Source organism: Ranitomeya variabilis, chromosome 4, assembly GCF_051348905.1.
Source record: "Ranitomeya variabilis isolate aRanVar5 chromosome 4, aRanVar5.hap1, whole genome shotgun sequence".
NCBI classification, from domain to species: domain Eukaryota; kingdom Metazoa; phylum Chordata; class Amphibia; order Anura; family Dendrobatidae; genus Ranitomeya; species Ranitomeya variabilis.
The window spans coordinates 87814744-88103101 of NC_135235.1; positions in this window are offsets into that span (position 1 = coordinate 87814744).

A 288358-nucleotide genomic window follows, 5' to 3' on the forward strand; every position below is an offset into this window, starting at 1 on the left:
CTAACCCTAGTGGAAAAAAAAAAAAATTCTTTATTTTATTATTGTCCCTATGGGGGTGATAAAGGGGGGGGGGTTATTTATTATTTTTTTTATTTTGATCGCTGTGATAGAACCTACCACAGCGATCAAAATGTATTTGTAAGGAATCTGCCGACTGGCAGATTCGGCGGGTGCACTGAGCATGCGCCCGCCATTTTCCAAGATGGCGGCGCCCAGCGAGGAGATGGCCGGACACCGGGAGGATCGGTAAGTATGAAGGGGTGGTGGGGGGGTGGATCGGAGCACAGGGGGGGGATCGGAGCACAGGGGGGGGGATCCTGAGCAAGGAGGGAGCGGACAGGAGGACGGGGGAGCCGGCAGGCGGACGGAGGGGACCGGAGGACTAACGGAGGGCTGGGGGGGCGATCGGTGGGTGTGGGGGGGGTGACTTCAGGTTTTCCAGCCATGGCCGATGATATTGCAGCATCGGCCATGGCTGGATTGTAATATTTCACCAGTTTTTTAGGTGAAATATTACAAATCGCTCTGATTGGCAGTTTCACTTTCAACAGCCAATCAGAGCGATCTTAGCCACGGGGGGGTGAAGCCACCCCCCCTGGGCTGAAGCACCACTCCCCCTGTCTCTGCAGATCGGGTAAAATCGGAGTTAACCCCTTCACCCGATCTGCAGGGACGCGATCATTCCATGACGCATACGCTGCGTCATAGGTCGTTTTGGCACCGACTTTCATGACGCAGCGTATGCGTCAAAGGTCGTTAAGGGGTTAATGAATATGTTAAAAAGAAGAGGGCCCAATACTGACCCCTGTGGTACCCCACTGCTAACCGCAACCCAGTCCAAGTGTGCTCCATTAATAACCACCCTTTGTTTCCTATCCCTGAGCCAGCTCTCAACCCACTTACACATATTTTCCCCTATCCCCATTACTCTCATTTTATGTAACAACCTTTTGTGTGGCACCGTATCAAAAGCTTTTGAAAAGTCCATATACACTACGTCCATTGGGTTCCCTTGGTCCTGTCCGGAACTTACCTCTTCATAGAAATTGATCAGATTAGTCTGACAGGAACGGTCCCTAGTAAACTCATGCTGATACTGGGTCATGAGGTTATTCCTCTTCAGATACTCCAGTATAGCATCTCTTAGAATACCCTCCAGGATTTTACCCACAGTAGAGGGTAAGCTTACTGGCCTATAATTTCCGAGTTCAGTTTTTGTCCCCTTTTTGAATATTGGCACCACATTTGCTATACGCCAGTCCTGTGGTACAGACCCTGTTATTATGGAGTCTTTAAAGATTAAAAATAATGGTCTATCAATGACTGTACTTAATTCCTGCAGTTCTCGGGGATGTATCCCATCTGGGCCTGGGGATTTGTCAATTTTAGTGATTTTTTTTTAATGGGGAATTTTTGTTATCACTAGTCATTTTGTCTGCCATGGAATTTTCTTGTGTAAATACTGATGAAAAAAAGTCATGTAGAATATTGGCTTTTTCCTCGTCCTCATCCATCATTTCACCCAGACTATTTTTAAGGGGGCCAACACTATCCTTTTTTAGTTTCTTACTATTTATGTAGTTAAATAATATTTTGGGGTTATTCTTACTCTCTCTGGCAATGAGTCTCTCTGTCTCAATCTTTGCTGCCTTGATTTGCTTTTTACAGAATGTATTTAATTTTCTGTATTTATTTAATGCCTCCTCACTACCTACTTCCTTTAATTCTCTAAATGCTTTCTTTTTGTCCCTTATTGCGCCCCTTACAGCTCTATTTAGCCATATTGGTTTCCTCCTATTTCTAGTATGTTTATTCCTATACGGTATATACTGTGCTCTGGTCCAATCCAGGATACTAATAAACGTCTCCCATTTTCTTTGTGTATTTTTATGTCTCAGGATATCATCCCAGTTAATTGCACCAAGATCATCTCTCATCCGTTGGAAATTTGCCCTCCTGAAGTTTAGTGTCCTTGTAACCCCTCTACTACACATCTTATTAAAGGATACATGAAAACTTATTATTTTGTGATCACTATTCCCCAAGTGACCCCCAACCCTTATATTTGATATGCGGTCTGGCCTGTTGGTTAACATTAGGTCTAGCAGTGCCCCTCTTCTTGTTGGGTCCTGAACCAGTTGTGAAAGGTAATTGTCTCTCATAGTTGTCAAAAACCGATTACCTTTGCTGGAACTGCAGTTTTCTGTTCCCCAATGTATTTCAGGGAAGTTGAAGTCCCCCATAATAATGACTTCTCCTTGAATCGCAGCTTCATCTATTTGCTTTATGAGGATATTCTCTGTTGCTTCCATTATGTTTGGAGACTTATAACAAACCCCTATCAGTAATTTATTATTTTTCCCCCTTCCCTTATCTCCACCCTCAGGGACTCTACATTTTCATTAAATTCACCTATATTATCATGCAGGATGGGTTTTAAGGATGATTTTACATACAGACACGCACCTCCTCCTCACTTATCTGTTTGGTCATTTCTGAACAGACTATAGCCCTGTAAGTTAACAGCCCAGTCATGGCTCTCATCCAGCCATGTGTCAGATATCCCCACCATGTCATAATTATGCTCCAACAAAATTAATTCTAATTCGTCCATTTTGTTGGCTTCTGGCATCAGTATACATGCACATTACATATCTCTCTGTACCTCTATTCTTTCTTAAATTATTTACTGTTCTAACCCCACCCCCCATGCCACCTCCACCCCAACTTCATTTTTTGTGCCCAGGTCACTATCTGCACTATCTTCCCCTCTTATAAAATTAATTCCCTCCCCCATCCCTAGTTTAAACACTCCTCCAACCTTCTAGCCATTTTTTCCACCAGCACAGCTGCACCTTCCCCATTGAGGTGCAGCCTGTCCTTAGCGTAGAACTTGTAGCCAACTGAGAAATCAGCTAAGTTCTCCAGTAACCTAAACTCCTCCTTCCTAAACCAATTTTTGAGCCACTTATTAACCTCCCTAATCTCCCGTTGCCTCTTTGGCTTGGTACGTGGTACAGGCAGTATTTCGGAAAATACCACCTTGGAGGTTGTTGCCTTAAGCTTGCAGCCTAATTCCCTGAAATCATCTTTAAGGACCTTCCACCTACCTCTAGCTTTGTCTTTTGTGCCAATGTGCACCATGATACTGGGCCCTCACCAACCCCTCCCAGTAATCTGTCAACCCGATCAGCGGTGTGTCGGACTCGAGTGCCAGGTAGGCAGCACACCGTTCCACGATCCCTGTCTTTGTGACAGATTGCCCTATCTGTTCCCCTAATAATTGAGTCCCCCACTACCAGCACCTGCCTTGCCTGCTCTGCTCTCCTTTTTCCCTCCTTACTGTAGCAGACACTCCTCCGGCTTTCAGAGGACATGCCTTGCTGCAGCAGTGCTACCCCTGGCATCCCCCTCATCTGCCAACTCAGCAAACTTATTGGGGTGTGCCAGATCAGGACTAGCCTCCCTGGCACTTTTCCCTTCACCCTGCTTTCTAACTGTCACCCAGCTAGCTGCTTCACTGTCCTGCAGCTCCATCCTACCATACCCCCATCTATCTCATTGAGCATCTGCTCAGTGAGCAGAAGACTTCTTTCCATATTGTCAATGGATCTCAGTGTATTCCCATGCACCAAAAATACAGTAATTGGATCATATCCAACATGCTTTTATGTACTCAGCCAACAGCCAGTGCATAAATGCAGGGATATCATTTTTAGAATTACAAGTAATTTTTATTCTACTTCAGAACCTAGCAGCCAAAAAGTATCAAGGGTTCACAATCTGTAATATATGGGCATGTTCTATTTTGAAAGCCTGGATGTGTAAAACACGTCACCTTCATCATATTTGTCAGCACGCTGCGGTCACATATGTAACCGACCATAACCTTTCCAGCTTGGCGAACCATCAATAGAATATACGACTGTGTGGAGGAGGAGTATTTGCGGCCAGGAGTGATTGCAGTGACCTTGCTATGACTGGACCATTGGGTTACAGAATCAAAGACCTCAAACCACTGCTACCAATGTTACCACCGGGATGGATAACAAAGAAATATGCTAAATAAGACGGCCATTTTGTTTCTTAGAGATTCCTATTTTTCTAGGATGCTCTCTGCAGGATCAACAGTGCTGATAGAAGTAGATTAAATATATTATCTTGCTTTTTCTCTGCAAATTTAGGACAAGATCCATTTTCTGTATTTTTGTCTCTGTAATTTGCTCATAGTTAGAATGATATCTGTTTGTTTAGTGTACTGTGGTCTGCGCTCTGACTTAGAAGATATGCGGCTATGACATCCCTAGAGACTAACTTGGTAAATTATAACACCATTATAGTGAGCTCTGAAATAAATTCTCCCAGTAGCGGTGGCTGAGTGTTTGTATAGACGTATGTCTGGCTCCACTGCTGCTTTTGTGGTTTGTGTGGTAGCAGCCTGTGGGGCTGAGAGAAGCATCCTTCAGTGTTTTGGCTGGGCTGCTATTTTGATTCTTTTATATTTTCTGCTGAATATATGACATGGTATGCTCCGAGCTGTTTATTTTCTTTTCTTTTTAACCAAACAAACACTAACAAATTAAACTATGTTCAAAAGCATTATGTCGCTTTCCAATGTGACCCCTCCCCCCATCACACACATATTTTGCACTCTATGAACCATAATGATTTCAATCCCAAACAACCCTTTTAGGTACAGTTGAGCGGATTTTTTAAGATTCACATTTGTCAGCTCTGCCAAATTTCCCCCCAAAATTTAATTACATTTAATTTGTGGTGTATAAATTTGCATGAATTTCAATAGTGGAAAGATTGTAATGGCTCAGAAACTACAGAAGAGTTCAGTCTATAGGAATGAAAGAATCTTGCTGACCATAAGAGCTTACAATCTACAGAAGAGAGAGAGCCCCACTGTCTATAGGAGCTTACACGCTACCAGAGAAAGAGAAAGAACTCTGAAAGAGAAGACTCTGCCATACCATAAGAGCTTAAACTCTACAGAAAAGAGAGACCTACCCAATGACTCTGCAGACAGAAAACAATTCTGTACTCTGTGCACAAACTGTGCTCCACTGGGAACCTCTAGTATGTGATGTCCCATGTCCTGACCCCCTCTGTACAGTACAAGATATGATAATCCATAAAATGGCATATCGCCAGGGCTCATTGACTTTTCCAGGCACCTGTGCACTGCAGTACTTTTCTCTACCCTCAGCAGGGCAGGGAAATATGCACCAGAGCGTGATGCTGAAGAGACTGTGTGGATAATGTAGAGATGTGTCATCCATACAAAGCAAGATAAAGGACAGCGATCGTAAGAAGACGAGAGGCTCCAAACCAAGAACATCGGCACCCCACGAGATCTGTGATGCACATTGTGTGCCTCTCTGCTCTCTTGGGGAAAACTACTCTTAAGATTGTCTTCACATGTGTTTTGATACTTCATCATGCGCATGTACCTTTCCGGGGGAAGCATCTGGCAAAATTTACTCTTGGACCGTGGAACTAACAGAGTGGCAACCCAGTTTTCAGCACTATTTCTAACCATATAGAATATGGGAATCATGTTGAAATGCAGCAAGAAGGCGCTCATGTGTCTTGCGCTTCTATGAGGTCCAAGTCCATTGTGTGTTGCTGGCAGGGTAACACCCAAGGTGGCTTTCTCCATCCACTCCTACCAACAATGGACAACAGAGAGAGGATTATTATCCTTTTCATCTCCTGACTGTTGCACATCCATCACCTCTTCCTCTATGTCCTCCTCAATTTATTCCTCTGCACTTGACCTTCAGTATCAGTTTGATAGGTACCAAGAGCTCCCCCTTAGTAGCAGTAATCCACTCTCTAATGACACTTGCCTGAGTGATGACAATCCGGAGCATAGAGATATTGTTATTCCTTCCACATCCTCCTCTGCATCCACCTCTTCCTCTCAGACCACCACCTCCTCATGCAGACTATTCAAATTCAAACTGTGCTCCAGCATGCAGATGGCCGGAATAGAGATGCTGATGATGGCATCATCGGCGCTAACCATCTTAGTAGCCATTTTGAAAATGTGCAGAAGGATGCAGAGGTCCTTCATCTGTGCCCTCTCGGCAAGCGTGATTTGCATGACATCCGTACTGCGCTGGCCAAGGGTATGCAAAAGGACATACTTCACGAGAGCTCGTCCCTGCTGTCTCAGTGGCTGAAACATTTGCAGAGTCAAACTTCATGGTGCTGGAACTGTCATGTCGGACACTGTTCAAACCAGGTCGTCTGACAGACAGCGGTAATTCTGCGTTTGACCACTGTTTGCTCATTGGCGTCGGCTAGTTTTCGTCTGGCTGCTCCGGGGTTAATTTACCTGATCCTCGGATTGGAAGCTGGGCCATGCCCATTTCCTTTAAATGGTTCTCCTGATCTTTGGGCGTCGCCGATTATAGCTTCTGTCTTATCCGTAGTTATCTTGGTCCGGAGTGGAGAGCCGGTTGTTGGAAAATCGTTGCTGGTGGTGTATTTTCCTTGTCTTATTTACTCCTTCCTATATTTGTATTTATTTTGCCCTGCACCGTTATAGTGTATTCCTGATTGACTGCGGCGTGGTGTATATTTTCCTTTATGCTTGTTTGTTATAACTGTGGGTATTGGTCTATTGCATTCACTGGGTGTTGGGCGGTGGTATTCAGTCTAGGGCTGAATCAGGAGTCAGGGTGAGGGTGGAGGCCTGAACATGCACACCTTCAGTGTAAACTTCAGGTAGAGGGTCAGACAGGGTTTCCCTAGTCTGAGGGGAACTGCAGGGGCCCGGGTTACTAGCTCTCGCCCTCCTTGTATCCCCGTGACATTATAATAGGCCTAACAAAAAAAAGGGTGTTCCTTTTTTTTTTTTCTCTTCTCCGTGTTTTGTCATGGATCCCATGACTTCCATAACCCGCCAGTTGGAGGCGCTGTCCCTAAAGGTCACTGAGTTGAGGGGAGCAGTGCAGCAACAGGGACTAGCAGTATCTAATATACAGGCTGGAGCGACAGGAGGAGTTAATGAGCCCAAGTTTCCTTTGCCTGAAAAATTTGCTGGGGAACGCAATAAATTTGTTTCTTTTCGTGAAGCTTGCAAACTGTATTTCCGTATGCGCCCGATCTCCTCTGGTAATGAGGCTCAACGTGTGGGCCTGGTGTTGTCATTATTAAGCGGGGATCCCCAAGCATGGGCATTTTCGTTGCCGTCTGATTCTGCTGCATTTAACTCAGTGGAGGGTTTCTTTTCTGCTCTAGGACACATTTACGACGATCCAGACAGAATGGCTCTAGCAGAATCTAAGTTACGCACTATTTGCCAGGGGGAGCGTGTTGCAGAGTATTACTGTTCTGAATCTCGCCGCTGGGCGGTTGACACTTATTGGAATGAGCCAGCATTGCGGAGTCACTTTATTCATGGAGTTTCTAATAGAGTTAAAAAAGCCTTCCTGATGTACGAGACTCCTGCTTCACTAGATTCCGCTATGAGTCTTGTTGTCCGCATTGATCGCCATTTGCATCAGGGGAATCATGAGATGCCGCCTGTGGGTGAAGGTTTAGGTTCACGTGAGGTTGCTGCAGGTGAGCCCACGGAATCTATGCAAATCGCAGGGGTGTCACATGTTAAGAATCGTACCCCTGTACTCAGGAAGCAGGGAGCCTGTTTTTTCTGCAGTAAAAATGGTCATTTTATTATTATCTGTCCTCTGCTGTTAAAGAAAAACGCAACGGCGGAAAACTTCTGAGCTCAGAGGGTGTAGAGGAGTCCAGTCTGAGCTTATGTATATCCTCCATGATGATTTCTCAGTGCATGCTCCCTGCCAAAGTTGTTGTCGCTGGCAGAGACATACCAATCACTATTTTTGTGGATAGTGGTTCCGCCACAAATCTCATTGATGAGGAGTTTGCACGCACTGCTGGTTTTAAGATTGAAAAACTGCCTCATCCTATCCGTGTGGTCACCATCAATTCTGCTCCTCTTCCACAGGGGGAGATTACTGAGTTCGTGGCTGAGGTTAAACTCCACATTGGGGTTCTTCATTTCGAGCAGGTCGCATGTAAGGTGCTCAAGAGTCTTCCGGCACAATTGGTTCTGGGTTTTCCATGGTTGTCTACACACAACGCGGTGATTGACTGGAAAACTCAGGACATAATCCAGTGGAGTGATTTCTGTCAGGAGAATTGCCTGGCCACATGTGTGTCTGCTGTGACTTCAAGCGTTCCTGAGTCACTTCAGGATTATGCAGATGTGTTCTCTGAGAAGAGTTGTTCAGAGTTGCCGCCACACCGCTCCTATGACTGTTCTATCAGGTTTAAACCAGGGGCCAAGTTGCCTAAAGCAAGGATGTTCAACATCTCCAGTCCAGAGAGACAAGCGCTCAAGGATTACATTTCTGAAAGTTTGAGCAAAGGGCACATCAGGCCGTCATCCTCGCCGGTGGCAGCAGGGTTCTTCTTCGTGAAGAAGAAAGATGGTGGATTACGCCCGTGTTTGGATTTCAGGGAGTTGAACCAGATTACGGTTCGTGATCCATACATTATGCCACTGATACCTGACTTGTTCAACCAGGTGGCAGGTGCTAAGTGGTTTACCAAGCTTGACCTCAGGGGGGCGTACAACCTCATAAGAGTCCGTCAAGGTGATGAGTGGAAGATGGCTTTTAATACCCCTGAGGGTCATTTTGAAAATTTGGTGATGCCTTTTGGGTTAACTAACGCACCTGCAGTGTTCCAACATTTCATCAATGATGTGTTCTCGCATGTTTTGGGGAAATTCGTTATCGTGTACCTAGATGACATCCTCATATATTCTTGCGACCGTGATGCTCATTTAGATCATGTCAGGCAGGTGTTACAGCTTCTCAGAGAGAATAAGCTGTATGCTAAACTTGAGAAATGTGTATTTTTTGCTCAAGAGTTGCCGTTCTTGGGTTATATTGTGTCTGCTTCTGGTTTTAAAATGGACGCCACTAAGGTGCAAGCGGTGCTGCATTGGGAACGTCCTGATAACCTGAAAGCACTTCAGCGGTTCCTTGGGATTTCTAACTACTATAGGAAATGTATCAAGGATTTTTCTATCATTGCTAAACCGCTAACTGACATGACTAAAAAGGGTACCAATTTCTCCGTTTGGCCTGAGGCTGCTGTTCGCGCATTTGAATTTCTCAAGAACAGTTTTGTTTCAGCCCCCATTCTTGCGCAGCCAGACGTATCTAAACCCTTTGTCGTGGAAGTCGATGCGTCTGAGGTTGGGATGGGGGCGGTACTATCTCAAGGCTCATCCTTGAGTGGTTTGCGTCCGTGCGCCTATTTCTCAAAAAAAATGTCGTCCGCTAAATGTAACTACGATATCGGCAACAGGGAGTTGTTGGCTATTAAGTTGGCCTTTGAGGAATGGTGACACTTCTTGGAGGGGTCGGTACATCAGGTCACTGTTATTACCGACCATAAGAATCTGCTGTATTTGGAGTCTGCCAAGCGTCTGTCTCCCAGGCAGGCTCACTGGGCATTGTTTTTCACGCGGTTCAACTTTGTTGTCACTTACAGACCAGGGTCTAAAAACACTAAGGCGGATGCTCTGTCCAGGTGTTTTCTGGGGGGAGAACCTCGGGAAGACCCAGTACCCATTCTCCAAAAGGGTGTTGTGGTTTCAGCCTTCACTACCGAGGTTGAGGCTGAGATTGCCGAGGCTCAGGAGGAGGTACCATCTGAGCTTCCCATCAACAAATCTTTTGTACCGCTTCATCTCCGCCTAAAAGTGTTGGCGGAGCATCATGATACTGTTCTGGCTGGCCACCCAGGGGTTAGAGGTACTTTGGAGTTGGTGTCACGTCGGTTTTGGTGGCCCAAAATCCGACAGGACGTGGTCTCATATGTGTCAGCTTGCACCACGTGCGCTAGGGCGAAGACGTCCCGCTCCCGTCCTGTTGGCACACTACTTCCTCTGGAGGTACCTAGTAAGCCATGGACGGAAATCTCCATGGATTTCATCACGGATTTGCCTCCCTCAGCTGGGAACACGGTCATTTTGGTGATTGTGGATCGGTTTTCAAAAATGTCGCACTTTGTGTCTTTGCCTTCTTTACCTAACGCTAAGACTCTTGCTCAGGTGTTTGTGCAGGAGGTGGTCTGGCTTCATCGAGTTCCGTCTGACATCGTGTCAGATAGGGGTACTCAGTTTGTAGCAAAATTTTGGAAAGCATTTTGCTCACGGCTGAGGATCAAGTTGTCTCATTAATCTGTGTTTCATCCCCAGTCAAATGGTCAGACCAAGCGTATGAACCAAAATTTGGAGCAGTACTTTTGCTGCTTTGTCTCTGATAACCAGGAGGAGTGGTCTACCTTTCTTCCTTTGGCTGAGTTTGCCATCAATAATCACCACCAGGAGTCGTCTGGGGAGTCTCCGTTTTTTTGTGTTTATGGGCTACATCCTCAGTTTTGTACGTTGAGTCAGAGAGGCTCTTCCGGCGTTCTGGAGGAAGACCAGTTAGGAACACAGTTGTCATCAGTCTGGAGGAGAGTGAAACAGCGCCTGTTGAGTGTGGGTGCTAGGTACAAACGTGTGGCTGACAGTAGGCGTGTGCCAGGTCCGGACCTGAGTGTGGATGACTGGGTGTGGTTATCCACAAAAAACATAAGACTCAAGATACCATCCCTTAAATTGGGTCCACAGTTTATTGGTCCATTTAGGGTCACTGCCGTCATTAACCCAGTAGCGTACCGACTGGAGCTCCCTACGGTGTATAAAATACACAACGTGTTCCACAGGTCTCTTCTTAAGAAGGTGGTGGGTTCTGTGGACGCGGCGCCTATGCCACCTCCAGTCTTGGTGGATGGTAACCTAGAATTTGAAGTCTCCAGGGTGGTTGACTCTCGTGTGGTGCGCCGCACTTTACAATATTTGGTACACTGGCATGGTTATGGGCCTGAGGAGAGGTCCTGGGTACCAGCCTTGGACATTCATGAGGATCGGCTGGTCAGGTGTTTTCATCGTCGCCATCCGGACAAGCCATTTCCTATAAGCCGTGAGGGCCCTGGGGTCCCTCGTAGAAGGCGGGGTACTGTCATGTTGGACACTTCAGACCAGGTCGTCTGACAGACAGCAGTAATTCCGCGTTTGACCACTGTTTGCTCATTGGTGTCGGCTAGTTTTCGTCTGGCTGCTCCGGGGTTAATTTACCTGATCCTCGGATTGGAAGCTGGGCCATTCCCATTTCCTTTAAATGGTTCTCCTGATCTTTGGGCGTCGCCGATTATAGCTTCTGTCTTATCCGTAGTTATCTCGGTCCGGAGTGGAGAGCTGGTTGTTGGAGAATCGTTGCTGGTGGTGTATTTTCCTTGTTTTATTTACTCCTTCCTATATTTGTATTTATTTTGCCCTGCACCATTATAGTGTATTCCTGATTGACTGTGGCGTGGTGTATATTTTCCTTTATTCTTGTTTGTTTATAACTGTGGGTATTGGTCTATTGCATTCACTGGGTGGTGGGCGGTGGTATTCAGTCTAGGGCTGAATCAGGAGTCAGGGTGAGGGTGGAGGCCTGAACATGCACACCTTCAGTGTAAACTTCAGGTAGAGGGTCAGACAGGGTTTCCCTCGTCTGAGGGGAATTGCAGGGGCCCGGGTTATTAGCTCTCGCCCTCCTTGTATCCCCATGACAAGAACATTGCAAATGAAATGGTTAACCGGTAGGCCGAAAGATCTCTGTAGCGATGCAAGTCGCTGACCTCCAGGATGCAATTGTCATAAATGAGCACACAGTGACTGTGCTTCCTGTAGCAGCACATGCAAGCTGGGATAGTGGCGGAGAAATTGCTATGCCACCATGTTGAGGACATGAGCTATGCAAGACACACGTGTGAAGTTGCCCTGGCATAGGGCTGTCACCAGGTTTGCACCATTATCGGACATGGCCTTCCCTGGATGCAGGTTCAGTAGAGACAGCCTTTGCTCTAACTCGACCTGGATAGCTGTCCACAACTCTTGTGTGACTGTGATTTCCAAAGCATATGGATGTTTACTCTTCCAGATTGTGGTGAGCCCTGACTGTAAAGTACATAGGTGGGGGGATTCTCTCTGCACTATTGGAACGCAAATCTCAGTAAGGTAGAGGTTGAGGACAGAATTTGAGGCCCTAGAGGAGGTGGAGAAGCCTGAAGCAGTGTAGGAAGTGTTAAATACAGAGGTTGGTCCCACAAGCCTTGGGTAATCAAAGACTTGTAGATCAGTCCCTTGACTGCCTGCCCTAACAGCCACCTGAGTTACCCAGTGCCCAGTCAGCAAGATGTATTGCCCCTGCCCATGATTGCTCATCCAGGTGTCAGTGGTGAAATGCACCCTGGTATACATAGAGTTTTTCAGGGAATGGGTGATGTTGTCTGTGACATGCTGGTGTAGCACAGGCACAGCTTTCTTAGAGATTAGAGAAGTAATGGCGACTGGGAAACTCAACCAGTACTGAGGGACTGCGACGGCCATCAACTTTCCGAAACCATCTGTATCCACCAGGCAGAAATGCAGCATTTCTGTTGTCTGCAGATTCGAGATGATGGATTACATGCTCTTCACTTTATCATGTGTAGGATGAAATATTCTTTTATGTGACCTCAATTGTGGGACCAAGGGATGGCTGCTCTGATGAGAGAGGGTGGAATATGATGAACACGACAAACTGCTGGGCTGCGAGTGAGGTGCAAGTGGATATATTATGGTGGTTTGAGAAAAATGTGTTGTGTTTGGTGAAACAAAAACAGCAGCTACCTCCAATTCTGCAACATATGATGGGCTCTCACTCACCCCTACTGTAGAGGGTAAGCAAGAGGAGCTTCTGAGTCTGAAGACCTGTGTGAGAACACTTCACAAGGTGCAGGAGGAGGAATAAGCAGCAGATGCGGTTGATGGGACAGCCGGTGGGCGTCTCTCTTGTGTACATTTTTGCACGGTGAAATTCCGAGACTAAGGCATGTTGATCACGCATGTGCCGGTTCTTACATCTAGTTGTCAAATTATTGCAATTTTTGCCTCTACTGAGCTTTTTGGTCAAATTTCACAGAAAATGTGTTAGGCTCATCCTATGCGGGCAAAAAAAAATGCTCAGGCTAGGCAACCCTTGTCACCCCTGCGAACTGCATACTAGCAACCGGTGCTGGCTGTAGCCACAATTGTGGCTGGTGATGCAGTGTTTGTTGTGGTTGCATCACTTCATTTCTGTGTGACAATCCGCAATGTAACCTCCTCGTCTTCCTCGTGCTCCACCTCCACTGCTGAGCTTCTCAGCTGCATGCCTCTGCATTCACACCAAATAGGATCCACAGGCTTATTGTCACCCTCTCTATTCTCCCACTCCTTGCCCTGAGAATTACCCTCCTCCTCTTCTTGCCCTGACACCACAGTACAGTCTGTGTGCACCTCTGGTATCTGAGTCTCATCAAGATCACCTGTACCCCTGGAGGTTAACGTCTGGTGACAAGTGTCTGGATTCTTCTCGGATCCTACTTCGTCCGGCCCCGGATCCAGTATGAAAAAATTTGGGGCATCTGTTCAGATGCTTTCCTCCGCTGGATTCTGTGATTCTTTGGAGCAGACCTCTGATACCCATGAAATAGAATGTGTGAACAGCTCTGCAGAATGGCCCATCTGTGGTTCCTTAGAGTCAGTTAGGTATTTGGAAATTTGTGACGTGGGTGGAAACAAGGATGACTGGGGTGCCACCTCTGAGGATTGTGCTGTGTGTGATCTTAAGGTGGAGGGAGAGGAAGAGAGGCCCCTTGATGCAGCATTTTCAATCCACTGAAGCACATGCTCTTTCTGACACTCATCTACAAGGTGTACCACTGTGCAGGTGCCAAAGAAAAGGAGTTTAAGAGAACATAAAGTAATAGATTTTGTCAGTGGTCTTTGGATATGATGATATGTTGTTTGTTCAGTTGAGCTTTCATTAACATTAACACCTAACCCATATACACGTTGAACACCAAGCCTATTCCCCCTATCACCACGACCTCACTTTTTCCCACTCATATTGTATGTAGCCTTCCCTTCTTGTAACCTGCTGTTTCACAATCTTCGGCACACTACTGTCAGTCACATGTCACTAAATGAACGATCTGTAATAACACACAGTGTGTGTCACCTGAGGAGCCTAGGGGACACTTGCAAAGGGCCCAGAAGTGAGCGCGGGAAGTGTGAGTGCTAAAGCACGCAATGTGCACAGGGCCTGACACTAAACAGTCAAGTGATAGCAGGGGGCAGAGTTACCGCGTGTGAGGATGGGAAAGCAGTTGAAATTATGTAATACGGGGTCCAAAATGTAAACATAGTCAAATAGAGAGCCAATGGTCAAAGCCAAACGAGAGCAAGGTACCTAGGGATGAGACAGCAAGTGAACCGAGACGAGCCAAGGGGTCAGAGAACCAGGAAGGAAATGTGGCATTCTGATTCCTCATTGCAACACAGTTTTGGCACAACTGATTTGGAATAAAATATAGAGCTTCCTGGCTAAACCCCTATAATAGGACTAACGATTTTGAGGAGCAAATGGGGTCTCCTTATTCCTCACTGCAACACAGTTTTAGCCCAAAGAATTTGGATTAGCAAATAAGGCCTCCTGGCTGATCCTCTATATTAGAACTAATGATTTTGACTAGCAAAGGGGCCTCCTTATTTCTCACTTCAACACAGATTTATCCCAAACTATTTGAATTGGCAAATAGGGCCTCCTGGCTGAACTCCTAAATTAGGCCTAAACATTTTTAAGAGCAAATAGAGCCTTCTGATTCCTCACTGCAACACAGTTTTTGCAAAAATGATTTGAATTTCCAAATGGGACCTTTTGACTGCAACACAGTTTTAGCACAATCTAGCTAGCTGCTGGAAGATCAATTTCACACAGGACAGGATCCTATCTAACTAAATGACAAGTTCACTTGCAGCAGTATCAGGAGCGGCATCTCTGTGTTGTTGCAGTGAGAAAATAGTGCTAGAAAAACAAGATGTCTTCTTTGTATATAGACAAGGACTTGTGACTTCAGCAGCCAATCACAGAAGACCTTGTGTTATGACATTGTGGATGGTTCCGGTGCCTTGATTGGCTGCCGGAATGTACGCACATTAAGTTATTACAAAATAAAATAAGAAAATGTTATATTTCTCCACTACTCTGACCTAGACATACCCCTCCCCTCATAAAACAAGCCCCCCTGATTATCATACAGCACCAAAAAAGTAGACAAAGTCAAAACAAAAGTATTAATGGAAACGTGATAATTTACCAATCTGTGACCGAATTTTACTGACTTTGAGAGAAAATGCTCAGAAAATGGAACAAGCATCCGAATGTGCTACGTTCGTGCCAAATTCTAGATTGGCGACTAACAAGTTCGCTCACCTCTAATGACAGCCAAGTATGCTATTTTATTTATTTTTTAGCCTCTCTGTTTATTGTGCTCTGGGAAGAGATCTGAGTATGCTAAATGTCTTTAATCAACAATTTGATTCGTTTTTGATAAATTTGCCGCAAATCGAATTTCTCAATTGAATTTAAGAGAAATTAGAGAACAGGATTTTGTCAGTTTCATTCATCACTAACCTATAACCATGATAGGACACACAAAAAAAAGGCTTTATAATGTTAAAAATGTGTATTTCAACTTTGCCTCTAAAGATATCGTGAAAAGAGAAACTGTAGCATGTCATCCAGATAATCTTTGGTTTTGATATTGAATTTATAAATTCATAAAACAAATGTGCATGCACCTATATAGATTTGGAGAGAAATAAGTACAGTGGATATTGTATATAGACCTGGCTAAACATAAGTTCACATGGAATTGTAAGCATTTATTATAATAAAATGTCAACACTGGGTGATAATTAGTAGCCCATGTAACTAGCCCCTGAAGAGTCCTTGAAGTGGCATAGAGAATGAGATTGCAAACGATGTACTTTTGGCTGTCAGGCAAGATGATATCATCCACATTCACATCAAAGAAAGCGATTATGTCTAGACAGACAGATGAACTTTTCTATCATTTATTAAAATTTCTTTAATGTAATTGTCTCCTCCCCATACAATGGGTGGTAAACGTAATTTTTCTTTATTAAGTATGTAGTACAAAAAAACGTCTGCAGCCAAGGAGCCAACAGCAATTTGAGTTCTTTACACCTCCATTGTTACTAGATGTCAGAAAGACTCTGATCATGTGCTGACAGAAGACTAAATGGACATCTAAGAGTAATTGTATAGTGTATTGTTAGTCTAAGACTCAAAGTATGTCTCCTAAATTTGACATTTAGCAAAAACAATGGAAAGAAAATGAAAATCCATTTAATCGTCAAATGCCCGTGTTCCACTTAAAAGATTTTCTTTTGGGATGATTGGTCCTCAAGCAAATGTTTTTTTGGTCAATGTTTAGCACATCTCAAAATACACAGATTGATAACTAGCTTTGCAATCTGTGTACAAAAATACCTTCAAGGTCTTTCTAGGGATTTGAACATATCTGCTAAGCTTCTGTCTTTGTTTTTTTTTTTAGTTCTTTTTTTATGGCTGTTTCATTTTAATGCAGGAATATGATAATGTGATGAAAAATGTAAAAAAAAATCCAAATGGGTTGAAATAATGAAACAAAATGCAACTACACAATTGTTTTTGTGCTTCTTTTTTATCATGTTCCCTATGCAGTAAAAGAGATCTAGTAACACGATTCTTCAGGTCAGTAGGATTACAGAGATGCGAAAGTTCTAGTTTTAAAAAAATGGGCTTGTGTCACTATATTCAAATATTTTTTTCCTCAATGAAGCTGTATGAAAGCTTCTATTTGTGTATGGAAATCTGCAGTTTTTATTGCTACCATTTACAGTTATGTACAATGCTTGTTATTGCAAATTTTTGCAAAAAGTAGGTGGATGAAAAATAGTCTTAAAATATGCCAAATTTATTAAAGTGGTTCATGCTGTTTAATAAATCAGTCTCATGTCAAGATTAGTCAATCTGCATACAGTAATATCACACAGAAAAAGAGGGCATGTAAAGCAGAAAATAGTTGTATCATATGTGCCAAGAGTTATCGATAGACATGGAAAGTAATCACAATTATGCAAAATAACAACAAACAAATATTCTACAGAAAAATTTTGCTCATAGAACCAAAATAAAAAGTGATTATTTTTAGTCAATCACAAAACATATATAACGACAGATAAAAAATTGAGTCATCTGATAGATGATGTCACAGCTCAGCAGGAGGCAAGTGCTCTGAATTTAAAAACTATGGATCAAAGACCCATTATAATTTAGCATTATATCATGAATAAACATCTTATCCAGCACATTTATAGCAAGAAGGATGCAAAATAAAATACCATAAGCAGAAAGTCATATGAGGGCAATAAATACTAAGCTCCAAAGAATGATAAACTGAATTAAATACATATTAGGTCCACTCCATACCACATTGAATATGTAACCAAGGAGCTTAACATCCAGAGCATGAAATAATATTTGTATCATAGGGTCTATAATACATTGAGGAAATATTTAGAAAATACATATACAGTGATAAAAGATTGCTAGGAACTATCGTGAGCTATCATGCTATGATGAGAACTATACCTCCTCTTGGCGTGAGCCAAACCCTGACGGACGGACATTTTGATGCTGTGCCTTCATCCTGTACAAAGAGATTGAAAGCTTTCCTTGCATGAAAACTCATACAACAAATGTCAGACATCACTCAAAGTATAGCAAGAGCATCATTCAGTGACATAAGAAGGCAGGCTGTGATAGTTAATATATATCAGAATGAATGACATGCAGCGTTGCTGGTAGTTGGTCTTCTAGGCTCCCATACACATTAGACTAAGGTCGGCTGAACCCACCAATACTAACAGATTCGACCCACAGTCTAATGTGTATGTATACAACATATAGAAATAGTGGCCACGGCACTCAAGGCTTCTTGGAGGTGCACAAGTTAGGTGTCCAACCCGTCAAGCATAAATAAGAAGTACTTGGCACTCTAGAGAGGTTTGTTGCAAATTTCAGAAATAGATTTTATTCGGTGCATCCAGCTCAACATATAAACGTTTTCTGTCCATATAAAAAGACCTTCATCAGATACAGTTGTGAGTACTGGAGACTGTAATGTGTGTGTGAAGACCAACACACAAAGTCAGACGTCAGCTGAGGCACGGGAGCGCAAGGCACCTTAATGAATATGGCGATATGTGCATAAAGCGCTACAGAAGAGCGAGCAACTCGCAGGGGCAAGAGCGCTGAAAATCACCGACGCCACGAACGCCGTGCTGCGGGGATGGAGACGCTCCTGGGGCCTACACGTTTATATGTTGAGCTGGATGCACCGAATAAAATCTATTTCTGAAATTTGCAACAAACCTCTCTAGAGTGCCAAGTACTTCTTATTTATATTTGTGTATGTATACAAGATATCAATCATGCATGTCCTATTTTCAACTGCCAGTGGCTTTAGTCTTCTGCAGATAAGCCGCCAATGTAGCTGCTTGTTAGCGGCATTCTCATAGAGAACATAAGAGCACACAGCCAACCGAGTGCTCCTGTGTATGGGAAATCCAAATGGGATGGTTGACAGAAAACCAGTTGGCTGGAGTATTGTTCAGCTGATGGCCATCTAATGAGTATGGCCAGCTTAAGCTGTAGAGTGTTAGATCAAACATGATTGCAGTGTTCCGGCGGTATAGGGAAGCATCGCGCAGGGAGGGGGCTCCCTGCGTGCTTCCCTGAGACCCTCGGAGCAACGCGATGTGATCGTGTTGCCCTGAGCATCTCTTACCTCCTATTCCTGCAGGCCCCGGATCCAAAATGCCTGTGGGGCTGCATCCAGGTCCTTCACGGACTACTTCCGGGTCCAGAGCAGGCGCTGGTAAGCCTGCAGCACTGTAAGTCAGATCGCTGATCTGACAGAGTGCTGTGCAAACTGTCAGATCAGTGATCTGTGATGTCCCCCCCTGGGACAAAGTAAAAAAGTTAAAAAAAAAATTCCACATGTGTAAAAAAAAAAAAATAAATAAAAAATTCCTAAATAAAGTAAAAAATATATATTGTTCCCAAAAATACATTTCTTTATCTAAATAAAAAAAACAATAAAAGTACACATATTTAGTATCGCCATGTCCGTAACGACCCAACCTATAAAACTGTCCCACTAGTTAACCCCTTCAGTGAACACCGTAAGAAAAAAAAAAAAAATGAGGCAAAAAACAATGCTTTATTCATACTGCCGAACAAAAAGTGGAATAACACGCGATCAAAAAGACAGATATAAATAACCATGGTACCGCTGAAAACGGCATCTTGTCCCGCAATAAACAAGCCACCATACAGCATCATCAGCAAAAAAATAAAAAACTTATAGTCCTCAGAAAAAAGCGATGCCAAAATACTTATTTTTTCTATAAAATAGCTTTTATCGTATAAAAGCGCCAAAACATAAAAAAAGATATAAATGAGATATCGCTGTAATCGTACTGACCCGAAGAATAAAACTGCTTTATCAATTTTACCAAACGTGGAACGGTATAAACGCCTCCCCCAAAAGAAATTCATGAATAGCTGGTTTTTGGTCATTCTGCCTCACCAAAATCAGAATAAAAAGCGATCAAAAACTGTCATGTGTCCGAAAATGTTACCAATAAAAACGTCAACTCGTCCCGCAAAAAACAAGACCTCACATGACTCTGTGGACCAAAATATGGAAAAATTATAGGTCTCAAAATGTGGAGACGCAAAAACTTTTTTTTGCTATAAAGAGCGTCTTTTAGTGTGTCACAGCTGCCAATCAGAAAAATCCACTATAAAAAATGCTATAAAAGTAAATCAAACCCCCTTCATCACCCCCTTAGTTAGGGAAAAATAATAAAATTAAAAAAATGTATTTATTTCCATTTTTCCATTAGGGTTAGGGTTAGGGTTACGGCTAGGGTTAGGGCTAGGGTTAGGGTTAGGGCTAGGGTTAGGGCTAGGGCTAGGGTTAGGGTTAGGGCTAGGGTTAGGGCTTGTTAAATATGCTTATTTTGCACATTTATTTAATCAAGACTATTCACCAGGTGCATTACTCTTAAAGAAAAATGTCATGATATTCTCATAAAAAAGGTAGTGGTTTAATGAATTGTCCACAGAAAAACTACATTGCAGCAAAACATAAAATAGATGAAATAGTTACGAACAGATTGTCCATGTGTAGATATCAGCACTTGATACTCATCTTTCCCAAAGTTCTGAATGGTAAAAGCCGCCTGTCTGTGTGAAATCTGAAGGTCATCATGGCTACCAGCTGTTCCTGTTCCTTCTTTGTGTTCCTTGTCTGATGTCCATGGAGAATGATGGTGAAGGCAGGAGGTGACAACCCCACATAACAAAAGCCCCCACACCCTCCTAAGAGACGTTTATATATGTGTCCTACAGATCACGTGTTCCGCTTTATATGGTGTTGACTTATACTCACACAGAAATAGCTTTTTGTAATGTCAGCAAGAAGCAATGTGCTCAGTACAGAATATTAATAATTCAATTAATAATTAATATTTAACAGGTCTTGGGTTAGGGTTGGGGCTGAAGTTAGGGTTATGGTTGGGGCTAAAGTTAGGGTTAGGGTTTGGAGTACACTTACGGTTGGGATTAGGGTTGGGATTAGATTTAGGGGTGTGTCAGCGTTAGGGGTGTGGTTAGGGTTACCGTTGGGATTAGGGTTAGGGGTGTATTTGGATTAGGGTTTCAGGTAGAATTGGGGAGTTTCCACTGTTCAGGCACATCAGGGGCTCTCCAAACGCAACATGGCATCCGATCTCAATTCCAACCAATTTTGCGTTGAAAAAATAAAACAGTGCTCCTTCCCTTCTGAGCTCTCCCGTGCGCCCAAACAGGGGTATACCCCAACATATGGGGTATCAGCGTACTCGGGACAAATGGGACAACAACTTTTGGGGTTCAAGTTCTCGTTATCCTTGGGAAAATAAAAATTTGGGGGGCTAAAAATCATTAAAAAAAAAGATTTTTTATTTTCACGGCTCTGCGTTGTAAACTGTAGTAAAACACTTGGGGGTTCAAAGTTGTCACAACACATCTAGATAAGTTCCTTGGGAGGTCTAGTTTCCAGTATGGGGTCATTTTTTGGGGGGTTTCTACTGTTTGGGTACATCAGGGGCTCTGCAAATGCAACGTGACGCCTGCAGACCAATCCATCTGAGTCTGCATTCCAAATGGCGCTTCTTCCCTTCTGAGCTCTGCCATGCGCCCAAACAGTGGTTCCCCCCACATATGGGGTATCAGCGTACTCAGGACAAATTGGGCAACAACTATTGGGGTCCAATTTATCCTGTTACTCTACTGGGGGCTAAAAAATCATTTTTGTGAAAAAAAAAAATATTTTCATGGCTCTGCGTTATAAACTGTAAACTGTAGTGAAACACTTGGGGGTTGAAAGCTCTCAAACCACATCTAGATAAGTTTCTTAGGGGGTCTTCTTTCCAAATTGGTGTCACTTGTGGGGGGTTTTAATGTTTAGGCACATCAGGGGCTCTCCAAACGCGACATGGTGTCACATCTCAATTCCAGTCAATTTTGCATTAAAAAGTAAAATGGCGCTCCTGTTGTGAACTCTGTTTTCAGGCTCCCTCTTGTGGTCACAGGTGGTATTGTGTGACTTTTGTTTTGGGCTCCCCCTGGTGGCTTTGTTTGTTATACTGCAGGTCTGTGGCTGATCAGCTGCCTCGTTATTCACTTGGGAGTTTCCTATTTAGCTCTGTTTCACTTCCACTTGTTGCCGGCTGTCAATGTACTCAGTGCTATTCTGATTACTCCTGATTATCTTCGGTTTCAGTCTCTTCAGGAGAAGCTAAGTTCTGTTTAATTATTTTTTGCTCATCAGTCTGCAATATGATTTCTGTGTATGATGAGTTTAGTCCAGCTTGCTAATATGTGATTTCTTCTGCTGGTTTGCTCTGGGGTACAGAGTTGCTTCCCCCGCACCGTTAGTTGGTGCGGGGGCTCGAGCGATCTCTGCATGGATATTTTGAATAGGGTTTTTAATTGACCGCACAGTTCCCTTTCTATTTTCTGCTTTCTAGTGTTAGCGGGCCTCATTTGCTAAATCTAATTTCATCTCTGCGTTTGTGCTTTCCCCTTAACTCACCGTTAATATTTGTGGGGGGCTATTCTATATCTTTGGGGTCATTTTACTGAGGCAAGTGAGGACTTTCGTTCCCTCTAGGAATAGTCAGTTTCTCAGGCTGTGAAGAGACGTCTAGGATTTTCAGGTAACGTTCCACGGCTGCCTATAGTTGTTTGCGGATAGGATCAGGTTGCGGTCAATTCAGTTACCACTTCCCCAGAGTTTGTAGTCGGTTTAGTTACTTAGCTAGTCCTACTTGCGATCCTTGCCTCTAGGATCATAACAGTACAGCCGGCCGGTAAAGTGTTAATTGCATGGCAGAAGCAGGAGAAAAGAAGCCTTGAGAATTTTTTTATTTTTTTTGTGCCGTGTGTCTGGCTGCTGTGTGTCTAGCTTCTCTCCTCCTCTTAATCTTGGTGTGGCTCTGAACTCAGCTGCTGATATGGATATTCAGAGTTTGGCCACCAGTGTAGATCATCTTGCTGCAAGGGTACAAAGTATTCAGGATTTTGTTGTGCACAGTCCTATGTCAGAGCCTAGAATACCTATTCCGGAGTTGTTTTCTGGAGATAGATCTAGGTTCCTGAATTTTAAGAACAATTGTAAATTGTTTCTTTCTTTGAAACCTCGTTCCTCTGGTGATTCCGTTCAGCAAGTTAAAATTATAATTTCTTTCTTGCGTGGTGACCCTCAAGATTGGGCCTTCGCATTGGCGCCAGGGGATCCGGCATTGCTCAGTGTTGATGCGTTTTTTCCGGCCCTTGGATTGCTCTATGAGGAACCTAATCTTGAGAACCAGGCTGAAAAAGCGTTGTTGGCCCTCTCTTAGGGGCAAGATGAAGCAGAGGTGTACTGCCAGAAATTTCGGAAATGGTCGGTGCTTACTCAGTGGACTGAGTGTGCCCTGGCTGCAAATTTCAGAAAAGGTCTTTCTGAGGCCATTAAGAATGTCATGGTGGGGTTCCCTACGCCTGCAGGTCTGAATGAGTCAATGACTCTGGCCATTCAGATTGATCGGCGTTTGCGGGAGCGCAAACCTGCGCACTATTTGGCGGTGTCTTCTGAACAGACACCTGAGTCTATGCAATGTGATAGAATTCTGACCAGAAGTGAACGGCAAAATTATAGACGGCAAAATGGGTTGTGCTTTTACTGTGGTGACTCAGCTTATGTTATCTCAGCATGCTCTAAGCGCAAAAAAAAGGTTGATAAATCTGTCACCATTGGTACTTTACAGCCTAAGTTCATTTTGTCTGTTACCCTGATTTGTTCCATGTCATCTTACCCGGTTATGGCTTTTGTAGATTCAGGTGCTGCCCTGAGTCTGATGGACTTGTCATTTGCCAGGCGCTGTGGTTTTGTTTTGGAGCCTTTAAAATTCCCTATTCCACTAAGGGGAATTGATGCTACGCCATTGGCTACGAATAAACCTCAGTACTGGACACAAGTGACCATGTGCATGACTCCTGTTCATCAGGAGGTGATTCGCTTTCTTGTGCTGCATAATTTGCATGATGTTGTCGTGTTGGGTCTGCCATGGTTGCAGACTCATAATCCAGTCCTGGATTGGAAAGCAATGTCTGTGTCAAGTTGGGGTTGTCAGGGAATTCATGCCGACGCTCCTGTGGTGTCAATTGCTTCATCCACTCCTTCTGAAGTCCCTGCATTTTTGTCAGACTACCAGGATGTATTTGATGAGCCCAAGTCCAGTGCCCTACCCCCTCATAGGGATTGTGATTGTGCCATAAATTTGATTCCTGGTAGTAAGTTCCCTAAGGGACGACTTTTTAATTTGTCTGTACCAGAACATGCCGCTATGCGGAGTTATATCAAGGAGTCTTTGGAAAAGGGGCATATTCGCCCGTCCTCGTCCCCTTTGGGTGCGGGGTTCTTTTTTGTGGCCAAGAAGGATGGTTCTCTGAGACCCTGTATAGATTATCGCCTTCTAAATAACATCACGGTCAAATTTCAGTATCCTTTGCCATTGTTGTCCGATCTGTTTGCTCGGATTAGGGGGCCAGTTGGTTCACCAAGATAGATCTTCGTGGAGCGTATAATCTTGTGCGTATAAAGCAGGGCGATGAATGGAAAACAGCATTTAATACGCCCGAAGGCCATTTTGAGTACTTGGTGATGCCTTTTGGGCTTTCTAATGCCCCTTCTGTGTTCCAGTCCTTCATGCACGACATCTTCCGAGAGTATCTGGATAGGTTTATGATTGTGTACCTGGATGATATTTTGGTCTTTTCTGATGATTGGGAATCTCATGTGAAGCAGGTCAGGATGGTATTTCAGGTCCTGCGAGCCAATGCCTTGTTTGTGAAGGGCTCTAAATGTCTCTTCGGAGTCCAGAAGGTTTCCTTTTTGGGCTTTATTTTTTCTCCTTCTACCATTGAGATGGATCCAGTCAAGGTCCAGGCTATTTATGACTGGACTCAACCTACATCGGTAAAGAGTCTTCAGAAGTTCTTGGGTTTTGCTAATTTTTACCGTCGCTTCATCACTAATTTTTCCAGTGTGGTTAAGCCTTTGATGGATTTGACCAAGAAGGGTTCTGATGTGACGAATTGGTCTCCTGAGGCCGTGGAGGCCTTTCAGGAGCTCAAACGTCGGTTCTCTTCGGCTCCTGTCTTGCGACAGCCGGATGTCTCTCTGCCCTTCCAGGTCGAGGTTGATGCTTCTGAGATTGGAGCAGGGGCCGTCTTGTCACAGAGAAGCTCTGATGGCTCTGTGATGAGGCCATGTGCTTTCTTTTCAAGAAAGTTTTCGCCTGCCGAGCGTAATTATGATGTTGGTAATCGGGAGTTATTGGCAATGAAGTGGGCATTTGAGGAGTGGCGACATTGGCTTGAGGGAGCACAAGAATTTTAATTATCTCGAGTCTGCTAAGTGGCTAAATCCTAGACAGGCTCGATGGTCGCTGTTTTTCTCCCGTTTCGATTTCGTGGTTTCATACCTTCCGGGTTCGAAGAACGTGAAGGCTGATGCTCTTTCTAGGAGCTTTGTGCCTGACTCTCTGGGAGTTTCTGAACTGGCTGGTGTCCTCAAAGATGGGGTGATTTTGTCTGCCATCTCCCCTGATTTACGACGGGTACTGCAGGAATTTCAGGCCAATAGACCTGATCGTTGTCCACCGGAGAGACTGTTTGTCCCGGATACATGGACCAGTAGAGTCATTTCCGAGGTTCATTCTTCGGTGTTGGCGGGTCACCCTGGGATTTTTGGTACCAGGGATTTGGTGGCTAGGTCCTTTTGGTGGCCTTCCTTGTCGCGGGATGTGCGTTCCTTTGTGCAGTCCTGTGGGATTTGTGCTCGGGCCAAGCCTTGCTGTTCTCGTGCCAGTGGATTGCTATTGCCTTTGCCTGTCCCGAAGAGGCCCTGGACGCATATTTCCATGGATTTTATTTCGGATCTTCCAGTCTCTCAGAAGATGTCTGTTATGTGGGTGTTTGTGATCGTTTTTCTAAAATGGTCCATTTGGTGCCCTTGCCTAAGCTGCCTTCCTCCTCCGATTTGGTTCCACTGTTTTTTCAGAATGTGGTTGCATGGTATTCCTGAGAATATTGTGTCTGACAGAGGATCCCAGTTTGTGTCCAGATTTTGGCGGTCCTTTTGTGCTAAGATGGGCATTAAATTATCTTTTTCATCGGCCTTCCATCCTCAGACGAATGGCCAAACCGAACGAACTAATCAGACCTTGGAGACTTATCTGAGATGTTTTGTTTCTGCTGATCAGGATGATTGTCTGCTGATCAGGATGATTGGGTGACCTTTTTGCCATTGGCTGAGTTCGCCCTCAAATAATCGGGCTAGTTCTGCTACTTTGGTTTCGCCTTTTTTTTGCAATTCTGGTTTTCATCCTCGTTTTTCCTCAGGTCAGGTTGAGCCTTCTGACTGTCCTGGGGTGGATTCTGTGGTGGATAGGTTGCAGCAGATTTGGAACCACGTGGTGGACAATTTGACGTTGTCACAAGAGAAGGCTCAGCGCTTTGCTAACCGCCGGCGCTGTGTGGGTCCCCGACTTCGTGTGGGGGATTTGGTATGGTTGTCTTCTCGTTATGTTCTGATGAAGGTTTCCTCTCCTAAGTTCAAGCCTCGTTTCATCGGTCCTTATAAGATTTTGGAAATCCTCAACCCTGTGTCATTTCGTTTGGACCTCCCAGCATCATTTGCCATTTACAATGTGTTCCATAGGTCATTGTTGCGGAGATATGTGGTGCCTGTGGTTCCTTCTGTTGATCCTCCTGCTCCGGTCTTGGTCGAGGGAGAATTGGAGTATGTGGTGGAGAAGATCTTGGATTCTCGTGTTTCGAGACGAAAGCTTCAGTACTTGGTTAAGTGGAAGGGCTATGGTCAGGAGGATAATTCCTGGGTTGTCGCCTCTGATGTCCATGCGGCGATTTGGTTCGTGCCTTTCATTCGGCTCATCCTGATCGGCCTGGGGGCTCTGGTGAGGGTTCGGTGACCCCTCCTCAAGGGGGGGTACTGTTGTGAATTCCGTCTGGGCTCCCTCTGGTGGCCTTTAGCGATACTGCGGGTCTGGAGCTGGGCTCAGCTGCCTCATTTCCTGCTATGCTGGTTCCTATTTAACTCCACCTGGACCTTTACTTGTTGCCTGCTGTCGTTGTATTCAGTACTGGTTCTGACCTCTCCTGGATCTTCCTGGTGACCTGTGTCTTTCTGAGAAGCTAAGTCTTGCTAGTTCTTTTTGCTCATTGTTTCCTTGAATATGTTTCTCAGTATATGATGTGTTCAGTCCAGCTTGCTTATATGTGATTTTTCGCTTGCTGGTAGCTCTGAGGTGCAGAGTGTGCCCCTCACATCGTGAGTCGGTGTGGGGGTTCTTGTACTTTCTGCGTGGATAGTTTTTGATAGTTTTTGTACCGACCGCACAGATCCCTTGCTTTCTTCTGACTATTTAGTGTTAGCGGGCCTCATTTGCTTAAACCTGTTTTTCATTCCTACGTTTGTATTTTCCCCTTAACTCACCATTATTATTTGTGGGGGGCTGTCTAAACTTTGGGGTTATTTCTCTGAGGCAAATGAGGCTTTGCTTTCTCTCTAGGGGTAGCCAGTTTCTTAGGCTGTGAAGAGGCGTCTAGGTTTTTAGGTAACGCTCCACGGCTGCCTTTAGTGTGTGTGGATAGGATCAGGATTGCGGTCGGTATAGTTCCCACATTCCCGGAGCTTGTCCTACAATTCAGGTTTACCTATTAGGTCAGTTTTGTGATCCTACCACCGGATCATAACAGACCACCACGCGATGCTTGGCTCCTTCAAGCCAATGTCGCCACTCCTCGAACTCCCACTTCATGGCCAACAACTCTCGATTGCCCACATCATAATTGCGCTCAGCAGGCAAAAACTTTCTAGAAAAGAAAGCACATGGTTTCATCACCGAATCATCAGAACTTCTTTGAGATAGAACAGCCCCTGCTCCAATCTCAGAAGCATCCACCTCGACCTGAAACGGGAGCGAAACATCTGGCTGACACAACACAGGGGCAGAAGAAAAACGACGCTTCAACTCCTGAAAAGCCTCAACGGCCGCAGAGGACCAATTGACCACATCCGCACCTTTCTTGGTTAAATCAGTCAATGGTTTAACAACACTAGAAAAATTAGCGATGAAGCGACGGTAAAAATTAGCAAAGCCCAGGAATTTCTGAAGGCTCTTCACAGAAGTAGGCTGAGTCCAATCATAAATGGCCTGAACTTTAACAGGGTCCATCTCGATAGTAGAAGGGGAAAAAATGAAGCCCAAAAATGAAACCTTCTGAACTCCAAAGAGACATTTAGACCCCTTCACAAACAGGGAATTAGCACGAAGGACCTGGAACACCATTCTGACCTGCTTCACATGAGACTCCCAATCGTCCGAAAAAACCAAAATATCATCCAAATATACAATCATGAATCTATCCAGGTACTTTCGGAAGATGTCATGCATAAAGGACTGAAACACAGATGGAGCATTAGAAAGTCCGAATGGCATCACCAGGTACTCAAAATGGCCCTCGGGCGTATTAAATGCTGTTTTCCATTCGTCGTCCTGTTTAATACGCACAAGATTATACGCCCCTCGAAGGTCTATCTTGGTGAACCAGCTAGCCCCCTTAATCTGAGCAAACAAATCAGACAGTAACGGCAAGGGGTACTGAAATTTGACGGTGATTTTATTGAGAAGGCGGTAATCTATACAAGGTCTCAGAGAACCATCCTTCTTAGCCACAAAAAAAAACCTGCTCCCAACGGTGATGACGACGGGCGAATATGCCCTTTCTCCAAGGACTCCTTTACATAACTCCGCATAGCGGCATGTTCTGGCACAGATAAATTGAACAGTCGGCCCTTCGGAAACTTACTACCAGGAATCAAATTAATAGCACAATCGCAATCCCTATGAGGAGGTAGGGCACTGGATTTGGGCTCATCAAATAAATCCCGGTAATCTGACAAGAACTCAGGGACTTCAGAAGGATGGGAAGACCAAATTGACAACAATGGGACATCCCCATGTACCCCTTGACAACCCCAACTGGATACAGACATTGATTTCCAATCCAATACTGGATTATGGACCTATAGCCATGGCAAACCCAAAACGACCACATCATGCAGATTATGCAACACCAAAAAGCGAATATCCTCCTGATGTGCAGGAGCCATGCACATGGTCAATTGAGTCCAGTACTGAGGCTTATTCTTGGCCAAAGGCGTAGCATCAATTCCTCTCAATGGAATAGGATACTGCAAATGCTCCAAGAAAAAACCACAGCGCCTGGCAAACTCCAAGTCCATCAAATTCAGGGCAGGGCCTGAATCCACAAATGCCATAACAGAATAGGACGACAAAGAGCAGATCAGAGTAACGGACAAAAGAAATTTTGGCTGTACCGTACCAATGGTGGCAGACCTAGCGAACCACTTAGTGCGTTTAGGACAATCAGAGATAGCATGAGTGGAGTCACCACAGTAAAAACACAGCCCATTCTGACATCTGTATTCTTGCCGTTCAGCTCTGGTCAAGGTCCTATCACATTGCATAGGCTCAGGCCTCTGCTCAGAAAATACCGCCAAATGGTGCACAGTTTTGCGCTCACGTAAGCGTCGATCGATCTGAATGGCCAAGGACATAGACTCATTCAGACCAGCAGGCGTGGGGAATCCCACCATAACATCCTTAAGGGCTTCAGAAAGACCCTTTCTGAAAATTGCCGCCAGGGCACACTCATTCCACTGAGTAAGCACAGACCACTTTCTAAACTTCTGACAATATACCTCCGCTTCATCCTGACCCTGACACAAAGCCAGCAAGATTTTCTCTGCCTGATTCACTGAATCTGGTTCATCATAAAGCAACCCAAGCGCCAGAAAAAACGCATCTACATTACGCAATGCAGGATCTCCTGGCGCAAGGGAAAATGCCCAGTCTTGAGGGTCGCCACGTAGCAAATAAATAATGATTTTTACTTGCTGAATGGGGTCACCAGAGGAGCAGGGTTTCAAAGCAAAAAACAGTCTACAATTATTTTTGAAATTCAGGAACTTAGATCTATCCCCAGAAAATAAATCAGGAATTGGAATTCTGGGTTCTAACATTGGGTTCTGAACTGCATAATCTTGAATGCCTTGTACCCTTGCAGTGAGTTGATCCACACAGGAGGACAGACCTTGAATGTCCATATCTACACCTGTGTCCTGAACCACCCAGAGATTTAGGGGAAAAGAAAAACAAAACACGCTGCAGAGGAAAAAAAAATGGTCTCAGAACTTCTCTTATCCCTCTATTGAGATGCATTAACACTTTACTGACCTGCTGTACTGTTATGATGACCTGGTGGTTAGGAGCACTAGGAATGACCTGATGAGCAAACCAGTAATACAGGACAAGCTCTGGGAAGTGGGAGCTCTGCTGACCGCAACCCCTAATCCTATCACAAACAGCTAGAAATAGCCGTGGAGCGTACCTGACTCTGCCTAGACGCCTCTTCACAGCCTAAGAGCTAACTACCCCTAAAGATAGAAAATAAAGCCTAACTTGCCTCAGAGAAATTCCCCAAAGAAATAAGCAGCCCCCCACAAATATTGACTGTGAGTTAAGATGGAAGTCACAAACACAGGAATGAAATAGGTTTCAGCAAAGGAGGCCAGACTTAACTAAACAGACTGAGGATAGAAAAGGTATCTTTGCGGTCAGCATAAAAAACTACCAAAAAACCACGCAGAGTGTGCAAAAGAGACCCCCGCACCGACTCACGGCGTGGAGGTGCCACTCTGCATCCCAGAGCTTCCAGCTAGCCAGGCAAAATCATGATAGCAAGCTGGACAAGGAAAACAGTGGTAACAAATAAGCTAGCAGGGACTTAGCTTTTGCTGGAGTAGACAGGTCATCTGAAAGATCCAAGAGAGAACTGAACCAGTACTAGAACCTTGACAGCTGGCATCAAGTAACGATCTAAGTGGAGTTAAATAGAGCAGCAGCCTAGAACTAAACGAGGTCAGCTGAGGAAGGAACCTCAGAGCCAGCAGCTCCACTCACAGCCACCAGAGGGAGTCCATGGACAGAACTCACCGAAGTACCATTCATAACCACCGGAGGGAGTTCGAGAACAGAATTCACAACACCTTCCCTTCCAAGCTCTGCTATGTGCCCAAACAGTGGTTTACCCCCACATATGGGGTATCGTCATACTCAGGACAAATTGCACAACAACTTTTGTGTTCCAATTTCTTCTCTTACCCTTAGGAAAATAAAAAATTGGGGGCAAAAAATAATTTTTGTGAAAAAATATAATTTTTTATTTTTACGGCTCAGCATTATAAACTTCTGTGAAGCACTTATTGGGTCAAAGTGCTCACCACACATCTAGATAAGTTCCTAAAGGGGTCTACTTTCCAAAATGGTGTCACTTGTGGGGGGTTTCAATGTTTACGCACATCAGGGGCTCTCCAAATGCAACATGGCGTCCCATCTCAATTCCAGTCAATTTTGCATTGAAAAGTCAAATGGCACTCCTTCCCTTCTGAGCTCTGCCATGCGCCCAAACAGTGCTTTACACCCACATGTGGGGTATCAGCGCACTCAGGACAAATTTCACAACAATTTTTGTGGTCCAATTTCTTCTCTTACCCTTGGTAAAATAAAAAATTGGGGGCAAAAAGATCATTTTTGTGAAAAAATATGATTTTTTTTTTTTATGGCTCTGCATTTTAAACTTCTGTGAAGCACTTGGTGGGTCAAAGTGCTCACCACACATCTAGATAAGTTCCTTAGGGGGTCTACTTTCCAAAATGATGTCACTTGTTGGGGGTTTCAATGTTTAGGCACATCAGGGGCTCTCCAAACGCAACATGGCGTCCCATCTCAATTCCAGTCAATTTTACATTGAAAAGTAAAATGGCGCCCCTTTCCTTCCGAGCTCTGCCATGCGCCCAAACAGTGGTTTACCCCCACATATGGGGTATCAGCGTACTCAGGACAAATTATACAACAACTTTTGGGGTCCATTTTCTCCTGTTACCCTTGGTAAAATAAAACAAATTGGAGCTGAATAAATTTTGTGCGAAAAAAAGTTAAATGTTCATTTTTATTTAAACATTCCAAAAATTCCTGTGAAACACCTGAAGGGTTAATAAACTTCTTGAATGTGGTTTTGAGCACCTTGCGGGGTGCAGTTTTTAGATTGGTGTCACACTTGGGTATTTTCTATCATATAGACTCCTCAAAATGACTTCAAATGAGATGTGGTCCCTAAAAAAATGGTGTTGTAAAAATGAGAAATTTCTGGTCAACTTTTAACCCTTATAACTCCCTAACAAAAAAAAATGTTGGTTCCAAAATTGTTCTGTTATAAAGTAGACATGTGGGAAATGTTACTTATTAAGTATTTTGCATGACATATCTCCGTGATTTAAGGGTAAAAAAATTCAAAGTTGGAAAATTGCGAAATTTTCAAAATTTTCGCCAAATGTCTGTTTTTTTCACAAATAAACGCAAGCTATATCAAAGAAATTTTACCACTGTCATGAAGTACAATATGTCATGAGAAAACACTGTCAGAATCGCTAAGATCTGTTGAAGCATTCCAGAGTTATAACTTCGTAAAAGGACAGTGGTCAGAATTGTAAAAATTGGCCCGGTCATTAACGTGCAAACCACCCTTGGTGGTAAAGGGGTTAATACCAATCTTTAGTTGCCAATTAGTAAAAGGAGAGTGGGTTAGGTGCTTGATTGTTTCTTCTTTCCCAGCTGTACTTAAAATGAATGCCCTTTCTCTAACAGTCTTCCATTTTAAACCACCTTCCCTTTGCACCTCTTCTGGTGTCACCTCATCACCTTCACCTTAACTCTTCATATTCCAAATCTCCTTTTATCTGCCACACTTCATTGTCTCACCAACCCTGTTATGTTGACCTCCCTTTTAAGCCTAGGCTGAAGTATGGCCTCTCTTTAGTGGCAGTGTGACCTGCCTCTACAGCAGGAGCATCAGTGTGTGTACATATGGTCAAATACATTGACAAGGCGGGTCCTCTAGAACAAGAACTGCTCACTGTTATGGTGGACCCTTTTCTATGATGTCCAAGTGTTATAATATTCATATATGGAAATGCTAAAGATTTACAAGCGCTATTACATTATTATTTTTTGAACAATGATGATGATATTTCAAGAATCATTTCTTTTTTCTATCTCTATCAAACCTAAGGACCCTAATTTTTAAATGATCCTATATACAACCAAGAGCTTACAGAATCAGTCATTATAAACTGTGGAACAGACCTCTGTTAGCTGTGATTGTCCATGACTAAAGCTTAAACTATTATGTCTGTATGCCTGTAGGAGTTGTACGCACTGGGTTTTGACAAGCCTCCAGGCAAAGTAGATTGTAATAAGTAGTCAGAGGTGAGCTGTTGTTTGTCAGTCAGAAGTAACCCCATACTCTTGGGAGTAGAAGTGTGCCTGTGGGAAGTTAAGCTGTCAAGTCAAAAAGTATCATGCACCTAAAAATAAGGTTTCGGAACAGAACAATTGCCTAACAAAGCTTTAGGCTGCACACAAGAAAGTGTATACCTATTTTTTCTTTCTATAATGTCTTTGGGTTCCATGCAACAGAGTATGCATTCATTACATTTAAATTATTTAGTCCAGTAGCTCTGCATAACACCTTAATGTTTTTTTTTTCTTAGACTATTATATCATTAGCTTCTAATATGGCATTGATGTATATTTTTCTGCAATGTCATATAGCATGAAGCCCCCATCTCACTAAGCGAGATCGCTAGCGAGATCGCTGCTGAGTCACAAGTTTTGTGACGCAACAGCGACCTCAGTAGCGATCTCGCTATGTGTGACACGTAGCAGCGACCAGGCCCCTGATGTGAGATCGCTGGTCGTGTCGGAATGGCCTGGACCTTTTTTTGATCGTTGAGGTCCCGCTGGGTAGCACACATCGCTGTGTTTGACACCTTACCAACGACCTCGTTGACGACTCAGACACTGAATCGTCATAATAGCTCCCATGTGACATCGTTGTACAGGTCGCTACAGGTCGCTGGTGAGATGTCAAACAGTGAGATCGCAGCAGCGATCGTTGGAAGATCTCACTGTTTGACATCTCACCAGCGACCACATAGCGACACAGCAACGATCCCTGACAGGTCGTATCGTTGTCGGGATCGCTTTAGCGTCGCTAAGTGAGACGGGGCCTTGAGTGTAGTCCCTTATTTGCTATACATAAATTCAAAGGATCATCAATCATTGATACTCTAGTGCAAGGCCTGAGAAGGTGTAGCCCGCTTATAATGATGTATCCCAGCTTGAAGAATGTCAATCAAGCAAGAAAAAAATCTTTGAGGATTGACCAGGGTGACTCTTTGGTAGAGCAGTACCACCCTATGACCTTTTAGCTATAAGTTTTATATGGTGATGTTATGCGTTAACTTACTTTATTATATTTTATGCCAGCAAATATTATAAATAGACATTTTTATAAACCTATTCTGGTATATAGCATGAACATATGGGTTCACTCACATCTGTGTTTAAACTTGGCGAGTGCATTCTTAGAAAACCTTGCATTGCACTCACTACAATGTTAATCAATTAGACAGTGCTCATCTGCGAGTTTTTCCTCACCTGCAAATGTGAAATGGCCGAGACTCACCAATGAAAGTCAATGGGTGCGAGAAAAAAAAAAATTCACGGCACATGGGCCATGCATGTGCCATGCGATTTTTATGCACCAATCTCATAGGAAACCTGTCATTTCATAAGTCAAGCACAGTAAATTCACAGTGTGAAATTTTAGAATAAAATAGATAGATAAATAGATTAAAAGACAAAAAAAATGATGTGGGGTCCCCTTTATTTTTCACAGCTAGCTGATGGAAACCCAAAAGCTGTGGGATGATGTTTGTAGTCTGGGAAGGGGGTAATAAACTTGTGACCAGTGTAGGTCCTATGTGTTGTGACAAAGTGGCAAACATATGTTTGTCAGGCCCGTTTTGCCGTATTGTGTTAAATTTTGTCCAATTTGTCTTTTTTCTCTTTACTTTTTTCATGCTGTTCCAATATACATGTCTACAACAAATCATGTGTAATTGAATAATTTTCTGGGAAAAATACTTTGTTTTCTGGAACAATTTCAAGAGAGCCAACACTTTTGGCCATGATTGCATGAATAAATAAAAAATACGTTGTGGGGACCCCTTTATTTTTGATAACCAACCAATATAAAGCTGACAGCTGGGGAATGCAGCCCTTTGCTGTCAGCTTTACCTGCGCTGGTTATAAAAAATGTAGGTGAACACACATCAATTTTTTATTATTTATTTATCTATTGCACAGACACTGCTGGTTGAATACTCTCATCAGCCTCGCCTTCTCTAGCAGCAAGAGCAGGTGTAGGACTTTCATCAGCTGATGCCTGTGACCTGTGGTAAATTTTTTATCGACAGTCAGAGCTGCTGGCTCACTTGCTGTCATTTGACAGTGTGGGAATCGCAACGCTCTGACTGGCAGTAACGATCTTACTGCATATCAGAGTCGATGTTTCCCATACTGTCACCCAGATGATAGCAAGGGAAAAATCTGATCTTTGGGCCCCCAATTCATCTAAATGGGTTCCAGGTACAAGTTGGGTTAACGTTCTGGTACTCGATCCAAATATTTCTTAAATTTATTTTTTAAATGTTTGGCCAAACCCGCTGGACCAAAACATCTACGGGTTCACCCATCTCTACTCATTATGTATTGGAAATGCCTTTAGTGCATGGAAATTAAATCCTATGTGAAACCCAAGCACAATCTGCAAAATACCCCCATGTAACTCATGAAATTTTCCTGTAGAATTGTTGTATGACTTCACTCATAAAGGATGGACACAATACTAGCAATATTTAGAATTCTAACTTACGAAAAGATTATCAAATAATTTCATAAAGTGAAAAACATGGCTTTTAATAAGAATAGTTCCTGGAGTATCTTGGTGATTGCTTCCTTGGTACACAAAGAATTCTATAAAGGGAACCTCTCATGTTGGATAACACTGTAAAATTGCCAATATGGGGTTAATCTGCAGGTTAATTGACTTAAAACGGTGCCTGACCACTGTTCTGAAAGTACAGAACTTGGGAAAAAAAAATTTTTTTTTTCCTTCCGGGAGCTGCTGGCTTTCAGCCATGTAGGGATGCCTTGACTCATTTTGAGCAACCCTAAAAAGCACACCCTGGCAGATACACTGATGTACTGCAGTGTCGGCTGTCAGTCAAACTGCTGGGGAGTGCATACAGCAGCTGCTCACTATGCTGTAAATTGTGAGTGTAGCCACACTGGCAAGCCTGTATGACTGAAAGATAGCAGCTCCCATAAGGAACAAAGTTAATTTTCTACAACCAAAGTCAGGGTACAAAGTAGCCAGAAAAACACCACTCACAAGTAAATGTAAAAAGATATGAACCAGAGAGAAAATGGGACATGTAAGAGGATTCAAAAGAGGAAAAGGTGGGAGGGGTTTTTCACAAAAAGTGAAGGGTAGCAAGGTATTCTATATCAGACAAAGCAGGGAATATTAATGAACTTCCATGATTCACATAAGAATTTGCATGTAAGGCATAATACTGTAGATCATAGTACAGACTATTAAGACAGAGTAGTGACAAAAAATACTCAGGCCATCTATATGTATATCATGCAATATAATATTGGAAGACAAAAAAATGCTTAATCAGTCCATTTCTAATATAAAGGTAGTGTAGAGCTTACCCATATTGAAGTTAAGGGACCTCACATACAGCCACCAGTGCCTCGATGCGCGTTTCGCTGTTACGCTTTCTCAAGGGTCTAATGCAGTCTTGTGTTGCTCTTTTATGTCAGTGAGGTGTGTTCAAAAAAAGCAAAATGTGCATCGGGGTAAGGCGACTGTATGTGTGGTCCCTTCATCTCAATATGGGTAAGCTCTATACAAGCTTTATACACTGCTCAAAAAAAAAGGGAACACTTAAACAACAGAATATAACTCCAAGTAAATCAAACTTCTGTGAAATCACACTGTCCACTTATGAAGCAACACTGTTTGACAATCAATTTCACATGCTGTTGTGCAAATGGAATAGACAACAGATGGAAACTATTGGCAATTATCAAGACACCCTCAATAAAGGAGTGGTTCTGCAGGTGGAGACCACAGACCACATCTCAGTACCAATGCTTTGTGGCTGATGTTTTGGTCACTTTTGAATGTTGGTTGTGCTTTAACACTCGTTAATCCAAAGAGAAAAGGCATGTTATGAACAAAAAGGGGGACCATCACATATAAGACTATATATTTAAATAGAACAATTTTTATTAATATAGGTGTACAAACAAAACCACACAATAAAAGCATTTAAAAACAATGTTTACAAAGAAACAACATGTTATCCACACAGAACTCAACTGACTAGATAAATATGATGTATTTTCAAATAATGCACAATACCCAAATTCATAAAGTATTCATGAATGGTCTATGCTACTCATATAAATAGACCAACAAAAGAAAAAAAGTAGAGCAGCACAGCTGTGAAACCTGGAGCCGGCCATAGCCTATATGTGGTGTAATGGAGAGCCTGACAGCATGACAGGGGTGCTCGCATAAAGAAAAAAATGAGATGGAACAAGCAATGAAACAAAGAAAAAATGCGGCAGCACTCACCAGTCCTGGAGTGGTCTGAGTCCTTTATTGAAACATGTTTAAAACAACATCTTCACAGCTCGGGGGTGTATAGATGAACAGGAGGTGTGCAGGGATAGACAATGTCTGTTTCGCGCTAACGGCAGCGCTTCCACGGGAAACAGACGTTGTCTATCCCTGCACACCTCCTGTTCATCTACACACCCCCGAGCTGTGAAGATGTTGTTTTAAACATGTTTCAATAAAGGACTCAGACCACTCCAGGACTGGTGAGTGCTGCTGCATTTTTTCTTTGTTTCAGTGCTACTCATATAAATAGGATACTAATTGATCACAATCATGGGACTAATAAAGGTATATACCACTCACTAATGTTAAGAAGTGAGATAATACCCAGAATAAATGACCGAAAAACAAAGAGGCGGTTAATGGCCGCCAAACTCTGTCAATCACAGCATATACCCACATAGAATGCTCATAGCTCAAGACCAATTCACCTTATATTGCATCAGAGAGCCTGTAGTGGAGACCCGACGGGTGTCGCTACTGCCGTGGCTTCCTCAGGGGTCAATAGCATAAGGTAAGTACACCCACTCACCCTTAAATATCCTACCTTGATTCAAAACCTAGTTGCAGATGTAGAGAAAGAACATGCATCAAGAGCACATGGAGTACCGGAAGTGATGTAATACTCAGTTATCTCCCGGAATCAAATCATAAAATAAACCACATAAGATCGGCATATAAGCAGAAACATAAGATGGCCGTACTTAAAGTGCAATAGCCATATCTTGGTCTCGATGATACAAATAGTACTTACAAAAAAATCCCCGCAAGTCTGATAATTGTCGGCATGAGAGTACCAATATGGCGGCCGCAGTACATCCGGGAGTGCATGAGGAAAGGAGTCATAACCGGGTCATGTGTATTCAGAAACAAACGCATGCGCGAGCCCCATATTCCCGATCATGGTGAGTATCAATATGGTGGCCAAGATACATCTGGGTGTATGCTATTCTAGTAAAATCAATGATGTTATTCAAAAGTACAACTCGTCCCGCAAAAAATAAGCCCTCACATGGCCATATTGACGGAAAAATAAAAAAGTTATGGCTTTGGGAAAGAGGAGAGTGAAAAACGAAAACGCAAAAATGGAAAAGGGCTGCGTCTTGAAGGGGTTAAAATCAGGGACGCATTGTGACCAATTTTTTTAATCAGTGTACACACTGTAGGTACGTCTTTTAGTCAGGCACCACGTAGCGAGCATTTTTTCTTAACCAGGGAGAATACTGTAGGTACTTAGTTTGCTCAATATTCATAGTGTAAGCATTTCTCTTTAATTCAAGAACCACAGCATTTTTTTAAAGGTGCAGCAAAGTAAGGTACATTATATTTTTTAGACGATACACAATGAGTTGAGTTGTAAATCTTGACCTAAGCCTACAAGCCAACATCTATAAAATCAGGTGATAATAAGTAACATTTATAGAAATTGCATATTTCTTGTATGTAGGAATTTTTATTTATTATTTTTTTTCTTTAAAAAGGGCCCTCTGGTTATTTTTGTTTCAGCATGGCTGAAATAGATGGAATATGCTAACCTACATAAGCAGGAGGGTCGTTAAAGTGTGGATACCTTTGGGGAACAAAAGATAACCCTAGACTATCTTATAGAAGTACAAATGAAGAAATTGTTTTTTGCAATTCTTAACTTTATGAATATAAAGGGTCTGATGATAAAGCATCCCCATGGTACTAAAATTCCCTATAATTTCCTGATTAAAAAATATTCGTGCCTACTCCCTTATAGATTGTAAGCTCTTGCAATCAGGGCCCTCTCTCCTCTTTTTGTCATATCTGGTATTGTTTGTAAATGTGTTCTCTGAATTGTAAAGTGGTGCAAAATATGTTTGTGGAATATAAATAAATTAAATTATTATTATGTATTGTGGAAAAAAATCTAGTACTGACACAATATAACACAATATAATAAGAGCAATCGTAATTAAAAGATAAATCTTACAGCAAAAACATAAAATAGGACGTGCTAAAAATTCAACTCCTTAATATTTAGGCATAGGTTCACCAGAATGCGATTTTCAAGGAGAAGAGTATGGGAGGAACCTCCTAAAAGAAAATGTATTAATGCTTCAAATATAGAGACAGGCAGACTAGAAATGTCTTTAATTAAAGACCAAACATATAATAAGAGACATTTACATTCTCAAACAACACAAAGAATAATTTTGAGATTTGTGCCTCTTTAAAAGATCATGTTTCTACATGTTTTTTTTTCCCTGTGGCATTAATAGCGTTCACAATGTAAGCTCTTTTTCAATCTGAGATAGAAAAATAGAAAACTACAAGAGTCATTGGAGTTTCCTCTGAAGAGAAGATTTCCACAAGGTTGATTGTGACATCAGATTACACAGATTATTATGAGTAAGAAAAGATTATTATGAGTAAGAAAAGTGTTTTGTCCAAAACAAATTATGCTAGGCACACATTGTGTTTACACCCATTGTCAGGCACATGCACTTTAGAGATATACACCCGACAGTGGCCACCGTCAGGATGAATGTCAAATCATTCATCCACCATAAGGACCCTTGCATATATATATATTTATTTGCATCAGCTCCCCATATAGGAAAGTGCAGTCTGGTGTGTTCTCCTATTCAGTTAACTCAATTACTTATTAGAAAAAAAGTGGATTTCTCTGGCTTAAGACATTGTATCATAGTTATCAAGGTATCATTTTATTCTGCTTCCTATGGCCTACATGTCCATATAGATGGCTCAGAAGGGTTGATTTTACTGACAGATTCGCTATAAATTATAGATTATCTATGGCTATTGTAAAAGTAAAAGAGTGCAGACATGGTTTGCTAGCACTGTAAAATGATAAATAAAAATAAGTTATGTTCTAGATCCTATAAATTGTAGGAAAGTTAACCCAAAGCTCAAAATTAACCAATTTCTTATCCTTTCTTTTAACAAAAATAATAGCTGCAAAAACTACCTGTATGGTAGGTAAATTCATCAGCTACATACAGTATTTTATGACTAGTTGGTAGTGATGGGCTAACCAGAACGTTAAAGTTCTGGGTCCATATTGGGCACCTAGTTTCCGTGCCCGGACCTCAAACACAGACTTCTCCTGAAAGTCCGTGTTACTGATCTGTTTGGCAGCTTAAACAAAGCTTGTTGAAAAGCTGCAGGCTACGTCCCCTCTGCTTAAACTAAAGTGGTCTTGCCTCTCTATTATATACAACAATTTTGGTTTTACTCTTCCTGTTCCCTGATACCCACTGACTGAGCTAGTTGTGTCACAAAAGCAGTATGGCTGACGGAGTTATTGGCATGACTGAGGGCACGCATATAGGCAGAATAGCAGGGTTACTTTCAGTGCCTCCTGGTCGACCTTGCAGCTTTAGCTCCTGATTCCCAGTCATCTTTGGGTGCCAAGTTAGTTCAGGCTGCCAATGGTCCGCTCAGCTTTCCAGCCCACAGCAGATAAATAGTTCCAGCCCCATGCTTCTGCCCGGAGATGCAAGATGGTTGAGGTGAGCAAGAGATGGTCAGTGCAGGCAGTGTCTGAGGCCTCCTCAGTTTGGGTGGAGCCCATAGTGTGGCCATACTCCCTTTTCCTCTGAGCCGTTTCCTGCAGTGCTATCCACTGTGTGTGGTGTTGATGTGCCAGTAGCAAAGGGCAGTCAGAAAAGCACTTAATCTGCCGAGGAACCTTTAAACACTCTTGAAACAGAGGTTAATGAAGGGGTTGCAGTATCTGTCTACAACTCCCCAGCCAGTGAAGAATCTGAAAACTATTTATTCATGCTCCTGAGCTCCCTCTTAACAGCTCATAAGTAAAAAAAATGTCCACGTTGCATCGCTCCTGGTGCCATGCCACACAGGTGCTACAGAAGGGCTCCCTCATGGTCACTGTCCCGGACCGGTTCACAAAGCTCTGTTAGGCCTGGGTGCAGCAGAGCTGCTGGATAAAGATGGCATGGAAGCAGACATTCCTCCAGATCATCCAGGAGCAGCCGGAGATCTAACCTCTCTCGGCCTGTCTCGGACTGTTGGCCTGCAGCTGTGCCACAGGCTAAGTCAAGCTTGCATAATACCAAATTCTTTGTAAATGTTGTTACAAGTTCCATCAAGCAGTGAGTTTAACTTCACTGGGTCTTGGGGTTCTGGGTGTAAAGAAGGGGAATTAGTGTCAGCCATTAAGGCTTTGCTGTTAAAATTAGAACATCCAAAACCCTCGCCCCAAATAATTCAACGATCTGTGGTAGCGGTTATATGACAGGACAAAGCAAAAAATCTACTCTAACCAATACGCAGATATTTTGTCTTTGAGACTGCATAGTTTCATTATGCGACCATGCAGCCTGTCATCCAGTAGACACTGAGTACTGTGTGCTCAGTGTGAGTCTGTGAACTGCTATTCCCTGTCTGAGGGCACCGCAAGCATGAGAAAGTTCTCCTGCTCGCGATGCTGTTTGACAGGTTATGCGAGTTCATGGCCAATGAACTAACTTCACTTTTCTGACATCAGCACGAGCGCCGTGGGCGCTCTGAGGGCAGTATGGTTTAGTATTGTTTAATTAAGATTATTAAAGGGGTCTGTGTATTTTTTCACTTAAAGGACCTTAATCTGCGTGTTTGTGTTTTATACAATATGACTTTGGGGTTTGTAATGTGGGCGTCTTATTGACACCTCTCAATTACTAACCTCAGGGCTTGATTTACCTGAAATACAACTCCCCCAACTATCACCCTACTTGCCACTGCTTCAGGGCAAGTGGTAAGAGCAAGACTAAGTGCCAGAATTGAGTGGCTGAGAGCTGATTTTTTAGCCTGGGGGGCAGTATCCATGGTCCCTTCCTATACTATTAATATCAGCCTGCAGCTGTCTGCATAGCCTTTGCAGGGTATTAATTATATTGGGACCCTTCCTCAAATTTTTTAGGGTCTCCCATTTCAATAGCCAGTAAAGGCTAAGTATACAGTTGTGAGCTGATATTAATAGCCTGGAAAGCTCCATGGGTATTACCCCCTTTCCATTAGTACAGTAAGCTGCACACAAACTGTACTAATTGTATTTGTATATATATCAACACATATGCCCTGCAAGCTATCGGATACCCTGCTGGCATAGTGTGCTGGCCAAAAGAAGAGATGGAAGCTGCAGATGTGAAGATATGAAAGCTCCTCACAATGCATGGAGGTCATCACCCTAAGTCTAACAACCAAAGATTGTATACCAACAGAAAGGAGGGTGGTCAAGGCTTGATAAGCATCCAAGCCACAATCACGGATGAAACAAGGAGTATCCAGGAATACATCAGAAAAATGGCACAAAAGATGAGATGCTGAGAGAAAGCCTAAGGCAGCAACAACAACAGATCTGGAAGGAAGAACAGGAACATGAAGGGCCATGGCAAGACAAGCCGCTTCATGGGATGTACCATTGACAGATAATGTAGGTGGCTGACACTATGGAGGCACTAATCATAGCAGCACAAGAGCAAGCACTAAGTACCAGTGTTGAGGAGAGCCATAAGATCAAATACTTAATTAAACTCAAGACATAAGAGATTGAGAGAAGCAACCCATAACATGTATTGTTTAACCTTACATAAGCTTTCTCAGGACCGGCGAGTGGAATGGCAGGAAGCGCTGAATACCCCGAACCTGGAGACTGATCACCTTCTTATCAGAACACGGTAAGTCTGCTGATTTTTATAATCTGTAGCATTTACCTGTGTCCTTCGGGGTATCCTATGCAGATTGCCTGACCGTGTCCGGTTTTCGCAGTATCTGTAAGACGGCAGAAGGTTCTCTCTGCTGCTGGTCATTTAATTGCAAGAACCGTCACATGTTTTAGTTGCCTACTGCCTGTTACGTGTTGTGAAGAGGGGAGGTGACTGGTAGTTAAGAGAGCAAGCAGATTTTTTTTCAACGTTTAAAAAAAAATAAAAAAATAATTGTCAGTGGTACAGTACACAGTTGTCACCTGTGATACGATTTTCAGTTCTGTATAGGAAAGACTAGGACCTGGAGTGAATTGACTCGGCCTAGTAGGGGCCCGTTAACTTGGAGTGAGATGACTCAGTTTGGCACCTAATAAATTGTGTAGCGGCCCGTAAACTTCGAGTTCGAGCCTAATAAATGTAGTTTTGCCTTGTGACTTGGAGTGAATTGACTCAGCACAGGGCCTGGTAATTTAGGAGTAATTTGATTAAGTAGGGAATAATTGGTTTGTAAAGTATGGAACACGGAAGTCTGACAGGGACCACGTGACAAGAAGGAATAGGAAGCATGTGCTGCAGACTCAGTTCTCTTTAGAATCTCAGGTTTGAGTCATCTCCCCGTCTTATTGTTTGTTTGGTGTTTGTTATCTTGATAGATATATATCTATAGAAAGATGGAGAAATTAATGCAGTTCTGCCATATTGGCACTAAGCCAATTTCAGATGGCAAGATAGACCCATGTACTCATGAAGGAAAGAGTCATGTTAAACAATGTAAAAAGCTTATGAAGTTGTGTGGAATGTCTAGGAAAAAAAAAGCTACGGGCATGGGAGTCTCTGAAAGTTTGTATAGAGAAAATTGGGTAGAAGAGGAAAGGAATAAAAAGGGTAGAGTTTTGAGTTATGTGTATTACAAAAATATATCCTGTGAGCGGCCACCACCGTATAATGGTGGCCCAGAGCCATGTGCTAACTCTGGCAGCAGCCATTTTGTTGATGGGTCATGTGCTAATTCTAATAGCATCCATTTTGTGGATGGCAAATGTGTTAATGCTGGCAGCAGCCATTTTGTGGATGGCAAATGTGTTAATGCTGGCGGCAGCTATTTTGTGGATGGCAAATGTGTTAATGCTGGCAGCAGCCATTTTGTGGATGGCAAATGTGCTAATTCTGGCGGCAGCCATTTTGTGGATGGCAAATGTGTTTATGCTGGCAGCAGCCATTTTGTGGATGGCAAATGTGTTAATGCTGGCAGCAGCCATTTTGTGGATGGCAAATGTAATTCTGATGGCAGCCATTTTGTGGATGGCAAATGTGTTAATTCTGACGGCGGCCATTTTGTGGATGGCAAATGTGCTGCTCCTGGTGGTGAACATCTTAGACTAAGGCTACATACACACCACATCACTAAATCCTTGTTACCCAGTAATGACCACTAATGGCCAATACTATATTCCTTCGGGAAGTGAACAGGCTTTACCCATGTTCAATGTCTCAGTGGTGTCCAGTGGGGCACCGACTCTTTCCCCTCTCACTCCTGTCATAAATCCAGCAATTCTCCCACCTGGATCATCCCCGGCACCAACCCTTTCTACTGTCACTTCCACTGCCAATTTAGCTGCACACCCACACGAGATGCTCCAAGCAACGGCTTCTCCTCCCAATGCTTCTGCTACAACAGCACTCTCACACAGTCTACCTAACCCTATACCCGGTACCTCACAGGCTCTCTCGCAGCCAAGCACACACCTGTATGGGATGGTGGCAACTGTATCAAGGCGAGCTCAATCTGGGAGGGGGACACTAATAGCACAGGAAGCAAAAAAGGGAGGGAATGTTGGCAACCTATTTTTGAAAAAGAAACTTCCTGATGGACCCTTGTTAGTGGTGGGAAAGGGTGACATAACAACAATGGAGACAGACGCTATTGTTAATGCTGCCAATTCTCAGTTAGAGCACAATGGAGGTGTAGCTAGAGCTATAGTGGAAGCAGGAGGGGCGACTATTCAAGCTGACAGTCGAATCATTGTTGAGTCACATGGTCAGATAGCTGTTGGGGACATAGTGGTGACTAAAATCTGGCAATCTTCCGTGTGGAATCATAATACACGCTGTGACCCCTACTTTTGACCCTATTCATCTAGACGTTAGTGCTCAACAACTTCGTGCAGCAATAACTCGCATTTTAGAATATGCGAATATTAGTGAGCAGAGAGCAGATTGAGACCTTGACAATACCCGCCATTGGTGTTGGCACTTTCAGTTTCCCTGTTCATGCATGTACAAGGGAAATCGTTGGAATTATAATAAACAAGTGTAGCCCCCAAGCATTTGCTGCCTCTCTGAAATCAGGTTAATTAGTAATGAGGACAGGACTGTTAAAGCTTTTAAGACTGCCTGCGTCACCTGGACCCCACACCATGATACTGGAGCTGCCCAAAGAGAGCCCCTCATTCCAGGACTGTTACCTCCTCCTGCTCCTCCTCATACAAAAGTGATTACATCTGTACTTCCGGTGCCATCTATACTCCCACATCAGGTGCCACCACCAACAGTGCCAATGCTTATGTCTGAGGAGCCCACCCACCCCAGCAAGCTGCTACTCTGTTGAACCAAGTTCCAGATCCCGGAAAACAGCCGATGACTTTTTACAGAAGCATGCTTCAAATCCAAAGTAATTACCCAGCCACGTGGCAAGATCTCATTTGCCTGGCAAATCTTAAAGCAGGCGATGCATAGTGACCTGTTATGGAAATCGCGTTCAATGATGCCTCACTTGCCAGTGACACTACATGGGACGCTGGTGTTGAGTTCTGCCTAAGAAATGGGCCTCTGATGAGATGGCTGACCTATCACATATTGTCACCAATGGATTCCAGATGCCTCCAAGCTGATGCAACCATTGTACGATGACCTCAAGACGCCAGCGTTTCCACTATGTCCCAAATCCGTGGAAGCTTTCTACGCTCTTAAACAGGCCATACAGTCTGCATCAGCTCTTGGAATCCCAAATTCTGATATCATCTTAAGTAGGGTTGAGCGACTTTCATTTTTTTAAGATCGAGTAGGGTTTTGGGAAACCCGATTTTGTCCAGAGTCGAGTCGAGTGCAGTCGGCCGATTATCGCTAAAAGTCGGGGATCGACCGAAACACGAAACCCAATGCAAGTCAATGGGGAAGCATAGTCGGCAGTGAGTGGAGGCCAGGAAAACACCTACAGTGCCCATTTTAATGCCAAAAACATCCATTCTTGTTTCTGAAGCTTGCCAATCTTAATTAACTGTATAATAATAGTTGGGCATAGGGAATTGGGGGAAAGTTGTGGGGGGAGTAGGGCTGGCTCAAGTTTTTCGTGGGCCCAGGAAATGCGGACTACGTCACGGCGGTGGAGCAGGGAAAGGTAAGTATTTAAACGTTGCAAGTGCTGTGATCCTGAGCAAGCAGGGGGGGGCCCACTCGTTCGCATTGCCACTGGCACAGGGCCCCTCAAAGTACGGCGGTGTGTTTGCATGGCGGGGGCGCCTCCCACCAGCAGCGACACTTTTGCGTACTCTGAGGGGCCCTGTGCCAGTGACGTCGCCAACGAGTATGCCCCCCCACCTGATGAAGGAACCTGCACTTTCATCTGCACCTTCCTCTTTGTCCCTGTGTAAGGTGGTATAACATGCGGGAAGGGGAACCTTACTTTCAGCAGGGTCAGATTCTGGCTGTGTAGAGTACAAGGGGAATGTAGTGGTCTAGGTCAATGTACCAGCAGACTCATTTAGCAGTGGCTGGGCAATGGGCAGGATGAGGAGGAAACAGATATAGGGCCAAAGAATAAAGTAGGCTACATGCAGTTCAAAATTGGTAACAGGACTAAACAGGCGGCATTGCTTTGTTCAGTGGAGTAGCAAACCCAAGAGCAGCAGACACTGTTTCAAGGGCCTAACCACACTAGTAGGCCAAATGCAGTTTAATATCTGATAGTATAGGGCGAAAGCCAGAATGTGGAAGCTCAGCTTTGTTCAGTTGAGGACAACACCAGGGAGGGGCAGACACCTTTAGTAGGCCGGAAAAGCCTATTGCATTTTTTAAAATGGTAATTTGGAGCAGAAGGTTGAAGCTCAGCTTTATTTAGTTGAGGGCAACACCAGGGAGGGGCAGAAGTCGTTAGTAGGCCCTAACCACCATTTTTTTTTTTTAAAACCACTTAATGAGAGCCGGAAGGTTGAAGCTCAGCTTTATTTAGTTGAGGACAACACCAGGCAGGGGCACACAGACAGACACCTTTAGTAGGCCGGAAAAGCCTATTGCATTTTTTAAAATGGTAATTTGGAGCAGAAGGTTGAAGCTCAGCTTTATTTAGTTGAGGACAACACCAGGCAGGGGCACACAGACAGACACCTTTAGTATGCCGGAAAAGCCTATTGCATTTTTTAAAATGGTAATTTGGAGCAGAAGGTTGAAGCTCAGCTTTATTTAGTTGAGGACAACACCAGGCAGGGGCACACAGACAGACACCTTTAGTAGGCCGGAAAAGCCTATTGCATTTTTTAAAATGGTAATTTGGAGCAGAAGGTTGAAGCTCAGCTTTATTTAGTTGAGGGCAACACCAGGCAGGGGCACACAGACAGACACCTTTAGTAGGCCGGAAAAGCCTATTGCATTTTTTAAAATGGTAATTTGGAGCAGAAGGTTGAAGCTCAGCTTTATTTAGTTGAGGGCAACACCAGGCAGGGGCACACAGACAGACACCTTTAGTAGGCCGGAAAAGCCTATTGCATTTTTTAAAATGGTAATTTGGAGCAGAAGGTTGAAGCTCAGCTTTATTTAGTTGAGGACAACACCAGGCAGGGGCACACAGACAGACACCTTTAGTAGGCCGGAAAAGCCTATTGCATTTTTTAAAATGGTAATTTGGAGCAGAAGGTTGAAGCTCAGCTTTATTTAGTTGAGGGCAACACCAGGGAGGGGCAGAAGCCGTTAGTAGGCCCTAACCACCATTTTTTTTTTTTTAAAACCACTTAATGAGAGCCGGAAGGTTGAAGCTCAGCTTTATTTAGTTGAGGACAACACCAGGCAGGGGCACACAGACAGACACCTTTAGTAGGCCGGAAAAGCCTATTGCATTTTTTAAAATGGTAATTTGGAGCAGAAGGTTGAAGCTCAGCTTTATTTAGTTGAGGGCAACACCAGGCAGGGGCACACAGACAGACACCTTTAGTAGGCCGGAAAAGCCTATTGCATTTTTTAAAATGGTAATTTGGAGCAGAAGGTTGAAGCTCAGCTTTATTTAGTTGAGGGCAACACCAGGGAGGGGCAGAAGCCGTTAGTAGGCCCTAACCACCATTTTTTTTTTTTTTAAAACCACTTAATGAGAGCCGGAAGGTTGAAGCTCAGCTTTATTTAGTTGAGGACAACACCAGGCAGGGGCAGAAGCCGTTAGTAGGCCCTAACCAAAGTTGAAGGCCAAATGCAGTTTAATTTCTGATACTATAGGCCGAAAGCCAGAAGGTGGAAGCTCCGATTTAGACAGTGGAGGACAATTTGAATTAGGGACTGCAGACAGACTTAGTAGGCTGTCCCCTGTGGACCATGCATCCACCACATTAACCCATTGCGCCGTAATGGACACGTAATCTTCCGTGGCCATGCCTACAGGTCCATGCGTCTGTTGTCAGGTGCACCTTTGTACTCACAGATTGCCAGAGTGCATGGACAATGCGGTCTTCTACATGCTGGTGGAGGGTTGGGATGGCTTTTCTCGCAAAAGAAGTGTCGACTGGTTAGCTTGTAGCGTGGTACAGCGTAGTCCATCATGGCCTTATTAATAGTAAATAAAATATATAACTAGGCTCTATGAACTTTTAAATAGGTTCCAGGGGTACACGGGCAGCATTGGTGTGGTCAGTGGAGGAGTATTGCAAGTAGGGGCTGCAGACAGGCTATCAAAGGCCTAAAATAACAAACAGTAGGCAGTCATGGCAGTTTTACATCGGTTACATGGATACACAGGCAAGCACTCCAGGCAGCATTGTGGTCAGTGGAGGAGTATTGCAAGTAGGGGCCGCAGACAGGCTATCAAAGGCCTAAAATAACAAACAATAGGCTCATTGCAGTTTTACAGCGGTTACATGGATAGACGGGCAGGCAGCTTCGTGGTGAGTGGAGGAGTATTTAAAGTAGGGACCGCAGACAGGCTATCAAAGGCCTAACATAACAAACAATAGGCTCATGGCAGTTTTACAGCGGTTACATGGATACACGGGCAGGCAGCTTGGTGGTGAGTGGAGGAGTATTTAAAGTAGGGACCGCAGACAGGCTATCAAAGGCCTAACATAACAAACAATAGGCTCATGGCAGTTTTACAGCGGTTACATGGATACACGGGCAGGCAGCTTGGTGGTCAGTGGAGGAGTATTTAAAGTAGGGACCGCAGACAGGCTTCAAAGGCCTAACATAAGAAAATGGGCTGGCTGTAGGCACTTTATAATTGGTTCCAGGGGTACACGGGCAGCAGTGGTCTGGTCAGTGGAGGACTAGTGGAAGGAGGGACCGCAGACAGGCTTCAAAGGCCTAAAATAACAAACAATAGGCTCATGGCAGTTTTACAGCGGTTACATGGATACACGGGCAGGCAGCTTGGTGGTCAGTGGAGGAGTATTTAAAGTAGGGACCGCAGACAGGCTTCAAAGGCCTAACATAAGAAAATGGGCTGGCTGTAGGCACTTTATAATTGGTTCCAGGGGTACACGGGCAGCAGTGGTCTGGCCAGTGGAGGACTAGTGGAAGGAGGGACCGCAGACAGGCTTCAAAGGCCTAACATAAAAAAATGGGCTGGCTGTAGGCACTTTATAATTGGTTCCAGGGGTACACGGGCAGCAGTGGTCTGGTCAGTGGAGGACTAGTGGAAGGAGGGACCGCAGACAGGCTTCAAAGGCCTAAAATAACAAACAATAGGCTCATGGCAGTTTTACAGCGGTTACATGGATACACGGGCAGGCAGCTTGGTGGTGAGTGGAGGAGTATTTAAAGTAGGGACCGCAGACAGGCTATCAAAGGCCTAACATAACAAACAATAGGCTCATGGCAGTTTTACAGCGGTTACATGGATACACGGGCAGGCAGCTTGGTGGTGAGTGGAGGAGTATTTAAAGTAGGGACCGCAGACAGGCTATCAAAGGCCTAAAATAACAAACAATAGGCTCATGGCAGTTTTACAGCGGTTACATGGATACACGGGCAGGCAGCTTGGTGGTCAGTGGAGGAGTATTTAAAGTAGGGACCGCAGACAGGCTATCAAAGGCCTAACATAACAAACAATAGGCTCATGGCAGTTTTACAGCGGTTACATGGATACACGGGCAGGCAGCTTGGTGGTCAGTGGAGGAGTATTTAAAGTAGGGACCGCAGACAGGCTTCAAAGGCCTAACATAAGAAAATGGGCTGGCTGTAGGCACTTTATAATTGGTTCCAGGGGTACACGGGCAGCAGTGGTCTGGTCAGTGGAGGACTAGTGGAAGGAGGGACCGCAGACAGGCTTCAAAGGCCTAAAATAACAAACAATAGGCTCATGGCAGTTTTACAGCGGTTACATGGATACACGGGCAGGCAGCTTGGTGGTCAGTGGAGGAGTATTTAAAGTAGGGACCGCAGACAGGCTTCAAAGGCCTAACATAAGAAAATGGGCTGGCTGTAGGCACTTTATAATTGGTTCCAGGGGTACACGGGCAGCAGTGGTCTGGCCAGTGGAGGACTAGTGGAAGGAGGGACCGCAGACAGGCTTCAAAGGCCTAACATAAAAAAATGGGCTGGCTGTAGGCACTTTATAATTGGTTCCAGGGGTACACGGGCAGCAGTGGTCTGGTCAGTGGAGGACTAGTGGAAGGAGGGACCGCAGACAGGCTTCAAAGGCCTAAAATAACAAACAATAGGCTCATGGCAGTTTTACAGCGGTTACATGGATACACGGGCAGGCAGCTTGGTGGTGAGTGGAGGAGTATTTAAAGTAGGGACCGCAGACAGGCTATCAAAGGCCTAACATAACAAACAATAGGCTCATGGCAGTTTTACAGCGGTTACATGGATACACGGGCAGGCAGCTTGGTGGTGAGTGGAGGAGTATTTAAAGTAGGGACCGCAGACAGGCTATCAAAGGCCTAAAATAACAAACAATAGGCTCATGGCAGTTTTACAGCGGTTACATGGATACACGGGCAGGCAGCTTGGTGGTCAGTGGAGGAGTATTTAAAGTAGGGACCGCAGACAGGCTATCAAAGGCCTAACATAACAAACAATAGGCTCATGGCAGTTTTACAGCGGTTACATGGATACACGGGCAGGCAGCTTGGTGGTCAGTGGAGGAGTATTTAAAGTAGGGACCGCAGACAGGCTATCAAAGGCCTAACATAACAAACAATAGGCTCATGGCAGTTTTACAGCGGTTACATGGATACACGGGCAGGCAGCTTGGTGGTCAGTGGAGGAGTATTTAAAGTAGGGACCGCAGACAGGCTTCAAAGGCCTAACATAAGAAAATGGGCTGGCTGTAGGCACTTTATAATTGGTTCCAGGGGTACACGGGCAGCAGTGGTCTGGCCAGTGGAGGACTAGTGGAAGGAGGGACCGCAGACAGGCTTCAAAGGCCTAACATAAAAAAATGGGCTGGCTGTAGGCACTTTATAATTGGTTCCAGGGGTACACGGGCAGCAGTGGTCTGGTCAGTGGAGGACTAGTGGAAGGAGGGACCGCAGACAGGCTTCAAAGGCCTAAAATAACAAACAATAGGCTCATGGCAGTTTTACAGCGGTTACATGGATACACGGGCAGGCAGCTTGGTGGTGAGTGGAGGAGTATTTAAAGTAGGGACCGCAGACAGGCTATCAAAGGCCTAACATAACAAACAATAGGCTCATGGCAGTTTTACAGCGGTTACATGGATACACGGGCAGGCAGCTTGGTGGTGAGTGGAGGAGTATTTAAAGTAGGGACCGCAGACAGGCTATCAAAGGCCTAAAATAACAAACAATAGGCTCATGGCAGTTTTACAGTGGTTACATGGATACACGGGCAGGCAGCTTGGTGGTCAGTGGAGGAGTATTTAAAGTAGGGACCGCAGACAGGCTATCAAAGGCCTAACATAACAAACAATAGGCTCATGGCAGTTTTACAGCGGTTACATGGATACACGGGCAGGCAGCTTGGTGGTCAGTGGAGGAGTATTTAAAGTAGGGACCGCAGACAGGCTTCAAAGGCCTAACATAAGAAAATGGGCTGGCTGTAGGCACTTTATAATTGGCTCCAGGGGTACACGGGCAGCAGTGGTCTGGTCAGTGGAGGACTAGTGGAAGGAGGGACCGCAGACAGGCTTCAAAGGCCTAAAATAACAAACAATAGGCTCATGGCAGTTTTACAGCGGTTACATGGATACACGGGCAGGCAGCTTGGTGGTCAGTGGAGGAGTATTTAAAGTAGGGACCGCAGACAGGCTTCAAAGGCCTAACATAAGAAAATGGGCTGGCTGTAGGCACTTTATAATTGGTTCCAGGGGTACACGGGCAGCAGTGGTCTGGCCAGTGGAGGACTAGTGGAAGGAGGGACCGCAGACAGGCTTCAAAGGCCTAACATAAAAAAATGGGCTGGCTGTAGGCACTTTATAATTGGTTCCAGGGGTACACGGGCAGCAGTGGTCTGGTCAGTGGAGGACTAGTGGAAGGAGGGACCGCAGACAGGCTTCAAAGGCCTAAAATAACAAACAATAGGCTCATGGCAGTTTTACAGCGGTTACATGGATACACGGGCAGGCAGCTTGGTGGTGAGTGGAGGAGTATTTAAAGTAGGGACCGCAGACAGGCTATCAAAGGCCTAACATAACAAACAATAGGCTCATGGCAGTTTTACAGCGGTTACATGGATACACGGGCAGGCAGCTTGGTGGTGAGTGGAGGAGTATTTAAAGTAGGGACCGCAGACAGGCTATCAAAGGCCTAAAATAACAAACAATAGGCTCATGGCAGTTTTACAGCGGTTACATGGATACACGGGCAGGCAGCTTGGTGGTCAGTGGAGGAGTATTTAAAGTAGGGACCGCAGACAGGCTATCAAAGGCCTAACATAACAAACAATAGGCTCATGGCAGTTTTACAGCGGTTACATGGATACACGGGCAGGCAGCTTGGTGGTCAGTGGAGGAGTATTTAAAGTAGGGACCGCAGACAGGCTTCAAAGGCCTAACATAAGAAAATGGGCTGGCTGTAGGCACTTTATAATTGGTTCCAGGGGTACACGGGCAGCAGTGGTCTGGTCAGTGGAGGACTAGTGGAAGGAGGGACCGCAGACAGGCTTCAAAGGCCTAAAATAACAAACAATAGGCTCATGGCAGTTTTACAGCGGTTACATGGATACACGGGCAGGCAGCTTGGTGGTCAGTGGAGGAGTATTTAAAGTAGGGACCGCAGACAGGCTTCAAAGGCCTAACATAAGAAAATGGGCTGGCTGTAGGCACTTTATAATTGGTTCCAGGGGTACACGGGCAGCAGTGGTCTGGCCAGTGGAGGACTAGTGGAAGGAGGGACCGCAGACAGGCTTCAAAGGCCTAACATAAAAAAATGGGCTGGCTGTAGGCACTTTATAATTGGTTCCAGGGGTACACGGGCAGCAGTGGTCTGGTCAGTGGAGGACTAGTGGAAGGAGGGACCGCAGACAGGCTTCAAAGGCCTAAAATAACAAACAATAGGCTCATGGCAGTTTTACAGCGGTTACATGGATACACGGGCAGCTTGGTGGTGAGTGGAGGAGTAGTGCAAGGAGTGTCTGTCCCAGTACTCCCAAAATATAAATAGATGTTAATGTCTCGCAAAACAACCAAAACAAAAAAAAAGGTGGCATACTTAGGTACAGGGGTGGGCTCATCTGCTGAGTTTCTGACATAGTAATTTGGCAGTAACTATTTAATGGTGCCAATATAGGACACAGACACAGACTACTTTAAGTTGCATCGTAGATGTCTACAAATTTGTATTGTCAGTGCCAGACATTGAATGATGTCAGCGAATAGACTAAAGATTGGTGGAGCTGTGCGACATAATTTTGCATGTGGTAGAGCACATTTTGAGCTGGGGTAGGGGGGAACTCTCTAGAGGCCGGCGGGACCGCCCCAGGGCCCCTCATGTTACAACGGTGTGTCTGACGTTGGGTGTGCACCACCACCGCCAGAGACACTACATTGTACTATGAGGGACCCAGTAGCAATGCCGTCAACCAAAAGCGAGCACACCCACCTCTTCAGACAAACAGCAGTCTCACGGGTGCTTGCGCCAAGTCGCGATACCACGGCCCCGTGTGGGGAGTTTGGCCATTTAGGGAGGTGTAAACATGTCGTATGCTGTACAATCAGCTGCAGCAAATTAGACATTAGAAAAGTAATTCACAGGCAAGAGCCTTTCATAGGAAAGCTAGGTGTCGGCCGGGCAAGGTGGGGCAAAAGATTTTGAAATCCAGTTGTGGTTCATTTTAATGAATGTTAGATCGTCAACATTTTGGGTAGCCAGACGAGTCCTTTTTTCGGTTAATATTGAACCTGCAGCACTGAATACTCTTTCTGATAGGACACTTGCTGCCGGGCAAGCAAGCTCCTGCAATGCATATTCTGCCAATTCTGGCCAGGTGTCTAATTTGGAGGCCCAGTAATCAAATGGGAATGACAGTTGAGGGAGAACATCGATAAGGGATGAAAAATAGTTAGTAACCATACTGGACAAATGTTGTCTCCTGTCACTTTCAATTGATGCAGCAGTACCTGTCCTGTCTGCGGTCATAGCAAAATCACTCCACAACCTGGTCAGAAAACCCCTCTGTCCAACGCCACTTCTGATGTGTGCACCCCTAACACTCCTAGTCTGCTGCCCCCTGGAGCTCGTGTGAGAACGATCACGTGCGCTGTGTGCTGGGAATGCCTGAAGCAAACGGTCAACAAGAGTTGATTGTTTGGTTGCTAATATTAGTTCCAAGTTCTCATGTGGCATAATATTTTGCAATTTGCCTTTATAGCGTGGATCAAGGAGGCAGGCCAACCAGTAATCGTCATCGTTCATCATTTTCGTAATGCGTGTGTCCCTTTTTAGGATACGTAAGGCATAATCCGCCATGTGGGCCAAAGTTCCAGTTGTCAAATCTCCGGTTGTGATTGGTTGAGGGGCAGTTGCAGGCAAATCTACGTCACTTGTGTCCCTCAAAAAACCAGAACCCGGCCGTGACACGCAACCAATTTCCTGTGCCCCCGGGAAAGGTTCGGCATTAAAAATATACTCATCCCCATCATCCTCCTCGTCCTCCACCTCCTCTTCGCCCGCTACCTCGTCCTGTACACTGCCCTGACCAGACAATGGCTGACTGTCATCAAGGCTTTCCTCTTCCTCTGGTGCAGACGCCTGCTCCTTTATGTGCGTCAAACTTTGCATCAGCAGACGCATTAGGGGGATGCTCATGCTTATTACGGCGTTGTCTGCACTAACCAGCCATGTGCATTCCTCAAAACACTGAAGGACTTGACACATGTCTTGTATCTTAGACCACTGCACACCTGACAACTCCATGTCTGCCATCCTACTGCCTGCCCGTGTATCCTCCCACAAATAAATAACAGCACGCCTCTGTTCGCACAGTCTCTGAAGCATGTGCAGTGTTGAGTTCCACCTTGTTGCAACGTCTATGATTAGGCGATGCTGGGGAAGGTTCAAAGACCGCTGATAGGTCTGCATACGGCTGGCGTGTACAGGCGAACGTCGGATATGTGAGCAAAGTGCACGCACTTTGAGGAGCAGGTCGGAGAACCCAGGATAAGTTTTCAATAAGCACTGCACCACCATGTTTAAGGTGTGAGCCAGGCAAGGAATGTGTTTCAGTTGGGAAAGGGAGATGGCAGCCATGAAATTCCTTCCGTTATCACTCACTACCTTGCCTGCCTCAAGATCTACTGTGCCCAGCCACGACTGTGTTTCTTGTTGCAAGAACTCGGACAGAACTTCCGCGGTGTGTCTGTTGTCGCCCAAGCACTTCATAGCCAATACAGCCTGCTGACGCTTGGCAGTAGCTGGCCCATAATGGGACAACTGGTGTGCAACAGTGTCATCTGCCGATGGAGTGGTTGGCAGACTGCGTTCTGTGGAAGAGCTGTAGCTTCTGCAGGAGGACGAGGAGGAGGAGGAGGAGGGGGTGCGAACGCCTACAGCCAACTGTTTCCTAGACCGTGGGCTAGGCACAACTGTCCCTAAATTGATGTCGCCTGTGGACCCTGCATCCACCACATTCACCCAGTGTGCCGTGATGGACACATAACGTCCCTGGCCATGCCTACTGGTCCATGCATCTGTAGTCAGGTGCACCTTTGTACTCACAGATTGCCTGAGTGCATGGACGATGCGCTGTTTAACATGCTGGTGCAGGGCTGGGATGGCTTTTCTGGAAAAAAAGTGTCGACTGGGTAGCTCGTATCGTGGTTCAGCGTACTCCATCAGGGCTTTGAAAGCTTCGCTTTCAACTAACCGGTAGGGCATCATCTCTAACGAGATTAGTCTAGCTATGTGGGCGTTAAAACACTGTGTACGCGGATGCGAGGATAAGTACTTCCTTTTTCTAACCAGAGTCTCATGTAGGGTGAGCTGGACTGGAGAGCTGGAGATCGTGGAACTTTCGGGTGTGCCGGTGTACATGGCAGACTGAGAGACGGTTGGAGACGGTATTGTTTCCGCTGGTGCCCTAGATGCAATATTTCCTCCTACAAAACTGGTGATTCCCTGACCCTGACTGCTTTTGGCTGGCAAAGAAACCTGCACAGATACTGCCGGTGGTGCGGAAAATGGTGGCCTTACAGTGACGGAAGGGATGTTGCGTTGCTGACTAGCTTCATTGGCCGAGGGTGCTACAACCTTGAGGGACGTTTGGTAGTTAGTCCAGGCTTGAAAATGCATGGTGGTTAAGTGTCTATGCATGCAACTAGTATTTAGACTTTTCAGATTCTGACCTCTGCTTAAGCTAGTTGAACATTTTTGACAGATGACTTTGCGCTGATCAGTTGGATGTTGTTTAAAAAAATGCCAGACTGCACTCTTCCTAGACTCGGATCCCTTTTCAGGGATTGCAGACTGAGCTTTAACCGGATGGCAACGCTGTGCTCCAACAGGTTTTGGCTTTGACACGCGTTTTGGGCCAGATACGGGCCCGGCAGATGGAACCTGTTGCGATGTTGATGCCTGCTGCGGCCCCTCCTCCACCTCCGCTTCTGAACTACTGCCGCCTGCACCCTGTTCCCCCAATGGCTGCCAATCGGGGTCAATAACTGGGTCATCTATTACCTCCTCTTCGAGCTCGTGTGCAACTTCGTCTGTGTCACTGTGTCGGTCGGTGGTATAGCGTTCGTGGCGGGGCAACATAGTCTCATCAGGGTCTGATTGTGGATCTGTACCCTGAGAGGGCAATGTGGTGGTCTGAGTCAAAGGAGCAGCATAGTACTCTGGCTGTGGCTGTGCATCAGTGCACTCCATGTCAGAATATACTTGTAATGGGCATGGCCTGTTAAATGTTTCACTTTCTAAGCCAGGGACGGTATGTGTAAAGAGCTCCATGGAGTGACCCGTTGTGTCGCCTGCTGCATCCTTCTCTCTTGTTGTAGTTTTTGCTGAGGAGGACAAGGAAGCGACTTGTCCCTGACCGTGAACATCCACAAGCGACGCGCTGCTTTTACATTTACCAGTTTCGGAAGAGGAGGCAAAAGAGCTAGAGGCTGAGTCTGCAATGTAAGCCAAAACTTGCTGTTGCTGCTCCGCCTTTAAAAGCGGTTTTCCTACTCCCAGAAAAGAGAGCGTTCGAGGCCTTGTGTAGCCTGACGACGAAACTGGCTCCACAGCTCCAGACTTAGGTGGAATATTTTTATCCCCACGACCACCTGATGCTCCACTACCACTACCATCATTACCAGCTGACAATGAACGCCCACGACGACCTCTTGCACCAGACTTCCTCATTGTTTTAAAATCTTAACCAAAGTAACTTTATTTGTTGCTGTCAAACAACTTACACGGTGAGCTATAACTTCAGTATGATTTCAATATCCCTTAACAGGTTGGTGAGACCACAAGGAAAATCAGGCACAATGTTACACACTCTGTTTTCTGTGGCACAAAATCACAGAGATGACACACACGCAGGACTGTCACTCAAGCACTAATGTCAATATTAATCTCCCACCTAATTTATTTATTTTTTTTTCTCAGGGAGACTTTAGAAACCAAATAATATTAAAAAAAAAAAAAAAAAAAAGGCTTTCTATGGCCCACAATTAGAGAGAGAGAGGTGGCACACCCAGGAGTCAAGACTGGCGCACAAGCTGAAAGGGCAATATTACTCTCCCACTGTTTTTTTAAGTTTTTTTTTTATTTCAGGGAGACTTTAGAAACCAAATAATATTAAAAAAAAAAAAAAAAAAAAATAGGCTTTCTATAGCCCACTGAATGAGAGAGAGAGGTGGCACACCCAGGAGTCAAGACTGGCACACAAGCTGAAAGGGCAATATTACTCTCCCACTGTTTTTTTATTTATTTATTTTTTTTTTCAGGGAGACTTTAGAAACCCAATAATAAGAAAAAAAATAAATAAATAAATAGGCTTTCTATAGCCCACTGAATGAGAGATAGCACACACAGCAGTGGCACACAAGCCCTGACTGAGGCCAATATTTTTCTCCCACTGATTGATGTAGTGTTTTTGTGTTGAGGTAGATTTTAGAACACAAATCAAGGAAAAAAAAAAAATGCTTTCTATGGCCCACTGAATGAGAGAGAGGTGGCACACCCAGGAGTCAAGACTGGCACACAAGCTGAAAGGGCAATATTACTCTCCCACTGTTTTTTTATGTATTTTTTGTTTTTTAAGGGAGACTTTAGAAACCCAATAATATTTAAAAAAAAAAATAAATAGGCTTTCTATGGCCCACTGAATGAGAGGGAGAGAGGTGGCACACCCAGGAGTCAAGCCTGGCACACAAGCTGAAAGGGCAATATTACTCTCCCACTGTTTTTTTATGTATTTTTTGTTTTTTAAGGGAGACTTTAGAAACCCAATAATATTTAAAAAAAAAAATAAATAGGCTTTCTATGGCCCACTGAATGAGAGGGAGAGAGGTGGCACACCCAGGAGTCAAGACTGGCACACAAGCTGAAAGGGCAATATTACTCTCCCACTGTTTTTTTATGTTTTTTTTTTTTTTCAGGGAGACTTTAGAAACCAAATAATATTAAAAAAACCAAAAAAAAATAGCCTTTCTATGGCCCACTGAATGAGAGAGAGAGGTGGCACACCCAGGAGTCAAGACTGGCACACAAGCTGAAAGGGCAATATTACTCTCCCACTGTTTTTTTATGTATTTTTTGTTTTTTAAGGGAGACTTTAGAAACCCAATAATATTTAAAAAAAAAAATAAATAGGCTTTCTATGGCCCACTGAATGAGAGGGAGAGAGGTGGCACACCCAGGAGTCAAGACTGGCACACAAGCTGAAAGGGCAATATTACTCTCCCACTGTTTTTTTATGTTTTTTTTTTTTTTTTCAGGGAGACTTTAGAAACCAAATAATAAGAAAAAAAATAAATAAATAAATAGGCTTTCTATAGCCCACTGAATGAGAGATAGCACACACAGCAGTGGCACACAAGCCCTGACTGAGGCCAATATTTTTCTCCCACTGATTGATGTAGTGTTTTTGTGTTGAGGTAGATTTTAGAACACAAATCAAGGAAAAAAAAAAAAAATGCTTTCTATGGCCCACTGAATGAGAGAGAGGTGGCACACCCAGGAGTCAAGACTGGCACACAAGCTGAAAGGGCAATATTACTCTCCCACTGTTTTTTTATGTATTTTTTGTTTTTTAAGGGAGACTTTAGAAACCCAATAATATTTAAAAAAAAAAATAAATAGGCTTTCTATGGCCCACTGAATGAGAGGGAGAGAGGTGGCACACCCAGGAGTCAAGCCTGGCACACAAGCTGAAAGGGCAATATTACTCTCCCACTGTTTTTTTATGTATTTTTTGTTTTTTAAGGGAGACTTTAGAAACCCAATAATATTTTAAAAAAAAAATATAGGCTTTCTATGGCCCACTGAATGAGAGGGAGAGAGGTGGCACACCCAGGAGTCAAGACTGGCACACAAGCTGAAAGGGCAATATTACTCTCCCACTGTTTTTTTAAGTTTTTTTTTTTTTCAGGGAGACTTTAGAAACCAAATAATATTAAAAAAAACAAAAAAAAAAATAGCCTTTCTATAGCCCACTGAATGAGAGAGAGAGGTGGCACACCCAGGAGTCAAGACTGGCACACAAGCTGAAAGGGCAATATTACTCTCCCACTGTTTTTTTAGGTATTTTTTTTTTTCAGGGAGACTTTAGAAACCAAATAATATTAAAAAAAATAAAAAAAAAAATAGGCTTTCTATAGCCCACTGAATGAGAGATAGCACACACAGCAGTGGCACACAAGCCCTGACTGAGGCCAATATTTTTCTCCCACTGATTGATGTAGTGTTTTTGTGTTGAGGTAGAATTTAGAACACAAATCACGGAAAAAATAAATAGGCTTTCTATGGCCCACTCAGTGAGAGATGGCACACACAGGGATGGCACTGTAGCAGAAATGCCAATCTTAATCTCCCACAAAAAAAACAAAAAAAAAACAGGGACTGTCCTACAATTACTATCTCCCTGCAGTAATCTAAGCCAGGTATGGCAGGCAGCAATAGGAGTGGACTGATGCACAAATTAAATAAAAAGTGTGGACAAACAAAAAAGATAGCTGTGCAGAAAGGAAGGAACAAGAGGATATGTGCTTTGAAAAAAGCAGTTGGTTTGCACAGTGGCGTACACACAGCAATACAGCTATCACGGAGCCTTCTAGGGCAGCCCAATGAGCTACAGCGCTGAGGGGAAAAAAAAAAAAAATAGCTTCCACAGTCCCTGCACACCGAAGGTGGTGTTGGACAGTGGAAATCGCTGCAGCACAAGCGGTTTGGTGGTTAGTGGACCCTGCCTAACGCTCTCCCTGCTTCTGACGAAGCGGCAGCAACCTGTCCCTAAGCTCAGATCAGCAGCAGTAAGATGGCGGTCGGCGGGAACGCCCCTTTATAGCCCCTGTGACGCCGCAGACAGCAAGCCAATCACTGCAATGCCCTTCTCTAAGATGGTGGGGACCAGGATCTATGTCATCACGCTGCCCACACTCTGCGTTCACCTTCATTGGCTGAGAAATGGCGCTTTTCGCGTCATTGAAACGCGACTTTGGCGCGAAAGTCGCGTACCGCATGGCCGACAAGCACAGGGGTCGGATCGGGTTTCATGAGACGCCGACTTAGCCAAAAGTCGGCGACTTTTGAAAATGATCGACCCGTTTCGCTCAACCCTAATCTTAAGACATCCAGTTCTTTTAATGTCTCCACACAACATAAAAGCTATTTTTGAAACATCAGCATCATATGAGACTCCAATGTTCCCTCTTGGAACTCTTGTCCGCTGCACCATCCTCAACCCGTCCATGCTGCTTCCTCTTTCCAGGGGGGATGTGGATGATTATGCTGATGCTCTCAGTGAAGATGCCTCTACACACTCAGAGGAGGATCATGACTGTCTTGAACAAATGCAGGAAGAAGTAGCCTCCCAGATAAACGTGTCTGAAGACCCATTACCACATGCTGACCTGACGTTCTTCACTGATGGTTCCAGATTTGCAGATGAAACAGGAAGGTTCCATATGGGATATGCCATGGTTACACATGACCAGGCCATCTCAGCCGGATCCCTACCACCGCACATGTCTGCACAAGAAGCGGAACATAAGGCTTTGACACTGGCTTGTCAGGAAGTGACGGAGGAGGTGGTCAACATCTACACGGATTCAAGATATGCTTTCGGAGTGGCTCATGACTTCGGCAGTATCTGAGCAGCCAGAGGATACCTAGCATCCAGTGGAACTCCTGTAAAACATGCTGCTACCATACAAAAACTTGTGTGACTCTAGATCTACCTTCAGAGGTTGCAGTGATCGAGATCAAAGCTCATGGGAGATTAGATTCTCCAGAAGCAAGGGGAACATCTTTGCTGACAAAACAGCAAAAACCTATGCTGCGTATCCATTTGGGAAAGAGAAAGCATTGGTGTACGTGTCATAAGACACTGAAGAAGGGCGTAAAGGCTCTCTTATGAGGATTATTCATCTACATTAAGACAAGACATCAGATGATGAAAAGAAGTCATGGCAAGAACAAGGAGCTAAAAAGGATGAAGATGGAGTCTGGAGGATGAACAAAAAGGTCTGTCTACCCCTTAATCTGTACCCCTCAGTGACAGAATGGGCACACGGTATCACCCACAGAGGCAAGAATCAGATGAATGACCTGATTTGGAAGACTTATATGGCACCTTGGATCTCTACTGTCACCCAAAAATATTGCAAGTCTTGCCTTGTGTGTGCAACATCTAATCCAGCACCGCCTCAGAAAGTTACTAAGAAACATTTGGCTAAACCAATCTATCCCTCTCAGAGAATTCAGATTGATCACATTCAAATGCCAAAAGTAGGGAAGTACAAAAATGTACTGGAAGTGACTGACATGTTCTCAGGATGACCCGAAGCCTATCCAGTAACTAACATGACTGCCAGAGTGACTGTTAAGAGACTGATGACTGAAGTAATATGCAGATATGGGGTCTCAGAGGTAATTGAGAGTGACCAAAGACCCACGTTCATTACAGCACTGACTAAGGAACTATGGACATTGGTGGGAGCTGATTTGGGTTTACATACTCCATATCACCCACAGAGCAGTGGGAAAGTAGAAACACTGAATGACACCTTCAAAAATAAAATACTGAAAGCCAGTCAGGAGGTCAGACTTGGACAGACATTTTGCCCATTGCCTTATACTCAGTCAGAAACACTCCAAGGGGTCCCACTAAAAACTTACACCATTCGTGATTCTTTTGGGGGGCCTCCAAGGTTGGGTCCATATTTTCCACAGCAGCTAGCCTTAAGAAGTGATACTCTTGTAAATTATGTAATTGCCCTTACTAAAGAACTGTCAGTAACACATGTACAAGTTTTATCATCCATTCCAGGTCCAGATTCCAGTGAAGGTACCCATACTTTCCAACCTGGTCACTAGGTGCTGGTAAAGAAGTTCATCAGAAAGACATCAATGGAGTCAAGATTTGAGGGTCCCTACCAATTGCTCCTGACTACTCCTACTTCGGTCAGGATTGCTGAGCGTCTCCTGGATCCATCTCTCACATTGTAAACTTGTTAGACAGTTAGGGACAGAGTAGGATCTGACCTGCTTATCAAAGTCCAGCTACAAAGCGAGGTTTTCCACAAAAAAACTTGTCTCAAACTGGTGAGAACTTCAATTTCCCCCTCCTGGGCGAGATGGTCAGATCTAGGATGTGTACATCAGGGTGAGTCACATGTGTATTTTATGTAACCATGGAGATGGGAGATTGGATAGTAATAGATCCAGCAGGTAGGAAAGTCCCAAGGACATGTGTAACTCACTCCGATATACCTCCCCGATATACCCATAATTGGTCACACATTCTCTGGTGTCTATGGCATCCGTATTGTCATGAAGCCTCTGATGTCATAGTTGTCATGCCGTTCTGTCTGTTTCTGGTTTTCGGCATGACAATGCATATTTTTGCTTTAACCCTTTACTCTTTTCCCCCTAATTTGAGCTGGGATACTGTTGGCTGTTACCTGGATGGAGCCTTCTCAGTTCCCTGCTCTGTTGCGCAGCTGTATATGGTGGTTAGGTCTTTTCTATTGCTTACCTTCCTCATGTGCGGTTCCTGGTTGACACAGTGGAAGCTGTGCACGGGTTGTGAGGTAATTTTCAGCTGGTGCATGGCTCTCCATGTGTGTCAGTGCGTGCAGTCACAGCCAGGTGCCCTGAGCCTCAGTTCCTGCACTGATTGTGCTGTAATGGTTTCTGTGTGTGCTAAGGGCATGCACGGCCACACCTCCCCTGCTTTTATCAGGGTTAGGGTGTGTACTTGAATTGCTGTCCCCAGCCAATTGCTGAGGGGCAGCTCCTATATAAAGTTCCCCCACCCTATAGGCGGGGCCTGAGCTACTCACAAAGCTCCTGAACTTTGTTATGTGTGTTTGTGTTCCTGCACCTCTCCTGTCTATGTTTTGGTACCAAAGTCTTTGCCTTGATTCCTGTTTTGTCCTGTTCTGACACCTGTCCAGGAGGCGGTATATCCAGGCCCGAATCCTTGATCCTGTACCTGAACCTGTCTGAACTGTGTCTGCTGTGATTATATTCCTGGAATCCCTCTGCATCTGGAGCCTCACTCCCAGTGACTTTGAGTCTCTTGTAACCGGAGTTTCTGCTGAGCATCTACTACTCTGTGCTCTGACTACCATGTGGTGTTAACCCCATCTGGCTCATGTCCAGTACGACACACCAAACACCTAACCATAGATACACCAAGAATACCAAATAGGATCAAGAATATTTCTTTATTACACAGTGATACAATTGTATTTAAAAAAATTAATAATTTTGTTATAATAAAATACCACAAAAAAGATTACAAAAAATACAAAAAATCAATATAGTATACAAAAACCGTGCAGCACGGACGGCATATGACAATAAATATGCGGATATCACTTAAGCACAGTAAATCTCCTGTATTTGTGCAAGGTAAAAATATATATCCCCCCCCAAAAAAAGGGGTTCCCCCTGACGAAGGAATTTAATTCCGAAACGTACGTTGGGTGCAATACGTGCAGGCCGGTCAGGCACGGTATCCTAAGGTAATACCAAATCATTACTTTATTTCCTGGGAATTCTATCTTGTTTTTTGCACTTTGCACTTTGCCAATCTAGGCACGTTGTATGGATTATAGTATCCTCTGCCACGTAAATATTATAAACTTTTTCTCATAGTATTTTTGCAGATTTTGCACATTTTTTGCACAATTTTGCACATTTATTATATTTTTCTATTTCTTTCACTGCTTCCCAGGCAATTAGTATACCCCTTTTTTTGGGGGGGGATATATATTATTACCTTGCACAAATACAGGAGATTTACTGTGCTTAAGTGATATCCGCATATTTATTGTCATATGCCGTCCATGCTGCACGGTTTTTGTATACTATATTGATTTTTTGTATTTTTTGTAATCTTTTTTTTGGTATTTTATTATAACAAAATTAATAATTTTTTTAAATACAATTGTTTCACTGTGTAATAAAGAAATATTCTTGATCCTATTTGGTATTCTTGGTGTATCTATGGTTAGGTGTTTGGTGTGTCACTTTGGTTGAGTGGGTTCCACTTCTTTTGTTTTATTGTAAGGCACCCAGGGTATTTATGCTGGCACATTTCTGATTATATATACTCATATTGATCTGGATTGGGTTGCTTATTCAATAATTTTGTCATGTCCAGTACGGCGGTGCTTGCACCATCATGCTTGAGTTCCTTCCTAGGTCCGATGCCCGAAGCCTGACGACCGCAGTCTGGAACCTAAGGACCGCTGCCTGGAGCTTGGAGCCTGATGACTGGTGGTGCCTGTAGGTCGTGTCGGATGTCCGGAACCGAACGACTCCTGTCTGATGTCTGCTGGTGACCCTGGGTCCAGATGTCCTGATGTCCTGTCTGTACCCTGATGCCCTGCCTCTGTCCTGATGGCCTCATGGACCCTGATGTCCTGATGTTCTCATGTGTTCTGTTGTCTTACCTGCATCCTGATGACCTCGTGTTCCCTGATGTCCTTCCTGTGTTCGATGTCCTGATGTAACTGATGACCTGGGCTGCCACGCCAGTGTCCCAGCTGATGACCTGGGCTGCCCCGCCAGTGTCCCAGATGTCTATCCAGTATTCCTGTGTCCTGATGCCCTGCCTGTGTCCTGATGTCCTGAGGTCTTTCCTGAGTCCAGATGTCCTGATGTCCTGTCTGTATCCTGATGTCTTGCCTGCATCCTGATGTCCTCGTGTACCCTGATGTCCTGCCTGTGTCCTGATGTCCTGCCTATGTGTGCCTCGGTGATCCGTTGGTGCCTTGTGGTCCACTGGGTTGTACCCTTCTGGAGGTGTGGAATCGGGAGCCTGACATCATCATGTTTTGTTTATGTACTGTGTGACTTTACTTTAGTAAACTTTACTTTCTCTATACCTGAAGTGCGGTGTAATCAAGTCCTACGTGTCTTTCCTTGTCCACATGCTCAGCTGCCACAGAACCCCGGTCTCTGCCCTCCCCTAGTTCGGGTAGGCCCGAGTCCCCCTCTGTGGGTTAAAGGGTCCGTATTGCGTCCCCGGGGACACACGCCCCATGCCTTCTGAGGTCGGTTGGCTTGGGGGCGTCTATGGGCTGGGCCGCATCTGCAGCTGCAGCTGACCATGACAATAGTGACACTTAACACTGGTGGGTTAGGGAACCATGGTGGGATCAAGAAAAAAAAAAAAAATGTTAATAAAGTATTTAGGGGGGACTGTTGAGGAGAGCCATAAGATCAAATACTTAATTAACCTCGAGACATAAGAGAATGAGAGAAGCAACCCATAACATGTATTGTTTAACCTTACATAAGCTTTCTCAGATCAAAGTGAGACGCTAAAGATGGCTGCCATTTCCTGTGTCAGCACACCATGTGCTGGTATCCAAGATGATGCCCACCCTGATGACCTCATGGATCTACCCACAGTGACGCCCAACTTGATGACCTCATGGATCCACCCACAGTGACGCCCACCTTGATGACCTCATGGATCCACCCACAGTGACGCCCACCTTGATGACCTCATGGACCAACCCACCCTGATGACCTCATGGATCCACCCACAGACCTGCTCTATGCCCAATCCACTAACCAATGGAATGCATATGAGCACTCCCATTTTAGAGCTAACCGAGCCCCCCTTACAGGTGTTATATAAACCTGTGTTCTGACTAAATAAAGCCTTTGGAGCTGAGCCATATATTGATCAAGGAGAGTTTATATCTGACTGTGTGTTGTCATATGTTATTTCTTTAGTGCTCACCTGATCAATATCCATTAGGCCAGGAGTAGGCAACCGGAGTGAACATTTTATTAATTGTTCAACCTAACACCAGATCCATAGAAGCAAGAATCTACCATACAAGGCAAGACCCAAGGTGCAGACTATGCAAAGAAACCTAAGAAACCATCCCACACATAGTGGCAGGATGCAAAATACCAGCAGGAAGAGGGCATACCAAATGTCACAACCAAGTAGAGGGGAATTGTATACAGGAACATCTGCACAGCACATGGGCTAAGTCCCTGTAAGTCCAAGTGGGAGACCCCAGAAAAAGTGGTGGAGAATGAAAGGGCTAAAATCCTGTGGGACTTCAAGATCCAGATCGATAAACAGGTGTTGGCTAACAGTAGACAAGGATAAGAAGACAGCAATGATAATAGATGTGACAGTGCCAAGAGACAGCAACATCAAAAAGCAGGAATATGAGAAGCTAGAGAAATACCAGGGACACAAAGGAGAACTGGAGAAGATGTGAAAGGTGAAGGCAACAGTGGTTCCAGTTGTGATAGGAGCACTTGGAGCAGTGACCCCTAAGTTGGAAAAATGGCTACAACAGATCCCAGGAGCAACATCTGAGCTCTCTGTCCAGAAAAGTGCAATGCTGGGAGCTAAAATCCTGTGCAGAACCCTCAAACTCCAAGGCCTCTGGTAGAGGACCTGAGATTGAGAAAGGACAACAAAGACCACATCTAAGACATCTAATAGATGAGCCTTTTCTGGGCAGCCGCAGGCTGCTATTTCTAAGCTGGGGGGGCAATATTCATGGCCCCTTACCAGCCTGAGAATACCAGCCCCCAGCTGGCTGCTTTAGCAAGGATGGTTGTCAAAAGTGGGGGGTATCCTCATGCCATTTTTGATAATTATTCATTTAAATAATTAACAAATATGGAATGGGGCCACTCTATTCTTGTTAACCAACCTTGCTAAAGCTGGCAGCTGAGGGATGCAGCTCCCAGATATGAGTTTTGCCTGGCTGGTTATCAAAAATACAGGGGAACCCACGCAGGTTTTTTTTAAATTATTTATTTACAGCACAGGAGCGGCTGATGAATACTCCCATCCACCTCTCCTCCTCTCATTGTTATTAGCAGCAGGTGTCAGCTGATGGGAGCTGTAGTCCCATCAGCTGACACTAGTGACCGGAGGTAAACTTTATACCTCTGATCACGCTGAGCATTCACGCTGTCTTTTTACATAGAGAGAAACACGGCTCTATAACTGGTGGCGATGATTTCACCGCCAATCAGTCGTGCTATACTGGTATTTCCCACACTGTCACACAGCGTGGGAAACACCGGCTTTTGTGCTGTGTATGTTCGGCTATATTTGTCGATTAAGTTGATGGTTAAATCAGTGAATATTGCAAATTTGGTGATCGTGAGCCGAATTGAACATTTAAATATTCACTCATCTCTAGCCATGACAGCCAAAGTTCTGTTGAAAACCTCCATGCTTGTTATGATGATTTTCCTGTAAAAGCCAGCCCGTGTCCAGTGTTCATAGGAGATTGTGATTTTAGCTGTATATACAGTTCCAATGTGTATGCATTGTTATAGGTAGCGCAATCAATCAGACAATAGCAACTTCAAACCCCCTAAGGGGACTATTACATACAGTAAACAGATGTTGTTAAAAATATGAAAAAAGTAAAAAAATAAAAAACACAAAAGTTTAAATTACCCCTTTTTGCTTAATTAAAAATAACACAAAAAATACCCATATTTGATATCTCTGCATTTGTAAAAGTCGGATCTATCAAAATGTAAAATAATTAATTTGATCAATAAACAGCATAATGAGATAAAAATAAAAACGCTAGAATTACATTTTTTAGCCATTGCAACATTGCAATAAAATGAAATAAGAGGTGATTAAAACATCTTACCTTCCCCAAAATGTTATCAGTGAAACATCTGCTCAGTGCACAAAAAATAAGCTCTCACACAGCCCTATATCCTGAAAATTTAAAGTGTTACAATTGTTTGTTTAAAAATTTCAGATTTTTTTTATTACTAAAATAAAAAAAATATACAGGTTTGGTATTTATTTAATCATACTAACCTGAATAATTATATTGTCAGGTCAGTTTTACCATAAAATGTGCTTAGTAAATAACCACCTTTCATAAAAAAGGTAAAGTTCCTTTTTTTTTGCAATTTCTATGCACCTGGAACTTTTTCCTGCTTTCCAGTGCATCACATGATAAAAATAATGATGTCCTTGAAAAGTACAACTTGTCCAGCAAAAAACAAGCCCCCATATAGCTTAACTGATGGAAAAATTAAAAAAGTTATGACTCCAGGAAGATGGCGAGGAAAAAATGAAAACAAAAGAATTGGAAAATACCTCAACTTTTCTCTTCAGAAATGAAGAGGACTAGGACTCTAGTGCCAACTTTAGGAAGTAGCAATCCTAAAAGTCAATATAGATTCTCCAGTGAACATTCTAGTCCTCTTCCTCTCTGAAGAGAAAATTTGCATATTTCCCAGAGGAGCATTGCGGATTAAAAGTCTCCTCACCTCGGCATGTCAAGCATGTCATTTTCCCCAAGGAGAATTGTTACCACTTGGATCCTTGAGAAAGGCATTTGCCGAAACGCGCGTCGGGGAGGACAGGGGTGGTGTGCCTGTACAGCTTACATTCTTACCTCTCACGGTTGACCGGTATGTATATTAAATTTGTGGCTGCTCTTACTGCTTGTACATGTTCTGAGCATGGGCTCACATATGCAGACATATGAACTGGCCTTCTATGTGTATACTTGATTAAGAACATATATCGTGCAGGGTCACGCCATGTATTTGATATGTTGTATAAGGCAACTGTCACGGGGAGACTAGGTGAGCGAGAGCTAATAACCTGGGCCCCTGCAATTTCCCTCAGACTAGGGAAATACTGACTGACCCTCTACCTGGAGTTTACACTGATGGTGTGCATGTCCAGGCCCCGAACCTCACCCTGTCTCCTGTTTCAACCCTAGGCTGAAACCTGCGCCCACCACCCAGTGAAGTGGTAATACACCAATACCCACAGTTAGCACAGACAAGGATAAAGGAAAATATACACCACACCGCAGTCACTCAGGAATACACTATAAATGTGCAGGGCAAAATAAATACAAATATAGGAAGGAGTAAATAAGACTAAGGAAAATACACCACCAGCAACGAATCTCCAACAACCAGCTCTCCACTTTAGACCGAGATAAAAACGCACAAGACAGAAGCTATAATCGGTGACGCCCAATGATCAGGAGAACTATTTAAAGGCAATGGGCATGGCCCAGCTTCCAATCCGAGGATCAGGTAAATTAACCCCGGAACTGCTAGATAAAATCTAGCCGACGCCAACGAGCAAATAGTGGTCAAAAGCGGAATTACCGCTGTCTGTCGAACGACCTGGTCTGAAAAGCGTCTGACATGACAGTACCCCGCCTTCTACGAGGGATCCCAGGGCCCTCATGGCATATAGGACCCGGTGTTGTGAATTTGGATTCTGGGCTCCCCCGGTGGCTACTGGTGGAATTGAACTGGTGTCTTCATCTTCTCTGTTCACCTGTTCCCATCAAGATGTGGGAGTCGCTATATAACCTTGCTGCTCTGTTAGTTGCTTGCCGGTCATCAATGTTATCAGAAGCCTCTCTGTGCTTGTTCCTGCTCCTAGACAACTACTAGATAAGTTGGACTCTTGTCCATGTTTGTTTTTGCATTTTTGTTCCAGTTCACAGCTGTAGTTTCGTTACTGTGTCTGGAAAGCTCTTGTGAACAGGAATTGCCACTCTGGTGTTATGAGTTAATGCCAGAGTTTAAAGTAATTTCTGGATGGTGTTTTGATAGGGTTTTTAGCTGACCATGAAAGTGTCCTTTCTGTCTTCTGCTATGTAGTAAGTGGACCTCAAATTTGCTAAACCTATTTTCATACTACGTTTGTTATTTCATCTTGATTCACCGCCAATACATGTGGGGGGCCTCTGTCTCCTTTCGGGGTATTTCTCTAGAGGTGAGCTAGGACTAATATTTTCCTCTGCTAGTTTTATTTAGTCCTCCGGCTGGTGCTGGGCATCTAGAATCAACGTAGGCATGCTACCCGGCCACTGCTAGTTGTGCGTTAGGTTTAGTTCATGGTCAGCTCAGTTTCCATCTTCCAAGAGCTAGTTCCTATATATGCTGATGCTATGATCTCTTGCCATTGAGATCATGACAGTTTGACCGGCCCACTAAAGGGTTAAAATCCTTGGCTGAGAAAGGAGAGAAATAAGTAGTCTGCTGAAATTTTTTTTTTTTTTTTTCTCTCCTTTGAATGGCTCTGTGTTCACCTGTTTGCAATGGATCTTCAGAGTGTAACTGCAGGTTTGAATAATCTCGCCACGAAGGTACAAAATTTGCAAGATTTTGTTTGTCATGCACCTGTATCTGAGCCGAGAATTCCTTTGCCGGAATTTTTCTCGGGGAATAGATCTGGGTTTCAGAATTTTCGAAATAATTGCAAATTATTTTTGTCCCTGAAATCTCGCTCTGCCGGAGATCCTGCACAGCAGGTCAGGATTGTGATTTCCTTGCTCCGGGGCGACCCTCAAGACTGGGCTTTTTCATTGACACCAGGGGATCCTGCGTTGCTCAATGTGGATGCGTTTTTTCTGGCCTTGGGGTTGCTTTATGACGAACCTCATTTGGAGCTTCAGGCAGAAAAAACTTTGATGTCCCTATCTCAGGGGCAAGATGAAGCGGAAATTTACTGCCAAAGATTCCGTAAATGGTCTGTGCTTACTCAGTGGAATGAGTGCGCCCTGGCGGCGACTTTCAGAGAGGGTCTCTCTGATGCCATTAAGGATGTTATGGTGGGGTTCCCTGTGCCTGCGGGTCTGAATGAGTCCATGACAATGGCTATTCAGATCGATAGGCGTTTGCGGGAGCGCAAACCAGTGCACCATCTGGCGGTGTCCACTGAGAAATCGCCAGAGAGTATGCAATGTGATAGAATTCTGTCCCGAAGCGAGCGGCAGAATTTTAGACGGAAAAATGGGTTGTGTTTCTATTGTGGTGATTCTACTCATGTTATATCAGCATGCTCTAAGCGCACTAAAAAGCTTGGTAAATCTGTTTCCATTTGCACCTTACCGTCTAAGTTTATTCTATCTGTGACCCTGATTTGCTCTTTGTCATCTATTACCACGGACGCCTATGTCGACTCTGGCGCCGCTTTGAGTCTTATGGATTGGTCCTTTGCCAAACGCTGTGGGTATGATTTAGAGCCTTTGGAGACTCCTATTCCTCTGAAGGGGATTGACTCCACCCCATTGGCTAATAATAAACCACAATACTGGACACAAGTAACTATGCGTATTAATCCGGATCACCAGGAGATTATTCGCTTTCTGGTGCTGTATAATCTACATGATGATTTGGTGCTAGGATTGCCTTGGCTGCAATCTCACAACCCAGTCCTCGACTGGAAAGCTATGTCTGTGTTGAGCTGGGGATGTAAGGGGGCTCATGGGGATGTACCTGTGGTTTCCATTTCATCATCTATTCCCTCTGAAATTCCTGAGTTCCTGTCTGACTATCGTGACGTCTTTGAAGAATCCAAGCTTGGTTCGTTACCTCCGCACCGAGAGTGCGATTGTGCCATAGATTTAATCCCGGGTAGTAAATACCCAAAGGGTCGTTTATTTAATCTGTCTGTGCCTGAACATGCTGCTATGCGTGAATATATAAAGGAGTCCTTGGAAAAGGGACATATTCGTCCATCGTCATCTCCCTTAGGAGCCGGTTTTTTCTTTGTGTCAAAAAAAGACGGCTCTTTGAGACCATGTATTGATTATCGGCTTTTGAATAAAATCACTGTTAAATATCAATACCCATTGCCGTTGCTGACTGATTTGTTTGCTCGCATAAAGGGGGCCAAGTGGTTCTCTAAGATTGACCTTCGTGGGGCGTATAATTTGGTGCGAATCAGGCAGGGGGATGAGTGGAAAACCGCATTTAATACGCCCGAGGGCCACTTTGAGTATTTAGTGATGCCTTTTGGTCTTTCAAATGCTCCGTCAGTTTTCCAGTCCTTTATGCATGATATTTTTCGCGATTATTTGGATAAATTTATGATTGTGTATCTGGATGATATTCTGATTTTTTCGGATGACTGGGACTCTCATGTCCAGCAAGTCAGGAGGGTTTTTCAGGTTTTGCGGTCTAATTCTTTGTGTGTGAAGGGTTCTAAGTGTGTTTTTGGGGTACAGAGGATTTCCTTTTTGGGATATATTTTTTCCCCCTCTTCCATTGAAATGGATCCTGTCAAGGTTCAAGCTATTTGTGATTGGACGCAGCCCTCTTCTCTTAAGAGTCTTAAGAAATTTTTGGGCTTTGCTAACTTTTATCGTCGATTTATTGCTGGTTTTTCGGATATTGCTAAGCCATTGACCGATTTGACTAAGAAGGGTGCTGATGTTGCTGATTGGTCCCCTGATGCTGTGGAGGCCTTTCGGGAGCTTAAGCGCCGTTTTTCCTCTGCCCCTGTGTTGCGTCAGCCTGATGTTGCTCTACCTTTTCAGGTTGAGGTCGACGCTTCTGAGATCGGAGCTGGGGCAGTGTTGTCGCAGAAAAGTTCTGACTGCTCCGTGATGAGGCCTTGTGCCTTCTTTTCCCGTAAATTTTCGCCCGCTGAGCGGAATTATGATGTTGGGAATCGGGAGCTTTTGGCCATGAAGTGGGCTTTTGAGGAGTGGCGCCATTGGCTTGAGGGGGCCAGACATCAGGTGGTGGTATTGACTGACCACAAAAATTTGGTTTATCTTGAGACCGCCAGGCGCCTGAATCCTAGACAGGCGCGCTGGTCATTATTTTTCTCTCGGTTTAATTTTGTGGTGTCATACCTACCGGGTTCTAAGAATGTTAAGGCGGATGCCCTTTCTAGGAGTTTTGAGCCTGACTCGCCTGGTAACTCTGAGCCCACAGGTATCCTTAAGGATGGAGTGGTATTGTCAGCCGTTTCTCCAGACCTGCGGCGGGCCTTGCAGGAGTTTCAGGCGGATAGACCTGATCGTTGCCCACCTGATAAACTGTTTGTTCCTGATGATTGGACCAGTAGAGTCATCTCTGAGGTTCATTCTTCTGCGTTGGCAGGTCATCCTGGCATTTTTGGTACCAGGGATTTGGTGGCAAGGTCCTTCTGGTGGCCTTCCCTGTCACGAGATGTGCGAGGCTTTGTGCAGTCTTGTGACGTTTGTGCTCGGGCCAAGCCTTGTTGTTCTCGGGCTAGTGGATTGTTGTTGCCCTTGCCTATTCCTAAGAGGCCTTGGACGCACATCTCGATGGATTTTATTTCAGATCTGCCTGTTTCTCAGAAGATGTCTGTCATCTGGGTGGTGTGTGACCGTTTCTCTAAGATGGTCCATTTGGTTCCTCTGCCCAAGTTGCCTTCTTCTTCCGAGTTGGTTCCTCTGTTTTTTCAAAATGTTGTTCGTTTGCATGGTATTCCTGAGAATATCGTTTCTGACAGAGGGACCCAATTCGTGTCTAGATTTTGGCGGGCATTCTGTGCTAGGATGGGCATAGATTTATCTTTTTCGTCCGCTTTCCATCCTCAGACGAATGGCCAGACTGAGCGGATTAATCAGACCCTGGAGACATATCTGAGGTGTTTTGTGTCTGCTGACCAGGATGATTGGGTTGCTTTTTTGCCATTGGCGGAGTTCGCTCTCAATAATCGGGCCAGCTCTGCCACTTTGGTGTCCCCGTTTTTCTGTAATTCGGGGTTTCATCCTCGATTTTCCTCTGGTCAGGTGGAATCTTCGGATTGTCCTGGAGTGGATGCTGTGGTGGAGAGATTGCATCAGATCTGGGGGCAGGTGGTGGACAATTTGAGGTTGTCCCAGGAGAAGACTCAGCTTTTTGCTAACCGCCGTCGTCGTGTTGGTCCTCGTCTTCGTGTTGGGGACTTGGTGTGGTTGTCTTCTCGTTTTGTCCCTATGAGGGTCTCTTCTCCTAAGTTTAAGCCTCGGTTCATCGGCCCGTATAAGATATTGGAGATTCTTAACCCTGTTTCCTTCCGTTTGGACCTCCCTGCATCCTTTTCTATTCATAACGTTTTTCATCGGTCATTATTGCGCAGGTATGAGGTACCGGTTGTGCCTTCCGTTGAGCCTCCTGCTCCGGTGTTGGTTGAGGGTGAGTTGGAGTACGTTGTGGAGAAAATCTTAGACTCTCGTGTTTCCAGACGGAGACTCCAGTATCTGGTCAAGTGGAAGGGATACGGCCAGGAGGATAATTCTTGGGTGAATGCATCTGATGTTCATGCCTCTGATCTGGTTCGTGCCTTTCATAGGGCCCATCCTGATCGCCCTGGTGGTTCTGGTGAGGGTTCGGTGCCCCCTCCTTGAGGGGGGGGTACTGTTGTGAATTTGGATTCTGGGCTCCCCCGGTGGCTACTGGTGGAATTGAACTGGTGTCTTCATCTTCTCTGTTCACCTGTTCCCATCAAGATGTGGGAGTCGCTATATAACCTTGCTGCTCTGTTAGTTGCTTGCCGGTCATCAATGTTATCAGAAGCCTCTCTGTGCTTGTTCCTGCTCCTAGACAACTACTAGATAAGTTGGACTCTTGTCCATGTTTGTTTTTGCATTTTTGTTCCAGTTCACAGCTGTAGTTTCGTTACTGTGTCTGGAAAGCTCTTGTGAACAGGAATTGCCACTCTGGTGTTATGAGTTAATGCCAGAGTTTAAAGTAATTTCTGGATGGTGTTTTGATAGGGTTTTTAGCTGACCATGAAAGTGTCCTTTCTGTCTTCTGCTATGTAGTAAGTGGACCTCAAATTTGCTAAACCTATTTTCATACTACGTTTGTTATTTCATCTTGATTCACCGCCAATACATGTGGGGGGCCTCTGTCTCCTTTCGGGGTATTTCTCTAGAGGTGAGCTAGGACTAATATTTTCCTCTGCTAGTTTTATTTAGTCCTCCGGCTGGTGCTGGGCATCTAGAATCAACGTAGGCATGCTACCCGGCCACTGCTAGTTGTGCGTTAGGTTTAGTTCATGGTCAGCTCAGTTTCCATCTTCCAAGAGCTAGTTCCTATATATGCTGATGCTATGATCTCTTGCCATTGAGATCATGACAACCCGGCTTGTCTGGATGGCGACGATGAAAAAACCTGACCAGCTGATCCGCATGAATATCCGAGGCTGGTACCCAGGACCTCTCCTCAGGCCCATAACCATGCCAGTGTACCAAGTACTGTAAGGCTATGTGCACACGTAGCAGATTTTTTGCGTTTTTTTCGCAGTTTTTCGCTATAAAAACGCTATAAAACCGCAAAAAAAGCGCTAACATTAAGCATCCTATGTAACAGATTGCAATCCGCATTTTTTGTGCACATGCTGCATCTTTTTCCTGAGCGGAATCGCAATCCAGAAAAAAACGCAGCATGTTCATTAAAATTGCGGAATCGCGGCGATTCTGCGCACATAGGAATGCATTGATCTGCTTACTTCCCGCACGGGGCTGTGCACACCATGCGGGAAGTAAGCAGATCAAGTGCGGTTGGTACCCAGGGTGGAGGAGAGGAGACTCTCCTCCACGGACTGGGCACCATATAAGTGGTAAAAAAAAAAGAATTAACATAAAAAATAGCGATATACTCACCTTCTGGCGGCCCGACCTTCTCAGAGGCTTCCGAGGTGTGTGTGAAGGACCTGCGATGACGTCACGGTCACATGACCGTGACATCGGTCACGTGACCGCTACGTCAATGGAAGGTCCTGAACACACAGCATTAGGAACGGAAGCCGCTGAGGTCTGCAGGTGAGTATAACCTTTTTTTTATTTTTTTTATTATTTTAAACATTCTATCTTTTACTATAGATGCTGCATAGGCTGCATCTTGTTATGATCCTTAGTGGTTGAGGATCACAAATTACTCCAGCTAAGTAACAAACATAGGACAAGCTCTAGGGAGGTGGCAAACTGGACTGACCGCAAATCTGAACCTATCCAAACACACTAGAAGTAGCCGGTGAACGTGCCTAAAAATCCTAGACGTCTCGAGCCAGCCTGAGGAACTAACTACCCCTAGAGAGCAAGAAAGACCTCTCTTGCCTCCAGAGAAATAATCCCCAAAGATATAGAAGCCCCCAACAAATAATAACGGTGAGGTAAGAGGAAGGCACATACACAGGGGTGAAAGCAGATTCAGCAAATGAGGCCCACTAATACTAGATAGCAGAAAATAGAAAAGGGAATCTATGCGGTCAGTAAAAAACCCTTACAAAATATCCACTCTGAGATTTCAAGAACCCCCACACCAACTAACGGTGTGGGGGGAGAAACTCAGTCCCCTAGAGCAACCAGCAAGCGAGGAAATCACATTTTAGCGAGCTGGACTAAAAACATAATGAACGCTGATAATCAAAAAATGATCAAACAAAAAGTTAGCTTGTCTTGGAGAGACTGGGAGCAAGGTAGACACAAGGAATCTGAAGAGCTCTGAATACATTGATAGCAGGCCAGGAACTGAGTATCCAGGTGAGCTAAATAGGAAACCAACCAAGGATAACGAGCCAGCTGATGCTGCAACCTGCAGAAAGAACACTACACAGTACCACTTGTGACCACTAGAGGGAGCCCAAAAATAGAGTTCACAACAGCATCTATAGTAAAAAGTTGGTCACACTTGTCAAACACTATGTTTGACAAGTGTGACCAACCTGTCAAACAGTTTTCCAGATCGCTTGGAAAACGCTAGCACTCTGCAAGCTAATTATGCTTGCAAAACGCTAGTTTTCTGTGGGTATATGCATGCAAATTCTGCATGCGATATACCCGCGGCAGGAGGCGCAGAATTGCCGCGGAAATTTCCGCAGCAATTCTGCTACGTGTGAACTCAGCCTAAAGTGCGACGCACTACACGAGAGTCAATCACCTTGGAGACTTCAAACTCCAAATTACCATCCACCAAGACTGGAGGTGGCATAGGCGCTGCGTCCACAGAACCCACCACATTCTTTAGAAGAGACCTGTGGAACACGTTGTGTATCTTATACACCGTAGGGAGCTCCAATCGGTACGCTACTGGGTTAATGACGGCGGTGACACTAAAAGGACCAATAAACCGTGGACCCAATTTAAAGGACGGTATTTTGAGTCTTATGTTTTTTGTGGATAACCACACCCAGTCATCCACACTCAGGTCCGGACCTGGCACATGCCTACTGTCAGCCACACATTTGTACCTAGCACCCACACTCTCCTCCAGACTGATGACAATTGTGCTCCTAACTGATCCTCCTCTGGAACGCCGGAAGAGCCCCTCTGACTCAAGGTACAAAATTGAGGATGTAGCCTGTAAACACAAAAAAACGTAGACTCCCCAGACGACTCCTGGCGGTGATTATTGATGGCAAACTCAGCCAAAGGAAGAAAGGTAGACCACTCCTCCTGGTTATCAGAGACAAAGCAGCATAGGTACTGTTCCAAATTTTGGTTCATACGCTCAGTCTGACCATTTGACTGAGGATGGAGCGCCAAAGAATGAAACAACTTGATCCCCAGCCGTGAGCAAAATGCTTTCCAAAATTTTGCCACAAACTGAGACCCCCTATCAGACACGATGTCAGATGGAACCCCATGAAGTCTGACCACCTCCTGCACAAATACCTGAGACAGAGTCTTAGCGTTAGGCAACGAAGGCAAAGACACAAAGTGCTACATTTTAGAAAACCGATCAACAATCACCAAGTTGACCGTGTTCCCAGCTGATGAAGGCAAATCAGTGATGAAATCCATGGAGATTTCCGTCCATGGCTTACTAGGTACTTCAAGAGGAAGTAGTGTGCCAAAAGGACGGGAGCAGGGCATCTTAGCCCTAGCGCACGTGGTACAAGCTGACACGTATGAGACCACGTCCTGTCGGATCTTGGGCCACCAAAACCGACGTGACACCAACTCCAAGGTACCTCTAACCCCTGGGTGGCCAGCCAGGACAGTATCATGATGCTCCGCCAAAACCTTTAAGCGGAGACGAAGCGGTACAAAAGATTTGTTGATGGGAAGCTCAGATGGTACCTCCTCCTGAGCCTCGGCAATCTCAGCCTCAACCTCGGTAGTGAGAGCCGAAACCACAACACCCTTTTGGAGGATGGGTACTGGATCTTCCCTAGGTTCACCCCCGGAAAACACCTGGACAGAGCATCCGCCTTAGTGTTTTTAGACCCCGGTCTGTAAGTGACAACAAAATTGAACCGCGTGAAAAACAATGCCCAGCGAGCCTGCCTGGGGGACAGATGCTTGGCTGACTCCAAATACAGCAGATTCTTATGATCGGTAATAACAGTAACCTGATGTACCGACCCCTCCAAGAAGTGTCACCATTCCTCAAAGGCCAACTTGATTGCCAACAACTCCCTGTTGCCAATATCGTAGTTACGTTCGGCGGACGACAGTTTCTTGGAGAAATAGGCGCACGGACGCAAACCACTCAAAGATGAGCCTTGAGATAGTACCGCCCCCACACCAACCTCAGACGCATCGACATCCACAACAAAAGGCTTCGACACGTCTGGCTGCACAAGAATGGGGGCCGAAACAAAACTGTTCTTAAGAAATTCAAATGCACGCACAGCAGCCTCAGGCCAAACGGAGAAATTGGTACCCTTTTTAGTCATCTCAGTTAGCGGTTTAGCAATGATGGAAAAATCCTTGATAAATTTCCTATAGTAGTTAGAAAACCCAAGGAACCGCTGAATTGCTTTCAGGTTATCAGGACGTTCCCAATGCAGCACCACTTGCACCTTTGCGGCGTCCATTTTAAAACCAGAAGCAGACACAATATAACCCAAGAAAGTCAACTCTTGAACAGAAAATACACATTTCTCAAGTTTAGCATACAGCTTATTCTCTCTGAGAAGCTGTAACACCTGCCTGACATGATTTAAATGAGCAACACGGTCGCAAGAATATATGATGATGTCATCTAGGTACACGATAACGAATTTCCCCAAAACATGCGAGAACACATCATTGATGAAATGTTGGAACACTGCAGGTGCGTTAGTCAACCCAAAAGGCATCACCGAATTTTCAAAATGACCCTCAGGGGTATTAAAAGCCGTCTTCCACTCATCACCTTGACGGACTCTTATGAGGTTGTACGCCCCCCTGAGGTCAAGCTTGGTAAACCACTTAGCACCCGCCACCTGGTTGAACAAATCTGGTATCAGTGGCATCGGGTATGGATCACGAACCGTAATCTGGTTCAACTCCCTGAAATCCAAACACGGGCGTAATCCGCCATCTTTCTTCTTCACGAAGAAGAACCCTGCTGCCACCAGCGAGGGTGAAGGCCTGATGTGCCCTTTGCTCAAACTTTCAGCAATATAATCTTTTAACGCTTGTCTTTCCGGACCGGAGATGTTAAACATCCTTGCTTTAGGCAACTTGGCCCCTGGTTTAAACCTGATAGAACAGTCATAGGGACGATGTGGCGGCAACTCTGAACAACCCTTTTCAGAGAACACATCCACAAAATCCAGAAGTGACTCCGGAACGCTTGAAGTCACCGCAGCCACACATGTGGCCAGGCAAATCTCCTGGCAGAACTCGCTCTACTGAATTATGTCCTGAGTTGTCCAGTCAATTATCGGGTTGTGCATGGACAACCAAGGAAAACCCAAAACCACCTGAGCAGGAATATTCCTGAGCACCTTACATGTAACCCGCTTGGAATGTAGAACCCCAATGTGGAGTTTCACCTCAGCCACAAATTCAGTAATCTCCCCCTGAGAGAGAGGAGCAGCATTGATGGTGACCACGCGGATAGGATGAGACAGTTTTTCAATCCTAAAACCTGCTGTGCGCGCAAACTCCTCATCAATGAGATTTGTGGCTGAACCACTATCCACAAAAACAGTAATTGGCAGATCACTGCCAGCAATAAAAACCTTAGCAGGGAGCATGCATTGAGAAACCACCATGGAGGATATACATAAGCTCAGATTGGTCTCCTCCACACCCTCTGAGCTTAGACGTTTTCCGCCGTTGCGTTTTTCTTAGACAGCAGAGGACAGATGTTAATAAAATGACCAGTTTTACCACAGTAAAAACAGGCTCCCTGTTTCCTGAGCTCAGGGGCTCGACGCCTCACATGTGACACCCCTGCAATTTGCATAGGCTCCGTGGGCTCACCTGCAGCTCCCCCTGACGCAAACGGCGATCAATGAGGACAACCAGACTCATAGCGGAATCTAGAGAAGCAGGAGTCTCGTACATCAGAAGGGCTTTTTTAACCCTTACAGAAACCCCATGAATAAACTGACTCCGCAATGCTGGATCATTCCAATGTGTATCGATCGCCCAGTGACGAAATTCAGAACAGTAATCCTCTGCAACTCGCTCCCCCTGGCGAATAGTGCGTATCTTAGATTCTGCTAGAGCCATTCTGTCAGGTTCATCGTAGATTTTTCCAAGAGAGGAAAAAAAACTCTCCACAGAGTCAAAAGCAGCAGAATCAGATGGCAAAGAAAACGCCCATGCTTGGGGATCCCCGCTTAACAATGACAACACCAGGCCCACACGCTGAGCCTCATTACCCGAGGAGATCGGGCGCATACGGAAATATAGTTTGCAAGCTTCACGAAAAGAAACAAATTTACTGCGTTCCCCAGCAAATTTTTTAGGCAAAGGGAATTTAGGCTCAGCAACTCTTCCTGTCGCTCCAGCTTGCACATTAGATACTGCTAGTCCCTGTTGCTGAACTGCCCCCCTCAACTCAGTGACCTGCAGGGACAGCGCCTCCAACTGGCGGGTTATGGAAGTCATGGGATCCATGACAAAAGAAAAAAAAGAAACCCCTTTTTTTTTTTTCTTTTTGTTGTTGGGCCGATTATAATGTCATGGGGAGACTAGGTGAGCGAGAGCTAATAACCCGGGCCCCTGCAATTTCCCTCAGACTAGGGAAATACTGACTGACCCTCTACCTGGAGTTTACACTGATGGTGTGCATGTCCAGGCCCTGAACCTCACCCTGTCTCCTGTTTCAACCCTAGGCTGAAACCTTCGCCCACCACCCAGTGAAGTGGTAGTACACCAATACCCACAGTTAGCACAGACAAGGATAAAGGAAAATATACACCACGCCACAGTCACTCAAGAATACACTATAAATGTGCAGGCAAAATAAATACAAATATAGGAATAGGAAGGAGTAAATAAGACTAAGTAAAATACACCACCAGCAACGAATCTCCAACAACCAGCTCTCCACTCCAGACCGAGATAACAACGCACAAGACAGAAGCTATAATCGGCGACGCCCAATGATCAGGAGAACTGTTTAAAGGCAATGGGCATGGCCCAGCTTCCAATCCGAGGATCAGGTAAATTAACCCCGGAACAGCTAGATAAAATCTAGCTGACGCCAACGAGCAAATAGTGGTCAAAAGCGGAATTACCGCTGTCTGTCGAACGACCTGGTCTGAACAGCGTCCGACATGACAGCAACTCTCCCCTGCCCTATTTTTGTACGTGCTGTGGGTGGCACAGTGATTGTTCTCTTCTGTCATCTATTTTCCTGATATTTATCTTCAATAAAGTTTTTTTATGTTTTGTATAAATTTGGACTTGTGACTGTAGTTCTTTTTGGTTAGTTGATTTAAGTTTAAGCAGTCTGTCCAGTATGGTCCTATTTCGGTCCCGTTTTTCCTAACAATGATTTACATCATACTTGGATAATAATTATGTGGGTGACTGTTTGGTTTTCCACTAAATCTTTGTGACCACTTGGATCCTGGTCAGACTCTTCTCTCCTAGCCAAACCAGCTCTCATACTTTACACTGATAAGGGCATGACATGTCACACTTCATCAAAAAATACCATATCCACAGTGAAGCATAGTGGAGGCAGCAATCTACTTTCAGGCTTTTTTCAGGCCGCTGCAATTTGTGCTTTATTGAAGGTGTGGGAATTGTGAAGTTTCAAATAGTTCTTTATTTCTATTTTTCCACCTGAAAAGATCTCATTTTATTTTTCAATTGAATTGTACAGTATATAGGTGGCATTAAAGGTGAATAAAGTTCTGAAATGATTTATTTTGGTTTGATTTTTTTTTTCATGACAAAAGTCTGCCATTTTAACAGGGGTGTATAGATTTTTTTTACATCCAGAGTATTAAAATAATAATATAGCATATATGATGTGATGGAATGATAGAAAATTATTTACCAATTGCTGTGTATTTAATGAATTAATGTCATACACCATGGCAATAATTATTGTAAGCATAAGATATTATTTTTCAAAACCACAACTGTTTCCACCCTGAATCAAAATATAGTTCTGTGCACCGTAACAGAAAAAAAGAAGTCTAAAAATAATGAATGCAGCAGCTGTCTGCCTGAGAGGAAGGAGGAAACAGAGTGATCCTCAGTCCAAATGAGCGACATTATGTAGTGATAAAAAAGCAGTACCTGACTTTGGCATGATTCAAGGCAATCTTTTTTGAGTACCTTGTAATATGTAAAATCACAGTTCTAATGAACAATTATTTTATTTGTGGCTCATTTACCAACAAAATATATTATATAAAGCTTAGTACAGAAGGCCAAACATACAGCATATAGCTTAGGCTCCCCAGGATAAGATATTTAAAGAAAAATAGAACTGATAAATTTTACATACAGTTTCATTAAAGGGAATCTGTCATTTCCCCCATGCCCTGCAAACCAGCGGCATTCACATACATATGACTAAATTCCCTGTATAATGTTATTCAGTTCAATTAATGTTATAAAAAAGCATGTATAAGGTCTGCTTTTCCAATGCTAATTAGGGTTTTGACTAGTCTATGGGGTGTTAGTTTCCCCAGAAAAGTTTCTGCCCTCTTTCCATGTTATCACACCCATGTGGGCTTGATATCATAATTTGCATGAGCCAGTGTCATTGCTAGCTCATGCAAATCTTGTGTATACATGCCACTCATTTCGGCAGCATCACTGCACCTCTGTAGCAGGGTGTACGCTTCCCTTCTTTAGATGTACACTGTTCATGACTGGAAGTTCAATATGCAGCTCATCTGGACTTCCGGTCATGCACAGTGCACCTCTAAGTACAACTGTGTGCTTATTTACACCACTAGATGGTGGCCCGATTCTAATGCATCGGGTATTCTAGAATATGTATGCGTAGTATATTGCCCAGCCATGTAGTATATTGCACAGCCATGCAGTACATTGCGCAGCCCACGTAGTACATTGCGCAGCCACGCAGTACATTGTGCAGCCCACGCAGTACATTGCGCAGCCACGCAGTACATTGCGCAGCCCACGTAGTACATTGCGCAGCCCACGCAGTACATTGCGCAGCCCACGCAGTACATTGCATGTCCACGTAGTATATTGCCCAGTCACATAGTATTTTGCCCAGTCACGTAGTATAATGCTTCATGCAGTTATGGCCCCATAGATGCCCCATATAATGCTCCATGCAGTTCTTTATGGCCCCATAGATGCCCCATATAATGCTCCATGCAGTTATGGCCCCATAGATGCCCCATATAATGCTCCATGCAGTTCTTTATGGCCCCATAGATGCCCCAAATAATGCCCCATATATTTCTCCATGCAGTTATGGCCCCATAGATGCTCTATATAATGCTCCATGCAGTTATGGCCCCATAGATGGCCCATATAATGCTCCATGCAGATATGGCCCCATAGATGGCCCATATAATGCTCCATGCAGTCATGGCCCCATAGATGCCCCATGTAATGCTCCATGCAGTTCTTTAAGGCCCCATAGACGCTCCATACAGCATTGTGCCACATGTAATGCTGCTGCTGAGGCAATAAAAACAAAATATCACATACTCACCTCTCATCGCTGCTCCTCAGCGTCCCGTCTCTCCGCCCTGGCTGTTCAGGCAGAGGGTGGCGCAGTTATATACTGCGTGGGCTGTGCTATATACTATGTGCCCTGTGTTATATACTGCGTGGCTGCTATATTCTGCGTGGGCTGTGTTATATAGTAAGTGGTGTTGTGAACTCTGTTTCCGGGCTCCCTCCTGTGGTCGTGAGTGGTACTGTGTGAGTTCTCTCTTTGGGCTCCCCCTGGTGGCTCTTTTTGTTATTTTGCAGGTTTCTGGCTGGGATCAGCTGTCTCGTCATCTGCTAGTCAGGTTTCCTATTTAATCCACCTGGTCCTTCATTCCTTGCCTGTTGTCGTTGTATTCAGTGCTATTCTGATTGCTCCTGTCTACATCCGTTATCAGTCTCTCAAGAGAAGCTAAGTTTTGTTTGCTTATTTTTGCTCATCTGTGTTCAAGATGTTTCCTAGTTTATGATGAGTTTTGTCCAGCTTGCTAATATGAGATTTCCTTGCTTGCTGGTGCTCTGGGGTGCTGAGTTGCTCCCCCCACATCGTTAGTTGGTGTGGGGGTTCTCGCATTCTCTGCGTGGATATTTTTGCATAGGGTTTTTTACTGACCGCACAGATCCCTTGCTATTTTCTGCTCTCTAGCGTTAGCGGGCCTCATTTGCTCAACCTGTTTCATCTCTGCGTTTGTCTTTTCCTCTTAACTCACCGTTATTATTTGTGGGGGGCTTCTATATCTCTGGGGTTATTTCTCTGAGGCAAGTGAGGTCTTTACTTTCTCTTTAGGGGTAGTCAGTTTCTCAGGCCGTGAAGAGACGTCTAGGATTTCAGGAAACGTTCCACGGCTGCCTATAGTGTTTGCGGTTAGGATCAGGTTTGCGGTCAGTCCAGTTACCACAACCCCAGAGCTCGTCCTATTATCTTCTACTTAGCTGGTTAGATTTGTGATCCTAAGCCACTGAGGATCATAACAGTACAACAGGCCAAAAAGTGTTTAATGCATCGCAGAAGTGGGATAAGAGAAGTCCTGAGTACAATTTTTTTTTTTTCCTCTCCCTTTGCTGCAGTCTGTCCAGCTTCTCTCATCCCCTTAATCTCTGGGTGGCTTTGAGTTCAGCTGCAGACATGGATATTCAGAGTCTGACTTCTAGTGTGGATCATCTTGCTGAAAGGGTGCAAAGCATTCAGGATTTTATTGTTCACAGTCCTATGTCTGAGCCAAATGTACCTATTCCTGAGTTGTTTTCTGGAGATAGATCTAGGTTTCTGAATTTTAAGAATAATTGTAAATTATTTCTTTCTTTGAGACCTCGTTCCTCTGGTGATTCCGCTCAGCAAGTTAGAATTGTTATCTCCCTGTTACGTGGCGACCCTCAAGATTGGGCTTTCTCCCTGGCGCCAGGAGATCCTGCATTGCTGAATGTGGATGCGTTTTTTCTGGCGCTTGGATTGCTTTATGAGGAACCTAATCTTGAGAACCAGGCAGAAAAGGCCTTGCTGGCTCTCTCTCAGGGTCAGGAGGAAGCTGAGGTGTATTGTCAAAAATTTCGGAAATGGTCGGTGCTTACTCAATGGAACGAGTGTGCCCTGGCTGCAAATTTCAGAGAAGGTCTTTCTGAAGCCATTAAGAATGTTATGGTGGGGTTCCCCACGCCTGCGAGTCTGAATGAGTCAATGGCTTTGGCCATTCAGATTGATCGGCGTTTGCGGGAGCGCAAACCTGCGCACCATCTGGCGGTGTTTTCTGAACAGAAACCTGAGTCTATGCAATGTGATAGGACTCTGACCAGAATTGAACGGCAAAATCATAGACGTCAGAATGGGTTGTGCTTTTACTGTGGTGATTCAGCTCATGTTATCTCAGCATGCTCTAAGCGTACAAAAAACTTCGCTAAATCTGTCACCATTGGTACTGTTACTTTGATTTGCTCTCTGTCATCCTACTCAGTTATGGCTTTTGTAGATTCAGGTGCCGCGCTGAATCTGATGGATTTGTCATTTGCCAAGCACTGTGGTTTTATTCTTGAGCCATTACAGTTCCCTATTCCATTGAAGGGAATTGATGCTACACCATTGGCCAAGAATAAACCTCAATATTGGACTCAGGTGACCATGTGTATGACTCCTGCACATCAGGAGGTGATTCGCTTTCTTGTGTTATATAATTTGCATGACGTTGTCGTGTTGGGTCTGCCATGGTTGCAGGCTCATAATCCAGTCCTGGATTGGAAAGCAATGTCTGTGTTGAGTTGGGGTTGCAAGGGAATTCATGGCGATGCTCCATTGGTATCAATTGCTTCCTCTACTCCTTCTGAAGTCCCTGAGTTTTGTCGGACTACCAGGATGTATTTGATGAGCCCAAATCCAGTGCCCTACCTCCTCATAGGGATTGTGATTGTGCTATAAATTTGATTCCTGGTAGTAAGTTCCCTAAGGGACGACTGTTTAATTTGTCTGTACCAGAGCATGCCGCTATGCGGAGCTATGTAAAAGAGTCTTTGGAGAAGGGACATATTCGCCCCTCCTCGTCCCCTCTTGGTGCGGGATTCTTTTTTGTGGCCAAGAAGGATGGTTCGTTGAGACCCTGTATAGATTATCGCCTTCTAAATAAAATCACGGTCAAATTCCAGTATCCCTTACCATTGTTGTCTGATCTGTTTGCTCGGATTAGGGGGTCTAGTTGGTTCACCAAGATAGATCTTCGCGGTGCGTATAATCTTGTGCGTATAAAACAGGGCGATGAATGGAAAACAGCATTTAATACGCCCGAAGGCCATTTTGAGTACTTGGTGATGCCTTTTGGACTTTCTAATGCCCCTTCTGTGTTTCAGTCCTTCATGAACGATATCTTCCGAGAATATCTGGATAAATTTATGATTGTGTATCTGGATGATATTTTGGTCTTTTCAGATGATTGGGAATCCCATGTGAAGCAGGTCAGGATGGTATTTCAGGTCCTGCGTGCCAATGCCTTATTTGTGAAGGGTTCCAAATGTCTCTTCGGAGTCCAGAAAGTTTCCCTTTTGGGCTTTATTTTTTCTCCTTCTTCTATTGAGATGGACCCAGTCAAGGTCCAGGCTATTCATGATTGGACTCAACCTACATCGGTTAAGAGTCTTCAGAAGTTCTTGGGTTTTGCTAATTTTTACCGTCGCTACATTGCTAATTTTTCTGGTGTGGTTAAACCTTTGACGGATTTGACCAAGAAGGGTTCTGATGTGACTAACTGGTCTCCTGCGGCCGTTGAGGCCTTTCAGGAGCTGAAGCGCCGGTTTTCTTCGGCTCCAGTTTTATGTCAGCCAGATGTCTCTCTTCCCTTCCAGGTCGAGGTTGATGCTTCTGAAATTGGAGCAGGGGCTGTTTTGTCACAGAGAAGCTCTGATGGCTCTGTGATGAAGCCATGTGCCTTCTTTTCAAGAACATTTTCGCCGGCTGAGCGAAATTATGATGTTGGTAATCGGGAGTTGTTGGCAATGAAGTGGGCATTTGAGGAGTGGCGACACTGGCTAGAGGGAGCTAAGCATCGTGTGGTGGTCTTGACTGATCATAAAAATTTGATTTATCTTGAGTCGGCCAAGCGGTTGAATCCTAGACAGGCTCGTTGGTCATTGTTTTTCTCACGTTTCGATTTCGTGGTCTCGTACCTTCCTGGTTCGAAGAACGTGAAGGCTGATGCTCTTTATAGGAGTTTTGTGCCTGACTCCCCTGGAGTTTCTGAGCCAGCTGGTATCCTCAAAGAGGGGGTAATTTTATCTGCCATTTCCCCAGATTTGCGACGGGTGTTACAGGAATTTCAGGTGGATAGACCTGACCGTTGTCCATTAGAGAGACTGTTTGTCCCAGATAGATGGACCAGCAGAGTTATTTCCGAGGTCCATTCTTCAGTGTTGGCGGGTCATCCTGGTATTTTTGGTACCAGAGATTTGGTGGCTAGATCCTTCTAGTGGCCTTCCTTGTCGCGGGATGTGCGTTCCTTTGTGCAGTCCTGTGGGATTTGTGCTCGGGCTAAGCCTTGCTGTTCTCGTGCCAGTGGTTTGCTTTTGCCTTTGCCGGTTCCTAAGAGGCCTTGGACGCATATTTCCATGGATTTTATTTCGGATCTTCCGGTCTCTCAGAGAATGTCTGTCATCTGGGTGGTTTGTGATCGTTTTTCTAAAATGGTCCATTTGGTGCCCTTGCCTAAGTTGCCTTCTTCCTCCGATTTGGTTCCATTATTTTTTCAGAATGTGGTTCGTCTGCACGGCATCCCTGAAAACATTGTGTCTGACAGAGGATCCCAGTTTGTGTCCAGATTTTGGCGGTCCTTTTGTGCTAAGATTGGCATTGATTTGTCTTTTTCGTCGGCCTTCCATCCTCAGATGAATGGCCAAACCGAGGGAACTAACCAGACCTTGGAAACTTATTTGAGATGTTTTGTTTCTGCTGACCAGGATGATTGGGTGACTTTTTTGCCATTGGCCGAGTTTGCCCTTAATAATCGGGCTAGTTCGGCTACTTTGGTTTCGCCTTCTTTTTGTAATTCTGGTTTTCATCCTCGTTTTTCCTCGGGTCAGGTTGAGTCTTCTGACTGTCCTGGGGTGGATTCTGTGGTGGATAGGTTGCAGCAGATTTGGAACCATGTGGTGGACAATTTGACGTTGTCACAAGAGAAGGCTCAGCGCTTTGCTAACCGTCGTCGCTGTGTGGGTCCCCGACTTCGTGTTGTGGATTTGGTGTGGTTGTCTTCCCATTATGTTCCTATGAAGGTTTCTTCTCCTAAGTTTAAACCTCGTTTTATCGGTCCTTATAAAATTTTGGAAATCCTCAACCCTGTGTCATTTCGTTTGGACCTCCCGGCATCGTTTACCATCCATAATGTGTTCCATAGGTCTTTGTTGCAGAGGTATGTGGTGCCTGTGGTTCCTTCTGTTGAGCCTCCTGCTCCGGTGCTGGTTGAGGGAGAATTGGAATACGTGGTGGAGAAGATCTTGGATTCTCGTATTTCAAGACGGAGGCTTCAGTATTTGGTTAAGTGGAAGGGCTATGGTCAGGAGGATAATTCCTGGGTTGTCAACTCTGATGTTCATGCAAACGATTTGGTTCGTGCCTTCCATGTGGCTCACCCTGATCGCCCTGGGGGTTCTGGTGAGGGTTCGGTGACCCCTCCTCAAGGGGGGGGTACTGTTGTGAACTCTGTTTCCGGGCTCCCTCCTGTGGTCGTGAGTGGTACTGTGTGAGTTCTCTCTTTGGGCTCCCCCTGGTGGCTCTTTTTGTTATTTTGCTGGTTTCTGGCTGGGATCAGCTGTCTCGTCATCTGCTAGTCAGGTTTCCTATTTAATCCACCTGGTCCTTCATTCCTTGCCTGTTGTCGTTGTATTCAGTGCTATTCTGATTGCTCCTGTCTACATCTGTTATCAGTCTCTCAAGAGAAGCTAAGTTTTGTTTGCTTATTTTTGCTCATCTGTGTTCAAGATGTTTCCTAGTATATGATGAGTTTTGTCCAGCTTGCTAATATGTGATTTCCTTGCTTGCTGGTGCTCTGGGGTGCTGAGTTGCTCCCCCCACATCGTTAGTTGGTGTGGGGGTTCTCGCATTCTCTGCGTGAATATTTTTGCATAGGGTTTTTTACTGACCGCACAGATCCCTTGCTATTTTCTGCTATCTAGCGTTAGCGGGCCTCATTTGCTCAACCTGTTTCATCTCTGCGTTTGTCTTTTCCTCTTAACTCACCGTTATTATTTGTGGGGGGCTTCTATATCTCTGGTTATTTCTCTGAGGCAAGTGAGGTCTTTACTTTCTCTTTAGGGGTAGTCAGTTTCTCAGGCCGTGAAAAGACGTCTAGGATTTCAGGAAACGTTCCACGGCTGCCTATAGTGTTTGCGGTTAGGATCAGGTTTGCGGTCAGTCCAGTTACCACATCCCCAGAGCTCGTCCTATTATCTTCTACTTAGCTGGTTAGATTTGTGATCCTAAGCCACTGAGGATCATAACAAAGTGGGCTGTGTTATATATAGTGCGTGGCCTGTATTAACGCATCTGGTATTCTAGAATATGTATGTATATAGCAGCCACATAGTATATAGCACAGGCCACGTACTATTTGTCTGCTATATACTACATGCCTCCTATATACTAAGTATATAACCCTGCCAATGTAGACTTAAATTCTATAGCGCCACCAGTTAGACATAGCGATCCTACAAGTCACAATCACCCCTTTAACGAGTCATGCAATATGACTTAGGATAAAAGCCAAATCAGTATCTCAATTCACAGACACGGTGTTTCAGGCTGTTGGCTCTCGTCAGTGCGAAGCATGAGAACTAATTCGGCTAGATGAGAGGCTCTGGACTGAGGTCTAAGGGGCAACGTTTCTACTTATAGAGAGTGACATACCAGCTCTGGCTTGTCAAGGTAAGGAGGCTTATTCGCCGAGTAATGCTCCTCTGGGAAATATAATATGCAAATTGCCTCTTCAGAGAAAAAGAGGACTTAAACTCTATAGCGCCACCTGTTGGAAGTAGCGATCCTGTAAGTCACAATCAATTTAAAGACACCTCTCCATTATTTCACCAGACAATACAAAGGTGTCATCAACCCTATAAATAAGAACCCGACACAGAGCAAGTGGGGAGAGCTAAGCAAAGCTTCAGAATTGGCGCATCTAATAGGTGTACCTTTTCTGGGTAGCTGCTTGTTGCAATTTTTGACCAGCCTGAGAGTACCAGCCCCCAGCTGCTCTGCTTTAGCTTGGCTGGTTATTATTATTATTATTATTATTATTATTATTATTTATTTACAGTTGTGGCCAAAAGTATTGACACCCCTGCAATTTTGTCAGATAATACTCAGATTCTTCCTGAAAATGATTGCAATCACAAATTCTTTGGTATTATTATCTTCATTTAATTTGTCTTAAATGAAAAAACACAAAAGAGAATGAAGCAAAAAGCAAAACATTGATCATTGCACACAAAACTCCAAAAATGGGCCAGACAAAAGTATTGGCACCCTCAGCCTAATACTTGGTTGCACAACCTTTAGCCAAAATAACTGCGACCAACCGCTTCCGGTAACCATCAATGAGTTTTGTTACAATGCTCTGCTGGAATTTTAGACCATTCTTCTGATATTTGAAGGGTGCCTTCTCCAAACTGCCATTTTTAGATCTCTCCACAGGTGTTCTATGGGATTCAGGTCTGGATTCATTGCTGGCCACTAGAGTTGAGCGACTTTCATTTTTTTAAGATCGAGTCGGGTTTTGTGAAACCCGATTTTGTCCAGAGTCGAGTCGAGTGCAGTCGGCCGATTATCGCTAAAAGTCGGGGATCGACCGAAACACGAAACCCAATGCAAGTCAATGGGGAAGCATAGTCGGCAGTGAGTGGAGGCCAGGAAAACACCTACAGTGCCCATTTTAATGCCAAAAACATCCATTCTTGTTTCTGAAGCTTGTCAATCTTAATTAACTTTATAATAATAGTTGGGCATAGGGAATTGGGGGTCATTTGGCAAACGTTGTGGGGGGAGTAGGGCCGGCTCAAGTTTTTCGTGGGCCCAGGAAATGCGGACTACGTCACGGCGGTGTTGCAGGGAAAGGTAAGTATTTCAACGTTGCAAGTGCTGTGATCCTGAGCAAGCAGGGGGGGCCCACTCGTTCGCATTGGCACTGGCACAGGGCCCCTCAAAGTACAGCGATGTGTGTTTGCATGGCGGGGGCGCCTCCCACCAGCAGCGACACTTTTGCGTACTCTGAGGGGCCCTGTGCCAGTGATGTCGCCAACGAGTATGCCCCCCCACCTGATGAAGGAACCTGCACTTTCATCTGCACCTTCCTCTCTGTCCCTGTGTAAGGTGGTATAACATGCGGGAAGGGGAACCTTACTTTCAGCAGGGTCAGATTCTGGCTGTGTAGAGTATAAGGGGAATGTAGTGGTCTAGGTCAATGTACCAGCAGACTCATCTAGCAGTGGCTGGGCAATGGGCAGGATGAGGAGGAAACAGATATAGGGCCAAAGAATAAAGTAGGCTAAATGCAGTTCAAAATTGGTAACAGGACTAAACAGGCGGCATTGCTTTGTTCAGTGGAGTAGCAAACTCAAGAGCAGCAGACACTGTTTCAAGGGCATATCCACACTAGTAGGCCAAATGCAGTTTAATATCTGATAGTATAGGGCGAAAGCCAGAATGTGGAAGCTCAGCTTTGTTCAGTTGAGGACAACACCAGGCAGGGGCAGACAGACACCTTTAGTAGGCCGGAACAGCCAATTGCATTTTTAAAAATGGTAATTTGGAACTGAAGGTTGAAGCTCAGCTTTATTCAGTTGAGGACAACACCAGGCAGGGGCAGACAGACACCTTTAGTAGGCCGGAACAGCCAATGGCATTTTTAAAAATGGTAATTTGGAACTGAAGGTTGAAGCTCAGCTTTATTCAGTTGAGGACAACACCAGGCAGGGGCAGACATTCACCTTTAGTAGGCCGGAACAGCCAATTGCATTTTTAAAAATGGTAATTTGGAACAGAAGGTTGAAGCTCAGCTTTATTCAGTTGAGGACAACACCAGGCAGGGGCAGACAGACACCTTTAGTAGGCCGGAATAGCCAATTTTTAAAAAAAACAGCAGTTAGTAAGAGGCAGAAGGTAGAAGCTCAGCTTTATTCAGTTGAGGACAACACCAGGCAGGGGCAGACAGACACCTTTAGTAGGCCGGAACAGCCAATGGCATTTTTAAAAATGGTAATTTGGAACTGAAGGTTGAAGCTCAGCTTTATTCAGTTGAGGACAACACCAGGCAGGGGCAGACATTCACCTTTAGTAGGCCGGAACAGCCAATTGCATTTTTAAAAATGGTAATTTGGAACAGAAGGTTGAGGCTCAGCTTTATTCAGTTGAGGACAACACCAGGCAGGGGCAGACAGACACCTTTAGTAGGCCGGAACAGCCAATTTTTTTAAAAAACAGCAGTTAGTAAGAGGCAGAAGGTAGAAGCTCAGCTTTATTCAGTTGAGGACAACACCAGGCAGGGGCAGACAGACACCTTTAGTAGGCCGGAACAGCCAATGGCATTTTTAAAAATGGTAATTTGGAACTGAAGGTTGAAGCTCAGCTTTATTCAGTTGAGGACAACACCAGGCAGGGGCAGACATTCACCTTTAGTAGGCCGGAACAGCCAATTGCATTTTTAAAAATGGTAATTTGGAACAGAAGGTTGAGGCTCAGCTTTATTCAGTTGAGGACAACACCAGGCAGGGGCAGACAGACACCTTTAGTAGGCCGGAACAGCCAATTTTTTAAAAAAACAGCAGTTAGTAAGAGGCAGAAGGTAGAAGCTCAGCTTTATTCAGTTGAGGACAACACCAGGCAGGGGCAGACAGACACCTTTAGTAGGCCGGAACAGCCAATGGCATTTTTAAAAATGGTAATTTGGAACTGAAGGTTGAAGCTCAGCTTTATTCAGTTGAGGACAACACCAGGCAGGGGCAGACATTCACCTTTAGTAGGCCGGAACAGCCAATTGCTTTTTTAAAAATGGTAATTTGGAACTGAAGGTTGAAGCTCAGCTTTATTCAGTTGCAGCTTCTTGGCAATAATATAAAGAAGACGAGACAGGACAACACTCGTTGGATGCCATATCTGTGTTTTCACTGGAAAAAAAACTGTCAGTTAACTACTTGTAGGAGAAAGTTTTTGTAGCTGGAGGCCACTTTTTGTATTGTACCAGTTTTCTGTTGTATGTTTGGAACTGAAGGTTGAAGCTCAGCTTTATTCAGTTGAGGACAACACCAGGCAGGGGCAGACATTCACCTTTAGTAGGCCGGAACAGCCAATTGCATTTTTAAAAATGGTAATTTGGAACAGAAGGTTGAGGCTCAGCTTTATTCAGTTGAGGACAACACCAGGCAGGGGCAGACAGACACCTTTAGTAGGCCAGAACAGCCAATTTTTTAAAAAAACAGCAGTTAGTAAGAGGCAGAAGGTAGAAGCTCAGCTTTATTCAGTAGAGGACAACACCAGGCAGGGGCAGACAGACACCTTTAGTAGGCCGGAACAGCCAATGGCATTTTTAAAAATGGTAATTTGGAACTGAAGGTTGAAGCTCAGCTTTATTCAGTTGAGGACAACACCAGGCAGGGGCAGACATTCACCTTTAGTAGGCCGGAACAGCCAATTGCATTTTTAAAAATGGTAATTTGGAACAGAAGGTTGAGGCTCAGCTTTATTCAGTTGAGGACAACACCAGGCAGGGGCAGACATTCACCTTTAGTAGGCCGGAACAGCCAATTGCATTTTTAAAAATGGTAATTTGGAACAGAAGGTTGAGGCTCAGCTTTATTCAGTTGAGGACAACACCAGGCAGGGGCAGACAGACACCTTTAGTAGGCCGGAACAGCCAATTGCTTTTTTAAAAATGGTAATTTGGAACTGAAGGTTGAAGCTCAGCTTTATTCAGTTGCAGCTTCTTGGCAATAATATAAAGAAGACGAGACAGGACAACACTCGTTGGATGCCATATCTGTGTTTTCACTGGAAAAAAAACTGTCAGTTAACTACTTGTAGGAGAAAGTTTTTGTAGCTGGAGGCCACTTTTTGTATTGTACCAGTTTTCTGTTGTATGTTTGGAACTGAAGGTTGAAGCTCAGCTTTATTCAGTTGAGGACAACACCAGGCAGGGGCAGACACCTTTAGAAGGACGGAACAGCCAATTTTTTTAAAAACAGCAGTTAATCAGAGCCAGAAGGTAGAAGCTCAGCTTTATTCAGTTGAGGACAACTTGAACTAGGGACTGCAGACAGACTTTGCAGGCTGTCCCCTGTGTGGACCATGCATCCAATACATTAACCCATTTAGCCACAAAGGACACGTAACCTTCCGTGGCCAGGCCTACAGGTCCATGTGTCTGTTGTCAGGTATACCTTTGGACTGACAAATTGACAGAATGCAAGGACAATGCGGTCTTTAACATGCAGGTGGAGGGGTGGGATGGCTTTTCTCGCAAAAGAATTGTCAACTGGGTAGCTCATAGCGTGGTATATCGTAGTTCATCCTGGCTTTATTAATATTAAATTAAATTAAAAAATAGGCTCTAGGCACTTTATTATTGGTTCCAGGGGTACACGGGCAGCAGTGGTCAGGTGAGTGGAGGCCTAGTGGAAGGAGGGACCTTAGACAGGCTTCGAAGGCCTAACATAATAAAATGGGCTGGCGGTAGGCACTTTATTATTGGTTCCAGGGGTACACGGGCAGCAGTGGTCTGGTCAGTGGAGGCCTAGTGGAAGGAGGGACCGCAGACAGGCTTCAAAGGCCTAACATAATAAAATGGGCTGGCTGTAGGCACTTTATTATTGGTTCCAGGGGTACACGGGCAGCAGTGGTCAGGTGAGTGGAGGCCTAGTGGAAGGAGGGACCGCAGACAGGCTTCGAAGGCCTAACACAATAAAATGGGCTGGCTGTAGGCACTTTAAAATTGGTTCCAGGGGTACACGGGCAGCAGTGGTCTGGTCAGTGGAGGCCTAGTGGAAGGAGGGACCGCAGACAGGCTTCAAAGGCCTAACATAATAAAATGGGCTGGCTGTAGGCACTTTATTATTGGTTCCAGGGGTACACGGGCAGCAGTGGTCAGGTGAGTGGAGGCCTAGTGGAAGGAGGGACCGCAGACAGGCTTCGAAGGCCTAACACAATAAAATGGGCTGGCTGTAGGCACTTTAAAATTGGTTCCAGGGGTACACGGGCAGCAGTGGTCTGGTCAGTGGAGGCCTAGTGGAAGGAGGGACCGCAGACAGGCTTCGAAGGCCTAACACAATAAAATGGGCTGGCTGTAGGCACTTTAAAATTGGTTCCAGGGGTACACGGGCAGCAGTGGTCTGGTCAGTGGAGGCCTAGTGGAAGGAGGGACCGCAGACAGGCTTCGAAGGCCTAAAATAACAAACAATAGGCTCATGGCAGTTTTACAGCGGTTACATGGATACATGGGCAGCTTGGTGGTGAGTGGAGGAGTATTTAAAGTAGGGACCGCAGACAGGCTATCAAAGGCCTAAAATAACAAACAATAGGCTCATGGCAGCTTTACAGCGGTTACATGGATACACAGGCAGCTTGGTGGTGAGTGGAGGAGTATTTAAAGTAGGGACCGCAGACAGGCTATCAAAGGCCTAAAATAACAAACAATAGGCTCATGGCAGCTTTACAGCGCTTACATGGATACACAGGCAGCTTGGTGATGAGTGGAGGAGTATTTAAAGTAGGGACCGCAGACAGGCTATCAAAGGCCTAAAATAACAAACAATAGGCTCATGGCAGTTTTACAGCGGTTACATGGATACACGGGCAGGCAGCTTGGTGGTCAGTGGAGGAGTATTTAAAGTAGGGACCGCAGACAGGCTATCAAAGGCCTAAAATAACAAACAATAGGCTCATGGCAGCTTTACAGCGGTTACATGGATACACAGGCAGCTTGGTGGTGAGTGGAGGAGTATTTAAAGTAGGGACCGCAGACAGGCTATCAAAGGCCTAAAATAACAAACAATAGGCTCATGGCAGCTTTACAGCGGTTACATGGATACACAGGCAGCTTGGTGATGAGTGGAGGAGTATTTAAAGTAGGGACCGCAGACAGGCTAACAAAGGCCTAAAATAACAAACAATAGGCTCATGGCAGTTTTACAGCGGTTACATGGATACACGGGCAGGCAGCTTGGTGGTCAGTGGAGGAGTATTTAAAGTAGGGACCGCAGACAGGCTATCAAAGGCCTAAAATAACAAACAATAGGCTCATGGCAGCTTTACAGCGGTTACATGGATACACAGGCAGCTTGGTGGTGAGTGGAGGAGTATTTAAAGTAGGGACCGCAGACAGGCTATCAAAGGCCTAAAATAACAAACAATAGGCTCATGGCAGCTTTACAGCGGTTACATGGATACACAGGCAGCTTGGTGGTGAGTGGAGGAGTATTTAAAGTAGGGACCGCAGACAGGCTATCAAAGGCCTAAAATAACAAACAATAGGCTCATGGCAGTTTTACAGCGGTTACATGGATACACGGGCAGGCAGCTTGGTGGTGAGTGGAGGAGTATTTAAAGTAGGGACCGCAGACAGGCTATCAAAGGCCTAAAATAACAAACAATAGGCTCATGGCAGTTTTACAGCGGTTACATGGATACACGGGCAGGCAGCTTGGTGGTGAGTGGAGGAGTATTTAAAGTAGGGACCGCAGACAGGCTATCAAAGGCCTAAAATAACAAACAATAGGCTTATGGCAGTTTTACAGCGGTTACATGGATACACGGGCAGGCAGCTTGGTGGTGAGTGGAGGAGTATTTAAAGTAGGGACCGCAGACAGGCTATCAAAGGCCTAAAATAACAAACAATAGGCTCATGGCAGCTTTACAGCGGTTACATGGATACACAGGCAGCTTGGTGGTGAGTGGAGGAGTATTTAAAGTAGGGACCGCAGACAGGCTATCAAAGGCCTAAAATAACAAACAATAGGCTCATGGCAGCTTTACAGCGGTTACATGGATACACAGGCAGCTTGGTGGTGAGTGGAGGAGTATTTAAAGTAGGGACCGCAGACAGGCTATCAAAGGCCTAAAATAACAAACAATAGGCTCATGGCAGCTTTACAGCGGTTACATGGATACACAGGCAGCTTGGTGATGAGTGGAGGAGTATTTAAAGTAGGGACCGCAGACAGGCTATCAAAGGCCTAAAATAACAAACAATAGGCTCATGGCAGTTTTACAGCGGTTACATGGATACACAGGCAGCTTGGTGGTGAGTGGAGGAGTAGTGCAAGGAGTGTCTGTCCCAGTACTCCCAAAATATAAATAGATGTTAATGTCTCGCAAAACAACCAAAACAAAAAAAAAGGTGGCATACTTAGGTACAGGGGTGGGCTCATCTACTGAGTTTCTGACATAGTAATTTGGCAGTAACTATTTAATAGTGCCAATATAGGACACAGACACAGACTACTTTAAGTTGCATCATAGATGTCTACAAATTTGTATTGTCAGTGCCAGACATTGAATGATGTCAGCGAATAGACTAAAGATTGGTGGAGCTGTGCGACATAATTTTGCACGTGGTAGAGCACATTTTGAGCTGGGGTAGGGGGGAACTCTCTTGAGGCCGGCGGGACCGCCCCAGGGCCCCTCATGTTACAACGGTGTGTCTGACGTTGGGTGCGCACCACCACCGCCAGAGACACTACATTGTACTATGAGGGACCCAGTAGCAATGCCGTCAACCAAAAGCGAGCACATCCACCTCTTCAGACAAACAGCAGTCTCACGGGTGCTTGCGCCAAGTCGCGATACCACGGCCCCGTGTGGGGAGTTTTGCCATTTAGGGAGGTGTAAACATGTCGTATGCTGTACAATCAGCTGCAGCAAATTAGACATTAGAAAAGTAATTCACAGGCAAGAGCTTTTCATAGGAAAGCTAGGTGTCGGCCGGGCAAGGTGGGGCAAAAGATTTCGAAATCCAGTTGTGGTTCATTTTAATGAATGTTAGATCGTCAACATTTTGGGTAGCCAGACGAGTCCTTTTTTCGGTTAATATTGAACCTGCAGCACTGAATACTCTTTCTGATAGGACACTTGCTGCCGGGCAAGCAAGCTCCTGCAATGCATATTCTGCCAATTCTGGCCAGGTGTCTAATTTGGAGGCCCAGTAATCAAATGGGAATGACGGTTGAGGGAGAACATCGATAAGGGATGAAAAATAGTTAGTAACCATACTGGACAAATGTTGTCTCCTGTCACTTTCAATTGATGCAGCAGTACCTGTCCTGTCTGCGGTCATAGCAAAATCACTCCACAACCTGGTCAGAAAACCCCTCTGTCCAACGCCACTTCTGATGTGTGCACCCCTAACACTCCTAGTCTGCTGCCCCCTGGAGCTCGTGTGAGAACGATCACGTGCGCTGTGTGCTGGGAATGCCTGAAGCAAACGGTCAACAAGAGTTGATTGTTTGGTTGCTAATATTAGTTCCAAGTTCTCATGTGGCATAATATTTTGCAATTTGCCTTTATAGCGTGGATCAAGGAGGCAGGCCAACCAGTAATCGTCATCGTTCATCATTTTCGTAATGCGTGTGTCCCTTTTTAGGATACGTAAGGCATAATCCGCCATGTGGGCCAAAGTTCCAGTTGTCAAATCTCCGGTTGTGATTGGTTGAGGGGCAGTTGCAGGCAAATCTACGTCACTTGTGTCCCTCAAAAAACCAGAACCCGGCCGTGACACGCAACCAATTTCCTGTGCCCCCGGGAAAGGTTCGGCATTAAAAATATACTCATCCCCATCATCCTCCTCGTCCTCCACCTCCTCTTCGCCTGCTACCTCGTCCTGTACACTGCCCTGACCAGACAATGGCTGACTGTCATCAAGGCTTTCCTCTTCCTCTGGTGCAGACGCCTGCTCCTTTATGTGCGTCAAACTTTGCATCAGCAGACGCATTAGGGGGATGCTCATGCTTATTACGGCGTTGTCTGCACTAACCAGCCGTGTGCATTCCTCAAAACACTGAAGGACTTGACACATGTCTTGTATCTTAGACCACTGCACACCTGACAACTCCATGTCTGCCATCCTACTGCCTGCCCGTGTATCCTCCCACAAATAAATAACAGCACGCCTCTGTTCGCACAGTCTCTGAAGCATGTGCAGTGTTGAGTTCCACCTTGTTGCAATGTCTATGATGAGGCGATGCTGGGGAAGGTTCAAAGACCGCTGATAGGTCTGCATACGGCTGGCGTGTACAGGCGAACGTCGGATATGTGAGCAAAGTGCACGCACTTTGAGGAGCAGGTCGGAGAACCCAGGATAAGTTTTCAATAAGCACTACACCACCAGGTTTAAGGTGTGAGCCAGGCAAGGAATGTGTTTCAGTTGGGAAAGGGAGATGGCAGCCATGAAATTCCTTCCGTTATCACTCACTACCTTGCCTGCCTCACGATCTACTGTGCCCAGCCACGACTGCGTTTCTTGTTGCAAGAACTCGGACAGAACTTCCGCGGTGTGTCTGTTGTCGCCCAAACACTTCATAGCCAATACAGCCTGCTGACGCTTGGCAGTAGCTGGCCCATAAGGGGACAACTGGTGTGCAACAGTGTCATCTGCCGATGGAGTGGTTGGCAGACTGCGTTCTGTGGAAGAGCTGTAGCTTCTGCAGGAGGACGAGGAGGAGGAGGAGGAGGAGGGGGTGCGAACGCCTACAGCCAACTGTTTCCTAGACCGTGGGCTAGGCACAACTGTCCCTAAATTGATGTCGCCTGTGGACCCTGCATCCACCACATTCACCCAGTGTGCCGTGATGGACACATAACGTCCCTGGCCATGCCTACTGGTCCATGCATCTGTAGTCAGGTGCACCTTTGTACTCACAGATTGCCTGAGTGCATGGACGATGCGCTGTTTAACATGCTGGTGCAGGGCTGGGATGGCTTTTCTGGAAAAAAAGTGTCGACTGGGTAGCTCGTATCGTGGTTCAGCGTACTCCATCAGGGCTTTGAAAGCTTCGCTTTCAACTAACCGGTAGGGCATCATCTCTAACGAGATTAGTCTAGCTATGTGGGCGTTAAAACCCTGTGTACGCGGATGCGAGGATAAGTACTTCCTTTTTCTAACCAGAGTCTCATGTAGGGTGAGCTGGACTGGAGAGCTGGAGATCGTGGAACTTTCGGGTGTGCCGGTGTACATGGCAGACTGAGAGACGGTTGGAGACGGTATTGTTTCCGCCGGTGCCCTAGATGCAATATTTCCTCCTACAAAACTGGTGGTTCCCTGACCCTGACTGCTTTTGGCTGGCAAAGAAACCTGCACAGATACTGCCGGTGGTGCGGAAAATGGTGGCCTTACAGTGACGGAAGGGATGTTGCGTTGCTGACTAGCTTCATTGGCCGAGGGTGCTACAACCTTAAGGGACGTTTGGTAGTTAGTCCAGGCTTGAAAATGCATGGTGGTTAAGTGTCTATGCATGCAACTAGTATTTAGACTTTTCAGATTCTGACCTCTGCTTAAGCTAGTTGAACATTTTTGACAGATGACTTTGCGCTGATCAGTTGGATGTTGTTTAAAAAAATGCCAGACTGCACTCTTCCTAGTCTCGGATCCCTTTTCAGGGATTGCAGACTGAGCTTTAACCGGATGGCCACGCTGTCCTCCAACAGGTTTTGGCTTTGACACGCGTTTTGGGCCAGATACGGGCCCGGCAGATGGAACCTGTTGCGATGTTGATGCCTGCTGCGGCCCCTCCTCCACCTCCGCTTCTGAACTACTGCCGCCTGCACCCTGTTCCCCCAATGGCTGCCAATCGGGGTCAATAACTGGGTCATCTATTACCTCCTCTTCGAGCTCGTGTGCAACTTCGTCTGTGTCACTGTGTCGGTCGGTGGTATAGCGTTCGTGGCGGGGCAACATAGTCTCATCAGGGTCTGATTGTGGATCTGTACCCTGAGAGGGCAATGTGGTGGTCTGAGTCAAAGGAGCAGCATAGTACTCTGGCTGTGGCTGTGCATCAGTGCACTCCATGTCAGAATATACTTGTAATGGGCATGGCCTGTTAAATGTTTCACTTTCTAAGCCAGGGACGGTATGTGTAAAGAGCTCCATGGAGTGACCCGTTGTGTCGCCTGCTGCATCCTTCTCTCTTGTTGTAGTTTTTGCTGAGGAGGACAAGGAAGCGACTTGTCCCTGACCGTGAACATCCACAAGCGACGCGCTGCTTTTACATTTACCAGTTTCGGAAGAGGAGGCAAAAGAGCTAGAGGCTGAGTCTGCAATGTAAGCCAAAACTTGCTGTTGCTGCTCCGCCTTTAAAAGCGGTTTTCCTACTCCCAGAAAAGAGAGCGTTCGAGGCCTTGTGTAGCCTGACGACGAAACTGGCTCCACAGCTCCAGACTTAGGTGGAATATTTTTATCCCCACGACCACCTGATGCTCCACTACCACTACCATCATTACCAGCTGACAATGAACGCCCACGACGACCTCTTGCACCAGACTTCCTCATTGTTTTAAAATCTTAACCAAAGTAACTTTATTTGTTGCTGTCAAACAACTTACACGGTGAGCTATAACTTCAGTATGATTTCAATATCCCTTAACAGGTTGGTGAGACCACAAGGAAAATCAGACACAATGTTACACACTCTGTTTTCTGTGGCACAAAATCACAGAGATGACACACACGCAGGACTGTCACTCAAGCACTAATGTCAATATTAATCTCCCACCTAATTTTTTTTTTTTTTTTTTCAGGGAGACTTTAGAAACCAAATAATATTAAAAAAAACCAAAAAAATAAATAGCCTTTCTATGGCCCACTGAATGAGAGAGGTGGCACACCCAGGAGTCAAGACTGGCACACAAGCTGAAAGGGCAATATTACTCTCCCACTGTTTTTTAAGTTTTTTTTTTTTTTATTTTCAGGGAGACTTTAGAAACCAAATAATATTAAAAAAACCAAAAAAATAAATAGGCTTTCTATGGCCCACTGAATGAGAGAGAGGTGGCACACCCAGGAGTCAAGACTGGCACACAAGCTGAAAGGGCAATATTACTCTCCCACTGTTTTTTTTTTTTTTTTTTTTTTTTCAGGGAGACTTTAGAAACCAAATAATAAGAAAAAAAATAAATAAATAAATAGGCTTTCTATAGCCCACTGAATGAGAGATAGCACACACAGCAGTGGCACACAAGCCCTGACTGAGGCCAATATTTTTCTCCCACTGATTGATGTAGTGTTTTTGTGTTGAGGTAGATTTTAGAACACAAATCAAGGAAAAAAAAAAAAATGCTTTCTATGGCCCACTGAATGAGAGAGGTGGCACACCCAGGAGTCAAGACTGGCACACAAGCTGAAAGGGCAATATTACTCTCCCACTGTTTTTTTATGTATTTTTTGTTTTTTAAGGGAGACTTTAGAAACCCAATAATATTTGAAAAAAAAAATAAATAGGCTTTCTATGGCCCACTGAATGAGAGAGGTGGCACACCCAGGAGTCAAGACTGGCACACAAGCTGAAAGGGCAATATTACTCTCCCACTGTTTTTTTAAGTTTTTTTTTATTATTTTCAGGGAGACTTTAGAAACCAAATAATATTAAAAAAACCAAAAAAATAAATAGGCTTTCTATGGCCCACTGAATGAGAGAGAGGTGGCACACCCAGGAGTCAAGACTGGCACACAAGCTGAAAGGGCAATATTACTCTCCCACTGTTTTTTTTTTTTTCAGGGAGACTTTAGAAACCAAATAATAAGAAAAAAAATAAATAAATAAATAGGCTTTCTATAGCCCACTGAATGAGAGATAGCACACACAGCAGTGGCACACAAGCCCTGACTGAGGACAATATTTTTCTACCACTGATTGATGTAGTGTTTTTGTGTTGAGGTAGATTTTAGAACACAAATCAAGGAAAAAAAAAATGCTTTCTATGGCCCACTGAATGAGAGAGGTGGCACACCCAGGAGTCAAGACTGGCACACAAGCTGAAAGGGCAATATTACTCTCCCACTGTTTTTTTATGTATTTTTTGTTTTTTAAGGGAGACTTTAGAAACCCAATAATATTTAAAAAAAAAAATAAATAGGCTTTCTATGGCCCACTGAATGAGAGAGGTGGCACACCCAGGAGTCAAGACTGGCACACAAGCTGAAAGGGCAATATTACTCTCCCACTGTTTTTTTAAGTTTTTTTTTTTATTTTCAGGGAGACTTTAGAAACCAAATAATATTAAAAAAACCAAAAAAATAAATAGGCTTTCTATGGCCCACTGAATGAGAGAGAGGTGGCACACCCAGGAGTCAAGACTGGCACACAAGCTGAAAGGGCAATATTACTCTCCCACTGTTTTTTTTTTTTTCAGGGAGACTTTAGAAACCAAATAATAAGAAAAAAAATAAATAAATAAATAGGCTTTCTATAGCCCACTGAATGAGAGATAGCACACACAGCAGTGGCACACAAGCCCTGACTGAGGCCAATATTTTTCTACCACTGATTGATGTAGTGTTTTTGTGTTGAGGTAGATTTTAGAACACAAATCAAGGAAAAAAAAAAATGCTTTCTATGGCCCACTGAATGAGAGAGGTGGCACACCCAGGAGTCAAGACTGGCACACAAGCTGAAAGGGCAATATTACTCTCCCACTGTTTTTTTATGTATTTTTTGTTTTTTAAGGGAGACTTTAGAAACCCAATAATATTTAAAAAAAAAAATAAATAGGCTTTCTATGGCCCACTGAATGAGAGAGGTGGCACACCCAGGAGTCAAGACTGGCACACAAGCTGAAAGGGCAATATTACTCTCCCACTGTTTTTTTAAGTTTTTTTTTTTATTTTCAGGGAGACTTTAGAAACCAAATAATATTAAAAAAACCAAAAAAATAAATAGGCTTTCTATGGCCCACTGAATGAGAGAGAGGTGGCACACCCAGGAGTCAAGACTGGCACACAAGCTGAAAGGGCAATATTACTCTCCCACTGTTTTTTTTTTTTTTTTTTTTTTCAGGGAGACTTTAGAAACCAAATAATAAGAAAAAAAATAAATAAATAAATAGGCTTTCTATAGCCCACTGAATGAGAGATAGCACACACAGCAGTGGCACACAAGCCCTGACTGAGGCCAATATTTTTCTACCACTGATTGATGTAGTGTTTTTGTGTTGAGGTAGAATTTAGAACACAAATCACGGAAAAAATAAATAGGCTTTCTATGGCCCACTCAGTGAGAGATGGCACACACAGGGATGGCACTGTAGCAGAAATGCCAATCTTAATCTCCCACAAAAAAAAAAAAAAACAGGGACTGTCCTACAATTACTATCTCCCTGCAGTAATCTAAGCCAGGTATGGCAGGCAGCAATAGGAGTGGACTGATGCACAAATTAAATAAAAAGTGTGGACAAACAAAAAAGATAGCTGTGCAGAAAGGAACAAGAGGATATGTGCTTTGAAAAAAGCAGTTGGTTTGCACAGTGGCGTACACACAGCAATACAGCTATCACGGAGCCTTCTAGGGCAGCCCAATGAGCTACAACGCTGAGGAAAAAAAAAAAAATAGCTTCCACTGTTCCTGCACACCGAAGGTGGTGTTGGACAGTGGAAATCGCTACAGCACAAGCGGTTTGGTGGTTAGTGGACCCTGCCTAACGCTCTCCCTGCTTCTGACGAAGCGGCAGCAACCTCTCCCTAAGCTCAGATCAGCAGCAGTAAGATGGCGGTCGGCGGGAACGCCCCTTTATAGCCCCTGTGACGCCGCAGACAGCAAGCCAATCACTGCAATGCCCTTCTCTAAGATGGTGGGGACCAGGATCTATGTCATCACGCTGCCCACACTCTGCGTTCACCTTCATTGGCTGAGAAATGGCACTTTTCGCGTCATTGAAACGCGACTTTGGCGCGAAAGTCGCGTACCGCATGGCCGACAAGCACAGGGGTCGGATCGGGTTTCATGAGACGCCGACTTAGCCAAAAGTTGGCGACTTTTGAAAATGATCGACCCGTTTCGCTCAACCCTACTGGCCACCTTAGAAGTCTCCAGTGCTTTCTCTCAAACCATTTTCTAGTGCTTTTTGAAGTGTGTTTTGGGTCATTGTCCTGCTGGAAGACCCATGACCTCTGAGGGAGACCCAGCTTTCTCACACTGGGCCCTACATTATGCTGCAAAATTTTTTGGTAGTCTTCAGAGTTCATAATGCCATGCACACGGTCAAGCAGTCCAGTGCCAGAGGCAGCAAAGCAACCCCAAAACATCAGGGAACCTCCGCCATGTTTGACTGTAGGGACCGTGTTCTTTTCTTTGAATGCCTCTTTTTTTCTCCTTTAAACTCTATGTTGATGCCTTTGCCCAAAAAGCTCTACTTTTGTCTCATCTGACCAGAGAACATTCTTCCAAAACATTTTAGGCTTTTTCAGGTAAGTTTTGGCAAACTCCAGCCTGGCTTTTTTATGTCTCGGGGTAAGAAGTGGGGTCTTCCTGGGTCTCCTACCATACAGTCCATTTTCATTCAGACGCTGACAGAGAGTACGGGTTGACACTGTTGTACCCTCGGACTGCAAGGCAGCTTGAACTTGTTTGGATGTTAGTCGAGGTTCTTTATCCAACATTCGCACAATCTTGCGTTGAAATCTCTTGTCAATTTTTCTTTTCCATCCACATTTAGGGAGGTTAGCCACAGTGCCATGGGCTTTAAACTTCTTGATGACACTGCGCACGGTAGACACAGGAACATTCAGGTCTTTGGAGATGGACTTGTAGCCTTGAGATTGCTCATGCTTCCTCATAATTTGGTTTCTCAAGTCCTCAGACAGTTCTTTGGTCTTCTTTCTTTTCTCCATGCTCAATGTGGTACACACAAGGACACAGGACAGAGGTTGAGTCAACTTTAATCCATGTCAACTGGCTGCAAGTGTGATTTAGTAATTGTCAACACCTGTTAGGTGCCACAGGTAAGTTACAGGTGCTGTTAATTACACAAATTCGAAAAATCATGTGATGCTTCTCTAACAGTGCCAATACTTTTGTCCACCCCATTTTTTATGTTTGGTGTGGAATTATATCCAATTTGGCTTTAGGACAATTATTTTTTTTTTTTTTCAATTAAGACAAATTAAATGAAGATAAAAATAACAAATAATTTGTGTTTGCAATCATTTTCAGGAAGAAACTGAGTATTATCTGACAGAATTGCAGGGGTGTCAATACTTTTGACCACAACTGTATATAGCACCATTAATTCCATGGTGCTGTACATGAGAGAAGGGGTTGAATACAGGGTTATAGATATCGTTTATAGTAAACAAATTTACAATGACAGACTGGTACAGAGGGGAGAGGACCCTGTCCTTGCAGACTTACATTCTACGGGATAATGGGGAAGAGACAGAAGGTCGGGGGAGCGGCAGCTCTAGTGTTGATGAGGTGGCAGCTCTGGTAGTAGTGATGCGGCAGTTATCAAAAATTGGGGTAACCACACATCATCTATTCTTGATGACCAGGAATGCTAACGCTGACAGCTGAAGGTTGCAGCCTGCAGTCCTCAATTTTGCCTGGCTGGCCTGGCAAAAATACAGAAGCTCATGCAATTTATTTTTTGTAATTATCTTTTTAGAGAGCAGGCGCCAACTGATGAATACTCCTATTAGCCGCCGCCTCGATTGTTCTCTGTGGCTCTCTGTTGGTCATAATTGGACCCTTCAAACCATCCACGTAGGTAAATGTTGTGGATTCTGTTTGTGGGCTCCCTCTGGTGGTTACTGCTGGTACTGGGTGACTTGGTGGGTTGCGGCCTTTGGTTTCCACCTGTCCATCAGAGGCTGGGTGTTTCCTATTTTACCTGGCCTTTCTGTCATTTCCCTTGCCGGCTATCAATGTGTTCAGATGTGCTCTGTTTGGTTCCTGCCTACCTGCTCCCAGATCTTTCAGGATAAGCTAAGTGCTGATTTTCAGTTGTTTGGTTTTTGGTCCAGCTTGCTTAGAATGTCTCTATGCTAGCTGGTTGCTCTAGTGGACTGAGGTTCTCCCCATGTGCCATGAGTTGGCACATGGGTTCTTGTAATCTCAGGATGGTTTTTTTGATTAGGGTTTTTTGCTGACCGCTCAGTCCCCTTTTGTGTCATTCTGCTTTCTAGTTTTCAGCGGGCCTCAATTTGCTAAAGCTATATACATCATCTCTATGTGTGTGCCTTCCTCTCATTTCACCGTCAATACATGTGGGGGGCAACTATACCTTTTGGGGTTAATTCCTCTGGAGGCAAGTGAGGTCTTTGTTTTCTCTGCAGTACTAGTTAGCTCTTAGGCTGGTGCGTGGCGTCTAGAACCAACGTAGGCACGCTCCCTGGCTATCTCTAGTTGCATTTGTCAGGCGTAGGGCAGCGGTCAGCCCAGGTTCCATCACCCTAGAGCTCGTCCGATATTTATTGTACTTTGCTTGTCCTGTGCTATCCCTCGCCATTGGGGATTCATGACAGTATAGCCGGCCCACAAAGTGTTAATTGTTTGGGCTGAAGCAGGAGGAAAATAAGTGTTCAAGGAAAATTTTTTTTTTTTTTCCTTCAGAGTTTTGCTGCCTAGCCCTTAATTGCTGTCTAGCTGCTTCTTACCTCCTCTTAACCCTTGAATGGCTCTGATCTTAGCTGTTTATCATGGATGTCCAGAGTTTGGCTTCCAGCCTGAGTAATCTCGCGGCAAAGGTTCAAAACATACAGGATTTCGTTGTTCACACTCCCATGTCTGAACCTAGAATTCCTATTCCAGAGTTTTTTTCTGGAGATAGATCTACCTTCCTGAATTTCAGGAACAATTGTAAATTGTTTCTCTCCTTGAAATCTCGCTCCTCTGGAGACCCTGCTCAACAGGTCAAGATTGTTATATCGTTCCTACGGGGCGACCCTCAGAATTGGGCATTTGCATTGGCACCAGGGGATCCTGCATTGCTCAGTGTGGATGCGTTTTTTCTGGCATTGGGATTGCTCTATGAGGAACCTAACCTAGAGATTCAGGCTGAAAAGGCTTTACTAGCCCTCTCTCAGGGGCATGATGAAGCGGAAATATATTGTCAGAAATTTCGGAAATGGTCGGTGCTTACTCAGTGGAATGAGTGCGCCCTGGCTGCAACCTTCAGAAATGGTCTTTCTGAGGCCATTAAGGATGTTATGGTGGGGTTCCCTGCGCCTACAGGTCTGAATGAGTCTATGGCTATGGCCATTCAGATTGATTGGCGTTTACGGGAGCGCAAACCCGTGCACCAGTTGGCGGTGTCTTCTGAACAGGCACCTGAGACTATGCAGTGTGATAGAATTCAGTCCAGAAGTGAACGGCAAAATTATAGGCGGAAAAATGGTTTGTGTTTTTTTTGTGGTGATTCAGCTCATGTTATATCAGCATGCTCTAAACGCACAAAAATGGGTTGATAAATCTTTTGCCATTGATACTCTGCAGTCTAAGTTCATTTTGTCTGTGACTCTGATTTTTTCACTGTCTTCCATTTCCGTCGATGCCTATGTGGATTCAGGCGCTGCCCTGAGTCTTATGGATTGGTCATTTGCTAAACGCTGCGGTTTTAGCCTAGAGCCTCTGGAAGTTCCTATTCCTCTGAAGGGAATTGATTCTACACCATTGGCTATGAATAAACCGCAGTATTGGACACAAGTGACCATGCGCATGACTCCCGTTCATCAGGAGGTGATTCGCTTCCTTGTACTGTATAATTTACATGATGTACTAGTGCTTGGTCTGCCATGGTTACAAACTCATAATCCGGTCCTGGACTGGAAAACAATGTCTGTGCTAAGCTGGGGATGTCAGGGGGTTCATGATGATGCACCTCCGATTTCTATCGCTTCATCCACTCCTTCGGAGATCCCTGCGTTTTTGTCGGATTATAGGGATGTTTTTGAGGAGCCTAAGCTCAATTCGCTCCCTCCTCATAGAGAGTGTGACTGTGCTATAGAATTGATTCCGGGCAGTAAGTTCCCTAAGGGTCGTTTATTTAATCTGTCACTGCCAGAGCATACTGCTATGCGGAATTATATTAAGGAGTCCTTGGAAAAGGGACATATTCGTCCATCTTCGTCCCCTATGGGAGCAGGTTTTTTTTTCGTGGCAAAAAAAGATGGTTCCCTGAGGCCTTGTATAGATTATCGCCTTCTGAATAAGATTAGTCAAATACCAGTATCCATTGCCATTATTTACTGATTTGTTTGCTCGCATTAAGGGGGCTAGGTGGTTCACTAAAATAGATCTTCGTGGTGCGTATAATCTGGTGCGGATAAAACAGGGTGATGAGTGGAAAACCGCATTTAATACGCCTGAGGGCCATTTTGAGTATTTGGTAATGCCTTTTGGACTCTCCAATGCTCCGTCAGTCTTTCAGTCCTTTATGCACAATATTTTCCGTGAATATCTGGATAAGTTTATGATTGTGTATTTGGATGATATTTTGGTGTTTTCTGATGACTGGGAGTCTCATGTTCTACAGGTCAGGAAGGTGTTTCAGGTTTTGCGGGCCAATTCTCTGTTTGTGAAGGGCTCAAAGTGTCTCTTTGGAGTCCAGAAGATTTCTTTTTTGGGGTACATTTTTTCTCCTTCTACTATTGAGATGGATCCCGTTAAGGTTCAGGCTATTTGTGACTGGACACAACCTACATCTGTTAAGAGCCTTCAGAAGTTCTTGGGGTTTGCTAATTTTTATCGTCGGTTCATTGCTAATTTTTCCAGTATTGGTAAACCTTTGACTGATTTGACTAAAAAGGGTGCTGATGTTGCTGATTGGTCTCCTGCGGCCATGGAGGCCTTTCGGGAACTTAAGCGCCGGTTTTCTTCTGCTCCTGTGTTGTGTCAACCAGATGTTTCACTTCCTTTTCAGGTGGAGGTTGATGCTTCCGAGATTGGAGCGGGGGCGGTTTTGTCACAGAGAAGTTCTAATGGCTCGGTGATGAAGCCATGTGCTTTCTTCTCTAGAAAATTCTCGCCCGCCGAGCGCAATTATGATGTGGGTAATCGGGAGCTTTTGGCCATGAAGTGGGCATTTGAGGAGTGGCGTCATTGGCTTGAGGGTGCTAAACATCGCGTGGTGGTCTTGACTGATCACAAGAATCTTATTTACCTTGAGTCTGCCAGGCGTTTGAATCCTAGACAGGCTCGTTGGTCGTTATTTTTTTCTCGTTTCAATTTTGTGGTTTCATACCTGCCAGGTTCAAAGAATGTGAAGGCAGATGCTCTTTCCAGGAGTTTTGTGCCTGACTCTCCTGGAGACACTGGGCCTGCTGGTATCCTTAGGGATGGGGTAATATTGTCCGCCGTATCCCCAGACTTGCGACGTGCATTGCAGGAGTTTCAGGTGGATAAACTGGATCGATGTCCACCAGAAAGACTGTTTGTTCCGGATAATTGGACCAGTAGAGTCATCTCCGAGGTCCATTCTTCTGTGTTGGCTGGTCATCCTGGAATATTTGGTACAAGAGACTTGGTGGCCAGGTCTTTTTGGTGGCCTTCCTTGTCTAGGGATGTGCGTACCTTTGTGCAGTCTTGTGAAGTGTGTGCTCGAGCTAAGCCTTGCTGTTCACGGGCTAGTGGGTTGTTGTTATCATTGCCCATCCCGAAGAGGCCTTGGACGCACATTTCCATGGATTTTATTTCTGATCTCCCGGTTTCACAGAAAATGTCCGTTATCTGGGTTGTGTGTGACCGCTTTTCTAAGATGGTTCATTTGGTGCCCTTGCCTAAGTTGCCCTCCTCCTCTGAGTTGGTTCCTTTGTTTTTTCAGAACGTGGTTCGTTTGCATGGGATTCCGGAGAATATCGTTTCTGACAGGGGATCCCAGTTTGTGTCTAGATTTTGGCGGACGTTTTGTGCCAAGATGGGCATTGATTTGTCTTTCTCGTCTGCATTCCATCCTCAGACGAATGGCCAGACGGAGCGAACTAATCAGACCTTGGAGACTTATTTGAGGTGTTTTGTTTCTGCTGATCAGGATGACTGGGTTGCTTTTTTGCCACTGGCCGAATTTGCTCTTAATAATCGGGCTAGTTCTGCCACGTTGGTCTCTCCTTTTTTTTTGTAATTCGGGGTTTCATCCTCGTTTTTCCTCTGGTCAGGGGGAATCTTCGGATTGTCCTGGAGTGGACGTGGTGGTGTACAGGCTACATCAGATTTGGAATCAGGTGGTGGACAATTTGAAGTTATCTCAGGAGAAGACTCAGCAGTTTGCTAATCGCCGTCGCCGCGTGGGTCCCCGACTTCTTGTTGGGGACTTGGTGTGGTTGTCTTCTCGTTTTGTCCCTATGAAGGTCTCTTCTCCTAAGTTCAAGCCTCGGTTCATCGGTCCTTATAGGATCTCGGAGATTCTTAACCCTGTATCTTTTCGTTTGGATCTCCCAGCATCGTTTACTATTCATAATGTGTTCCATCGGTCGTTGTTGCGGAGGTATGAGGTGCCCGTTGTTCCTTCGGTCGAGCCTCCTGCTCCGGTGCTGGTGGAGGGAGAATTGGAGTATGTTGTTGAAAAGATCTTGGATTCTCGTGTTTCCAGACGCAAACTCCAGTATTTGGTTAAGTGGAAGGGTTATGGTCAGGAGGATAATTCCTGGGTGGTCGCCTCCGATGTTCATGCGACTGATTTGGTCCGCGCCTTCCATAGAGCTCACCCTGATCACCCTGGGGGTTCTCGTGAGGGTTCAGTGACCCCTCCTCAAGGGGGGGTGTCATGGTTCTCAATGGCAAGAGACCGTAGTAACGCATACAAAAGGACTAGCTCTTGGAAGATGGGAACTCGAGCTGACTGTGAGCTAAACCTACCGCACAACTAACAGTGGCCGGGTAGCGTGCCTACGTTTTATCCCTAGACGCCCAGCGCCAGCCGGAGGACTGACTGACCCTAGCAGAGGAAAATACAGACCTGGCTTACCTCTAGAGAAATTTTCCCCAAAAGGCAGACAGTAGCCCCCACATATATTGTCGGTGATTTTAGAGGAAAATGACATACGAAGTATGAAGATAGGTTTAGCAAATTGAGGTCCGCTTACTAGATAGTAGGAAGACAGAAAAGGAAACTTCACAGTCAGCTGAAAATCCTTTCAAAACACCATCCTGAAATTACTTTAAGACTCTAATATCAACTCATGACACCAGATTGGCAATTTCAGCTCACAAGAGCTTCCAGCCTCAGAAATATTCAAAAACAGAGAACTGGAACAAAAATGCAAAACAATCTTAGGACTACAAGTCCAACTTAGCTGATAGTAGTCTAGGAGCAGGAACATGCAACAGAAAGGCTTCTGGTAACATTGTTGGCCGGCATAGAAATGACTGAGGAGCAAGGCTAAATAGAAACTCCCACATCCTGATGGAAACAGGTGAACAGAGGAGATGAAGCACACAAGTTCAGTACCACCAGTAACCACCGGGGGAGCCCAGAAACCAAATTCACAACAGTACCCCCCCCTCAAGGAGGGGGCACCGAACCCTCACCAGAACCACCAGGGCGATCAGGATGAGCCCTATGAAAGGCACGGACCAAATCGGAGGCATGAACATCAGAGGCTGTCACCCAAGAATTATCCTCCTGACCGTAGCCCTTCCACTTGACCAAATACTGAAGTCTCCGTCTGGAAACACGGGAGTCCAAGATCTTCTCGACAACGTACTCCAACTCACCCTCAACCAACACCGGAGCAGGAGGCTCAACGGAAGGCACAACCGGTACCTCATACCTGCGCAACAATGACCGATGGAAGACATTATGAATAGAAAAAGATGCAGGGATGTCCAAACGAAAGGACACAGGGTTAAGAATCTCCAATATCTTGTACGGGCCGATGAACCGAGGCTTAAACTTAGGAGAAGAAACCTTCATAGGGACAAAACGAGAAGACAACCACACCAAGTCCCCAACACAAAGACGAGGACCAGCACGACGACGGCGGTTGGCAAACTGCTGAGTCTTCTCCTGGGACAACTTCAAATTGTCCACCACATGCCCCCAAATCTGATGCAACCTCTCCACCACAGCATCCACTCCAGGACAATCCGAAGACTCCACCTGACCGGAAGAGAAACGAGGATGAAACCCCGAATTACAGAAGAAAGGAGAAACCAAGGTGGCAGAACTAGCCCGGTTATTGAGGGCAAACTCCGCCAAGGGCAAAAAGGCAACCCAATCATCCTGATCCGCAGACACAAAACACCTCAAATAAGTCTCCAAGGTCTGATTAGTTCGCTCGGTCTGGCCATTAGTCTGAGGATGGAAAGCAGACGAAAAAGACAAATCAATGCCCATCCTAGCACAGAACGCTCGCCAAAATCTAGACACGAATTGGGTTCCCCTGTCAGAAACGATATTCTCCGGAATACCATGCAAGCGAACCACATTTTGAAAAAACAGAGGAACCAGCTCGGATGAGGAAGGCAATTTAGGCAAGGGGACCAAATGGACCATCTTAGAGAAACGGTCACACACCACCCAGATGACAGACATCTTCTGAGAAACAGGGAGATCAGAAATAAAATCCATGGAGATGTGAGTCCAAGGCCTCTTCGGAATAGGCAAAGATAACAACAATCCACTAGCCCGAGAACAACAAGGCTTGGCCCGAGCACAAACATCACAAGACTGCACAAAACCTCGCACATCTCGCGACAGGGAAGGCCACCAGAAGGACCTAGCCACCAAATCCCTGGTACCAAAGATTCCAGGATGACCAGCCAACGCAGAAGAATGGACCTCCGAGATGACTCTACTGGTCCAATCATCCGGAACAAACAGTCTACCAGGCGGGCAACGATCAGGTCTATCCACCTGAAACTCCTGCAAGACCCGTCGCAAGTCTGGGGAAACAGCAGATAATATCACTCCATCCTTAAGGATACCTGTAGGTTCAGAATTACCAGGGGAATCAGGCTCAAAACTCCTAGAAAGGGCATCCGCCTTCACATTTTTAGAACCCGGTAGGTAAGAAACCACAAAATTAAACCGAGAGAAAAATAACGACCAGCGCGCCTGTCTAGGATTCAGGCGCCTGGCAGACTCAAGATAAATCAAATTCTTGTGGTCGGTCAATACCACCACCTGATGTCTAGCCCCCTCAAGCCAATGACGCCACTCCTCAAAAGCCCACTTCATAGCCAAGAGCTCCCGATTACCAATATCATAATTTCGCTCAGCGGGCGAAAATTTACGAGAAAAGAACGCGCAAGGTCTCATCACGGAGCAGTCGGAACTTTTCTGCGACAAAACCGCCCCAGCTCCGATTTCTGAAGCGTCGACCTCAACCTGAAAAGGAAGAGTAACATCAGGCTGACGCAATACAGGGGCGGAAGAAAAGCGGTGCTTAAGCTCCCGAAAGGCCTCCACAGCAGCAGGGGACCAATCAGCAACATCAGCACCCTTCTTAGTCAAATCAGTCAACGGCTTAGCAACATCAGAAAAACCAGTTATAAATCGACGATAAAAATTAGCAAAGCCCAAAAACTTCTGAAGGCTCTTAAAAGAAGAGGGTTGCGTCCAATCACAAATAGCCTGAACCTTGACAGGGTCCATCTCAATGGAAGAGGGGGAAAAAATGTACCCCAAAAACGAAATCTTTTGAACCCCAAAAACACACTTAGAACCCTTTACACACAAGGAATTAGAGCGCAAAACCTGAAAAACCCTCCTGACCTGTTGGACATGAGAGTCCCAGTCATCCGAAAAAATCAAAATATCATCCAGATACACAATCATAAATTTATCCAAATATTCACGGAAAATGTCATGCATAAAAGACTGAAAGACTGAAGGGGCATTTGAAAGACCAAAAGGCATTACTAAATACTCAAAATGGCCCTCAGGCGTATTAAATGCGGTTTTCCACTCATCCCCCTGCTTAATTCGCACTAAATTATACGCCCCACGAAGATCAATCTTAGAGAACCACTTGGCCCCCTTTATTCGAGCAAACAAATCAGTAAGCAGTGGCAAAGGATACTGATATTTAACCGTGATTTTATTCAAAAGCCGATAATCAATACACGGCCTCAAAGAGCCATCTTTTTTAGATACAAAGAAAAAACCGGCTCCTAAGGGAGATGACGAAGGACGAATATGTCCCTTTTCCAAGGACTCCTTAATATATTCCCGCATAGCAGCATGTTCAGGCACAGATAGATTAAATAAACGACCCTTTGGAAACTTACTGCCCGGAATCAGATCTATAGTACAATCGCAATCTCTGTGCGGAGGTAGTGAACCAAGTTAAGCTCCTCAAAAACGTCACGATAATCAGATAAAAATTCCGGAATCTCAGAGGGAATAGATGACGAAATGGAAACCAAAGGTACGTCCCCATGAGTCCCCTGACATCCCCAGCTTAACACAGACATTGCTTTCCAGTCGAGGACTGGGTTATGAGATTGCAGCCATGGCAATCCAAGCACCAACACATCATGTAGATTATACAACACAAGGAAGCGAATAATCTCCTGGTGATCCGGATTAATACGCATAGTTACTTGTGTCCAGTATTGTGGTTTATTACTAGCCAATGGCGTGGAGTCAATACCCTTCAGAGGTATAGGAACTTCCAGAGGCTCTAAATTAAACCCACAGCGTTTGGCAAAGGACCAATCCATAAGACTCAAAGCGGCGCCAGAGTCGACATAGGCGTCCGCGGTAATAGATGATAAAGAGCAAATCAGGGTCACAGACAGAATAAACTTAGACTGTAAAGTGCCAATTGAAACAGACTTATCAACCTTCTTAGTACGTTTAGAGCATGCTGATATAACATGAGTTGAATCACCACAATAGAAGCATAACCCATTTTTTCGCCTAAAATTCTGTCGTTCGCTTCTGGACAGAATTCTATCACATTGCATAATCTCTGGCGCCTTCTCAGTAGACACCGCCAAATGGTGCACAGGTTTGCGCTCCCGCAAACGCCGATCAATCTGAATAGCCATTGTCATGGACTCATTCAGACCTGTAGGCACAGGGAACCCCACCATAACATCTTTAATGGCATCAGAGAGACCCTCTCTGAAATTCGCCGCCAGGGCGCACTCATTCCACTGAGTAAGCACAGACCACTTACGAAATTTTTGGCAGTATATTTCAACCTCATCTTGCCCTTGAGACAGGGCCATCAAGGCTTTTTCAGCCTGAATCTCTAAATGAGGTTCCTCATAAAGCAACCCCAAAGCCAGGAAAAACGCATCCACATTGAGCAACGCAGGATCCCCTGGTGCCAAAGCAAATGCCCAATCCTGAGGGTCGCCCCGGAGCAAGGAAATTACAATCCTGACCTGCTGTGCAGGATCTCCAGCGGAGCGAGATCTCAGAGACAAAAATAATTTACAATTATGTTTGAAATTCTGGAAGCGAGATCTATCCCCGGAGAAAAATTCAGGTAAAGGAATTCTAGGTTCAGATATAGGAGCATGAATTACAAAATCCTGTAAACTTTGAACCTTCATAGCGAGATTATCCAAACCAATAGCTAAACTCTGAGGATCCATTTTAATCAGGTGAAATCAGAACCATTCAAGGATTAGAAGGAGAGAGAGACGAAGGCTGCAGTAAGCAGAGATGCAAGTGAATCAACTAATGAGCAAACTCAGAAAAAAAAAAAAAAAATTCTCTGCAGACTTCTTTTCTCTCCTTTCTTCTGCCAATTATTTTAACTCTTGTCCGGCCAAACTGTCATGGTTCTCAATGGCAAGAGACCGTAGTAACGCATACAAAAGGACTAGCTCTTGGAAGATGGGAACTCGAGCTGACTGTGAGCTAAACCTACCGCACAACTAACAGTGGCCGGGTAGCGTGCCTACGTTTTATCCCTAGACGCCCAGCGCCAGCCGGAGGACTGACTGACCCTAGCAGAGGAAAATACAGACCTGGCTTACCTCTAGAGAAATTTTCCCCAAAAGGCAGACAGTAGCCCCCACATATATTGTCGGTGATTTTAGAGGAAAATGACATACGAAGTATGAAGATAGGTTTAGCAAATTGAGGTCCGCTTACTAGATAGTAGGAAGACAGAAAAGGAAACTTCACAGTCAGCTGAAAATCCTTTCAAAACACCATCCTGAAATTACTTTAAGACTCTAATATCAACTCATGACACCAGAGTGGCAATTTCAGCTCACAAGAGCTTCCAGCCTCAGAAATATTCAAAAACAGAGAACTGGAACAAAAATGCAAAACAATCTTAGGACTACAAGTCCAACTTAGCTGATAGTAGTCTAGGAGCAGGAACAGAAAGGCTTCTGGTAACATTGTTGGCCGGCATAGAAATGACTGAGGAGCAAGGCTAAATAGAAACTCCCACATCCTGATGGAAACAGGTGAACAGAGGAGATGAAGCACACAAGTTCAGTACCACCAGTAACCACCGGGGGAGCCCAGAAACCAAATTCACAACAGGGGGGGTACTGTTGTGGATTCTGTTTGTGGGCTCCCTCTGGTGGTTACTGCTGGTACTGGGTGACTTGGTGGGTTGCGGCCTTTGGTTTCCACCTGTCCATCAGAGGCTGGGTGTTTCCTATTTTACCTGGCCTTTCTGTCATTTCCCTTGCCGGCTATCAATGTGTTCAGATGTGCTCTGTTTGGTTCCTGCCTACCTGCTCCCAGATCTTTCAGGATAAGCTAAGTGCTGATTTTCAGTTGTTTGGTTTTTGGTCCAGCTTGCTTAGAATGTCTCTATGCTAGCTGGTTGCTCTAGTGGACTGAGGTTCTCCCCATGTGCCATGAGTTGGCACATGGGTTCTTGTAATCTCAGGATGGTTTTTTTGATTAGGGTTTTTTGCTGACCGCTCAGTCCCCTTTTGTGTCATTCTGCTTTCTAGTTTTCAGCGGGCCTCAATTTGCTAAAGCTATATACATCATCTCTATGTGTGTGCCTTCCTCTCATTTCACCGTCAATACATGTGGGGGGCAACTATACCTTTTGGGGTTAATTCCTCTGGAGGCAAGTGAGGTCTTTGTTTTCTCTGCAGTACTAGTTAGCTCTTAGGCTGGTGCGTGGCGTCTAGAACCAACGTAGGCACGCTCCCTGGCTATCTCTAGTTGCGTTTGTCAGGCGTAGGGCAGCGGTCAGCCCAGGTTCCATCACCCTAGAGCTCGTCCGATATTTATTGTACTTTGCTTGTCCTGTGCTATCCCTCGCCATTGGGGATTCATGACAGGTAAATGTCGGTCCACTTACGTTCCTCCCATACATCAGTACGCCCAGGGGGACAGTTCACATGCTAATCTCTCGTAAAATGATTAGATGGGCTCTCTGCGGGTGGGATTTGCATCATTTCGTGCTCCATCCTTCTTCAGTTTATCATAAGAGCAGTCGCCTGTTCCTCTCGCTTGGTGCACTGCAGAGCGGCTCACTCCACCGCAGCTGTTACTACTGCTGCCAGTGACAATTTGACAGTAATGGGGTCCTGTTTGGCCTCTCTGAGAGATAACATCTTGGGACTAGCAGTCTCAGTGGACCTTTCTTCTAGCATATCACCGGTCTCATGTGGGACAGACACCCGTGTCTCTGTTTCAACTTCAGATACTCCCTCTTCCAGCACCTTGCTCCAGCACCATACACGTAGTTCCTGGATCAAGTGGCCTACTTCAGATTATGAAGGGGTCGTCAAATGGTCCACCATCCATGACAGGGGTGGTGATTACGGAGCAGGGCTCACCGAGCTATAGCCTCCTGTTGTGGCCTCGGAGGTGATGATTCCGATCATCTCTTCTGCCTCCTTAGTTTGTTCGCTCAGTTCCAAGGGCCAGTCTTGATGAACATCCATACCGAGCTCTCACAGCACCCTCTTGGTCTCTTCACAGCTTGACATTTTGCAGTGCTCCATTTAATTCACTTGCTGCTGTAAGAATAGGACTGGTCTATAACTCATCGCTCTCTTCTGGCGATAGTTGTAAAATTTGCCAGATATGACTTGCATTTAATTGTGAAAACATCGGAAATTTGGTAAATATTTAGAAAATGTAACAATTTTAAAACTTATAATTCTTATGCCCTTAAACCAGAGAGTTATGTCGCACACAATGGTTAATAAATAACATTTCCTTATGTTTACTTTTATGCATATATTTTTAACCACCCCACGACATGTCATGTCTCCCCCTTTGATGTTGGATCCGGCGTTGAGCCTACATCTTTCCTGGCACATGTCAGCTGTTTTGAACAGCTGACATGTGCCTCTAAAATCCGCGGGTGGGCTCGCCATCCACCCGCAGCTGTTAACTAGTTATATGCCGCTGTCAATCTCTACAGCGGCATTTCACATGCACTTCCTAGAAGCGCAACATAAATTCCGCCCATCAGTGTCCCTTTCACATGATCATGGGTCACCGATGGGTTGGCATGACAGCCAGAGGTCTCCAGCAGACCTCTATGGTTGTCATAGCTGGATTGTAATGAGGAATTCGGCTATGGCAACCTTGCTGCAAGCCTCTTTTGGGCAATTCGATACTAAGCAATCACTCCCTCCATGGATTGGTAGGCTGTGAGTTGTTGTCTCATCAGTATTTTGGACCTATTTTGCCGCCATCTTTACTACATGGGTTTTCTGCATTCTGATAAGTGCATTTGTTTGGAGACCTGGGCAGGTAAACATTGCTGCTATTTTTTCTGCTATATTAATTCTTGAATTTTGGGGGGATTTTAGTCCTCTTTTTGTGGCTTTGCTGTACCATTCATCATTAAAAAGGTCAGCTTGGCACACAAAAATAAGCCCTAACCCGACCCCAGATCCTGAAAAATGGAGACTCTACGTGTCTCGGAAAATGACACTATTTTTATTTTTTTTTAACAAACTTGGTATTTTTTTCTTCACCACTTAAATGAAAAATAACCTAGACATGTGTGGTGTATATGAACTCATAATGACCTGGAAAATGATAATGGCAGGTCAGTTTTAGCATTTGGTGAACATGGTAAAAAAAATTCAAAAAACAGTTGTGGAATTGCACTTTTTTTGCAGTTTCACCACACTTGGAATTTTTTTTACTGTTTTTTAGTACACAATATGGTAAAACCAATGATGTCATTTAAAAGTACAACTCATCCTGCAAAAAACAAACCCTCACATGGCCGTATTCAAGGAAAAATAAAAAAGTTATGGCTCTGGGAAGAAGGGGAGTGAAAAACACATTTTTTTAGTTAGATGGGTTAAAAGTAGTGATGAGTGACTATACTCATTGCTCGGGTTTTCCCGAGCATGCTCAGGTGGTCTCCAAGTATTTGTGAGTGCTCGGAGATTTAGTTTTTGTTGACGCTGCTGCATGATTTGCAACTGCTGGACAGCTTGAATACATGTGGGGATTCCCTAGCAATCCGGCAACCCCCACATATACTTAGGCTGGCTAGCAGCTGTAAACCATGCAGCTGCGTCAGCAAAACTAAATCTGAGCATTCACAAATACTTGGAGACCATCCGAGCGACGAGTATACTCGCTCATCACTAATTACAAGTAAAGATGAGCGAATATGTTAGGAAAGCGACCATCAAAGATAAATTTGGAATGAATATGGTACATTCGGATTCGTGATCGGTAACACGAGCATTTTACTTAAAATCGGAAAAAGTCGGTAACATTAGTAAAAGATAGAATTAAAAAGGCAACAATTAATGTGTTGTTTTCAGTAAAATCACAGCGTGACAATTTAGAAAAGAATACAGAGAATAGATATATACACATCAAATACATAGATATATAGATGTCAGTGACATATACATATATATGTGTATATATATTACATAGATAGAAATAAGAAAAGCTGGCAATTCATCTGCTGTGTACTGTAAAATCACTGCAAGAGCCAACAGGATAGAAGAGATGGATTGCATACAGTAAATATATTTAGAATAGATAGTTATGTAGATGTCACTGACAAATACAATTAGTACAGCGTGTGTGCAACTTACTGTACATGTAATTAATTAATAAATGATTATTTTTCTGAAAAAAATTACGATCCCGTGCAATTTTTGTAACCAGCAGAGGGAAGCCGATGGCAGGGGGGCAATGTTTATAGCCTGGGAAGGGGGTAATAACAATGGAGCATTCCAGGCAAATAATATCAGCTCACAACTGTATATTTAGCATTTACTGGCTATTAAAATGGGGGACCCTAAAAAATGAAAAAATGACATAGGTTTCCCTTATAGTAAATAACAAAGACTTTGCAGACAGATGTGGGTTGATTTTAATAGTCTAGGAAGGGGCCGTGGATACTGGCCCCCCAAGCTAAAAATATCAGCTCTCAACCACCCTAGAAAAGGTGCATCTCTAAGATGCGCCAATTCTGGCACTTGGCCTCTCTCTTTCCACTTGCCCTGTAGCGGTGGCATGTGGAGTGATAGTTGGGGAGGGTTGATGTCACCTTTGTATTGTCAGGTGACATCAAGCTCTGAGGTTAGTAATGGAGAGGCATCAATAAGATACCCCAATTACTAGTACCTCATAGTGACATTGTATGAAAACACAGACACCAAGAGATGCTTTTAATCTATTTGTCCCACGATGGGTCTAGCTCTGCTACATCTAGATGGCAGGCTGCATGGTTGCACCTTCACCTAGTGAAGAGGGGAGTAGAAGTGAACTGTGATACACCTATCAGATTAACAAAGTAATATGAACAGGGGTATCAAAAAATACCAAACATACAGATATACTCACACATATAACAGAAGATTGAACCGGGGAGTGGAGGATGCGGTTAAGCAAAAGTAGGAAAAGAAAGGGAATTATCACACACTCAAAACCCACCAAAAGCATCTCCTATAATAACCAACAACAACCTCCAGCCATGCAGCATAAGCTAGGTCTGACAATGTGTGCAAGCCAGGGATAAGTTTATATAGGAGATGAGAGTGGCTAACAGTGCTCAGCAGTCAGCCTAAATGCTCCAGGAGCTCTCTACAGAGCAGATTAACAACTGCCCTGTCAAAAGAAATTAAAGGGAAAATTGCCAAAATTGATGGTGAGGAAAGCTCACCGTCATCAGGGGCTTACAGTTATATGAAAAAGTTTGGGCACCCCTATTAATCTTAAGCTTAATGTTTTATAAAAATTGTTTTTTTTGCAACAGCTATTTCAGTTTCATATATCTAATAACTGTTGCACTCCTTGTGCAAAGTGCATTGTATAGTTGACCGATGCACAGTGACACCATCTGCAGCAAGTTGATGCTGCAGCTCTCTGGAGGTGGTCTGAGGATTGTCCTTGACTGAACTCACCATTCTTCTTCTCTGCCTTTCTGATGTTTTTCTTGGCCTGCCACTTCTGGCCTTAACAAGAACTGTACCTGTGTTCTTCCATTTCCTTACTATGTTCCTCACAGTGGAAATTCACAGGTTAAATCTCTGAGACAGCTTTTTGTATCCTTCCCCTGAACAACTATGTTGAATAATCTTTGTTTTCAGATCATTTGACAGTTGTTTTGAGGAGCCCATGATGCCACTCTTCAGAGGAGATTCAAACAGGAGAACAACTTGCAAGTGGCCACTTTTAGTAGCTTTTCTCATGATTGCATACACCTGGCTATGAAGTTCAAAGCTCAATGAGGTTAGAAAACCAAAAAAAAGTGCTTTAGTAAGTCAGTAAAAAGTAGGTAGGAGTATTTAAAACAAGAAAATAAGGGTGCCCATACTTATGCACCTGTCAAATTTTGTTTGAATGCAGATTGCACATTTTCTGTTAGTACAATAAACCTCATTTCAAGGCAGAAACATTACTGTGTCCAACAATTATTAGATATATGAAACTGAAATAGCTGTTGCAAAAAAAAAACTATTTTTATAAAACATCAAGCTTAACCCCTTCATGACCGTGGGATTTTCCGTTTTTCAGTGTTCGTTTTTCACTCCCCTCCTTCCCAGAGCCATAACTTTTTTATTTTTCCATCAATTTAGCCATGTGGGGGCTTATTTTTTGTGGGACGAGTACTTTTGAACAACATCATTGGTTTTACCATGTCGTGTACTAGAAAATGGGAAAAAAATTCCAAGTGCAGTGAAATTGCAAAAAATGTGCAATCCCACACTTGTTTTTTGCTTGGCTTTTTTGCTACGTTCACTAAATGCTAAAATTGACCTGCCATTGTGATTCTCCAGGTCATTACGAGTTCATGGACACCTAACATGACTAGGTTATTTTTTACCTAAGTGGTGAAAAAAAATTCCAAACTTTGCTGAAAAAAAAAAAAAATTGCGCCATTTTCCGATACTCGTGGCGTCTCCATTTTTCATGATCTGGGGTCAGTTGAGGGCTTATTTTTTGTGTGCCGAGCTGGCGTTTTTAATGATACCATTTTGGTGCAGATACGTTCTTTTGATCGCCCGTTATTGCATTTTAATGCAATGTCACGCCGACCAAAAAAACGTAATTCTGGCGTTTTGGATTTTTTCTCATTACTCCATTTAGCGATCAGGTTTTTATTGATAGATCGGGCGATTCTGAATGTGGCGATACCAAATATGTGTAGGTTTGATTTTTTTTATTGATTTATTTTGATTGGGGCGAAAGGGGGGTGATTTAAACTTTTATGTTTATTTTATTTTTTTCACATTTTTTTGAACTTTTTTTTTTTACTTTTGCCATGCTTCAATAGCCTCCATGGGAGGCTAGAAGCAGGCACAACTCAATCGCCTCTGCTACATAACAACGATCATCAGATCGCTGCTATGCAGCAGAAAATCAGGTGTGCTGTGAGCGCCGACCACAGGGGGGCGCTCACAGCTACCGGCGATCAGTAACCATATAGGTCCCAAGGACCTCTATGGTTACAATACTGAAGCATCGCCGACCCCCGATCATGTGACGGGGGTCGGCGATGACGTCATTTCCGGCCGCCCGGCCGGATGTGGTAGTTAAATGCCGCTGTCTGCGTTTGACAGCGGCATTTAACTAGTTAATAGCGGCGGGTGAATCACGATTTCACCCGCCGCTATTGCGGGCACATGTCAGCTGTTCAAAACAGCTGACATGTCCCGGCTTTGATGCGGGCTCACCGCGGAGCCCTGCATCAAAGCAGGGGACCTGACGTCGGACGTACTATCCCGTCCGACGTCAGGAAGGGGTTAAGATTAATAGGGGTGCCCAAACTTTTTCATATAACTGTATCTACAGCATTCTGTAATGCTGTAGATAAGCCCCCAATGTTACCTAAAAGAGGAGAAAAAGAGGTTAGATTATACTCACCCAGGGGCGGTCTCACTGCGGTCCGGGTCCGATGGGTGTCTCAGGTCCGGTCCGGAGCCTCCTATCTTCATTCTATGACATCCTCTTCTGGTCTTCATGCCGTGGCTGTGGCGCAGGGGTACTTTGTCTGCCCTGTTGAGGGCAGAGCAAAGTACTGCAGTGCACAGGCGCCGGGACAGGTCGGAGAGGCCCGGTGCCTGAGCACTGCAGTACTTTGCTCTGCCCTCAACAGGGCAGACAAAGTACACCTGCGCCACAGCCGCGGCGTGAAGACCAGAAGAGGACATCATGGAATGAAGATGGGAGGCTCCAGACCGGAGTATAATCTAACCTCTTTTTCTCCTCTTTTGGTAACATCAGGGGCTCATCTACAGCATTACACAATGCTGTAAATAAGCCCCTGATGACGGTGAGCTTACCTCACCATCGATTTTGGGGGTGACAGGTTCCCTTTAACACAGTTTAATAAGAAGGTGAAATGCTTCTGATCAGTGCAGGAGTAGGAGAAATCAGACTCTATGGTCTTCTGGCTCCTCTCTGTCATGGTAAACCCATGACATATCCATCGACATTTTGAACTAAATTAAACTGTATGTCAGGAGAGCCAAAAGGACCCCACTGCTGATACAGAGACATAAAAAAAGCTAGGCTTCAGTTTGCCAAAATGTACCTTAGTAAGCCAAAATCCTTCTGGGATAGTGTCTTATGGACAGTGGAGCCAAGATCAAGCTTTTAGGTAAGGCACATAATTCTGTTTACCAAAATGAAATTAGGCCTACAAAGAAAAGAAAACAATACCTATAGTCAAATATGGTGTAGATTCAAAGATGTTTTGGGGTTGTTTTGCTGCTTTAGCCACTGAGGGCCTTGCAAAACATCATGAAATCTGAACAATACCAAAGGATTTTGGGTTGTAATGTAGTGCCCAGTATCAGAAAGCTGGGTTTGTGTCCTAGGTCCCGAAAGATGGAAATAAAGTGCTGGAGAGTTCTGACAGGGCCAGCAATGAGTATGGATCCAAATCTCATTGAGCACCTGTGGAGAGTTCTTAAAATATCTGTTGGGAGAACACACCCTTTAAATATGAGTAAACTGATGCAGTTTGAATAAGAAGAGTGCTCCAAAATGCCATTTGAGAGGTGTAAAAAGCTTGTTGGTAATGGGGAGGAGCAAAGTATCATAGTGTGCATGTGTGGGAGCTCTTTGGCCTTTTTCTGTGCATGTGCAATGCAGTACTTAGCACAAAGAAAAGTATGCCTGCACATGAGCGTGATGGGGAACACTGAATGACATAGCATGCGTCATCCACACAGCACAGAAGCAGGATTGCATAGCAAGGAGAGAGGAGACCCCAGACCAAGACCAGCATTGCCCATTGGACCAGACCGCCCCACAGGTAAGTATAATAATGTTTTGCAGAGTGGCCTGGAGACCTATATACAGCATTCCAGATGGTGACCGTAGGTTATATGGGAAAAACCTGCTGACAGGTTCCCTTTAACGCTCACTATAGTGGCTGTTTAGACAACATTTAGCAGCTAAATGTTATAGAAAGTACTGTTGTTTTATATTTAAGAAAAAAATAATTAGGTTATACTAAAAGAATAAAGTAAGCAGAAGTTTATGCAGACAAATGGACCCAAGTGCAAAATGTGCATTGCTTTGTGCATTTGCAACATCTCCATCCCCTACAGCTGCACCCTTCAGTGGAAGATGCAGAATGAAAGTCTGTTTTAAATCTTTAACAACTATCCAAGCAGGACAGAGTTAAATCATTTCTGCCACTGGAGTCAACCGTGCCGAGTTTGGGGCCATGGTACCCCCTTCCCTGACCACCCCTGCTAGTGCTAGTTAGAATGAATGTCTTGGATCAGCGTTCTCTTGCAGACTGAATACGTCATCCTGTCATATTGTGGTTTATCACAAATAAGGCTGGAGAAGATGAGATTTCTGCTGCGTGTTTAAAATGAATTCGCCACTTTGATAGCAGATAATGTTAATCCTTAGTGGTCAAAATCAACAGCTCCCTTGCTGCTTTGGCAATGTGGTATGCCACCCAGGGCACAAGTTCTGCATTCAAATAAATTGGCCATGATGTTGGCAGAGTGGTTATATAAAAAAAGAAGAAAACAAACAATAAACAGACAGAACTTTATACATTTGGCTTGGCCAAAATGAAACTAACATCTACAGGGAGAAACTTCACATCTCCAGTTACTATGTAGTTATACTTTTCAAAAGTCTTATTTTCATATAGTCAATTAAAATGTTAACTAAATGTATAATTAAACAGTTAAATAAAATTTATAGATAAATGCTGGAAACCAAAGCGCTCTGCCCACTTCCGCTGTAAAAACCTTGGCTTGCTGAGGCTCTAAGGGCTTTTTTTTACAAACTTTTTCTACTGTAATTTACATATTAATCTACAAGGTTAAAGCTTGTTATTGAAGCCTTTCCAAAGGGAGACATTTTTCTAAGATTGGTGTAAACACATATTATATTAAAAATAATATCAAGAATGAATACAATAGACGTTTTTGAAAAAATAATTAAAAATGCTAATTCCTTATATACAAAATATATAACAATGTAATTAAAACTTATTAAAATCTTATAAAAAAATGATGCAGTATAAAGTACATTTAATTGAACGGTCATTAAATAAAAACTAAAAAACTACACATTAAAATGACATAATAAAATGTAACAAAGTTTTTTCTATTAGATTATTCGGTATATAAAAGTGAACAGTATAAAAATGAAAAAAAAATTCAGATTGTTCAATGTTCTCCAAACAGCAATACAATTTCTCCTTTGTTAAACAAAGGCTTATACAGTCATGTTAATGAAAAAAAAATATGGCTACTAAAATGAAAGGGAGGAAAAAATGAGAAAAAAAAATAGCTGGTCCTAGGGTTTAAGCTATAGGCAGAGATGTAATAAAGGCCCCCATAGACTTTAAATTAAAGCTAGCTGAATCCATAAATACTAGCGGGATCAGCCAACAGTGTAACTTATATGGAGACCTCCCCCCATAAGAAACTGATTGCCAGATGAGAACTGCTCTACCATAGAGAGCACAGGCGTGCCAGGCCGAATATTCCTGTATATAGACTATTCCAAGGATGTGGCTGTCGGGGGCATCTAGGCTTTTCTTCTAGGAAAAGATTCAGATTACTAACCCATCTTATATATAAATACCCTTTCAAATGCAGATAAGTTAGCTGTTACCCTAGTTATATTATTATTATTATTATTATTTATTTATATAGCGCCATCAATTCCATGGTGCTGTACATGAGAAAAGAGGTTACGTACAGGGTTATAGATAACATTTACAGTAAACAAATTTACAATGACAGACTGGTGCAGAGGGCAGAGGACCCTGTACCCACCAACCTCCACCCACAGCTCTATGCCAACTACAAAAGTAACAGGGAATAACTTAATTTATATAGAAAATGACAAGTTTGTTAAATGTAATGTTTGCTTTTATATATATATATATACATAAAGTATTTTTTCCTTAAAATAATGTGATAGGTGTGCACGCTATATTCAATTTAAACTGTTAAAATAGTATGTTGGAATGTTTATAGCAATTAACAGTGTCACGTCATACTCACAATAGATCTCTAGAGGGCAGTGTTAACATGCAGATGCATTTTATTTTACTCTCAAATGAAGACCTAATACACAACACGTGAAATTTATCGAAAAATAATGTGTTTGTTTATAATAAATGTTGCTCCTTGTAGTATTTTTTACAATGGCCCCTATCCTTAGATTAAAAAAAAATCAGTTAGTAAAACGGATTATCATCATGCTTTTTATTAAATGACCTTGCTATATATTTTTCATCCAAAAGTTTATTCGGGTGATCAAGATTTATCCTTTTTGTTCTAATTCTTAAATGGCTGGTCTATTACTGGACAACCCAAGCTTAATTATTTCAGGGCCCATAGAAAATATAAACAGTGGACATTCTACTTCTGTAGAGGAGCTGTTCCAGTGATGTCACCGGTGACGCACAGCGCCAGATTGAACAGCCAGGCAGGTATTGATGGTGAGTATAAACATTCCATGATTTTGTGCTCTTTTTAGCCACGTTCTCAGGCCTCATTCTAACCACCATTTTGCTAGATTTACCTGCAGTGTTATTATGCAGCAGAGCTGAGCGGTCGCACTGAAGCAGAGCTCCCGATATACTGACATAGGCGACCATATAAACTCTCATTCGAGAGAATTGGATTGATCATGTAAATCACACTCTGATCACACTCTAATCAGCGTGTGATCTGAATCTCTCAGGAGAGAAGTCGGAGAAATTTAAATTCTCCTTCTTCTCCATTCTGTCAGTCCGTGGAAATACTACACTCAGATGTCATCCTTGTGTGGTCCAATGTTTTCCATGGACTCGTTGACTTGCATGGCCGAGTGCGATCCAAATTATCAGATCAAATTTGGGCGATTTTTATTCTTGGACTGGCTCCGTCAGAGGAAAAAATCTGACATTTGCACATCCCCATGGAATAACCCCCCCATGAGTGTGTTTCGCTGTTTTTTCAGATCACAAAATAAAGTAAAACATGGTCATTTACACCTGTTCTAAAACACACCTATTTACAAATATACAAATATTTATTAGCAATTTGATTCCCCTTATGACTCCTCACGCGGATTTCTGAAAGTTGGCATCTTTTTAGTTCAATGACAAATTCACTTCTTCATTCATGATATCCTTAGTGATATTATAAGTGTCATGTCAGTGGCCAATATACACTTTCGGAATCCTTTCTTTGGTAAGAGGACTGCATGAAACAAATGTAACAAACTTAAATGTAAAGTGATTATCCATTTGTATAAATCAAAGTAAATGAGTAGTAACCGTTTGTTACATTTAATGCCTTTTCACTGGACAGTTGCATCTGTCATCTATAAGTAGTTATGTCTGTTGCTTTGGGGTCCCATGGGTCAGACTGGCGCTGCTCTCTTCTCTTCATAAAACACCAGGAGATGTGTAATTATCATCTATCATCTCCACACTGCTCGACTTCTTCCTCTGCAAATCCTGCAGTTTTTAGGAAATACCATGCGTACTGGATCTGAATAATTATCTGTGTATTTACTTTTTTTTATTTATGTAAGTGACTGACACTGATGTGAAAATAGCGGCATTTATTGCTACAAACTTCAGTCTGTTAGCTTCTGAAAGATAAACTGGAATGTTACAGTGTTTTCCCAAGGCTTAAAACTATCATCCAGGGCGAAGCAAATCGATTTGATGCAAATTAAGTTTTTGTAGAAGTTTTGGAAATTCACTGGACTTGGCAAATTCTTTATAGCTTTGTGTAAATTACCAACAACACCCGCTACCACTTCACACAATACCTTGGATATGGCCGGCAAGGCTTCCTCATACTGCCTTGCAGCAATCACATCACATGGTGTAGCTAATCAGGAAGGACCCTCATATCCCGTATAAAAGCATAGGCAGGGAATGAAGTAGCAGACATTTAGGGTAGAATCCGTATAATGAGAGGATGTCACAGCTTAATAATAATAATGCTATAAGGGAACTTAAAGTGCAAGTAGGGTCTTATCCAAGTTAGGCAGGATTAGTAAACATGTATCATATGCTCACCTGATGGGGTTGTGTGTGACACAACCATTATAAGGTGTCTAATATCAGCTGCTGCAGTATCCATGGGGATCCAACATACCAAATTACCAGAAAAAAAGTAGATTTACTCTACACTGCTGAATTCCTGCCAAGGATCCAGGGGCCAAGGAATGTTAAAGTGGTTTATTGTCAACGCATTTCTAAGTCATCAGGTTCCTTCTTCAGGACAAGATGCACATGTACATGTGGTTGTCCTGAAGAAGGAGGGTGATAACTTTGAAACGTGTTGACAATAATCCACTTTAACATTCTTTGGCCCCTGGATCCTTGAATGGAAATTCAGCAACGCAGAAAATATCTGCTTTCCTGGCATATTGACAGTTTAGTAAAAGATATACAAAAAGCTGTCATAGAAAATATTAAGATCCTTAAAGCCAAAGTAGTGATTGGGCATTCACCCCCTCCCCTCCACCTTTTTCACATAGAACTGCAGTGGGAGAGAGAGCTTACAATTTATAAATCTCTTTTTGTAATAGGAAGAGTTAACAATTGAAGATCCCTTTTAAGCCAAGACTCCCTAGTGTGAACAAACATTTAATGTAGGATGCATTTTATGAGATTGCACATGAAGTCTGGCATTTCTTTGATTAAAGGAGGGGCAGTGGGCTCTCTCCAAGATGAGCTGCTATGATGAAAGAAGTTCCTCAGGCGTTGTATCTTAGAAGGAAAGTTGTGAATATTGGTGTTTGTATAGATCCGATAATGATGGGACATACATTTTCAACTTCAGGACTAATAGGGAAAGAATATGCATATGCATATTTTTTCAGAACTGTGATACCTGACTATAAGCGCCAAATCAATAGTGGCCAGATAGCTTATAAAACCAAATTTTGCCAGATGCTTCCCTCCCTGGAAAGGGACCTGCGATTGCTGGAGTATTGAAACACGCTTTTACACAACCTTGAGAGAGCTTTTCCCAAAGACAGCAGTGAAGCACAAAGTTTACATCGCAGCTCTTGACTTGTAACCTCCGGCACGTCAATTCGTTAATACCAAAACATTATCAGCAGCAGCGGTGTAAGTTGAAAAAGCAATTTCTGTGAGTCCTTTGACACTTTTTTTAGACCAGCTCGTGCACCAGCTCGACAGAGTCCAAGTCTTACATGTGGAGAACAAATGGAGTGGATGGTGCAGGAGTATCTAGAAGTGAATATCATTACCATCAGGGATGGTTTGGACCCTTTCACATTTTGGTCTTCCAAAATGGATGAGTGGCCTAAGCTCGCTTCACACGCCTGGGAGGTTTTATCATGCCTGGCAGCCAGTGTTCTCTCAAAACATGTCTTCAGCACTGCTGGTGGTGTCCTGATGGATAAACGCAGCTGGCTGTCCCCTGAAAATGTAGACTGCCTAACTTTCATCAAGATGAACAAGGACTCCAAGGACTTTTGAACCCCAATCTCAGACTGTACAGACTAGGTGATATTGCATTTTTTTTAGTGTGCTGCATTAATGTCACGTAACTACACTCTGTGATATCTTTAGTGTGGCTTCTGTGCCTGCTGTGGCTGCTGCTGCTGATGTTAACACAAATTTGTGGAAATGTGAATAGTTATGGTTGGTCTACATCTGCTGGGTTAGCTGTATTGGAAGACGTGTTGGTCCCAATTATACTATTTCTATTCTCGTGACAGTTATTCCACTTCGGTGGTGCCAGGACTTAATTTTTTAAAATGTGAAAACTCCAGATTGGGTGTCCATCTGCTGGATTGGGTGTAGTTGAAGACCTGTCGGTCCCTATTATAATATTTCTACTGTGGTGAAATTGATGCCACTTCTGTGGTGTCTGCCAGTAATTTTTGGAAATGTGACCACTCCTGGTTGGGTGTCCATCTGCTGGATTGGGCGTACTGAAGACCTTCTGGTCCCTATTACACTATTTCTACTGTGGTGAAATTGAAGCAAATTCTGTGGTGTAAGGCTCTCATTTGTTTAAATGTAAACATTGCTGGTTAGGTGATCATCTGTTGGATTCGGTGTAGTGAAAAACCATTCGGTCCTTATACTATTTCTACTGTGGTGAAATTGATGCCACTTTTGTGGTGTCTGACAGTAATTTTTGGAAGTGTGAACACTCCTGTTTGGGTGTCCATATGCTGGATTGTGTGTAGTGGAAGACCTGTCGGTCCCTATTATACTATTTCTACTGTGGTGAAATTGATGCCACTTCTATGGTGTAAGGCCCTCATTTGTTTAAATGTTAACACTCCTGGTTGGGTGACCATCTGCTGGATTGGGTGTAGTGGAAGACCTGTCCGTCCCTATTATGCCATCTATACTTTTCTATAATGTTTTGTGATTTAGCATGCACACATATGATTGATAAAGTGGCTAGGGATGTAAGCTCCTACATGTTCTTCATTGCTAATCTTTATTGATAATTAAACTATCTATACTATAGTGAAATTGATGCCACTTTGGTATTGTCTGTCAATAATTTTTGGAAATGTGAATACTCCTGGTTGGGTCTCCTCCAACAGTTGCCTGTAGCAGTAGGCCTCTGAGACCATCAGGCCTCCACTTCCTTGGACAAATACCCGTGTTACTATCCTAAAATTTTTCTGACAATGGTAGTCTACAAAACTGATAATTGTGCCACCTGAGTGTAAGCAGGTAGAGGTGTCACATGTGGTATCAGGGCTCCCAGCAAAGGAGGCCTACACCAATCCCTCACCCATCTCGTCTTACTGTGGCATTCAATTGAAAGCTGTAAAAGCTGTCCAAGACCTTACCTAGATACCAAGACAATACCTTATGCCTGGCTGATTGCTGCAGTGCCATGCTACAATCTGTACTGTAGGTAAATTGAGGCCACTTTCCTGGTGTCTGTCCCTCATTTGATTTATTTTGGCAGCATTCGGGCCCGTTATAAGGTGTTGTCCATGCGTTTGTTTTTTCATCCCACTTACATGAATTGCATTCGGCTATATTCGGCAACTATTGCACAAATTCAGTGATCGTAATCCGAACCAAACATTGCAATATTTGCTCATCTCTACTTCTAAGGGCAAAATGTTTTTCTTTTGTCCTGATATGTAAAACTGTATAATTCAAAGAGGGTGTACTTAGTTTTTCTCACTATTGTATGTAGGCAGCTTGTGGAGCTAAATTGATGCTGTATGGCACTTTCAAGGCAGAATGTGTCTTATATACAGCATATATATATACACATGATTGCACTGCTTCCATTTGCTTTTGTCCCTGATACGGTGTTTTCTTGCAAACTCATTAACAGAAGAATGAATTATACAAACATTAACCCCTTCCTGACATCAGACGTACTATCCCGTCGAGGTGGGGTGGGCCCGTATGACCGCCGACGGGATAGTACGTCATCACCGATCAGCGGCGCTCACGGGGGGAGCGTGGCCGATCGCGGCCGGGTGTCAGCTGCATATCGCAGCTGACATCCGGCACTATGTGCCAGGAGCGGTCATGGACCGCCCCCGGCACATTAACCCCCGGCACACCGCGATCAAACATGATCGCAGTGTACCGGCGGTATAGGGAAGCATCGCGCAGGGAGGGGGCTCCCTGCGGGCTTCCCTGAGACCCCCGGAGCAACGCGATGTGATCGCGTTGCTGCGAGGGTCTCCTACCTCCTTCCTGGCTGCAGGTCCCGGATCCAAGATGGCCGCGGCATCCGGGTCCTGCAGGGAAGGAGGTGGCTTACCGAGTGTCTGCTCAGAGCAGACACTTGGTAAGCCTGCAGCCCTGCACAGCAAATCGTCGATCTGGCAGAGGGCTGTGCACACTGCCAGATCAATGATCTGTGATGTCCCCCCCTGGGACAAAGTAAAAAAGTAAAAAAAAATTTTTTCCACATGTGTAAAAAAAAAAAAAAAAAAAAAAAAATCCTAAATAAATAATAAAAAAATATATATATTATTCCCATAAATACATTTCTTTATCTAAATAAAAAAAACAAAACAATAAAAGTACACATATTTAGTATCGCCGCGTCCGTAACGACCCAACCTATAAAACTGCCCCACTAGTTAACCCCTTCAGTAAACACCGTAAGGAAAAAAAAAAAACGAGGCAAAAAACAACGCTTTATTACCATACCGCCGAACAAAAAGTGGAATAACACGCGATCAAAAAGACTGATATAAATATCCATGGTACCGCTGATAACGTCATCTTGTCCCGCAAAAAACAAGCTGCCATACAGCATCATCAGCGAAAAAATAAAAAAGTTATAGTCCTGAGAATAAAGCGATACCAAAATAATTATTTTTTCTATATTTTAGTTTTTATCGTATAAAAGCGCCAAAACATAAAAAAATGATATAAATGAGATATCGCTGTAATCATACTGACCCGACGAATAAAAATGCTTTATCAATTTTACCAAACGCGGAACGGTATAAACGCCTCTCCCAAAAGAAATTCATGAATAGCTGGTTTTTGGTCATTCTGCCTCACAAAAATCGGAATAAAAAGCGATCAAAAATGGTCACGTGTCCGAAAATGTTACCAATAAAAACGTCAACTCGTCCCGCAAAAAACAAGACCTCACATGACTCTGTGGAGCAAAATGTGGAAAAATTATAGGTCTCAAAATGTGGAGACGCAAAATCTTTTTTGCTATAAAAAGCGTCGCTGGTTTTTTGCACAAAAAAAGCATGCGTTTTTTCCCTATATTTAACATTGAAAACGCATGCGTTTTTTTGTACGCGTTTGGTCGCGTTTTCAAACGCATGCGTTTTTTTTCTGCATGCGTTCATTTTCAGAAATACAACCTGCAGTATTTTCTTGCGTTTTTAAGCACATGCGTTTGTTTGCGTTAAAAACGCATGCATTTTTATCGAAAAAAAACAGAAAACACACTGAAAAGCCACCCACCACCATCAATGTGATAAAGGGATCCAAACCCTAACCCTAACTCTACCCCTAACCTCACCCCTAACCGTTTAATGAACATTTTCTGACAGTCATAGTGCCACGTATTTCAGTGCCACGTATTTCAGTGCCACGTATTTCAGTGCCACGTATTTCAGTGCCACGTGTTTCAGTGCCACGTGTTTCAGTGCCACGTATTTCAGTGCCACGTATCACGTATTTCAGTGCCACGTATCACGTAATTCAGTGCCACGTATCACGTATTTCAGTGCCACATATTTTAGTACCACGTATTTCAGTTGCACGTATTTCAGTGCCACGTATTTCAGTGCCACGTATCACGTATTTCAGTGCCACGTGTTTCAGTGCCATGTATTTAAGTGCCACGTATCACATATTTCAGTGCCACGTATTTCAGTGCCACGTATTTCAGTGCCACGTATTTCAGTGCCACGTATTTCAGTGCCACGTATCACGTATTTCAGTGCCACGTGTTTCAGTGCCATGTATTTAAGTGCCACGTATCACATATTTCAGTGCCACGTATTTCAGTGCCACGTATTTCAGTGCCACGTATTTCAGTGCCACGTATTTCAGTGCCACGTATTTCAGTGCCACGTATTTCAGTGCCACGTATTTAAGTGCCACGTATCACATATTTCAGTGCCACGTATTTAAGTGCCACGTATTTCAGTGCCACGTATTTCAGTGCCACGTATTTCAGTGCCACGTATTTCAGTGCCACGTATCACGTATTTCAGTGCCACGTGTTTCAGTGCCACGTATTTAAGTGCCACGTATCACGTATTTCAGTGCCACGTATTTCAGTGCCACGTCTTTCAGTGCCACGTATTTCAGTGCCACGTATTTCAGTGCCACGTATTTCAGTCACGTTTAGGGTTAGGGTTAGGGGTAGGGTTAGGGTTAGGGCTAGGGTTGGAGGTAAAGTTAGGGTTGGGGCTAAAGTTAGGGTTGGGGCTAAAGTTAGGGTTAGGGTTTGGATTACATTTACGTTTGGATTAGGGTTGGGATTAGAATTATGGGTGTGTCAGGGCTAGGGGTGTGGTTAGGGTTACCGTTGGGATTAGGGTTAGGGGTGTGTTTGGGTTAGGGTTTCAGGTAGAATTGGGGAGTTTCCACTGTCCAGGCACATCAGGGGCTCTCCAAGCGCGACATGGCGTCCAATCTCAATTCCAGCCAATTCTGCGTTGAAAAAGTAAAACAGTGCTCCTTCCCTTCCGAGCTCTCCCGTGCGCCCAAAAAGGGGTTTACCCCAACATATTTGTTATCAGCGTACTCGGGACAAATTGAACATAACTTCTGGGGTCCAAGTTCTCTTGTTATCCTTAGGAAAATAAAAATTTGGGGGGCTAAAAATCATTTTTGTGGGAAAAAAAAGATGTTTTATTTTCACGGCTCTGCGTTATAAACTGTAGTGAAACACTTGGGGGTTCAAAGTTCTCACAACACATCTAGATAAGTTCCTTGGGGGGTCTAGTTTCCAATATGGGGTCACTTGTGGGGGGTTTGTACTGTTTGGGTACATCAGGGGCTCTGCAAATGCAACGTGACGCCTGCAGACCAATCCATTTAAGGCTGCATTCCAAATGGCGCTCCTTCCCTTCCGAGCTCTGTCATGCACCCAAACAGTGGTTCCCCCCCACATATGGGGTATCAGCGTACTCAGGACAAATTGGACAACAACTTTTGGGGTCTAATTTATCCTGTTACCCTTGTGAAAATACAAAACTGGGGGCTAAAAAATCATTTTTGTGAAAAAAAAAAGAATTTTTATTTTCACGGCTTTGCGCTATAAACTTTAGTGAAACACTTGGGGGTTCAAAGTTCTCAAAACACATCTAGATAAGTTCCTTGGGAGGTCTAGTTTCCAATATGGGGTCAATTGTGGGGGGTTTGTACTGTTTGGGTACATCAGGGGCTCTGCAAATGCAACGTGACGGCTGCTGACCAATCCATTTAAGTCTGCATTCCAAATGGCGCTCCTTCCCTTCCGAGCTCTGTCATGCGCCCAAACAGTGGTTCCCCCCCACATATGGGGTATCAGCGTACTCAGGACAAATTGGAAAACAAATTTTGGGGTCCAATTTATTCTGTTACCCTTGTAAAAATACAAAGCTGGGTGCTAAAATTTTTGAGAAAAAAAATAAAAATTATTTTCACGGCTCTGCGTTATAATCTGTAGTGAAACACTTGGGGGTTCAAAGCTCTCAAAACACATCTAGATAAGTTCCTTAGGGGGTCTACTTTCCAAAATGGTGTCACTTGTAGGGAGTTTCAATGTTTAGGCACATCAGGGGCTCTCCAAATGCAACATGGCGTCCCATCTCAATTCCAGTCAATTTTGCATTGAAAAGTCAAATGGCGCTTCTTCCCTTCCAAGCTCTGCCATGCGCCCAAACAATGGTTTACACCCACATATGGGGTATCATCGTACTCAGGACAAATTGCACAACATTTTTTGGGGTCCAATTTCTTCTCTTACCCTTGGGAAAATAAAAAATTGGGGGCAAAAAGATCATTTTTGTGAAAAAATATGATTTTTTATTTTTACGGCTCTGCATTATAAACTTCTGTGAAGCACTTGGTGGGTCAAAGTGCTCACCACACATCTAGATAAGTTCCTTAGGGGGTCTACTTTCCAAAATGATGTCACTTGTAGGGAGTTTCAATGTTTAGGCACATAAGGGGCTCTCCAAACGCAACATGGCGTCCCATCTCAATTCCAGTCAATTTTGCATTGAAAAGTCAAATGGCGCTCCTTCCCTTCCAAGCTCTGCCATGCGCCCAAACAATGGTTTACACCCACATATGGGGTATCATCGTACTCAGGACAAATTGCACAACATTTCTTGGGGTCCAATTTCTTCTCTTACCCTTGGGAAAATAAAAAATTGGGGGCAAAAAGATCATTTTTGTGAAAAAATATGATTTTTTATTTTTACGGCTCTGCATTATAAACTTCTGTGAAGCACTTGGTGGGTCAAAGTGCTCACCACACATCTAGATAAGTTCCGTAGGGGGTCTACTTTCCAAAATGGTGTCACTTGTAGGGAGTTTCAATGTTTAGGCACATCAGGGGCTCTCCAAACGCAACATGGCGTCCCATCTCAATTCCAGTCAATTTTGCATTGAAAAGTCAAATGGCGCTCCTTTCCTTCCGAGCTCTGCCATACGCCCAAACAGTGGTTTACCCTCACATATGGGGTATCAGCGTACTCAGGACAAATTGTACAACAACTTTGGGGGTCCATTTTCTCCTGTTACCCTTGGTAAAATAAAACAAATTGGAGCTGAAATAAATTGTGTGTGAAAAAAAGTTAAATGTTCATTTTTATTTAAACATTCCAAAAATTCCTGTGAAACACCTGAAGGGTTAATAAACTTCTTGAATGTGGTTTTGAGCACCTTGAGGGGTGCAGTTTTTAGAATGGTGTCACACTTGAGTATTTTCTATCATATAGACCCCTCAAAATGACTTCAAATGAGATGTGATCCCTAAAAAAAAATGGTGTTGTAAAAATGAGAAATTGCTGGTCAACTTTTAACCCTTATAAGTCCGTCACAAAAAAAAATTTGGTTCCAAAATTGTACTGATGTAAAGTAGACATGTGGGAAATGTTACTTATTAAGTATTTTGCGTGACATATGTCTGTGATTTAAGGGCATAAAAATTCAAAGTTGGAAAATTGCAAAATTTTCAAAATTTTCGCCAAATTTCCATTTTTTTCACAAATAAATGCAAGTTATATCGAATAAATTTTACCACTATCATGAAGTACAATATGTCACGAGAAAACAATGTCAGAATCGCCAAGATCCGTCAAAGCGTTCCAGAGTTATAGCCTCATAAAGGGACAGTGGTCAGAATTGTAAAAATTGGCCCGGTCATTAACGTGCAAACCACCCTTGGGGTTGAAGATGTTAACACTGCATCAAGTGTTCTGAAGTTATCATTTTACCTATAGCACCATAGTAATAGGAGTAATATCGTAAGCGCTTACATCTGCGCCTTATTAGAGTTACATAAATGAGCGAACGTCCTCCTCAATGCAATAAACCTATCACTGATCAAGCATGAGCTCCTACCTGGCGACAGCAGCTACATAAAAGTCTGAAGACAGAGACCAAAGATATTTGGTTTTGGGAGGAGATGCACACGTTTTATTGTATGCTGGGTACATTACTTTACCAGCGTGTAACCGCTACTTGACCACTAATTACTTAAATGATGGAATGAGTTAACACCTCATCCAGCTGGTATGCCACAGTTTTTAACCACATCTCCAGATTCAACATGCCATTTCACATGTGTTCTCATCAAGTTCACAGTTCAGAGATAGGTCATAAAAAGTTACAACTGTCTATTGTGCAATTACCGTACTTACATCTACATGGAAAACAATATAAAGCACTGTACACTGTTGTGCGCTAATGTTACGCTATGCTGTAGGCAACAGACGACTCATTATAATTGTATTTATATATTGTTTCTCTTGCCTATACTCTTTCACAACATCCTGTAGTCATGTAAGGACTACAGCCCCCCCTTGGATGACCCATCTGTAGGCGCATAGCTATAATAGGTACGGAAGTTGGGATCACACAAGGGCCCTAGAGCCTAGGGGCATCCAAAAGGTCACTTTAACCCGTGTAAAAAGACCATTTCTATTATACAGTAGATTGGGAATAAAAGTGTGCTTACTTGCGTTTATGTGATGGTTGCTCAAACTGGCTAGGAGAGCCAAATCCTATGAGTGTGTAGGTTCACACTCTTATTATACAGAAAACTGCACTGCTTGCCGAAAGTTTAGGTACCTTCACACTAAGCGACGCTGCAGCGATACAGACAACGATGCCGATCGCTGCAGCGTCGCTGTTTAGTCGTTGTGTGAAAAAAACACATACTCACATTCCGGTGCCCGGCGTCCACTTCCCTGCACTCCTCCTGCATCCTGTGTCAGCGCCGAACATCTCCGGCATGTCCCACAGAGCAGAGCGGTGACGTCATCACTCTGCTTTACGGCCGGCACTTACACAGGATGCAGGAGGAGTGCAGGGAAGCGGACGCCGGGCACCGGAATGTGAGTATGTGTTTTTTTTTACTTTTACAATGGTAACCAGGGTAAACATCGGGTTACTAAGCGCGGCCCTGCGCTTTGTAACCCGATGTTTACCCTGGTTACCAGTGAAGACATCGCTGGATCGGTGTCAAACACACCGATTCAGCGATGTCAGCGGGAGATCCAGCGACGAAATAAAGTTTTGGACTTTCAGCAACGACCAGCGATCTCACAGCGGGATCCTGATCGCTGCTGCGTGTCAAACACAACGATATCGCTATCCAGGACGCTGCAACGTCACGGATCGCTATCGTTATCATTGTAAAGTCGCTTAGTGTGAAGGTACCTTTTGCCTTAGGGTGGAAAACCATTTTAAGCTAGTATACAAACATAAGATGGGTATATGAGCGGAATAATCAGCTATCTAAAATATAATTGCCAATCGGCTCTGTCACAGCTTCCGGTGATTGTGTCGCTATCCCACAATCCACTGTTGCTGGAAGGCTACGAACTGTGCCTCCACAAATGACAAAAAGAGCACGGCTATTCCATCGGGAGATCAGCGGCGCTAGCCATCGGTTCATCTACTGGCTGCTTGCATCGGAACTACGCTGACCGTCATATTGGAACACCCAAGTTATGGGCATTCTGATATGGTGGCTAGGATTCATATCCCCTCCAAGCCGCGTGGCACCGCTCATTGGCTGAGTGCCCCTGGCTGTGCGGCTTTGGCGGGGGATTCATATCCCACGTGGTACCGCTCATTGGCTCAGCCGGCGGGATGGGGGATTTGAATTCAAATCCCCCGCCCTGCCGGCTGAGCCAATGAGCGTTTCCGCACAGCATTTGAATCCCCGGCCAAGCTGCATGGCACCGCTCATTGGCTGAGACCCATGGCCTCAGCCAATGTGGGGCACGGGATTTAAATCCCCTGCCAAAGCCATGCGGCTCCGCTCATTGGCTGAGCAGCCCGTCGGCTGAGGTTTGGTGGGTTATTCAAATCCCACATGACACCGCTCATTGGCTCAGCCAGCAGGTGGCTCAGCCAATGAGTGGTGCCACGTGGCTTTGGTGCATGATTCAAATCCCCCGCTTAAAGCCTGCGGCACTGCTCATTGGCTGAGCTGCCCCTGGTTGAGTGACTTTGGTGGGGGATTCAAATCCCGTGCCGCTCAAAGCAGCACGGCACTGCTCATTGGCTCAGCTGGCTGCCGCCTGCTGAGCCAGTGAGTGGTGCGAGATTCAAATCCCTCAACCCGCCGGCTGAGCCAATGAGCGGTGCCACGCGGGATTCAAATCCCCACCAAGGCACGCAGCACCACTCATTGGCTGGCGGTGCCATGCGGCTTTGGTGGGGGATTTGAATCCCATGCCACTCATTGGCTCAGCCGCCGGCAGCTTATCCAATGAGCGGTGCCATTCGGCTTTGGCAGGGGATTTCAATTCTGTTCGGCAACGCTCATTAGCTGAGCCGCCCGCCTGCTGAGCCAATGAGCGTGCCACGTGGGATTTTAATCCCCCGCCAAGGCTGGCGACCAATCAGCTGCTAGCGGTATTAGCACCAGATTTGAATACCGCTAGCAGCTGATGTGATGGGATGGTGTGACACATGTCCTCTGCTCCTGTTAATACCACTAAGGATACACATATGTTCATTTCACCAAATACCCGATGCAATAACATCGGGCCTATTTCTAGTATATTATAAATTGTTATGGATTTCTATACAAAAGCATATACATAAAAGCAGATAAAAACAAGTGCAATACACTTTTTAAAGGGTTGTCTGGTCTTAAACTACAAGTTTGCAGTCACTCTAAGTGACTCTATGTGATTTGTGAATCCTCATAATGCATGCAAGTTGTAAAGATTTTGCTGTACCAACAGCAGGAGCGGCGGTCATGTGACCATAATTATGCAATATGCATACTCCTGGCCACATTCCAACTAGATGGACGTGGTCTCACTTAATGCATGTGTATTGAGTAAAACAGAAACAGTCTAGTTGGAATGTGGATGAGAGCATGCAAATCGCATACAGTCACATGGACGCCCACTCCCGACACCAGAGAATCCTCAGAGCGCACAGTCACAGGAGTGGGCTGTAACAACAACTCAGCACTGATTAACAGCCGGCTCCAATGCTAAGCTGCATGGTTACATCTGCCGCTCTCTATGCACTGAACAGTGACTGAAGCCGTGTCGACCCACCCTATGACTGAAAGTCCGAGGATGCTGGGGTGAATAAAGTTCATTATGTTCATTCCAACAGCAGGGTCTCTGTGTGGACACTGGGCAGCTTCAGAATATTATTAAGTTGCAGATTAACCCCATATTTGCAGGTTAACCCCATATTGACAGGTTAACTTTAACTTACATATGAGGTGATACATATATTAAATTGGCAGTTTTAGATTTTACAACTAGATCTTGTTGGTGAATACAAAATTGTGCAGTGAATTATTATTCTTAAGCGTTTCTTAAGTTTAAACTTCATGAACAAAGTCATAGTTCTCTGCTCAATATTATGACCATTCCTGACAGTACTGGTGAGAAGCATTCTTCAAAAAGACTGACATTAATGTTCAAACTGCTTCCAAGTTTAGTGTTCTACTTTTTCATGCATATGCCATTTCAGGATGACTAGATAGCATTTTTTTCTTGTAACCTTTCGTAATACCAACTGAAAACAAATTGGAACACTTATTGAAACCGGGGACATCTGTTTCTAACGTGACATTTTTATGAAGGTCAAACAGTTTATAGTGCTTTGATTTGCACCATTTTTCTGGTAAGATACGTTATAGATGAATGAGTCAAACTCACATATTATTATATATTTTGTAATTTAGGGCAAAGAAACACTTCTTATATCATAAAACTCATCCATGCCAATCTTAGTGGCAACTTTTGTACAAAAAAAATGAGAAAATAAAATGTCTAGATAGATTCCAAAAATCTCTTAAGAAAAGCTCATTTTTTTTGTATGAAAAGTAGTGTTGAGCGATACCGTCCGATACTTGAAAGTATCGGTATCGGAAAGTATCGGCCGATACCGGCAAAGTATCGGATCCAATCCGATACCCGATACCAATACAAGTCAATGGGACTCAGGTATCGGACGGTATTCCTGATGGTTCCCAGGGTCTGAAGGAGAGGAAACTCTCCTTCAGGCCCTGGGAACCATATTAATGTGTAAAAGAAAGAATTAAAATAAAAAAATATTGCTATACTCACCTGTCCGACGCAGCCGGGACCTCAGCGAGGGAACCGGCAGCGTTGTTTGTTTAAAATTCGCGCTTTTACTTGGTTACGTGAGGTCCCGGCTTGTGATTGGTCAGGGCGGCCATGTTGCCGGGACGCGGACCAATCACAGCAAGCCGTGACGAAATTACGTCACGGCTTGCTGTGATTGGTCCGCGTCCCGGCAACATGGCCGCCATTAACCAATCACAAGCCGTGACGTCACGGGAGGCTGGACATGCGCGTATTTTGAAAAGCGCGCGTGTCCAGCCTCCAGTGACGTCCCGGCTTATGATTGGTCACGGCGCCATGTTGCCGGGACGCGGACCAATCACAGCAAGCCGTGACGAAATTACGTCACGGCTTGCTGTGATTGGTCCGCGTCCCGGCAACATGGCCGCCATTAACCAATCACAAGCCGTGACGTCACGGGAGGCTGGACACGCGCGCTTTTCAAAATACGCGCATGTCCAGCCTCCCGTGACGTCCCGGCTTGTGATTGGTTAATGGCGGCCATGTTGCCGGGACGTCACTGGAGGCTGGACACGCGCGCTTTTCAAAATACGCGCATGTCCAGCCTCCCGTGACGTCACGGCTTGTGATTGGTTAATGGCGGCCATGTTGCCGGGACGCGGACCAATCACAGCAAGCCGTGACGTAATTTCGTCACGGCTTGCTGTGATTGGTCCGCGTCCCGGCAACATGGCCGCCCTGACCAATCACAAGCCGGGACTTCACGTAACCAAGTAAAAGCGCGAAATTTAAACAAACAACGCTGCCGGTTCCCTCGCTGAGGTCCCGGCTGCGTCGGACAGGTGAGTATAGCGATATTTTTTATTTTAATTCTCTTTTTTTACACATTATTACATTAATGTTGTTGCGATACCCGATACCCGATACCACAAAAGTATCGGATCTCGGTATCGGAAATTCCGATACAGCAAGTATCGGCCGATACCCGATACTTGCAGTATCGGAATGCTCAACACTAATGAAAAGTTAAAATAACATATTTGGTCATGTTCCAACATTGTAGGTTTAAACTACACTTAGGTCTAGACACAGTGCCTAGCTACAGTATAGAAAAGGCTCACACTGATCTTTCACTCTCGTTTTACAACTAAAATCTGTCTTCAGTGAATACAGACATTCCCATTACTAAGTTTCTAAAGAGAAGGGAGGTTATTCTCCTGCAAGTTCTCCTAAATTGAGAGTCACACTTTAAAGAGGACCTGTCACCAGGTCAAAAGTGCAATTTTTTTGTATTTGTTTTACTCCTACTGCTCCCTTGAGTATTCTGTTTTCTTTTCTTTTCTTTTATTTTATTTATTTTTAAAATCTACCATATGGTTACATAGTTATAAGTCTTTTTACTTAGTGTTCCTTATTAATCTTTATGGTCTTTGCTGTGTTGTTGCTCACAGTGTGATCATGTAAAGTAGCCTAATGACACACCCCCAGAAAATCCTGTAATAAATGCTCTCTTGATAAAGACCATAAAAATTGGCAACAAATTAAAGCTACACATTTTTGGAACCAAATAGTAAATTTAAAAAACAAAACAAAAAGAAAACACGATATTTGGAGGATCAGTGTGAATAAAATTAGAGCAAAAGAAATTAGAGTAAAAACTCTCCACCTTAGATCTGTTGGCAAATCTTTTTTAAACCCTGCTCCAGCGCTCTGATAAGAAATCTGCACTGAGTAATGACAGTTTCATAGATTTTATAATCCACAGAATGTTCATTATTGCTGCAGATCTGCATGATCACTTAATGCATAAATCTGAATTTCACCTCTGGATTGCTATAATAGTTTACTAGGGATGAGCAAGCACTAAGGTGCTTGGATGCTCATTACTCGAACCAAGCAATTTCTAATTCTCTGATGCTCATTTTGAAGTCAATGCTAAATCAGAAAAATATTTAGAATTGAGAGTCCTCAGTGGTTGATACCGTTTAATGGCTAACTGAAAAGATGGTAACAAATTGCAAGCTTTCGAGACTACTCAGGTCTCTTCATCAGGCATAGACTAAAAGAAATTCTGGAGAATCACATATTTATGCACAACACATCACAGAAAAAAAAACATGGATAAGAAAGGAGACATGATGGTAAATCAGAGAATTTTTCCGCCAGACCCTACAAGAAGGTCTGGGGGGCAGTGAAAATGTTGAAATCTATGGAAAAAGTGCTGAATGGAGGGAGAAAAGCATAGGGAAGAACCCTGGAAGCATCTCTGACTCTCAGATCACTGCTAAGAATAATGGTGTCACACCTTTACTCCGTTTTGAGGACTGACAATAAAAAAACATTAAAAATCAAAGATAAATTGAAGTTTATTGGAAAAAAGTTAAAAAACATTACTTCCTGTCTAATTACTTGGATAAAAGGCAGAATTTTAAAATTATTTAAAAAAAAATACATAATTTAAGTAAAATAAAATTGAAATCTCTTTTAAAAAATTGGAAATTACAGTGTAATTTATGAAGAAAGCAAGAATTACCAACCATTTGTTGGAAGAGGGACTCAGACAAACACTGTATGAGACATAAAGGAGAGCCTCATACACATTTTGTTCAAATTGTCATGCAGTGATACTCCTACACTCATAAACGCTATGCACTATGTTCAAAGCCTGCTAAAAGTCATGCGTAGACCCTTAAAGGCAAAAAATGTAGTGCCTCATTCAAATATTGTGAACAAAGTATACTTGCGGTACTCCTATACTCATAAAAGTTCTGCATACAGTGCACAGCCTGCCAAAAATTACCAGCAGGATTAGCTATACACCCTCGAAGGCATGAACTGTAGTACACCATTCAAATATTGTAAGCAAAGTGTAGTTGTGGTACTCCTACACTCATAAAACCTCTGCATACAGTGCAAAGCCTGCCAAAAATGACAAGCAGTGACATACACTCACCGGCCACTTTATTAGGTACACCATGCTAGTAACGGGTTGGACCCCTTTTGCCTTCAGAACTGCCTCAATTCTTCGTGGCATAGATTCAACAAGGTGCTGGAAGCATTCCTCAGAGATTTTGGTCCATATTGACATGATGGTATCACACAGTTGCCGCAGATTTGTCGGCTGCACATCCCAAAGATGCTCCATACAAGGCAGGATGGATCCATGCTTTCATGTTGTTTACGCCAAATTCTGACCCTACCATCCGAATGTCGCAGCAGAAATCGAGACTCATCAGACCAAGCAACGTTTTTCCAATCTTCTACTGTCCAATTTCGATGAGCTTGTGCAAATTGTAGCCTCAGTTTCCTGTTCTTAGCTGAAAGGAGTGGTACCCGGTGTGGTCTTCTGCTGCTGTAGCCCATCTGCCTCAAAGTTCGACGCACTGTGCATTCAGAGATGCTCTTAGGCCTACCTTGGTTGTAACGGGTGGCGATTTGAGTCACTGTTGCCTTTCTATCAGCTTGAACCAGTCTGCCCATTCTCCTCTGACCTCTGGCATCAACAAGGCATTTCCGCCCACAGAACTGCCGCTCACTGGATTTTTTTTCTTTTTCGGGCCATTCTCTGTAAACCCTAGAGATGGTTGTGCGTGAAAATCCCAGTAGATCAGCAGTTTCTGAAATACTCAGACCAGCCCTTCTGGCACCAACAACCATGCCACGTTCAAAGGCACTCAAATCACCTTTCTTCCCCATACTGATGCTCGGTTTGAACTGCAGGAGATTGTCTTGACCATGTCTACATGCCTAAATGCACTGAGTTGCCGCCATGTGATTGGCTGATTAGAAATTAAGTGTTAACAAGAAGTTGGACAGGTGTACCTAATAAAGTGGCCAGTGAGTGTATATGCTCCCTTCAAGACACCAACTGTAGAATCTCATTCAAAAATTGTGAGCATTGTGCGAATATTCTGTGGTTGTGGTATTCCCACACTCATAAAGCTCTGCAGACAGTGCAGGCTGCCAAAAATTAAAAGCATGGTCATCCATACAGCCCTGAATGGACCAACTGTAGTATATCATTCAAATATTGTGAACAAAGTGTATTTGTAGCACTCCAACACTTACAAAAGGTCTGAAAACAGTGCAAAGCCTGCCAAAAATTACAAGTAGGGTCATCCCTACACCCTTCAAGCCACCAACTGGAGTGCCTCATTAAAAATGAGGAAAGAGTAGTTGTTGCACTTGTGCACTAATAAAGGCTATGCACTCAGTGCAAAGCCACAAAAAGTTAAAAGGAGGGTAATATAGTCCTCCGTAGACCCTTGAAGGCAACAACTGGCGGGCCTCATTAAAATATTTTGAAAGTATAATCAATGTACTAATACACTCAAAAAGCCTTTGCACAAAGTGCAAAGCAAGGGAAAATTTATAAATAGAGATATTCATACATTCTTGAAGGCACCAACTGAAGTGACTCATAAAAAAATTAAGAAAGAGAAGTTGAGGAACGTCTACACTCATAAAGGTTTTGCACACAATGCAAAGTCAGGAAAAATATATGCAGAGTTATCCAGCCATTCATAGACCCATGATAGCAACAACTGAAGTGCCTCATTCAAATATTGAAGACTGGAAATACTTTATATGCTACTTTCATCGAAGGGTGTGGAAAAGTCATGGCTTATCCAGGCTTTGTCCATTTTTATCAGAGTGATCCTGTCAGCATTTTCTGTTGAGAGCTTAAAGTGCCTGTCTGTTATGACCCCTCCTGTGGCACTAAAATCCCACTTGTACAAAATGCCAGCAGCAGCAGGGCATCACAAAACTTACAAGTCATAGAGAGACAGCTCCTGCCAGGGTCCAGCTTTGAGACCCAATAGTGGAAATTAACAGAGAAATTAGGGAGTATGCTGGTTTTCTCAGCCAGGTATTGCTTGATCATCTTTGAAAACATTTCCTTCCTTGTCAAAAATATCTGTTCATCTGGGCATGGATGCTGGGAGGTTGTCATGAAATTGGCCAAGGCCTTTGACAGTGTACCCCTGCTTCTGCTGCACCTGGTGTGTCTCCCTTACCGGTTCTCCATTGTTAGGCAAGGAAGCTTGCCCCCTGCCGCTAACATTGATTGATTGGATTTTTTTCAATATATTTTCCTCAATTGGCTTCCAATTTAGCACCATTTTAGAAGACTTCTCCACCTCAGGAAGGAGAGATGCAAGGTTCTCCTTGTTGTGTGGGTCTAGCAAGATGAACAACCAGTACCCTTTTTTTTGGCCAAGATGAATGTAATTTAAGGGTCACAGGAAAGGCAGTGGTATATAAAGTTGGCCATATGTGCCAAGCTCCCTACAGCCAACAATCCTCTGTTTCCACCATGATGACTATTCTCCATCTGCTCCATGTCTTCCTACACATGCCCCTCCCTAGCTCATCCATGTAGGAGAAGTTGATCAAACGTTATGTAGGTTCTAGCCTCTGTTGCGCTAGCAACCAACTCCTTTTCCTCCTCCTCAGTCTCTACCTCTTTATTGTTATCCAAGCCATGGTAAGCAGATGAGATGAGGCTGGGCTAAGTAGTATATCCTTATAGACAGTATGCGTGGCACAACTGTGGAGGTGCACAAGTAGGTTCCCAAACCAATATGTGAATAAAGTAAAACTTGGCACTCAACTTGGGTAATACTTGACAAGAACTTTAATACAGTCCAAAACAAATACAGATGTTTCGGTTATTAAAAGACCTTCATCAGTGTGCCGACTGCTTATTTGCAATTAAATAAAATGTAGGGATAGCGCTCTGCAGAAAAAGCTCCTGTGTGGTCGCAGTATTCCCTAAATGAAAGGCCGAAATGAGGACAATCTTTCCACTAAGTAGTTAACCCTAGGTCATATGTACCAGGTGTGCCCAAAGTAAAGAGTCAGGTGCAGTCCGGTGTCCATCGGGTATACGGTATGTCATGTACCAGTGGTGGTCAGTGGGTGTGCATCTGTCTCCAATGCGGTGCCCACCACTGGATGACTCCAACAAGCAGTGGACACCACATTGGAGATGTACGCACATCCACTGACCACCACTGGTACATGGCATATTGTATACCTGGTGGACACGGTGATGAGGCATACCTTGACCAGAAGCTCTGGCAAATCCAGGTAGGATTTCAGAAACTGCTGAACCACCAAGTTAGTATGTGGGCCCTATATGGTACGTGTGTAAGTTTGCCAAGCTTCACAGCCACCACCAGGTTATCGCCAGTAGCCCACACAACCATGCCTGGCTAGAGACTCAGCGGCAAGATTTTTCTGGTCAGTTATGCTACTTAATAACTCTGCCACCATTTACAGTTTGTCTCCTTGACAAATTAGCTTCAGCAGAGCCTGTTGCCACTTTGCTGAGGCAGTGCTGCAGAGCTTCCAGCTTCCAACTGATGTGGATGACTTGCTGTAAGATAACAAATTGGTGTAGTACGTGTGGAAAACCTTGATAGAAGTAGGGCAAGCAATAGAAGTTGGGAGCACATATGCCATGCAATAGTGGGACTTGGTCTCAGCCTCCACAATGTTCACCCAGTGTGCCTTTAAGGAAATATACCATCCCCGGCCGCAAGTGCTTGTCCATGCGTCTGCCATTAAGTGGACAATCCAAGTAACTGCATTAGAAAGGGCACATGTGTTGTTCCTGGACACATGCTGGTACAAGGTGGGTACGCCACACCGGGAGAAACAGTGGCAGCTGGGGAACAAGTACCTTATCTACAATCCTCCATATATACAAGCCTAAATGGCAACATTTCCAAGGCACGGCAAGCAGCCTGGAAATATGCCAATGGAGGGTGGCTGGGAACGTTCATTTTTGTTTCAAGGCCTAGGGTACGGACAGCTGAATGCTGCTCTGTTACCAGTTTTTTTAACTTCCTGATGATTGTGCCTCAAAATGTGCAAGGACAGTTGCAGGCCGGGAGGCATGGGCAAAGGATTGGTAAGCACCTTGCACAAGGAAAGAAGCAGTGGTATCATCCGCTGGCACCAATCGTGGACCCAGGCATTCCGCCCACCAAGTTGGGTGCTTAGATGACATATGCGCAATCATGCTGGTGGTGGTTAATCTTTTAGTGGTCAGGCCACTGCTGATCTTGACCACTTGACTATTTTTGGTGGCTCAGAAATGTCTTTAAAGGGAACCTGTCAACTGAATTTGGCGGGACTGGTTTTGGGTCAAATGGGCGGAGTTTTCAGGTGTTTGATTCACTCTTTCCTTACCTGCTGGCTGCATGCTGGCCGCAATATTGGATTGAAGTTCATTCTCTGTCCTCCGGAGTACACGCCAGTGCAAGGCAGTATTGCCTTGCGCAGGCGTGTACTCCGGAGGACAGAGAATGAACTTCAATCCAATATTGCGGCCAGCATGCAGCTAGCGGGTAAGGAAAGGGTGAATCAAACACCCAGAAACCCCGCCCATATGACCCAAAATCGGTCCCGCCAAATTCAGGTGACAGGTTCCCTTTAAGAAGTCCCAGACTGTGGAAAACCTAACTCTTTGAAGCGGAAATGTATGAGTGTCTGTGCTTTGCGGAACAACCTGCAATTTGTATAGCCCAAAAAATACCCTTTATAATTCCCTCATATGGTTTGGTCCAGTCTGATGAGCAACACGGGTCTTGCTCAGCACCTTCTTTCATCCCACAATCGCCATCCTCCTGACTGTCTTAATGTGGCTGATGCGTCCTACATAATTCACACACTATGCCTAATCTTGCGCAAAAGTACTTCTCTCCGCCCTGCTGAGGGCAGAGAAAAGTGTTGTAAAGCACAAGCACTGGGAGAGGACAGAAAAGCATTGATGACACAGAAGTAAAGCATGTTCATGCACATTACAGTACTCTACTGAGTTCTTACCTTGGGAGGTCTACAGAGGTTTTTTAAATATGGCCAATGTTATGGATGGCAAGTATATACAAACCTCTATGGATATATGCATGAACGAAAATCATTTAAGCAAACTGAGCCCTCCATCAACCCCTCCCACCTTTTTCCTTGCCAACTGGGGAAAGTGCATAGTACTGTGCTTGTAATATTGTATCTATCAAATAAAAGAAAACTGCAGCATGTCAAGTGCTCTCTATTTGCCAATTTTTTTATTATTATTATTATTATTATTATTATTATTATTATTTAACCCCTTCACTTGGAGCTTGTTTTCACCTTCCTGACCAGGTTAAATTTTACAATTCTGAACAATGTCAATTTATGAGGAAATAACTATGTAATGCTTCAACGTATTGTATGAGAATGTTTTTTCCCGATATATTGTACTTCTTCATAGTTGTAAAATTTCTTCACAATAACTTGCATTTATTTGTTATTTGTGAAAAAATGGAAATTTGGCAAAAATTTTGGAATTTTCAAACTTTGAATTCTTATACCCTTAAATTAGAAATATGTGTCACACAAAATAGTTAATAAATAACATTTTCCACATGTCTAATTTACATCAGCACAATTTTTTAAACATTTTTTTTGTTAGGGAGTTATAAGGGTTAAAAGTTGACCAGCAATTTCTCCTTTTTCCAACAAAATTTACAAAACCATTTTTTTATGGACCACCTCACATTTGAAGTCACTTTGAAGAGTCTATATGATAGAAAATACCCCAAAGTGACACCATTCTTACAACTGCACCCCTCCTGGCAGTGAAAACTACATTCAAGAAGTTTATTAACCCTTCAGGTGCATCACAGGAATTTTTGGAATGTGGAAACAAAATGAACATTTAACTATGTTTCACAAAAAATTAACTTCAGATCCATATGAGAGAGAAAACCACTGTTTGGGCGCACAGCAGAGCTTGGAAGGGAAGGAGAAGGAACCACTGATCTAGATGTGTGGTGAGCATGCTGAACCCTCAAAGGTGCTTCTCAAAAGCGTATAATCTTGAGCGGTGAAAATAAAAATAAAAAAATCAAATTTTCCCCACAAATATGTTTTTAGCCACAAATTTTGCATTTTCATAAGGTTAACAGGAGAAATTGCACCATACAATTTGTTGTGCAATTTCTCCTGAGTACATTGTTACCCAATATGAGTGAAAAAAACTCTGAAGGGAAGGAGCATCATTTGACTTATTGAGTATAAAATTTGCTGGAATCATTAGTGGACATCATGTCTCATTTGGAGAGCCCCTAATGTGCCTGAACAGTGGAAACACCTCACAAGTGACCCCATTTTGGAAACTGGACCCCTCAAGGAATGTATTTAGATGTGTGGTGATCACCTTGAACCCCAATGTGCCTCAGAGAAGTTTATAACATTGAGCTGTGAAAATATAAAAATCACGTTTTCCCCACAAAAAATCAAAAAGATCAATAAGATCAGGTCACAGGGACGTATGGATATGTCCAAGGTGGGAAATGGGTTAAAGCGCTCTTTAATTTAAAATAACCTCTGGAGGCAGATTCTCAGAGAGAAGATCTGCTCTGTTGGCATGGAACAGCAGAATCGCCGCCCCTGTTAGGGCTAGCGGAACGCACCAAATGAATATATAGATTTTATTATGATAGATGGGTTCGCAGCCCGGGGTCCATCGTGCAGGAGAACCTGCTGCTAGCAAATAGCGGAACTAAATAGCGGTGTTAGCTAACTCTGTTACTTCACAGAGCAGCCGTGAACTCAAAGCACTGCGCCCTGTTAGACTCCACAGAGGCACAGGCTAACTGCCTAAACAAGAGCAGTCAGTGGTCATGCATGCACCCGAAACTCCTCGCCGGAGGTGCCAGCATTCTAGGGGCTTATTTCGGCCAGGTCCCTGAATACCCAAGCATACGAACTCCTCGCCAGAGGTGCCAGCATTCTAGGGGCTTATTTAAGCCGGGTCACTGAACACACTCATGCAAGACCACACTGGCGCAAAGTACATAAATAAAGAGCAATACTAGCGCATGGCCGTGCGGCCATGCGAGCCTTAAATAGTTGCAGCACGTACAGGACCACAGAGCGTGAGCACCTACAGGACCTTAGCTGCAGTGTCTGATCATGTGACCCTCAATCTCCACTGAGAGATCTTACTCTGGGCATGCTCAGAACGAGAAAAGCATGACTTATTCCCAGAAGCATCTGCTCGCCGCTGCCCAGCACTGACTTCAATGGCAGAAGCAGGAAAAGCAGCAGTAACTCTCTGTACAGAGTCAGACTGAGCGAGACGCTGGGACTGACGTCTCCACTGAGCAGACTCCACTGCAGCAGGAGAAGAATGGGAGACCGCAGTGGAGATGGCCCGAGATTCCCCCTGTACAGAGACGGGAACTCGAATCCTAACAGCCCCAAGCTGGAATCGGGCAGAACAGGCAAATAGTAACTACCTGCCTTTCAGTTCCTTGAAAGAAAATATCCCAGGAAACCCCTTGAATGTACATTTTCTATTTTATCACACAGACAATCTAAAAAAAATTGGATTCTCTACACAATAAAATACAAACTTTACATTGCTAAGTTCTTTGCATCTATATTATTGGGGTGAACGCTACTTGTGCACCCACACAGTTGAAATTCCATATATTCTTCTATCTATAAATACATACATAGACTTAGAAATATTGAAAACCATATTACTAATGTGGGTGTGCATGTTGTGAAGCAAGAGTACTGCTTCACAGTGTTGAAAGAAGCAGCTGATAAATGGAATGGTATGGCACCAAAAGAGGAAGGTTTGAAGGATGACATGTAGTGTATTGACTGGAAGAGCTGCAATTGGCCTATGTAATTGATAGGTTTGGGTGCTTCCGTTGTGCTGTAATAGTGAAATTGAGGTGGTTAGCAGCTTATTTTTCCTTTTTTCTCTCGGACTGGAAGATGGAACTACTTGTTGAACCCAAAAGAAAAGTGTTTGTTTCCAGGCTGAAGTATATTGCAAGAAGCCTATAGAGATTCTGAGAAGTAGACACTACTCTATGGCCTGTGTGAAGTCAACATTGGCATGTCCTAAGTTAAAGGGGTTGTCCACTACTAGGACAACTAGTGATAAAATTCTAATGATCTGCAGTTGCCTCTTGGTGAAAGCTCCTTAGAGATGGAGTTGTACAGGTCTCATTGAATTCAATGATGCCACTCCATTTATCAATGCAACATTATTATTATTATTTATTATAACATGCTAAAGCATTCTGGCTCATGCAGGGGAATTGCATTTCCATTTACTTCCATTTATGGCAGCTGCAATTATCGAGAATGGCCACTACACTGTGTCTGGAGCTGTGGTTTCCTAGCTTTGTGCACTATTTGGCTGACCCAAGAGCTGCATACAGCAAATCGGTGGGGTGCCAGGTGTTGGAACCATACTGATCTGGTATTGGTGATTTATACAAAGGATACGCCATCAAAATCTAAATCTTAGACAATCCCTTTAAATATATTTTCTCCAGTCACTGCCATTTTTAAACACATGGGGATCACAAGAGTAAAATGGGCTTTAAAATAAAGGGCACAATACCATGTAAGAGCTAAGTTCCATAAAGGCTGAGCGAAACTAACAATAGTTTGTGAAGCACAAATAGTCACAATTAATACCTCTGTAATCAAAATAGCTCCACTGATTGATATGAAATATCTTTAAAATCCTTTGACATGCTTTTTATGTAAGTAGCACACAGGAAAAGATCAAAAGCCAGCATAAATCAGAGGTCTTGTACATTATCAAGGATGATTAATGTGCTGTCACCAATTGCTGAAATCGCTCTGCACTGTGCATTGCTAAATCCGTCAGTGGAGCTCAGAAGCTCTTTCATCCATAGGTACAGATATAAACCCGCTGAAACAGAAAGAACAATATGGATTATTATCAACTTTCTGTAGTCTAAGGCTGGGTTCACATATGGATCTTACACAGAAATGGAGCCAATGAAAAGGGAAAGGCTGGATTCACAAACAGTCAGTGTTTTGAGACTTTTTTTCCATTGGTCAAAAAAACTGCTGTGGCTACTTTACTTTAAAGTAAACATTTTTTTAGACAAACCATAAATAGAGAGTTTTCTTTCGAATGTTTTTGTTGTGTTTTGGGGTTTTTGAAGTCTTTATTAAATGTAGCATGGTGTGGCTTTGGCTTTTTGTTACTGTACTTTTTTTGCATTTGAAAAACATCAGAAAATCAACATTTGTTTAAAATTTTACAAAATAAAAAATACCACCCCAAATTCTTGGAAATTATGCCGCAAAACATGCTTGCAATTCATAGTTTTAACATTGAAAGAAGACCGAAAACCATTGATGAAAAGTCCATCAACTTCACCCTATAACCTAACATGTTGGTCCAGAAAAAAATAACATTAAACAGATGATAATAACCCCATACTAGGAAAAAAACGGTGAAACCTGGATTGAGCAGTAGTGTTGAGCATTCCGATACCGCAAGTATCGGGTATCGGCTGATATTTGCTGTATCAGAATTCCGATACCGAGATCCGATACTTTTGTGATATCGGGAATTGGTATCAGGATCGATATTAATGTGTAAAATAAAGAATAAAAATAAAAAATATTGATATACTCACCTCTCCGACGCAGCCTGGACCTTACCGATGTAACCGGCAGCTTCTGTTCCTAAGAATGAGCGCTTGAAAGACCTTAGATGACGTCGCGGCCTGTGATTGGTCGCGTGTCGGTCACGTGACCGCTCACGCGACCAATCACAGGCCGCGATGTCATCTAAGGTCTTTCAAGCGCTCATTCTTAGGAAAGGAAGCTGCCGGTTACTTCGGTAAGGTCCAGGCTGCGTAGGAGAGGTGAGTATATCAATATTTTTTATTTTTATTCTTTATTTTACACATTAATATGGATCCCAGGGCCTGAAGGAGAGTTTCCTCTCCTTCAGACCCTGGGAACCATACAGGATACCTTCCGATACTTGGTGTCCCATTGACTTGTATTGGTATCGGGTATCGGTATCGGCGATATCCGATACTTTTCGGGTATCGGCCGATACTATCCGATACCGATACTTTCAAGTATCGGACAGTATCCCTCAACACTATTGAGCAGTGAGCAGAGGGTTGGACATGATGACCCTTGAGGTCCCTTTGAACTCTAAAATTCTATGATTTTATGATTCTTAAAGGTGATTTTACTATTTTTAGGCAGTGGAATCCTATGTACTTTAAACATTTAAAAGCAGAAACCTCTTTAACCCCTTAATCCCATATGACATACTATCGAGGTGACCTGGGACTTAATTCCCAGTAGCGGGATAGTACGTCATATGACTATCGCAGCTGACATCCGGCACTATGTGCCAGGAGCAGTCATGGACCGCCCCGGCACATTAACCCCCGGCACACTGTGATCAAACATGATCGCAGCTTTACGGGGGCATAGGGAAGCATCGCTCATGGAGGGGTCTCCCTGCGGGCTTCCCTGAGACCCTCGGTACAAGGCGATGTGCTGACCTTGTACTGAGCATCTCCTCCCTGCAGGCCCCAGATCCAAAATGGCCACGAGGCTACTTCCGGGTCCTGCAGGGAGGTGGCTTTCAAGCGCCTGCTCAGAGCAGGCGCCTGTAAGCCTGCATCCCGGCATGTCAGATCGCTGATCTGACACAGTGCTCTGCAAAGTGTCAGATCAGCGATCTGTCACTATATAGTGATGTCCCCCCCTCGGGACAATGTGATAATGTAAAAAAAAATTTTTTTAGATGTGTAAAAAAAAATAATAATAATAATTCCTAAATAAAAAAAAAATATATTGTTCCCATAAATACATTTCTTTATCTAAATAAAAAAACAAAAACAATAAAGGACACATATTTAGTATCGCCGCATCTGTAACGACCTGACCTATAAAACTGTCCCACAAGTTAATCCCTTCAGTGAACACCATAAAAAAGAGGAAAAAAACAACGCTTTATTATCATACCACCAAACATAAAGTGAATTAACACGCGATCAAAAAGACAGATATAAATAACCATGGTACCGCTGAAAACGTCATCTTGTCCCACAAAAAATGAGCCACCATACAGCATCATCAGCGAAAAAATAAAAAAGTTATAGTCCTCAGAATAAAGCAATGCAAAAATAATTATTTTTTCTATAAAATAGTTTTTATTGTATAAAAGCGCCAAAACATAAAAAAATGAAATAAATGAGGTATCACTGTAATTGTACTGACCCAAAGAATTAAACTGCTTTATCAATTTTACCAAACATAGAATGGTACAAACGCCCCCCACAAAATGAAATTCATGAATAGCTGGTTTTTGGTCATTCTGCCTCACAAAAATCGGAAAAAAAAGCGATGAATAAATGTCACATGCCCAAAAATGGTACCAATAAAAACGTCAACTCGTCCCGCAAAAAAAAAAGACCTCACATGAAACTGTGGACCAAAATATGGAAAAATTATAGCTCTCAAAATGTGGAGACGCAAAAACTATTTTTTGCAATAAAAAGCGTCTTTTAGTGTGTGACAGCTGCCAATCATAAAAATCCGCTAAAAAAACTATAAAAGTAAATCAAATGCCCCTTCATCACCCCCTTAGTTAGGGAAAAATAATAAAATTAAAAAAATGTATTTATTTCTATTTTTCCATTAGGGTTAGGGCTAGGGTTAGGGCTAGGGTTAGGGTTAGGGCTAGGGTTAGGGTTAGGGCTAGGGTTAGGGCTAGGGCTTGGGTTAGGGCTAGGGTTAGGGCTAGGGTTAGGGTTAGGGTTGGGGTTAGGGTTGGGGCTAGGGTTAGGGCTACAGTTAGGGTTGGGGCTAAAGTTGGGATTAGAGCTGGGGCTAAATGAAGGTTAGGGTTGGGGGTGTGTTGGAGTTAGGGGTGTGGTTAGGGTTGGGATTAGGGTTAGTGGTGTGTTGGGGTTAGGGGTGTGGTTGGGGTTAGGGGTGTGGCAGAGAGCACACATCACAAAAGCAAAGCACATGCAAGCGCATTTAATTACACAACACACTCAATTATTACTGCATAAACTTCCTTATATACTATACATGTAAATAAAGTGTCAAGACAATTTATAAATACTCATTACATCCAATGCTCATCTCCAACAACTTCTCTAATGCAAGTGGAGAGCTCAAACTCAATCATCATACTCTGCTGACTAATACAGATCAGCTACTCTTTCAGTCTATACTTATTGCAGTCTTTATTATATTGCTACTATATTTCTATAGGTATATACAAGTGCTTCTCACAAAATTAGAATATCATCAAAAAGTTACTTTCAGTTCTTCAATACAAAAAGTGAAACTCATATTATATTGAGTCATTACAAACAGAGTGATCTATTTCAAGTGTTTATTTCTGTAAATGTTGATGATTATGGCTTACAGCCAATGAAAACACAAAAGGCATTATCTCAGTAAATTAGAATACTTTATGACACCAGATTGAGAAATTATTTTGTACTCAAAATGTTGGCCTACTGAAATGTATTTTCAGTAAATGCATTCAATACTTGGTCGGGCTCTTTTTGCGTCAATTACTGCACCAATGTGGCGTGGCATGGAGGCGATCAGCCTATGGCACTGCTGAGGTGTTATGAGCTTGTCTGCATTGTTGGGTCTGGTGTCTCTCATCTTATTCTTGACATACCCCATACACCCCATATACCCTCTATGGGGTTAAGGTCAGGTGAGTGAGGAGGCCAATTAAGCATAGTAATACTGTTGTTTTTAAACCAGGTATTGCTACTTTTGGCAGTGTGGACAGGTGCCAAGTCCTGCTGGAGAATGAAATTTCCATCTCCCAAAAGCTTGTCGGCAGAGGGAAGCATGAAGTGCTCTAAAATTTCCTTGTAGTTGACTGCGCTTACTTTGGTCTTGATAAAGCACAGTGGAACCTAAAGCGGCAGATGACATGGCTTCCCAAACCATCACTGATTGTGGATCCTTCACACTAGACCTCAAGCAGCTTGGCTTGTGGCCTCCCCACTCTTCCTCCAGACTCTGGGTCCTTGATTTCCAAATGAAATGCACTATTTACTTTCATCTGAAAACAACACCTTGGACCACTGAGCAACAGTCCAGTTCTTTTTCTCCCTGGCCCAGGTAAGACGCTTCTGTCGTTATCTATTGGTCATGAGTGGCTTGAACACATGGAATGTGACATTTGTAGCCCATGTCCTGGATACGTCTGGGTGTGGTGACTCTTGAAGCAATGATTCCAGCAGCAGTCCACTCCTTGTGAATCTCACCCAAATTTTTGAATGGCCTTTCCTTAACCCCTTCACCCCCAGAGCTTTTTCCGTTTTTTCGTTTTCGTTTTTTGCTCCCCTCCTTCCCAGAGCCATAACTTTTTTATTTTTCCGTCAATATGGCCATGTGAGGGCTTATTTTTTGCAGGACAAGATGTACTTTTGAAAGATACCATTGGTTTTAACATGCCGTGTAACAGAAAACAGGAAAAAAATTCCAAGTGTGATGAAATTGCAAAAAAAGTGCAATCTCACACTTGTTTTTTGTTTGGCTTTTTTGCTAGGTTCATCAAATGCTAAAACTAACCTGCCATCATGATTCTGCAGGTCATTACGAGTTCATAGACACCAAACATGTCTAGGTTATTTTTTATCTAAGTGGTGGAAAAAAATTCCAAAATTTGCAAAAAAAAAAAATTGCGCAATTTTCCGATACCCGTAGCGTCTCCAATCTTCGTGATCTGGGGTCAGGTGAGGGCTTACTTTTTGCGTGCCAAGCTGGCATTTTTAATGATACCATTTTGGTGTAGATACATTCTTTTGATCGCCCGTTATTGCATTTTAATGCAATGTCGCGGCGACCAAAAAAACATAATTTTGGCGTTTTGATTTTTTTCTCGCTACGCCATTTAGCGGTCAGGTTATTCCCTTGTTTTTATTGATAGATCGGGCGATTCTGAATGCGGCGATACCAAATATGTGTATGTTTGATTTTTTTTTAATTGTTTTATTTTGATTGGGGCGAAAGGTGGGTGATTTAAACTTTCATATATTTTTTATTTTTTTTATATTTTTAAACACTTTTTTTTAAATTTTGGCATGCTTCAATAGCCTCCATAGGAGGCTAGAAGCATGCACAACTCGATCGGCACTGCTACATAGAGGTGAAGTACAGATCACCTCTATGTAGCAGAAATCCAGGTGTACTTTGAATGCCGACCACAGGGTGGCGCTCAAAGCAATCGGCCATCAACAACCATAGAGGTCTCAAGGAGACCTCTGGTTGTTATGGCAATGCACCGCTGACCCCCGATCATGTGACGGGGGTCATCAGTGCGAGCACTTCCGGACGCGCGGCCGGGAGCGCTAGTTAAATGCCGCTGTCAGCGCTTGATGGCGGCATTTAACTAGTTAATGGGAGTGGGCGGATCGTGATTCCACTCGCCCTCATTGCGCGCACATATCAGCTGTACAAAACAGCTGACATGTCGCGGCTTTGAGGTGGGCTCACCGCTGGAGCCCACCTCAAAGCAGGGGATCTGCCAGCTGACGTACTATTCCATCAGCTGGCAGAAAGGGGTTAACAATCCTTTCAAGGCTGCGCTTATCCCAGTTGTTTGTGCAATTTTTTCAACCACACTTTTTTCTTCCATTCAACTTGCCATTGATATGCATGGATATAGCACTCTGTGAACAGCCAGCTTCTTTAGCAGTGACTTTTTGTGGCTTACCCTCCTTATGGAGTGGTTCAAAGACTGCCTTCTGGACATCTGTCAAGTCAGCAGTCTTTTCCATGATTGTGGAGCCTACTGAAACAGACTAAGGGACCTTTTAAATGCTTAGGAAGCCTTTGCAGGTGTTTTTTGTAAATTATTCTAATTTACTGAGATAATGACTTTTGGGTTTTCATTGGCTCTAAGCCATAATCATCATTAACAGAAATAAACACTTGGAATAGATCACTCTGTTTGTACTAACTCTATGCAATATATGAGATTCACTTTTTGTATTGAAGAACTGAAATATAAAGTTTTATTTAAATTGGATTAAAACCATGACACAACTACAACAGATAACCACATATAACACACAACCATGCTCTCTACCAAAACCCTGAACAGGGATACTATAACAAGCTCTGCCTGACAGCGGAGGTTGGCACCCTAAACACAAAAACGAGATTGGCGCCCCCACTCGTCGGCGGCTGACCCTATTGCTCCTACCATATGCCCTAAGCAAAGTGTCTCATGCTCACTGTCATTTGTATCCAACAAGAAAGATTTAGACAGAATAAAGGAGCAAATGAGTATAAGTATATATTACACATATGGGGCTCCTTGTGGCAGGGTGAGAGATACGGACTAAAACAGTGAGTGCAAAACCAAAAAGTGCTCGTGCTCAACAGACATCTCACTAATTCTGAACCCTATTCAAATAAATCCTGCCTGACTGTGGGGGTTGGCGCCCTACTGTACAGTGGATTTGGCGCCCCCACTCACCGATGGCTTACCCTAGGATGCCCTCTTCATATATTGATGATAATAGTCAGACGGGTAAACCACCGCAATGCACAAATACCCAGCAGGCAGGACCAAAAAATCACAGCAATAAGTTACTACAACCTTCAGCCGAAGACTGCATTACAATGATAATAAACATGAAGGGCAGAGAGTGAGAACCGATACTTATCAGAAAGAGATGAACAGAACGCCTCAACGCGTTGCACCTAAGCGGATCATCAGGAGGCCATGATATGTAGATGCTGCATGGAATCAAAACCAGTTGTCTTATATACATGTGTACATGTGCAAGGCGGCGTGTTTCTGGGTGGTGTCTTAGTCCCCAGACACTAGAGCCAGAGTTTGCGATGCCATGATACTGTGGCTACTCTTGGACAGCAAGAGCGATAAAAAGATGCACTATCACTTATAATGACTGCCCACCTCTGCTCTAGAATAATTCATACGTATCAGTATGGTGATAACGCCCATTACCATATAAATCACCGCCTCCGTATACACCTGATGCTGCTATGCTATGCCGTCTTGGCGTGCATATCGGCTGGGCCGCATGCATCTGCGCATGTCAGAAATACCCAAGCCCTAGAGCCAGACACTGAATCACCATGATGTTGTAGCCTGAATTCCGGCTATCCCACATATAACTGCGCAAGTCCGAACGTCTAGGCAATAGAGCCAGACTTACAGGTGCCATCTTGTTGTAGCTTAATTTGAGGCAGGATTAGCCTGGGCAATGGGATACTGATGATCACCGTATCCCCTCCCTTCCATAGACGTCTATTTTAGTGCCACACTAGCAGGCATTACCCAATAGACCGGCCACACTTATCAAAGTGCCTTTATTCTACCCATGATTTAAAGGGGCAGAATGCACTATACATTGCCTACCAGCTGCTACGCTCTATGGCCGGATGAAACCTTAGAGCCAGGTCCTACATATATGGCACTAACAAAGCAAAAAGGCTGTAATGTTAATATAGATGCCCAGAACCAAGGATACCCAAATCGGGATAGATATAACCCCAAAGGTTATCAAATTTGATATATCTGAAAGTGCCCATATATATATGGAGAATCCTGATATACAGATCTAAAACTGGACGCATATAATAACCACATGTATATAATATAATATAATCAGACTCTTATATTTGTACATAGAACGTTGATTTATCAGGTATATACAGTTAATACTGTATTTTCCCATGCTACGCAGGGAATATAATAGTAGTATGGTTAGCACCAGATAACCATATTTCGTGCTCGCCGGGTAACTTGTCCACATCTGAGGACACCCATCAGAGAAACAAATGCACACACAGTACTCATAAATATTTACAGGAAGCACGCGTAGGAGACATATTCATTCATGCCCTGAGGGGCTAGACAATTGATACGATGGATCCAAGCACATTCCTTCTGTAGGAGGGGTCTATCAAAGTCACCGCCCCTAGGGTTTGGTGTATACACTTCAATGATACTAAAGGAAATCTCATTGGCATTGCCACTATGTGACTCATTTATGTGCCTAGCTATTGGTGTATCACGCTTGTGCTTAATGTCGCCAATGTGTTCTCCCACATGTCTCCTGAACTCCCTTCTGGTCTTGCCGACATAGTCTTTAGGGCAGCTGCATGTGGCTATGTAAATTACTCCACTGGTTTTGCAATTCACAAAATCTCGAATATAATATTTTAAAGCTGTAACCGAACTTGTAATGAATTTTCCTGGCCTCATGTATCTGCAATTCACACAACCTCCACACCTGAAAAAAACACAGGTTCTACGCTCCAACCATGTGCCATCCGAAGTTGATCTCTTAAAATGGCTATGTACCAAGTTGTCTCTCAAGGACCGCCCCTTTCTATATGTTATTACAGGTCTAGGGCCCAAAAACCCCTTCAAATCAGGATCTGATGTCAAAATGTCCCAGTATTTTGATAGGACCTTTACAACCCTTTCATTCTGGCTATCAAAAGTGCCGATTATTCTGGTCACTTCAGAATCTTTCAAGGGCAGCCTGGATCGTGGTTGTAATAAGGTGCTTCTGTCTTGTGAGAAGGCCTGCCTATATGAAGCTTCAATAACTCCCCTCGGATAACCCTTCTCACAAAAACCTCTTCTTCATATCCTCTGATTGCTCAATGTACGTACCAACCTCTGAGCAGTTCCTTCTTAGCCTCATGAACTGGCCCTTGAGTATATCACATTTTAAAGCTCGTGGGTGGTGGCTATCCCAACTAAGTAAACTATTTGTGCTAGTGGGTTTTTGATAAATCTGGGTTTTCAGACTACCATCATCACTCTTCTGAATGAGCAAGTCCAAAAAAGGAAAGATTTTGTCATTAATTTCAAAGGTAAACTTCATGCCAATGTCATTTGTATTGAGTTCTTGAACAAAGTCTGTGAATTCTTGTTTGGTACCCTGCCAAATGTCAAAGACATCATCAATAAATCTATACCAGATTCCCACCAGTTGGTGCCACCATCTATAGTCTTCAGTGAAGACTATGGTTTCCTCCCACCAGCCCAGGAACAAGTTTGCATATGACGGGGCGCAGGGACACCCCATCGCAGTGCCCCTGAGCTGGTGGAAGTACTTCCTATCAAACAGAAAAAAAATTTTTGTGAGTATAAATTGCAGGAGATCTAGCACGAATTGGCTATGAGCCATATATTGGGCTGCTCTAGATCTCAAAAATTTACCCACTGCCTCAAGTCCTAGATGGTGTGGGATGTTGCTATACAGAGACTCAACATCTATTGAGGCCAAGAAGGAACCCTCTATCTGTTGTAGTTGTGTCATGGTTTTAATCCAATTTAAATAAAACTTTATGTTTTAAATCTACTTCATCAATAAGGAATTAAGGTTGGTTGCTTTGATAGATTTACTTGTTGACTAGTGTTGAGCATTCCGATACCGCAAGTATCGGGTATCGGCCGATATTTGCTGTATCGGAATTCCGATACCGAGTTCCGATATTTTTGTGATATCGGAAATCGGAATCGGAAGTTCCCAGTGTATGGTTCCCAGGGTCTGGAGGAGAGGAGACTCTCCTTCAGGCCCTGGGATCCATATTAATGTAAAAAATAAAGAATTAAAATAAAAAATATGGATATACTCACCCCTCCGGCGGCCCCTGGACCTTACCGATGTAAACGGCAGCCTCCGTTCCTAAGAATGAGGAGTTTAGGACCTTCGATGATGTCGCGGCTTGTGATTGGTCGCGTGACCGCTCACGCGACCAATCACAAGCCGCGACATCATCGAAGGTCCTAAACTCCTCATTCTTAGGAACGGAGGCTGCCGTTTACATCGGAAAGGTCCAGGGGCCGCCGGAGGGGTGAGTATATCCATATTTTTTATTTTAATTCTTTATTTTTTACATGAATATGGATCCCAGGGCCTGAAGGAAAGTTTCCTCTCCTTCAGACCCTGGGAACCATCCAGGATAGCTTCCGATACTTGTGTCCCATTGACTTGCATTGGTATCGGGTATCGGTATCGGCGATATCCGATATTTTTTGGATATCGGCCGATTCCATCCGATACCGATACCTTTGAGTATCGGAAGGTATCGCTCAACACTATTGTTGACCTTTTGCTGGTTATCAGCACGTGTTGATTACGAAGAACTGAAATAAATTAACTTTTTGATGATATTCTAATTTTGTGAGAAGCACCTGTATGTTGATTATCATGAATTGTGTATATTATTGTAAGGAGAGGTTAGTATAGTTACCCTGATGTATTGACTACATTTTGTTTACCAATGACTGTATTGCCCATTTTTGCACCTTACTGTATGTAACTTAGGTCTCGCATGAACATTTTATGGCTATTATGGTGTCTGTATTATGTATAAATAATGTTTTGGAATATTTAACCCCTTTCTGACATCTGACGTACTATCCCGTCGAGGTGGGGTGGGCCCGTATGACCACCGACGGGATAGTACGTCATACGCGATCGGCCGCGCTCACGGGGGGAGCGTGGCCAATCGCGGCCGGGTGTCAGCTGCATATCGCAGCTGACATCCGGCACTATGTGCCAGGAGCGGGCACGGACCGCCCCCGGCACATGAACCCCCGGCACACCGCGATCAAACATGATCGCGGTGTACCGGCGGTATAGGGAAGCACCGCGCAGGGAGCGGGCTCCCTGCGGGCTTCCCTGAGACCCCCGCAGCAACGCGATGTGATCGCGTTGCTCCGAGGGTCTCCTACCTCCCTCCTCGCCGCAGGTCCCGGATCCAAGATGGCCGCGGCATCCGGGTCCTGCAGGGAGGGAGGTGGCTTACCGAGTGCCTGCTCAGAGCAGGCGCTGGTAAGCCTGCAGCCCTGCTCAGCAGATCGCCGATCTGACAGAGTGCTGTGCACACTGTCAGATCACCGATCTGTAATGTCCCCACCTGGGACAAAGTAAAAGTTAAAAAAAAATTTTTTCCACATGTGTAAAAAAATAAATAAAAAATAAATTCCTAAATAAAGAAAAAAAATATATATTATTCCCATAAATAGATTTCTTTATCTAAATAAAAAAACAAAACAATAAGTACACATATTTAGTATCGCTGCGTCCGTAACGACCCAACCTATAAAACTGTCCCACTAGTTAACCCCTTCAGTAAACACCGTGAGAAAAAAAAAAAAAAACGCGGCAAAAAACAACGCTTTATTACCATACCGCCGAACAAAAAGTGGAATAACACGCGATCAAAAAGACAGATATAAATAACCATGGTAACGCTGAAAACGTCATCTTTTCCCGCAAAAAACGAGCTGCCATACAGCATCATCAGCAAAAAAATAAAAAAGTTATAGTCCTGAGAATAAAGCGATATCAAAAAAAATATTTTTTCTATAAAATAGCTTTTATCGTATAAAAGTGCCAAAACATAAAAAAAGATATAAATGAGGTTTCCCTGTAATCGTACTGACCCGAAGAATAAAACTGCTTTATCAATTTTACCAAACGCGGAACGGTATAAACGCCTCCCCCAAAAGAAATTCATGAATAGCTGGTTTTTGATCATTCTGCCTTACAAAAATCAGAATAAAAAGTGATCAAAAAATGTCATGTGCCCGAATATGTTACCAATAAAAACGTCAACTCGTCCCGCAAAAAACAAGACCTCACATGACTCTGTGGACTCAAATATGGAAAAATTATAGCTTTCAAAATGTGGTAACGCAAAAAATATTTTTGCAATAAAAAGCGTCTTTCAGTGTGTGACGGCTGCCAATCATAAAAATCTGCTAAATAACCCGCTATAAAAGTAAATCAAACCCCCCTTCATCACCCCCTTAGTTAGGGAAAAATAAAAAAATAAAAAAATGTATTTATTTCCATTTTCCCGTTAGGGCTAGGGTTAGGGTTAGGGCTAGGGTTAGGGCTAGGGTTATTGCTAGGGTTAGGGCTAGGGTTAGGGCTAGGGTTATTGCTAGGGTTAGGGTTAGGGCTAGGGTTAGGGCTAGGGTTATTGCTAGGGTTAGGGCTAGGGTTAGGGCTAGGGCTAGAGTTAGGGTTAGGGTTATTGCTAGGGTTAGGGCTTGGGTTAGGGTTATTGCTAGGGTTAGGGCTAGGGTTAGGGCTAGGGTTAAGGCTACAGTTAGGGTTGGGGCTAAAGTTAGGGTTAGGGTTTGGATTACATTTACGGTTGGGAATAGGGTTGGGATTAGGGTTAGGGGTGTGTCAGGGTTAGGGGTGTGGTTAGGGTTACCGTTTGGATTAGGGTAAGGGGTGTGTTTGGATTAGGGTTTCAGTTATAATTGGGGGGTTTCCACTGTTTAGGCACATCAGGGGCTCTCCAAACGGGACATGGCATCCGATCTCAATTCCAGACAATTCTGCGTTGAAAAAGTGAAACAGTGCTCCTTCCCTTCAGAGCTCTCCCGTGTACCCAAACAGGGGTTTACCCCAACATATGGGGTATCGGCATACTCTGGACAAATTGGACAACATCTTTTGGGGTCCAATTTCTCCTGTTACCCTTGGGAAAATACAAAACTGGGGGCTAAAAAATAAGTTTTGTGGGAAAAAAAGATTTTTTATTTTCACGGCTCTGCGTTGTAAACTGTAGTGAAACACTTGGGGGTTCAAAGTTTTCACAACACATCTAGATAAGTTCCTTTGGGGGTCTAATTTCCAATATGGGGTCACTTGTGGGGGGTTTCTACTGTTTAGGTACATCAGGGGCTCTGCAAATGCAACGTGACGCCTGCAGACCAATCCATCTAAGTCTGCATTCCAAACGGCGCTCCTTCCCTTCCGAGCTCTGCCATGCGCCCAAACAGTGGTTTACCCCCACATATGGGGTATCAGCGTACACAGGACAAATTGGACACCAACTTTTGCGGTCCAATTTATCCTGTTACCCTTGTGAAAATACAAAACTGGGGGCTAAAAAATAATTTTTGTGAAAAAAAAATAATTTTTATTTTCACGGCTCTGCGTTATAAACTGTAGTGAAACACTTGGGGGTTCAAAGTTTTCACAACACATCTAGATAAGTTCCTTGGGGGGTCTAATTTCCAATATGGGGTCACTTGTGGGAGGTTTCTACTGTTTAGGTACATCAGGGGCTCTGCAAATGCAACGTGACGCCTGCAGACCAATCCATCTAAGTCTGCATTCCAAACGGCGCTCCTTCCCTTCCGAGCTCTGCCATGCACCCAAAAAGTGGTTCCCCCCCATATATGGGGTATCCGCGTACTCAGGACAAATTGGACAACAACTTTTGGGGTCCAATTTATTATGTTACCCTTGTAAAAATACAAAGCTGGGGGCTAAAAAATCATTTCTGTGAAAAAAAGAGGAATTTTTATTTTCACGGCTCTGCGTTATAAACTGTAGTGAAACACTTGGGGGTTCAAAGCTCTCAAAACACATCTAGATAAGTTCCTTAGGGGGTCTACTTTCCAAAATGGTGTCACTTGTGGGGGGGTTTAATGTTTAGGCACATCAGGGGCTCTCCAAACGCAACATGGCGTCCCATCTTAATTCCAGTCAATTTTGCATTGAAAAGTAATATAGCGCTCCTTCCCTTCCGAGCTCTGCTATGCGCCACACTTCTTATATGTGAACCATTACCTTATTAACTGACAGGTTATTGGCTGTGAGTCACGATTTACACTTTATAATATCATTGGAATATTTATTGTATTGAGTTATGGTATATTTGCCTTCCCTTTATTATATCTTCAGAGCAGGATACATGTGTATGCGGCACTAGTGTCGCTTTTTCACTATTTATTATAACTTTTCTTTTTCTTTATCATATACTTTACCTGTATCTTGTATTGTTTTAATGGTTCTTTAATAAACTGTAATTTTTAGCTTTTGGAGTCCATCTTCTTTTTGGTTTATTATATATTTTGATGGCTGAGCATTTATTTGTAGTGCCCTCTTTATAGGTTTATCTGTCTATTTGTCGGGGCTCCTCTTTTCCGTATACGGCTACAAGGTGTGACTCTACTTGTGCATATACCCTCTTATTTGTAAGTACATTATAGTTTGATTGATGCATGTGCTTGGGATTTTTCCCTATTATACTTACACACTGATACTATGACTTGCTTTCAAAATATGCATGAGGCACTTTATTTTCTCCTGTGACTCATATGCACACCTATTGTCCCCTTGTACCTGCTCCCCATGTGTGAACTATCACGCTATTGTTGCCAGTATATTTGCATACAAATATGACAATTAGGTCTCACATATAGGGCTTTTCTGCCATACCTAACCTGCATTAGGCACTTCTATTATGTAAAATTTTCTTGATCACATGCCTTGTTTCCTTATACCTGCTTCTTATATGTGAACCATTACCTTATTAACTGACAGGTTATTGGCTGTGAGTCACGATTTACACTTTATAATATCATTGGAATATTTATTGTATTGAGTTATGGTATATTTGCCTTCCCTTTATTATATCTTCAGAGCAGGATACATGTGTATGCGGCACTAGTGTCGCTTTTTCACTATTTATTATAACTTTTCTTTTTCTTTATCATATACTCTACCTGTATCTTGTATTGTTTTAATGGTTCTTTAATAAACTGTAATTTTTAGCTTTTGGAGTCCATCTTCTTTTTGGTTTATTATATATTTTGATGGCTGAGCATTTATTTGTAGTGCCCTCTTTATAGGTTTATAAAGCGCCCAAACAGTGGTTTACCCCCACATATGGGGTATCGTCGTACTCAGGACAAATTGCACAAAAACTTTTGTGGTCTAATTTCTTCTCTTACCCTTGGGAAAATAAAAAAATAGGGGCGAAAATATCATTTTTGTGAACAAATATTATTTTTTATTTTTACGGTTCTGCATTATAAACTTCTGTGAAGCACTTGTTGGGTCAAAGTGCTCAACACACATCTAGATAAGTTCCTTAAGGGGTCTACTTTCCAAAATGGTGTCACTTGTGGGGGTTTCAATGTTTCGGCACATCAGGGGCTCTCCAAACGCAACATGGCGTCCCATCTCAATTCCAGTCAATTTTGCATTGAAAAGTCAAATGGCGCTCCTTCCCTTCCGAGCTCTGCCCTGCGCCCAAACAATGGTTTACACCCACATATGGGGTATCGTTGTATTCAGGACAAATTGCACAACATCTTTTGTGGTCTAATTTCTTCTCTTACCCTTGGGAAAATAAAAAAATGGGGGCGAAAATATCATTTTTGTGAAAAAATATGATTTTTTATTTTTACGGCTCTTCATTATAAACTTCTGTGAAGCACTTGTTGGGTCAAAGTGCTCACCACACATCTAGATAAGTTCCTTAGGGGGTCTACTTTCCAAAATGGTGTCAGTTGTGGGGGGTTTCAATGTTTAGGCACATCAGGGGCTCTCCAAACGCAACATGGCGTCCTATGTCAATTCCAGTCAATTTTGCATTGAAAAGTCAAATGGCGCTCCTTTCCTTCCGAGCTCTGCCATGCGCCCAAACAGTGGTTTACCCCCACATATGGGGTATAAGCGTACTCAGGATAAATTGTACAACAACTTTTGGGGTCCATTTTCTCCTGTTACCCTTGGTAAAATAAAACAAATTGGAGCTGAAATAAATTTTGTGTAAATAAAAATGAACATTTAACTTTTTTTCAAACATTCCAAAAATTCCTGTGAAACACCTGAAGGGTTAATAAATTTCTTGAATGTGGTTTTGAGCACCTTGAGGGGTGCAGTTTTTAGAATGGTGTCACACTTGGGTATTTTCTGTCATATAGACCCCTCAAAATGACTTCAAATGAGATGTGGTCCCTGAAAAAAAATGGTGTTGTAAAAATGAGAAATTGCTGGTCAATTTTTAACCCTTATAACTCAATAACAAAAAAAAAAATTGGTTCCAAAATTGTGCTGATGTAAAGTAGACATGTGGGAAATGTTACTAATTAAGTATTTTGCATGACATATGTCTGTGATTTAAGGGCATAAAAATTCAAAGTTGGAAAATTGCAAAATTTTCAAAATTTTCGCCAAATATCCGTTTTTTTAACAAATAAACGCAAGTTATATCGAAGAAATTTTACCACTATCATGAATTACAATATGTCACGAGAAAACAGTGTCAGAATCGCCAAGATCCGTTGAAGTGTTCCAGAGTTATAACCTCATAAAGGGACAGTGGTCAGAATTGTAAAAATTGGCCTGGTCATTAACGTGCAAACCACCCTTGGGGGTGAAGGGGTTAAGGTGTGCATATCACTATTGTACAGTATTTCTGCTTCATTTTGTTGTTCTCCATTGATACATGATGAAGCACCCTGTTGTACTGTATAGGCTATGCACCCATAGGGTTCATTGATTATATTAGGTCCACTTATATCCTCATTGCACCTTACAATGGTTCAGTGATAGGTGCCGCAGTAAAGGTTTATGATGGGATACTGCTGTAGGTGGACCCAAGGTAAGGTCATTATAAGGCTACATTCACACTTTCAGTATTTGATCAGTAAAGATCAGTATTTGTAAGCCAAAATCAGCAATGGGTGAGAAATGCAGAAGTGGTGACTAGTGTTGAGCATTCCGATACTGCAAGTATCGGGTATCGGCCGATACTTGCTGTATCGGAATTCCGATACCGAGATCCGATATTTTTGTGATATCGGGTATCGGTATCGAAACAACATTAATGTAAAAATGTGTAAAAGAGAGAATTAAAATAAAAAATATTGCTATACTCACCTCTCCGACGCAGCCTGCACCTTACCGAGGGAAGCGGCAGCGTTCTTTGTTTAAAATTCGTGCTTTTCTTTCCTTTACGTGAGTCCCGGCTTGTGATTGGTTGCGTGCCGCCCATGTGACCGGGACGCAACCAATCACAGCAAGCCGTGACGTAATTTCAGGTCCTTCAGGATTTTAAAATTACGTTCCGGCGTTGTGATTGGTTGCGTCGCAGTCACATGGGCGACGCAACCAATCACAGCAAGCCGTGACGTAATTTCAGGTCCTTAAGGATTTTAAAATTACGTCCCGGCTTTGTGATTGGTTGCGTCGCAGTCACATGGGAGACGCAACCAATCACAAGCCGTGACGTCACGGGAGGCTGGACACGCGCGCATTTTAAAATGGGCGCGTGTCCAGCCTCCCGTGACGTCCCGGCTTGTGATTGGTTGCGCCGCGATCAACCAATCACAAGCCGGGAGGCTGGACACGCGCCCATTTTAAAATTTTAAAATGCGCGCGTGTCCAGCCTCCCGGCTTGTGATTGGTTGACCGCGGCGCAACCAATCACAAGCCGGGACGTCACGGGAGGCTGGACACGCGCCCATTTTAAAAAGCGCGCGTGTCCAGCCTCCCGTGACGTCACGGCTTGTGATTGGTTAATGGCGGCCATGTTGCCGGGACGCGGACCAATCACAGCAAGCCGTGACGTAATTTCGTCACGGCTTGCTGTGATTGGTCCGCGTCCCGGCAACATGGCGCCGTGACCAATCATAAGCCGGGACGTCACTGGAGGCTGGACACGCGCGCTTTTTAAAATGGGCGCGTGTCCAGCCTCCCGTGACGTCCCGGCTTGTGATTGGTTAATGGCGGCCATGTTGCCGGGACGCGGACCAATCACAGCAAGCCGTGACGTAATTTCGTCACGGCTTGCTGTGATTGGTCCGCGTCCCGGCAACATGGCCGCCCTGACCAATCACAAGCCGGGACTTCACGTAACCAAGTAAAAGCGCGAATTTTAAACAAACAACGCTGCCGGTTCCCTCGCTGAGGTCCAGGCTGCATCGGAGAGGTGAGTATAGCGATATTTTTTATTTTAATTCTTTCTTTTACACATTTATATGGATCCCAGGGCCTGAAGGAGAGTTTCCTCTCCTTCAGACCCTGGGAACCATCAGGAATACCGTCCGATACTTGAGTCCCATTGACTTGTATTGGTATCGGGTATCGGTATCGGATTGGATCCGATACTTTGCCGGTATCGGCCGATACTTTCCGATACCGATACTTTCAAGTATCGGACGGCATCGCTCAACACTAGTGGTGACTTGTTTCTATTTTACTTTTCCTCTGATTGTTCCTGTTAGGGATGGCGAAACGCACTGAGTAAATAGAGATGTTATTTGGTGCGTTCGCAGCCCGGGGTTCACCGTGCAGGAGAGAACCTGCTGCTGGCAAATGGTGGCCCTATATGGCGGTAGAAGTGAACTCTGTTACTTCACAGAGTCGCCTAAAGAAAGCACTGTGTCCTGTTACACTCACAGGAGAACACAGCAACTGCCGAGCAGATAGCAGTTTGTGGTTACACAATCATACAATCTCCTCACCAGAGGAGCCGGTATTCTAGGGGCTTATTTCAGCCGGGGCCCTGAATCCATACACACGTAACCACACTGGCGCAAAGCACATAACTTAGATTTGATACTAGCGCATGGCTGTGCGGTCATGTGAACCTTTTATAGCTGCAGCAAGTACAAGACCTTCCTAGAAGGACCAATGAGAGGCTGCCACAGAGCCTGAGCACCTTCAGGACCTTCCTGGAGAACCAATGGGCTTTGCTGCAGTATCCAAGCATGTGACCCTCGATCTCCAATGAGAGATCTTGCCCTGGGCATGCTCAGAAGGGGAAAAGCAGGACTTAGTCCCAAAAGCATCTGCTCGCCGCTGCCCAGCACTGGCTTCAATTGTAGAAGCTGGAAAAGCAGCATTAACCCTTAGCACAGAGTCAGACTGAGCAAGACGCTGGGACCAACGTCTCTGCTGAGCAGGCTCCACTGCGGCAGGAGAAGAATGGGAGACCGCAGTGGAGATGGCCCAGATTCCCCCTGTGCAGAGGCGAGAACTCGACCCCTAACAGTTCCACACCTGGTTTTGGCTTACAAATACTGATGTAAAATATTGACCAAATACTGAATGTGTGAACATGGCCTTATGAGTATAATTTTTACACTCAGTCCTCATGTCATTGAGAGTTTTCCACTCCTGGACCAATTTTTGGACCAGCAGTATATCTTGCTGAATGCTATCTAGAATCCAGCTCTGCAAGAGACATTCAGAGAAATAGATGAGGTCTCCAGTAGAAGTGAGCCACTAGTCAATTTTGGACAAAATCAGGGATCATTCATCAATTGCATTTTATTCTGGGCTGGGCATGAAAGCTACTAACTCACTTAGGCTCTTAATATCCAAGTATGATGAAAACAGTACTGAACACTGCATGCCTGTGCAGTAACAGTCTGCCAAAAACTGAAGAGGCTGGCAGCTGTAAAGTGAGATTAGGGGGTCCATTGGAAATGGTCCCAAGTCAGGCACATGCAGCGGCAGCAAAGACACGGTATAGAATCTAATGGGAGAAGCAATGTGATGGCCAGTTGTGTAGTGCCAGTTTTTGCAATCCCAGCAGCAACAGCTGTAGAACTGTATGGATATATCATAATGGATAGGTGATAAATGGACAGCTGGGCAGAAGCATCGGTAACGTGGCAGAACAATATTGCGATGCACTTTTTAACTTTTAAGAGTCAGATAAATCTCTTTTTTGGTCCATTTTGTGTGACGAAAATAAGCTGCCTAATAATTCTGCACACCTTGATAAAGGGTGTTGTATCCTTAGGCCTCACCCTCCCTTATTGCACAAATACACATCGCCTGATCTGCTTCATCTAATTTGGATGCTCGTCCTGAACTCACTGACTAATCTTACATACAAACTATGATAGTCCCTCTTGATTGGTTGCAATAAATCATGTGATGTGATAGCTTCAGAGCATTATAGAGAAGCCCAGGAGAATGCACCTGAGGTCATGTGTGCCTACTCTGGCTGATGAAATTGTCTGCAGCTGCTATCACGGCATCTCAATTTTTTTCTAATTTGCAGGGACAAGAAAAATTCTTAGAATTCAATGTGAATTCTACTGGCTTCAAATCGATTCATTTATCTCCATAAACAGTTATGGCTTGAGCAGTCGACCATATATTCAATCAAACAACACTTCGGATCGCACTTGACCCAGTGTTATTTTATGGAGCTGTGCATGTCCCATTTTTTCCCTCATGCAGAGTCTATCCGAGGTAGAAATTACAGCATGCATTATTTGCTTCCAATATTCAGATTGCACTCGACCTTGCAAGCCAATGATGGCTTTGATGGCATAATAAAGCTACCTCTTTGAAACTATTACACCCGGATGGAGCGCTGTGATCCTTTTGTTTGAAGCTACTTGATTGTCCTGGAAGGTTCCCTGGACTTTGAACGGGCGCCCCAGCAAGTGAGTGCTGTCAGCCATCTTCTTTACTTTGACTTGCAAGCCAATGACTCCATGGAAAAATATCGGACAACACTCAGATGACATGCGTGTGCAGTCCGATTTTCTTGGACTAGCAAAATGGAGAAATTGCAGATATTCTTTTTCCATCTTTTCTTCTTAGAAAATCGGATACCACTCTGATAGTACTCTGATCAGAGTTTGATCAGAGTGTGATTTGCATAATTGGCAAGATTCTTTAGGAAGAATGAAAATACGCTGGTGTGGTCTTAACCTTACAAATATCCATGGGTTGTGTCTGGTAATGCAGCTCAGTTCCAATAAAATCAATGGGGCTTGGCTGCAAAAAAAAAACCCTTCAAAAATTAAGTGTGCATGGTTAAAGAAAAACCAATTGAAACACCTTTTTTCAGAAAGTCTCTCTAAATACATTGTTTTGTTTTCATTCTGCCTCACTTGTGCGTGCTAGATGATGATTACAGAGTGAAAAATATGTTAATTGAGAGTTTCTGAGATAGAAACGCTAAAATTATTGTGGTGCCAGAAGTATTGCCATTGGGTCTTGGTCAAATAAATATTTAATTCCCATTTTAATGAATTTAACCACAATTTTCAAACTTTGGTGGTAAACCAAACCACACTGAACTCAACATTAAAGAGGTTAACTTGTGCAATAATCCAGTGTGTTTTTTTCAGATCTTACCTTAAAATAGGAACAATTTGTTTTTAGCAATTATGTAATTGTATGGTTGAACTATTTTGCATATCTATAATTTTTATGTAGACTTCTGTGCTTTAGAGATTGTGGTGTAGGCCATTAAGTCATTACTGAACTTTATGATGTAATGCCAATGTTTTACTCTTCTGTTTAGTTACAGTGCTTGTGTTTTCAAGTCTGATAGGAGTTTAGAATGCATTTTTTGGATTCTAAGGTCATCAAGTTCCAGCGTAACAGGTTTAAAATCTGCTCTTTCTCTTTAAATCTGTTTAGAGTCTAAGCCATCATGCTTATGACTGCATGTCTTAATCCATTATTTGCCATTACTGTACCTCCAAGTATTTTCCTATTTTTGGCCTCTAGTGCAAGCAATAGTATAAAGGTACTTTCGAAAATATGCTGCTGTATGTGTTAGGTGTCGAGTTCCCACCTCTGCACAGGGGGAATCTCAAACCATCTCCGCTGAAGTCTCCCATTCTTCTCCAGCTGCAGTGGAGTCTGCTCAGAAGAGACGTCGGTCCAAGCGTCTAGCTCAGGCTGATACTGGACGACTGGTTACTACTGTCTTTCCAGGCTCTGTCCTTGTAGCCAGCAATGTTCAGCAGCGAGCAGGTCTTTCTGGGACTAAGTCCCGCTTTTCCCATATTGAGCATGCCCACGGGACGACCTCCCATTGGAGGTCGGGGGTCACATGCTCAGGTCGTGTTGCGGCTCCTATTGGTCCATCTGGAAGGTCTTGTACCACTTTCTCTATAAAAGTTTTGCATGGCCACTCGGGCATGCGCTAGTGTACTCTTGAAATCGTGTGTGTGTGTTGATGAGTGCAAGTCGTTCTTTAATCATCCCCTCCCTTGTGTATGACTGCTCACGTAAGGTGGATGTCTGCTATCTAGCACCTGGCTGAGCTATCAGCATTAAACACACGAAACAGCGACTAATTACTGTGACTGCCAGTGCAGCGCTGTGTGCTATTAGAGCGCTTTCCTATTCCAAGTCAGGGTGGTTAGTGGCGTCCGCCAGAGCGGCACAGCGCGCACTCTTGTGCATTTAAGTTATATTTTCAGTCACTCTGACACCCCAGTTGCGGTGTCGAGCGCAAGTGGCCTGAATGTACTCTAATCCTGTGTCTTGGGATAGAGTCCTGGGACTCCTTGCTTGCGCTCTTGGTGCGGTACCGCGGCCCTGTGATGCAACAGGGTTTGCTTCTTTCACACTGGATGAAGTTAACCCGTGTGTGTATCCACATTGTACCACCATATAGTCCGTCTTTACTCAGCAGCAGGTTCCATCTCTGCACTGTGGACCCCGGGCTGTGAACGCACCTTATACCATCTCTCTTATAATTTGGTGCGCTCCGCTAGCCCTAACAGTATGTTAGCCCATTGGGACCTAATCTATATTCCCTATCAGTATGTCTTTGAAGGGAGTGGGGGAGGAAACCGAAGTACCCAGAGGACACCCACACAAACATCTGCAGAGCATACAATCTCTTTGCCAATATTCTCCTTGGTGGATCTGAACTCAGAACAAAAAAAAAAAATTGTGGACAAAAAAAAGATAATTAAAAATTGGGCAACTATTGTACACCATAGAGGCTTTACATTATGAAGGTCTAAAGGCTATAATTCTGACAGGAACACATTAGCAGCCTTCACTGTGCTCATTTCAATTCCAAGCATAAGACAAACTTGTGCACCATCAACAGGTTTGAGTGTTTATTTATTTTATTTGCTTACATTATTCCACAGCGTTTTGCAAACATTAGAATCACTGTCCCCATTGGGGCTCACAATCTAAACTCTCTATCTGTAAGTCATTGCAGTGTGGGAGGAAACCAGAGAAACCAAAAGAAATCCACGCAAATAAGAGGAGACCATATAAATCCTTGCAGATGTTGTCCTTGGTGGGATTTGAACTAAAGACTCCAGCACTGCAAAGCAACAGTGTTAACTACTGAGCCACAATATGCAAAAAACTTTATTAAAATGTGCAGTAAAAATCCACACAATTGAAAGATTACAATATTCTGTATACATTTATTTCTTTCATTGACATACACAAAAATCCAATTTTTATGGATTGTCCAGGATATACTGCTGGCTATGGACTCCGACACTGACTGATCCTCACTGTGCAAATTCATGTTTAAAGGAAACCTAACAGCAGGTGTTTTGATAGCAAAATGAATTGTCTAACTGAAAATTCAACTGCAGGTAGAAAAGAAGTTATATTATTATTATTATTATTTATATAGTACCATTAATTCCTTGGTGCTGTACATGAGAAAGGGGTTACGTACAGAGTTATAGATATCGTTTACAGTAAACAAATTTACAATGACAGACTGGTACAAAGGGGAGAGGACCCTGTCCTTGCCGACTTACAATCTACATATGGGATAATGGGGAAGAGACAGAAGGTCAGGGGTGCTGCAGCTCTGGTGGTGGTGAGGCGGCAGCTCTGGTCGTGGTGACATGGCAGCTCTGGTGGTGGTGAGGTGGCAGCTCGGGTGGTGGTGAGGCAGCAGAATGGTTATTGCAGGCTGTAGGCTTTCAGGTTCCGTCTGAAGGATGTGATGGTGGTGGATAATCGAACATGTTGAGGCGTGGAATTCCAGAGGATGGGGAATATTCGTGAGAAATCTTGGAGGCGTTTATTTGAGGAACGAATAAGTTGGAGGGGATTGGGAGGTCTTGGGAGAATAGGAGATTACGTGAGGGAAGATATTGGGAGATTAGTTCAGAGATATAGGGAGGGGACAGGTTGTAGATGGCTTTGTAGATCAGTGTTAGTAGTTTGAACTGGATTCGTTGGGAAATTGGGAGACAGTGGAGGGATTTGCAGAGGGGAGAAGCAGGGGAGTAGCGAGGAGAGGTGGATTAGTTGAAGACAAACTGGAGTGGTGCAAGAGAGTTAGCGGGGAGGCCACAGAGGAGGGTGTTGCAGTAATCAAGGCGGGAGATGATGAGGGCATGCAGAAGAGATTTGGTAGATTGTGGGCTGAGGAATGGATGGATTCTAGCAATATTTTTGAGTTGGAGACGACAGGAGGTGGCAAGAGTTTGGATGTGCGGTTTGAAGGACAGGGCAGAGTCGAAAGTTACTCCCAGAGTTGATATTCTCCCTGCAGCTGCTCACTTTCAGTTATCAGAGCAGCTCCACAAGCTGTGATCAGTACACAGTGAGCATAGGGTAATCACTCTCCCTGCTAATTGATGGACTTCCTTCTCTACAGCCTATGTATTTTGCAGGATGTAAATCAAGGAGCGGTGTCTGTGATTACAGAGCTATCCCTGTGTACTGAGATGTGACTGTTCACACCTCCCACCACTGCCATGATGACTAGAAGCCAGCGGCTGCAGGGAGAATCTAACTTTATTTTCTCCTTGCAGCTGCACTTCCATTTTGGTTACTGCATATATTTTAAATGGTCTTTTCCTGCAAGCTACCACTGTAACTGCAGTAAGTACTGTTTTTTAATTAAAGTTTCCCTTTAGTGTTTAAGCAAAGAAGACTTCTTAGCATGCATCAGGATAACAGTGACTGATTTCACAAGACAAACTTAAAAATCATCAAGAAGTGCAGTAACATTGCGACAGCTGCATCTAATCACAGATAACAGAGCACCTACACATAATTCAACAACAGGAAGCTTAATTTCTTCACGTGATCCTACTAATGATTTAAAATAGCTTTCTATTTGTAGATGTGCAAAACTGGAGCCAAAATGACTACTGAATACTTGGCACTAGGAGCTAGACATTGCTTGACAGTGGAAAACATTTCTATGTACACCACAAACAGACTAGGGCAGTAAACCACTAGACACTAGGGACAAGGACAACAAGCCAGTGGGCACAAGTGATTGACTAACCTACAAATCCTTCAAACCACAGGATACCAGGGAATGAACACTCAAAATAACTGGCCACCAGGTGCAGATATGGGATATAAAACAACTTTCGTCTCTGGGAACTGAATGTAGAAGTATAACATAGCTGAAAACCAGGGCCTGAACTAGATAACGGTTGCCATATTACTTTCATGAACCGAATGATGTAGGCAGGACACATATAGGCCCCAATTTATTAAAGCCATTTCAGTTGCGCTAAAAATTAGTGACTTTTGGTGTTTTCATGTTAGTTTCTTCCAGCTCTACACAAATTGATGTAGCTCGGTTGGACACGGGTAAAGTTGTGGCAGGATGTCACTGCTCGTCAAAATCATGATGAGCTTTGGAGTTACAGTACTAATGCCACAAATTTTACTCCAGTATCTTACTGGAGTAAGATTTGTGATGTGACACACTGAGACTTGTGCACCTCCTAATAAATCAGAAGTGTCTGACTCCAACAGGCCCTCTCATTAAGACTGGTGTATTGGAAAAGGGAGCACTTTTGATGAGGTGGCGGGGTGGAGTGCAAGACACCTGATTCATTACACGGTGCAAGCCTCCTAATGAATCAGGCAAGACGTAAAGTGGCATGTGCCTCTGTATGCACCTCATCGTAAATCTTACTTCAGTCAGGGACTGGAGTAAAATTTGTGTCATAAGGTATGCCACAGCTAGTCATGAATTTGACAAGTTGGGATCGCCACACCCCTTCCCTTCCCAGTTCTGCCCACTTTGTCGGAACTGGGTGAAAATTATATGAAAATGTCCAAACTTTTTGTGCTTCATCACGTTGCGCAAAAAACTACGAACTTTTCAAAGCTTTTTACATAAGAGTTCTAGCGTAAGAGCTTTGATGAATTGGGGCCGTCATTTTTTTGGTGGTATCTCAATGCTAACAGCAAGTGTTGACAAAAAGAAGGATCAAACTGTTTGATTTTATATAACCAATGACTCTTTTTTTCAGATTTTTTAAGCCACCCCAGCTGTGTTTGGCAGTTACTTATTATTATTATTATTATTATTATTATTATTGTTGTTTGTTTTTCTAGCACCATTGATTCCAAGGTGCTGTACATGAGAAAGTGTTACATGCAAAATACAAATATAAATTACATTGAACAAACTAATAGTGACAGACAGGTACAGAGGTGAGAGGACCCTGCTCATGGAGGATTACATTCTACTTTCCTTGCTTTTTACTCAAAACCGAAGAATACTCAACCAAGACAAGCATGCATGTATGTATATGGGAGGATTGTCAGGAAAAACTGTAGCTGGAGCGAGATGGAATGTATATGGCCAGTTTTAGACTCAAAACATTGGCCATTGATAGAGATGAGTGAATCTTCTGAAATTTTTAAAGCAGATTAGCATTCTAATAAAAAGAGTTGTTTAGAATCAAAAGTACCCTGATGCCATGCAAAATGTTTATTAGGCTCTGAGGTCTCTCCAGATTGCAAAGCATAATAAATGGAGGAGAACAAATAGGAAAAAAAAACACTGGACCTTCTCCTAGATATACCAATGACTCCTAAAACTGTCTTTGATGCTTTGATGGACCTTTCTGATCCTCCACGTGGGTTTCCATTTCCTCTCACATAAAAGTAAATAAATCACCTTACAAGGTCACATGGGGCAGCAACAGAAATCAATAATGTGATCTTTGTTGACTACCCCCATATAACCACATGGGACTCAGAGCCAGAAGAACTGAAGGCACATACTGAGGATGAAATGAAGCCAACATTCATGACAAGGAAGATACAAACATACACATGCAGAACACATGAACATGTACATAACAGCACATGAGCATCGCAAAGTGTACCATTGCAAACAATCGGATAGATAGATATATCACAAATTAAAAAAAATATTACCTCCATGATTAGTTGGGAAACATTAATGCTCATCCTCCTATACCAAGACATGGCTAACACCTCACTACCAGAAACTCCCTCACAATAGATCACAATCAGGACACCTCACAATGGCTCTTCACACCTCACTACCAGGAACTCCCTCACAATAGATCACAATCAGGACACCTCACAATGGCTCTTCACACCTTACAATGGCTCACAATGGCTCTTCACACCTCACTAACCACACCCCTAAGCTCTTGGCTGTGAGATCACTTCCTGCTGGCCATGATTTTTCTGCACAAAAAACGCAGCAAATAATGCTACATGCGTTTTTGCAGCGTTTTTTCCATCACCCATTCAAGTCAATGGGTGAAAAAACGCTGCAAAAACACAGCAAAAATGCTGCAAGAAGTGACATGCCCTATGTCCAAAAAACACAGCAAAGCAGAAAATACTGATCAAACAAAAACCCAATGTGTGTGCATGAGATTTCTGAAATCTCATAGGCTTTGCTGGTACTGTAAAAAGCAGCTGAAAATTAGAATAAAAAAACGCAGCAAAAATACGCAGCAAAAAAGTCCTGTGTGAACGTACCCTTAGAGAGGTTTTCCACAAACAAAAGTATATTTTAATCAATAGATCTTGGAATAACAATAACTTCCACAATTGGATGTGTTTAAAAATAGTGTTCCTGTGCTAATATAATCTTATAAATGTGTCCCTGCTGTGTACCGTGTAATGGCTGTTTCTGACCATACAGGGACATGGTCTGATCATACCACAGCTCCTGGGCAGGGGAGGATGCAAAAGAGAGTATACAGACAGGACAACATGGGGTCACAACCAATTCTTTTTGTGATGCAAAGCATTTCACTGCCTGTTTTTTAATAATATTTTACCTTAAAGAAAGTATCGTCTATGATCCCGTGCTGTTCTGTCTATATACTCTGTTTTGCATCCTCCCCTGCCCAGGAGCTGTGGTATGATCAGATCATGTTCCTGTACGGTCAGATACAGCCATTAGACATTAAATAGCAGGAGCACATTTATAAGATTATCTCAGCACAGGAACATTTTTTTAAACACATCCAATTGTGGAACTTATTTTTAATCCAAGATCTAATGATTAAAATATACTATTGTTTGTGAGAGAACTCCTTAAAATGAAATGGTGTAAAAATGTGCTACATTTATCACAGTGTCTCATGCTACATGGTAACAAATTTTTCTTTGTTTAAACCATCAATTTAATGGCTTATGGTGCCAAGATTCTGCAGCAAAATGTGGCCCAATTTTTGAACATAGTATTACATTACAAGTAGTGATGAGCGGATCAATCCGGGGATTTTGTTTGAGTCGAATATCCTGAATTTTGTGCTTCCATGCAAATTTGAACATTGATATTTGATTCATCTGCATAATGCCATTTTCCACACTGATGAAGCATCAGAGAGTGGGCTAATGTCCTTTTTCATGGGCGATTAGCTTTCCCCAAAATACCCAAAAGCTATGATATCAGATCTCACTTTATTATTCAAACTTTCATTCACTGTGTCATGAGAGATCACCAGTTCCCAGTGGAGTAGAGTTGGGTGCAGGACTGGTAGTATGGTAGAATGTACAACAGAGTTGGATTCCATCTGCAGATTCAATGTTTAAGCGGAACTGATAAGTCATATTGAAACTAGTGTTGAGCATTCCGATACCGCAAGTATCGGGTATCGGCCGATATTTGCGGTATCGGAACTCCGATACCGAGTTCCGATATTTTTGCGATATCGGGAATCAGGATCGGAATGCATATTCATGTGTAAAATAAAGAATAAAAATAAAAAATAAAGATATACTCACCCTCTGACGTGCCCTGGTTGTAACCGCTGCAACCGGCAGCCTCCGTTCCTAAGAATGAGCGAGTGAAGGACCTGCGATGAGGTCTTGTGATTGGTCGCGTGAGCGGTCACATGAGCGGTCACGCGACCAATCACAAGCCGCCACGTCATCGAAGGTCCTTCACTCGCTCATTCTTAGGAACGGAGGCTGCCGGATAACACCGCTAGGTCCAGGCTCCGCCGGAGGGGTGAGTATATCCATATTTTTTATTTTTATTCTTTATTTTTTAGGTGAATATGGATCCCAGGGCCTGAAGGAGAGTTTCCTCTCCTTCAGACCCTGGGAACCATCCAGGATAGCTTCTGATACTTGTGTCCCATTGACTTGTATTGGTATCGGGTATCGGTATCGGCGATATCTGATATTTTTCAGATATCGGCCGATACTATCCGATACAGATACTTTCAAGTATCGGAAGGTATCGCTCAACACTAATTGAAACATAATGTCTTTCTTTGTCTTTCCTTTTTCCATTCACTCCCTTACCAAACTTCACTTTCTGGCCAATATTGAAATTTACACAAATGTATTCGCTGCCATTCAATTTCTGCGGGAAATTTCAGCAAAACTAGCAAATTCAAATTTCAAAAGATCTGCTCGTATTTCATGACAAAGAACCCCCTTTCATGTGAATTCACACCCATTCCATTTATATCATTCCTTGTTGGCCAAGGCTCAAAAATTGATTTAAACACATAAGTGGTGCAATGCACGTACAAAAATTTTTTGATGGCAAATTGAACGTGAATTTTGGCACATTTTTCCAGAAAAGTTCCCCCAATGTGGGAATTTAAAACTATACATCAAGGTTATGAAAGGACAAACATGAAATAATTATCTATTGAAGAGACACATTCTTGTCTTAGGAAGCTTAAGAAGGAAATGAAAGAAATGTGGATATGAGAAGATTTGACAGAATGTCTAACTAGAATCAGATGTTTCATGCTGCGTCACATCGGAAGTAGCTAAAAAAGTCAGTTGCAGCCACTGACTAATTGCATGAGAAACTACCTCATCAGATCATACTTTTATCATTGTTTTATTTTACTGGTTCATATCACCTTTATTCATACATATTACTTTCCACAGTTGTAAAAAAAAAGAAAAAAAATACTTTCTTCCAGATTTGTTAGATTCTTCCATATTTGCCATATCTATGCATTTAATTGTTTCAGATCCTGAAAAAAAACTTGAGTCGTAATAAAATGAAGTCTTTATAATGAGGAGTTATTTTATTTGGTGGTAAGACACATCTAGTTTTGCTACCTGTTGCTGCAAATGGTGCAAGCAAAATCTAAATTACCTGGAGATCAACATGAGCGGACTGCAAGTATGTACTACAAAGAACGGATAAAAGATCTGGGGATGTATCGCTTCCAAGAAAAAAGGCTATGAGGAGACTTAATAGCTGTATACAAATATCTGAAGGGATGCCACAGTGTAGAGGGATCATTATTATTCTCATTTACACATGGAAACACGAGAAACAATAGAATTAAACTGAAAGGGAGAAGATATAGATTAGATATTACAAAAAACTTTTTTTGACAGTGAGGGTGATCAATGAGTGGAACCGACTGTCACAAGAGGTGGTGAGTTCTTCTTCAATGAAAGTCTTCAAACAGACGCTGGACAGACATCTGTCTGAGATGGTTTAAAGGATCCTGCATTGAGCAGGGGGTTGGACATGATGACCATGGAGGTTCCTTCCAAACATTCTATGATTCTGCTGTATAATTTCACAAAGCAGTGGACAACTTGAGACCAACTTTGCTTTTCAGATTTGCTGGAAAGGGTTTTTCACAAAATGTTTCCCATAATGACTATAGTCTGCTGATAGCTAAGGGTCTGGCCACTTTGATTTAAATCTATCACAAGAATGGAGGTTTGGAACCCATGAGCTTTGAAGAGCCATACCTTTAATTTAACAAAGATACATACTGTAAATTCTGCATCCGCTCAATTTATTGTCTATGGTGCCGAACAAGAAGGAGTATAGTGCTCTGCTATTTCCATCTGTTTCCTAGACAATGAATGAAGTGTCAGTTGAGTATGCACACCTCCGCTCAATGCAATACAGGGTTCCAAAGCCCAATTATCAGGATCAATGGGATTCCCAAAAAATGTTTAATATGATTTCAGCTCTAGAGTCTCACTTTCATGGACAGTTTTGTGGTATTTTTGAATTTGTTACAACACAAAAAAAAAATACTCCCACCCTCTGTTCCACAAATGCCTAGTGATATGTATAAAGTGACTAGCTAAGCCAGCTGCCTTTTCTGTCTATGTAGAAACCATGAGTCTTAACGTTTGAGTTAACTACTGAAACTTATACATTTCTAGACTTGTACTGATGCACTCATATGCTGCGTTTCAACAAACCCGTATTGTTGCGGGACTGGCATTGAATTTGAGACCACGGGGATAATACTATAATTAATGGACTAGAAAAATGTATTCATTTTTATAACATTATTTAAACATTTTTGTTGCTTTATTTTATACCTATTGCAACAATTTAGACATTTTTTTAACTTAGGGTGTAAGTATTTTGAGCTTTCTGAAAATATTCACTGAAGTGTAAGTGAAGGGGAAGGGCAAATGGCAACACGAAGGACATCCCTTTTACAAATGAGGTAGCCCACGAAATTGCTGGAGTAGTTCATAGGAGATGGAGGACACAGTTTGATTATGCTTTTTTGTCTATAGTTCCAAGAAAAACTCTTACGTATATTCTGCTTTGCAAACCAATCGTAGAAAGATAATAACAGTAAAATCAGAAGTTATAAATATACTTAATCTGTTATAGTGGAGAAAACTTGGATTTCCTCTCCTATTAGAAAAACAAACTAAAATACGGCAATAGAAGCTACAAAATAAACATCTTCATCATTGAAAATGAGATATACTTTATGTTACATGCTGGAAGTCATTGTAATTCAAAATAAGCTTCACTTGTTTTAATGACATCTGATGAAATATTTGTGGCTTTGCCTTTTTCCAATACATTCACTTATGTCATGAGTCATCAGGCCAGTCATTTTGTACACAGGTCTAGATGAATGTTGGACTGGATTAAGATAGCCAAAATGTTGTGCCTTTTAATGAATTTAGTATATCGTTCAGCTGCAATGCGCCACTGCAAGAAATTACATTTCTTTCATAATTGACACCACTTTGCAGTGAATTTGCAAGTTGCACTCAGCCATCTCCACTTCCTGTGAAGTTCTGCTCAATTAAAAAAATGTGATGTACTGCAGTAAAGAATGTTAAAAGTTGCAAATTTTTCATACAACTGTGAATTGCACAAAAAAATTCAAGACATTCCGAGTAATTTTATGCCAGAACTTTGGTGACGCTGTCTGCTGAGTCAGACACTATGGGTATAATTCATCAAAGTGTTTTTGACAGATTTCTGGTGTCAAACACTTTGAAACATCACAAAACTTTTGCACAAACTTGAAAAATTTCCATGCCAGTTCTGGCCAGAACCACCATGGTGGGCAGAGTCAAAGAGGGGTGCCGAGAGGTAAAGCCCACCTGACTGACAAATTGTTCAAGTAACTCCACTTTAGTAGTGTAACTTACGCCAGGAATATACTTTAGTCTTTGACTGAAGTAACATTCCTGGTGAAGTGCCCAGTGGCATATGCCAGTTATAAGTGATGAATTGAGTAAGTTTCGTACATCTCTTAATGAATTAGGTGCATCTTATTCCTGCAACCCATCATTGATGCAACAATCCAGCAGGAGCTTTTTTGCACTGCTGGAGTGGTGCTTTAAATGTAATTCCTCTGCCCCCTGCTTTATAATCAAGTGCTACCACCTTCATCTTTTTCTAGCATTGTTCCCATCGGTCTCCAGTGAAAAGAGACCTGCCGGCAGCTCCAGTGTTTCATGAAGCGCGCTGGAGGTCATATTTCCATACATCTCTATGAGAGCTTTGTTCTGATTATATATCTTTACTGAAGTCATCATAGGGAACTGCACCTTTGGAAACTTTTAAATTAGGGAGCTACATTACATTGGTGCACTGCAGAATGTATTCTGGTACACAGTAATGCATCATATATCAAAACAAATATTTAGAATTGAGAGTCCTCAGTGGTTGATACCTTTTAATGGCTAACTGAAAAGATGGTAACAAATTACAAGCTTCCAAGACTACGCAGGTCCCTTCATCAGGCTAAGACTAATGCAAATTCTGAAGAATCTAGTTAGTTTTTGCCTGATGAAGGGACCTGCGTAGTCTCGGAAGCTGGTAATTTGTTACCATCTTTTCAGTTAGCCATTAAAAGGTATCAACCACTGAGGACTCTCAATTCTAAATATTTGTTTTGATATATGATGCATTACTGTGTACCAGAATACATTCTGCAGTGCACCAATGTAATGTAGCTCCCTAATTTAAAAGTTTCCAAAGGTGCAGTTCCCTATGATGACTTCAGTAATGCTTGCAATTTGTTACCATCTTTTCAGTTATAAAAATGGCAACCTTTGGCACTCAATGAGTCAAACAAGTTCAATTATTCAATAGTTTCAAATTTTTAATGAACAGCCGGACATCATAGGACAACAGACATCATTCCATCCATAGACTATAGAGTCTAGATCACTTGAAGTAATTATCCCCCTCTACTTCTCGTTGGTCTGGCCTCATCTGGAATCTATATCCAGTTTTGGGTACCATATTTTTAAAAAGACATTGATAAACTGGAGCAAATTCCATGCACCGGAGGCACGCCGGCATCTTCTCCTCACAGACTGCCTTGATAAAGGCATTGTTGCCGAAACTTTGATTGGAATGATGTCTGTTGTCCTATGATGTCCGGCTGTTCATTAAAAATTTGAAACTATTGAAAAATTGAACTTGTATGACTGATTGAGTGCCAAAGTTTTTATATTCTACTTTATTTCTTTGAGCACCATCCATTTGATTGAGTGCACCAATTTTGACTGATTTCATCTTTTCAGTTAGCTATTAAAAAGTATCAACCACTGAGGAGTGAGGACTCTCACGTCTAAATATTTTTCTATCTACTGGCTAACACGGTACAAAAATATATATCTTTCCTGTATCATATATCAAGAGTTAAAGAAAATAATATCTGTGTATTACTGTATATTACTAATATAAGCATATTTTCAGAATGCTAAAATATACACAAGATGTGTTGGCTATGTTCTAACTAATTTTTAGTATAATTGTTTGTGCTATACATTGACGGAATTATTGCTCTAAAAGTTGCAGAAATTGAATGTCACAATGAATTATTCTGTTGGATGCATTTACTGCAATTTTAGTGTAAGGCAGTGTCAGGTTAGAAAACTAGTTGTGTTTTAACACACTTTTATTTAACTATTTTGGTGGAGTTTGGCTCCCTCATTGGCTGGACCCACTAGATGATGCTATGTCTTCTACTCTGATGTGTACACCTATGCCACCACTGTGGTTTCTGGGATAATCAATGGTCGAGATGAAGGTAAGGGAGAGTGGATACAAAACTAGAGAACACCACAGGTCGGCACTTTTCTGCATTTAGTAGCCATGGGGTCAAATACATCTAAAATTCCCCATAAAAATCTATAATTGAATAGAGACTTTAAAGTTTTTTTGTATTATGTCCCATTTTGCAATAAGATATTGCCTAAATCCAAAACTTTCCTCAATTAGAATTATTTTAGTGGCAGGATGTGATAGGTTCAGTGTAGCTGACCTCATCTTTCTTAATCACAAGAATAACTTTTACTTCAAATCCTTGCAGGAGATTACTTAAGTTAACCATTTGATCTTTGGGTTTTAATTTTGTAAGTCTAATCATTTTGACACCATGTGATCTTTATAAAATGCACTGAAAAAGGACAGACAAGGTATACAAAATCATAGAATCATAGAATGGTAGAGTTGTAAGGGACCTTCAGGGTCATCGTGTCAAACTCCCTGCCCTATGCAGGAGTCAGTAAACTATCTCAGACAGATGTCTATACAGCCTCTGTTTGAAGACTTCCAATGAAGGAAAACTCACCACCTCTTATGGCAGCCGGTTCCACTCATTGATCACCTTCACTGTCACAAAGTTTTTTCTATTATCTAATCTGTATCTTCTCCCTTTCAGTTTCATTCCATTGCATCTCATGTTTCAATGTGAAAATGAGAACAACGATGATCCCTCTACACTATGACATCCCTTCAGATATTTGTAGACCGCTATTGAAGTCTCCTTTTAGACTTGTTTTTTCCAAGCTAAACATTCCCAGATCCTTTGACCATTCCTCATAGTACATACTTTGCAGCCCGCTCACCATGCTGGTAGCTCTTCTCAGAACTTGCTCCAGTTGATCAATGTCTTTTTTAAAATATGGTATCCAGAACTGGATATAGATTCCAGACCAACGAGAAGTAGAGGGGGATAATTACTTCAAGTGATCTAGACTATATGGTCCTCTTAATACATCTTAGAACTCTGCCTTTTTTGCTGCTGCATCACACTGTTTACTCAAAGGCAGTCTATGATCTAGTACTATACCCAAGTACCCAAGTCTTTTTCACACTGTTGCTGAGTTTTACTCCTTCTATTCTGTAGATGTAATTTTCATTTTTCTTGCCCAGATGTAGAATCTTGCATTTCTCTCTGTTAAACACCATTTAATTAGTCGCTGCCCATGTTCAAGCCTATCTCGATCCTTCTGAATCCTTTCTGCCTTCTCTAGTGTTAGCTATCCCTCCTAGCTTTGCATCATCTGCAAGTTAGATTAGTTTACCTTCAGTTCCCTTATCTAGATAATTTATAAAAATGTTGAACAACACTGGGGCCAGGACAAAGCCTTGTGATACCCCACTTGAAACACTTTTCCAATTGGATGTGCAACCATATATTATCATTTTTTGAGTATGATTATGAATCCACCTAGCCATAGAATTGTCAATATCATACTTGGTCATTATTTCAATAAGGATAGTGTGAGATATTTTATCAAATACTTTGCTGAAGTTGAGATATACTATATCCACCGCATTTCCCTGATCCACCCAGTCAGTGATACCATCATAGAAGAAAATTAAATTAGTCTATCATGACTTGTTTGCTACAAACCCATGCTGGCTCTGGTAATAAGTAATATTGTACTTACATTACATGCAGTGTAATAATTAATTGTATTAAGCTAACCAAATATATAGACATGTTTAGCTGGACTGTCTTGAAGTCAAATATAATGTATTTGCTGTTTCTGAGTACTTAGCGATGATATACTGGAAAGTAATGCTTCTTTTTTTTCACTCTGGATCTGGGTTCAAGTCTGAGAGAGGGAAACATCTATACAGTCTTCCCTATTTTTTGGATTGGCCTCCTCTGGGTATTCTGTTATTTTAGGCCTCATTTTTGCACCAGTGTATTTGAGCAGTATTTCTCAGTATTTATATGCCAAACCAGGTGTCAATGTTTCAATTATAGTTTTTCTCTGTATGTTCCAGGACTAGTTTAGGGATACAAACATTGATGAAATACTGATCAAACATACTGGCATGTGAATGAGGCCTGTTATGGTTCTCAATGGCAAGAGAACATAGCCCAGCATACATAGGAACTAGCTCTTGGAAGGATGGAAACTTAAACTGACCATGAACTAAACCTGCCGCACAACTAACAGTAGCCGGGTAGCGTAGCCTGCGTTTTATCCCTAGACGCCCAGCGCCGGCCGGAGGACTAACTAATCCTGGCAGAGGAAAATATAGTCCTGGCTCACCTCTAGAGAAATTTCCCCGAAAGGCAGACAGAGGCCCCCACTAGGGTTGAGCGAAACGGGTCGATCATTTTCAAAAGTCGCCGACTTTTGGCTAAGTCGGCGTCTCATGAAACCCGATCCGACCCCTGTGCTTGTCGGCCATGCGGTACGCGACTTTCGCGCCAAAGTCGCGTTTCAATGACGCGAAAAGCGCCATTTCTCAGCCAATGAAGGTGAACGCAGAGTGTGGGCAGCGTGATGACATAGATCCTGGTCCCCACCATCTTAGAGAAGGGCATTGCAGTGATTGGCTTGCTGTCTGCGGCGTCACAGGGGCTATAAAGGGGCGTTCCCGCCGACCGCCATCTTACTGCTGCTGATCTGAGCTTAGGGAGAGGTTGCTGCCGCTTCGTCAGAAGCAGGGAGAGCGTTAGGCAGGGTCCACTAACCACCAAACCGCTTGTGCTGTAGCGATTTCCACTGTCCAACACCACCTTCGGTGTGCAGGAACAGTGGAAGCTATTTTTTTTTTTTTTTTTCCTCAGCGTTGTAGCTCATTGGGCTGCCCTAGAAGGCTCCGTGATAGCTGTATTGCTGTGTGTACGCCACTGTGCAAACCAACTGCTTTTTTCAAAGCACATATCCTCTTGTTCCTTTCTGCACAGCTATCTTTTTTGTTTGTCCACACTTTTTATTTAATTTGTGCATCAGTCCACTCCTATTGCTGCCTGCCATACCTGGCTTAGATTACTGCAGGGAGATAGTAATTGTAGGACAGTCCCTGTTTTTTTTTTTTTTTGTGGGAGATTAAGATTGGCATTTCTGCTACAGTGCCATCCCTGTGTGTGCCATCTCTCACTGAGTGGGCCATAGAAAGCCTATTTATTTTTTCCGTGATTTGTGTTCTAAATTCTACCTCAACACAAAAACACTACATCAATCAGTGGTAGAAAAATATTGGCCTCAGTCAGGGCTTGTGTGCCACTGCTGTGTGTGCTATCTCTCATTCAGTGGGCTATAGAAAGCCTATTTATTTATTTATTTTTTTTCTTATTATTTGGTTTCTAAAGTCTCCCTGAAAAAAAAAAAAAAAAAAAAAAACAGTGGGAGAGTAATATTGCCCTTTCAGCTTGTGTGCCAGTCTTGACTCCTGGGTGTGCCACCTCTCTCTCATTCAGTGGGCCATAGAAAGCCTATTTATTTTTTTGGTTTTTTTAATATTATTTGGTTTCTAAAGTCTCCCTGAAAATAAAAAAAAAAAACTTAAAAAAACAGTGGGAGAGTAATATTGCCCTTTCAGCTTGTGTGCCAGTCTTGACTCCTGGGTGTGCCACCTCTCTCATTCAGTGGGCCATAGAAAGCCTATTTATTTATTTTTTAAAATATTATTGGGTTTCTAAAGTCTCCCTTAAAAAACAAAAAATACATAAAAAAACAGTGGGAGAGTAATATTGCCCTTTCAGCTTGTGTGCCAGTCTTGACTCCTGGGTGTGCCACCTCTCTCATTCAGTGGGCCATAGAAAGCCTATTTATTTATTTTTTTAAATATTATTGGGTTTCTAAAGTCTCCCTTAAAAAACAAAAAATACATAAAAAAAACAGTGGGAGAGTAATATTGCCCTTTCAGCTTGTGTGCCAGTCTTGACTCCTGGGTGTGCCACCTCTCTCATTCAGTGGGCCATAGAAAGCATTTTTTTTTTTCCTTGATTTGTGTTCTAAAATCTACCTCAACACAAAAACACTACATCAATCAGTGGTAGAAAAATATTGGCCTCAGTCAGGGCTTGTGTGCCACTGCTGTGTGTGCTATCTCTCATTCAGTGGGCTATAGAAAGCCTATTTATTTATTTATTTTTTTTCTTATTATTTGGTTTCTAAAGTCTCCCTGAAAAAAAAAAAAAAAAAAAAAAATCAGTGGGAGAGTAATGTTGCCCTTTCAGCTTGTGTGCCAGTCTTGACTCCTGGGTGTGCCACCTCTCTCTCATTCAGTGGGCCATAGAAAGCCTATTTATTTTTTTGGTTTTTTTAATATTATTTGGTTTCTAAAGTCTCCCTGAAAATAAAAAAAAAAAACTTAAAGAAACAGTGGGAGAGTAATATTGCCCTTTCAGCTTGTGTGCCAGTCTTGACTCCTGGGTATGCCACCTCTCTCATTCAGTGGGCCATAGAAAGCCTATTTATTTTTTTTTTTAAATATTATTGGGTTTCTAAAGTCTCCCTTAAAAAACAAAAAATACATAAAAAAACAGTGGGAGAGTAATATTGCCCTTTCAGCTTGTGTGCCAGTCTTGACTCCTGGGTGTGCCACCTCTCTCATTCAGTGGGCCATAGAAAGCATTTATTTTTTTTCCTTGATTTGTGTTCTAAAATCTACCTCAACACAAAAACACTACATCAATCAGTGGTAGAAAAATATTGGCCTCAGTCAGGGCTTGTGTGCCACTGCTGTGTGTGCTATCTCTCATTCAGTGGGCTATAGAAAGCCTATTTATTTATTTATTTTTTTTCTTATTATTTGGTTTCTAAAGTCTCCCTGAAAAAAAAAAAAAAAAAAAAAAACAGTGGGAGAGTAATATTGCCCTTTCAGCTTGTGTGCCAGTCTTGACTCCTGGGTGTGCCACCTCTCTCTCATTCAGTGGGCCATAGAAAGCCTATTTATTTTTTTGGTTTTTTTAATATTATTTGGTTTCTAAAGTCTCCCTGAAAATAATAAAAAAAAAACTTAAAAAAACAGTGGGAGAGTAATATTGCCCTTTCAGCTTGTGTGCCAGTCTTGACTCCTGGGTGTGCCACCTCTCTCATTCAGTGGGCCATAGAAAGCCTATTTATTTATTTTTTTAAATATTATTGGGTTTCTAAAGTCTCCCTTAAAAAACAAAAAATACATAAAAAAACAGTGGGAGAGTAATATTGCCCTTTCAGCTTGTGTGCCAGTCTTGACTCCTGGGTGTGCCACCTCTCTCATTCAGTGGGCCATAGAAAGCCTATTTATTTATTTTTTAAAATATTATTGGGTTTCTAAAGTCTCCCTTAAAAAACAAAAAATACATAAAAAAACAGTGGGAGAGTAATATTGCCCTTTCAGCTTGTGTGCCAGTCTTGACTCCTGGGTGTGCCACCTCTCTCTCATTCAGTGGGCCATAGAAAGCCTATTTATTTTTTTGGTTTTTTTAATATTATTTGGTTTCTAAAGTCTCCCTGAAAAAAAAAAAAAAATAAATTAGGTGGGAGATTAATATTGACATTAGTGCTTGAGTGACAGTCCTGCGTGTGTGTCATCTCTGTGATTTTGTGCCACAGAAAACAGAGTGTGTAACATTGTGCCTGATTTTCCTTGTGGTCTCACCAACCTGTTAAGGGATATAGAAATCATACTGAAGTTATAGCTCACCGTGTAAGTTGTTTGACAGCAACAAATAAAGTTACTTTGGTTAATTTTTTAAAACAATGAGGAAGTCTGGTGCAAGAGGTCGTGGCCGTGGGCGTTCATTGTCAGCTGGTAATGATGGTAGTGGTAGTGGAGCATCAGGTGGTCGTGGGGATAAAAATATTCCACCTAAGTCTGGAGCTGTGGAGCCAGTTTCGTCGTCTGGCTACACAAGGCCTCGAACGCTCTCTTTTCTGGGAGTAGGAAAAACGCTTTTAAAGCCGGAGCAGCAACAGCAAGTTTTGGCTTACATTGCAGACTCAGCCTCTAGCTCTTTTGCCTCCTCTTCTGAAACTGGTAAATGTAAAAGCAGCGCGTCGCTTGTGGATGTTCACGGTCAGGGACAAGTCGCTTCCTTGTCCTCCTCAGCAAAAACTACAACAAGAGAGAAGGATGCAGCAGGCGACACAACGGGTCACTCCATGGAGCTCTTTACACATACCGTCCCTGGCTTAGAAAGTGAAACATTTAACAGGCCATGCCCATTACAAGTATATTCTGACATGGAGTGCACTGATGCACAGCCACAGCCAGAGTACTATGCTGCTCCTTTGACTCAGACCACCACATTGCCCTCTCAGGGTACAGATCCACAATCAGACCCTGATGAGACTATGTTGCCCCGCCACGAACGCTATACCACCGACCGACACAGTGACACAGACGAAGTTGCACACGAGCTCGAAGAGGAGGTAATAGATGACCCAGTTATTGACCCCGATTGGCAGCCATTGGGGGAACAGGGTGCAGGCGGCAGTAGTTCAGAAGCGGAGGTGGAGGAGGGGCCGCAGCAGGCATCAACATCGCAACAGGTTCCATCTGCCGGGCCCGTATCTGGCCCAAAACGCGTGTCAAAGCCAAAACCTGTTGGAGGACAGCGTGGCCATCCGGTTAAAGCTCAGTCTGCAATCCCTGAAAAGGGATCCGAGTCTAGGAAGAGTGCAGTCTGGCATTTTTTTAAACAACATCCAACTGATCAGCGCAAAGTCATCTGTCAAAAATGTTCAACTAGCTTAAGCAGAGGTCAGAATCTGAAAAGTCTAAATACTAGTTGCATGCATAGACACTTAACCACCATGCATTTTCAAGCCTGGACTAACTACCAAACGTCCCTTAAGGTTGTAGCACCCTCGGCCAATGAAGCTAGTCAGCAACGCAACATCCCTTCCGTCACTGTAAGGCCACCATTTTCCGCACCACCGGCAGTATCTGTGCAGGTTTCTTTGCCAGCCAAAAGCAGTCAGGGTCAGGGAACCACCAGTTTTGTAGGAGGAAATATTGCATCTAGGGCACCGGCGGAAACAATACCGTCTCCAACCGTCTCTCAGTCTGCCATGTACACCGGCACACCCGAAAGTTCCACGATCTCCAGCTCTCCAGTCCAGCTCACCCTACATGAGACTCTGGTTAGAAAAAGGAAGTACTTATCCTCGCATCCGCGTACACAGGGTTTTAACGCCCACATAGCTAGACTAATCTCGTTAGAGATGATGCCCTACCGGTTAGTTGAAAGCGAAGCTTTCAAAGCCCTGATGGAGTACGCTGAACCACGATACGAGCTACCCAGTCGACACTTTTTTTCCAGAAAAGCCATCCCAGCCCTGCACCAGCATGTTAAACAGCGCATCGTCCATGCACTCAGGCAATCTGTGAGTACAAAGGTGCACCTGACTACAGATGCATGGACCAGTAGGCATGGCCAGGGACGTTATGTGTCCATCACGGCACACTGGGTGAATGTGGTGGATGCAGGGTCCACAGGCGACATCAATTTAGGGACAGTTGTGCCTAGCCCACGGTCTAGGAAACAGTTGGCTGTAGGCGTTCGCACCCCCTCCTCCTCCTCCTCCTCGTCCTCCTGCAGAAGCTACAGCTCTTCCACAGAACGCAGTCTGCCAACCACTCCATCGGCAGATGACACTGTTGCACACCAGTTGTCCCATTATGGGCCAGCTACTGCCAAGCGTCAGCAGGCTGTATTGGCTATGAAGTGTTTGGGCGACAACAGACACACCGCGGAAGTTCTGTCCGAGTTCTTGCAACAAGAAACGCAGTCGTGGCTGGGCACAGTAGATCTTGAGGCAGGCAAGGTAGTGAGTGATAACGGAAGGAATTTCATGGCTGCCATCTCCCTTTCCCAACTGAAACACATTCCTTGCCTGGCTCACACCTTAAACCTGGTGGTGCAGTGCTTATTGAAAACTTATCCTGGGTTCTCCGACCTGCTCCTCAAAGTGCGTGCACTTTGCTCACATATCCGACGTTCGCCTGTACACGCCAGCCGTATGCAGACCTATCAGCGGTCTTTGAACCTTCCCCAGCATCGCCTCATCATAGACGTTGCAACAAGGTGGAACTCAACACTGCACATGCTTCAGAGACTGTGCGAACAGAGGCGTGCTGTTATTTATTTGTGGGAGGATACACGGGCAGGCAGTAGGATGGCAGACATGGAGTTGTCAGGTGTGCAGTGGTCTAAGATACAAGACATGTGTCAAGTCCTTCAGTGTTTTGAGGAATGCACACGGCTGGTTAGTGCAGACAACGCCGTAATAAGCATGAGCATCCCCCTAATGCGTCTGCTGATGCAAAGTTTGACGCACATAAAGGAGCAGGCGTCTGCACCAGAGGAAGAGGAAAGCCTTGATGACAGTCAGCCATTGTCTGGTCAGGGCAGTGTACAGGACGAGGTAGCGGGCGAAGAGGAGGTGGAGGACGAGGAGGATGATGGGGATGAGTATATTTTTAATGCCGAACCTTTCCCGGGGGCACAGGAAATTGGTTGCGTGTCACGGCCGGGTTCTGGTTTTTTGAGGGACACAAGTGACGTAGATTTGCCTGCAACTGCCCCTCAACCAATCACAACCGGAGATTTGACAACTGGAACTTTGGCCCACATGGCGGATTATGCCTTACGTATCCTAAAAAGGGACACACGCATTACGAAAATGATGAACGATGACGATTACTGGTTGGCCTGCCTCCTTGATCCACGCTATAAAGGCAAATTGCAAAATATTATGCCACATGAGAACTTGGAACTAATATTAGCAACCAAACAATCAACTCTTGTTGACCGTTTGCTTCAGGCATTCCCAGCACACAGCGCACGTGATCGTTCTCACACAAGCTCCAGGGGGCAGCAGACTAGGAGTGTTAGGGGTGCACACATCAGAAGTGGCGTTGGACAGAGGGGTTTTCTGACCAGGTTGTGGAGTGATTTTGCTATGACCGCAGACAGGACAGGTACTGCTGCATCAATTGAAAGTGACAGGAGACAACATTTGTCCAGTATGGTTACTAACTATTTTTCATCCCTTATCGATGTTCTCCCTCAACCGTCATTCCCATTTGATTACTGGGCCTCCAAATTAGACACCTGGCCAGAATTGGCAGAATATGCATTGCAGGAGCTTGCTTGCCCGGCAGCAAGTGTCCTATCAGAAAGAGTATTCAGTGCTGCAGGTTCAATATTAACCGAAAAAAGGACTCGTCTGGCTACCCAAAATGTTGACGATCTAACATTCATTAAAATGAACCACAACTGGATTTCGAAATCTTTTGCCCCACCTTGCCCGGCCGACACCTAGCTTTCCTATGAAAAGCTCTTGCCTGTGAATTACTTTTCTAATGTCTAATTTGCTGCAGCTGATTGTACAGCATACGACATGTTTACACCTCCCTAAATGGCAAAACTCCCCACACGGGGCCGTGGTATCGCGACTTGGCGCAAGCACCCGTGAGACTGCTGTTTGTCTGAAGAGGTGGGTGTGCTCGCTTTTGGTTGACGGCATTGCTACTGGGTCCCTCATAGTACAATGTAGTGTCTCTGGCGGTGGTGGTGCGCACCCAACGTCAGACACACCGTTGTAACATGAGGGGCCCTGGGGCGGTCCCGCCGGCCTCAAGAGAGTTCCCCCCTACCCCAGCTCAAAATGTGCTCTACCACGTGCAAAATTATGTCGCACAGCTCCACCAATCTTTAGTCTATTCGCTGACATCATTCAATGTCTGGCACTGACAATACAAATTTGTAGACATCTATGATGCAACTTAAAGTAGTCTGTGTCTGTGTCCTATATTGGCACCATTAAATAGTTACTGCCAAATTACTATGTCAGAAACTCAGTAGATGAGCCCACCCCTGTACCTAAGTATGCCACCTTTTTTTTTGTTTTGGTTGTTTTGCGAGACATTAACATCTATTTATATTTTGGGAGTACTGGGACAGACACTCCTTGCACTACTCCTCCACTCACCACCAAGCTGCCTGTGTATCCATGTAACCGCTGTAAAGCTGCCATGAGCCTATTGTTTGTTATTTTAGGCCTTTGATAGCCTGTCTGCGGTCCCTACTTTAAATACTCCTCCACTCACCACCAAGCTGCCTGCCCGTGTATCCATGTAACCGCTGTAAAGCTGCCATGAGCCTATTGTTTGTTATTTTAGGCCTTTGATAGCCTGTCTGCGGTCCCTACTTTAAATACTCCTCCACTCACCACCAAGCTGCCTGTGTATCCATGTAACCGCTGTAAAGCTGCCATGAGCCTATTGTTTGTTATTTTAGGCCTTTGATAGCCTGTCTGCGGTCCCTACTTTAAATACTCCTCCACTCACCACCAAGCTGCCTGCCCGTGTATCCATGTAACCGCTGTAAAGCTGCCATGAGCCTATTGTTTGTTATTTTAGGCCTTTGATAGCCTGTCTGCGGTCCCTACTTTAAATACTCCTCCACTCACCACCAAGCTGCCTGTGTATCCATGTAACCACTGTAAAGCTGCCATGAGCCTATTGTTTGTTATTTTAGGCCTTTGATAGCCTGTCTGCGGTCCCTACTTTAAATACTCCTCCACTCACCACCAAGCTGCCTGCCCGTGTATCCATGTAACCGCTGTAAAACTGCCATAAGCCTATTGTTTGTTATTTTAGGCCTTTGATAGCCTGTCTGCGGTCCCTACTTTAAATACTCCTCCACTCACCACCAAGCTGCCTGTGTATCCATGTAACCGCTGTAAAGCTGCCATGAGCCTATTGTTTGTTATTTTAGGCCTTTGATAGCCTGTCTGCGGTCCCTACTTTAAATACTCCTCCACTCACCACCAAGCTGCCTGCCCGTGTATCCATGTAACCGCTGTAAAGCTGCCATGAGCCTATTGTTTGTTATTTTAGGCCTTTGATAGCCTGTCTGCGGTCCCTACTTTAAATACTCCTCCACTCACCACCAAGCTGCCTGTGTATCCATGTAACCGCTGTAAAACTGCCATGAGCCTATTGTTTGTTATTTTAGGCCTTTGATAGCCTGTCTGCGGTCCCTACATTAAATACTCCTCCACTCATCACCAAGCTGCCTGTGTATCCATGTAACCGCTGTAAAGCTGCCATGAGCCTATTGTTTGTTATTTTAGGCCTTTGATAGCCTGTCTGCGGTCCCTACTTTAAATACTCCTCCACTCACCACCAAGCTGCCTGTGTATCCATGTAACCGCTGTAAAGCTGCCATGAGCCTATTGTTTGTTATTTTAGGCCTTTGATAGCCTGTCTGCGGTCCCTACTTTAAATACTCCTCCACTCACCACCAAGCTGCCTGCCCGTGTATCCATGTAACCGCTGTAAAGCTGCCATGAGCCTATTGTTTGTTATTTTAGGCCTTTGATAGCCTGTCTGCGGTCCCTACTTTAAATACTCCTCCACTCACCACCAAGCTGCCTGTGTATCCATGTAACCGCTGTAAAGCTGCCATGAGCCTATTGTTTGTTATTTTAGGCCTTTGATAGCCTGTCTGCGGTCCCTACTTTAAATACTCCTCCACTCACCACCAAGCTGCCTGCCCGTGTATCCATGTAACCGCTGTAAAGCTGCCATGAGCCTATTGTTTGTTATTTTAGGCCTTTGATAGCCTGTCTGCGGTCCCTACTTTAAATACTCCTCCACTCACCACCAAGCTGCCTGTGTATCCATGTAACCGCTGTAAAGCTGCCATGAGCCTATTGTTTGTTATTTTAGGCCTTTGATAGCCTGTCTGCGGTCCCTACTTTAAATACTCCTCCACTCACCACCAAGCTGCCCGTGTATCCATGTAACCGCTGTAAAACTGCCATGAGCCTATTGTTTGTTATTTTAGGCCTTCGAAGCCTGTCTGCGGTCCCTCCTTCCACTAGGCCTCCACTGACCAGACCACTGCTGCCCGTGTACCCCTGGAACCGCTGTAAAGCTGCCATGAGCCTATTGTTTGTTATTTTAGGCCTTTGATAGCCTGTCTGCGGTCCCTACTTTAAATACTCCTCCACTCACCACCAAGCTGCCTGTGTATCCATGTAACCGCTGTAAAGCTGCCATGAGCCTATTGTTTGTTATTTTAGGCCTTTGATAGCCTGTCTGCGGTCCCTACTTTAAATACTCCTCCACTCACCACCAAGCTGCCCGTGTATCCATGTAACCGCTGTAAAACTGCCATGAGCCTATTGTTTGTTATTTTAGGCCTTTGAAGCCTGTCTGCGGTCCCTCCTTCCACTAGGCCTCCACTGTCCAGACCACTGCTGCCCGTGTACCCCTGGAACCAATTTTAAAGTGCCTACAGCCAGCCCATTTTATTGTGTTAGGCCTTCGAAGCCTGTCTGCGGTCCCTCCTTCCACTAGGCCTCCACTGACCAGACCTCTGCTGCCCGTGTACCCCTGGAACCAATTTTAAAGTGCCTACAGCCAGCCCATTTTATTGTGTTAGGCCTTCGAAGCCTGTCTGCGGTCCCTCCTTCCACTAGGCCTCCACTCACCTGACCACTGCTGCCCGTGTACCCCTGGAACCAATAATAAAGTGCCTACAGCCAGCCCATTTTATTATGTTAGGCCTTTGAAGCCTGTCTGCGGTCCCTCCTTCCACTAGGCCTCCACTGACCAGACCACTGCTGCCCGTGTACCCCTGGAACCAATAATAAAGTGCCTACCGCCAGCCCATTTTATTATGTTAGGCCTTCGAAGCCTGTCTAAGGTCCCTCCTTCCACTAGGCCTCCACTCACCTGACCACTGCTGCCCGTGTACCCCTGGAACCAATAATAAAGTGCCTAGAGCCTATTTTTTTATTTAATTTAATATTAATAAAGCCAGGATGAACTACGATATACCACGCTATGAGCTACCCAGTTGACAATTCTTTTGCGAGAAAAGCCATCCCACCCCTCCACCTGCATGTTAAAGACCGCATTGTCCTTGCATTCTGTCAATTTGTCAGTCCAAAGGTATACCTGACAACAGACACATGGACCTGTAGGCCTGGCCACGGAAGGTTACGTGTCCTTTGTGGCTAAATGGGTTAATGTATTGGATGCATGGTCCACACAGGGGACAGCCTGCAAAGTCTGTCTGCAGTCCCTAGTTCAAGTTGTCCTCAACTGAATAAAGCTGAGCTTCTACCTTCTGGCTCTGATTAACTGCTGTTTTTAAAAAAATTGGCTGTTCCGTCCTTCTAAAGGTGTCTGCCCCTGCCTGGTGTTGTCCTCAACTGAATAAAGCTGAGCTTCAACCTTCTGTTCCAAATTACCATTTTTAAAAATGCAATTGGCTGTTCCGGCCTACTAAAGGTGTCTGTCTGCCCCTGCCTGGTGTTGTCCTCAACTGAATAAAGCTGAGCCTCAACCTTCTGTTCCAAATTACCATTTTTAAAAATGCAATTGGCTGTTCCGGCCTACTAAAGGTGAATGTCTGCCCCTGCCTGGTGTTGTCCTCAACTGAATAAAGCTGAGCTTCAACCTTCAGTTCCAAATTACCATTTTTAAAAATGCCATTGGCTGTTCCGGCCTACTAAAGGTGTCTGTCTGCCCCTGCCTGGTGTTGTCCTCAACTGAATAAAGCTGAGCCTCAACCTTCTGTTCCAAATTACCATTTTTAAAAATGCAATTGGCTGTTCCGGCCTACTAAAGGTGAATGTCTGCCCCTGCCTGGTGTTGTCCTCAACTGAATAAAGCTGAGCTTCAACCTTCTGTTCCAAATTACCATTTTTAAAAATGCAATTGGCTGTTACGGCCTACTAAAGGTGTCTGTCTGCCCCTGCCTGGTGTTGTCCTCAACTGAATAAAGCTGAGCCTCAACCTTCTGTTCCAAATTACCATTTTTAAAAATGCCATTGGCTGTTCCGGCCTACTAAAGGTGTCTGTCTGCCCCTGCCTGGTGTTGTCCTCAACTGAATAAAGCTGAGCTTCTACCTTCTGCCTCTTACTAACTGCTGTTTTTTTAAAAAATTGGCTGTTCCGGCCTACTAAAGGTGTCTGTCTGCCCCTGCCTGGTGTTGTCCTCAACTGAATAAAGCTGAGCTTCAACCTTCTGTTCCAAATTACCATTTTTAAAAATGCAATTGGCTGTTCCGGCCTACTAAAGGTGTCTGTCTGCCCCTGCCTGGTGTTGTCCTCAACTGAATAAAGCTGAGCTTCAACCTTCTGTTCCAAATTACCATTTTTAAAAATGCAATTGGCTGTTCTGGCCTACTAAAGGTGTCTGTCTGCCCCTGCCTGGTGTTGTCCTCAACTGAATAAAGCTGAGCCTCAACCTTCTGTTCCAAATTACCATTTTTAAAAATGCAATTGGCTGTTCCGGCCTACTAAAGGTGAATGTCTGCCCCTGCCTGGTGTTGTCCTCAACTGAATAAAGCTGAGCTTCAACCTTCAGTTCCAAATTACCATTTTTAAAAATGCCATTGGCTGTTCCGGCCTACTAAAGGTGTCTGTCTGCCCCTGCCTGGTGTTGTCCTCAACTGAATAAAGCTGAGCTTCTACCTTCTGCCTCTTACTAACTGCTGTTTTTTTAAAAAATTGGCTGTTCCGGCCTACTAAAGGTGTCTGTCTGCCCCTGCCTGGTGTTGTCCTCAACTGAATAAAGCTGAGCTTCAACCTTCTGTTCCAAATTACCATTTTTAAAAATGCAATTGGCTGTTCCGGCCTACTAAAGGTGTCTGTCTGCCCCTGCCTGGTGTTGTCCTCAACTGAATAAAGCTGAGCCTCAACCTTCTGTTCCAAATTACCATTTTTAAAAATGCAATTGGCTGTTCCGGCCTACTAAAGGTGAATGTCTGCCCCTGCCTGGTGTTGTCCTCAACTGAATAAAGCTGAGCTTCAACCTTCAGTTCCAAATTACCATTTTTAAAAATGCCATTGGCTGTTCCGGCCTACTAAAGGTGTCTGTCTGCCCCTGCCTGGTGTTGTCCTCAACTGAATAAAGCTGAGCTTCTACCTTCTGCCTCTTACTAACTGCTGTTTTTTTAAAAAATTGGCTGTTCCGGCCTACTAAAGGTGTCTGTCTGCCCCTGCCTGGTGTTGTCCTCAACTGAACAAAGCTGAGCTTCCACATTCTGGCTTTCGCCCTATACTATCAGATATTAAACTGCATTTGGCCTACTAGTGTGGTTATGCCCTTGAAACAGTGTCTGCTGCTCTTGGGTTTGCTACTCCACTGAACAAAGCAATGCCGCCTGTTTAGTCCTGTTACCAATTTTGAACTGCATTTAGCCTACTTTATTCTTTGGCCCTATATCTGTTTCCTCCTCATCCTGCCCATTGCCCAGCCACTGCTAGATGAGTCTGCTGGTACATTGACCTAGACCACTACATTCCCCTTATACTCTACACAGCCAGAATCTGACCCTGCTGAAAGTAAGGTTCCCCTTCCCGCATGTTATACCACCTTACACAGGGACAGAGAGGAAGGTGCAGATGAAAGTGCAGGTTCCTTCATCAGGTGGGGGGGCATACTCGTTGGCGACGTCACTGGCACAGGGCCCCTCAGAGTACGCAAAAGTGTCGCTGCTGGTGGGAGGCGCCCCCGCCATGCAAACACACATCGCTGTACTTTGAGGGGCCCTGTGCCAGTGCCAATGCGAACGAGTGGGCCCCCCCTGCTTGCTCAGGATCACAGCACTTGCAACGTTGAAATACTTACCTTTCCCTGCAACACCGCCGTGACGTAGTCCGCATTTCCTGGGCCCACGAAAAACTTGAGCCGGCCCTACTCCCCCCACAACTTTTGCCAAATGACCCCCAATTCCCTATGCCCAACTATTATTATAAAGTTAATTAAGATTGACAAGCTTCAGAAACAAGAATGGATGTTTTTGGCATTAAAATGGGCACTGTAGGTGTTTTCCTGGCCTCCACTCACTGCCGACTATGCTTCCCCATTGACTTGCATTGGGTTTGCATTGGGTTTCGTGTTTCGGTCGATCCCCGACTTTTAGCGATAATCGGCCGACTGCACTCGACTCGACTCTGGACAAAATCGGGTTTCACAAAACCCGACTCGATCTTAAAAAAATGAAAGTCGCTCAACTCTAGCCCCCACATATATTGGCGGTGATTTAAGATGAAAATGACAAACGTAGTATGAAAATAGGTTTAGCAAAATCGAGGTCCGCTTACTAGATAGCAGGAAGACAGAAAGGGTACTTTCATGGTCAGCTGAAAACCCTATCAATACACCATCCTGAAATTACTTTAAGACTCTAGTATTAACTCATAACATCAGAGTGGCAATTTCAGATCACAAGAGCTTTCCAGACACAGAAACGAAACTGCAGCTGTGAACTGGAACAAAATGCAAAAAACAAACAAGGACAAAAGTCCGACTTAGCTGGAAGTTGTCTGGTAGCAGGAACATGCACAGAAAGGCTTCTGATTACAATGTTGACCGGCATGGAAGTGACAGAGGAGCAAGGTTAAATAGCGACTCCCACATCCTGATGGGAACAGGTGAACAGAGGGGATGATGCACACAAGTTCAATTCCACCAGTGGCCACCGGGGGAGCCCAAAATCCAATTTCACAACAGAGGCCTATCACTTCAAAGATATACTTAATTAACTTTTTAAGAAATTAACTTCAATGTGTGTCTGAAATAGAGACAGTAGATTGTGAGCCCCACTAGAATTACTTAATGGTACATTCCTCCTTAATTCTGCAGGGTAGCAGCAATCACCAGCTGTAAAACACATTGTTTTAACATTGACCTGATTCCAAATACTCTATGCTGAGTAGTTTATTTTTTTGATGCATTTACTTTAAAGTGAGTACTTTATTTTTTTGGTGCATTATTCTTATAACAGCCTAACACATTATAATATACCATACTGACAATTTTCATGTATAACACCTGCACGTATGGGTGATAAAGCTGCAGCGTGCACTATACGTAAGTTCACAGTTGTGTGTGCAAATAGTGCATCATTATTTGCACACAACTGTACTCTAATGTAGAAGTTATTTGAATAGTTTATTACTCTACCTAGCCACTGATGAGTCAAGGCAGTGATATCATAATCTTTGCCTGTTCGTGTGGATTTTACCTGGTGATTCACTTAGCAGAGAAGTTATGTGGAAATGAAATGTCCCTTATTGTGCTCTGGAGCCTCTCCAGATGCCAGAGCATAATAAGCATAAGATGGAAATAGTAAGAAAGCCCCGGAGCATACTCAGTGAACTCCTGGGCCTGCTCACTGGTGGAACATGTGATACAATGAAGGAATGGACGACTGAACAGCAGGCAGGGAGCAGCAGGGGCAATCAGAGAGGTTACTGTTCAGCAAGGTGACTGCATTCGTGCTTGCAGAGAAAATTACTAAAAGTCTATATTCTACAAGTAGAATTCAATTCAACTCTAATAAATTCACCCATCTCTAATAATGATGAAACCTGTAGGACTATTTGTGGGCAGTTAGTCAGTTGTAATGGACGTAGTTAGGGTGCATCTTCACTCTCTTTGATAGCTTTACTTTTGGGAAAGTGAATAAAAAATTCTAAGGATCATCAGTAGCTAATTACAATCAACTGAATTAGACAGAGTGAAATAGGAATACATCCTACCTGATTACAATATTTGTCCATATTCACATCACGCTTTGTCCATTCGCTAGTGGCTCCATTCGGGCTTTTGATTGAAACCCTGAAAAATGAGATTCGGACATTTCCACACTCGGTGCCATTGACTTTAGTCATGCTGATGGAGTCACTTTATGCTCTGACATCATTTTCAGCAGTACTGTTTGAGGCGGGCACCAAGATATGGTTGAATCCCAATTTTCAAAACTTTAGAAGTAAACCTTTATGGAGCCATTGACAAGTGGATATAACGTGATGTGAACACAGCTTTAGAGTAAGCTACTCTTGCCCACTATTACTGCTTACCGTGCCAATGGTATCTTTATTATTTCTGTATATATACATTTTGATTTTTCTATCTTTGTCTGGCTCCATCAAATTTATATTTTTATAATAAAAGTTATGTTTAACTTTATTCGTACCTATACTCCACTATACAGAGAACATCTTTAAGTTCAGCAAACTAAAGTGATCATTAAGTAGACATGAAGTTCATTTTTAAGGCTTTTACCACGGAGATGCATAGAATTTGCATTTCAGCTGCAGGTATAAAGAGATGAAAAGTTTTTATGATGAACTATTTGCAAACATGGCTGCCAAAGTATTTTTTTATTTTGGACAATTTTTTTCATGGAAAAATGAGAAAAAAAATCAATATGTGAACATAAACACGTTAACAGCATTGACTGTGACTAATGGCATATTATTTTTTAAGACCCCAGCAAAAAAGATCAATGTTTTGTTACAGACACTAGAAAGTATTCTTTAGTTGTGACAGAGGATATGTTTGTTTGCAAAATTGCTTTTTTTTTTTTTCATTTAAGATGCATTTGAGCAATAAAACGTAGTTGTGAAATTGCTTTTAATCTTACCCTTTAGGCTGATTTGTTAAAACTCACTGATTTTACAGTTGTCTTAAGGCTGCCATGCATGTGAGATGACTGTATTTATCATTTTTCTAATGAAGCAAGCCCTAGGTAAGTATATATAATTTGTACTATTTTATATATGTTTTATTTTATGTATATGGATGTATTTTGAGTTAAGTGTATTTTTTGCAATCACATTTGCCTTGTCTCTTGCTGGCTGAAAAATAAGTTAACTAAGATTATGTCAGCTAGTTCTAAAAGGGGGAGGGATGTAATTTTTTAACCTGTCTTTTATCGATTTTTTCTCAGCTGATTTATGATCACATTTAGCTCTGGTCTCCTTTGCTGTGGTTTGTGTTCATAAATCAGCTGAGCGGAGCTGATTAAAATATTACAAACTCCACATCAGAACCAGCTCACTGCCAGCAATGATCAAGGAAACAAATAGCCTTAAATGCCAAATGGTGCATCATTTCTAATTATCTCAATTGCAAATTTACTTATAGTCCAAAATGCATACATTTAACAAAAAAAAAGCCTTCAAACATAAAGATAACAAATGTAAATTTTCGGTGAAGAATCAACAACAAGTGGAACACAATTGTGAAGTTGAATGAAATTTATTGCTTATTTTAAATTTTTGTGGAAATCCAAAAACTGAAAAGTGGGGCATGCAATATTATTCTGTCCCTTTAACTTAATACTTTGTTGCACCACCTTTTGCTGCAATTACAGCTGCAAGTCGCTTGGGGTATGACTCCATCAGTTTTTTACATCGAGAGACTGAAATTCTTGCCCATTCTTCCTTGGCAAACAGCTTGAGCTCAGGGGGGTTTGATGGAGATCGTTTGTGAACAGCAGTTTTCAGCTTTTTCCACAGATTCTTGATTGGATTGAGGTCTGGACTTTGACTTGGCCATTCTAACACCTGGATACATTTATTTGTGAACCATTCCATTGTAGATTTTGCTTTATGTTTGGCATTATTGTCTTGTTGGAAGACAAATCTCCATCCCAGTCTCAGGTCTTTTGCAGACTCCAACAGGTTTTCTTCAAGAATGGTCCTGTATTTGGCTCCATCAATCTTGCCATCAACTTTAACCATCTTCCCTGTCCCTGCTGAAGAAAAACAGGCCCAAACCATGATGCTGCCACCACCATGTTTGACAGTGGGGATGGTGTGTTCAGGGTGATGAGCTGTGTTGCCTTTACGCCAAACATATCGTTTGGCATTGTTGCCAAAAAGTTCGATTTTGGTTTCATCTGACCGGAGCACCTTCTTCCACATGTTTGGTGTGTCTCCAAGGTGGCTTGTTGCAAACTTTAAATGACACTTTTTATGGATATCTTTGAGAAATGGCTTTCTTCTTGCCACTCTTCCATATAGGCCAGATTTGTGCAGTGTATGACTGATTGTTGTCCTATGGACAGACTGTCCCACCTCAGCTGTAGACCTCTGCAGTTCATCCAGAGTGATCATGGGCCTCTTGGCTGCATCTCTGATTAGTAGTGTTCAGCATTCCGATACCGCAAGTATCGGGTATCGGCCGATATTTGCGATATCGGAATTCCGATACCGAGTTCCGATATTTTTGTGATATCGGAAATCGGAATCGGAAGTTCCCAGTGTATGGTTCCCAGGGTCTGGAGGAGAGGAGACTCTCCTTCAGGCCCTGGGATCCATATTCATGTAAAAAATAAAGAATTAAAATAAAAAATATGGATATACTCACCCCTCCGGCGGCCCCTGGACCTTACCGATGTAACCGGGAGCCTCCGTTCCTAAGAATGAGGAGTTTAGGACCTGCGATGACGTCGCGACTTGTGATTGGTCGTGTGAGCGGTCACATGAGTGGTCACGACCAATCACAAGCCGCGACGTCATCGAAGGTCCTAAACTCTTCATTCTTAGGAACGGAGGAAGACGCTTGCAGCGGTGACAGCCAGGGTCCGCCGGAGGGGTGAGTATATCCATATTTTTTATTTAAAATCTTTATTTTTTACATGAATATAGATCCCAGGGCCTGAAAGAGTTTCCTCTCCTTCAGACCCTGGGAACCATCCAGGATAGCTTCCGATACTTGTGTCCCATTGACTTGTATTGGTATCGGGTATCGGTATCGGAGATATCCGATATTTTTCAGATATCAGCCGATACTATTCGATACCGATACTTTCAAGTATCGGAAGGTATCGCTCAACACTACTGATTAGTCTTCTCCTTGTTTGAGATGAAAGTTTAGAGGGACGGCTGGGTCTTGGTAGATTTGCAGTGGTATGATACTCCTTCCATTTCAATATGATCGCTTGCACAGTGCTCCTTAGGATATTTAAATTTTGGAAATCATTTGTATCCAAATCCGGCTTTAAACTTCTCCACAACAGTATCACGGACCTGCCTGTTGTGTTCCTTGGTCTTCATGATGCTCTTTGTGCTTCATACAGAACCCTGAGACTATGACAGAGCAGGTGCATTTATATGGAGACTTGATTACACACAGGTGGATTGTATTTGTTATCATTCGGCATTTAGGACAACAATGGATCATTCAGAGATCCACAATAGACTTCTGAAGTGAGTTTGTTGCACTGAAAGTAAAGGGGCCGAATAATATTACACTTTTCAGTTTTTGAATTTCCACAAAAAATTAAAAAAAACAATAAATTTCGTTGAACTTCACAATTGTGTTCCACTTGTTGTTGATTCTTCACCAAAAATGTACATTTGGTATCTTTATGTTTGAAGCATGATATGTGGGAAAAGGTTGAAAAGTTCAAGAAGGCCAAATACTTTCGCAAGGCACTGTATCTGAAAAATGAACAGCTAGGGCCAAAAACTGACACATATTATTTTTTTCTCACTGATATTGGCAAAAAATGGAAGAGACAGAATGAAAATAATATAGAAATTAGGCTCCCTGTATCATGTAAAAAAATGTTTTTGAATATCAGAACGAGAAAAAAAATACAGCTTTTTATACCACATGTAGGAAAAAAAATGTGCCTAGTAAGGAGTGATGGAAAATGGCTTGGTATTCAACTACCAAAAACTTGTGAAAAAAAGGCTAGACAATAAAGTATGTGTTTGGGCTATTATGGATTATGACATCTTGGGCCATGTTCACACATTCAGTATTTGGTCAGTATTTTACATCTGTATTTGTAAGTCAAAACCAGGGGTGCGTGAAACATACAAAAGTGGTGATGTGTTTCTATTATATTTTTCCTCTGATTGTTCCCCTTCTGATTTTGACTTAATCAAATGCAAAGTTTTGGGCAAGAACGATTAAAACTGTTGTCAAAGAGAATTTGAGCAGTTGCCAATAATGTTTATCCACCAATCACATTGTTTCTTTTAATTTTAAATGACCCTTTAAAATGTTAGAATTTGATTAGTGCTGTAAACAACTATTTTAATTTAACCCTGTGATATACATCACCTGTACCATTACATGGAATCTTCCAAAATAATAATTGAACTCTGATATTACATGTCAAATGTCTCTTTTAGCCTAATTGTATAGTTGCCTGGCAGTATATCACGAGTCACACATATACATTATACAGAGATTAGCAGCAGAATAATAGAGGAAGGATGGAAAGACAGAATGTCTGCCTATTCATAGCGTTAGGAGCGAGGACCTCAACTACTTGAATTAAATGTTCTGTTCCTGCCATGTGTTGACAATTTACTGAGTAAAATGGTAAGGTCCATTGCTAAGACAGACATAATGGAGCCCACTTTGTGCAGCAGTTCCAAATTACAGCCAAAGAACTTCACAAACATTCCAGGCGGAAAAAAAAACTGTTTAAAATACTTTAGACTGTAACAAATGCACTAAATAATTCAGTGATTGTTTTTCATGTTGTCCTGCAACCAATTTTTCATTTCCTTAGTTAATAATCTGTTGTGTGATTTGTTTTTGAAAAGATGCCTACATTTACAGAATACATGTTAATTACAAGGCAGGAAGCATCAGCCGGAAGTACATATATGTACATGGAAGACGGGGAAGCTCTGACCTTAGGGCTTAGAGTAGTTAAGAAAAGATTGCAGCCTGTCCGATAAATGACAGTAAAGCTTACAGAGCTAGGCTGATATTTAAAGGGACACAGGAACAAGCTAAATGGATACAGATCAGAGTTCATAGGATGGTTTATACGGCCAATATAATAATATAATGTAAAAGTAAAAAAAAAATAAGAAAAACACTAACTAATGGGACATAACACACACAGAATACTGCCAGTATCTCTGCCTGTATATCTTTGTGGAACAGCTTTATTGTAGATTTTGGGATGTTTAAGATATGATATGTATAAGATGATTTTTTATTATGAAGAATAGCATTGATTTCCATGCGATGCCCTTGATATCCTCTGAAAAAGGTTCGCAAGTCAGGCGTAGATCCAAAATTTTAATTCAACCAAAAATATAATTCATTAATTTATGTTTATCCGTATCCTAAGTGAGGACATTTCACCAAATTTTTCATATTGAATTGGACACACCATGTAAAAGTGGATGCAGAGGAGGAGGTTTTTGTTTTTATTTCGACCATCTGTTGAGAAGATATTAGCCATCAAAAAATGGCACTAAATGAGTTAACTTTAGCTAAGCCCAAGTGAGAGTTAATAAATAGTTTTCATAAAAGTTAACTCAATTATTTAATTGCTAATATCTCGGGTAAAGGAGAGGTGAAATTTGAAAAATATATATATATATTTTCTGCTCAGCAGCCACTATTACATGGAGTGTATAGTTCAACAAGAAAAATTTGTGGAAAGGTCTTCTTTAACTCCTGACTGACTCGACCATTTTTCTTTTTTGCAATCTCATTTTTTTTCCTACTCCTCTTCTTCGGAGCTTTATTTTTAGTTTGTAGTTTTCTACTGACATAGCCATGTGAGGGTTTTTTCTGACGAGTTTTAGTTTTGAGTGACATAATTCATTTAACCAAACAGTGTACTGTAAAATGAGGAACACCTTCAAAGTGGATTTAAATGGTGAAAAAAACTCAACTCCACTATTGTTATTTGGGGGTTTGTCTAACGTCTAAAAATGATCTTTAGATTGTTATGATGGAATAAAGAGCTCAAAGGACAGAAAGTGCAATAGGGTCTTATCCTAATCTTATCCTAATAAGTTATTGGGCATTCATGTTCAGAACCACTAGAAAGGCTTAGGCTGCAGCACACCCATAGTAATTGGAAACCTAAAAACTGGAATCAAATGGGTTAAAATTGCGCTAGCATCAGAAGGATAATGAGGAGACAGGAATCCAAGATTGCAGCTTATTGGTCAATAGGTTTTCAAGTCTCAAACTTCTTCAGTAGGACAAACCACAGCGATTACTATTTTACCCCATTTGCTTCCAGTTTTTACAGATTGGTATGATAACATATCCAAACTATACACATTTAATTTCTTATTTCAACAATTTAAAAAAAATCAAGTTTTAAAAAAATATATAATTTGTGTCATCATTTGCCAAGATTCATACCTTTATTATTTTTCTATCAAAGAAGCGTTATGACTGTATGCATGCTGTTATGTTACCAATGCTATAAACAGTAATAATGTTCCTTCTATGCCCTACATAGTAATAGTTTCCTCCTAGTCTGTCCCACATAATAACAGTACTGCTCCTGGGTCCTGTAGGGGTTCATGCTCTCAAGTAGCTGCTAGGAACATGATGCTACAGGGGATGAGGATTGTGGTCCAGGAGATCGTGGTATGCGTAAGCACTGAACGCATACCGCGATCTCCGGCACAACAACTTACCTATCAGGTATTGCCAAGAGGTCTCTTCGGGCCGGAGGCCGGAACATGAATCCTCTGTCGTAAATGGCGCATGCATATAGCGCACTTAAGGCGCCATGTGCCATTTTGTAAGTTATGCATCATATTATATATGACAGTGAATATGTCTTTCTGCTCAAAGCCAAAATGGGTGACACCTGTGCATTGTGGCGACTGAGTCAGAACGCGTGCATAATGCAATACAGTGCCATTTTAGTGAAGACACTGTGTGTGCAAATTCCTAGACACAGTATCTTCAAGAAAATGGCGCCAGATATTGTGAAATATGCACACATTGACTCAAGTGCTATTTTATGGGAGCAGCACATCACAAGATGGCAGCAGCATATACCAGGATGGGGACGTGGGATGGGAGCAGCACATGACAGATTGGGGGCGCAGGATGAGAGCAGCACATGATAAAATGAAGGTGCAAGATGGGAGCAGCACATGACAGGATGGGGTTGCATAATGGGAGCAGCACATGACAGGATGGGACGCAGGATATGAGCAGCACATGACAGGATGTGAGCACCAAATGACAGGATGGGGACCCAGGATGGGAGCAGCACATGACAGAATGAGCTCGCAGAATGGATGCAGCACATGACAGCCTGGGGCGCAGGATGGGAGCAGCACATTACAGAATGGGGGCACAGGATGGGAGCAGCAAATTACAAGATGGGAGTGCAGGATGGGAGCAGCACATGACGGGATGTGAGCACCACATGACAGGATGGGGATGCAGTATGAGAGCACCACATGACAGGATGGGGGTGCAGAATAGGTGCAGCAGATGACAGAATGGGGGCACAGGATGGAAGTAGCACATTACAGAATGGGGGTGCAGGATGGGAGCAGCACATGACAAGATGGGGGTGCAGGATGGGAGCAGCATATGACAGGATGTGAGCACCACATGACAGGTTGGGGATGCACGATGAGAGCACCACATGACAGGATGGGAACGTAGGATGAGAGCACCACATGACAGGATGAGGATGCAGGATGAGAGCACCACATGACAGGATGGGGGCACAGAATTGGAGTAGCATATACCAAGACAGAGGCAGCACATACCAGAATGAAGGTGCAGGATGGGAGAAGCACATGACAGCATGGGGGTGCAGGATGGGAGCACCACATGACAGGATGGGGGCACAGAATTGGAGTAGCATATACCAAGACAGAGGCAGCACATACCAGAATGAAGGTGCAGGATGGGAGAAGCACATGACAGCATGGGGGTGCAGGATGGGAGCACATGACAGGATTGGGGTGCAGGATGGGAGCACATGACAGGATGAGGGCACAGGAAGAGAGTAGCACATGACAAGATGGAAGCGCACAAAACAGGATGAGTTCACAGGATGGGGGCTGCACATGACAGGAAGGGGGCGCAGGATAGGAGCAGCATATAACAGGATGGGGTGCAAGATGGTAGCAGTACATGACAAGATTAGGGCACAGGATGGAAGCAGCACATAACAAGATGGAGACCATGTACCAATATAAATACTCACCACCCGGGCGTAGAACGGGTTCAATATCTAGTATATTTATAGATAGATAGATAGATAGATGGATAGATAGATAGAATAAAAGCCAGCAATTCATGTGTGAGTACAGTAAAATCACATAGTGACAGGTTGAAATGGAATAAATATACACATAGATTACATAGATATGTAGATGTCAGTGACACACATATAAATGTGTATATATTACATAGATAGATAGAAGAAAAGCTGGCAATTCAACTGCCGTGTACTGTAAAATCACTGCAGGAGCCGACAGGATAGAATAGATGGATTACAGACAGTAAATACACATAGAATAGCTTAGATATATAGATGTCAGTGACATATACAATTAGTACAGTGTGTGTAGCTTACTGTACATGTATTTATTTAATAAAATATTATTTTTCTGAAAAAAAATGGTGTGGGCTCATGCATAATTTTCAGAGCAGAGAGAAAGCCGACGGCTGGGGGCAGATGTTTATAGCCAGGGAAAGGGATAATACCCATGGAGCTTCTCAGGCTATTAATAACAGCTCACAGTTGTATACGTAGCTTTTACTGGCTATTAAAATGGGGACCCTACAAAAAAATGACGTAGGGTCAGGGGAAGAAGCTCAGGGTGAAACGCGCGTCACCGTGAGGGGAAACTTCCGAACCACCTACCATCACTTGCACTTCTACTGTTGCTCTAGAATCGAGGTATTGTTACTATTATTATCCTTCATATTGCACCTTATTTATATTGTCATTGTCTTGAGCCTCTTTTCTGGTCCCTTTGTAAGGAGGAGATTTGTTTAAGGATGCTATAGGTACCTAGTCACTTTACTTACTCTATGTACCTTGCTCTCTTGGCCATATTTGAGTGTTATATCTGATAATCATAGGGCCCTGGTTCTTGTACAGTTCATGCTTCTTTAGCTATATTTAAGTACATTTTTTGTGATATTTATACCTCATTTTGAAATTTATACCTCATTTTGAGTGGACTTTTAAGACGCTGACATTGTTCAGAGCCCTTTTGTGTAATTTTTCTCCATATATGTTAGGTGATGTTGGATTTTCCCCTACTGGGTATTTTGTATAATATTGTTCTGTGTTTTTTAATATGTTAAATTTTATGCAATATTCAATAAATAAATGAATTTTATATTTGGATCTCTTCGTCCGGCCAATTGTTTACTACAGTTTGGCTATGTGGTGTTTATCCTAATATACACTAACCTATTAAAATGTTTTAAAATATCCAATACTTTTTTAGGTATATTTTTATGTCTTTTTCTTTAAGGAAATAAGTCACATACATTTTTAAAAATGACTATTAATACCACATACAAGGGACAAATAATGTCACACCATAGCCAGACTACTTATTACCACCATATAGTGACCAAATAATACCACATGCAATGCACAAATACTACCACAACATAACTAGACCACATATTACTATCACATAGAGACTGAATAATACCACATACAAGGAACAAATACCGTCACACCATGACCATATCACGTTACCATCACATAGTAACCAATTAATACCACATATTGGAACAAATACTGCCACGCCATGAACAGACCGCATATTACCACCACATAGTAACCAAATACTACAGTGCTGATCATTAATAAAAAAAACCCCACAATACTAAGTTCCCCATTCACTTCATCATTTGCAGTCCCCCTCCGTCACTACATCTGCATTCCCCCTCACTTAATCATTTGCAGTCCTGCTCCCCCTCACTTCATTATTTGCAGTTCCCCTCACTTTATCATTTGCCATCCCCCTCCCTTCATCATTTGCAGTCCCACTCACCCATTTAATTAGTTTTATAAAGAAAAAGCAAAAAAACATTTTTCATACTTACCTCAATAATGATCCCCTGTGGGCGCAGCTCTGCTTCTAGTGTCTTGGCAATGGCAAAGTGGCACCCAAAGCATGGCGGCGCATATGTAATTATGCCTTTGTGTACGTGTCATATTCTAACTAGACATCCAAAAAAGTCAGAGGGAGCTGGAGCTGCCCAACAGTTCAGGTTATAAAGGCACGGATGATTGACCTCGTGGAGACCAAAACATCCAACACTGCGGAGACACCATCACGTGTTTCTCAACGCAGTGATCCAGAACACTGCCCCCAAATATGCAAATGCAAGTAGAGGAGCTGCGGAGACACCATCACGTGTTTCTCAACGCAGGCAGTGAATAGCCAGGCCTTTCCCCGGGAAGGAACAACCAAGGGAAGGGCAGCATCCAATAAAGGAAAACATCCAATAAAGGAAAACCACCTATGCCAAGCATGGTATCCATCCACAGACAGCTGTTTCGGGGTTTTTGCCCCTCATCAGTGTGGAGTAGGAAACTGGCTATCAGGAGCAGTGCCTAGTAGAAAGACTATAAAGGCACGGATGATTGACCTCGTGGAGACCAAAACATCCAACACTGCGGAGACACCATCACGTGTTTCTCAACGCAGTGATCCAGAACACTGCCCCCAAATATGCAAATGCAAGTAGAGGAGCTGCGGAGACACCATCACGTGTTTCTCAACGCAGGCAGTGAATAGCCAGGCCTTTCCCCGGGAAGGAACAACCAAGGGAAGGGCAGCATCCAATAAAGGAAAACATCCAATAAAGGAAAACCACCTATGCCAAGCATGGTATCCATCCACAGACAGCTGTTTCGGGGTTTTTGCCCCTCATCAGTGTGGAGTAGGAAACTGGCTATCAGGAGCAGTGCCTAGTAGAAAGACTATAAAGGCACGGATGATTGACCTCATGGAGACCAAAACATCCAACACTGCGGAGACACCATCACGTGTTTCTCAACGCAGTGATCCAGAACACTGCCCCCAAATATGCAAATGCAAGTAGAGGAGCTGCGGAGACACCATCACGTGTTTCTCAACGCAGGCAGTGAATAGCCAGGCCTTTCCCCGGGAAGGAACAACCAAGGGAAGGGCAGCATCCAATAAAGGAAAACATCTGGATGCTGCCCTTCCCTTGGTTGTTCCTTCCCGGGGAAAGGCCTGGCTATTCACTGCCTGCGTTGAGAAACACGTGATGGTGTCTCCGCAGCTCCTCTACTTGCATTTGCATATTTGGGGGCAGTGTTCTGGATCACTGCGTTGAGAAACACGTGATGGTGTCTCCGCAGTGTTGGATGTTTTGGTCTCCACGAGGTCAATCATCCGTGCCTTTATAGTCTTTCTACTAGGCACTGCTCCTGATAGCCAGTTTCCTACTCCACACTGATGAGGGGCAAAAACCCCGAAACAGCTGTCTGTGGATGGATACCATGCTTGGCATAGGTGGTTTTCCTTTATTGGATGTTTTCCTTTATTGGATGCTGCCCTTCCCTTGGTTGTTCCTTCCCGGGGAAAGGCCTGGCTATTCACTGCCTGCGTTGAGAAACACGTGATGGTGTCTCCGCAGCTCCTCTACTTGCATTTGCATATTTGGGGGCAGTGTTCTGGATCACTGCGTTGAGAAACACGTGATGGTGTCTCCGCAGTGTTGGATGTTTTGGTCTCCACGAGGTCAATCATCCGTGCCTTTATAGTCTTTCTACTAGGCACTGCTCCTGATAGCCAGTTTCCTACTCCACACTGATGAGGGGCAAAAACCCCGAAACAGCTGTCTGTGGATGGATACCATGCTTGGCATAGGTGGTTTTCCTTTATTGGATGTTTTCCTTTATTGGATGCTGCCCTTCCCTTGGTTGTTCCTTCCCGGGGAAAGGCCTGGCTATTCACTGCCTGCGTTGAGAAACACGTGATGGTGTCTCCGCAGCTCCTCTACTTGCAACAGTTCAGGTTAGACACCCATGGAGCTCTTGGTAAGCTCCCAGGAGCGAGTTATGCACCAAGGACAGCACTTTATTGTACCTTAGTTCTTGGTAAACAGAAGCTCTGTACTTCAGGCCCCTCTGTGCTTCTGCTCACCGAGCTCCATACAGCGGTAAGGGCAGAAATATCCTGATGGCGGGGGTGACCAGAGTAGTAGACAATGCAGCTCACCTGGCAATTCCAGATTTGCCCTATGGCCAGTGTGACGCGTTGTCCATACAATACCACAAGTAATTTTTCAGATTTAATTTAGTTATTCATAATCCACAGATGTAAAGCAACTATAATAGTATCTGCTTTAGTCGTTTCAGGTAAGGACACAACACACAACATATGTCCTCCTCACATGGTTGAAAACATGCCTACATATGGTGGTCAGTGGCCACAAGATTTTTTACCTCTTAGTGAGCAAGCAAAATTTGAACTTAACCCCTTTACCCCCAAGGGTGGTTTGTGTTATGGTTTCCAATGGCAAGGAAACATCAGAAGCATAGAATAAACGGACAAGCTCTCGGGTGATGGAAACTAGAGCTGACCGCGATGCTAAACCTACACACCACACTAGAAGTAGCCAGGGGGCATTCCTGCGTTGTCTCTAGATGCCGCGCGCCAGCCGGAGAACTAACTACCCCTGGTAGAAGAAAACACAGTCCTGGCTTGCCTCCAGAGAATGTCCCCACAGGAGATAGCAGCCCCCCACATATAATAATGGTGAGAGCAGATGAAAAGACACACGTAGTATGAAAGCAGATTTAGCACAGAGAGGCCCGCTAACTAAATAGCAGAAAGATACAACAGAGGACTTCGCGGTCAGCTGCAAAACCCTTCAAAACACCATCCTGAAATTACCTTAACTCATGTGACAACTCATGCCACTGGAGTGGTAATTTCAGCCCAACAAGAGCTTCCAGCTGCAGAGATTCACATAAGTGCAAACTGGACAAAACATACAAAAATAGACTTAAGGACTAAAGTGTCCAACTTAGCTGAGCAGAAAACTGGGAGCAGGAACATGCAACAGAATCACTCTGGATACATTGATGGCCAGCATTAGAATGACTGAGGAGCAAGGTTAAATAGGATACTCCCACATCCTGATAGGAACAGGTGAACTGAGAAGGCAAAGCTTGCAGGACACCAGTACCACAAGAGACCACCGGGGGAGCCCACGAACCGAATCACAACAGTACCCCCCCTTAAGGAGGGGGCACCGAACCCTCACAAGAACCACCAGGGCGATCTGGATGAGCCCTATGAAAGGCACGGACCAAATCAGAAGCATGAACATCAGAAGCTGTAACCCAAGAATTATCCTCTTGACCGTAGCCCTTCCATTTCACCAGATATTGAAGTCTCCGTCTGGAAACACGGGAGTCCAAGATTTTCTCCACCACGTACTCCAATTCACCCTCAACCAGCACAGGAGCAGGAGGCTCAACAGAAGGCACAAGTGGTACCTCATACCTCCGCAATAATGACCGATGGAAGACATTATGGATAGCAAAGGATGCTGGGAGGTCCAAACGAAAAGACACAGGGTTAAGAATTTCCAAAATCTTATAAGGACTGATGAACCGAGGCTTAAACTTAGGAGAAGAGACCCTCAACCAACGGCAAAAAGGAGACCCAGTCATCCTGATCAGCAGACACGAAACACCTCAAATAAGTCTCCAAGGTCTGATTAGTACGTTCCGTCTGGCCATTTGTCTGGGGATGAAATGCAGACGAAAAAGACAAATCAATGCCCATCCTGGCACAAAACGCCCGCCAAAATCTGGACACAAACTGGGATCCCCTGTCGGAAACGATATTCTCCGGAATACCATGCAGCCGAACCACATTCTGAAAAAACAGGGGCACCAACTCAGATGAGGAAGGCAGCTTGGGCAAGGGCACCAAATGAACCATCTTAGAAAAGCGGTCACACACCACCCAAATGACGGACATCTTCTGAGAAACAGGGAGATCAGAAATAAAATCCATAGAGATGTGTGTCCAAGGCCTCTTAGGAACAGGCAAGGGCAACAACAACCCACTAGCCCGAGAACAACAAGGCTTGGCCCGAGCACAAACATCGCAAGACTGCACAAAAGTACGCACGTCCCGAGACAGGGAAGGCCACCAGAAGGACCTAGCCACCAAATCTCTGGTACCAAAAATTCCCGGATGACCTGCCAACGCAGAAGAATGAACCTCCGAGATGACTCTATTGGTCCACTCATCCGGCACAAACAATCTACCAGGCGGACAACGATCAGGCCGATCCACCTGAAACTCTTGTAAAGCACGTCGCAGGTCTGGGAAGACAGCAGACAATATCACCCCATCCTTAAGTATACCCGTAGGTTTAGAATCACCAGGGGAATCAGGTTCAAAACTCCTAGAAAGGGCATCCGCCTTCACATTCTTAGTACCTGGCAGATACGAAACCACAAAATTAAACCGGGAGAAAAACAACGACCAGCGCGCCTGTCTAGGATTCAGACGTCTGGCCGACTCAAGATAAATCAAATTTTTGTGATCAGTCAAGACCACCACCTGATGTTTAGCACCCTCAAGCCAATGACGCCACTCCTCGAATGCCCACTTCATCGCCAAAAGCTCCCGATTACCGACGTCATAATTTCGCTCGGCGGGTGAAAATTTTCGCGAAAAGAACGCACAAGGTCTCATCACTGAACAATCTGAACTTTTCTGCGACAAAACCGCCCCCGCTCCGATCTTGGAAGCATCAACTTCCACCTGAAAAGGAAGAGAAACATCAGGCTGGCACAACACCGGAGCAGAAGAAAATCGGTGCTTAAGCTCCCGAAAGGCCTCCACAGCAGCAGGAGACCAATCTGCAACATCAGCACCCTTTTTAGTCAAATCAGTCAAAGGCCTGACAACGCTAGAAAAACCAGTTATGAATCGACGATAAAAGTTAGCAAAGCCCAAAAATTTCTGAAGGCCCTTAAGAGAAGTCGGTTGCGTCCAGTCACAAATAGCCCGAACCTTCACAGGATCCATCTCAATAGAAGAGGGGGAAAAAATGTACCCCAAAAAAGAAATCTTCTGAACCCCAAAAACACACTTTGAACCTTTAACAAACAGAGAATTGGTCCGCAAAACCTGAAAAACCCTCCTAACTTGTTGAACATGAGATTCCCAGTCATCCGAAAAAATCAAGATATCGTCCAAATACACAATCATAAATTTATCCAGATATTCACGGAAAATATTGTGCATAAAAGACTGAAAGACCGAAGGGGCATTTGACAGACCAAAAGGCATTACCAAATACTCAAAATGGCCCTCGGGCGTATTAAATGCGGTTTTCCACTCATCCCCCTGCTTAATTCGCACCAAATTATACGCACCGCGAAGATCAATCTTAGAGAACCACTTCGCCCCCTCAATGCGAGCAAATAAATCTGTCAGCAATGGCAAAGGATACTGATACTTGACTGTGATCTTATTCAAGAGTCTATAATCAATACAAGGTCTCAAAGAACCATCGCTTTTAGCTACGAAAAAGAACCCCGCTCCAAGAGGAGACGAAGAAGGACGAATATGTCCCTTTTCCAAGGACTCCCTAATATACTCTCGCATGGCAGCATGTTCAGGTACAGACAGATTGAATAGACGACCCTTAGGAAATTTACTGCCAGGGATCAAATCTATGGCGCAATCGCAATCTCTGTGAGGAGGAAGAGAATTAAGAGTAGATTCCTCAAAAACCTCACGATAATCAGACAAAAACTCAGGAATTTCAGAGGGAATAGATGAAGCAATGGAGACCAAAGATGTGTCCCCATGATTTCCCTGACATCCCCAGCTTAGTACAGACATTGTTTTCCAGTCAAGGACTGGGTTATGAGTTTGCAACCATGGCAATCCCAGCACCAACACATCATGTAGATTATACAGTACAAGGAAGCGAATCACCTCTTGATGGTCTGGAGTCATACGCATAGTCACTTGTGTCCAGTATTGTGGTTTATTACTAGCCAATGGTGTAGAATCAATACCCTTTAAAGGTATAGGAACTTCCAGAGGCTCTAGATCAAACCCACAGTGCCTGGCAAAGGACCAATCCATAAGACTCAAAGCGGCGCCAGAATCCACATACGCATCCGCAACAATAGAAGATAACGAACAAATTAGAGTTACAGACAAAATAAACTTGGACTGCAAAGTGCCAATAGCAGAGGATTTATCAACTTTCTTTGTTCGTTTAGAGCATGCTGATATAACATGAGTAGAATTTCCACAATAGAAGCACAAATGATTTTTGCGCCTATAAATCTGTCGTTCGCTTCTGGACAGAAAGCTGTCACATTGCATACTCTGTGGTGCCTCTTCAGAAGACACCGCCAACTGGTGCACAGGTTTGCGTTCCCGTAAACGCCGATCAATCTGAATTGCCATTGTCATGGACTCATTCAGACCAGTAGGCGCAGGAAACCCCACCATGACGTCTTTTACAGCATCAGAGAGACCTTCTCTGAAAATTGCCGCCAGAGCGCACTCATTCCACTGAGTAAGCACAGACCATTTTCGAAATTTTTGGCAATATATTTCGGCTTCATCTTGCCCCTGAGAGAGGGCTATTAGGGCTTTCTCAGCCTGAATCTCCAAATTTGGTTCCTCATAAAGCAACCCCAAAGCCAGAAAAAACGCATCCACATTGAGCAACGCAGGATCCCCTGGTGCCAATGAAAATGCCCAATTTTGGGGGTCACCCCGCAGTAAAGAAATAACAATTTTTACTTGCTGGGCAGGATCTCCAGCAGAATGAGATCTCAGCGAAAGAAACAATTTACAATTGTATTTAAAATTTAGAAAACAAGATCGATCTCCAGAAAAAAACTCCGGTATAGGAATTTTAGGTTCAGACCGAGGAGCATGTAACAAAAAATCTTGTATATTCTGAACTTTAGAGGCAAGATTATTCAAATTGGTAGCCAGACTCTGGGGATCCATATTTCAACAGATAAAGTCTGAGCCATTCAGGGGTTAAGAGGAGAGGAAAACAGGAGACTGCAATTAGAGCTGGAGTGCAACTTCAGAGGAAGGAGAAAAAAAAAAAAAAAAGGTTTCACACAGTTCCTTTTCTCTCCTGCTTCAGCCTATAGATTAAACATTTGGGCTGGCCATACTGTTATGGTTTCCAATGGCAAGGAAACATCAGAAGCATAGAATAAACGGACAAGCTCTCGGGTGATGGAAACTAGAGCTGACCGCGATGCTAAACCTACACACCACACTAGAAGTAGCCAGGGGGCATTCCTGCGTTGTCTCTAGATGCCGCGCGCCAGCCGGAGAACTAACTACCCCTGGTAGAAGAAAACACAGTCCTGGCTTGCCTCCAGAGAATGTCCCCACAGGAGATAGCAGCCCCCCACATATAATAACGGTGAGAGCAGATGAAAAGACACACGTAGTATGAAAGCAGATTTAGCACAGAGAGGCCCGCTAACTAAATAGCAGAAAGATACAACAGAGGACTTCGCGGTCAGCTGCAAAACCCTTCAAAACACCATCCTGAAATTACCTTAACTCATGTGACAACTCATGCCACTGGAGTGGTAATTTCAGCCCAACAAGAGCTTCCAGCTGCAGATATTCACATAAGTGCAAACTGGACAAAACATACAAAAATAGACTTAAGGACTAAAGTGTCCAACTTAGCTGAGCAGAAAACTGGGAGCAGGAACATGCAACAGAATCACTCTGGATACATTGATGGCCAGCATTAGAATGACTGAGGAGCAAGGTTAAATAGGATACTCCCACATCCTGATAGGAACAGGTGAACTGAGAAGGCAAAGCTTGCAGGACACCAGTACCACAAGAGACCACCGGGGGAGCCCACGAACCGAATCACAACAGGTTTGCACGTTAATGACCGGGCCAATTTTTACAATTCTGAACACTGTCCCTTTATGAGGTTATAACTGTGGAACGCTTCAACGGATCCCCGTGATTCTGACATTGTTTTCTCACGACATATTGTACTTCATGATACTGGTAAAATTGCTTTGATATTACCTGCGTTTATTTGTGAAAAAAATTGAAATTTGGCGAAAATTTTGAAAATTTCGCAATTTTCCAAATTTGAATTTTTATGCAATTAAATCACAGAGATATGTCACACAAAATACTTAATAAGTAACATTTCCAACATGTCTACTTTACATCAGCACAATTTTGGAACCAAATTTTTTTTTGCTAGGGAGTTATAAGGGTTAAAATTTGACCAGCAATTTCTCATTTTTAAAACACCATTTTTTTTTTAGGGACCACATCTCATTTGAAGTCATTTTTAGGGGTTTATATGATAAAATAACCAATCTGTGACACCATTCTAAAAACTGCACCCCTCAAGGTGCTAAAAACCACATTCAAGAAGTTTATTAACCCTGCATGTGTTTCACAGGAATTTTTGGAATGTTTAAATAAAAATGAACATTTAACTTTTTTTTACACAAAAAAATTATTTCAGCTCCAATTTGTTTTATTTTACCAAGGGTAGCAAGAGAAAATGGCTCCTAAAAGTTGTTGTACAATTTGTCCTGAGTACGCTGATACCCCATATGTGGGGGTAAACCACTGTTTGGACGCATGGCAGAGCTCAGAAGCGAAGGAGCGTCATTTGACTTTTCTATGCAAAATTGACAGGAATTGAGATGGGATGCCATGTTGCGTTTGGAGAGCCACTGATGTGCCTAAACATTGAAACCCGCCCACAGGTGACACCATTTTGGAAAGTAAACCCCCTAATGAACTTATCTAGATGTGTGATGAGCACTTTGACCCATTAAGTGATTCACAGAAGTTTATAGTGCAGAGCCATAAAAATAAAAAATAATATTTTTTCACAAAAAAGATATATTTGCCCCCAATTTTTTTATTTTTCCAAGGGTAAGAGAAGAAATTGGACCCCAAACGTTGTTGTACAATTTGTCTTGAGTACGCTGATACCCCATATGTGAGGGTAAACCACTGTTTGTGTGCGAGGGAGAGCTCGGAAGGGAAGGAGCGCCGTTTGACTTTTCAATGCAAAATTGACAGGAATTGAGATGGGACACCATGTTGCGTTTGGAGAGCCACTCATGTGCCTTAACATTGAAACTCCCCACAAGTGACACCATTTTGGAAAGTAGACCCCCTAAGGAACTTATCTAGATGTGTGGTGAGTACTTTAACCCACCAAGTGCTTCACAGAAGTTTATAATGTAGAGCCGTAAAAATGAAAAAAAAACATTTCCCACAAAAATAATTTCTTAGCCCCCAGTTTTGCATTTTCCCAAGGGTAAGAGGAGAAATTGGACCAATTTGTCCTGGGTACGCTGATACCCCATATGTGGGGGAACCACCGATTGGGCACATGAGAGAGCTCGGAAGGGAAGGAGCGCCATTTGGAATGAAGACTTAGATGGAATGGTCTGCAGGCATCACATTGTGTTTGCTGAGCCCCTAATGTACCTAAACAGTAGAAACCACCCACAAGTGACCCCGTATTGGAAGCTAGACCCCCCAAGGAACTTATCTAGATTTGTTGTGAGAACTTTGAACCCCCAAGTGTTTCACTATAGTTTATAACACAGAGCCGTGAAAATAAATTATTATTTTTTCCACAAAAATTATTTTTTAGCCCCAAGTTTTGTACTTTCCCAAGGGTAACAGGAGAAATTTGTTGTGCAATGTTTCCTGAGTACACTGATACCCCATATGTTGGGGTAAACCCCTGTTTGGGCACACGGGAGAGCTCAGAAGGGAAGGAGCACTGTTTTACTTTTTCAACACAGAATTGGCTGGAATTGAGATCGGACACCATGTCGTGTTTGAAGAGCCCCTGATGTGCCTAAACAGTGGAAACCACCCAATTATAACTGAAACCCTAATCCAAACACACCCCTAACCCTAATCTCAATGGTAGCCTAACCACACCCCTAACCCTGACACACCCCTAACCCTAATCCCAACCTTATTCCCAACCGTAAACGTAATCCAAACCCTAACTTTAGCCCCAACCCTAACCCTAACTTTAGCCCCAACCCTAACACTAACTTTAGCTCCAGCCCTAACTGTAGCCCTAACCCTAGCCCCAACCCTAACCCTAACCCTAGCCCTAACCCTAACCCTAGCCCTAACCCTAACCCTAGCCCTAACCCTAGCCCCAACCCTAACCCTAACTTTAGCCCCAACCCTAACACTAACTTTAGCTCTAGCCCTAACTGTAGCCCTAACCCTAGCCCCAACCCTAACCCTAGCCCTAACCCTAACCCTAGCCCTAACCCTAACCCTAGCCCTAGCCCTAACCCTAACCTTAACCCTAACCCTAATGGGAAAATGGAAATAAATACATTTTTTTAATTTTTATTATTTTTCCTCACTAAGGGGGTGATGAGGGGGTTTGATTTACTTTTATAGTGGGTTTTTAGCAGATTTTTATGATTGGCAGCCGTCACACACTAAAAGACGCTTTTTTTCAAAAAACATTTTTTGCGTTACCACATTTTGAGAGCTATAATTTTTCCATATTTTGGTCCACAGAGTCATGTGAGGTCTTGTTTTTTGTGAGATGAGTTGACATTTTTATTGGTTTCATTTTCGGGCACGTGACATTTTTTGATCACATTTTATTCCGATTTTTTGTGAGACAGAATAACCAAAAACCAGCTATTCATGAATTTCTTTTGGAGGGGCGTTTATACCATTCCACGTTTGGTAAAATGGATAAAGCAGTTTTATTCTTTGGGTCAGTATGATTACAACAATACCTCATTCATATCATTTTTTATATTTTGGCGCTTTTATACGATAAAAACTATTTTATAGAAAAAATAATTATTTTTGCATCGCTTTATTCTGAGGAATATAACTTTTTTTTCGCTGATGATGCTGTGTGGCAGCTCGTTTTTTGCGGGACAAGATGACGTTTTCACCGGTACCATGGTTATTTATATCCGTCTTTTTGATCGCATGTTATTCCACTTTTTGTTTGGCAGTATGATAATAAAGCGTTTTTTGCCTTGTTTTTTTTTTTTTAATGGTGTTCACTGAAGGGGTTAACTAGTGGGACAGTTTTATAGGTTGGGTCGCTACGGACGCGGCAATACTAAAGATGTGTACTTTTATTGTTTTTTTTTTTAATTTAGATAAAGGAATGTATTTATTGGAACAATACATTTTTTTAATTCTATATTAAGGAATTTTTTTTTTCACACATGTAATTTTTTATTTTTTTACTTTGACCCAGGGGGGGACATCACAGTAAAATGACAGATCGCTGATCTGACACTTTGCTGTGCACTGTGTCAGATCAGCAATCTGACATGCACAGCAGGGAGGCTTCCCGGCGCTTGCTCTGAGCAGGCGCTGTGAAGCCACCTCCCTGCAGGACCTGGGTGCAGCCCCGCAGCCATTTTGGATCTGGGTCTGCAGGGAAGAGGAGGTAAGAGACCCTCGCAGCAACGCGATCACATCGCATTGCTCTGAGGGTCTCAGGGAAGCACGCAGGGAGCCCCCTCCCTGCGTGATGCTTCCCTATACTGCCGGAACACTGCGATCATGTTTGATCGCAGTGTGTCGGGGGTTAATGTGGCGGGAGCGGTCCGTGACTGCTCCTGGCACATAGTGCCGGATGTCAGCTGTGATAGTCAACTGACACCTGGCCGCGATCGGCCGCGCTCCCCCCGTGAGCACGGCTGATCGCTCTGGACGTACTATTCCATCCTTGGGAAGTAGGGCCCACCCCACATGGACGGAATAGTACATCTAATGGCAGAAAGGGGTTAATGACCAGCCCAATTTTTACAATTCTGACCACTGTCACTTTATAAGGTTATAGTTCTGGAACACTTCAATGGATTCCACTGATTCTGAGACTGTTTTTCATGACATATTGTACTTCATGTCAGTGGTAACATTGCTTTTATTTATGAAAAAAACGTAAATTTTACAAAAATTTATAAAATTTTGCAGTTCTCAAACTTTTAATTTTTGTGCCCTTAAATCAGTCATGTCACACAGGATAGGTAATAAATAACATTTCTCACATGTCTACTTTACAGCAGCACAATTTTAGAAACACACAGTTTTTTATTAGGACGTTATAAGGGTTAAAAGTTGACCAGCGATAGTTCATTTTTCCAACAAAATTGACAAAGCTATTTTTTTTAGGGACCACCTCACATTTAAGTGACTTTGCATGGTCAATATGATAGAAAATACCCCAAAGTGACACCATTCTAAAAACTGCACCCCTCAAGTTGAGCATAACCACATTCATGAAATTTATTAACCCTTCAGGTGCTTCATGAGTGCTAAAGCAATGAGAAATGAAATAAATAACATTTAACTTTTTTCACAAGAAATTTACTTTAAACCAAACCTTTTTTACTTTCACAAGGGTATCAGAAGAAATTTCTCTTGTGCAATTTCTCCTGAGTACGCCAATATCCCATATTAAGGATAAAGCCACTATTTGGATGTATGGCAGGGATCAGAAGGGAGGGAGCACTGTTTGACTTTTTGAATACAAAATTGTCTGGAATCGATGGCGGGCACCATGTCCTCATTGGAGACCCCTGATGTGCCTAAACAGTGGTAACCCCCCAGTTCTAACTCCAACTCTAACACAGCCCTAACCCCAACCATAACACACCCCTAACCCTAATCTCAACCCTAACTACAACCATAACCCCAACACAATCCTAACCACAACCCTAACTCCAACCCTAACCCCAACCTAACTCCAACACCACCCTAACCCCAACACCAGAACCGTAACCCCAACACAACCAAAACCTCAGCACAATTGTAACTTCAACACAACTGTAACCCCAACACAACCCTAACCACAACACAACCCTAACCCCAACACAACCCTAACTCTAGCCCTAACCCATGTCCTTCTAGTACACATGCCGGTGTTGACTCTGCAGGAGAAGATACGGTGAGCACCCTCCCTCCCACTCTAAGTGTGCTCACTTAAAACTAGCCCATGTACTGTATAACTTTAAATGAACCCTTTCAGCACGTAGCGTGTTGGAGGCAAAAATATTCTGGTTTTACATAATTGCCTGCAGTATGCGCAGTGGCACGTATCTCCTCTCATACACTGCGCCAGTGACTCTGTCACATATTACCCCCTCTGCCCAAAGACAGTAGTTTTGGCATTTTGGCACTTTTGGACATTAAACAGGGAATTCGGGAGAGAACATCTGCGTTACCATGTAACCTCCCTGGCCTATGCTCTACGTGGAAAGTAAAGTCTTGAAGAGTTAAGAACCACCTAGTCACCCTGGTGTTCTTACCCTTCTTCTCTATCAGCCATCTCAGAGGGGCATGGTCCTACCCTAATTTAATCCTATAGCCTAGCAGGTAGTACTTCATTGTGTCTACGGCACATTTTATAGCTAAACACTCATTCTCAACTATGGAATAATTCTTCTCGCAAGAAGAGTGTTTCCGGTGTCAGATATAGGATGGGATGCTTTTCTCCATTTATTTACAATGACAGCATGGTTCCCAACCCAACTACTGAAACATTGGTCTGGACCACAAATTATTTGCTAAGTCTGGAGCAACCAGAATCGCATGCTTGCATGGAGCCCACTTGAGTTATTGAAACCCCATCTCTGTATCAGGAGTCGATTTCACATTGTCAACTTGGTGCCAAGAAGGAGATCCATTAATATTATATTGAAGTTCAGGATAAAATGCCGGTAATACCCCACAATCTAAAGAAATGCCAACACTTGCTTCTTGGAGAGAGGTTGCGGCTACTCCTGAATTGCCTCTATTTTATTCAACTGGGGCTTGAATTCGTATCTCCCGATCATGTAGTCTAAGTATCTAGCCTCTATTTTCCCTATGGCACACTTCTTGAGGTTTATGATGAATTCCTCTTTCCTCAATGCATTGAGTATCGCCTGTACCTTTGTCAGGTGCAAACTCCAGTCAGTGATGAAAATTACAATTTCATCCAAGTAGGCTGCGGCATATTTCTTCTGTGTAGCCAGAATTCCATCCATCGCCCTCTGGAAGGTAGCTGGGGCTCCCTGCAGTCCTAAGGGCATTCTCGTGTACTGAAAACACCCATCTGGTGTAAAGAAGGCCATCTAGCTGTCACAGGGAGACTAGGTAAGCTAAGGCTGGTTACCCGGGCCCCTGCGATATCACTCAGACTAGGGAAAACCCTGTCTGTCCCTCTCCCAGAATTTACACTAATGGTGTGCTTGTCTGGGCCACCAAGCCTGGCCCTGACTCCTGTTTCAGCCCTATGGTGAAACCACCACACGCCACCCAATGAATAGACCTCACACCAACCCCCACAGAAAGCACAGACAGGGAAAACAAAAAAACGCACCACGCCGCAGACACACAGGAAAATACAATAATGTGCCCAGGGCAAAACAAATACAAATATAGGAAGGAGAAATATAACAAAGGATAACACACCATCAGATACGATATTACTTCTCCAAGACCACCACTCCAGACCGGAATCACCAGGCACAAGCTATAATCGGTGACGCCCAAAGTCCAGCAAAACTATTTAAAGGCTGTGGGTGTGACCCAGCCTCCAACCCGAGTACCAGCTAGATTAACCATGGACAACCTGGATAAAGATCTAGCCGGTGCCACTGAGCGTTTAGTGGACAAATGTGGAATTACCGCTGTCTGTCGGACACCCTAGTGTGAATAGCGTCCGACATGACAGTACCCTGCCTTCTACGAGGGACCCCAGGGCCCCACGACATATAGGACCCGGCTTGGCTGGATGGCGGTGGTGAAACATACTGACCAGAGTCTTCGCGTTAGGCAACGACGGCAAGGACACAAAGTGCGACATCTTTGAGAACCGATCAACAACCACCAGGATGACCGTGTTCCCAGGAGAGGAGGGCAAGTCTGTAATAAAATCCATGGAGATCTCCGTCCATGGCCTACTGGGTACCCCAAGAGGATGTAGTGTGCCAGCAGGATGGGAGCGGGGTGTCTTAGCCCTAGCGCACGTGGTGCATGCTGACACGTACGAGACCATGTCCTGTCGGATTTTGGGCCACCAAAACCGACGCGACACCAACTCCAAGGTACCCCTAACCCCTGGGTGGCCAGCCAGGACAGCATCATGATGCTCACCCAACACCTTTACACGAAGATGGAGCGGTACAAACGATTTGTTAATGGGAAGCTCTGGTGGTACCTCCTCCTGAGCCTCGGCAATCTCAGCCTCAACCTCAGTCGTGAGAGCCGAGACCACTACACCCTTTTGGAGGATGGGTACCGGATCCTCCCGAGGTTCTCTGTCATGAATCCCAATGGCTAGGGATAGCACAGGACAAGCAAGGTACAAATAAATAACGGAAGAGCTCTAGGGTGATGGAACCTGGGCTGACCGCTGCCCTACGCCTGACAAACGGAACTAGAGATAGCCAGGGAGCGTGCCTACGTTGGTTCTAGACACCACGCACCAGCCTAAGAGCTAACTAGTACTGCAGAGAAAATTAAGACCTCACTTGCCTCCAGAGGAACGAACCCCAAAAGGTATAGTTGCCCCCCACATGTATTGACGGTGAAATGAGAGGAAGGCACACACATAGAGATGATATATATAGGTTTAGCAAATTGAGGCCCGCTGCAAACTAGAAAGCAGAACGATACAAAAGGGGTCTGAGCGGTCAGCAAAAAACCCTAATCAAAAAAACCATCCTGAGATTACAAGAACCCATGTGCCAACTCATGGCACATGGGGAGAACCTCAGTCCACTAGAGCTACCAGCTAGCATAGAGACATAATAAGCAAGCTGGACAAAAACCAAACAACTGAAAATCAGCACTTAGCTTATCCTGAAAGATCTGGGAGCAGGTAGGCAGGAACAAAACAGAGCACATCTGAATACATTGATAGCCGGCAAGGGAATGACAGAAAGGCCAGGTAAAATAGGAACCACCCAGCCTCTGATGGACAGGTGGAAACCAAAGGCCGCAACCCACCAAAGTCACCCAGTACCAGCAGTAACCACCAGAGGGAGCCCACAAACAGAATCCACAACAGTACCCCCCCCTTGAGGAGGGGTCACCGAACCCTCACGAGAACCCCCAGGGCGATCAGGGTGAGCTCTATGGAAGGCGCGGACCAAATCAGTCGCATGAACATCGGAGGCGACCACCCAGGAATTATCCTCCTGACCATAACCCTTCCACTTAACCAAATACTGGAGTTTGCGTCTGGAAACACGAGAATCCAAGATCTTCTCAACAACATACTCCAATTCTCCCTCCACCAGCACCGGAGCAGGAGGCTCAGCCGAAGGAACAACGGGCACCTCATACCTCCGCAACAACGACCGATGGAACACATTATGAATAGCAAACGATGCTGGGAGATCCAAATGAAAAGACACAGGGTTAAGAATCTCCGAGATCCTATAAGGACCGATGAACCGTGGCTTGAACTTAGGAGAAGAGACCCTCATAGGGACAAAACGAGAAGACAACCACACCAAATCCCCAACAAGAAGTCGGGGACCCACGCGGCGACGGCGATTAGCAAACTGCTGAGTCTTCTCCTGAGATAACTTCAAATTGTCCACCACCTGATTCCAAATCTGATGTAGCCTGTCCACCACCACGTCCACTCCAGGACAATCCGAAGACTCCACCTGACCAGAGGAAAAACGAGGATGAAACCCCGAATTACAAAAAAAAAGGAGAGACCAACGTGGCAGAACTAGCCCGATTATTAAGAGCAAATTCGGCCAGTGGCAAAAAAGCAACCCAGTCATCTTGGTCAGCAGAAACAAAACACCTCAAATAAGTTTCCAAGGTCTGATTAGTTCGCTCCATCTGGCCATTCGTCTGAGGATGGAATGCAGACGAGAAAGACAAATCAATGCCCATCTTGGCACAAAACGTCCGCCAAAATCTAGACACAAACTGGGATCCCCTGTCAGAAACGATATTCTCCGGAATCCCATGCAAACGAACCACGTTCTGAAAAAATAAAGGGACCAACTCAGAGGAGGAAGGCAACTTAGGCAAGGGCACCAAATGAACCATCTTAGAAAAGCGGTCACACACAACCCAGATAACGGACATTTTCTGTGAAACCGGGAGATCAGAAATAAAATCCATGGAAATGTGCGTCCAAGGCCTCTTCGGAATGGGCAAGGATAACAACAACCCACTGGCCCGAGAACAGCAAGGCTTAGCTCGAGCACACACTTCACAAGACTGCACAAAGGTACGCACATCCCTAGACAAGGAAGGCCACCAAAAAGACCTGGCCACCAAGTCTCTAGTACCAAATATTCCAGGATGACCAGCCAACACAGAAGAATGGACCTCGGAGATGACTCTACTGGTCCAATCATCCGGAACAAACAGTCTTTCTGGTGGACAACGATCCGGTTTATCCACCTGAAACTCCTGCAATGCACGTCGCAAGTCTGGGGATACGGCGGACAATATTACCCCATCCCTAAGGATACCAGTAGGCCCAGAGTCTCCAGGAGAGTCAGGCACAAAACTCCTGGAAAGAGCATCTGCCTTCACATTCTTTGAACCTGGCAGGTATGAAACCACGAAATTGAAACGAGAAAATAACAACGACCAACGAGCCTGTCTAGGATTCAAACGCCTGGCAGACTCAAGGTAAATGAGATTCTTGTGATCAGTCAAGACCACCACACGATGTTTGGCACCCTCAAGCCAATGACGCCACTCCTCAAATGCCCACTTCATGGCCAAAAGCTCCCGATTACCCACATCATAATTGCGCTCGGCGGGCGAGAATTTTCTAGAGAAGAATGCACATGGCTTCATCACCGAGCCATCAGAACTTCTCTGTGACAAAACCGCCCCTGCTCCAATCTCGGAAGCATCAACCTCAACCTGAAAAGGAAGTGAATCATCTGGTTGACACAACACAGGAGCAGAAGAAAACCGGCGCTTAAGTTCCTGAAAGGCCCCCACAGCCGCAGGAGACCAATTAGCAACATCAGCACCCTTTTTAGTCAAATCAGTCAAAGGTTTAACAATACTGGAAAAATTTGCAATGAACCGACGATAAAAATTAGCAAACCCCAAGAACTTCTGTAGGCTCTTAACAGATGTAGGTTGTGTCCAGTCACAAATTGCCTGAACCTTGACGGGATCCATCTCAATAGTAGAAGGAGAAAAAATGTACCCAAAAAAAGAAATCTTCTGGACTCCGAAGAGACACTTTGAGCCCTTCACAAACAGAGAATTGGCCCGCAGAACCTGAAACACCTTCCTGACCTGTAGAACATGAGACTCCCAGTCATCAGAAAACACCAAAATATCATCCAAATACACAATCATAAACTTATCCAGATATTCACGGAAAATATTGTGCATAAAGGACTGAAAGACTGACGGAGCATTGGAGAGTCCAAAAGGCATTACCAAATACTCAAAATGGCCCTCAGGCGTATTAAATGCGGTTTTCCACTCATCACCTCGTTTTATCCGCACCAGATTATACGCACCGCGAAGATCTATCTTAGTGAACCACCTAGCCCCCTTAATGCGAGCAAACAAGTCAGTCAATAATGGCAATGGATACTGATATTTGACTGTAATCTTATTCAGAAGGCGATAATCTATACAAGGCCTCAGGGAACCATCTTTTTTTGCCACGAAAAAAAAACCTGCTCCCAGAGGGGACGAAGATGGACGAATATGTCCCTTTTCCAAGGACTCCTTAATATAATTCCGCATAGCAGTATGCTCTGGCAGTGACAGATTAAATAAACGACCCTTAGGGAACTTACTGCCAGGAATCAATTCTATAGCACAGTCACAATCTCTATGAGGAGGGAGCGAATTGAGCTTAGGCTCCTCAAAAACATCCCTATAGTCAGACAAAAACTCAGGGATCTCAGAAGGAGTAGATGAAGCGATAGAAATCGGAGGTGCATCATCATGAACCCCCTGACATCCCCAGCTTAACACAGACATTGTTTTCCAGTCCAGGACAGGATTATGAGTTTGTAACCATGGCAGACCCAGCACTAGTACATCATGTAAATTATACAGTACAAGGAAGCGAATCACCTCCTGATGAACGGGAGTCATGCGCATGGTCACTTGTGTCCAATACTGCGGTTTATTCATAGCCAATGGTGTAGAGTCAATTCCCCTCAGAGGAATAGGAACTTCCAGAGGCTCCAGACTAAAACCGCAGCGTTTAGCAAATGACCAATCCATAAGACTCAGGGCAGCGCCCGAATGCACATAGGCATCAACGGAAATGGAAGACAGTGAAAAAATCAGAGTCACAGACAAAATGAACTTAGGCTGCAGAGTACCAATGGCAAAAGATTTATCAAGCTTTTTTGTGCGTTTAGAGCATGCTGATATAACATGACCTGAATCACCACAATAAAAACACAATCCATTTTTCTGCCTATAATTTTGCCGTTCACTTCTGGACTGAATTCTATCACATTGCATAGTCTCAGGTGCCTGTTCAGAAGACACCGCCAACTGGTGCACGGGTTTGCGCTCCCGCAAACGCCGATCAATCTGAATGGCCATAGCCATAGACTCATTCAGACCTGTAGGCGTAGGGAACCCCACCATAATATCCTTAATGGCCTCAGAAAGACCATTTCTGAAGTTTGCAGCCAGGGCGCACTCATTCCACTGAGTAAGCACCGACCATTTCCGAAATTTTTGACAATATATTTCCGCTTCATCACGCCCCTGAGAGAGGGCTAACAAAGCCTTTTCAGCCTGAATCTCCAGGTTGGGTTCCTCATAGAGCAATCCCAATGCCAGAAAAAACGCATCCACACTGAGCAATGCAGGATCCCCTGGTGCCAATGCAATTGCCCAATTCTGAGGGTCGCCCCGCAGGAAAGATATTACAATCCTGACCTGTTGAGCAGGGTCTCCAGAGGAGCGAGATTTTAAAGAAAGAAACAATTTACAATTGTTCCTGAAATTCAGGAAGGTAGATCTATCTCCAGAGAAGAACTCTGGAATAGGAATTCTAGGTTCAGACATGGGAGTGTGAACAACAAAATCCTGTATGTTTTGAACTTTTGCCGCGAGATTACTCAGGCTGGAAGCCAAACTCTGGACATCCATGTTAAACAGCTAAGATCAGAGCCATTCAAGGGTTAAGAGGAGGTAAGAAGCAGCTAGACAGCAATTAAGGGCTAGGCAGCAAAACTCTGAAGGGAAAAAAAAAAAAAAATTTCCCTTAAACACTTCTTTTTCTCCTGCTTCAGCCCAAACAATTAACACTTTGCTGGCCGGCTATACTGTCATGAATCCCAATGGATAGGGATAGCACAGGACAAGCATGGTACAAATAAATAACGGACGAGCTCTAGGGTGATGGAACCTGGGCTGACCGCTGCCCTACGCCTGACAAACGCAACTAGAGATAGCCAGGGAGCGTGCCTACGTTGGTTCTAGACGCCACGCACCAGCCTAAGAGCTAACTAGTACTGCAGAGAAAATTAAGACCTCACTTGCCTCCAGAGGAACGAACCCCAAAAGGTATAGTTGCCCCCACATGTATTGACGGTGAAATGAGAGGAAGGCACACACATAGAGATGATATATATAGGTTTAGCAAATTGAGGCCCGCTGCAAACTAGAAAGCAGAACGATACAAAAGGGGTCTGAGCGGTCAGCAAAAAACCCTAATCAAAAAAACCATCCTGAGATTACAAGAACCCATGTGCCAACTCATGGCACATGGGGAGAACCTCAGTCCACTAGAGCTACCAGCTAGCATAGAGACATAATAAGCAAGCTGGACAAAAACCAAACAACTGAAAATCAGCACTTAGCTTATCCTGAAAGATCTGGGAGCAGGTAGGCAGGAACAAAACAGAGCACATCTGAATACATTGATAGCCGGCAAGGGAATGACAGAAAGGCCAGGTAAAATAGGAAACACCCAGCCTCTGATGGACAGGTGGAAACCAAAGGCCGCAACCCACCAAAGTCACCCAGTACCAGCAGTAACCACCAGAGGGAGCCCACAAACAGAATCCACAACAGTTCTCCCCCCGGAAAACACCTGGACAAAGCATCCGCCTTAGTGTTCTTAGACCGCGGTCGGTAAGTAACAAAAAAGTTGAATCGCGTGAAAAACAATGCCCAGCGAGCCTGCCTGGGGGACAGACGCTTGGCTGACTCTAAATAAAGCAGATTTTTATGATCGGTGATAACTGTAACCTGGTGGACCAACCCCTCTAAGAAGTCTTGCCATTCCTCAAATGCCAACTTGATAGCCAACAACTCCCTGTTGCCGATATTGTAGTTACATTCGGCGGGCGACATCTTCTTGGAAAAGTAAGTGCATGGACGCAACTCGCCCAAGGATGAGCCTTGTGACAGCACCGCCCCCACTCCAACCTAAGACGCATCGACTTCCACGGTAAATGGTTTCGATACGTCCGGTTGCACCAGAATGGGGGCTGAAGCAAAACTGTTCTTCAGGAAATCGAATGCGCGCACAGCAGCCTCAGACCAGGCGGAGAAATTGGTACCATTTTTCGTCATGTCAGTGAGCGGTTTAGCAATGATAGAATTTTTTTTTATAAACTTTCTATAATAATTAAAAACTCAAGGAACCGCTGAAGGCTTTTAGGTTATCAGGCCATTCCCAATGCAGCACCGCTTGCACCTTAGGGGCGTCCATTTTAAAACCTAAAGCAGACACAATATAACCCAAGAAAGGCAACTCCTGAACCGAAAATACAGATTTCTCAAGTTTTGCATAGAGCTTATTCTCTCTGAGTAGCTGTAAGGGTATGTGCACACGTCCGGATTTCTTGCAGAAATTTCCTGAAGAAAACCAGAAATTTTCTGCATGAAATCCGCATTTTTTTTTTGCGTTTTTTTCCCGTTTTTTTCGCGTTTTTTTAGCATTCTGCAAGCGTAATTAGCTTGCAGAATGCTAAAGTTTTCCAAGCGATCTGTAGCAGGTGACAGGTTGGTCACACTTGTCAAACATAGCGTTTGACAAGTGTGACCATCTTTTTACTATAGATGCTGCCTATGCAGCATCTATAGTAAAAGATAGAATGTTTAAAAATAATAAAAAACATAAAAAAAATGGTTATACTCACCTGCAGGCGTCCGTTCCTATAGATGCCGGTGTGGTTCAGGACCTTCCATGACGTCGCGGTCACATGACCGATCTCGACCAATCACAAGACCGTGATGTCATCGCAGGTCCTTCACTGCACACCAGCTATAGAAACCGAAGCGGCAGCATGCAGCGGAGAGGCGGGAAGACATCGAAGGTGAGTATAGGACTATTTTTTATTTTAATTCTTTTTTTTTGACCAATTATATGGTGCCCAGTCCGTGGAGGAGAGTCTCCTCTCCTCCACCCTGGGTACCAACCGCACATAATCTGCTTACTTCCCGCATGGTGTGCACAGCCCCGTGCGGGAAGTAAGCAGATCAATGCACTTCCAGGTGTGCGGAATCCCCTGCAATTCCGCATTTTAATGAACATGTTGCTTTTTTTTCCGCGATGCGATTTTTTCGCGGAAAAAAAGGCTACATTTGCACAAAAAATGCGGAATACACTGAAAATAATTGGAGGCATACGTTAGCATTTTTTTCGCGTTTTTATCACGTTTTTATAGCGAAAAAACGCAAAAAAACCGCAAAAAATACTGAACGTGTGCACATGGCCTAACACCTGCCTAACATGCTCTAAATGAGTATCACGGTCGCATGAATAAATGAGAATGTCATCTAGGTACACAATAACGAATTTCCCCAGGACATGTGAGAACACATCATTTATGAAATGTTGAAATACAGCAGGCGCGCTTGTCAACCCAAATGGCATCACCAAATTTTCAAAATGACCCTCAGGAGTATTAAAAGCCGTCTTCCACTCATCCCCTTGATGGACTCTTATGAGGTTGTACGCCCCCCTGAGGTCAAGCTTGGAGAACCACTCAGCACCAGCCACCTGGTTGAACAAATCAGGTATCAGCGGCATAGGGTATGGATCACGAACCGTAATCTGGTTTAACTCCCTGAAATCCAGACACGGGCGTAACCCGCCATCTTTCTTCTTAATGAAGAAAAACCTCACTGCAACAGGCGAGGACAAAGGCCTGATGTGCCCCTTGCTCAGACTCTCAGCAATGTAGTCTTTTAAAGCTTGCCTCTCAGGACCAGAAATGTTAAACATCCTTGCTTTCGGCAATTTGGCCCCTGGTTTTAACCTAATAGTACAGTCATAGGGTCGATGTGGAGGCAACTCTGAGCAACCCTTCTCAGAGAACACATCCGCGAAATCCAGCAGTGACTCAGGAATGCTAGGAGTCACAGCGGACACACATGTGGCCAGACAATTCTCCTGGCAGAATCCGCTCCACTGGATTATGTCCAGGGTTTTCCAGTCAATCACCGGGTTGTGCATAGATAACCATGGAAAACCCAGAACCATTTGTGCAGGAAGATTACTTAGCACCCTACATGAAACCTGCTCAGAATGTAGGACACCAATGTGGAGGTTCACCTCAGCCACAAACTCAGTAATCTCCCACTGTGGGAGAGGGGCGGCATTGATGGTGACTACCCAGATAGGATGAGGCAGTTTTTCGATCCTGAACCCGGCTGTACGCGCAAACTCCTCATCAAGGAGATTAGTGGCAGAACCACTATCCACAAAAACAGTGATTGGCAGCTCTCTCCCAGCGACCATAACTCTGGCAGGGAGCATACATTGAGAGACCACCATGGAAGATATGCATACACTCAGATTGGCCTCTTCCACACCCTCTGAGCTTAGTAGCTTTCCGCCGTTGCACTTTTCTTAGATAACAGAGGACAAGCATTTACATAATGCCCATTTTTACCACAGCAAAAACAGACTCCCTGCTTCCTGAGCGAGGGGGCTTGATGATGTGACACCCCTGCGATTTGCATAGGCTCTGTGGGCTCACCTGCAGCAACCTCACGTGCACCTACGCCCTCCCCCATAGGCGGCGTCTCTTGCGCCCCTTGACGCAAATGGTGATCAATGCGGATAACAAGACTCATAGCAGACTCTAGAGAAGCAGGAGTCTCATACATCAGAAGGGCTTGTTTAACCCTTCTCAAAACCCCATGAACAAACTGACTCTGCAGCGCGGAGTTTCAGCTTGCACATTAGATACTACCAGACCCTGTTGCTGAATCGCCCCCTTCAACTCAGTGACCTGTAAGGACAGCGCCTCCAACTGGCGGGTTATGGAAGTCATGGGATCCATGGAATACAAAATTTTGGGGTGGATTATAATGTCACGGGGAGACTAGGTAAGCTAAGGCTGGTTACACGGGCCCCTGCAATATCCCTCAGACTAGGGAAAACCCTGTCTGTCCCTCTCCCAAAATTTACAATAATGGTGTACTTGTCTGGGCCACCAGTCCTGGCCCTGACTCCTGTTTCAGCCCTATGCTGAAACCACCACCCGTCACCCAGTGAATAGACCTCACACCAACCCCCACAGAAAGCACAGACAGGGAAAACTAAAAAATGCACCGCGCCGCATACACACAGGAAAACACAATAATGTGCCCAGGGCAAAACAAATACAAATATAGGAAGGAGAAATATAACAAAGGATAACACACCACCAGATACGATATTACTTCTCCAAGACCACCACTCCAGACCGGAATCACGAGGCACAAGCTATAATCGGCGACACCCAAAGTCCAGCAAAACTATTTAAAGGCCGTGGGCGTGACCCAGTCTCCAACCCAAGTACCAGCTAGATTAACCCTGGACAACCTGGATAAAGATCTAGCTGGTGCCACTGAGGGTATAGTGGACGAATGTGGAATTACCGCTGTCTGTCGGACGCCCTAGTGTGAATAGCATCCGACATGACACTAGCGCTCTGGGACATGGTGATGCACCTTGCGGGCCCCAGTCACTCAATGAGTTCATCTAAGTGGGGCATCGGGTATGCTTCAAAACTGGACACTTCTTTTAGCCTGAGGTTACAAAACTGCTACCCACCATTGGGCTTCAGTACGAGGATGATGGGACTTGACTAGCCACTTCTTGATTCCTCGATCACCCCGAGGTCCAGCATTCTCTTCATCTCCTTGGAGATTATCTCCCAGAGTGCTTCAATGATTCTGTAAAGTTTGAGGTTTAACTTTACATGCAGCTCTGTTAGCACGTCATGTTCGACTAACTATGTGTGCCTTTTCAACTCCGAGAACAGGTCCCGATTCTGCTGCAGCAGTTCTCAACATTGTTGCTTCTGGGCTGGCATCTCAGCAATCATGCCCTCCTCGACCTTGGCTTCAGGACAGGCCCCAGGCAAGGAGCTTCCAGCGGTTCACAGACCCTACAAGGTTTGAGTAAGTTTTACATGGTATACCTGATGTGGCTTCCTGAGACCGGGCTGGTGTACCTTGTATTTCACATCCCCGAGTTTTCCCATGATCTAATACAGGCCTTGCCACTTGGCCAAGAATATGCTCTCCACCTTGGGTATAAGTACTAGCACGCGGTCCCCAGGCTGGAATCACCTTAGCCTTGCTGATCGGCTGTATACCCTTGCTTGGGCCTCCTGTGCCTGGAGAAGGTGTTCCTTTACAATAGGCATTACATGTGCCACCCTTTTCTCCAGCTGGGTAATGTGCTCAATAACACTCTGGTGCTGCGTGACCTCAGCTTCCCTTCCCAGGTTTCCTTGGCAATATCCAGGAGCCCTCTTGGATGTCAGCCATATACGATCTCGAACAGCGAGAAGCCAGTGAAGGCTCGTGGGACTACTCTGCTTAAAAAGAGCAGGAATGGGAGCAGATAGTCCCAATCTCATCTGTCATTCTCCACGATTCTCTTAAGCATGGCATGCAAGGTCTTGTTGAAGCTCTCCACCAGGCCATCGGTCTGCAGTTGGTAAATGGAGGTTTGCAGCTGGGCAATCTGGAGGACTCTACAGAGCTCACACATCACTTTGCTCATAAACGGGTACCCTGGTCCATCAATATCTCCTTCGGCAAACCGGACCTGGCAAAGATATGAACAAGCTCTCGTGCGATACTCTTCAGGTACTGGATCGCGTAGTCCATGACCATTAAGATGTACTGATGGCCATGTGCAGATTTAACAAGGGGAACTACCAGGTCCATAGCAATTCTCTCAAAGGGAATCTCTATCACAGGCAAGGGAACTAAAGGACTTTGAAAGGGAGAAGTAGGAGAAGTTATCTGACAGGTGGGGCAGGTCATACAATAATTTAGGATCTCTCTGTAGCACCCTGGCCAATAGAACCTCTGTAGCACTCTCTCCTGAGTTTTCTGTACTCCTAGATATCCACCCAAGACATGACAATGAGCCATGTCTAAAACCCTCTGCCAGTAAGGCCCTGGCACTAACAGCTGCTTTACTAACTCTCCACTCCTCAGTCTAGTCACCCGATACAACAACCCACCATTGACTGCAAAGTGAGGGAACCTGGTGTCAGACCCTTGCTCTTGAGCATACAGTCACATTCACAAATACCCCCTTTATTGTAAGGTCAAGGTTGAGCAGTCCCAAAGTTGTCTTCAGGCACCTCTAAACCAGGAAAGCTGGGCTCCTCTGTTGCCATCTCGTCCTCCTCTCCAGCGAGGACAAATAGAGGGAACTCCTCCAGCATTAATTTTGTCAGTCACCTTCTGGCTTTTGACCGGGACACTCTGTATAGCCCACTTTTGCCACAAGTTCCAAAACAGAGCAAAATCCCACCCCAGTATGAGAGGATGGTTTAAGTCTTTTACTACCCCAACCTCATGGGACTTATCACCACAGTCTGTTCCCATGGTTACTCTGGCTACAAGGTAGTCCTTGGCATTTCCATGTATGCAGTGGATTACTACAAACTTGTTAGGGATTAACTGGTGGGGCAGTGCAGCGCTGATTAAGGTAATCAGACTTCCAAAGTCCAACAGTCTCGGAACAATTACCCCATTGACGAACACGGCACATGACAGGGGATCCTCACTGGATTGACAGTCCACACTGCAGACCGGATAGGCATAATAGGAGCATAGGAGCACCGCCTGCCTAGGCTGCAGTCCACGGGTTCATGGGACATATGACACTGGGCTGCTATGTGTCCAGGTTTGTGACACCGCCAACAGACTACCCATTTGTGGGTCTAGCCACCCTCTGTGGGGAGCCTGCCCCCTTTGGGTATCCCAGTACGGGGATGTATTTTTTTGGCTATGCACCAGCATTTATAATTATTATATATATTGTTCAGTCAGTTTACTTATTTTTACTATATACTATTTTCTGACTTGATCGTCCCGCCCTTCACCATACCTGTGATTTTTAATTACATCTTAACACTATTGGTTCTGAGCCTCCCTATATAAGAAGGCTTTATCATGTCATTAGCCACAAGCATGTGTTCACATTGGGCAGTAGCTCAGAGACCATAGGTAAGTGTTCACACCAGGCAGGCAGTGTAGTTACCCATTCAATCTGAGATTACCTTGTCGTTGGTGAATGGGCTCACAATATTTGGCCAAATCTTGTGCTAAAATCTCATGTTTGTTCATAAAGTTCATAAGCCGTTATGCTATTCCTATTCCTTATATTTCAAACTTCCTTATTTTAGCACAGATGTGTGCAGCCATAATCTATTATTATGTATGTATTTTTTTGGCTATGCACCAGCATTTATAATTATTATATATATTGTTCAGTCAGTTTACTTATTTTTACTATATACTATTTTCTGACTTGAACGTCCCGCCCTTCACCATACCTGTGATTTTTAATTACATCTTAACACTATTGGTTCTGAGCCTCCCTATATAAGAAGGCTTTATCATGTCATTAGCCACAAGCATGTGTTCACATTGGGCAGTAGCTCAGAGACCATAGGTAAGTGTTCACACCAGGCAGGCAGTGTAGTTACCCATTCAATCTGAGATTACCTTGTCGTTGGTGAATGGGCTCACAATATTTGGCCAAATCTTGTGCTAAAATCTCATGTTTGTTCATAAAGTTCATAAGCCGTTATGCTATTCCTATTCCTTATATTTCAAACTTCCTTATTTTAGCACAGATGTGTGCAGCCATAATCTATTATGTATGTATTTTTTTGGCTATGCACCAGCATTTATAATTATTATATATATTGTTCAGTCAGTTTACTTATTTTTACTATATACTATTTTCTGACTTGAACGTCCCGCCCTTCACCATACCTGTGATTTTTAATTACATCTTAACACTATTGGTTCTGAGCCTCCCTATATAAGAAGGCTTTATCATGTCATTAGCCACAAGCATGTGTTCACATTGGGCAGTAGCTCAGAGACCATAGGTAAGTGTTCACACCAGGCAGGCAGTGTAGTTACCCATTCAATCTGAGATTACCTTGTCGTTGGTGAATGGGCTCACAATATTTGGCCAAATCTTGTGCTAAAATCTCATGTTTGTTCATAAAGTTCATAAGCCGTTATGATATTCCTATTCCTTATATTTCAAACTTCCTTATTTTAGCACAGATGTGTGCAGCCATAATCTATTATTATGTATGTATTTTTTTGGCTATGCACCAGCATTTATAATTATTATATACTATGTGCAAAAAGAAAAAAAAGAGCATGAACCGCACATCCCAAAATCATACGTTGATCTAAAGCCGCTAAGCAAAAATTTAAATACTGAACATGAGGTTTTCAGTTTAACATTCTGATCAGACTGTATGAAGCCCACTGCCCCTTCACGGCAAACCTCGTAGTGGGTCCTAACGCCCTAACGGAGCGGAGCCGTGCGGCGACCACCGCCGCAGCGGCCATGCACCAGCAGGGCGGACGGCCTGTTGCCCCACAGCACCCATACTGCGAGACTGAGTCCCCAAGACTCCAGACCGCGCCGCCCCACCAGCACAAAGCCACAGCAACAATGGCCGCCACACAGCACCAGCACCAAAATGAAGGGAGCATTTCAACTCACCTTCCTCCAGCTCTTCAGTGAGCCAAAATGGGCTAGACCCTTTTACTTTGCAGTCTCCTGCTAATTAAAATCACCTGAGCCAAATGGGAGGAGTGCTGGTCCAAAAAAAGAGACAAGTACATGCTATGTGCAAAAAGAAAAAAAAGAGCATGAACCGCACATCCCAAAATCATACGTTGATCTAAAGCCGCTAAGCAAAAATTTAAATACTGAACATGAGGTTTTCAGTCTAACATTCTGATCAGACTGTATGAAGCCCACTGCCCCTTCACGGCAAACCTCGTAGTGGGTCCTAACGCCCTAACGGAGCGGAGCCGTGCGGCGACCACCGCCGCAGCGGCCATGCACCAGCAGGGCGGACGGCCTGTTGCCCCACAGCACCCATACTGCGAGACTGAGTCCCCAAGACTCCAGACCGCGCCGCCCCACCAGCACAAAGCCACAGCAACAATGGCCGCCACACAGCACCAGCACCAAAATGAAGGGAGCATTTCAACTCACCTTCCTCCAGCTCTTCAGTGAGCCAAAATGGGCTAGACCCTTTTACTTTGCAGTCTCCTGCTAATTAAAATCACCTGAGCCAAATGGGAGGAGTGCTGGTCCAAAAAAAGAGACAAGTACATGCTATGTGCAAAAAGAAAAAAAAGAGCATGAACCGCACATCCCAAAATCATACGTTGATCTAAAGCCGCTAAGCAAAAATTTAAATACTGAACATGAGGTTTTCAGTTTAACATTCTGATCAGACTGTATGAAGCCCACTGCCCCTTCACGGCAAACCTCGTAGTGGGTCCTAACGCCCTAACGGAGCGGAGCCGTGCGGCGACCACCGCCGCAGCGGCCATGCACCAGCAGGGCGGACGGCCTGTTGCCCCACAGCACCCATACTGCGAGACTGAGTCCCCAAGACTCCAGACCGCGCCGCCCCACCAGCACAAAGCCACAGCAACAATGGCCGCCACACAGCACCAGCACCAAAATGAAGGGAGCATTTCAACTCACCTTCCTCCAGCTCTTCAGTGAGCCAAAATGGGCTAGACCCTTTTACTTTGCAGTCTCCTGCTAATTAAAATCACCTGAGCCAAATGGGAGGAGTGCTGGTCCAAAAAAAGAGACAAGTACATGCTATGTGCAAAAAGAAAAAAAAGAGCATGAACCGCACATCCCAAAATCATACGTTGATCTAAAGCCGCTAAGCAAAAATTTAAATACTGAACATGAGGTTTTCAGTCTAACATTCTGATCAGACTGTATGAAGCCCACTGCCCCTTCACGGCAAACCTCGTAGTGGGTCCTAACGCCCTAACGGAGCGGAGCCGTGCGGCGACCACCGCCGCAGCGGCCATGCACCAGCAGGGCGGACGGCCTGTTGCCCCACAGCACCCATACTGCGAGACTGAGTCCCCAAGACTCCAGACCGCGCCGCCCCACCAGCACAAAGCCACAGCAACAATGGCCGCCACACAGCACCAGCACCAAAATGAAGGGAGCATTTCAACTCACCTTCCTCCAGCTCTTCAGTGAGCCAAAATGGGCTAGACCCTTTTACTTTGCAGTCTCCTGCTAATTAAAATCACCTGAGCCAAATGGGAGGAGTGCTGGTCCAAAAAAAGAGACAAGTACATGCTATGTGCAAAAAGAAAAAAAAGAGCATGAACCGCACATCCCAAAATCATACGTTGATCTAAAGCCGCTAAGCAAAAATTTAAATACTGAACATGAGGTTTTCAGTTTAACATTCTGATCAGACTGTATGAAGCCCACTGCCCCTTCACGGCAAACCTCGTAGTGGGTCCTAACGCCCTAACGGAGCGGAGCCGTGCGGCGACCACCGCCGCAGCGGCCATGCACCAGCAGGGCGGACGGCCTGTTGCCCCACAGCACCCATACTGCGAGACTGAGTCCCCAAGACTCCAGACCGCGCCGCCCCACCAGCACAAAGCCACAGCAACAATGGCCGCCACACAGCACCAGCACCAAAATGAAGGGAGCATTTCAACTCACCTTCCTCCAGCTCTTCAGTGAGCCAAAATGGGCTAGACCCTTTTACTTTGCAGTCTCCTGCTAATTAAAATCACCTGAGCCAAATGGGAGGAGTGCTGGTCCAAAAAAAGAGACAAGTACATGCTATGTGCAAAAAGAAAAAAAAGAGCATGAACCGCACATCCCAAAATCATACGTTGATCTAAAGCCGCTAAGCAAAAATTTAAATACTGAACATAAAACGTTAAACTGAAAACCTCATGTTCAGTATTTAAATTTTTGCCTAGCGGCTTTAGATCAACGTATGATTTTGGGATGTGCGGTTCATGCTCTTTTTTTTCCTTTTGCACATAGCATGTACTTGTCTCTTTTTTTGGACCAGCACTCCTCCCATTTGGCTCAGGTGATTTTAATTAGCAGGAGACTGCAAAGTAAGGGGTCTAGCCCATTTTGGCTCTCACTGAAGAGCTGGAGGAAGGTGAGTTTAAATACTCCTTTTCATTTTGGTGCTGGTGCTGTGTGGCGGCCATTGTTGCTGTGGCTTTGTGCTGGTGGGGCGGCGCGGTCTGGAGTCTTGGGGGCTCAGTCTCGCAGCATGGGTGCTGTGGGGCAACAGGCCGTCCGCCCTGCTGGTGCATGGCCGCTGCGGCGGTGGTTGCCGCACGGCTCCGCTCCGTTAGGGCGTTAGGACCCACTACGAGGTTTGCCGTGAAGGAGCAGTGGGCTTCATACAGTCTGATCAGAATGTTAAACTGAAAACCTCATGTTCAGTATTTAAATTTTTGCCTAGCGGCTTTAGATCAACGTATGATTTTGGGATGTGCGGTTCATGCTCTTTTTTTTCCTTTTGCACATAATTATTATATATATTGTTCAGTCAGTTTACTTATTTGTACGGGAAAGTAGCGACATCCGGTCTCCAGAGGGACTTCTCAACAACCTGGTATCTCTCAACCAGGCCAACCAGGTTGTCTGTATTCAGAGGGACCCCCTGGGTAATACAGGTCTGTATTGGCCTGGGAAGAGAATGGATGAATCTGTCCATCACCACATGCTTGACCATGTGGACCAGAGTGGAAGTCTCTGACTGTAGGACCAGGTGCAATAAATAGTACATTTGGGAATTTGGCAGTTTGTCGCCTGCATACCCCCAGTGGTGGACTCGGTGAGACATTACAGACATTGTTACTGCCAGGTGTGCCAGAATTTCAGTTTTTAATTTTCCGTATTCTTTGGCATCCTGGAGGGCTAGGTCGTAATAAGGAATAAGACCTCTTTACTGCCGCCATTAAAAGGCATATCTGCAGTCATTAAGGGGTTAAGGTAATATGTCAGTTTGAACCGAAAATCATGTGAACATTGTATTGATTTAGCTACTTGGTTTGTCCTTATCATTTTAAGGTAATTGTATAAGCTTTATTGAATATTTTTACAGTCTAGTAATATAGTGCAAAAAGAGATACATTAGTACATGCACAGTGGGAAAAAAAAGTATTTAGTCAGCCACCAATTGTGCAAGTTCTCCCACTTAAAAGCAGGATGAGCAGTTGTCCTGGTCCATTTGCAGAGAAACAGCCCCAAAGCATGATGCTGCCACTCCCATGCTTCACAGTAGGTATGGTGTTCTTTGGATGCAACTCAGCATTCTGTCTGCTCCAAACATGACGAGTTTTGTTTCTACCAAACAGTTCTACTTTGGTTTTATCAGACCCAGACATCCTCCCAATACTCTTCTGGATAATCCAAATGCTCTCTAGCAAACTTCAGATGGGCACGGACAATGTACTGGCTTAAGCAGGGGGACACGTCTGGTACTGCAGGATCTGAGTCCCTGGTGGTGTAGTGTGTTACTAATGGTAACCTTTGTTACGGTGGTCCCAGCTCTATTCATGTCATTCACTGGGTCCCCGTGTAGTTCTGGGGTTTTTGCTCACTGTTCTTGTAATCATTTTGACACAACGACGTGAGATCTTGCATGGAGCCCCAGATCAAGTGAGATTATCAGTGGTCTTGTATATCTTCCATTTTTTTTATTATTGCTCCAACAGTTGATTTTATCACAAAATACATTCTTGGAAAAGAATGTATTTTGGCTGAGAATAAGATATAACTTTAATGTGAATTTAAGATTATCTAAAAATAACAGAACCTACTATGGAACTGCAGTTTATACAATCAAGGGGAAAGGCCATGTTGAAATTAGAATTTTTAAAACTGCTTAGATCTACAAAATGACTTGTCCATAACATAGCTTTGTCTCTCTATTGCAAGCTACTTATTACTTAACGCCATTTTACCCTGTGATTCTACTATTGCATAGACTGTTATTTACGCTAGTAAATCAACCTCTGTGTTCTTACATTTCTGCAGTAACAACGTAAGGTTAAGGAGTATCATTTGATTCTTTGTAATGTAGGAAACTGAAATATTAGAAAAAGAATATAGGACTACACAGAATGATAAAATTAGTTTGCTGCTAACTGCGCAAAAAGGAAATGTATTTGTATAGAGAAAAGCTGTGCAGAATCATAGTGGACACACACACATAAAGAGAGTACAAAAGGGCTTTATTGAAATAGCAAGTGCCAAACAATTTAAAAACAATTAAAAAATACATGTATGACAGTAGACAGTTCAGTGCACAATAATACCAATGTTCAACAATGTATCAATATATAACAATAAGGCTGCCCCCTGATTGGGTATATGAATAGCAAAAATTAAAACATTTGTAACAACGCATAAATCCTCCAAAAGGATGCTGATATGTAAATATAATCTGTAAGATACTGGCTGCTAGCAGATATATGTGAATATCAATGTATCACAATTGTTTCAGAATAATAAATGGTTACTTGCACAGGTGTCACTGAGTGATCACTGCACAAGTATTGGCTGTTAACAAATATTTGTGAATATCAATATGTAACAATTGTATCAAAATAACCAATAGATGAATCTATGCTCATATGGGTCCCTTCATTACATCAGCAGTCAGATGCAGACACAGAAATCTGTCTTCTGTGTGCTAATCAAACCAAAAATAAATCTGCCTGCTCCCATGATCAATGCGGATACTTCGAAATCTGGGAATTTCTCTGTTTAACCAGATCCATGAATTGTATATATTACTTCTTTCAACATATGTAAAGATAATTTTTGTAAGCCATATCTATTACATTTTTGTGAAACTATACCTAAGTGGTGAACTCTTTGACATTCTTTAGCTTGAAATGGATGACCCATATTTTTACTGAAAGAGTTATAGGAAATATGCACAATTTCCACACTACTCTGTGTTGTCTACAGATTCACATGGTGACTGTAATATGCTATACTGTATAATCACCTTTTTTGTCTTTGGGGGATGGGGTTGACTCACCAAAGTCTTCTTGGGTTCACACGGGATTTTTTTAACAAAATTTCCAGCAAAATTCTCAGTGAATCACACCCACAGATGTTTAATGTGAATATTGGTCGTGGAGACGCTAACAACAACTGTAAGGGTGTGACAAGAAATCCATTCATAGCAGAATAGTCACCAACTGTTTTAGCAACTGCTATCTATCAACAAATCCATTTACAGGTATGTCTATACTGTATATAAAATTGATCTTTGATTCTAACGCATTTTTGTAATTTTTCAATATATATATATATATATATATATATATATATATATATATATATATATATATATATATATGAGTGTATTTAAAAATTACAGAAAAGCATTAGAATCAAAGATCATTTTTTTCTAGAATGAAAGGAAACTTGAACACTTTATTTCTATTCCGTAAATTAGTTTTTATGTGCGATAAATGGATCAGTCATATCATTAAAACCACCAAAAAGTTAAGTGGTTGATTTAGAAAATTGCCCTTATATGATAAATCTCATATTTGACATTATTGTGAATGGCCATGTTTGTGTGTTTGTTGTTATCTGTGAAAAGATGGTCCCAGAATGAAAAGTAAGAAACAAAGTCAGTGCAGGCAGCGTGATGCTGTGGGCAGTATTCTGCTTTGAAACCTTTGACATTCAAGAGGGGGGGCTGTATGGGGCGCAGCTAAAAGAAAGCCCCCACATGACTGCATTGACATGGAGCAGTGCAGTATTTAAAAAAAAAAGAAGGAATTTAAACAGGGGGTCCAGGGATTGGTTGGGATGAGTATGGGGGCGGGGATTTTGTGGGAATGGAGGGGGGGGCTAAAGAAAGTGCAGGAAGGGGATCATTGCATTTGAGACAAGCGAAGTGAGTGGACCTGCTGCCACAGCGTTACTTACCATGGCCACAGTGGACAGCTTGGTCGCTCAGCTTCGCAGGGAGGCACGGTCCAGGAGGGCAGGCTGGCTTGAAGAGCAGCTCACCGGGCTGCTTGGGGACAGCGGGAGCCAGGGCAGGCAGACCAGGAGGACCAGGCCGCCGGAGAGGCTGTCACCCGATGTTATTCCGCGCGGCAGGCTGCGGAGCCCCTCCAGGGACCCCGCGGGGGCTGTGGGACGCAGCCACCCTGCCCGCCCCCTCCTCCGGCAGGAATCCACCAAGCGACCCTCCCGGCGAGCGACGACGAGGCACGGTGAGAGCGGTGCAGGCGTGGCCGAGCGCCGGCGCTGCACAGGAAGACAGGGCCGCACTTCCGGAGCGGCCTAGCACTGGGCGCCGAGGCACTGCAGCACCGGGATCTTCGGGCAATACCCACCGGGGAGCAGCTTCAGCGGCGGCGGCGGCTTCAGCGATGGCTCGAGGGAGGAGCGCAGCGGCAGCTGCACCACCTAGGAGCCGGGACTCGGCGGCGGTACCAGGGACTGGGCGAGGGAGGAGCCCAGCGGCGGCTGCATCATCCAGGAGCCAGGAGCTGGACAGGACAGCGGCGGGTGCACCGGTTCCACAGCCGCCCGGTGCACCTGGCTCGAGCATGGGTCGGCAGAACAGGATGTCGGGCAGGACGGCGCCAACACGCCGACAGGGAGCGGGTAGGGCCGCGGGAGCAGCAGCCAGAGGGGCCAGTCCGGCTGCAGCACACAGAGGACCCACGGAGTCTGCCAGTTCCAGATCCAGCAGGAGTTCGGGGGAACGGTCGACTTCGCCAGTCTCGGTCCCCCCTGGTGACGTGGAGGCCAGGGGCACGGGCCTGGGGCAGATGAGCGGCAGCGACGACTCAGGGAGCGAGCATCGTGACGAGAGTGAGCGGCAGGCTTCAGGAGGCACGGCTGGTGGGGACACAGCACCTGCACAGCCCCGTGAGTATATGTCTAGTCTTTTTCCGGTGGCAGGTGTTTCAGGGTCAGTTGTGCAGAGTGGGGGTAGTGGTGAGGTTCCGGGTGTTAGAGAGCTTTTGGCGGGGATGTCACAGATCTTGAGAAGATTGTATGGCGAAGTTGCGGATAGTGCGAGAGCGTCACCCGCTGGGGCTTGGGTGTCGGTTGCCGGTTATGGAGTCGGGGGTTCGAGCGAGATTGCAAGTTCTGGTAGTGGGCCGCTGTCCTCAGCGGCCAGTGTGTCAGTGTCGGTACAAACCGAAACGGAGAAGGGTGATACCGTCAAGCTAGATGATAGGGCAAAAGGTGAGGTTTTTGTGTGTTTTGAGGGCCCGCTGGGGGCCCATTTGAAGAAGGAGGTGAAGGAAAAGATTTGGAAAGATGAATATGTAGAGATTTTCTCTCTCCTTCCTTTAGAAAAATTTAATTTGGATAAAGGAAGGAAAGATGATAGTAAAAAGGAGGAGGAGGAAAAGAGGCGTTGGCGCCTTATTCCTCAGACGTTTGTTAACTGGCAGCAGGCATTTAACATTCTGGCGAGCGTTATAGGGGAGAAAGCCCCAGAGAATTGCTCGGGCCTTTTCTGTTATTTGGAGGCTATTGGTGAAGCGCATCGTACCTATGGGGGCCAGGCTTGGCTGCGATACGATGAACAGTTCAGGCAGCGCAAGGCGGTGAGGCCCGAGATAAGATGGGATCAAAAGGACATCGGATTGTGGTTGAAGGTTATGGCACCGGTGCATTACGGGCAGTCCTTTCAGGGGGGCGGGGGGGTAGCATTCAGCAGTCAGGACAAGGTGGAGGAGGACAGGGGTCACAGGCAAAGGAAAGGACGGGGACATGCTGGCAGTTTAACGACGGCCAGTGTAAGTATGGCGCCACCTGTAAGTTTAAACATGTGTGCTCCCACTGCAGTGGGGCCTCACATGGGGCCGCTAAGTGTTTCAAGAAATCACGGGGCAAGCCATCCGTGGGTGGCGGTCAAGGGGGAGACTCCGGTGAGGCTTCAAAAGATGCCCCCCTATCTAAATAGATACCCGGATTCTCTCAAGGCTGAGGTTATTAGAGAAGGTTTTCTTGAGGGGTTTAAGATCCCTCACCCGTCGCATGTTTTCCCTTTTTCTAAAAAAAACTTGAGATCGGCTAGTTTGCATTCAGAGGTTGTTTCGGCTAAGCTGGCAAAAGAGGTTGAATTGGGAAGAATGGCGGGGCCGTTTAGTGCGCTGCCTATGGCTGATGTAATTGTTTCCCCGCTTGGGGTGGTGCCTAAGAAGGAGCCGAATAAGTTCCGGATAATTCAGCACCTGTCCTATCCCAAGGGTTCGTCGGTTAATGACGGGATTGCGGAAGAGTTGTGTTCTGTTGTTTACACGTCTTTCGATGCGGCTGTTAAGTGGGTGCGCAGGTACGGGCCCGGGGCCTTGTTGGCAAAAACAGACATCGAGTCGGCTTTTCGGCTCTTGCCGGTGCACCCGCAGAGCATTCCTTTGTTAGGTTGTTGTTGGGAAGGGGGTTTTTACTTGGATAGGTGTTTGCCCATGGGATGCTCGATTTCGTGTGCATTGTTTAAGACTTTCAGTACCTTTTTGGAATGGGTAGTGAGAGATGTTTCGGCTGTTCCTTCGGTCATCCACTACTTGGATGATTTTTTGTTTATTGGTCCACCGGATTCTGTGGTGTGTGGTCATCTACTTGCCACCATGGAATGTGTTGCCGGACAGTTTGGTGTTCCTTTGGCGCAGGATAAAACGGAGGGCCCCTGCAAGATTTTGAGTTTTCTAGGGATTCTCATTGATTCCGAAAAAATGGAATGTAGGTTGCCTGACAATAAATTGCTGTTGCTTAAGCTGGAGGTGGGCAGGATCAGTAAATTGCGGAAGGCAACTTTGAAGGAGTTGCAGTCGTTGCTGGGCCGCCTGAATTTTGCTTGCCGTATTATGCCGATGGGCAGGATTTTTTGCCACAGGTTGTCCAGGGCTACTGCTGGAGTTCGGTCAGCCCATCATTTTATCCATTTGGGTAGAGAGCATAAGGACGACCTTCTTGTTTGGCAATGTTTTTTGGACAGCTATAACGGCAGGTCGCTTATTCAGCGGGAAGATGTCAATGCCTTTGACTGCGAGATCTACACGGACGCAGTGGGTGGAGTTGGTTATGGTGCCTATTGTGGAGGCAAATGGAGTGTGGGTGTGAGGATTGGAAAAAGAAGGGGCTTACCAAGAATTTGATGTTGTTGGAACTGTTCCCAATTGTGGTGTCGGTGTTTATTTGGGGCGACAATTTTAGGGACCGGCGCGTCCATTTTCATTGCGATAACTCAAGTGTGGTGTCTGTGATTAAAAGCTTATCTTCTTCTTCCTCCGCAGTAATCAGGCTGGTCAGGGAATTGGTGTTGAAATGCTTGGAGTTGAATGTATGGATTTCGGCGGTGCACGTTCCGGGCGTTCAAAACAAATTAGCTGACGCTTTGTCTGGTTTGCAGTGGGACCGTTTCCGGGAATTGGCTCCAGATCCGGAGGCGACAGGAGCGGCATGTCCTTTGCATCTGTGGCAGGTTGTTACAGAAGGGGAGGCCGACTGATTCAAGCTTCAGTGTCAAATAGGACTTGGTTAGATTACACGGCATCCTGGGCTATGTGGGAAGGTTGGTTGGCTCAATGTGGCCCAACTGAATCTGATGGCGATAGGACAATGGCATTATTGGCCCTGATAGGTAAGGTGGTGGAATGGGGTTGGTCTGTGTCCAGGTTGAATAAGTTTTTTGCAGGTTTGGTTTTCGGTTTTCAGCTGCAAGGGTTAAGGGACGTTACGAAAGACTTTGTAATACGGCAGGCGTTGAAGGGTTTTCGTAAGGGTAATGTAACTTTTGATAAGCGTAGGCCCATTTCTTTTGGAATGTTGCAGCGGTTAGGCGAGGCCTTGGTTTTCATTTGTTCTTCTCAGTTTGAGGTGGTACTTTTTCGTTTGGCCTTTTCTTTAGCGTTTTTTGGTGCCTTGCGTTTGGGGGAATTGGTTTCCCCGAGCAGGGACAGGTCAGGTGGTCTTTTGGCGGAAGATATGGTTTTTTGGGATGGTGGTATCGCATTCTGGATAAGGCGATCAAAGACGGATCAGCTGGACAGGGGAAAGAAGGTAGTTTTAGGAAGGTTGGATGGTAGCGGGATGTGCCCGCAACTCTGTTTGGAGGCATAGAGGTGAGTATAGCAATATTTTTTATTTTAATTCTTTCTTTTACACATTAATATGGTTCCCAGGGCCTGAAGGAGAGTTTCCTCTCCTTCAGACCCTGGGAACCATCAGGAATACCGTCCGATACTTGAGTCCCATTGACTTGTATTGGTATCGGGTATCGGTATCGGATTGGATCCGATACTTTGCCGGTATCGGCCGATACTTTCCGATACCGATACTTTCAAGTATCGGACGGTATCGCTCAACACTATTTATCACATATCTATCATCTGTCTAACTTTTAATCAAATTATGTACAGTAATCATGGATATAATGTATGTAAAATATATATATACACATGTAGAATATAGAAATATGCAGTATACAACTGCAAATGATCTGTACTAGATAGATGATGGTTGACATCATTATGACCACGATATTGGTGGCAAGAGTTACGCCTAATCTATTAAAATAATAATCTTTATATAGCGCTATCTTATTCCACAGCGCTTTACATACATTATCATCACTGTCCCCGATGGGGCTCACAGTCTAAATTCCCTATCAGTATGTCTTTGGAGTGTGGGAGGAAACCGGAGTACCTGGAAGAAACCCACACAAACATGGGGAGGACATACAAACTCCTTGCAGATGTTGCCACCGTGCTGCCCTAATTAACCCCTTCATGAACTTGGGATTTTCCATTTTTCCGTGTTCGTTTTTAACTCCCCTCCTTCCCAGAGCCATAACTTTTTTATTTTTCTGTCAATTTGGCCATGTGAGGGCTTATTTTTTGCGGGACGAGTTGTACTTTTGAACGACATCATTGGTTTTAGCATGTCATGTACTAGAAAACAGGAAAAAAATTCCAAGTGCAGTGAAATTGCAAAAAAAGTGCAGTCCCACACTTGTTTTTTGTTTGGCTTTTTTGCTAGGTTCACTAAATGCGAAAACTGACCTGCCATTATGATTCTCCAGGTCATTATGAGTTCATAGACATCAAACATGTCTAGGTTATTTTTTACCTAAGTGGTGAAAAAAAATTCCAAACTTTGCTTAAAAAAAAAAAAAAATGCGCCATTTTCCGATACTCGTAGCGTCTCCATTTTTCATGAGCTGGGGTCGCTTGAGGGCTTATTTTTTGCGTGTTGAGCTGGCATTTTTATTGATTCCAATTCGGTGCAGATACATTCTTTTGATCGCCCGTTATTGCATTTTAATGCAATGTCGTGGCGACCAAAAAGACGTAATTCTGGCATTTCGATTTTTTTTCTCATTACGCTGTTTAGCGATCAGGTTAATGCTTCTTTTTTATTGATAGATCGGGTGATTCTGAACGTGGCGATACCAAATATGTGTAGGTTTGATATTTTTTTTATTGATTTATTTTGATTGGGGCGAAAGGGGGGTGATTTAAACTTTTTATTTATTTTTTTTTTTCCACATTTTTTTTAACTTTTTTTTTTAACTTTTGCCATGCTTCAATAGCCTCCATGGGAGGCTAGAAGCAGGCACAGCACAATCGCCTCTGCTACATAGCAGCGATCTGCTGTTTGCTGCTATGTAGTAGAAAATCAGGTGTGCTGTGAGCGCCGACCACAGGGTGGCGCTCACAGCTGCTGGGGATCAGTAACCATAGAGGTCTCAAGGACCTCTATGGTTACAATGGAGAAGCATCGCTGACCCCCGATCATGTGACAGGGGTCGGCGATGCGCTCATATCCGGCTGCCCGGCTGGATGCGGTGGTTAAATGCTGCTGTCTGCGTTTGACAGTGACATTTAACTAGTTAATAGCGGCGGGTGAATCGCGATTTCACCCGCCGCTATTGCGCGCACATGTCAGCTGTTTAAAACAGCTGACATGTCCCGGCTTTGATGCGGGCTCACCGCGGAACCCTGCATCAAAGCAGGGGAGCTGACCTCGGACGTACTATCCCATCCGAGGTCAGTAAGGGGTTAAGGTGGGCACCATTTAATAAATCTGATGCTTTTGGAATTACCAGAATTTGTTTTGATTTTCACATCTGCTGTCATCAGTCATACATTTTTCTAATAATTTGCTCCTTTTTTCACCTTTTCTGTTGATGAATGAGTTAAAAAATACCTTTACAGCCCTAATGCACTCTCATTTCTCCTTTTTGTTCAATGAGAAGACAAATGTAGCCCTGTTTTTTTAACATGTATTACGATACAGCAGCTACACGGAATATCGAAAGGAATAGTCAGGATCTGATTAAATGCGTCATTAATAGAGAGTTTTTTTATAGGTGCATTCTGTGTTTTGTGCAAAGGTTATATTGTGCAGGGAGAGGGAGGAGGTGAGCTGTGATCATCACTTATTTTGATTGATGGATTTTGTGTAATTTTGCATTGTAATGTTGTTAGTGATGATAATGAGATGGGATTGAAAAGAGATTTTAAAAGAACAGGAGGTATCAGCTAAATATTAATCTAAGTGGATAACGTGAGCATTGCAAAATTTGGGGTCTTTTTAGATAGATAGTGTTGAATAATGAAAAAAAAAAAAATTATATATATATATATATATATATATATATATATATATATATTTGTTTAACATGAAAATTTAAAAAATTAAGCAATTTGCTATTTTTTGATTACTCAATCCATTTCAATGCATTTGTTACACTTTTTTGAGCACACGCCATGTCCTTATCATACATACGTGTTAGCATTTGTATATATGAACTTGGCAGTTTAGTACGCATTAAGCAATACTACTATTACTGCTATAATGGTGTTAATGTATATTTGCGTTTCTGTTTTTAATACCTCTCTTAGTTATATTTTTTGCTTTGGAAACAGTTAAAATTCCTTTCCGTTAAATTATAAAATAAATCTGGCAAATGTATAAAGTGAAAGAGAAATCAGCAGCACTCATGAAGTATTCAGAATTATTTTTAACATCTAATAGTTCCCTATTTATTATGTCTTTTTATACTTTCTCTATAATGATTCACAATGACTTCTAATGAACATTGGAAATATCTAATTAATGCTCGTATATCATCAAAGTAACCATGTGTTTGAGGATACACTGCAGTGATTGACACCCATACATAAAGTCTATGCCTCAACATTCAGTGAACTTTCCTAGATTTTTCCGACGTGTTCACATAGCAAGCAGCCTGTGATGTCATTTACGGGGTTGTAAAAGGATGGACGCACAGTGGCTGCATTCTTTAAGAGCTAAAGTAAATATTCACTGCTGTCTGAATGGCTCGGCTTTAAGAGACGTGACTATTTAAAATTATTGTTAAGGAAATATGTTAAACGCTGTGGAATGCCTGATGTTTTCTCAATGACATTATCACAGCTGTAGCAGTTTACTATTGATGACATCACTGGGCTGACACCTAAACTGTCATTATCAAGCTTCAAAAAGGCGCTTAAAAACAATTGGAAAGTGGAAGACATATTACCAGCACACTATTCATGGAACTGAAACTGATTATCTCCTAAGGAGTTAACAATAAATTTGCTACATTGATCTGTATATGAACAGATAGAAATTTAAATAGATAAATAGACTGTTGCATACGTGTCCCAGAAGTCCCAATCTCCGCTCCCTTTGCTTGCTGCCCTCTGTTGTGCTCCATGTGGTGGTTTTGCAGGATTCCCAGCATAGATCTATGACATTGTCTCTATAGACCTATTTAAGGCCCATTGACACACACCTCTGTGTTCAGATTGGGTTTCACGACTCATGTTTGGTGCATTCCACCTTCTGTACACAACGTGCTAACCTGCTTCTTTCCTTGCTTATTTCACTTAATATGTACTGCTGCTCCTTAGTTCTTTGAGTGTACCATGTCCTTGTTCCCCATGTGCCATCCTGCTGGCTATACCAACGCTTAGGGATCGTGTACCCACCCGGACCTGGGGCTTAGTGAGTCTACTTCACAAAGTGAGCCTGACACAGACATGACATAAAGACATGTACAAAGTTACCTTTAAGATATAGATAGATAGGCAGTGTGATGCAGCGATGTCCTTGCTGTGCAGTGAGAAGGCAGTGACCCATATAACGTTCAAAATAAAGTCTTGTTTATTTTATAGCATACTCACAAACCGAAAAATAAGCAAATAAGTCCTTCGGTACGCAGCCGGGAAAAACAAACAGTCCACAATCCGTTGCCATGAACGTATTACACCACCGTGTACACTGGGGTGTCAGGCTTTTTTGGCTCTGCCTGGCCCGTGTTGCTCCACATGGAAAGAGCTCCTCATAAGCCTCCTGCTAGGTCTGATTCCCAGACCAATACTGACACACCCAAACTCTCTTGCAGGGTTTTTTCCTTCCTTTCCTCCAGATTCTATGGCCATGGGCCACTACAAGATCTGGGCTGGAGGAAACAGACCGGCCCACTACCTTCCTGCAGTCCATTTCAAAAATAAAAGCCCATACCGGGTTTTTCTGAATAATTTCTGGGTCAAATAGCTTGACCCAGTTCACACTCACTTTTATTCTTCCCTGTGTCTCACAGGCAACCTGCTGTGAGCACAGGGCACTAAAGCAGATCTAATATGCTTCTAAGCACATCCTGGGGGATACATAGCGACAATCGCATATGACACCGGTCACTGCCTTACAGTAGATAAATAAATAGATATACTCCCATCAGTTCCATTAATCCAAAGATTTTTTAATAAGTGCTGGATACTACCAACCCTTTAAATGTCTAGACTTTTATTCTGGGAGAGATAAGTTTGATAAATATTAGGTTAGATTCACTCTGAGAAAGATCACCTTGTCATAGCTGGTGGGCACAGTCTCTGTGGCCAATTTATGTGCTACCTCTTGCATTTTAACAAAATATTCTACAGTCATTGCCAAAAGTGTTGGCACTCCTGAAATTGTTCCAGAAAATGAAGTATTGAATGTTATGCTTGTTCTAACTCACCTGTGGCAAGCAACAGGTGTGGGCAATATCAACATCACGTCTGAAACTAAAAGTAAAGGTAGAAGTTGACTAAACCTTTGTTTTGTGTGTGGAGCACAAAGAACAGAGAGAAGTGACGTGAACTGTTTGAGGACTGTTTGAGGACTTGAGAACCAAAATTGCTGAAAAATATAACAATCTCAAGTTTAGTAGTCCATCTCCAGAGATCTTGATGTTCCTTTGCCACGATGCACAACATAATCAAGACATTTACAACCCATAGCACTGTAGCTAATCTCCTTCGACATGGATGGCAGAGGAAATTTAATAGAATCATCCCTTCAGATATTTGTAGACAGCTATTCCATCTAGAGTTGAGCGACTTTTACTTTTTTAGGATCGAGTCGGGTTTCGCGAAACCCGACTTTGTCAAAAGTCGGGTCGGGTGAAATCGCCCGATTATTGCGAAAAGTCGGGGGCCGACTGAAACACGAAACCCAATGCAAGTCAATGGGGAATCAAAGTCGGCAGTGAGTGGAGGACAGGAAAACACCTACAGAGCCCATTTTAATGCCAAAAACATCAATTCTTATTACTTAAGCTTGTCAATCTTAATTTACTTTATAATAATAGTTAGGCATTGAAAACTGGGGGTCATTTGGCTAAAGTTGTGGGGGGGTAGGGCTGGCTCAAGATTTTCGTGGGCCCAGGAAAGTCACGGCGTTGGAGCTGGGAGAGGTAAGTATTTCAACTTTGCAAGTGCTGTGATCCTGAGCAAGCAGGGGGGCCCACTCGATGGCACTGGCACAGGGCCTCTCATAGTACGGCAGTGTGTTTGACAGCAGGTGGCGCCTCCCACTGGCAGAGACACTTTTGCGTACCATGAGGGGCCTGTGCCAGTGACATCACCAATGAGTATGCCCCCCCACAACTTTAGCCAAAGGAACCTGCACTTTCATCTGCACCTTCCTCTTTGTCCCCGTGTAAGGTGGTATAGTATGCGGGAAGGGGAACCTGACTTTCAGCAGGGTCAGATTCTGGCTGTGTAGAGTTCAAGGGGAATGTAGTGGTCTGGGTCAATGTACCAGCAGACTCATCTAGCAGTGGCTGGGCAATGGGCAGGATGAGGAGGAAACACAGATATAGGCCCAAATAATAAAGTAGGCTAAATGCAGTTCAAAATTGGTAACAGGACTAAACAGGTGGCATTGCTTTGTTCAGTGGAGGAAAACTGTAATGAGTGGCAGACACAGTTAGTAGGCCCAAATAATAAAGTAGGCTAAATGCAGTTCAAATATGGTAACAGGACTAAACAGGCAGCATTGCTTTGTTCAGTGGAGGAAATCTGTAATGAGTGGCAGACACAGTTAGTAGGCCCAAATAATAACGTAGACTAAATGTAGTTCAAATGTGGTAACAGGACTAAACAGGCAGCATTGCTTTGTTCAGTGGAGGAAAACTGTAATGAGTGGCAAACACAGTTAGTAGGCCCAAATAAAAAAGTAGTCTAAATGCAGTTTAAATGTGGTAACAGGACTAAACAGGTGGCATTGCTTTGTTCAGTGGAGGAAAACTGTAATGAGTAGCAGACAAAGTTAGTAGGCCCAAATAATAAAGTAGGCTAAATGCAGTTCAAATGTGGTAACAGGACTAAACAGGCGGCATTGCTTTGTTCAGTGGAGGAAAACTGTAATGAGTGGCAGACACAGTTAGTAGGCCCAAATAATAAAGTAGGCTAAATGCAGTTCAAATGTGGTAACAGGACTAAACAGGCGGCATTACTTTGTTCAGTGGAGGAAAATTGTAATGAGTGGCAGACACTAGGGTTGAGCGACTTTCATTTTTTTAAGATCGAGTAGGGTTTTGGGAAACCCGATTTTGTCCAGAGTCGAGTCGAGTGCAGTCGGCCGATTATCGCTAAAAATCGGGGATCGACCGAAACACGAAACCCAATGCAAGTCAATGGGGAAGCATAGTCGGCAGTGAGTGGAGGCCAGGAAAACACCTACAGTGCCCATTTTAATGCCAAAAACATCCATTCTTGTTTCTGAAGCTTGCCAATCTTAATTAACTGTATAATAATAGTTGGGCATAGGGAATTGGGGGAAAGTTGTGGGGGGAGTAGGGCTGGCTCAAGTTTTTCGTGGGCCCAGGAAATGCGGACTACGTCACGGCGGTGTTGCAGGGAAAGGTAAGTATTTAAAAGTTGCAAGTGCTGTGATCCTGAGCAAGCAGGGGGGGCCCACTCGTTCGCATTGCCACTGGCACAGGGCCCCTCAAAGTACGGCGGTGTGTTTGCATGGCGGGGGCGCCTCCCACCAGCAGCGACACTTTTGCGTACTCTGAGGGGCCCTGTGCCAGTGACGTCGCCAACGAGTATGCCCCCCCACCTGATGAAGGAACCTGCACTTTCATCTGCACCTTCCTCTTTGTCCCTGTGTAAGGTGGTATAACATGCGGGAAGGGGAACCTTACTTTCAGCAGGGACAGATTCTGGCTGTGTAGAGTACAAGGGGAATGTAGTGGTCTAGGTCAATGTACCAGCAGACTCATTTAGCAGTGGCTGGGCAATGGGCAGGATGAGGAGGAAACAGATATAGGGCCAAAGAATAAAGTAGGCTACATGCAGTTCAAAATTGGTAACAGGACTAAACAGGCGGCATTGCTTTGTTCAGTGGAGTAGCAAACCCAAGAGCAGCAGACACTGTTTCAAGGGCCTAACCACACTAGTAGGCCAAATGCAGTTTAATATCTGATAGTATAGGGCGAAAGCCAGAATGTGGAAGCTCAGCTTTGTTCAGTTGAGGACAACACCAGGGAGGGGCAGACACCTTTAGTAGGCCGGAAAAGCCTATTGCATTTTTTAAAATGGTAATTTGGAGCAGAAGGTTGAAGCTCAGCTTTATTTAGTTGAGGGCAACACCAGGGAGGGGCAGAAGCCGTTAGTAGGCCCTAACCACCATTTTTTTTTTTTTTAAAACCACTTAATGAGAGCCGGAAGGTTGAAGCTCAGCTTTATTTAGTTGAGGACAACACCAGGGAGGGGCAGAAGCCGTTAGTAGGCCCTAACCACCATTTTTTTTTTAAAACCACTTAATGAGAGCCGGAAGGTTGAAGCTCAGCTTTATTTAGTTGAGGACAACACCAGGGAGGGGCAGAAGCCGTTAGTAGGCCCTAACCACCATTTTTTTTTTTTAAACCACATAATGAGAGCCGGAAGGTTGAAGCTCAGCTTTATTTAGTTGAGGACAACACCAGGGAGGGGCAGAAGCCATTAGTAGGCCCTAACCACCATTTTTTTTTTTTTTAAAACCACTTAATGAGAGCCGGAAGGTTGAAGCTCAGCTTTATTTAGTTGAGGACAACACCAGGGAGGGGCAGAAGCCGTTAGTAGGCCCTAACCACCATTTTTTTTTTTTTTAAAACCACTTAATGAGAGCCGGAAGGTTGAAGCTCAGCTTTATTTAGTTGAGGACAACACCAGGGAGGGGCAGAAGCCGTTAGTAGGCCCTAACCACCATTTTTTTTTTAAAACCACTTAATGAGAGCCGGAAGGTTGAAGCTCAGCTTTATTTAGTTGAGGACAACACCAGGGAGGGGCAGAAGCCGTTAGTAGGCCCTAACCACCATTTTTTTTTTTTAAACCACATAATGAGAGCCGGAAGGTTGAAGCTCAGCTTTATTTAGTTGAGGACAACACCAGGGAGGGGCAGAAGCCGTTAGTAGGCCCTAACCACCATTTTTTTTTTTTTTAAAACCACTTAATGAGAGCCGGAAGGTTGAAGCTCAGCTTTATTTAGTTGAGGACAACACCAGGGAGGGGCAGAAGCCGTTAGTAGGCCCTAACCACCATTTTTTTTTTAAAACCACTTAATGAGAGCCGGAAGGTTGAAGCTCAGCTTTATTTAGTTGAGGACAACACCAGGGAGGGGCAGAAGCCGTTAGTAGGCCCTAACCACCATTTTTTTTTTTTTTAAAACCACTTAATGAGAGCCGGAAGGTTGAAGCTCAGCTTTATTTAGTTGAGGACAACACCAGGGAGGGGCAGAAGCCGTTAGTAGGCCCTAACCACCATTTTTTTTTTAAAACCACTTAATGAGAGCCGGAAGGTTGAAGCTCAGCTTTATTTAGTTGAGGACAACACCAGGGAGGGGCAGAAGCCGTTAGTAGGCCCTAACCACCATTTTTTTTTTTTAAACCACATAATGAGAGCCGGAAGGTTGAAGCTCAGCTTTATTTAGTTGAGGACAACACCAGGGAGGGGCAGAAGCCGTTAGTAGGCCCTAACCACCATTTTTTTTTTTTTTAAAACCACTTAATGAGAGCCGGAAGGTTGAAGCTCAGCTTTATTTAGTTGAGGACAACACCAGGGAGGGGCAGAAGCCGTTAGTAGGCCCTAACCACCATTTTTTTTTAAAAACCACTTAATGAGAGCCGGAAGGTTGAAGCTCAGCTTTATTTAGTTGAGGACAACACCAGGGAGGGGCAGAAGCCGTTAGTAGGCCCTAACCAAAGTTGAAGGCCAAATGCAGTTTAATTTCTGATACTATAGGCCGAAAGCCAGAAGGTGGAAGTTCCGATTTAGACAGTGGAGGACAATTTGAATTAGGGACTGCAGACAGACTTAGTAGGCTGTCCCCTGTGGACCATGCATCCACCACATTAACCCATTGCGCCGTAATGGACACGTAATCTTCCGTGGCCATGCCTACAGGTCCATGCGTCTGTTGTCAGGTGCACCTTTGTACTCACAGATTGCCAGAGTGCATGGACAATGCGGTCTTCTACATGCTGGTGGAGGGTTGGGATGGCTTTTCTCGCAAAAGAAGTGTCGACTGGTTAGCTTGTAGCGTGGTACAGCGTAGTCCATCATGGCCTTATTAATAGTAAATAAAATATATAACTAGGCTCTATGAACTTTTAAATAGGTTCCAGGGGTACACGGGCAGCATTGGTGTGGTCAGTGGAGGAGTATTGCAAGTAGGGGCTGCAGACAGGCTATCAAAGGCCTAAAATAACAAACAGTAGGCAGTCATGGCAGTTTTACATCGGTTACATGGATACACAGGCAGGCACTCCAGGCAGCATTGTGCTCAGTGGAGGAGTATTGCAAGTAGGGGCCGCAGACAGGCTATCAAAGGCCTAAAATAACAAACAGTAGGCAGTCATGGCAGTTTTACATCGGTTACATGGATACACAGGCAGGCACTCCAGGCAGCATTGTGGTCAGTGGAGGAGTATTGCAAGTAGGGGCCGCAGACAGGCTATCAAAGGCCTAAAATAACAAACAGTAGGCAGTCATGGCAGTTTTACATCGGTTACATGGATACACAGGCAGCTAGGTGGTGAGTGGAGGAGTATTTAAAGTAAGGACCGCAGACAGGCTATCAAAGGCCTAACATAACAAACAATAGGCTCATGGCAGTTTTACAGCGGTTACATGGATACACGGGCAGGCAGCTTGGTGGTGGTGAGTGGAGGAGTATTTAAAGTAGGGACCGCAGACAGGCTATCAAAGGCCTAACATAACAAACAATAGGCTCATGGCAGTTTTACAGCGGTTACATGGATACACGGGCAGGCAGCTTGGTGGTGAGTGGAGGAGTATTTAAAGTATGGACCGCAGACAGGCTTCGAAGGCCTAACACAATAAAATGGGCTGGCTGTAGGCACTTTAAAATTGGTTCCAGGGGTACACGGGCAGCAGTGGTCTGGTCAGTGGAGGCCTAGTGGAAGGAGGGACCGCAGACAGGCTTCGAAGGCCTAACACAATAAAATGGGCTGGCTGTAGGCACTTTAAAATTGGTTCCAGGGGTACACGGGCAGCAGTGGTCTGGTCAGTGGAGGCCTAGTGGAAGTATGGACCGCAGACAGGCTTCGAAGGCCTAACACAATAAAATGGGCTGGCTGTAGGCACTTTAAAATTGGTTCCAGGGGTACACGGGCAGCAGTGGTCTGGTCAGTGGAGGCCTAGTGGAAGTATGGACCGCAGACAGGCTTCGAAGGCCTAACACAATAAAATGGGCTGGCTGTAGGCACTTTAAAATTGGTTCCAGGGGTACACGGGCAGCAGTGGTCTGGTCAGTGGAGGACTAGTGGAAGGAGGGAGCGCAGAAAGGCTTCAAAGGCCTAAAATAACAAACAATAGGCTCATGGCAGTTTTACAGCGGTTACATGGATACACGGGCAGGCAGCTGGTGATGAGTGGAGGAGTATTTAAAGTAGGGACCGCAGACAGGCTATCAAAGGCCTAAAATAACAAACAATAGGCTCATGGCAGTTTTACAGCGGTTACATGGATACACAGGCAGCTTGGTGGTGAGTGGAGGAGTATTTAAAGTAGGGACCGCAGACAGGCTATCAAAGGCCTAAAATAACAAACAATAGGCTCATGGCAGTTTTACAGCGGTTACATGGATACACAGGCAGCTTGGTGGTGAGTGGAGGAGTATTTAAAGTAGGGACCGCAGACAGGCTATCAAAGGCCTAAAATAACAAACAATAGGCTCATGGCAGTTTTACAGCGGTTACATGGATACACAGGCAGCTTGGTGGTGAGTGGAGGAGTATTTAAAGTAGGGACCACAGACAGGCTATCAAAGGCCTAAAATAACAAACAATAGGCTCATGGCAGTTTTACAGCGGTTACATGGATACACGGGCAGGCAGCTGGTGATGAGTGGAGGAGTATTTAAAGTAGGGACCGCAGACAGGCTATCAAAGGCCTAAAATAACAAACAGTAGGCTCATGGCAGTTTTACAGCGGTTACATGGATACACAGGCAGCTTGGTGGTGAGTGGAGGAGTATTTAAAGTAGGGACCGCAGACAGGCTATCAAAGGCCTAACATAAAAAAACAATAGGCTCATGGCAGTTTCACAGCGGTTACATGGATACACGGGCAGGCAGCTTGGTGGTGGTGAGTGGAGGAGTATTTAAAGTAGGGACCGCAGACAGGCTATCAAAGGCCTAACATAACAAACAATAGGCTCATGGCAGTTTTACAGCGGTTACATGGATACACGGGCAGGCAGCTTGGTGGTGAGTGGAGGAGTATTTAAAGTATGGACCGCAGACAGGCTTCGAAGGCCTAACACAATAAAATGGGCTGGCTGTAGGCACTTTAAAATTGGTTCCAGGGGTACACGGGCAGCAGTGGTCTGGTCAGTGGAGGACTAGTGGAAGTATGGACCGCAGACAGGCTTCGAAGGCCTAACACAATAAAATGGGCTGGCTGTAGGCACTTTAAAATTGGTTCCAGGGGTACACGGGCAGCAGTGGTCTGGTCAGTGGAGGACTAGTGGAAGGAGGGAGCGCAGAAAGGCTTCAAAGGCCTAAAATAACAAACAATAGGCTCATGGCAGTTTTACAGCGGTTACATGGATACACGGGCAGGCAGCTTGGTGGTGGTGAGTGGAGGAGTATTTAAAGTAGGGACCGCAGACAGGCTATCAAAGGCCTAACATAACAAACAATAGGCTCATGGCAGTTTTACAGCGGTTACATGGATACACGGGCAGGCAGCTTGGTGGTGAGTGGAGGAGTATTTAAAGTATGGACCGCAGACAGGCTTCGAAGGCCTAACACAATAAAATGGGCTGGCTGTAGGCACTTTAAAATTGGTTCCAGGGGTACACGGGCAGCAGTGGTCTGGTCAGTGGAGGCCTAGTGGAAGGAGGGACCGCAGACAGGCTTCGAAGGCCTAACACAATAAAATGGGCTGGCTGTAGGCACTTTAAAATTGGTTCCAGGGGTACACGGGCAGCAGTGGTCTGGTCAGTGGAGGCCTAGTGGAAGTATGGACCGCAGACAGGCTTCGAAGGCCTAACACAATAAAATGGGCTGGCTGTAGGCACTTTAAAATTGGTTCCAGGGGTACACGGGCAGCAGTGGTCTGGTCAGTGGAGGCCTAGTGGAAGTATGGACCGCAGACAGGCTTCGAAGGCCTAACACAATAAAATGGGCTGGCTGTAGGCACTTTAAAATTGGTTCCAGGGGTACACGGGCAGCAGTGGTCTGGTCAGTGGAGGACTAGTGGAAGGAGGGAGCGCAGAAAGGCTTCAAAGGCCTAAAATAACAAACAATAGGCTCATGGCAGTTTTACAGCGGTTACATGGATACACGGGCAGGCAGCTGGTGATGAGTGGAGGAGTATTTAAAGTAGGGACCGCAGACAGGCTATCAAAGGCCTAAAATAACAAACAATAGGCTCATGGCAGTTTTACAGCGGTTACATGGATACACAGGCAGCTTGGTGGTGAGTGGAGGAGTATTTAAAGTAGGGACCGCAGACAGGCTATCAAAGGCCTAAAATAACAAACAATAGGCTCATGGCAGTTTTACAGCGGTTACATGGATACACAGGCAGCTTGGTGGTGAGTGGAGGAGTATTTAAAGTAGGGACCGCAGACAGGCTATCAAAGGCCTAAAATAACAAACAATAGGCTCATGGCAGTTTTACAGCGGTTACATGGATACACAGGCAGCTTGGTGGTGAGTGGAGGAGTATTTAAAGTAGGGACCACAGACAGGCTATCAAAGGCCTAAAATAACAAACAATAGGCTCATGGCAGTTTTACAGCGGTTACATGGATACACGGGCAGGCAGCTGGTGATGAGTGGAGGAGTATTTAAAGTAGGGACCGCAGACAGGCTATCAAAGGCCTAAAATAACAAACAGTAGGCTCATGGCAGTTTTACAGCGGTTACATGGATACACAGGCAGCTTGGTGGTGAGTGGAGGAGTATTTAAAGTAGGGACCGCAGACAGGCTATCAAAGGCCTAACATAAAAAAACAATAGGCTCATGGCAGTTTCACAGCGGTTACATGGATACACGGGCAGGCAGCTTGGTGGTGGTGAGTGGAGGAGTATTTAAAGTAGGGACCGCAGACAGGCTATCAAAGGCCTAACATAACAAACAATAGGCTCATGGCAGTTTTACAGCGGTTACATGGATACACGGGCAGGCAGCTTGGTGGTGAGTGGAGGAGTATTTAAAGTATGGACCGCAGACAGGCTTCGAAGGCCTAACACAATAAAATGGGCTGGCTGTAGGCACTTTAAAATTGGTTCCAGGGGTACACGGGCAGCAGTGGTCTGGTCAGTGGAGGACTAGTGGAAGTATGGACCGCAGACAGGCTTCGAAGGCCTAACACAATAAAATGGGCTGGCTGTAGGCACTTTAAAATTGGTTCCAGGGGTACACGGGCAGCAGTGGTCTGGTCAGTGGAGGACTAGTGGAAGGAGGGAGCGCAGAAAGGCTTCAAAGGCCTAAAATAACAAACAATAGGCTCATGGCAGTTTTACAGCGGTTACATGGATACACGGGCAGGCAGCTTGGTGGTCAGTGGAGGAGTAGGGACCGCAGACAGGCTATCAAAGGCCTAAAATAACAAACAATAGGCTCATGGCAGTTTTACAGCGGTTACATGGATACACGGGCAGGCAGCTTGGTGCTGAGTGGAGGAGTAGTGCAAGGAGTGTCTGTCCCAGTACTCCCAAAATATAAATAGATGTTAATGTCTCGCAAAACAACCAAAACAAAAAAAAAGATGGCATACTTAGGTACAGGGGTGGGCTCATCTGCTGTGTTTCTGACATAGTAATTTGGCAGTAACTATTTAATGGTGCCAATATAGGACACAGACACAGACTACTTTAAGTTGCATCATAGATGTCTACAAATTTGTATTGTCAGTGCCAGACATTGAATGATGTCAGCGAATAGACTAAAGATTGGTGGAGCTGTGCGACATAATTTTGCACGTAGTAGAGCCCAGTTTGAGCTGGGGTAGGGGGGAACTCTCTTGAGGCCGGCGGGACCGCCCCAGGGCCACTCATGTTACAACGGTGTGTCTGACGTTGGGTGCGCACCACCACCGCCAGAGACACTACATTGTACTATGAGGGACCCAGTAGCAATGCCGTCAACCAAAAGCGAGCACACCCACCTCTTCAGACAAACAGCAGTCTCACGGGTGCTTGCGCCAAGTCGCGATACCACGGCCCCGTGTGGGGAGTTTGGCCATTTAGGGAGGTGTAAACATGTCGTATGCTGTACAATCTGCAGCAGCAAATTAGACATTAGAAAAGTAATTCACAGGCAAGAGCTTTTCATAGGAAAGCTAGGTGTCGGCCGGGCAAGGTGGGGCAAAAGATTTTGAAATCCAGTTGTGGTTCATTTTAATGAATGTTAGATCGTCAACATTTTGGGTAGCCAGACGAGTCCTTTTTTCGGTTAATATTGACCCTGCAGCACTGAATACTCTTTCTGATAGGACACTTGCTGCCGGGCAAGCAAGCTCCTGCAATGCATATTCTGCCAATTCTGGCCAGGTGTCTAATTTGGAGGCCCAGTAATCAAATGGGAATGACGGTTGAGGGAGAACATTGATAAGGGATGAAAAATAGTTAGTAACCATACTGGACAAATGTTGTCTCCTGTCACTTTCAATTGATGCAGCAGTACCTGTCCTGTCTGCGGTCATAGCAAAATCACTCCACAACCTGGTCAGAAAACCCCTCTGTCCAACGCCACTTCTGATGTGTGCACCCCTAACACTCCTAGTCTGCTGCCCCCTGGAGCTCGTGTGAGAACGATCACGTGCGCTGTGTGCTGGGAATGCCTGAAGCAAACGGTCAACAAGAGTTGATTGTTTGGTTGCTAATATTAGTTCCAAGTTCTCATGTGGCATAATATTTTGCAATTTGCCTTTATAGCGTGGATCAAGGAGGCAGGCCAACCAGTAATCGTCATCGTTCATCATTTTCGTAATGCGTGTGTCCCTTTTTAGGATACGTAAGGCATAATCCGCCATGTGGGCCAAAGTTCCAGTTGTCAAATCTCCGGTTGTGATTGGTTGAGGGGCAGTTGCAGGCAAATCTACGTCACTTGTGTCCCTCAAAAAACCAGAACCCGGCCGTGACACGCAACCAATTTCCTGTGCCCCCGTGAAAGTTTCCGCATTAAAAATATACTCATCCCCATCATCCTCCTCGTCCTCCACCTCCTCTTCGCCCGCTACCTCGTCCTGTACACTGCCCTGACCAGACAATGGCTGACTGTCATCAAGGCTTCCCTCTTCCTCTGGTGCAGACGCCTGCTCCTTTATGTGCGTCAAACTTTGCATCAGCAGACGCATTAGGGGGATGCTCATGCTTATTACGGCGTTGTCTGCACTAACCAGCCGTGTGCATTCCTCAAAACACTGAAGGACTTGACACATGTCTTGTATCTTCGACCACTGCACACCTGACAACTCCATGTCTGCCATCCTACTGCCTGCCCGTGTATCCTCCCACAAATAAATAACAGCACGCCTCTGTTCGCACAGTCTCTGAAGCATGTGCAGTGTTGAGTTCCACCTTGTTGCAACGTCTATGATTAGGCGATGCTGGGGAAGGTTCAAAGACCGCTGATAGGTTTGCATACGGCTGGCGTGTACAGGCGAACGTCGGATATGTGAGCAAAGTGCACGCACTTTGAGGAGCAGGTCGGAGAACCCAGGATAAGTTTTCAATAAGCACTGCACCACCAGGTTTAAGGTGTGAGCCAGGCAAGGAATGTGTTTCAGTTGGGAAAGGGAGATGGCAGCCATGAAATTCCTTCCGTTATCACTCACTACCTTGCCTGCCTCAAGATCTACTGTGCCCAGCCACGACTGCGTTTCTTGTTGCAAGAACTCGGACAGAACTTCCGCGGTGTGTCTGTTGTCGCCCAAACACTTCATAGCCAATACAGCCTGCTGACGCTTGGCAGTAGCTGGCCCATAATGGGACAACTGGTGTGCAACAGTGTCATCTGCCGATGGAGTGGTTGGCCGACTGCGTTCTGTGGAAGAGCTGTAGCTTCTGCAGGAGGACGAGGAGGAGGAGGAGGGGGTGCGAACGCCTACAGCCAACTGTTTCCTAGACCGTGGGCTAGGCACAACTGTCCCTAAATTGATGTCGCCTGTGGACCCTGCATCCACCACATTCACCCAGTGTGCCGTGATGGACACATAACGTCCCTGGCCATGCCTACTGGTCCATGCATCTGTAGTCAGGTGCACCTTTGTACTCACAGATTGCCTGAGTGCATGGACGATGCGCTGTTTAACATGCTGGTGCAGGGCTGGGATGGCTTTTCTGGAAAAAAGTGTCGACTGGGTAGCTCGTATCGTGGTTCAGCGTACTCCATCAGGGCTTTGAAAGCTTCGCTTTCAACTAACCGGTAGGGCATCATCTCTAACGAGATTAGTCTAGCTATGTGGGCGTTAAAACCCTGTGTACGCGGATGCGAGGATAAGTACTTCCTTTTTCTAACCAGAGTCTCATGTAGGGTGAGCTGGACTGGAGAGCTGTAGATCGTGGAACTTTCGGGTGTGCCGGTGGACATGGCAGACTGAGAGACGGTTGGAGACGGTATTGTTTCCGCCGGTGCCCTACATGCAATATTTCCTCCTACAAAACTGGTGATTCCCTGACCCTGACTGCTTTTGGCTGGCAAAGAAACCTGCACAGATACTGCCGGTGGTGCGGAAAATGGTGGCCTTACAGTGACGGAAGGGATGTTGCGTTGCTGACTAGCTTCATTGGCCGAGGGTGCTACAACCTTGAGGGACGTTTGGTAGTTAGTCCAGGCTTGAGAATGCATGGTGGTTAAGTGTCTATGCATGCAACTAGTATTTAGACTTTTCAGATTCTGACCTCTGCTTAAGCTAGTTGAACATTTTTGACAGATGACTTTGCGCTGATCAGTTGGATGTTGTTTAAAAAAATGCCAGACTGCACTCTTCCTAGACTCTGATCCCTTTTCAGGGATTGCAGACTGAGCTTTAACCGGATGGCAACGCTGTGCTCCAACAGGTTTTGGCTTTGACACGCGTTTTGGTCCAGATACGGGCCCGGCAGATGGAACCTGTTGCGATGTTGATGCCTGCTGCGGCCCCTCCTCCACCTCCGCTTCTGAACTACTGCCGCCTGCACCCTGTTCCCCCAATGGCTGCCAATCGGGGTCAATAACTGGGTCATCTATTACCTCCTCTTCGAGCTCGTGTGCAACTTCGTCTGTGTCACTGTGTCGGTCGGTGGTATAGCGTTCGTGGCGGGGCAACATAGTCTCATCAGGGTCTGATTGTGGATCTGTACCCTGAGAGGGCAATGTGGTGGTCTGAGTCAAAGGAGCAGCATAGTACTCTGGCTGTGGCTGTGCATCAGTGCACTCCATGTCAGAATATACTTGTAATGGGCATGGCCTGTTAAATGTTTCACTTTCTAAGCCAGGGACGGTATGTGTAAAGAGCTCCATGGAGTGACCCGTTGTGTCGCCTGCTGCATCCTTCTCTCTTGTTGTAGTTTTTGCTGAGGAGGACAAGGAAGCGACTTGTCCCTGACCGTGAACATCCACAAGCGACGCGCTGCTTTTACATTTACCAGTTTCGGAAGAGGAGGCAAAAGAGCTAGAGGCTGAGTCTGCAATGTAAGCCAAAACTTGCTGTTGCTGCTCCGCCTTTAAAAGCGGTTTTCCTACTCCCAGAAAAGAGAGCGTTCGAGGCCTTGTGTAGCCTGACGACGAAACTGGCTCCACAGCTCCAGACTTAGGTGGAATATTTTTATCCCCACGACCACCTGATGCTCCACTACCACTACCATCATTACCAGCTGACAATGAACGCCCACGACGACCTCTTGCACCAGACTTCCTCATTGTTATAAAATCTTAACCAAAGTAACTTTATTTGTTGCTATCAAACAACTTACACGGTGAGCTATAACTTCAGTATGATTTCAATATCCCTTAACAGGTTGGTGAGACCACAAGGAAAATCAGGCACAATGTTACACACTCTGTTTTCTGTGGCACAAAATCACAGAGATGACACACACGCAGGACTGTCACTCAAGCACTAATGTCAATATTAATCTCCCACCTAATTTATTTATTTTTTTTTCTCAGGGAGACTTTAGAAACCAAATAATATTAAAAAAAAAAAAAAAAAAGGCTTTCTATGGCCCACAATTAGAGAGAGAGAGGTGGCACAACCAGGAGTCAAGACTGGCGCACAAGCTGAAAGGGCAATATTACTCTCCCACTGTTTTTTATGTTTTTTTTGTTTTTTTCAGGGAGACTTTAGAAACCAAATAATATTAAAAAAACCAAAAAAAAAAAAGGCTTTCTATGGCCCACTGAATGAGAGGGAGAGAGGTGGCACACCCAGGAGTCAAGACTGGCACACAAGCTGAAAGGGCAATATTACTCTCCCACTGTTTTTTTAGGTTTTTTTTTTTTTTTCAGGGAGAATTAGAAACCAAATAATATTAAAAAAAAAAAAAATAGGCTTTCTATGGCCCACTGAATGAAAGGGAGAGAGGTGGCACACCCAGGAGTCAAGACTGGCACACAAGCTGAAAGGGCAATATTACTCTCCCACTGTTTTTTTATGTTTTTTTTGTTTTTTTCAGGGAGACTTTAGAAACCAAATAATATTAAAAAAACCAAAAAAAAAAAAGGCTTTCTATGGCCCACTGAATGAGAGGGAGAGAGGTGGCACACCCAGGAGTCAAGACTGGCACACAAGCTGAAAGGGCAATATTACTCTCCCACTGTTTTTTTAGGTTTTTTTTTTTTTTTCAGGGAGAATTAGAAACCAAATAATATTAAAAAAAAAAAAAATAGGCTTTCTATGGCCCACTGAATGAAAGGGAGAGAGGTGGCACACCCAGGAGTCAAGACTGGCACACAAGCTGAAAGGGCAATATTACTCTCCCACTGTTTTTTTATGTATTTTTTGTTTTTTCAGGGAGACTTTAGAAACCCAATAATATTTAAAAAAAAAATAAATAGGCTTTCTATGGCCCACTGAATGAGAGGGAGAGAGGTGGCACACCCAGGAGTCAAGACTGGCACACAAGCTGAAAGGGCAATATTACTCTCCCACTGTTTTTTTAGGTTTTTTTTTTTTTTTCAGGGAGAATTAGAAACCAAATAATATTAAAAAAAAAAAAAATAGGCTTTCTATGGCCCACTGAATGAAAGGGAGAGAGGTGGCACACCCAGGAGTCAAGACTGGCACACAAGCTGAAAGGGCAATATTACTCTCCCACTGTTTTTTTATGTATTTTTTGTTTTTTCAGGGAGACTTTAGAAACCCAATAATATTTAAAAAAAAAAATAAATAGGCTTTCTATGGCCCACTGAATGAGAGGGAGAGAGGTGGCACACCCAGGAGTCAAGACTGGCACACAAGCTGAAAGGGCAATATTACTCTCCCACTGTTTTTTTAGGTTTTTTTTTTTTTTTCAGGGAGAATTAGAAACCAAATAATATTAAAAAAAAAAAAAATAGGCTTTCTATGGCCCACTGAATGAAAGGGAGAGAGGTGGCACACCCAGGAGTCAAGACTGGCACACAAGCTGAAAGGGCAATATTACTCTCCCACTGTTTTTTTATGTATTTTTTGTTTTTTCAGGGAGACTTTAGAAACCCAATAATATTTAAAAAAAAAAATAAATAGGCTTTCTATGGCCCACTGAATGAGAGGGAGAGAGGTGGCACACCCAGGAGTCAAGACTGGCACACAAGCTGAAAGGGCAATATTACTCTCCCACTGTTTTTTTAGGTTTTTTTTTTTTTTTCAGGGAGAATTAGAAACCAAATAATATTAAAAAAAAAAAAAATAGGCTTTCTATGGCCCACTGAATGAAAGGGAGAGAGGTGGCACACCCAGGAGTCAAGACTGGCACACAAGCTGAAAGGGCAATATTACTCTCCCACTGTTTTTTTATGTATTTTTTGTTTTTTCAGGGAGACTTTAGAAACCCAATAATATTTAAAAAAAAAAATAAATAGGCTTTCTATGGCCCACTGAATGAGAGGGAGAGAGGTGGCACACCCAGGAGTCAAGACTGGCACACAAGCTGAAAGGGCAATATTACTCTCCCACTGTTTTTTTAGGTTTTTTTTTTTTTTTCAGGGAGAATTAGAAACCAAATAATATTAAAAAAAAAAAAAATAGGCTTTCTATGGCCCACTGAATGAAAGGGAGAGAGGTGGCACACCCAGGAGTCAAGACTGGCACACAAGCTGAAAGGGCAATATTACTCTCCCACTGTTTTTTTATGTATTTTTTGTTTTTTCAGGGAGACTTTAGAAACCCAATAATATTTAAAAAAAAAAATAAATAGGCTTTCTATGGCCCACTGAATGAGAGGGAGAGAGGTGGCACACCCAGGAGTCAAGACTGGCACACAAGCTGAAAGGGCAATATTACTCTCCCACTGTTTTTTTAGGTTTTTTTTTTTTTTTCAGGGAGAATTAGAAACCAAATAATATTAAAAAAAAAAAAAATAGGCTTTCTATGGCCCACTGAATGAAAGGGAGAGAGGTGGCACACCCAGGAGTCAAGACTGGCACACAAGCTGAAAGGGCAATATTACTCTCCCACTGTTTTTTTTATGTATTTTTTGTTTTTTCAGGGAGACTTTAGAAACCCAATAATATTTAAAAAAAAAAATAAATAGGCTTTCTATGGCCCACTGAATGAGAGGGAGAGAGGTGGCACACCCAGGAGTCAAGACTGGCACACAAGCTGAAAGGGCAATATTACTCTCCCACTGTTTTTTTAGGTTTTTTTTTTTTTTTCAGGGAGAATTAGAAACCAAATAATATTAAAAAAAAAAAAAATAGGCTTTCTATGGCCCACTGAATGAAAGGGAGAGAGGTGGCACACCCAGGAGTCAAGACTGGCACACAAGCTGAAAGGGCAATATTACTCTCCCACTGTTTTTTTATGTATTTTTTGTTTTTTCAGGGAGACTTTAGAAACCCAATAATATTTAAAAAAAAAAATAAATAGGCTTTCTATGGCCCACTGAATGAGAGGGAGAGAGGTGGCACACCCAGGAGTCAAGACTGGCACACAAGCTGAAAGGGCAATATTACTCTCCCACTGTTTTTTTAGGTTTTTTTTTTTTTTTCAGGGAGAATTAGAAACCAAATAATATTAAAAAAAAAAAAAATAGGCTTTCTATGGCCCACTGAATGAAAGGGAGAGAGGTGGCACACCCAGGAGTCAAGACTGGCACACAAGCTGAAAGGGCAATATTACTCTCCCACTGTTTTTTTATGTATTTTTTGTTTTTTCAGGGAGACTTTAGAAACCCAATAATATTTAAAAAAAAAAATAAATAGGCTTTCTATGGCCCACTGAATGAGAGGGAGAGAGGTGGCACACCCAGGAGTCAAGACTGGCACACAAGCTGAAAGGGCAATATTACTCTCCCACTGTTTTTTTAGGTTTTTTTTTTTTTTTCAGGGAGAATTAGAAACCAAATAATATTAAAAAAAAAAAAAATAGGCTTTCTATGGCCCACTGAATGAAAGGGAGAGAGGTGGCACACCCAGGAGTCAAGACTGGCACACAAGCTGAAAGGGCAATATTACTCTCCCACTGTTTTTTTATGTATTTTTTGTTTTTTCAGGGAGACTTTAGAAACCCAATAATATTTAAAAAAAAAAATAAATAGGCTTTCTATGGCCCACTGAATGAGAGGGAGAGAGGTGGCACACCCAGGAGTCAAGACTGGCACACAAGCTGAAAGGGCAATATTACTCTCCCACTGTTTTTTTAGGTTTTTTTTTTTTTTCAGGGAGACTTTAGAAACCAAATAATATTAAAAAAAAAAAAAAAAAAAAAATATAGGCTTGCTATAGCCCACTGAATGAGAGATAGCACACACAGCAGTGGCACACAAGCCCTGACTGAGGCCAATATTTTTCTCCCACTGATTGATGTAGTGTTTTTGTGTTGAGGTAGAATTTAGAACACAAATCACGGAAAAAATAAATAGGCTTTCTATGGCCCACTGAATGAAAGGGAGAGAGGTGGCACACCCAGGAGTCAAGACTGGCACACAAGCTGAAAGGGCAATATTACTCTCCCACTGTTTTTTTATGTATTTTTTGTTTTTTTCAGGGAGACTTTAGAAACCCAATAATATTTAAAAAAAAAAATAAATAGGCTTTCTATGGCCCACTGAATGAGAGGGAGAGAGGTGGCACACCCAGGAGTCAAGACTGGCACACAAGCTGAAAGGGCAATATTACTCTCCCACTGTTTTTTTAGGTTTTTTTTTTTTTTCAGGGAGACTTTTGAAACCAAATAATATTAAAAAAAAAAAAAAAAAAAAAATATAGGCTTGCTATAGCCCACTGAATGAGAGATAGCGCACACACAGCAGTGGCACACAAGCCCTGACTGAGGCCAATATTTTTCTCCCACTGATTGATGTAGTGTTTCTGTGTTGAGGTAGATTTTAGAACACAAATCACGGAAAAAATAAATAGGCTTTCTATGGCCCACTCAGTGAGAGATGGCACACACAGGGATGGCACTGTAGCAGAAATGCCAATCTTAATCTCCCACAAAAAAAAAACAAAAAAAAAAAAAAAACTGTCCTACAATTACTATCTCCCTGCAGTAATGTAAGCCAGGTATGGCAGGCAGCAATAGGAGTGGACTGATGCACAAATTAAATAAAAAGTGTGGACAAACAAAAAAGATAGCTGTGCAGAAAGGAAGGAACAAGAGGATATGTGCTTTGAAAAAAGCAGTTGGTTTCCACAGTGGCGTACACACAGCAATACAGCTATCACGGAGCCTTCTAGGGCAGCCCAATGAGCTACAGCGCTGAGGGGAAAAAAAAAAAAAAATAGCTTCCACTGTTCCTGCACACCGAAGGTGGTGTTGGACAGTGGAAATCGCTGCAGCACAAGCGGTTTGGTGGTTAGTGGACCCTGCCTAACGCTCTCCCTGCTTCTGATGAAGCGGCAGCAACCTGTCCCTAAGCTCAGATCAGCAGCAGTAAGATGGCGGTCGGCGGGAACGCCCCTTTATAGCCCCTGTGACGCCGCAGACAGCAAGCCAATCACTGCAATGCCCTTCTCTAAGATGGTGGGGACCAGGATCTATGTCATCACGCTGCCCACACTCTGCGTTCACCTTCATTGGCTGAGAAATGGCGCTTTTCGCGTCATTGAAACGCGACTTTGGCGCGAAAGTCGCGTACCGCATGGCCGACAAGCACAGGGGTCGGATCGGGTTTCATGAGACGCCGACTTAGCCAAAAGTCGGCGACTTTTGAAAATGATCGACCCGTTTCGCTCAACCCTAGCAGACACAGTTAGTAGGCCCAAATAATAAAGTAGGCTAAATGCAGTTCAAATGTGGTAACAGGACTAAACAGGCGGCATTACTTTGTTCAGTGGAGGAAAATTGTAATGAGTGGCAGACACAGTTAGTAGGCCCAAATAATAAAGTAGGCTAAATGCAGTTCAAATGTGGTAACAGGACTAAACAGGCGGCATTGCTTTGTTCAGTGGAGGAAAACTGTAATGAGTGGCAGACAGTTAGTAGGCCCAAATAATAAAGTAGGCTAAATGCAGTTCAAATGTGGTAACAGGACTAAACAGGCGGCATTACTTTGTTCAGTGGAGGAAAACTGTAATGAGTGGCAGACACTGTTAGTAGGCCCAAATAATAAAGTAGGCTAAATGCAGTTCAAATGTGGTAACTGGACTAAACAGGCAGCATTGCTTTGTTCAGTGGAGGAAAACTGTAATGAGTAGCAGACTAAGTTAGTAGGCCCAAATAATAAAGTGGGCTAAATGTCTGCCAAAAAATTGTTCATAAATAAACAGGTGTCATAGCTAGGTACAGGGGTGGGCTCCTCTGCTTAGTAGCAGACAGTGGTAGTAGGCGCAAAGTATTAACTGGTCTAAATGGAGGCCAGGGCCCCTGTATATTTTAACTATCATCTATCATTTCAACAAATTTGTATTGGCAGTGCATTGAAGGATTTAACAGCACAGACTACACAGTGGTGGAGAAGGGAGAGGTAAGTTTTGCAAGTGGTAGAGCACTGTTTGAGCTGGGGAGGAACACTCTCTCATGGGCGGCGGTACTGGCACAGGGCCCCTCATATTACGATGGTATGTCTGACGTTGGTTGTGCACCACCACCGCCAGAGACACTTCATTGTACTATGAGGGACCCTGTGCCAGTGCTGTCGCCCAAGAGTGCTTGCGCCAGGTGGTGACCACGGCCCTGTGGGGGGAGTCAGCCCATTTAGGGAGGTATAAAAATGGCCTATGGTGGACATTCAGCAGCTGCAACTGGAGGAATTGGAGAAGTCAGTAAGAGGAGGCCAAGAGCAAGGCCTTTTTGCAGGCAAGCTACGTGTCAGCAAGGGAAGGTGGGACAAAATAATTTGAAATCCATGATTGGTTCATTTTAATGAAGTTTAGATCATCAACATTTTGGGTAGCCAGATGTGTCCTTTTTTCGGTCACTATTGAACCAGCAGCACTGAAGACTCTTTCTGATAGCACACTAGCAGCAGGGCAAGCGAGCTCCTGTAATGCATATTCTGCCAATTCAGGCCAGGTGTCTATTTTAGATGACCAGTAATCAAAGGGGAATGACCTGTGAGGGAGAACATTGATAAGGGAGGAAAAGTAGTTCATAACCATACTGGACAAATGCTGTCTCCTGTCACTTTGAATCGATGCAGCAGTACCTGTCGCGTCAGCGGTCATTGCGAAATCACTCCACAACCTGGTCATAAAACCCCTCTGTCCAACGCCACTTCAGATTTGTGCACCTCTAACACCTATGCCATGTTTCCCCCTACGGCTTGTGTGAGAACCATCACCGCCGCTGTGTGCTGGGAATGCCTGAACCAAACGGTCTAAAAGAGTTGCTTGTTTGGTAGCCAATATTTGCTCAAGGTTCTCATGTGGCATGATATTTTGTAATTTTCCTTTATATCGTGGATCCAGGAGGCAGGCCAACCAGTAATCATCATCGGCCATCATTTTGATAATGTGGGGGTCCCTTTTTAGGATATGCAAGGCATACTCAGCCATGTGGGCCAGTGTTCCAGGTGTCAATTCACTGCTTGTGCTGGGTTGAGGAGCACTTTCTTGCAAATCAACTTCACTTGAGTCCCGCAAAAAACCTGTACCTGACCTAGCAATGCCACCAGTTTCTATTTCCCCCTGAGAAGCATCCTCCTCCCATAAATATTCATACCCATCATCCTCCTCCTCCTCCTCTTCATCAGCCACCTTGTCCAGGAGAGTTCCCTGAGCAGACAATGGCTGACTGTCATCAAGGCTTCCCTCCTCCTCGGCTGCAGATGCCTGCTTCTTAATGTGCGTCAAACTTTGCATCAGCAGACGCATTAGTGGGATGCTCATGCTTATGATGGCGTCGTCTGCACTTACCAGCCATGTGCATTCCTCAAAACACTGAAGAACTTCACAGAGATCTTGCAACTTCGACTACTGCACACCAGACAGCTCCATATCTGCCATCCAACTGCCTGCCCGTGTATGTGTATCCTCCCACAAGTTAATTACAGCATGCCTCTGTTCGCACAGCCTCTGAACCATGTGCAGTGTGGAGTTCCACCTTGTTGCAACGTCGATTATTAGGTGGTGCTGGGGAAGATTCAGCAATCGCTGATGGTTCAGCATACGGCTTGAGTGTACAGGCGACCATCAGATGTGCGAGCAAAGTCTTCGCACCTTCAGGAGCTGGGCTGGTAACTCCAGATAAGTTTTGAGGAAGCACTGCACCACCAGGTTCAAGGTGTGAGCCAGGCAAGGTTTGTGTTTCAGTTCTGAAAGGGCTATGGCAGCCATAAAATTCCTTCCATTATCACTGACTACCTTGCCTGCCTCAAGATGTACACTGCCCAGCCATGACTGAGTTTGTTGCTGCAAGTACTCGGCCAGTACTTCCGCGGTGTGTCTGTTGTCACCCAAACACTTCATTTGTAACACAGCCTGCTGACACTTACCACTAGCTGTTCGATAATGGGACACTTTGTGTGCAACACTGGCAGCTGCGGATGGGGTGGTCGTGTGACTGTGCTCTGTGGACGAGCTTTCTGGAGGAGGAGGAGGGGTGGCAAACGCCTACAGCCAACTGTTTCCTAGACCGTGGGCTAGGCAGAACTGTCCCACTATGGCTGTCCCCTGTGGACCCTGCATCCACCATATTAACCCAGTGCGCCATGATGGACACATAACATCCCTGGCCATGCCTACTGGTCCATGCATCTGTTGTGAGGTGCACCTTTCCGCTGACTGATTGCCTCAGTGAATGGACAATGCAGTCTTTCACATTCTGGTGGAGGGCTGGGATGGCTTTCCTCGCAAAGAAGTGCTGACTGGGTAGGTCATAGCGTGGTACTGAGTAGGCCATCAGGTCTTTGAAAGCTTCGCTTTCAACCAACCGGTAGGGCATCATCTCTAACGAGATTAGTATAGCAATGTGGGCGTTCAAACCTTGTGTACGCGGATGAGAGGATGAGTACTTTCTTTTCCTAACGAGAGTCTCTTGTAGGGTGAGCTGGGCTGCAGAGCTGCATATGGTGGAACTAGCGGTGGTGGTGGTGGTGGACATGGCGGATTGAGAGAGGGTTGGTGATGGTATTCTTGATGTTGGCCTACATACAGTGTTTCCTACCAATAACCTTGTGATTCCCTGACTGCTTTGGCCTTGCGACGATACCTCCACCTTTGGTGCTGGTGGTGTCCTAACCGATGGGCTTACTGTGAGGGAACTACCAATCTTGCAAGTGCATGCTGGTTAAATGTCTAAGCATGCACGTTGTATTTAAATTTTGAAGATTCTTCCCTCTGCTAAAGGTCTTTGAGCATTTCTTACAGATAACTTTTGACTGATCATTCGGATCTTGGTTAAAAAATTGCCACTCTACACTCTTCCTACTATGGAATACCTTTTCAGGCATTGCACGCTGTGCTACTTTCAATGGATGGCCACGCTGTCCTAAAACTGTTTTTGCTTTTGACTAACGTTTTTGGCCTGATACGGGCCTGCCAGATGACAGCTGTTGCGATGTAGATGGCTGCTGCGGATCATCCTCCTCCGCTTCTGAGCTACTGGCAGCGGCACCCTCTTCCCCCAATGGCTGCCAATCTGGGTCAACAACTGGGTCATCTATCACCTCCTCTTCAATGTCATGTGCACCTTCCTCTGTGTCACTGTGTAAGGTGCTATAGCGTTGGGGACGGGGCACCATAGTCTCATCAGGGTCAGATTCTGGTTTAGTACACTGTGAGGGTAATGTAGTAATCTGAGTCAATGGAACAGCATAATAACCTAGCTGTGGCTGTGCATCAGTGCACTCCATGTCCGATTCATCTTGTAATGGGCAGTTAACAATTTCCCTTTCTTACCCAGGCACGGTATGTGTAAAGAGCTCCATGGAGTAACCTGTAGTGTCGCCTGATGCATCCTTCACTTTTGGTTTGGGTGAAGGACACAAGGAAACATCTTGTTCCTGACCGGGAGTATCCACTGACGACTCACTGCTTTTATATTTGGAACTTTCTGAAGAGGAGGTGAAAGAGCTAGAGGCTGAGTCAGCAAGGAAAGCCAAAACTTTTTCTTGCTGCTCCGGCTTTAAAAGCTGTTTTCCTACTCCCAGATAAGGGAGCCTTTGAGGCCTTGTGTAGCCAGACGATGACGCTGGCTCAACACCTCCAGCCTTAGGTGCTATTGTGCTTTTGCCACTCCCACCAGATGCACCACCACCACCAACAACATCAGTACCAGCTGGCAACCACCGCCCATGGGCTCTTCCACCACACTTCCTCATTTTTTGGAAAATCTAACCAAAATAACAACCGTTATATGGTACTGTAAAACAAAGTAGAAGGTGTATATAAACTTGTTAAGAATTTAAATCTCCCTTTTTTTTGGAGACTGAACCAAAACTCAGGCCCAGTGTATAAAACAACACATTGTAAGTGGCAGAACGTGGCTGGAAGTTATATGAAAAAATACAAGGACTGTAGTACAATTTCAATCTCCCTACAATGATCTCAGGACAAGTATGTCAGCAATAAAAAGGACTGCTGCACACAAAAGTGTGGACAAATAATCACGATAACTGTGCAGAAAGGAGCAACAGGATTTTTGCTTTTAAAAAAGCAGTTGGTTTGCACAGCAGCGTGCAAACAGCAATGCAGCTATCAGAGAGCCTTATAAGGCAGCCTAATAAGCTACAGAGCTGATGCACAAAAATATAGCCTCCACTGTCCCTGCAAAAAAAGGTGGTGTTGGACAGTGGAAATCGCTACAGCACAAGCAGTTTGGGGGTTAATCTTCCCTCCCTAACTATAACCCTTCTTCTGATGAAGCTGCAGCAACCTCTCCCTATGCTAAGATCGGCAGAAGCAAGATGGCGGTTGGCGTGCACGCCCCTTTATAGCCCCTGTGACGCCGCAGAAAGCAAGCCAATCACTGTCATGCCCTTCTCTAAGATGATGGGGACCGAGCCCTATGTCATCACGCTGCCCACACTCTGCGTCCTCCTTCATTGGCTGAAAAATGGCACTGAAAGCGTAATACGAAACGCGACTTTTGCATGCAGAACGCCGACCTCATGGCCGATCCCACACTAGAATCGGGTCGGGTTTCGCTCAACCCTAATTCCATCTCCTCTTAGCCTTCTTTTTTTTAATCTAAACATTAGCAGATCTGTTAATCTTTCCTTGTAGGGTATACTTTGCAGTCCGTTCACCGTCCTGGTAGCTCTTCTCTGAACTCACTTCAGTTTTCAATGTCTTTTTTTACAATGTGCTGCCAGACCTGAGCACAGTATTCCAGATAAGGTCTTACCAAGGATTAGTAGAGGGTAATCATTACGTGATGTGATGTAGACTCTATGCTTCTCTTAATACATCCTAGAACTGTGTTTGCCTTTTTTGCTGCTGCATCACACTGTTGACACATGCAGTTTGTGATTTATTAGTATACACAAGCCTTTTTCACATGTGCTGTTACTTAGTTCTATTCCTCCCATTCTGTAGATGTAATTTTCATTTTTTCTCACCCAGATGTAGTGTCTTGCATTGCTCCCTGTTAGAAACCATTCTATAAGTTGTTGCCCATTGTTCAAGTTTATCTGGATCCTTCTGAATCATTTTCTGTCTTCTCTAGTGTTAGTTATCGCTCCTAGCTTTGGATCATCTGCAACTTTGATTCATTTGCCTTCTGTTCCCTTATCTAGATCATTCAAAAAATATTGAAAAACACCAGCCAGAACAGGGCCTTGTGGTACTCCACTTGAAACACTCCACCAATTGGATATGCAACCATTTATTACCACTCATTGAGTATGATCATTGTGTCAGTTATGAATCTACCTAAATGTCACCTTGCAATCCCATATTGGATCATTTTTTAATAAGGATAGTATGATATATTTTATCAAATGTTTTACTGAAATCAAGAAATACTATATCTCCCGTGTTTCTCTGATCCATGCATCTGTGATTCTATCATAGAAGGAAATCAAATTAGTCTAGCATGACTTGTTTGCTACAAATCCATGCTGGCTCTGGTTAATTACTGTATTTGTATCATTTATGCTGTTTAATAATTTGTTCAAAGGTCTTTCATGATATTGTAGTTATGCTCACTGGCCTGTAATTTCCTAGCTCCATCATTTTTTTTTTTTAAGATACGGACAACAATTACCCTTCTCTAATCTTCTGGGACTTCTGTTCTCCAGGAATTTTCAAAGATACTGCCTAGTGGTTCTGCAATTTCCTCTGCTATCGTTTTCACTAACCTAGGATGTAATTAATATGGAACAGAAGATTTGAATTAATTTAAATTAGCTAAGCATTCCCTTGCCATCTCTCTGTTTATAGATAGTGTGGATTCTTTTTGTCCTTTGATAGCATAGTGAAGATCAGTTGATGTTACATTTGCTTTCTTAGGTCCAAATAGGAATTTAAAAGTTCGGTCTCCTTAACATCATTTTTGACCACTTCACCCTTTTCATCCTGTAAAAATCCCATAGCATCTTTAACTTTTCTTTTGCTTTTGACATACCCCCAAAATACTTTTTTATTGCTTTTGATCTCCTTGCAAACCTCACTTCATTACTGGCTCTATCCATTCTAAAGCTTGCACTATATTACATGCAAACAGCATTATATTCTTTGTTAGATTTGA